This window comes from Haliotis asinina, chromosome 9 (genome assembly GCF_037392515.1).
Source record: "Haliotis asinina isolate JCU_RB_2024 chromosome 9, JCU_Hal_asi_v2, whole genome shotgun sequence".
NCBI classification, from domain to species: domain Eukaryota; kingdom Metazoa; phylum Mollusca; class Gastropoda; order Lepetellida; family Haliotidae; genus Haliotis; species Haliotis asinina.
The window spans coordinates 15,184,267-15,452,094 of record NC_090288.1 but is presented as its reverse complement, the minus strand read 5'-3'; the positions used below and the strand labels follow the sequence as shown (position 1 = coordinate 15,452,094).

Sequence of the window (267,828 nt, the reverse complement as noted above, 5' to 3'; positions counted from 1 at the left end):
CGTAAGTGACGTACATTAACATTGACTTACGACTATCTTAGCGCTAAAAGCGCTACAGAAATCACTGAGTTCCTCCGGTGATGAGGGCACTTGGATGTATTCATCATGGTGGACTGCCCAGCCTCCTTCATAGGCTTCCAGAGCGGTTCCTATGCGTTGATTCTCTTCAGCGTTGGCACATATTCTCGTACGTTATCCTGTTGTCGTTTCGTCTTGTTCAAGCTGTCGTGCATGTGGACTTGGTTAAAACTGCCAACCATGCCACCGGTCCTCATATAGACTAACGGTTAGTCTCTGAAGTTATATAATATTGGTAGTAACGAACAAACCCATCTGAATTCAAAAGGAGCCCATGGGAGACCATAATCGAGGCATGCTTTGTCAGTCCCTCCTGGATTCCGGGGCAAATTTTTAAGAATTCTACGGCAAATTTAAGCAAATTCTGCACCCTATTTTTCAATATTCTGTAAAACATTCTGCGGTTAAAACATTTAGGAAAAACATCAAAAACATTATACAGACCTTCATAGTTTAATTCTCAAACACAGATATAAAGTTACGTCAACAGTACACATATCACATCTTGAGTAAGTTTGATGACAAAGCACCCACACCCTTTTCTGTGTTTCAGAATTAAACACTCGCTGAAAGTTATTTCTGTCCTCTCATTCGTAACTTAGATGCAGACCAACAACTTCCTGTTTCATGCAAATAACAATTTTATATTTAAACTAAATCTGAAATGATTTCAATTTTTGAAAATGAACGATTTTGAGAACGTAACTGCAGTATCACGTTCATCTAATATTATTTGAAAGACGCCCAAAACTTGCTTTTTTGTTGTCACAGTAGTGAGTGAGTGAGTTTAGTTTTACACCGCTTCGTAGCAATATTCCAGCAATATCACGGCGGGGGACACCAGAAAATGGGCTTCACACATTGTACCCATGTGGGAAATCGAACCCGGGTCGAACTAGGCTACCCACCGCCCCTGTTGTCACAGTAAATATGTCAGTTCAGTATGTGTAACCGATCCTACTTTTGACAGTATCTCTACTTTTCATTTCGGCTGTCAGTCCGTCTTCACTCATTTTTTTAAATAACCAAATTCTGCACGGATTCTGCAAGAAAACGCGTTTGCCGCGGACCAGACGTGTTTCTGCATGGAAAGGTAAATTCCGCGATTTCTTTCTGCAACCGCGAAATCCAGGAGGGACTGAACTCTATTTAGGGTTTTAGCATTTAGAAGGTTTTGCAGTCGGGAAAATAATGTGTCAGATTAACGAGTTCTCATGCTCTGTGCCATCTTTTATCAGGAGTATGCAGCTGTCCCGCTTCGCGATGCCGAGATGCCCGCCCTTCATCTGGAGTTTCTTCACGTTGATGTGCAGGTGCATGCACATGTGAACATGTAGTCTGTCCCCTGCTACGTACTGTCGGCGCCTTTTAACGAAGAGTCTCAGATAGTGTAATGAAGTAGCCGCCTAAAGTGGACTACTACAACGTACCCCCCCCCCCCCCCCCCCCCCACACACACACACACACACACTTTAACTCTACAGTCTATTCTTAATAATTCAGGAAAGAAGTGCATCTTATTAAACCAGTCATGGGGGGTAGATACTGTATTTCTTTATTGTTTTGCATGTAAGCACCAAACCTCCTTAATATTATCGTGACGTATTCTCAAGACATATATATCACCGTACAACATCTGCATCAGTAATGTCATGGAAACATTTATTCTTAGTAACCGATAACTTTTCAGACTGTTACCTCGAGCGTGACGAATGACTGTGTGACTCAACATTGACAACTTTGTCACAAGGCCAGGACCGTTTCACACGAGTGAACTGACAAGCGCTAACACTGTGAATGTAGTGGGTGGACGAATGTCTGTAGGTCGAGTAAATATCTAGCTATGTGGTTCAGTTCCCCTGAACACACGTGTACATTTTTCATAAGGAGTTCATATGACCGGCATAGTTGTCGTACACTTGGGAAAAGATGTTGGTTAATGGAAAGTGAGCGAGTCTCATACACAACACACCATCTATATACAGTACCATGTGTTGTAGGACAGTTGAATGTAGATCTCTGTTAAAAAGTTATTGTGTCGTGTTATTCACTCGGACAGTGACCTCAGCTCATAGTCGGCACAGTCTGTTAATATCAGTATCTTTAGCGCTGGACCGACGCATTTTCGATAAAGTGTGTCGGCGATGAGCAAATATAGAGCCGATTCATGGTTGCTTCAGGGTTGACGTGGATCAGATGAGCAAAGCTTCATCGGCATGACGAAGTTTGCCGACGTGGAGCGGATGATGCACTCGATGTCGGGCCGATGATGGCGTGCTGCCTTGGTAGTTGGATCATAGACTGTGTACCAGTAGTATCAGAAATAAACTGCACCATCTCTACAAAGACTGCTGACTCGCAATAAAACACTTACCTCAAATCTGGTAAAACGGTGTGGTTGGGGATGTTCGAGTCCAAAGCTGGAACATCGGAACTGTTCCCTCCAGTCTTCTTTGGAACACATTGTTCCGCTATTCGAACTGTCGCTGAAAGAGGGTTCGTGAAGCGTGTACAGGTTGTAAACACGGGACTTGAGGGTACGTTTATGTACTGGTAACTTAGTGACTTATAGCTCGGAGTGGATGAATCATGACACTTTCCCCACACCGGAAGTAGCGAACGACACGCAGATGACACGGATATTTAAAGCAGACGACACGGATACTCAAGTCAGCACGAAAACACCTTCAAAATGGCGGAGATGACGTTAAACACTGGAAACAATCCGGAAGTCGGTCAATCGGAACTACCGGTCATAAACCGGTTTGTTTACAGGTTACCATGCACAGGTACGAAGTAAAGTGTAGTGTAGTATATTTTCATTCAGCTTGGCCTTCGCGTCATTTACACGTCACGCTATCAATAGAATGGATTTATCACGGATGAGTGTGCATGCGTGGTGCTCGCTAGGATTTACTTCCGAAATTCACTGAAGCATGTCTCACGTAGAAGCTATTCAATCAGTCAAGAAACACATTGCTAAATAGAACTCCTCGCAGTCACCCAGCCTGGTGGGGAATATCAGATTATTCTATTATTGAAAATATTGATTCGTTATATCCAGAATGATTAATTTGCAGTCACTTTGTTTGAAAAGTAGCACACATAAAGCTATTTCGGTATAGTATAATCGCGTTATTTCTCTGATTTCATTTCAGCAGTATACATTTCACATTTGTCAACAAATGAGAACGACAAATTGTAAAACTACTCAAAACATGGAATTATTTATTAAATTTCCTTAGGGTAAATACCCTGATAATAAATATCATGTAACCAGCAATAGGGCACCCGGTGTAACATGATAACATGAGAGAGAATAACATGCAGAGAAGATAACATGACGCTAAAAACTCAGTTGTCACTATCGGGGTCTTAAGTGCAACGAGGTTAACACAACGAGATCGTTTCAGCTCGTATGCTCCCTGTTTTTACATCACAAAGATAAATTTACCTACAATATGAGACATACACCACATAAACGAAGCAGTTTATTAGGAATTTGGCTTTTCAGAAGCTCGAAAAATCGCGATTCTCGATTCCGAAAAGAGTTCCGCCAATACCACTCTTCTTTTACATAGTAAATTTCCTCTACAGGGAGTCCTTACCCAACGTAATATTCAAACACTGACGCAAGTTCATTGTTCACGGTGAGGTATGCGTGTCAGTTTGTAATTTGGGTTTTTGATGGGGGTCGGGGTACGGGCGGAACTCTTAGTCTTAAACTCCAGTCCCAGCCAAACTCCCTGCTCAGAATTTGTAGCGTTAACTCACCGTGTATTTCACAGTATACACAAACGACATGCACCAAAACATGTTGAATTGTCAGCGTTCTAATCGCCATTCTTTCGAGGACACTTACACCATACTGTCATAGTGAGTTTACGTACATTTATTCATCGCAAACGGGATTGTGTCTTGCTCGTTCCACACGGACGACGACCTTGACTGTAGCCTGTCCCGCACGAAAAGGAGCCAGAGTGCTCATTGGCTATAAAAATCATATGACATATCGGATTGCTCACTCTTCGCTTATTGTTCTGTATGTCTCATTTTGTAGGTGAGTGAGTGAGTGAGTGAGTGAGTGAGTGAGTGAGTGAGTATAGTTTTACGCCGTACTCAGCAATATTCCAGCTACATGGCGGCGTTCTGTAAATAATCGAGTCTGGACCAGACAATCCAGTGATCAACAACATGAGCATCGATCTGCACAATTGGGAACCGATGACATGTATCAATCAAGTCAGCGAGCCTGACCACCTGATCCCGTTAGTCGCCTCTTACGACAAGCATAGTCGCCATTTATGGCAAGCATGGGTTGCTGAAGGCCTATTCTACCCCGGGACCTTCACGGGTCTATTTTGTAGGTAATTCTATTAGCTTGAAATGTGTGCATACTTTCAATGGGATAAATACAATGAGCATTGTTGAATCACCCGGAAGCGGGTGTGCTGACATCTTTTTCTTTTACATAGGGCAAAGACCCCGTTAGTGACAGTACATACCTTCATATCAGTTCTCAACGTTAAAAGCTTCTGAGGTCATATACCTCAACAAGATTCCTGCAGTGGTAAATGCAACGTAAAACGCGACTAACGGGATCAGGTGGCCAGGCTCGCTGACTTGGCTGAGACATGCCATCGTATCCCATGAGCGTAGAACGATGCTCATAATGTTGATCACTAGATTGTCTGGTCCAGATTGGATAATTTACAGACCGCTGCCATATAGCTGGAATGCTGCTGAGTGCATTTTGAACAATCAATCAATGAAGCAATCAAGCAACCAATCAAGCAACCAATCAAGCAAGCAAGCAACCAACCAACCAACCAACCAACCAATCGTTAATTACAATTACAAATCTAGCACAGACTCATTCCATAATACGACCCCAGTAATGTGGTTTCATGGGAGAATCACTTTCAAATGGTGATGATACCCGGTCTTCGCGAAAAGGCGAACTCGGCACCTGTCACAAACACCCTGTTGTTTTAAAATCTTTTAAATATTGCCCCTTTTAACGTCCAACGCTGGCTTTTCAACGAACGGCTAGAAAATATCAACTGCCATCGTATCATAAAGGACTTGTAAGAATGCAATATCTGTTCACCGTTTACATAGTTACGCCCCGTGGGGAACTGACTGGCTATTCTCGAAACGTTCGTAGCCCTCCGAACTTCTTCAGCTCATCCTTAACACATTAGCTACGATGAAAGTTAAGAATTCTCAGGGCTACGAACGTTTCGAAAATCAGGGCCTAGGGCCTATATTTACGAAGCTCTCCTTGGGCTAAGATAGTCGTAAGTCAATGTTAATGTACGGCACTTATGACTATCTTAACGCTAAGAGTGCTTTGAAAATCTAGACCCAGGTCTTCAGCAACCCTGCTGTCGTAAGAGGCAACTAAGGGGTCGAGCGGTCAGGCTCGATGGCTTGGTTGATTTGTCATCGTATCTCAATTGCGTAGATTGATGCTCATGCTGTTGATCATTTGCCTATTACATACAGCTTCCATATAGTTGGAAAAAGCTGGATGCAGCGTTAAACAACAATATCACATATAAATATCACAACATCACGAACAACAATATCAAGTTACGAAAAAATAACACAAGGAAAACGGAATTACATGTATCCAGGAATCTCATCTAATGGAACAACATTAAGCGAGTTAAATGAATGTTTCTTAGGATTAGTTCGTCTCCGTATACTAAATTCAGATCGTAAAGTGAAAACTCCAACCTGTGGCCATCTGGCGGGGGATGTTTCCTGATTAACGGGGTTCGGTTTTGAGAAGTGTCACCCCACATTCTGTGCCCTGTCTCTCGCTTTGTCAACCGTAGGAACACTGTGATGCGTCGATGATACTCTGTAGAACAGTTGTCATGGAAACGAATCGGCAATTACCAATTCAAATTAACAATAAGGAAAGGAATATCGTGAAAGAGACCGACCACATGTTGTAGGTAATTGAATGTATACATAATTGAATAATGATGATAACAATAATGGTCATTTATGAAGCGCCTGTTTCCACACGCTTGTAGATGCTCAAAGCGCTAACACATGTATAAATATGAGCATAATTTAATATCGCACCCGATGAGGTCCTATTGTGTGTGCTGTTATTGTTGTGTATACACTATAAAGAATGTAACGGAACATATTGTATGTCTACCTCTATATACTGTCCGTGTTGATGACTATGTGTACTAGATTCGCCAACCTTAATTCAACATCTGTCCAGTGACACATATACATGTACAGCTAAGAAATAAGCGAACAATGAGGGCAACAAACCCCAGTTATTTCATGCAGTGCACATGGTCATCATGCCTCAGTTTCGGGCTGTTTAGAGATAACAGCCTTTTAATAAGTGTGTTCCGCCTTCGGCAAGTTAACGGATATAAATATTTCAATCAACCAAAATAAAAAAATATATAAGAAATAAAAGTAAAATATAAAATTATCTATTTAAAAAAATCAAAAGGAGACCAAACCAATGCTATATTTCGATTCACCAGTGGAGGTCCGGGGTAGAATAGGCCTTCAGTAACCAATGCTTGCTATAAAAGGCGACTGTGCTTGTCGTAAGAGCCGACTAAGGGGATCGGGTGGTCAGGCTCGCTAACTTGGTTGGAACATGCCATCGGTTCCTAATTGCGCAGATCGATACTCATGCTGCTGATCACTGGACTGTCTGGTCCAGACTCGATTATTTACAGACCATATAGCTGGAATATTGCTGAGTGCGGCGTAAAACAAAACTCACTCACACACTCACTATATTTCAATTCAGGATCACTTTGGTCTTTTTAAATTAACTTTTGGTCTTGGAGGCAGAGGGACGGTGGAGTAGCCTAATGATTAAAGCCTATAGACCAGTGTTACTACGTAAATTGTAAATACTTGGAGCATATTGTTAAAATCCTCGACGTAAATTGCAATAGAAACGTAAACTGCAATAAAAACTGTAAAATTGTAATACGCACTTTGTAATGAAACTTGGCCTAAACTGTAATGAAGAAGACGACGACGAACAAGAAGAAATATTACCGGGTTTATTAACGTGTCATATGCTGCAAATCGTTAAAATAAACACACACTACATTATTACAGGAGTTTAAAAGCAGCATCCGGCCATAAGGCCCATGAGCCACAGATATCACAGTTGTATGATGTTCAACACATAGTAAATCTTTGAAAAGACGATAAGCACGTAATTTATTTCCATTGTCCTGCCTTGTCATTCCAAAGCCCAGACAAACACCCAACGACTTAAAATGTTATTTTAAATGGCAACTACAAACTCCTAACGTGAAATACTAAATATATATATAAAATAATGCATATCATTTATAGGCAAATGAAAACTAACTAATAATTTATGAGCTCCAATACACCAAGATCTCCTCCAATTAAATGGCCATCTACTAATAACATGAAGTATTCTACTGGATTCAAGTAAATGAAATTTACGTCAAACACGAAGAACCTCAATTTTCAGTTTGGCATATTGAGAGACCCAGCCTATTTCGCCATGAACTGCAATATGGGCTGGGTTTCTCAGTTTTACTGGCGACGGCTAAGAAGTGAGTTTAGTTTTACGCCGCTTTTAACTATATTCCAACAATATCACGGCGGAGGACACCAGAAAATGGGCTTCACACATTGTACCCTATGTGGGGAATGGAACCCGGGTCTCCGGTGTGACGAGTGAACGCATTAACGAACTAGGCTACCCACAGCCCCGCGATGGCTAAGAAGACTGTGGCTGAATGATGTTGAACTGCATTAATACAACTATGCAAAGAATTCGCTGAACAAGACTATTATGTATAACTTATTGTAAACTTTATAATCCATACCACCCACTGCATCAGAAACCCACAAGAAATAATTTTAGTTGCAGTAAATCATATAGATATTTACATGAATTGTAATAACAGTTTTATTAGTTTTTCACTGCTTGTTAGGGTAAAAACTCAAGAAAGTAATGACGCATTCTGTTCAAATTTGGTACCAAGGTGTAGTGACGTAATGAAACACACCAACTGAATTTAGTGACCTTGAGATAATTTGCAAGGTCTGTGAGGAATGCCAATATTAAGATTGTTAAGAGAAAGTTAATATATTTTGATCCAATGTTATATCAAGGTGTATTGGCGGGGTTCCTCTTATACCAGCCGATGACGAACTTGTACTCATTTTGAGTTCACAGCAAAAATTGTATGTTTTGCATATGTCTGATTTTTTGGTGATTGGATTGGTCGGTTAATCTCGCATGAGTACAGCCGAATTGTTGACGCAGTTGGCATTGAATCAATCAAACCCGCTACCATACACGAACTCAAATGTCAAGCCAGGGAACACGGCTTGACCAGATATTCCAGAATGAGGAAAGCCCAGCTGAAAACGTCAACAAACAGAGTTCGCTGTTGGTAAGTATCTGCGAGGCTGGCGCATAGTTGTGAATTCTATTATTGATGTCGATAAGGTCCCAACCACTGATCGCCAGCAAGATCGGCGAGAAGTCGGACGATTTGAAAAGCACATTAAAGTATCAACTGACCATCAAAATGTCACTCTACAAACATCAGTCGGACGAAAGCACCGAACATTTGGGGTCTTACTTCAGAAGGAAACAGGATGTTGTCCAAGAGCGTCCGTAGTGGTCGTCGCTCTCGGGTGGTAGTTTAGGATGGTGGACAAGAAACAGGGAGGACATGAGTCGGTGTTTGAGATGAAGACAACAGCAGCCATGTTTTATTACTGTTTGGTCGAAGGATGGTCAAAATGGTAAATACAGTGGTCGACATGTGACAGAACGCACATCGGGACTGAGTGGCCAATGATCCCGATGTGGAGACCCGCTCTGTCACTTACACACGTTCAGAAGTCCGACGGCGATTCTTCATCGTCGACGTAGTCGCAGATGGGGCGACGGCCTTGGCCGACACCCCGTCTAGACGCACAATCCGTCCACTTCTGTCGGTGATCTAGTCTCCATGGTTGGTCTTGCTGGTTGGTCTCGCTGGATGGTTTTTCTGGATGGTCTGTGCGACTGACCACATCAGTCAGGTTTTTATACACAGGGCCATTACGCCACATTGTGCAAGGTTACTGGCCCATGCACGTGTACATACGTAAGATTCGCCGACGTAGGGAGGTGTTAATTGACATGTATTGATAGTGTTTGAGAATTAAGGGTCCTGCCCGGAGGGGGGTTTATGATAAGAGGGTATACACCGAATGTTTGCCGAATACATTACATAGACAAAGGGGATAGAATTTCGGTGCACTTTGGACTTATATTGAAACAAATAGAACGTCGTGGAGCTTTTGTCCTCAAAAGCGCTTTTTAAAAATAGTGACAATATTGGATGTACAAGTATACGGTGAATGGCATGAAACGATGACGCGTTGACAATATTCTGGCACAGGCATCGATCATAAGTCACATAATCGTAATGGCATATACAAGAACGTCAAAGTAATAAATGAATCGAATTGTCAACATTGGTCAGGCGAAACATAACAATAACAATGTCGAATGTGTACACACAAAATACAGGCGAGCGGAGATTCCAGCTCTTAACAAAAACACAGGCGAGCGGTTATCCAGCTCGTACAAAAACACAGGTGAGCGGCTATCCAGCTCGTACAAATAAAACATTGGACGTTTCCACCGAGCGGCAAACTCCAGTGCGCGGTCACCCATACAGTCGGAATACCTGACTGATAAGTACACGTATGACTTACAGGAACAAGAACAGAATGTGCGTAATGCGTCGTCGTTTGCGTTTGAATGTTATATTTTCATGACAACAGTAAGATCTTTGAAATTGGGAGTCTTATGTTGGTGAGCCTAGATGTGATCTGCACTAAAAGTAGAATTGGCATGAGAAAAAAAATAAACCTAACCCACTTCAAAAGTCTAAACCGAAAGTTGATGAAAACTTAATTCACGTGAAATTGGCTCAAAGATATTTTAGCGAATTGTATATTGTGTGCCAGTAACCATTGAAAGTATTATGCACAAGGATACTAAATTTTCGCCGGTATCATAACTAAGCACAAAAACACGTTGGCAAAACGAAGAAGTTGGATGTAGACCGGATAAACAGTCTCCATCAAATAAACTTGGAGAGACATAGCTTATTTTACTTCTACGACAGCTATTACCACATGAAAAGATTTAGACGTTTTTCACAAAGAGTAATTACAGTATTGCATAGTTCGTTATAAGCTATTGTCCATAGTAATATAGAGGAACAAATTGTTAGAAAAATCCTTGAAACCGGGAGTCTGACTTGAGTGGGACGACTCGGAACCCGTAGATGGCGTTGATCTGCATTAAATGTGTATATGCAAGGATATGTAGTAAAGTAAGCGCCTAACCGACTTCAAAAACTTAATCCAATAAAGATGTACGCCTCATAACATCACATACAGATAGCAATACGTACTCAGTAGATGAAAAATATGACACATATAAATACATATGAAACAATGGCTGGAGAAGATTGACATACCTGACATGTACAAGAATGTCCGAGGGAAACATATACAGTCACTATAAAACTTTGAGATAGTTCGAACAAACGTTCACATGTATTGTCACACACACATATTATGGAGTACTTGCTGCAGATAATTGAAACTCGCTGACTTGACGGATGACGTTGATATTTGTTGTACTCACAAATGGGCTTTGCCGGGTCTTGCTGCTTTCGATGATTTAGTGACGGTTGCTGGTTATGGGCTGCACTCTCGTTGATGAAAGGTCGGCTGACTGTCTGATGTCTTCGTTCTTCCGCCAAAATGGCGCCCGACGTTGACGTTGCTCTTATCAACCACCATCTCTAAACTACCGGTTGCTTTGCTGCGAGTTAGGGTAGGGGAATCGTGCGTGAGTCACAGCAAACTCACGCTACCCGGATATTTCCCCACCAAACTCCACTCTATCCCTTTGACCATGGATACGTAAGAAAATAAAAAAAATCATTGGAAAATACACACACGGTGAATTATGGTGGGTGGTGGGAAGTGTCGACACCATCTATTTGTAGATAGCAAACTTCGTTCAAATGGGGATCTTACATTGACATGTATCTCTATTACAAGAAAAATAACAAGACATCCTCGACATCAAAACTAAATGAAAATGTTAAGAATGGTGACTAGAGCAAATAGGTTTCCAACAGCGATAAAATAGAACTGGCCTTCGAGTTATTCAGAAGATGACGGGCTTCACTGGGATGGTATAGACGAACCCACACATAACAATTTGTCTCATAGCGTCCTCGGGCACGAAGGTAATAAAACAACAGACCCCCCACCCCCTGTGAGCACAGAATAAGCAACCCCCCCCCCCTGAACACATTCCCAGGATCAACACATTCCTGGTCGAAAAAGAGGGACAGTTCTTTCCACAGAAATCAGTGTCTGAGCAGGCTTTTGTATGAAACATGGTGAAAACGCACTTCGGTCATAGACGTGCAGATCTGTTGGAAGCGCACAGAGAGACCTGTGACAGAGAGGTTTGAGGTGTGGGACAGTCCGTGATCAGGATCGACATACCCAAAGAAAACGGCAACGGTCCCGAATTCGTCTACCATAACAAACAAATGCCCGTTGTCTACGTCATCTACGCCGTCTTTGAGACACTGAGAAGAAGTACTGAACATGACATGCCCAACACCACCGAGCAAAGTTTCACTTACAAAATTCTGGTAAGCATGTGGTGGCCTGATACAACGGGAAAACAACGGCTCCCGTAATCTACAGAGGCAACGACGTGGCCGAGCTATTCTCACCTGTTTACTAAACGAGGTGAAAACGATTTGGGACAGTATATCTAAATTTATACCCATACATTTGACACTGGATGACTGGAGAAATCACAAAAAGCTAAGAGTCGTCACGTGTGCGACTGACACCTGAACGGCAATTTTGTGAGAGATGACTATCACATCTAGGGTTGGTACAGTGGCAGCGCCCACAATGAGTACAAGTTGAAGGTTAGAATAACACCCACAACATTTAAAATCCATGTGGTGTTTCACAACATCCTCTGGAGCGATTTACACTTAATGATGCCTGCCAACTCGAAGATCCACAATATTAACTCCTCCGCTAACAACATACATACATCTCGTTCTCGCTACGCGGACTGAGATGTATAGGCAGCAATCACTTTATGCTCTAGTTGCTGAACAGTTTGGTGAACATGATTGACCCGGACGTCTTTGCCATAACGAATTGACCTACTAAGGCTGCGACGTGATCTGTTGCAGAAAGAAGGGCGTGTACCCATCTGAGTACATGGACAACTGGTCAAGATTCATCAAAAGGAAAATACCTTCCTTTTTTCGTTTTACAGTCACTTAACCGAACTGAAAATACGCGATGACAATCACCAACATGTTCTCGACATGGGGAAGAAACTCGGATGTGAGAATTTAGGTGACTACCACGGTCTGTGCTTGAAAACTGACATGCTGCTGGTCGTCGACATGACCGTGATATTCAGAAAAAAGTGCTCGAAACAGGACCCATCGTGGTCTTATTCTAGCCAAGGTCTCTCTTGGGATGCATTGATGAAAAAACCGTTGTCAAGCTGCAACTGTTGATGGATTAGGACTTGTTCATCGAGAGAGGTCTGTAGGACAGAATTTCGATGGCTGCCAGTCGGTATGCGACATCCAACCACACATACATCAATGATCACAACCCAGGCACAACACACAACACATTCTCTACCTTGATGAAATGAACGCTCTGAGAAGTGACAAAAACAGATCATATGGTTTTAGAATGAAGAAAACATCATTATGGCCGATGGACACAAAAAGATGTCCTCATGTTCCCAAGTATGGCGATCTACCTTCAGCTGAGGACAATCTACAGCCTGTATCTATATTGTATTGTCATTTATAGTTAAAGTATTTTATATTTAATTACTTCTTTTAATTTCATCTAGTTATTTTTGAATTTTTTTACTGTCCCTTGCAGGCTTGTAAGTGTATTCTCAAAACTGACTATTTTATTCAGTTAAAAATTTACTTTTTTAGATATGATATGGCGGAAATACTGTCGATGTGACTTTAAATTGTCAGTCACCTCTACCTAATCATCAAGGACGGCGAATAGGCAAAAACCCCACTTACTAAACATTATCCTAACTTGTAAAATGTATATCAAGTTTATGTAATCATAAACCTCAAACATCAAAGGAATGTTTGTGTCGCTTTTCTTGCTGAACCGTGATGGGTCGCCATAATAGTTCTGTTTAGAAATGCAGTCTATTTATCTCGTCCATTCTGACGTCTGAAGACGGCTTCTTGGAAAAGACCACTGTTCACTTGGCTAACCTGCAAATTGATGCAACCACTAGCTAGGGCAGTATGACACCTTCCACCTGTTTAGCGAAAAATATTGTCCTCCGAATAGGGTACCTAAGACCACATCGTTCAATGTTTGTTTACCATTGCTAGAATTGTAATCGTAGAATATTTGTACGTTTAATTTACGGCTTCGCCAAAATTCGCCAACATTAATCCATCTACGGCCCATGCAGGTAGCAACAGTAACGTCAGTCCCCATGGTTCCCAGCATGGTGATCTCCCTCAGTTGCTGGCGATCTGTAGATCTGTAGAGTCCGATTTTATATTGTGTTGTGTTGAAATCATTTTGCATTTTACACTGACCTCAAACTTGTTTTTATTCGCCAACATATTGTCGTTATAATGTCCTTCGCTGACAGTGACTCACTTGCACGTTCTGTTCCGTGATGTTTACATGCATTTAATGCAGATTTTGCCTTTTTTTCGGGAATTTAAAATTTAGAAAGTTAAACAAAATGGGGAGATTGAAACATAGCAAAACAAATTTACTTAAGGGTGACAGACAATATGTAGAAAATTAAAACATAAAAACACCTGCATTTGTGTCATATTCTAGATGAGGCTGACTATCATTTGAATGCCTCTCGTTGATATACCCGTTAGAACACCCTCACACCAACTATACATGCATTTACGTCTATATTATATTGTATATATTTTGCCACAATTAAAATGATAACAATTTAAGTCAATTTTTATTGCGATATGCATTTCATTCCAATTTACGTCAGTGGTTGTTAAACGTTGCTGCAAGTGTTACAAAACAGTGTTCAATGTGTGCAGCCCATTTCTGGTGCCCTCTCCCGACCGAGGTGATATGGCTGGAATATGGTTAAAAGTGTCGTATAATTCAATCCACTCTCTCTAGGAGTCAGACCACTGTGAGAAGACTGAACATGTTTTTATCATTAGGTAAACCTCCCTCATTAATGACTGCATCTGTCAGCTTAAAATTAAAGATGAAACCTACAGCTAGAACGACGGACTAAAAAACACAACGCGAATATTGCAGAAATCCGTTTTATCGTTTCACCCTAAGAATTGTTGAGTCGTACCACTTAATGGTGTTCAATCCAAGGAATATCTAGACTAGTCTATCCCAAGTTAGGTAGAACTAATCAAAGGTAAATTGGTGACATATTTATAATATTAAATGAAGGGAGTCAGATTTTATCAACCACGAAATTAAGCAAAGTTCCGGGCACCTTATGACGTTCTCTATATTGTCTTAAGAGATCCATTTTCAAATGATATATCTATGTTTCTGGGACGAAATATATATATTGAACAGTCTGTGAAGCAGGAAATATATGATGATACGTCCGCTTCTATTACTCATATCAGTTCGAGAAGACAAAACCGTCTCTGCTTACAGTCAGTTGCCGATTTTATCAGTAACTTATGCATTGCCGTCAGAGGCAATTTTACCAAGTTCATATTTGAGCAAGAAGAAATAAAAGGGCGAGCAAAATTTGGGTTTGGGTCCATTTTCGGTAAATTTGGTCTTATCTCCAGAAGTGAATTTTTCCATGTTGTGATTAGATTTTGTCAGCGTTGAAGACAACACATGTCATGCGCTACACATATTAATTGATGTAAATTATCTGTAAATGTTCCAGTGATCGCTTCAAGGCCTTTTCAAACCAAGAAAAACATTTTATGACAGAATAAGGTCAAAACAGACACATCATGCCCTTGCAATGAGTCAGATGTCCTAATAAAGGCTACCTAATATGGAGTCAGCATCTACACTCTGTAACTAAATAAATATAGATAATTGCGCGTCTTTGAAAATACAAATAAACAATATTTAGACAGCACATATCAGAGCGGGAAGGCAGGTGTAAATTGCGTCAGGCAGTACAGACACCAAACAAACGATAGTTCTGATTTCCGTTTACAAGATTTTCCATGCTGCCTCCGTGACAATAATCTATCATATTCAGTCCTGTTAGACTAGCGCAACATAAAGGACATTGACATATCTAGTGATGTCTTGTTCGACTACTGACGTTGTTCAATGGGGAAACATCATACAAGTAGAAATTGTCAATAATAGAACAGGGTCATTAGCGGATTATATACTTAACGACGACGACAACAATGATGGTGACGTCGAGGATGATGATGAAGATGATGCTTCCATTGCTTCCATGTTATGCAATAATATATAAAGTGAGTGAGTGAGTTAATATCTAACGTCACATAATATATAAAGGATCCTTTTTACACGTCTAGGCCTTCATGAGATGAAAAACACAGATTGTTTTGAAAGGGAATTATCTTACACAATTGGAATACAAACCTTGGTGTGCCCAGTAACCGTTACGTTATTTCGTTTTATAGTTTAAGAAGCTGAAAAACGAACCAGTAAAGGTCACCATCCACTTTCTCGCTCAGTTAGAGTTAACTGTAACTGCATCCAAAATACTGTAACTAAAAAAGCTGTTCTCCCATTTGTCAGATGCAGATGGATGCTGCATCATTCCGTCAGGTGTTTTCAGTGTCAATGCCATCGGCGCCTCAGAGGATGATGTATCCATGTACATCTATTACAGTGTTTGCAGATTAGTGCCATGTAGGCTATTTTATTACCTATATTTCTGTGAAATAACAAACCAGAGCATTTTATTAACATTTTGCATCTTGCTGTATAGCGTGGTATATGTGTAGAGATATCCAATGCACGTGAAATGTGATACGTCTTAAGTGTTGAAATCAAGTTGTTACTAATAACTCACTTTCTCCTTTCAATTTGGATTGAATATTCAGGACCACACTCGTCACGGCGCGTCGTAAATTGTCAGAGATTAAAAGAAGGCAAATTATTGACATGAGAAATGCTGGAACATTTTTGTGACAAATTGGACATCAACTTGGGCGCAGTATTTCCATCATTTCTTGTCTCTTGAGCGAACAGAGGGATGACCCCGTAAGACAACAATTAGAGGAGACAGACATGTTATGTGTCATTGATGGGACAGAGGCTCATCGTTAGGGCAACAGTGATTACCAGGGACAGCCATTTCCTGCAGGTCCGTCTGGAGCCGTCTTAAAGCTGCAGGGTACATGGGCAGAAGATCTATCAATCGTTTAAGGCTGTCTCCAGTCCATAAATTAAGCAGCATGCCATGCCTGGTGTAAGTGGGACATTGCATCATGACGAAAGGTTCACTTTTCCGATGAGTCATTTCTTACTGGATATAGAGCATGGTCAAAGAACACAGTTATGGTTCTTCGTAATATCCAGGAGATGGTTCCCGTTGTGGGAGGTCAGTCATGCTATGGTAATGTGTTTCCTTGGGTTGCAAGATGGACCTCATTACAATTCTTGTAACCGTAATGGACTTCGGTATCATCAGAAGATCCTTGAGTGGGCTGTTGTTCTACATTTTGATAACCATCCTCTTGCCACAAGGCCCATCTTTATAAATGACAATGCCTGGCCTCACAGATCACCTTCCATCACCCAGTTCTTGAGACAGAATGCCGTTGAGACCGTCCCGTGTCCAGTCATGAGTCGCATTTAGCATCTGTGGGACATTTAAGACTCTCAGTGAATTGACCGTTGCTTGCTCGTGGCATGGAACAGGGTTCTCCAGAATCAAATCCGGAGATTTGTCCAAGGAATGACGAAGGGTTTTGAATCAGTCACTGATGAAAAGTCAATATTTGGACTTGTAAGGTATTATTCTTTAATTCCACGAACAAGATATGCGCATGTACTGACAGAAAAATCTAAGCGAGAAAGGTGAAAGTCACGATGTTTTTGCATGAAATGACGTCATTAATAAAAAATCTATTTTCTTCAAATAAACCAGATTATGTCACGGAAATCATTGGTATGTTTCTTCTTTTGACTACACCATTCATAGTTACATTCTATGCACCAGCTTTAATAAAGTTTGAATAAATACTGGTGCTGCTTGATGTTATGAGTATGTCAAGAGTAAGTTGGGAAGTTATCTCCCTTTGTACTGCTTCCGGTGTCTTCGGTGGAAGACCGAGAGATGCCAGAAATTGTACACTGTAGCGGTATGGCTTAACGTTTGTTAGAATTCAAAAGAACTATATAATAGGTATATAAGGGACGGCAGCGGAGATGTATGGGGTGGGGTTGGGCCACTTTCGATTTGAGGTCATCTGTCTGCTACCATCTAGCCTTTGGTAACTCTAGACATATATATTTGAGATGCCATTTAGTTAATATTTTAGATTTGTGACCCAACAGTATTGTATTGTCATTCGTTGTAACCTTGTTTATTCAATAAATCAATATATAACTGAACATTATAGATTCGTTTGAGTATTATTTTCTCAAGCCTTTTGTCACATTTCTGAACCGTAACATAATTTTCATGTGTACAAATACAAATTATTATAAGTTAAGAACGTCCCGAGAAACAGACTACTTTGAGTCGGTCTCGCTTTGCTCGTTTTATATACATACACAGAATTTGTGTCGCACGAAAAATATTTAATAAGCGAAACCCATGTTAGACAGTCAAATTACCGAGCGACGTGTTTAAAGCAGGTAGAGAGAATAAAGTTCACTTCTGTTATGACGTTTATAAGCGTGTATGGTGTATGTGTTACTTTATAAATGCTGATGACTTGTGTATGCTTTCTGACAGTGTTGTTGGTTTGCCAAAGGAAATGAAAATTTTCTTCCAAGTGAGGTTTGAAAGTTCAGTAAAACTGAATACCGACGAATATTGAAAATGGGTGATTGTATAATGAGATGCTCTGAAAACCTCAACCCTAGTATAGTTAAATAGTAGGTAATATATTTCGAAACATACTTTCATGGTAGAAAGATGTGCTAACTGTAATTAGAAAGATATTTACTCTACTATGAAGTCAACATTTGCGACTGAATCGTATTTGCTTCACACGCATGAAAGAGATCATAGAAACTGCTTCACATTATTAAGAATTTAAAAATTACAAATTATGAAAAATATAGGTAATAGGAAGGGTGATGCTGGGAGCACTATTTTGCCTTTGTTGTAAATATATTCCAGAAGATGGGCTACATTTTGTGTCAGATTGCCCCATTTATGATATCTTAGGACAAATATGTTTTCAACAAAATAATGAATACCAGCTCAGAGCATCTAACACACACACATTGTTATTAAATATGTTAAAGATGATCTTTACGTTCATAAGTGTTATTATTTTACGTTAAGTGCTCTTTCTACCGTTTGCTACTGACCACATCTTTGTATACGGCATATCCTGCAGGGTGCGATGTGGTAGCGTTCGCTCGGCATGCCGAAGAGCCGGGTTCAATTCCCCATATGGATACAGTGTGTGACGCCAATTTCTGGTGCCCCCTGCCGTGATGGAATATTGCTAAATTAAAGGTGGCGTAAAACTGAACCCAATTACTCTTAGTGCCAATCATTAGATTGTCTGGTCAAGGTTTGTCCAGCACTTTTCCTCGAAATGCGTAAATGTCGGTTGCTACCGATTGGGCAGGACATGCTTTCTCCTTCAGGCCTTTTCAGTAAATGTTTACACTTGTTTTGCCTTTTACAACCCAAAGAAATGTATTTCAGTGACAATCGAGTCTGGTTATTCTCAGGTGTGGGCGATTTAGATTTTCATGAATAAACACACAGGTTTAATATCTGTAGGTAGGGTAATTCTCATGCATAGCCATTCCCCGGGAGATAACAACGTCAACTAAAGGTCAGAACAGCCTTACATGCAGGAGTATGTGAGGGCATCGATGAAACAAATACATCTGCAGAAATCATGGCTTTCAGCTGTGCAGCTGTATATTGAACGTGTACATATAGAAATACGTTTTTCACGAATTCACAGCTAGTACAAGGGCCAGATATTTGCGCAAAACACCTAAAATATCGCCATTATCCAATTAATTTTGAGTTGCGTGCGTGTAAATACTCTCTGCCAATTTAACAGTTGTACATCTTTTTCAGTTTGCTTTCCGGATTTCACTGATCGGGTGCGAGCATCATTTATCGGGGTATTCTGGGGACGCTGACTCTCCCAAGTTTCGCAGTCGCAGAAGGGGATCTCCAGTTTGTCTTTGATGTTTCATACTGTTACAAGGGACTGTCGTCAGGGTGTCATCGCAACATGACTACAGACCCACTTTAATGCCACATGCAGAAATATCCTATGGCACCAGTTTGTTGTTAACCGATTTGTGTTTGAGTCAATGCCTGGGCATTGACGCCAGTAAATGTGACAAGATGATATGCGTCATCAAAGGCTTCCCGATCCAGTTACGAGCCTCTCACAAGCATGGGTTTTAGGGCGAAGCTGACAAAATTCAGCAGAAAATCAGATACAAATTAAAGTCATCAGTAGTAATAACTCACTCAGTTTCAGCCTTAGTACACAGTTCTGTTTCAAACTGGTGTGCAAAAGCAGATAAACCCAAGGAAGTAAAACTATGCTGAATGAGCACAGAAAATGATCAACATGAAAAATAACATGTAAATCAGGTACTCCGATGCGGTGAGCGCTTACACGAAGCTCTTAATGGATATTCGGGTGGTAGGATAGCCCAGTGGTTAAAGTACTCGCTCGTTACGTGAAGGCCCAGGTTCGATTCCACACACGAGTTTAATGTGTGAAGCCCATTTCTGGTGTCCCTCGCCTTGACACTGCTCCAACATTGCTATATGCAGCTACTTACACTCTCACTTGTTTGGTATTTTGAGACTACTAAAACGGTTTGTCAGGCTACAAAATCAAGGACAGATGTAATTATTCACTAAATCAGTGTATCTGATTTAAAAGAAAAGAATTTACGAATTATCCAATACGTACATCAAAAGTTTTTACGTGAAGAAGTAACGATTAAGTCTTGATTCAATAAACAATGGAATATTAATTAGGAATGCTTGTGTAGAAAAACAAGTACAAGCTTAAGGTATCAATAAAAATCGCATCTTCAACCATGCAGTTTGCACACTAGATCATAGTCCTGAATATTTGTTTAATATGTGAAGATTAATACTGGACATTTTTGGGCACGTTCTTTCCGGTAATATTTTTCAATAAAATCAAATTATTATATTATGTATTTAAATAGGTGGAACGGCTGAGTTTTCAGTGTGCATGCAGTATTTTTATCATTACACATGGAGGGTGTAATCCAAATATATATTATAAGTACCATGTATCTATTATTTCCTGGGCAATTCAGACATATGCACTATGTCGCGCTGAATTCACAGGTTTTCAAGTGTGAAGACACTGAGATAATGCCCTTCATGGTTTTGTTCTGATAAGGAGATGTCGAAGATCTTTAATAATCAGCTAAATTGGACATCTCATTAACTTAGATTTCCTAAACTTCGTCATTTTTTTTGCAAACAGCGTCTTTCGATTTTTGTGTTTATACACTCTTTCGTTCCCCGCTTCTTAAGTACCACTGACGTCAGTAATTCCATTTTAAGGTCCCAGTAAAGCAACATTGCACAACTTCTGAGGTACAATCGAATGTGCTATTTCCATTAGGATTTCACAGAGCGTCATGCCATTCTTGCCTGGGATTTGTTTGATTAGATTTACAAAGTTCACTGCCTCAGAATAGCTTTCGAGAAGGTTTACTGTGCACATGTGGATGTTATTTCCAAATTTGATGCATCATTGACAAAAATGATGGAATTCCCTATTTTGACTTATGTCAAATGTTCCCGAATTATTTCAAGTGAACACTTGAATAGACTTAGCATAAGTTTATGACGGGGGACACCGGTGGTGCTGGGTGTTCGCTCAGCTTTTCGCGAACACCTGGTATCAGCACTATTTCCTAGTGATTCATGAACACATGCTCTGTCATCCTATCGCATGGTAACAATCACTTGATTTGTTTACAAACAACATCGTACACCTGTAACTGCTGAAACAAATATGGATTCATGATAGAGTCACAACTGTACGATCGTCTCAGCAGAGATTTCGTATGAATGTGGAAAGGGTTTTGTCGCTTCTGTTTGCGAAAATGTGTTCTTCAAATGCACGAACAGAAACGGCCATTGATTTTGGGATTGTCATATTATGTCAATACAGGCAGTACAATAGGTACCAAGGGCATCAACTATTTTCTCGCACAGACACCACTATATCCATGACAGAAAATCTATTTTCTTAGGTACACTCGAATGTTTGCGAAGTGATCGCCTAGTGACTATAGCGGACGATGAATAGGTGTAAACATATCCTAGCAAACAAGTGCTCGTGAGCTGCTGGCGATTCTAGGAATGTTTTTGTAATATAAGCGAAAACATCAGTGGCAGATAGGGTGAAATGTGTATATGGGTGAAAGGATTTTTGTTTTGAGATTTGATGACTCGTGTATTTTCTCAAATCTAAAAGAATGTTTATCTGAAAATCTCAAGCAGTCGTAAAACTAATCCAATAATGAATTGTGCATTAGTAACTGTCGTTCTTCTTGGTTACAGTGTCAAAAAAAGACTCGCACCAATCCGACTGCTATTTTCTCCTCGATCGCTTCCGAGTGATACACATGGAGGAAGCACTAAATAAACAGTCGCTGTAATGCTTAAATATAAGCTAAAAGTAACCATGTCATTACAGATGAGCAGTGTGAGTAATGCTGTGAGTCTCCGCCCGAACACACTTTGGTTTAATGAGAGCATTCGTTATGCAGAGAAGATAGTATGTGATGCTGGAGCACAAGATGAGATAGTCAAAACTTTGATCGTTGATCGTCAGATACACAATTCCCTGCACAGCATGGTAAATCGGCTCGTGGATGAAGATGTCATGCCTCAACACTGTCATCAACAAAGCGAAATCCCAGAAGGAATTGTAACGATCTGCTGTTCTGGAAAAAGAACAATACCCTCCCAGCCCACTCTTCTGAAGAAAACAACTGTCTGAGACGTTCTTGTCTTTCTTCAACGATAAAATCCCGAAGGCCAGATCGGACTGGAGGAGAATCAAGCTGGTGCAGTGACTCACATCATCAACTTTACCTACTATAGCACAAATTGTAAATCTTTAACTGACAAGTTGTGAAGTTATCACATGTCCGAAGGAAGCATTTACAAGCAACCCAATAGAAGACTAGTCTAGATCCTGCTACTTTAAAGAACTACAGGCCTGTGTCAGACCTCACATTTCTATCTAAGCTCATAGAGTGTGTTGTAGCCAGTCGTCTCCAAGGTCATTTCAAGGCTGGAAATCTACAAGTTAGGCCATTCTACGGAATCTGCTCTGATACATGTTCAGAGCGATCTGCTAATGTCTATGGACTCTGAAGGTAGAGCTGTGTTAGTGTTGCATCGACCACTCCATCCTGCTGTCCCTCCTGGAGATTCGAGTCGGTGTCACTTGAGATGCTCCGAAGTGGGTTGAGTGGTACCTAACCAACCTATTCCAGTGTCTAATCATCGATGACAAAGAATCACAGAAGTAAAAGCTTGTAAACGGTGTGCCCCAAGGCGCGGTATGAGATCCCATACTGTTCACTTTGTATACCCTACCTGAAAAAATAGTAAATGCTAGTTCTGGTTTCATTACTTTAATTCACTTGTTCAGGCTTCATGGCATCAAGTTGTCACACACACATACACTCTCACTCAAGAGCACATGTTGAGTGAGATCACATGGCATCAGGTATGAAAGTTTGATTCAAAGGTTGGACGGTAATAATCCTTACAGTTACTGGGTGAACTATGAAAGGGTATCATGGAGCGGAATCGGATTCATAAAAAATTAGTTCTCTCTAATACTACCTGTAGGAGATATTGTCAAATAATCCAATCTGGGATTCCATCTATATGCCAACGACTCCCAGATCTATATGTGACTCCGACCTCTCGATCCATACTCTACTGCTAATGCACAGGCAACCGTCGTTGATTGTGTCAAGGAGATCCAGCATTTCCTCCAGCACAACACCGACAGGACAGAACTGATTATCTTTGGTTCCAAATCTTTGCTTTCAATCTTTCAGTTTACACCATTGAAACATGGTGACCGTGATGTTGTTCCCAGTTCTCAAGCAAGGAATCTAGGTGAGTCATTTTTGAGTCATCCTTGTCATATGAGACACACATCGATGCTGTATGCAGGTCATGCTACTACCATCTAAGAAACATCAGCTTGATCAAGAGGCATATTGGCACGGACGCAGTCAAGACTCTAGTTAATGCGTTTTTCACATCTCGCATAGACTACTGTAATAGTCCACTGAATGGGGCGCATGAGAAGACTTCGGAGAGTGCTCAAAAGCGCTGACCGAGTGATCAAAAATCAGCAGACGTCGAGATCACATCCCCTCGGCCTTACAAGACCTCCACTGGCTACCAGTGAGATAGCGCGTACAGTTCAAGATCCTGGTGTTTGTCTTCAAATCGGGGAACGGTCAAGCCCTGACAACATCCGTGAACTCATATCCACATACACTCCAATGAGAAATCTCGGGTCAAGATCATCAAGACCATCTGATGTTTCTATGGCAAGGAAAGAACACTATGGCGAAAGACCCTTCTCCAAAGCCGTCTCCAGGCTCTGGAACCCTCTTCCTCGATACAGTCAGGACATTCTCAACCTCTACCAGTTTAAAGGACAACTGAAAACCCACTTATTCAACATAGCCTTCTCCTAAGCTCCAAATATTAACTCTATTAATATTATGTAGTTCATATTTGCTCGTCTTTAACGCGAATATCACAGCAACATGGCTGTTTGTAAATATCTGGAGCAGACACTTCAGTGATAAACAGCATGAGAAATCGATCTACGCTGTTGGGATACGATGTATCAGTTAAAATAGTGAGTCTGATCACACGATCCCGGTCCTCTTAAGACAGACATGGGTTGGTGAACACGGATTAAATTATTAAGTGGCGTGGCTATGAAATATATAGGGGCACGATCATGGGTTGGTTAATATCTCCGGTTTTTGATAAACGGCTTCATCAGACTTAGTTTGCTTATGTTATCGTGTACGAACTGCTTAAATCGATGTTCGTGCTGTTGATCACTTGGTTGTCTGGTATGGACTTACAGACAATATAGCTGAGTGTGCCGTTAGACAAATAAACAAAAGAAAATTTCTTTAAATTAAATATACCACTAAAAGTATGGGATATTGGATTTAAAAGATTCAAAATGCATTTGATGAAGTGAAAGAGGAAACAGATGATGAAGAGAAATTAAGGTAAAATGTGACAATTTATTTGATTCACTTGGAAATGTTTCATCTGTATGGATATATATTATTTTCTTTCGTATTTATTGGCCAGTGGCGTGCTCGCAAAATGGAATATCCCCTACCTTCTATAATCGTATAGCATTGGCGTCATTTCTTCAAAATGGTCAGTAATTGTCCTCGTATAGTTACCTCACTCCACTGGAGGAGTTGCTCTATGACAGGAACCGCATGGTTGATGTAAGCCTTGCGTGCATTGCAAACTTCATATGACCGCAGATGGAGCATGTGGGTGACTGCGCATTCTGTTGCTAGGAGCACTGCTGTCATGGGTTAGGATACAGTGGATTATGAAACACGTGCACTTTATTTGCTTAAACTAACATGCAGTATATTGATACTCACACAGGCAATAACTACATGACTTTAGTTTTAGTACACTCGGGTATCCCAACAACGACCTGATCAAATACATTAATTATCACTATGTATTCATTCTAATGTATGAGATCTATTTCTATTTGCAGGTTTTTTAACATGCATTATTGCACTGTAGTAAAAGTTACTTTTAATGAATCCATGAATTGTTCAACACTAGTTTTGCAATTAATGGAAAATGTCATTACGTTTTAAATTTTATTTCAAACATGATTTGACTGAAAGGTACAAAATGTTATGAGCACGTGACTTAACAGAATACAATCGATGAAACAGAAAGCTTGATATCTAAGATATATACTGAACTGCAAATGAAACGCAACTGGATTTTTGTCAAGTCCTTAAATAGAACACAAAAGCATGAACGCATGCTTACATTTATGAGATTTAACCTTTTCGAAAGTTTGTTTCTTTTGTTGTTCAGTATATGCATCACAAATACCACCATCGCCATTTTTCATTTTGAGCGGCCATCAAACATTAGTGTACATGGTATTTGCTCAGAAATATATACGGTGCCTAGTCTATAAACCTGCATTGATATACTTTCGCACATCGCTTTTGTTGAGGGACTACCAGCTGCCGTGTAAACAGCTATCAATTTCATCCTCAGGCGTGCCAGATCCGATGATGAAGGTATAGAATTCGACCCGATCCCGGTTCGACATTATATTTATCACATACCTGTCAATATGGACCATTTTTCACATACAATACTGGCAGTCGGCGTATTTCTATACTGACTACCCGGGCCAAGAATGAATATACCCTATCAGCTGCAGCCTGGTTCCTGAGGGTGTGTAGGGCGTAAGCGCAGTAAGTACCTTGATATGGTATATGATGAAAAGGTCATGTGTGGCAGTTTCCCTGTCGCCAGCCATATCAGCCCTCGAGGTAACACAGCACAAAATGTTTTCTCGTAAACTTCTATAGTAACCTTGTGTTTAACATTATCCAGGCTATCAACAGCCATTCCATGTGCACATGGGTACAGTCTGGTCTTCAAACTACAGTAAAACACATTTTCTCGTCAAATTGTCCGGCATCAATCCCAGTTCCGCACCAAATGTCAACAGTTTCAAATAGCTGTACACACAAGCACAGGTCGTGGTAAGAAAAATGACAACACTAAAGACTTAACATTGTGCATTACTGGACATGCGCTATCAAAATATATACATACATAAACATATTACACTATTTCATCCAATCACAACTGTCACATGTCTGTGTCTCTTCATGGAGCATGTGATTCTGACTGGAACCTCGAATACCATGTCAGCCCTTGTGACTGGCGACAGGGTAACTGTCATGTAATAACCTCATAACATATATGAAGCCCAGTTCTGGTCTTCCTCGTCGTCATATCACTAGAACATTGCTAAATGCTGCGTAAAACTAATTATAAACCTCACTCTCTCAGTCGTGGGTTTTCAAGAAAGTCGCATGACCCGCATAACATTAACTTTCGCCATGGCCCAACAGTCCGCTTGGGGTCAAATGAGATAGATGAATGATTAAATATCTCGATGGGGGAACAGCACCAGCACACATTCGGGTGCAATTTAACAAAGTTGACCACAGTTTATCAGGCGCTGTTCAATCAGCCGCTTTTCATCCACCCCGATGTGAAAATAGCAGAATATCACGTGATAATTAACTGAAACTTAATGTGACTTAACTGAAACGCTGACAAAGAGAGGCGTGACATTGGCGGTGTGACACTAATCTACACTGATGCATGACAAAAAATATTTTATGTGTGCTAAATGTAACATTTAATATATTTATGAAAAAACGAAAAACATCACTGCACTTCCAACAAGGCATCTTCAGAAACGACAGTGCTGTAGTTGAGTCATTGCTGGTAAGCCACCGCACCAAACAGGTACTGCTCTTGTCTGGTTTCCAGTCACGCGAGATGCAAGTAATACACCCAGTATACGATGTTGAATATGATGAAGGAAATAGGAAATCCGTATTTTGAAATGTTATCGACTAGAATGCCAGCGTCTTTGGCGTAGTCGGAACTGCGCACTTCCTGTTTCCCTTGTGCATTCTTTGCCTCATTTTGTGATGGTCCTTTGCTTATCTGTGACGATACACATAATGCATGGTTAGATGGTTAATCTGTGAAGATGTATTTTAATACATAGTTAGTTGGTTACTCTGTGAAGATACATGAAGATATACATAACTTATATGCTTTGAAGAGATACATAAAATCGGCCTTAATAATTGAGAATAAAGGACAATGCCAACTGTTCTTGCAGGCCTGTATCTGGTCCACCTTCATTTCAAAATATGGAAAGGCTCTGTAGCTCACCTCCTAACGCTGTATTTTACGGAGGAGAAGGGATCTACATACCTTTGTTGGAACTAAAACCATACATCACAACAGGTGAAAACAATGTCGCTCAAATGTGGGTATATTAATTGCAGTTTTTACTTGTTTCGTGGACTTAGATATGACCAGGGTGAGTGGTATAGTTTTACGCTCCTTTTAGCAATATTCCTACAGCACAGCAGGGGACACCAGAGATGGGCTTCACACATTGTACCCATGTGGGGAATTGCACCCGGGTCTTTGGTATTACGAGAAAACGCTTTGAGATGACTAAAATTGTGACACACACTCTCCACCAGACCCCACCACGCATGTCCAGTACACAAAATCATTACAATACCCCTACCCTACGAAGGCGGATCCAGGAGACTTGCAGGGGTGCGCCCCGTCTATTTGTCGTGAAAGTTTACGAAATGACCATTGAAACTCTCGTGAAACTGAAGAGTGTTCCCCTAACTCAGTCTCCAAAGAGATGTATCCGCCCCTGCCTCCCTATTCCATTAGTTTAAAGCATAACTTTTTAATATATTTATGTACAAAGCTGTTGACCCCCCACTACTCCTCAGAACAAAGTAGGTGACGCCCACTTAAAGTCATTATCTCACACATACACAGAACAATAAATTATGACATGTCTAATTGTTTTGGTGACAAATTTTGAGTTTCTTTGGGAGCTGATACACGATGCTACAGGAGTTAAGTTATGTGTTGATAATATTTACCTTATATATAGAATCATCCTGTTTCAGCACCTTTTTGTGTCGCCGAGTCAGCACCGTGACGACAGCATACTCCGTATAAGCGGCAAACACAAACGCCAGACAAGCCAACATCCACACGTCGATGGCCTTGACATTGGGAACCCTGGGAAGTTGTGCTCGTGCACCTGAGCTCTGGGTGGTGATGGTCAGCACTGTAAGGAGCCCAACTGAAATTCTGGCGGGAACTGCCTCGTGATCTATCCAGAACGAGGCCCAGGACAAAACGACGATGAGGATGCTGGGGATGTATGTCTGTGTGGCGTAGAAACCGATCTCTCGTTTTATACTGACGTCAGTCCTGAGACATGTGTACGATCCTACGGGGTAATAAGGACATGTGGGTTATTCATCATTTGAAGTGTGGAGACGAAATATGCTAAACGCCGTTTTGAAATGTGCGTACGTGTTTTATCAACGCTTTTGGCAGTATTCCAACAACATCTCGGTTCGGGACACGGAAAAACGCCTTCACACATTGTACTAATGTGGGGAAGCGAAACCGGGTGTTCGGAGCCGACTCTTTAACTATAGTTATTACTACAATACCTCAGCTCTATTTGTTTCGAACGTGAAAACACATGCAAAATTAGAAAATATAATCACTCTTAGTATGTTTGTATTTTAGTAAATATTACCATGATTATGTCATTATTTACCCCGCTACAATGTATCGTTTTAACTTCATTTCAATATACATTAGTATTTTAAATGTAATTTTGTGTTTTATTGTGAGCATAAAATGACGTAGGTTTCTTTCCTATTCCACCGACCCACGCTTTGAAAATTGTTTCAGTCATACATACTGAACCGCAACACTGTGTTTTGTCAAGTGTTTAAATAGAAGGCATAGACATGAACGCTTAGATTTTATTTTATGCGTTTCTTTTGCTGCTCAGTATACAACGGCGTGTCAGCTTTAAGCGGAGAAAGAGGACGAAAAGAGATGTTCATGACTCCTGGAACCTGTGCGCACAAGTGTTGCACCCGACTTCCCCAGAAACTTGATTAGGTAAAAAAAACCGCGCAATTTGAAAGCGCGGTGTTAGTAATACGCAGGTTTAAGGGACGCCAGTGGTCGAATCAGTAAAGATATCAGACGTTAACATAGCTGACCATGTCAGATATGTAGGTGGCTCCATCATGGTACAGGGTGGAATCATCTGGGATAGTAAGGGCTATTTGCATGTTCTTGCAAATGGCACCATGACCAGAATGCGCTACAGAGATAAGACAGTGACTCCGGTTTCATAAGGCTGTCGTGGAGTTTCGAATGTCATGCGTCATACAGTGTAACATACGGTAGTCGCAGTGCCATGAAAGGTTTGGGAAACGGGGCCCTGGATACCTGAGGTACCAAGAATGGCATCGTCGTCATGGATTAGAACTGGTCTGCAGTAATCTATGCTTTTCGTAAGAGGCGACTAACAGGATCAGGGCCTAGATTTTCGAAGCTCTCTTAGCGCTAAGATAGTCGTAAGTGCCATACATTAATACTAACTTACGACTATCTTAGCGTTAAGAGAGCTTCGAAAATCTAGGCCAAGGTGGTCAGGCTCGCTGACATTGGTTGAAACATGTCTTCGTATCTCAGTTAAATAGATCGTTGCTCATGCTGTTGATCACTAGATTGTCTGATCCAGACTCGGTTACTTACAGACCGCCGCCATATTGCTGGAATAATGTTGAGTGCGACGTACAAATAAACTCACTCACTCATCCTTATGGATGACAACTCTCGTCCACAAAGTGCAAGGCAACAATATCTGCTAACACAAACAAAAGAGCGTATGGAACGGAGAGTTTCTGCTATCTTAAGAGAAGAAGAGGAAGAAACCTCATCCAATAAGCAGGAACTTGGATCAGTATCCTGGCGGACTGGAACCGCCAACACGGCAGCAGATCCACGGGCCCATACCTCAAAGGTAACGACAGTCGCAAATTTATGTTAACGTGTAGGAGTTACGATCATCTGAACGTTACAATCGCTTTGTGAAATGGACCCTCGTTGAACAAAGCGGTGTTAGGGTGATCGTAACTCCCACACTTAACATAGACTTACGACAGCCTTAGCACTAAGGTGATCGTTGTAGTAACGCTTTGAGGAAAGGGGCCCAGTGAATTACTGGCAACTTGGGAAGGCGGCAGTCAAATAAGATTGGCTCACACACGTTATGGAGCCCAAAGATGTGACTTTGACTCCTGATGTGAGTGAGTTAGTGAGTTACGTTTTAGCAGTAGTCCAGCAACATCTCGGCGTAGGACACCAGAAATGGGCTTCATACACTGTACCCATGTGGGAACAGGGCCCTCGACGTGACGAGCGAACGCTGTAACCAATAGGCTACCCCACCGTCCCATCTCCTATTGTGTCGCCATCAGTATGTCCATGTTTAGCCCTGAACGACCTCCACAGGTGTTACATAAAGACACTTGATCGCAAAGGTCGAATCCGCTGTGATCGGACGAAAGGCATTCCGAACTGGCTTATGTGGTACTTGTAAAAGGCCACGTTTCCTAAATATTCTTCCCAAACCCCATGCTCCTTAGCAAATGTTGAACACTAGTTCGGAGAGTTCCCCATCTTAGCCGTACTATTGAATGTCAAGCCGTATAGCGACGCGAGGCTCTCGTGGCCATTAATTTGACCTTTGCGTAATGATTGACGTATAATTTCCACATATGACAACCATATTGCACATGATTATTGATTATAACACATAGGACTTAAAATGAGAATTTTCCTAAAGAATACTTGGAAACAATTAACTGTATTTTAGGTATATGTCCGCTAAGACACGTAAGTGAACCAAATTATTTGAATTCCTATTGTACCTTCCAACACAACTTCCAGAACAGTCTTCTAAGTTACGGAAATGGGGAAATGTTGATCAAAAGCTCTGAACCCAAAATTAATTTTTTTAAAGTTAAAGTTAATTTTTTAAACATTACTACATCATGCCATGTGTTTCTGACACCCTATCTCCCAATCCCACCCTTCTTACCGGTAACGTATTTGTTTTGGCATTTCCCCACGGTGATGTCAGTTATCTGGAAATCAGGAATCTGCACCCCGGGTCGACTTTCGACGGCACTCCGCTCCGTGGTAAACTCGTAGTAGAGATCAGAGGACGTGTAGCTGTCTGTAACGAGTGAGTGAGTCAGGGTAGTCTTCAGGGGAGACTGAGTTAAGCATGCAAACAACAACATCTGATTCCTGTACCTAGAAGATAGTTGCTTGCAGTTGTTTTACGCCGCACTCACATTCCCCAGCTGTATGGCGTCGGTGTGTGAATAATCGAGTCTAGACCACACCATCCAGTGATCAACAGCATGAATATAAATCTACGTAATTGGGATACGATGATAAGTCTGAACACCCGATCGCGTTTGTCGCCTTATACGACAAGCACGGGTTGCATGCTAATCGAAGATTAGTTTGACCCGGACCTTCACGGCTGTATCTAAAAGACGAAAGTAATCGTGGTGTTCTCAGAACTAAAGGAACGTAGGTGGTTGAGGATATCTTCTGTAGCCTGCTATGTCCACTCTAACGGTATATGAGGTATGATATTTATTATTAATGTTACTCACAACTCTCCATGTCGATATTACACGTTTGCTTGTCCATAGGAAAGTTGATGAGGTCCATGGTGCACTCCAGTGTCATCGACAACCTGAAACCAGACACCGTGTGTTCTTGCTGTACCCTGTCTGAGATTGATACAGTAATATTTGCCGATCTTGGTTCAGAAGTGAGCTGTGTTGTGGTGCAGCAATTGCTCTTAAAGTCTGACACAGAAAGCACAACACAAACACAACTTTGATGGCTCGGTCAATTCACCCAAAGTAAAATCGTTGTCAGTTTGACTGTGGCCTAAAGGGACTGATCATTCATATCTTGGAATCAGAAGGCTTGGAATTCGTTTGCCCAATATATTTCATGAAATATATGTTGTCCAGACATGTGGATGCCACTACAAAAATGCACTGTCAAAAGAAAACTTCGGTCTCTTTAGATAGAGAAAAATGTATCTTCTAAAACACTGCCTACAAGAAGAAGGCTCCGTTCTAGCTAACGTCCCGTTTCCTGCGCAGAACATGAGATGATTAAAGGTATGTAGCTTAACAAAAGACATTTTCAGTGCATATTTCAGGGTGTACAACAGTATCTTTGAAATGAATTCTGTAATAAAAGAGAAGGTAAGATCATTACCCTTTTCGACACAAAGGAATTCATGAAATGAGGATTTGTTTTGTTAATCAGAAGGAAAGAAAAACGATTGTGTCCATATGAATGATCACAAGAATTGGTTCAATTCAACCATTGTATCTTTAAGAATCAGGTTAAAAAACAAAGTACACATGTAAGGCTTTGGTGTGTCGAAAAGGCTGATTTGGGGCAGTATTCAGATATCACACAAACAATATTTGAACGTTTCCCATCCGAACTGATTTCATGGGACATTGTTGGTAAAAAGAGATTTGAAAGTGGCATCTTCGATCACAAACTTCCTCCATGAATTTCAACGCATCTGTCTTGTCCACTCAATCCCGTAATACTTGTATATTTGAAAATGTCTGCAATTAAAACTTGTGAACGCACGAAGGAAAGAAGACATTTGGCCATGATATTCCATACCAATATTTGAAAGTTTTACGCACCTACAAAATTTGGCATTTCCATTTGGCCAAAATGAACCCATCTCAATCATTTGTGCTCTAGGTAAAATGATATCCGAATTCCTAAATGAATCTTGAAGACAATTAAATTGGGTTACACCCTCATGCCCTCGTGTCTTTGAGAGAATTTAAGATTAAAAATAAAAAAAAGAATAGTTTTGAGATGCCCCCTCCCCTCACCCTAACCCGAATGGGCAGCATTTCGAGTAGGTGGTCATCCCCCCCCAAAATTCATATCTTATCAGGCACAAGGGCCTGTGGCTACACTGACCTTTGCGAGTATAAAATTGTTCCGTCCGGGGACAGGCGAATCAAGACATTTGGGATAGTGATTTCGTGTCTGCTTTCTCGTTTAGAATTGGGGAAGTACAGGTCAGGCACCCACAGCGAGTTCAAACGCTTCTCGCTGATGACGATGCTTGAATTGAAATCGTCGTAGGTTAAACGAGGATCTCGCCACTCCTGACGGAGGAGAAAACTGGTGCTAAATTCCTGCAATAAACACGAAATTCAATTTCCAGATATACGATTTAATGTGAAAAAAGTATGGGAAATGTATATGACATAGCAATCTTTGTTCGTGATTGTTGTAACAAACCTTTCAGGAATGCAGTTCAAGAAAGGATTTCAGCGTGACAGCATTTTAGAGCACTGGCAAACATAGTATAAATCCGAGTATAAGGCGCTCACATCCAGGCACATAGCTTGCTCATGACGCTATGTATATTAATGCTGTTTCTACAATGACTTCAAGACCGCCTGCGACTCTTGTTCAAACATTTGATCAAGTTACACCAATGATTTAGAAATATTACCATATTTGAGGCGTCATTGATCAAATTCACTGTAATTCTATATTTAGGCCAAATGTTCCTGTAATTTGTTAACGTGAACAATTGACTAGCCTCTGCGTGAGTTTGGTTACGGGTGATGCTGAACAAGGAGGATCCGGTAAATGTGGAATAATAGTCAGAGCGTGATTCATAAATACATACTTCTCATTTAGTCGGAATCGTTCAACTTCAGTTTATAGTTCTTATGATTATGGAATTTTTATTCGTAGTAATTTTTAATTTCCTTTTTCGTTCATATTCAATTACCGACTTATGAATGATCCAGTTATGAATGTGGATAACATTGAGAAAATGCTATGTTTTTTCATATTCACCATTTCAATGTCATTCACAGGTCCCAGTGAGATCAAGGTCAAATCCACAAGCACCTGGGTTGCTTTACCTTCAACAGAAATGCATGGAATAAACATCTCGTCGACTGACACAAACAAACACTGCACAACATCTTATCGACACGGGTTGGTGTTGTAGAGTAGTGGTTAAAGCGCTCGCTCTTCGCGCCGAAAACCTGGGTTCGATTCCTCGTGTATATTGCTGGAATATTACTAAACGTGGCGTAAAACCATACTCAATCACTCACTCACTTCCCAAAGCAGGTGAGATATCTAAACTGGTCTAGCTCTCGGCTCCCTCTGTCGTGAACATTCTCTAACAATGAATATTCCAAACAATAGCCCTTCTATACCCACCTCTTCTTTAATTGTATTTCCTTCAAACAAAGTAGCTGCGTCAGGTCGAGACGATCTGACCGATAACCAAGATCTATTATTAGTGATATAATAGGTTTTACCTTGTACAGTGTATCAGGTTCATGAGCAATTTGATTAAACACATCAAACGATTTGGAAAATATTTTTGGCCAGAACCAAATGAAGGTTCACACGCTATGAAAACAATCTTGTAATCGACCACATTCTGTATGGCAGTGTAAGAGCCGTTTCTCGAATTCGTTACCTAATTTTAAATGGACATGCAGGCTAGCATGGTTCCCGGCACATAGCCCGAGCGTAAGCGCAGCAGATCCCAGGAACCAGGCTGGTTAGCCTAACCGATATTCTAGAATGTCCAGCAAGAGAGAAAGGGGTCGATAAACTACTTCACTATAGTTTGTTTGCTTGTTTGTTTGTTGTGTAACCCACTCCGTAATATTTCAGCTATGTAGGTGCGGTCTATAAATAATCGAGTCTAGACAATCCATCCAGTCCAACAACAGCATGGACATCGATTTACGGGGTAAATACGATGACGTGTGTCAACCACGTCACTAAGCTTGACCACCCGACCCCGTTACTCGCCTCTTGCGACAAGGATAGGCAGCTTAAGACCAATACTAACCCGGATTCTGGGAGTATAGAGAATCATTTACATTGTACTGATCATATGCTTAACTTCCTGCACAAGAAGCTGAACTATAGACTAAATAGAACTTTGGATACACATGCTCAGATGCAAATATATACTCTTCAAGAGTAGTGAACACGAAGAAATTTACATAGACGTACATATTATTTTAGTGTAGCGTAACTAATTTTCATGAAATGAGTTTAGTTTCTTTGTAAACTTTGACAGGCAAATGTGAAAATTTGTCTGCTCTGTGTACATAACTTCAGTTCAGTTTCCTGACCACAATTTAATCACATTTATCAACTTACGCATGGTTCCACGATGCACAGGCCGCCATGTTAAAGGAGGTCTCGGCACTGTACATGTGTGGATTATATTGTTAACAGAAATTATGTGATTGTAGGTAAGATCATTTCTCACAAATGTGCAAATTTTCATTTGGGTCTTAGAATTATTTATGCCATGTAAGTCTGCGGGAATTACGTCAAGTGTCCGAATATACCTGGTATTGGTCTGAGTGAGGGAGCAAAGATTTTAAGTCTCATCGGCAGTATTTCCGCCATATCGTGACTAAATCAAGCTGTAGATTAATAATAATTAACGCTAAATTATAAAAAAACAGCTGTCAATAAAGGACAGTAAAACAGCTAGGTTATCACAGATAGAGATACAAAATAGGCTTGTATATCACCAGCAATTGGAGGTAGCTAGATCACCATACTACGGAGTGTGGGGACTTATAACGCTAAAAGAGATAATACCCTTCATTAATCCTTCAACCGTTGGTGATTGTACTTATATATAGCCATAATATATCACTACAGAGATATTGCTTTTAAGATACTGATTATATGTATAGACGTTGAATCAACTAGATTACAGTCCACCTGATTTCATTTGACACTGATCAATTGATCACTTTCACAAAAACTAATAACTGTAACAAAACCAAATATTGCATAGTAATGTGAAATCGGTAGACCGGCTCTGATGATTTGCCTCATAATTTTGGAATAAAAACGCTTCCTAAGGCATGTTCATTATTCTGTTGTTAGTTGCTGGTAGAACAGTCAGATACATGTAATTAACAAGCATCTGCAGTGAGATTTCACAGTGCAAAGCGCACACGTCTGTTTTGTGTTAGGGAGTAATTAATCTGCCACAAATGGCTGTGCAGTCCGTTTGAGTCAAAATCTCCCCAATGAACTGCACTCCAACTGAAAAAAAATACTGAAAGCCATTAAATGCAATTTCACATTCACACTTTCTTTGCTCACACGAATGTCAACATACATAGATGTAACTGGCATATATGTTTTAAATACGCATCTGTGGATAACCTAATCGGAAAATGTCCAATCAACAACGACGTTCGTGATGCAACAGCATGAAAACAAAGGAGGGGTCACTTGCAGTCAATAACGTGTGTCCACCGTGCACTGCAAGACATTGGAAGACATAGATTTCACAGAAACAGCTGTGGGATGGTTTGCCAGTGATGTTGAAGGCCCGGTGTCAATTCAGCACTTGTCCTTGGTCATGGCACCACCCCTTCCAAAACGACAAAATAAAAAAACCCAAAAAAACAAAAAACAATTTGGCATAAGTCTTTCTTCTCGACGTCGATAAATCCGATGACTTCCAACTGCAAAAGGGTACGTTAAACCTGCGTTAAGGCATCTTCGCAGCGTTTTGACGCAGACATGACGTTATCTTGTGACAGTTGTCCTCGTTGCGGCATCATCGGCTGTTTTGAGCCAGTATCGGAAGTGTAAGACTCAGATATTGTGGTCCTGTCGAGCTGTCGTCAAAGGTGGTGCGCCAGGTCGCGGACAAATGCAACACTTCCGGTGACCCGAAAACGTCGGAGTTGACCAACAGTGAATGGACGCACATTACAGCGCCTGACAATCATCACATCTGAAGACACGCTACTAACGACACCGAGAACCCGATTCTTGTCGTCAGGTGTCAAGTGTGGCATTTTCTTAACGTGATTCAGTTTCACAATTCTTTGGATTTCTACAGGACCTGGGTGCAGGTAATGCACATGCACAACGTCTTCCATGAATGTGGTTGTGTTAACGGGAAATATCAAAAGTTCAGTTTAAGCATCGACGATCATAAAAGAGGAATGCTCTGGGACTCAGACTAGAAATGGGTAAGAATATCAGCCTTTTATCCCTACATCCTCCGTATCGCAGATGTGATGAAGTGTTGTAAGTTCCAGGACAACAAATACCAATTGCGTTTTTAATGGCTTTCAGTATAGTAACTACCTAAAACCAAAGCCAAAGCAAATAGAAACCACACACCAACTCCGCCGAATTTTGCGATAATTTATGTCTGCAAAATAAAATAAAATAGGCTGTTTACAAACTATCACGCGCAAATTTCTCACGTGACTGTTTATCTGTCTATCTACCTATCTATCTATCCTGAAGCTTAATCAAGTGCTGCTCAAAAGCGCTGATGTGTCTGATAAAAAAAAGAATTTCACTGATCAAGACCTAAAATGAAAAGCATGTCTTGAGTTTATATTTGAACGCAGTGAGAGTGGTCTGGGATTTGATATGGACTGGCAGTTTATTGACTTGTGGCAGTGATTTCTAGGCCAAAGATGTTTAGGACAGAGAATCAAGAGTTCTGTTTTGTCTACAAGCTGTAACATATCATCCAACTTCTCATTTGTTCAACACATTGCTGAACTCTCTGGAACGATGTTTTAACGGTCAGTGTTTGGAGAGGCCTAAAAGCAATAAATAGCTGCGTGGCATCAGCATACAAATGATATTGTAGATTTCTGGCAATGTCACCATGGGGGACTGTATGTACAGTGAATAATACAGGGCCTAAAACAGATCCCCGGGGTACACCAAATGACAGCTGGCCGTCGATACATACTGATTGCTGTCTACCTGACATATATAACCTGATTCACTCAAGTGCAGCTCCTGTCACGACGATTCTGTACTCTAGAAATCTGAACAGGACATCACGGTCTCTAGTGTCGAAGGTAACTGAAAGGTCTAAAAGGATGAGCGTTGCTGCTCCTTCGCCGTCCACAGATTTGCCAGGTCATTTAGCACGTTACTCAAGTCTGTTTCAGTGTTGTGACCAGACCAATACTATTAGATAGATTGGAAGCCCTCATAGTTGTTGTGGTTAGCAACTCTCTCTGTCAGTTTGGAAATATAGGACAAATTTCACACAGTACGATAGTGTTTCAGGATTTCACGGTCCAGACAAGAGTTCTTCAAAAGGGATGTGACCAGTGCATCTTTCGTGGGAAGTGCTACGTACGACTCTGGCAAGGAGCTGTTAACTATACAGGTTGGGAAAGGTAGAAATCAGCCCATGGATGTCTTCAGAAACCAAGCAGACATCGGATCCACGACACAGAATTTACCGGACGTCCTTGAAATAAGATTTTGCAGTTTAGTTACAGGTTTCCTGAAAGTGTGAAAGGATGGTTGGAATTGGAGCACGGCTGGTTCCTGTTGTTCTTTGACTTGGTTCAGGGATGCTCTGATGTTAACAATCCTTTCCTGGAAGAACTCTGAGAATCTGCAACAGAATATGGATGTTCTTGGGCAGGATGGAAGTTTGGTTCTCTTTTGCTTGTACACGAGTCTGTTTGAAATGTTGAATACTTCTTTCTGACCCTTGGCATCGCATCTTTCATAGCACTGTTGAAATAGTCTGTTGATTTTGCTTTGTCAGTTAATGAAGACACACCATTCTCTGCTAGTCATGGGTCTCCTTGTGCACAGTGAAGCGTGACTTTCTACATTGTTTTTCAGACTCCCTACGCTTGCGCATTTCCTTTCTGAATATTTAGTTATACCAAGGCGCATTAGGATGTAGAGTTATCTTACAGGTGAGCAAAGGGGCATGCTCTTTGATTATGTTCCGTGTTTCACAGTAATAGATGTCAACACACTCAGATACAGATGTGCTGTGGTAGTCTGACAGTGCTTTAGAATCATGTTGAATCAAGCCATGGCAGCCTAGTAGGCTGAGGAATTTCAATTCCCCCCTGCTGGGCACATCATCCATATCCTTCGAACTGAGTGATTCAGATAAGGACAAGCTTTATGGATGAACAACTTCTTTATTCGGACGATGTTACTTTTCGATACAGATTCTCGTATCGTTGTCAAGCCTGGCCTTATCTGATCCTTCAGCTTCTAAGTGAGTGAGTGAGTTTAGTTTTACGTCGCACTTAGCAATATTCCAGCTATATGGCGACGGTCTGTAAATAATCGAGTCTGGACCAGACAATCCAGTGATCAACAACATGAGCATCGATCTGCGCAATGGGGAACCGATGACGTGTGTCAACCAAGTCAGCTAGTCTGACCACCCAATCCCGTTAGTCGCCTCTTACGACAAGCTGAGTCGCCTTTTATGGCAAGCATGGGTTGCTGAAGGCCTATTCTACCCCGGGACCTTCACGGGTCTTCAGCTTCTAAACACACCATTGGAAGAAGTGACTGAGCGACTAGGTCATCTCACACAATGAAGTTTACTTGTTAAAGCTGAAAGGTCGATGACTTCTTCAAGTCTGAAACTCAACGGGACAGGCCATTTTATGCACTTAAAACATTTCTTTAACGTAAATCTTCTGCTTTTGGGGTCTTAGAGCAGCAGTAAAAACATTAAAACAACGACAAACTCCAGGTTGACCCAAACGGACTGTAACTGGCAAGCTACCAGATGTCAGCTTAGGCAAGGTTCGTGTAGGCGAAGACATCAATAAAGGTTTAACTTCACTGGTTTCAACAATTTTACATTACTCCCCATACAAATAGCAGAAACCTTTTAACAAGCGTTATAGATTGAATCCATTTCCTGGGCACATACCTGGCACGAATGGCTATTGATATATTTGCATCGAACTTAAGCAGCCAACGTCTTCCTGTTGTATGTCGATAAAATGGAGGTATACAGTTTACTGAAGTACCTGTAGAAATGGCTCGATGTAAGGTAAGCTAGGTCAACAACTGAAGTACACTGGATACGATCTATCAATGTATATGGAGTTAATGGATATAAACTTTACCTTTGCCGAGAAGGTTTTACCTTAGGGTGGCATGTTTTCACAAACGTAACAGTTTCATGCAATAACTGGCACAAGGTCAGTTTGTTTTGAGTGAAAATGAATGCTAAAGTTGTTGCACTTCAGAATTTGGCATGGAAGTGGTTACATCTTCCCCTTGAACGTTTAAACTAGAAGGAATAAATCATTAAAAGAACAGTAAACTGTAAATTCTGAAATGTGACATGATAATAAAATAAATTGTATGTGGGGATGGGGATTGGGAGGGGAGGGGAGGGTTTAAGGCACCATGACAAATTTAATTTAGATTTGATGTATTCGAGAAATGTCACATTACGAATTGTGCCCATGTTCAAAACTGCAACTGCGGCATCATTTCTTCAAATTGGTGTGCAGAGTTAGGTCCCTTAGTCGTGTCGGAATACCATGACCATACACCATATGCTCGATTATAGATTCATTTGTCGTATTCTTGTTTGGAATTTTTAAACAGTACGGCCTATACCAAATTTGCATTGGAAAATAACTTATATCAAACTATTCTTCTTATAAACATAATTACTGAAATATTGATAGAATTTAATTCCATGTTAACTTAATTCTCTCATTCTGTTTAAGACATAAAATATGTTAGGCCATATATGAAAATATATTTGGTTTTTCATTACCGACCGATCTGAAAATTGGACCCGATATTAAGATTTATATATCTTTTTATAATAGAGAATATGCAAATTTGACTCTCTTTTCTCAGTTTTGCTATTCTTTGGGTTTATTTCCGTAGTAATCAAGGGGTTTTGGACATAAAATAAAATAAAATATATGCAAACATTTGCCTACCCATACTTTTTTGTAAAAGTGATGAGAAGCAAGCATATTTTGTAAGAGGCCATACTCAGCATTTACCCACTACTAGCCCAATTTAAACTGACAACTTTATAATATAAGGTCATGTACTATTATGCTTTCAAACGATGATAACAGTTTGTCTTACCTTCGGCTGCCTCGGGCCTAATGGTGGCATCATACTTTTCCGAGTTGAGCAGACGATTCAAAACTGCCCGCTCCGTAGACGGATCGGCACCTTGGGATCCCAGGAGATTAAACCCGAGACTTACGAAAAACACGTGCAGAACATACAAACGCATTCCAGTCATGTGCGAGAGCGTCATAGTCCGTGCAGCACGTGGACTCCAGAGCAGGTTTCCAGCAGCAGGACTTGCTGTCGTGTGGTCCCTTCAATATCAAGAACACAGTGACGCAAGCCGGGTCGCTACCGTTTTATGAAACAATTAATTCAGGTGATCGATGTTGCTATGGATTCTTTATATATTACAGTCAACAGCTGTAAAGTCAACACATCATCGGCATTTGTATATCCCGTGGACACAAATGATCCCGAAACATCCCTGATTCTTCGATATGTTCTTGATTCAGTGAAAGGGCATTGTATTGTGGTGACACATGAATACTGTACTAACAGCAAAAGAAACGCAACTGTTCTTTTTTCCTTTTTGTCAAATTTTCAATAGAAGACATAAACATAAACTCTCACTTCAATGAGATGTCACCTTTTCGAAACTTGCGTTTCTTTTACTGCAAATCTGTTTAATTTCATGCAAAGTACTTGTTCAAAATATATGCATGTGAAACAAAAAGAAATTTCCTTTGTTTGCTAGTATCGAATACCTATCCTTAATGTAAAATAATTTTTTTCAATCCTCCCTCTTTGCGTTCTACACCAGTAAATTTCAATTGGATTGTAAATGGCCCTGCTGGGTCAACTTTCTTTCGCTATGGCCACGACCAACTTCGTTTCCAAGTAGTAACGATTTATGATTTGCATGAGAATAAAATTGTTCCTGTGGAAAATGCGCTAATATTGCATTTCAGAAATATTTCTTTAAATCAACGCACTTTATCGAATATTTCTACTACACGCAATTAGAGGTAAGGTAAGGTATCACCATTCGTCACTAATACACTCCACTTAACATAACCTCAGGAACAGATTTCAACTCACAACAAGGGGTAATAGTTTGTGGAGTAGATTTGTGGTCAAAGCGTTCGTTACGAAAAACGGCATTTTTCACAACCGACTTTCCTTCTGAAAGCCATAATGAACGTGTTACCGTTTTCTACATCTGGTTCAGCGGTTTGGTAGCCTTGTGTTTAAAGTGTTCACTCGTCGCGCTGAAGGACCGGGTTCGATTCGCCAAATTGATAAAATGTGTGACGACCATTTCTGGTGTGCACCACTGTGATATTGCTGGAAACGGCGTAAAATCATATTCACTCTCGCTGCATCATCGAAAACGTTTATGAAAGTCTGACCGTGAATATGCATATTTAACAACTGACTAAAATGTAAATGATTACATATCATGTTTGTGTAAACGTAGGAACCTTTTTATAAAGGAAATTGCCACTGTCCCTTCCACATGCGACTAGCGATAAGAAAATACGCTTTGTGATGGTACCTACCAGCTGTCCCCAGAGCTAAGAGCTTGGCGTGTTTTGTTGCTGCGCCGGCATTTGTGTAAGGGGATCGGATCTTGCAATTAAGAATTCCTTGTCGCTTGTACAAATGGTCAATCTGTGGTGTTTTTATGGTAGAAATAAATATGTTGTGAATCGTTTAAGAAAGAACTATGTCAAGCGACTGAAACCAATCTGTGATGATTTATAGGTACATAGACTGAACAGCAAATGAAAGCAAATGATTTTTCACAAAAATCAAATCTCATAATCTCATATAGCTTAGCTGTCATGGTTATGTCTTCTATTTGAAACTTGACAAAAACAGAGTGGCGTTTCTTTTGCTGTTCAATATAAAAAGAGCTGTGGTGTGTCTGAAATCAATCTGTGATTTTGTTTGAGTGAGTGACTTTAATTTGACGTCGCTTGCAGCATTCTGGTATGTCTGGAATCAGTTTGTGACGTGTTTGAAATGAAAATCACAGATATGCCCAAACCAGTTTGTAATGTGCCTGCTAGTGTAGGAAAAATCATACATGATTTATCCTGTATGTTCAAGAAAACTACGTATGATGTGTCACGTGATGCAGTCAACCTACACATCATGCGTCACGTGATGTAGATGCCAACATATGATGTGTCACGCGATGAAGGAAACCTACATATGACGTGTCACGTTATGTTGCCAACCTACAAATGACGTGTCACGTAATGAAGGCAAGCTACATTTCATGTGTCCCGTTATGTAGCCTACCTACAAATGATGTGTCACGTGATGAAGGCAAACTACATATGGTGTGGCACGTGATGCAACTACATTTGATGTGTCACGTGATGCAGGCAACCTACAAATGTTGTGTCACGTGATGAAGGCAAACTACATATGGTGTGGCACGTGATGCAACTACATTTGATGTGTCACGTGACGCAGGCAACCTACATTTGATGTGTCATGCGATGCAAGCAAGTCATGTTCACGATATACCTGGTGACACAAGCAATTCAAAATCCATCAAAATAAAATCGAAATTCGAAACTTTTGTTATCACAACCTTCAATTTTATTTTGGTTCTTTAGTATGCAGAACTATGCATGTACAATCAGTGTCACTCACTACCAAACACTGCTATATGGCTTCCAGTATATCACAATACGTATCGGAACACAGGTACCAAAATATTGCAATACAGTATATTTGCTAACGCAAACCCCAATACCAAGTGTCTAGTGATGTATACGTATGGATGAATTGTCTGCTGATGATATAAAATGTAATGTAATTTGCATGAAGATTTGCGTTTTATCAAATATGAAGCTAGGTTTAAATGTAACCATCTATTTTATAACTTGAATGATACCGACATTTCTTCACCTCTAAATATGTTTAAGAGATGAGAAATATAATGTCATTGACATCATGTAGGTAATCTTATATTCATATATGCACATACCGTGTATATTTTCGTCTCATAAGTCGTTTTATACTGTTGTATAATGTATTGTCTGTAAAATGTACTTACATGTGTGTGAAACGTTAAAAGGAAATATGATATATATGCATAAAATATGCTGTAAAAGCAACAATGAAACGCTAACAACATCATAATGAAACTTGAATGACATAGTTTTGCCTCAGATAACGAGGATGAGTCACCATTCTAAACAGAAAGTAACCATCATCATCATCATCGTCGTCGTCGTCGTCGTCGTCGTCATCATCATCATCATCTGTGCACTGAGCAGTCGCTATAAAACACTATAAATTAACACACACTTACCTGCACTGCCCTTGCGAATGGATGTCAAAACACCTTCTAGGTATACGATGCAAACGTTCTGGATTTATACCATCGATTTTCTCAACGCACCCAACATGTTATTTGGTGTGTAGTGGACTGGTCTATTTGTAAAGGTTCGGGAAAAGGGGTTGATGAAATTAGATGATATTGCCCGCAAATATTAGACATGGATAATCAAAGGGCGCGTAGAGCTAAAGTCTTCTATTAGGAACAACCAACATATTCATGAAGTGACATGTTTATTTGGAACACTGCCGTATCAGTGTTGACGTTATTAGACCAATGGCAACCTCCAGGTAGCTGGCACAACAAAGGAGATAGGTCTAACGAAGGTATAGCAAGATGTATTTGGTATTGTTGGAAAGCTTGGAATTCCGAAACCAATGGTGCCAGACTTGAACGTGACAGGCAATGTGTCATCTTGATGCGTCCCTACGTCCGGTAGACGTGTTTCATTTTTAGACCACTGTTTTCGTGGGCATTATTTTCTCATCGTGTACACTATTGCCTTTGTGTGGACATAATTGCTCTTCAGACGTATTAAGTTGAGCAAACATGATTACACGACACGTTTTATGGACAACAACTTCTTTCTTCATTATAATGTTTCGGGGGCATTGCCTGATCCTGTATCAAGTTAATTCAGTGGGTTTGCATTTGCAAACTTCTATAATGTCATTTCTCTTTTTCTTTTACATGATTCCTATTTCTGGGGGTTATTATGTTAGATGTAGCCACATAAACACAAAGCCCTGTTCATTACAATACTAATCAATGGCATCGAGCTCTCTATTCAACAGTACCATCGTTAAAAGATGTCACAAGAAAATACCTCATTAGTATGGCTGCTTTAAATAATTGATCAATTCTTTTATGAAACAGATAAAGAAAACTGGACTGAGCATACACCCTTGACGCACATCATATATTGTAATGAATGGATCTGTGTTGCAATTTTCTGCACGCATACACGCTTGGATTTACTATAGATGCTGCCCAGTGCATTATGATTTTACTACATTCATCTCTTGAACAGAATATATGAATGTTTTGTCTGTGCGCCAAATTATAAGCTTTATGGAAAAAAATACCCATTCTATGGCGTTTCCATCGATATTACATACTTCCTATAAAACAAATATATTATCAACCTTCGAGTAACTACTATTGAAATGTGCTTACAATTTGTCAATATCCGCATCAATAAATTCTTGAAATGATCAGACCAAGAATCAACAGTGATAATTGAGTCGCTGCTTTTAGTGTCAAGCAAAGGTCTTGCTTTACTCAGTCATGTCTATTAATGTACATGTCATGTAACCCCCTTTTAAGGATTCGCCACCCTCTGTTTACAAAGGACGTGTTAGCCATAACACACTTTGCGAAAATGCCTTTTGCCCTTTAGATATTCACAATCTTGTCATCTGATTGGATATCTCGTTTGCTCGACTAACATATCGCCATTATCGAACATGCTTCCTACCGAACTTTCACATAAACACTTCACAAAACACATGAGATCATAACAGAACATCATTAACGAAACAAAGCACGTAGCAGAATGACTTATGATACCACTTACATCAGATGAATAACGATCTATGTACATGCGTGGGTTGGCAACTTCCCAATACAGTAAACATAGGGGTCACACTGTGTCCGTGAAGCACATGCATGTATTCTACCCATCAAAAGTTTAGACTCACTAGTGTAAATGTAGTCACTGACTTCAGTCAATGGTCTAAACTTGATTTTGCAAAATATTCCTTACTGTTAAAAGGTACTGTTAATACCCGAACTGATGCACTGTAAAACAAATTTGTAAATTTGAAACGAGTATTGTCATTAAATCAGTAAATGACGAAATGTGGCAATTGGCAAATTCCTAACAAAACTTAGTAACAGAACGCAGTTGTTCACATGCACATGCATTTCAGCAATTTTATGCAGGATCCTCGTTCAAATAATCTACGTACGGTTTGCAGTTGGTTACCTCATGTTTTGTTGAAAATTCACGCATTTGAAATGTATTTGAAATCTGTATTGTGAAATTGAATTGTGACTTGTATAACTATGTATGTATGTATGTATGTATGTATGTATGGATGGATGGATGGATGGATGGATGGATGGATGGATGGATGGATGGATGGATGGATGCATGCATGCATGCATGCATATATACTCTCTATCAAAAACGGGCCGCGCTAAGGTGCAGTTCTAAACTATGAAAAAAACCCACCCAAACGTATATTCAGAGACACAGACATTGAAAACTATGATCTGCTGACGTTAATAAATGAGATCGTTTTTCAGATTCTGACATACGATCCCAAGGAAATCATACAAGTTGTGTATTGGGTTTTGTTCTTCTTTTTTGCAAACGCCGCACTGAGAACTATTCCAGCTATATGTTGGTCAGTGATCAAGAGAATGTGCATCGATCTACGCAATGGGGATACGATGACATGTGTTAACCAAGTCAGCGAGGCAGACCACCCCATCCCGTTAGTCGCCTCATTTGACAAGCATCGGTTACTGAAAGCCGATTCTAACCCAGATCACATAAGAGAAGTAGGGAATACTCTCCGACAGAACAAAAGTAGAACCAGTCACTTGTGGTAAAATTGCACCTGTACCATTTGGAGAGACGCACATACACAAATATTCGAATCAGTGTAAGCGCTCAAATATTTCACAACAAAGACTCGATTATTTACAGACCGTCGCAATATTGCTGGAATATTTAAAAGCCAGCCAGCCAGCCAATCAACATACCAACCCAGCGTCACAGAACTGAGCCAGACATGTCATTGGCATCATTGGCTCCAACAAAACGATGCCACATCAAACCTAGAAAAAGCTTCCCCACCAAAAGGAAAAGTATCACACACACCCATCATTGACAATACATTTCCCCTGGCAACATCTTCGCAAAGGATCATTCAGAAAGCATGTCGTGTACATGAGATGTATCTGATTGATCACAACATTACTGAGATTTTCCTTTGTCTTATCTGAATATAAGAAACGTACATTTCATAATACGTTTAAAATGTTTTGTCAGGGAAGAAAAAACTACTGTTGGAACTTCTTCCACTTTGGGCGAACATAGATCTATTAGTCAAAAGTTTGTTTTCTTCGACATGTATCTTGGAGCGGACATGTCTGTCAAACGCGTAGAGCACGGATATCATGCAACACGACCACGAGTGACGAGGTGGTGCATATGGGTTGTGACAAGCGTGCGAAGGGAATGAATTTCTTGCCAGCTGCGCAAACAATTAATTCAAGATTGATTTTATGTATTTGTTTGTTTTTCTGGGCTCTTGTCAGCTGTGCAAACTGAACCTATTTACTGAGTAAAGGATATATTTTTAAGGGAATAGTATTGATTCTTGCTTTGTAAATTTGAAACCTCTAATTGTTAGTTGCAAACGTTGTTGTCAGATTTCGAGGAAGCATAAACATCAATTAATAAAGTAAACAATAGCTTGTTTGTTTGTTTGTTTGTTTGTGTATTGATGAACGCCGCACTCAGCAATATTGTAGCTACATGACGCCGGTCTGTAAATAATTAAGACTGGACCAGACGATCCGGTGATTGATATCATGATCATCGATCTGGGCAATTGATCAAGTTAGTCACCTCTTATGACAAGCATGGGTGCCTGAACACCGATTCTAACCCGAGTCAAACAGTAATAATATCTTCTAATATCTTCTCTAACTAATTACGAAAGTCCTAATTTCTCAACCTAAAGTACTCGTACGTCCTCACTTTTTAACTTTGGGGCGAGACATAAGTAAAAAATAATCCAGAACTCTGAATGGTATGAAGTTTCAGTTCGTAAGACGTTTTTGCGAACGGGAAATGTGTAGGTAATCCGTTTCTTTTGTCTCTTTTCATTTTAACATGAACACAGGTTCATATCTGCAACGTTTGAGATATATTCACTGTGGTCTTAAGGACTATGTAAACATTTAAATATATTAATTTCACAAAGATCTGTCATGTTACTGTTGAAGAGGTCGACTATAATACGCTGATAATTATTCGAAAGATGTCAGTACAGAATTTTGACAGAATTTCATTATTCATATGCATGAGGGTATTGGTGATAATGGTGGGTGAGAACCAATGTGCATTTGAAAAAGCCCAGCAAAACAGAAAAAAATTTAAAAGAGCCATAGCAACGTTAAAGCCATCAAACCTGCTACCCAGGAAACTTTACGGACATTGATTTTTTTCAGGACGCACGCTTCTCCTTAATGTCTCCAAACACCACTTGAATACCCAAGGTAAGTAGACAATTTCGTGGAGGAGGAGGAGGATTATTTATTTACCAAATGGAACCCCATGATTACATGACTAACCATCTCTCATATGTCGTGGCATTTTATTAATGAATTGGTCCATGAGGGTGGAAAACCTGAGAAAATGTAATCTCGGAAAGATTCGTTTTCAAAAACTGTGAGAAACCTGAGAAAATGGAAAACCTGAGAAAATGTAATCTCCGAAAGATCCGTTTTCAAAAACTGTGTATGTGACATTATTCTTTCTCTGAAACGTGTTGTCTTGGTCCCGTAATCAAATCAATTTTTCTATATGGAAATAAAATATTGATCTTTTACTTGGTTATGTTCCTCTACTGTATCGATTAGAACTGTTCGTGAATGTTTAGAAAATATATACAAATGGTCTCGGATCACCTTTGAATATTCAAATACAAAGATTGTACGTTTGTTGGTTACCATTGTTACCGATCCATCACAAAATTACCTTTAGTCACGTGGAGAAATAGATATGGACAAAGAAACACACCCTGCAGTCGTGCAGCCTTACATTGATTTCATTCATATAGGTTTTCACACATTTTATAAGGAGAACTATGCCTCTATTGATGAAGTATAGATTCATTAGTCCAGAACCAGGACAAAACATGATTTTGTCGACACCCGAAGAAAGAAAAACATCTCAAACATCAATTTCTCCATTTGATATTGCGAATAGGATAGAAAATCTAATTTTAAGTCATCTCCAAGAAATAAGGGTAAACATAGGATTTGTAAGATTTAATGCAACGCATAGTATTACTTTGCGAAGAGCTAGTGTTGTAACATAAATCGCGATGAAGTAAGGTCAATAGCCATATGTGTTTGAAACGCTGCATACCAGATACTGGTGCACATTTCTAAATCTAATAAACTTTCGTCCAATTTGGCCTAAACTGAGACATGTTATGACTGATTTTCTTTGCGACACGTTGTTGTCGAACATAATCAGAAAATCCAGCCCACCCTTTGAAACTCATTGCAGCCGTTGACGAACCTTTGACACCCAGTCCAACCTATGACAAACAAAAAACAAAAAGGGCCGTTCAGAAACGATTGAAACCCTCCCAGACTTTGGTAAACCCTAAAGCAGGGCCATCATTGATCGTATTGGTACTAACTTGACCTAAAGCAAGGTCAGATAATCAATGCATGCTTACTATCATGAGTGTTTACAGACGTCATTGTGTTCAGCGTGATCAGGGTTCTAATTGTATTTTACTGTTTTTGAAATGAGAATTTCTAATATTGAGGCTCCTCCAACAAGATTTGTTGTAAGAAAGCGGTAATCACGAACCTCGATACACACAATGGTAGCTATACCAGCAGTGATATACGTGAATATTGTAAATAGATGTCCTTGACCTTAATAAGGCAGAAGCCTTATGGACAAACGTACATCAATCAAACGTGACGTAACGCTGATTACGGTTAGAATTGCGTCCCTTTGGTGAAGGACACCTGCTCAATCAGCCCGAGTGATTACCACTGGCGGAAAGTAGAGATAAACGATACTTATTTCGTTTGAATGAAATGCATTGGAATGAAATTGATTTTTCTGCATTTGCGAAGCTGGTTAGCTATTCTCGAAGCACCTAACACATTCGCTACGATCAAAGTTAAGAATTCTTAGAAGTACGCACGTTTCGAGAATAAGGGCCCAGGCTTAAAGGGACTAAGTCTTGCTAGGAAGTTGTTTGTAAGGAGTATATAAGTGACGTCATAGCGCGGGTAGTTGAATCTCGTCTTCGGTCCAACCTCAAAACAAGAAGTTTTCTTCACAATGGTGTCAGAGCAAGGGATCGGAGATGGTAATTGTCAGTTGAGACATGCAGGTCCATGGAAGAGGGTGTGAAAGTGAAACGTGCACGGTTTAAAGTCTTCGATTAGCACCGCGGGGGACGTACAATAGTAAGTGAGTTGAGCTTTACGCCACACACAACAATATTCCAGCTATATGGCGAGGATCTGTAAATAATTGAGGCAGGACCAGACAATCCAGTGATCAACAACATGAACATCGACCTACGATGGCATGTGTCAATCAATTCTGATCCTCCGATCCCGTTACTCGCCTCTTATGACAAGCATGGGGTACTGAAGATCAATTCTAACGGATCCTCACGGGTTGACGTACAGCATGCCTTAGTTATACATACCTAGTTTGTTAATGGTGGAACGAGAATATATGTAGGCAGATGCCGATGAGAAGTTACACCGGGACCTGAGAACTAGGTTTCTATTGGAGTTGTATTGAGTGTTGTCACTTTCCGACAAATTTTTTAGACATTCTAGAACAACCTTCAATACTTAGTTTGTGAGATCAGGACACTTTTTACAACTAGAACTATCAAATGGCCTTATATGATAAACAGCTTTACGTGCTTGCTTTGGGGACTGTAAATATGTTAGAAAAACCAGCATATACCGACACGCCAGGCCTAGCTAAAACCTTCTTTTTTCATGCATGATATTTTGCAATCCCAAGACATAGCGACGTGATAGCATCTCTCTCTATATATAAGCCCTGCTTTATGAATATACGTATTCAAGGGCTTTAGATTACAATCAATAAACGAGTAATTAGTCTCTTGTGTCAATATATGAAGCTGTCACTGTGTTGTTGTCGCACATTGAGGACAAAAGCACATGGAACAGTGCTTATTTGGATAAGTCTGGTGAATGTTTTACAAAGGGATTACAAACAGCACACGTTGGCACTAGCAATTACCAGCACATATCACTTTGTTTTCTCGATTTGGGTCTCGAGTTTTGGATAATGGCATCTTTGGATGATATTTCATTAATTGTAGTGTATCGCAGCATAGTGTTAGAGAAAGGTTCTATGTGAATGAAATGTCTCTTTTCCCCTTTCTCTTTGTTTGCCAATCCATTTTCTGTTTTATTAATAGAGTGCCGTTAAACCTTTAAGTAAGGTAACCTGCAGCTTTCCATCATATGTTTGTTTAAAGCCGCATTTAATAACAATCATGCTACGGGACAAAGGTATGTAAATAATCGAATATGGTCAAGGCAAACCAGTGATCGATGTTATGAGCACCGTGACAATCACATCAAGCTACAATGATCTGACCACTCGATCCACATTGATTACCCCTATAACAAACTTAATAGGGGCTTTACATCACAGCTATCACATTAACAAGATGTCGATCTTGCAAACCAAATGGATTCTGTTCTTAATAATAAGGCGTTTGTAGATGGTTTCCGTGGTGTATTTCTGTTTTTTAAGCGACAGTGTATACCTTCTTTGATAGAATATACAGACAACACTGGTGCTCTTGAAGATGCCAAAGCGTGCCGCCATCATGGATAGATATTGACCCTCATAGGTTTCCTCACAAATGTCAGTCTCAAAGGCAACTTCGAAATTCAACATCTTACTTCACATCAAAAATTATCCTCTCAATCCTCGCATGTCAATGAATTAGGGCCTAACAGCATACAAAAACTGTAGTTTACAAATGACATATGTTTAATATTTAGATGAGGAGGATTTGCCTATTATAATCAGGGAGAAAATGGAAGTGTTTCATTAAAGAAAATTGTACGCTGGTGGTATCTGATGTGTGCTTCTCTCATATTACGATTTTTTGACTGCTTCACATGCAAGTACTTTTCATGTGATCAGCCTTGGGCTAATGCGCACTGCCGGTGAAACTTCATGCTATAAAGCGTGGATTTGGCATCGAACAGTTGGTGTATTCATTCAGTAGGGTTGGAGCATGTCAATACCTTTATAAGCCTCCATCTTCTGTCGAACCATTGTTTCCAGTTCGTCCTTGGAATGGCATGAGGAAATAACTTTTGTCCATGCATTGTTTGAAAACTGCTCGATATCTTAATATAATATTCTTAATTGTCATTATGGTCAGTTTTAGAGAACGAATAAACTTTTTTGTACTCTTTTAACCATTACACACGAAAGACCTGTGATTTCTCTTAAGCAGAACACCAAATTCATTCTTTAGAAAAATGTGGTTAATTAACACACCGAGCGATTAAAGTTCCCAAAGGGTCCTCTGCCCGCCAGCGAAATCACACACAGGGTGCACTGCAGCAACCCGGAAGTGACGTATTGTGAGGAAGGATTTTCAGTTAGTGGTATATAAAGTGTGTACGTAGCTCGTCATGTTGCTGATTTCTCAAAGTCATCAAAGACATGCCGAAATTTGCGTTGGCGTAAATTGCTCCCAGGGGTCGGGTGATGGTGTCACCGTGCAAACTGACTACTTTTTGGTCTTGTGCAAGAACAAATTAATAAACAGAAATCTCGTTACGTGTATTTCAACTTATTTACGTGCAAAATAAAAAACACACTGAACGAAATGTTGTCTAATTAGTGCAATTTAAAACGAAAGTTAACGTTGTACAATCGTGATGTCAACTGGTAATATTGCTGACAGGGCTCGTAAGTAGGTTACGGCCTCTCGAGAGACCTTCATACGTCCGGTGACAAGCGACGTGTGATATCTTCCCAAATGGCCTTATGGTTGGTCTGTTGACACTAAGAAACTGAAAATCCTTGCAAAAGTAACAAATCTTTGCTCTAACCACATTTCATAATACGTTTAAAATGTTTTGTCAGAGAAGAAAAAAACTACTGTCGGAACTTCTTCCACTTTGGGCGAACATAGATCTATTAGTCAAAAGTTTGTTTTCTTCGACATTTATCTTGGAGCGGACATGTCTGTCAAATGCGTAGAGCACGGATATCATGCAACACGACCACGAGTGACGAGGTGGTGCATATGGGTTGTGACAAGCGTGCGAAGGGAATGAATTTCTTGGCAGCTGTGCAAACTATTAATTCAAGATTGATTTTGTGTATTTGTTTTTCTGGGCTCTTGTCAGCTGTGCAAACTGAAATTATTTATTGAGTAAAGGATAAATTTTTAAAAGAATAGTATTGATTCTTGCTTTGTAAATTTGAAACCTCTAATTGTTAGTTGCAAACGTTGTTGTCAGATTTCGAGGAAGCATAAACATCAATTAATAAAGTAAACAATAGCTTGTTTGTTTGTTTGTTTGTTTGTTTGTTTGTGTATTGATGAACGCCGCACTCAGCAATATTGTAGCTACATGACGCCGGTCTGTAAATAATTAAGACTGGACCAGACGATCCGGTGATTGATATCATGATCATCGATCTGAACAATTGATCAAGTTTGTCACCTCTTATGACAAGCATGGGTGCCTGAACACCGATTCTAACCCGAGTCGAACAGTGAGTGACTGAAAGGGAATGCTGTGTAGCTGTCAGATACGGAATGAGAATTGCAGATCTTTCTAATGTCTTCTCTAACTTACTCAAATTCCTAATTTCTCAACCTAAAGTACCCGTACGTCCTCACTTTTTTACTTTGGGACGAGACATAAGTAAAAAATAATCCAGAACTCCGTATGGTATGAAGTTTCAGTTCGTAAGTTGTTTTTGCGCTGCGAACGGGAAATGTGTAGGTAATCCATTTCTTTTGTCTCTTTTCATTTTAAGATGAACACAGATTCATATCTGCAACATTTGAGATATATATATATTTACTGATCTCTTAAGGACTATGCAAACATTTCAGCATATTAATTTCACAAAGATCTGTTATGTTACTGTTGAAGAGGTCGACTATAATACGCTGATGATTATTCGAAATGGTTTCGATCCCCACTTCCGGTAGATGTGAGTACAGAATTTTGACAGAATTTCATAATTTATATGCATCAAGGTATTGATGATAATGATAGGTGAGAACCAATGTGCATTTGAAAAAGCCCAGCAAAACAGAAAAAAAGCCATCAAACCTGCTACCCAGGAAACTTTACGGACATTGATATTTTTCAGGACGCACGCTTCTCCTTAATGTCTCCACACGCCACTTGAATACCCAAGGTAAGTAGACAATTTCGTGGAGGAGGAGGATGATTATTTATTTAGCAAATGGAACCCCATGATTACAAGACTAACCATCTCTCCTATGTCGTGGCAGTTTATTAATGAATTGGTCCATGAGGGTGGAAAACCTGAGAAAATGTAATCTCGGAAAGTACAAATCCGTTTTCAAAAACTGTGCATGTGACATTATTCTTTCTCTGAAACGTGTTGTCCTGGTCCCGTAATCAAATCAATATTTCTATATGGAAATAAAATATTTATCTTTTACTTGGTTATGTTCCTCTACTGTATAGATTAGAACTGTTCGTGAATATTTAGAAAATATATACAAATGGTCTCGGATAACCCTTGAATATGTAAATGCAAAGATTGTACGTTTGTTGGTTACCATTGTTACAGATCCATCTGTCACAAAATTACCTTTAGTCATTTGGAGAAATAGATATGAAAGAAAAGAAACGCACCCTGCAGTCGTGCAGCCTTACATTGATTTCATTCAGATAGGTTTTCATAAGGAGAACTATACCTCTATTGATGAAGTATAGATTCATTAGTCCAGAACCAGGACAAAACATGATTTTGTCGACACCCGAAGAAAGAAAAACATCTCAAACATCAATTTCTCCATTTGATATTGCGAATAGGATAGAAAATCTAATTTTAAGTCATCTCCAAGAAATAAGGGTAAACATAGGATTTGTAAGATTTAATGCAACGCATAGTATTACTTTGCGAAGAGCTAGTGTTGTAACATAAATCGCGATGAAGTAAGGTCAATAGCCATATGTGTTTGAAACGCTGCATACCAGATACTGGTGCACATTTCTAAATCTAATAAACTTTCGTCCAATTTGGCCTAAACTGAGACATGTTATGACTGATTTTCTTTGCGACACGTTGTTGTCGAACATAATCAGAAAATCCAGCCCACCCTTTGAAACTCATTGCAGCCGTTGACGAACCTTTGACACCCAGTCCAACCTATGACAAACAAAAAACAAAAAGGGCCGTTCAGAAACGATTGAAACCCTCCCAGACTTTGGTAAACCCTAAAGCAGGGCCATCATTGATCGTATTGGTGCTTGACCTAAAGCAAGGTCAGATAATCAATGCATGCTTACTATCATGAGTGTTTACAGACGTCATTGTGTTCAGTGCGATCAGGGTTCTAATTGTATTTTACTGTTTTTGAAATGAGAATTTCTAATATTGAGGCTCCTCCAACAAGATTTGTTGTAAGAAAGCGGTGATCACGAACCTCGATACACACAATAGTAGCCATACCAGCAGTGATACACGTGAATATTGTAAATAGATGTCCTTGACCTTAATAAGGCAGAAGCCTTATGGACAAACATACACCAATCAAACGTGACGTAACGCTGATTACGGTTAGAATTGCGCCCCTTTGGTGAAGGACACCTGCTCAATCAGCCCGAGTGATTACCACTGGCGGAAAGTAGAGATAAACGATACTTATTTCGTTTGAATGAAATGCATTGGAATGAAATTGATTTTTCTGCATTTGCGAAGCTGGTTAGCTATTCTCGAAGCACTTAACACATTCGCTACGATCAAAGTTAAGAATTCTTAGAAGCACGCACGTTTCGAGAATAAGGGGCACCCGTGGCGAGCCACCTCCTCGTGGTGGGTGCTGGGTAATGCTAAGAGCTCGCCGACACCCCCGTAGTGGACCCGGGGGGATATTTGGTCCACCAACCCGTTTGCCGTGGGTTGCGTCCCGTGTCGGTGGAGGACGGGATCCTGGTGGTTGAGGGCACTGGGGCTTTTAACTGTGTTCCATTGCCCAACACACCACTTTGGCCCTGACTTCACCTAGACGGGTGGTCGAATGGGCCCGGTTCGACCAATCGGCTGGTCATGCCAAGCCCTGTGCATGGAGGATATGTATCATTGCACACATTTTATTTGGATTTTTACTTTCGGTCTTGGCTTATTTGTTCATTGAGCTTTTCGAAATTTAAAATGCATTTTTGAAGTTCTGAACTTTTGCCTAGAGTCTTATGCCCAGAAGGCGGTGGCTCATGGGCCAATCTGGTAGATTAATTATTTCTAATTCTTCTGCTGGAGTATATCATCCGGGTATCCTTGGTGCTGTAAGCTGGAGGCCCGCTTGCTTTAGCATTGTCCTTGTGATACTCCGTGGTGGGTGGGGAGCTCGGATGATGAACCGTATTACATTAACCATGGCTTATGAAACTCCAACAAAAAAAACAAAACGTCCACTTGATATTGACCCTGTTGATACTGACCATAGACCGTCTACATCGATTGAGTATTGGCCACGTTTCATTGTGATTGAGACTCCTGACAAGACACCGTTGAAATTGAACCCCTTTGCTGTATCCAAAGGTATTCAAGGCATTGCTGGGGATGTGAAGAACATAAGACGCTTACGTTCGGGTGCCCTGCTAGTCGAGTGCGTGAAAAAGCAGCAAGCAACAAATCTGATGAATATTAAATCTTTCGTGGGCATTCCCGTCACGGTTTCTGCACACAAAACCTTGAATACAAGTAAAGGTATCGTGAGAGATAGAGATCGATTGTTTGATGACATGTCGGAACTTGATATAGGATCTGAAATGAAAGATCAAGGTGTACTATATGTCAAGCGCTTTTCAACTCGCAGAAACAACGAAACCGTCAAAACAAATACGTATCTGTTTACTTTCTCATGTCCAAATGCTCCAAAATCAGTGAAGGCAGGCTACTGCAACATACGAGTTGATACCTACATCCCCAACCCGCTCAGGTGTTTTAAATGCCAGAAATATGGACACGGTGTAAATACGTGCACATTGTCTGTTGTGTGTGCTCACTGTGGTGAGAAGACACACACAACAGAAGATTGTGACAGTGATTATAAAAAATGCACCAATTGCTCAGGCGACCATTCGTCCTTTTCTAAACAGTGTCCTATTTGGAAAGAGCAAATGGAGATCAATAAAATAAAATTTACTCAAAATATCTCTTTTTCGGAGGCCAAAAAACTGGTAAAGAGATCTGATCTTCCACAAACTTATGCTACAGTAGCAAAAACATCATCGGGATCTAAATCTAACACTACATCAACCACAGGCTGCCAAACTACGTACTACGTCCTAGTACCTCAAAGTCGTCTTCTGATCACAAATCATCATCTCAGTCACACTCAAAGTCTCAATCCACAGCCGATAGTCAACAAACTGTGAAAAATAAATCGAAGCCAAAGCCTGATGCTTCAAAACAACAAAGTGGCAGAGCTCCTAAAGGGTCACAGAACAAAATTCAATTGTTCAATAAATACGGGTCTCTTGAAGACATGGACGTTTCTGAAAACGTCCATTCTAGGGCACATAGCTTGTCGCCCTCTAAAAGAGTGCGGGGTAGATCCCCAATAAATCCCCCCAAAAGATAGTTTATTCCACTAACATTGTACAGTGGAACTGCAGAGGATTAAGGACTAATTTACATGAAATACAGCTATTAGTCCAAGATTTTATACCTTCAGCGATATGTCTCCAAGAGATATATTTAAAACAAACAGATACATTTAACCTTCGTCAGTTTAATGCATATCACTGTTTTGCACCTCCGGGTGATCGGGCCAAAGGCGGATCATCCATTCTAGTCAAACAAAACGTTATTCAAAGCCCTGTTTCACTTAATACTAATATGCAGGCTGTTGCAGTGAGAATTACTTTACATGTAGCGTTTACGCTATGCTCTCTTTATATTTCTCCGTCGACGACGTTTGCCAAAACTGATCTTCAAGCTCTATATGATCAGCTCCCGAAGCCCTGTATTATTATGGGAGATTTAAATGGGCACAACCCACTCTGGGGTAGTGTAACTACAACCACTAAAGGGAAATTGTTGGAGGACTTTTGTTCTGACAATGACTTATGTATTTATAATGATGGTTCCAACACATATTTACACCCTGGGACAGGGACCTATTCTGCTCTTGACTTGTCATTGACAACTTCCGAACTACTAAATGAATTCGAATGGTCAGTACACGATGACCTCTGTGGAAGTGACCATTTTCCTACTATGTTAAAAGCTGTAACTCCATCCGATGTTCCCCCATCATCAAGACGAAATTTTAAAAAGGCTAACTGGGCTTTATATGAAACACTGTGTGCTGAAAAACTTAAACCTGAACGTTTTATTGACGTCCCTGATGCTATTAAATGCTTTTCTGATGAACTGAATTCCATAGCTGATGAGTGTATACCAAAGTCCTCTGTAGTTCCACACATAAGAAAACCACGGTTCAACGATGAGTGCAAACAAGCTAGGAAGGCAAGGAAAAAAGCTGAACATTATTTCCGTCGCCATCCTATGGTGCATAATTTAAATAAATTTAAAATTTCAAATGCTAAAGCACGGCGTACTTTTAGACAGAACAAACGCCAATCTTGGCAAAATTATGTATCTAAAATAAATTCTCGGACACCCATGTCCAAGGTATGGAACATGGTCCAGAAAATCAAAGGTAAAGCTACTAAATCTACTGTCCATCATCTTAAACATGGAGATCAATTACTTACTGATAAATCAGATATTGCGAATAAACTGGGCGAAACTCTTGCTAAACATTCTTCCTCTTCTAATTATGTACCTAAATTTCAGCAGTATCAAAAACAACAAGAAAAGAAAACTATTAATTTCAATTCTGATAATGGGGAAGATTATCATGAAACGTTTTCTATTCATGAACTCCACACTGCTCTTGATCAAGCTCATGACACTGCTACAGGAGCTGATAACATACATTATCAACTCCTGAAGCACTTACCAGAAACCTGTTTAGAGACGCTCTTATCTATGTTTGATGATATTTGGACTTCAGGTAAATTTCCTTCTTCATGGCGTGATGCCATAGTAGTACCAATACCTAAACCTGGGCGTGATCACACGGATCCGTCCAATTATCGTCCGATTTCATTAACTAGCTGTGTTTGCAAGACCATGGAACGCATGATAAATAATCGACTTGTTTGGTACTTGGAAACCAATAACCTAATCACAGATATACAGTGCGGTTTCCGTAAAAATAGAAGTACTGTCGATCACTTAGTGCGACTGGAATCATTTGTGAAAAAACGCACTAATTCATAAACAACATGCTGTGTCTATCCTTTTTGATCTAGAAAAAGCATATGACACAACCTGGAAATATGGCATTTTGAGAGATCTACATGATTTCGGTTTGCGAGGTCGTTTGCCTCAATTCATAGCCAACTTTTTAAATGACAGACAATTTCAAGTTCGCGTAGGTTCTACTCCGTCTGATCATTATAATCAGGATCAGGGTGTTCCACAAGGCAGTATTTTGTCAGTCACACTTTTTAGTATCAAGATAAATAGTTTGTCAAAAGTTTTAAACGATTCAATTGATGGATCATTATTTGTGGATGATTTTAACATTTCTTGTCGTGGTAAAAATATGCATACTATTGAACGGCAACTGCAGTTGTGTTTAAACAAAATAAATAAATAGTGTCTTGAAAACGGCTTCAAATTTTCGAAGTCCAAAACTAATTGTATACATTTTTGCAGAACATATAAGCCACAGAAGGACCCAGAACTATCTCTAGATGGCACTCCCATCAAAGTTGTAAAGGAGGCCAAGTTCTTGGGATTAATTTTTGACTCACATTTAACGTTTCTACCACATATCAAATCCCTCAAAACTAAATGCCTGAAGGCACTTGACTTGTTGAAAGTCGTTTCAAATTTTAAATGGGGAGGGGACCAAGCTACCCTCCTGCAACTTTATCGATCACTGATCCGGTCAAAACTTGATTATGGCTCCATTGTCTATGGTGGAGCCTGTAAAAGCAACCTGAAACTTTTAGATTCTGTTCACCATCAAGGTCTAAGACTTTGTCTTGGCTCCTTTCGAACTTCACCTGTTGACAGCCTGTACGTTGAGGCCGATGAGCCATCTCTTGAGCAGCGACGTATCAAATTAGCTTTACAGTATGTAACAAAATTATATTCCAGTGAGTCAAACCCTGCATATAACTGTGTTTTCAGTCCTCTGTGTGAGGACTTATACAATATGAAATCTTCACTTGTACCGCCTCTTGGTTTAAGAATTAGCTTGTGTCACTGTCATTGGATCCAGAACAATATCTTCTAGATTACCAGACAACAGTTCTATTTTTACCGCTGAGGCTAACGCCATATTAACAGCTCTTAAATATATTCAAAGACGCCATAAACATAAACAATATATAATCTATTCCGACTCTCTTTCTTGCCTTCAGGCTATTAAAAATATTTCTTGTAAACATCCACTTTTAATAGAAATTATTGAATTTTATAATGATCTTGCTACTGGCCAATACGACATCGTCTTCTGTTGGTTACCCAGCCACGTTGGCATTTCCGGTAACGCAATGGCCGATCTTGCTGCTAAGGCAGCACTTAACAAATCTGTGACACCACTTCGTATTCCTTATTCTGACTACAAAGCTAGCATTAGAGCTTACACTCGTGATCTGATGCAGAAGAAGTGGGACACCCAAGTAGGTATAAATAAACTACATGAAATAAAACCCTACATTGGTTATACATACTTGGGTTGTCAGTCCAGATTTGAAGAAGTCATTTTGCGACGATGTCGTATTGGCCATACAAGATACACTCATGCATACCTTTTAAAAGGTGAGGATCCTCCGTTTTGTATCCCTTGTGATGAGAGAGTCACGGTCAAAAAAGAAATTGATTTTTTGGTGGAATTTTTAAAATTATGTTGTGTAAATAGATGCATTTTAATGATTCGTAGTTTGAATTAGTAACTTGAATCGTTGGTGGCTGTACCCTCAAAGGGGGTTGAAGTATTGTAAAATTATTGTCCTCCTGAGAGGGTACGTAAGTCCACAAACATTCACAGTAAATTTAAGTCTACCAGGATTTTAATCGTAGCATTCATGTTCTTTTAATTTCGGCTAACTTTTCATACAATCGCCAGCAGCTGAAGGGATGGTGTAAATCCAACTAGGGACCATGCAGGTAGCAAAGGTACTGTAAGTCCCCATGGTTCCTAGTGTGGTGATCTACCTTCTGTTGTTGGCGATCTATAGTCTGTTTTTATATTGTATTGTCTAAATAGTGCTATTAGTTTTAACTTTCCATGCTAGTTTTAATTGAAATTGTGATATTCTAGTTGTTTTATTCTAGTTGGTTTTTATGATTTATATATGCTCTTTTTCATTGTTGAATGTTCTCGTCACGATATGGCTGAGATATTGTCGATGTGACGTTAAGTATTAACTCACTCACTCACTCACTGACTCGAGAATAAGGGCCCAGGCACAAAGGGACTAAGTCTTGCAAGGAGGTCGTTTGTAAGGAGTATATAAGTGACGTCATAGCGCGGGTAGTTGAATCTCGTCTTCCGTCCAACCTCAAAACAAGAAGTTTTCTTCACAATTGTGTCAGAGCAAGGGATCTGAGATGGTAATTGTCAGTTGAGACATGCAGGTCCATGGAAGATGATGTCAAAGTGAAACGTGCACGGTTTAAAGTCTTCGATTAGCACCGCGGGGGACGTACAATAGTGGGTGAGTTGAGTTTTACGCCACACACAACAATATTCTAGCTATATGGCGAAGATCTGTAACTAATTGAGGCAGGACCAGACAATCCAGTGATCAACAACATGAACATCGACCTACGATGGCATGTGGCAATCAATTCTGATCCACCGATCCCGTTCCTCGCCTCTTATGACAAGCATGGGGTACTGAAGATCAATTCTAACAGGGATCCTCACGGGTTGACGTACAACATGCCTTAGTTATACCTACCTAGTTTGTTAGTGGTGGAACGAGAATATATGTAGGCAGATGCCGATGAGAAGTTACACCGGGACCTGAGAACTAGGTTTCTATTGGAGTTGTATTGAGTGTTGGCACTTTCCGACAAAATTTTTCACCGCCCATGCTGTTACAAACATTCTAGAATAACCTTCAATACTTAGTTTGTGAGATCAGGACACTTTTTCCGACTAGAACTATCAAATGGCCTTATATGATAAACAGCTTTACGCGCTTGCTTTGGGGACTGTAAATATGTTAGAAAAAAACAGCATATACCGACACGCTAGGTCTCGCTAAAACCTTCTTTTTTCATGCATGATATTTTGCAATCCCAAAACATAGCGACGTGATAGCATCTCTCTCTCTATATAAGCCCTGCTTTATGAATATACGTATTCAAGGGCTTTGGATTACAACCAATAAACGAGTAATTAGTCTCTTGTGTCAATATATGAAGCTGTCACTGTGTTGTTGTCGTACATTGAGGACAAAAGCACATGGAACAGTGCTTATTTGGATAAGCCTGGTGAATGTTTTACAAAGGGATTACAAACAGCACACGTTGGCACTAGCAATTACCAGCACATATCACTTTGTTTTCTCGACTTAGGGTTCCAGTTTTGGATAATGGCATCTTTGGGTGATATTTCATTAATTGTGTGTCGCAGCATAGTGTAATAGAAAAGTTTGATGTGAATCAAATGGCACCCATGAAGAGCCACCTCCTCGTGGTGGGTGCTGGGTAACGCTAAGTGCTCTTCTCCCGTGTGGACCCGGGACAGAATGTGTCCACAGCACCCCATTGCTGGTCGTAAGAGGCGACCAAATTGGGCAACCTGTTTGCCGTGGGTTGCGTCCCGTGTCGGTGGAGGACGGTAGTCTGGTGGTTGAGGGCAGTGGGAGACTGAACCATTTTGCTCTTACTGCTCAACACACCACTTTGGCCCTTACTTCACCTAGACGGGTGGTAGAACTGGCCCAGTTCTATCAATCGGCTGGTCACGCCAAGCCCTGAGCTACAGCTATGCTCAAAATTTATGAAACTGTTAATTTGCTTTTTCATGCTTGGTTATTTTGAGTTTGTAATTTCACATGCATCATTTTATGTATCTTTTTGCCTAGAGTCGTATACCCAGAAGGCGGTGGCTCATGGGCCAATCTGGTGGAACTATTAATCTATTAATTTTTCTGCTGGAGTATATCATCCGGGTATCCTTGGTGCTGCAAGCTGGAGATCCGCTTGTTTTTAGCATTGTCCTTGTGATACTCCGTGGTGGGTGGGGAGCCCGGATGATGAACCAATAAATACTAACCATGGAATACCAAACCCCTACCAAAAAGACAAAACGTCCACTTGACATTGATTCTGATAATACTGCACACAGATCCACTAAATCAATTGACTACTGGCCGCGCTTTGTCGTAATTGAGACTCTGGATAAGACACCATTGAAACTCAACCCTTTTGCGGTATCTAAGGGAATACAAGGAATTGCAGGTGAAGTAAAAAACATCAGACGCTTGCGCTCAGGTGCTTTACTTGTTGAATGCAGTAAACGGCAGCAAGCCACGAACCTGATGGCGATTGAATCGTTTGTGAACATTCCTGTGTTGGTCTCAGCACACAGAACCTTGAACACCAGTAAAGGAATAGTGCGAGACCGTGACCACTTGTTTGCTGACATGACAGAATTTGATATCGTGTCAGAAATGAAGGATCAAGGAGTCACTTATGTTAAGCGATTCCAAAGCCGTAGAAATAATGAAACCGTACAAACAAACACATACCTGTTTTCCTTTTCGTGTCCGATTGCTCCAAAATCAATAAAGGCTGGCTACTGTAACATCAATGTGGATACTTACATTCCTAATCCTTTAAGATGCTTTAAATGTCAAAGATACGGCCATGGTGTCAATACATGTAAATCATCGGTTACATGTGCTCACTGTAGTGAGAAAACACACACGACGGATGACTGCACCAGCACTTTCAAAAAATGTACCAATTGTGAAGGAAATCACTCATCTTTCTCAAAGGAGTGTCCCATTTGGAAACAGCAAATGGAAATCAACAAAATAAAATTTACACAAGACATTAGTTTTGCTGAAGCCAAAAAACAAGTGCAAAAATCTGAACTCAAGGAAACGTATGCTTCCGTATCTCGGTCACCATCTGATACAGCCAAAATAACCAAAATGTCTATAAGCTGTCAAACTAACTGGACATGGATAAATACCGATTCCCCTCAGATTCTGTCACCCGAAATATCCACTCAGACTGCGGAAGTACTTCCAGAGCCATCCCGTATTCAGGATGCATCTATATCTAAGGCATCTAAATCCAAGTCACATTCTAAATTTGATTCTGAACCAAATGTGAAAGACATTGCAAAGCAGCCAGTGAAATCAAGAAATGTATCTTCACAAAAATGTCAGAGTGGCAGAGCCTCGAAAGGTTCAACAAATAAAATCCAGCTGTTCAACAAATATGGATCGTTGGAGGACATGGATGTGTCCGAAAACATCCCCCACAGGGCACATAGCTTGTCGCCCTCTAGAAAGGCAAGGGGTAGGTCCCCAATAAATCCTCCGAAAAAATAGTTTCTTCAACCATTCTACAGTGGAACTGCAGAGGCCTTAAAAATAACATTCATGAACTTCATCTACTAGACCAGGATATTCAACCATCTGCGATCTGTTTACAAGAAACGTATCTGAGACAAACAGATTCTATAAACTTACGTCAGTTCAACACATATCATTGTTATTCTCCCCCAGGTGATAAAGCCACTGGTGGATCCTCCATTCTTGTAAGACATGGCGTTATCCACAGCCCTGTGATGCTCAAAACAAATCTCCAAGCAGTTGCAGTGCGCCTTACTTTGAACATTACACTTACTCTGTGTTCATTGTACATTCCGCCATCATCGATTCTCCTTTTGGCTGATCTTCAATCTCTCTATGATGAACTACCAAAACCATGTGCACTCGTGGGTGATTTGAATGGCCACAACCCACTCTGGGGGAGTACAACCACAAACACAAAAGGTAAAATTCTAGAGGATTTTATTTTAAGTAATGACTTATGTATATTCAATGATGGTGCAGACACGTATTTACATCCTGGTACAGGAACATATTCAGCACTTGATTTGTCAATAACTGACTCCAGCGTACTAAATGAATTTGAATGGTCAGTCCACGATGATCTTTGTGGAAGTGACCACTTTCCTACTTTTTTGAAATCTGTAACTCCATCTGATGTTCCTCCATGTTCAAGATGGAATTTTAAAAAGGCTAACTGGCATTTATATGAGAAATTGTGTCTTGACAAACTTAAACCTGAACTTTTTATTGATGTTCCTGATGCTATCAAATGTTTTTCTGATGAACTGAATTACATAGCTGATGACTGTATACCAAAGTCCTCTGCAGTTCCACATATCCGGAAACCATGGTTTAACCATGAATGCAAACAAGCTAGGAAGGCAAGGAAAAAAGCGGAACATTACTTCCGTCGCCATCCTATGGTGCATAATTTAAATACATTTAAAATTTTAAATGCTAAAGCACGGCGTACATTTAAACAGAGTAAACGCCAATCTTGGCAAAATTATGTATCCAAAATAAATTCTCGGACACCCATGTCCAAGGTATGGAACATGGTGCAGAAAATTAAAGGTAAAGGTACTAAATCTGCTGTCCATCATCTTAAACATGGAGATCAATTACTTACTGATAAATCAGATATTGCTAATAAACTGGGCGAAACTCTCGCTAAACACTCTTCCTCTTCTAATTATACACCTAAATTTCAGCAATATCAACAACAGCAAGAAAAGAAAATTATTAATTTCAATTCTGATAATGGGGAAGATTATAATGAAACATTTTCTATTCATGAACTCCATACTGCTCTTGATCAAGCTCATGACACTGCTACAGGAGCTGATAACATACATTATCAACTCTTGAAGCATTTACCAGAATCTTGTTTAGAAACGCTCTTATCAATTTTTGATGATATTTGGACTTCCGGGAAATTTCCTTCTTCATGGCGTGATGCTATAGTAGTACCAATACCTAAACCTGGACGTGATCATACTGATCCATCCAATTATCGTCCGATTTCATTAACTAGCTGTGTTTGCAAGACCATGGAACGCATGATAAATAATCGACTTGTTTGGTACTTGGAAACAAATAACCTTATCACAGATATACAATGTGGTTTCCGTAAAAACAGAAGTACTCTTGATCACTTAGTGCGTTTAGAATCATTTGTGAAAAACGCGCTGATCAATAAACAACATGCTGTGTCTATCTTTTTTGATCTTGAGAAGGCATATGACACAACCTGGAAGTATGGCATTCTGAGAGATTTACATGATTTTGGTTTGCGAGGTCGTTTGCCTGAATTCATAGCCAAATTTTTAAATAACAGACAATTTCAAGTCCGTGTTGGTTCTACCCTGTCTGATCATTACAATCAGGACCAGGGTGTTCCACAAGGCAGTATTTTGTCTGTCACACTTTTTAGTATAAAGATAAACAGTTTATCGAAGGTTTTAAGCGATTCAATTGATGGATCGTTATTTGTGGATGATTTTAATATTTCTTGTCGTGGTAAAAATATGCATACCATTGAACGGCAATTGCAGTTGTGTTTAAACAAGATTAATAAATGGTGTCTTGCAAACGGCTTTAAATTTTCTAAATCGAAAACTAACTGCATACATTTTTGTCGTAAATATAAACCACATAAAGACCCTGAACTATCTCTTGATGACACGCCAATTAAAGTTGTTAAGGAAGCTAAGTTCTTGGGCCTAATCTTTGATTCACACTTAACTTTTTTACCCCATATTAAATCCCTTAAAACTAAATGCCTGAAAGCACTTGACTTATTGAAAGTGGTTTCAAATTCTAAATGGGGAGGGGATCAAGCTACCCTTCTCCATCTATATCGATCTCTCGTGCGTTCTAAACTTGATTATGGCTCCATCGTCTATGGTGGGGCCTGCAAAAGCAACTTAAAACTATTAGATTGTGTCCATCATCAAGGTCTAAGACTTTGTCTTGGGTCTTTTAGAACTTCGCCTGTTGACAGTCTCTATGTTGAGGCTGATGAACCATCTCTTGAGCAGCGCCGTATAAAGTTAGCTTTACAGTACACTACTAAATTATACTCTAATGAATCTAACCCTGCATATAATTGTGTTTTCAATCCCCTTTATGAGGAATTATACAACAAAAAGTCTTCTCTTGTCCCGCCACTAGGACATAGAATTAAACCCTTTCTTTCTGCTGCCGGCATTGAGCTGGAAAACATAGCTCCCTCCCGTCTTCTTTCTTCTCCTCCTTGGCAGTTGGTCAGGCCCCAAGTGGACCTAACATTGACCACATTTAAGAAATCAGAAACCAATGAATTACAATACAAACAAGAATATAATCAATTAAAACATAAATATAGCAATTATAAATCCTTATTTACAGATGGGTCCAAGGACGGTGCCGCAGTTGCTTGTGCCACTGTCATTGGATCCAGAACAATATCTTCTAGATTACCAGACAATAGTTCTATTTTTACTGCTGAAGCTAATGCCATATTAACAGCCCTCAAATATATTCAACGACACCCGAAACGTAAACAGTATATAATATATTCCGACTCTCTTTCGTGCCTTCAGGCTATTAAAAATATGTCTTGCAAACATCCACTTTTAATTGAAATTATTGAATTGTATAATGCTCTTGCAACTGGCCAATACGACATCGTCTTCTGTTGGTTACCCAGCCATGTAGGGATCTCTGGTAACACATTGGCTGACCTTGCTGCTAAAGCAGCACTCAACAAATCTGTGACACCACTGCCTATTCCTTACAGTGATTACAAAGCTAGCATTAGAACTTACATCCGTGATCTGATGCAGAAGAAGTGGGACACTCAAGTAGGTATAAATAAATTACATGAAATAAAACCATATATTGGTTACACGTACTTGGGTTGTCAATCCAGATTTGAAGAGGTTATTTTAAGACGATGTCGTATTGGCCATACACGATATACTCATGTATACTTTTTAAAAAGTGAGGATCCTCCGTTTTGTATCCCTTGTGATGAGAGAATCACGGTCAAGCATATCCTGCTTGACTGTATTGAATTCTCCATCACAAGGGATAAATATTTCAATGTCAAAACTGTCAAGGATCTTTTTAACACTGTTAATTCTCATTTAATCATTGGTTTTTTAAAAGAAATTGATTTCTTGGTTGAACTATGATTAGTATGTGCTGTAAATAGATGTATTTTAATGATTGGTAGTTTATATTAGTAACTTGAATTGTTAGTGGCTGTACCCTCAAGGGAGGTTGAAGTATTGTAAAATTATTGTCCTCCTGAGGGGGTACGTAAGTCCAAAAACATTCACTTTAAATTTAAATCTACCAGGTTTTTAATTGTAGTATTCTTGTTGTTTTAATTTTGGCTAACCTTTCGTACAATCGCCAGCAGCTGAAGGGATGATGTAAATCCAACTAGGGTCCATGTAGGTAGCAAAGGTACTGTAAGTCCCCATGGTCCCTAGTGTGGTGATCTACCTTCAGTTGTTGGCGATCTATAGTCTGTTTTTATATTGTATTGTCTAAATAGTGCTATTAGTTTTAACTTTCCATACTAGTTTTAATTAAAATTGTGATATGCTAGTTGTTTTACTGTCCTTCGTTGACAGATTTTTACAATATGCATATATTTCATTTAAATGTTCATTCAAGTGTTCTCGTCACGATATGGCTGAGATATTGCCGACGTGACGTTAAATTCTAACTCACTCACTCACTGAATCAAATGTCTCTTTTCCCCTTTGTCTTTGTTTACCAGTCCATTTCTGTTCTATTAATAGAATACCGTTAAACCTTTCAGTAACGTAACCTGCAGCTTTCCATTATATGTTTGTTTGAAGCTACGGGACGAAGGCATGTAAATAATCGAATATGGTCAAGTCAAACCAGTGATCGATGTTATGAGCACCGTGACAATCACATCAGGCTACAATGATCTGACCACTCGATCCACATTGGTTACCCCTATAACAAACTTAATATTCACCTCAACATGCTTCTTCGAAATCTGACACCTTCGTGTGCAACAGGCTATCACATTAACAAGATGTCAATCTTGCAAACCAAATGGATTCTGTTCTTAATACATATGGCGTTTGTAGAGTTATTTGGTGCCTTTTGATGCGAAGATGTTTTCCGTGGTGTATTTCTGTTTATGCGACAGTGTATACCTTCTTTGATAGAATATACAGACAGCACTGGTGCTCTTGAAGATGCCAATAGATATTGACCCTCATAGGTTTCCTCACAAATGTCAGTCTCAAAGGCAACTTCGATTCTGACTGTTTTTCACTGAATGTTACGTGAATTATTAGGATCTACTCTCTTACCGTGGGCATAAGTTGTTGATTACAACGACTGATTGATCTTCAAATTGATTGTCTTTGACGAAGTGGTGTCTTTCAGGTAGAAATTCAACATCTTGCTTCACATCAATAATTATCCTCTCAGTCCTCGCATGTCAATGAATTAAGGCCTAATAGCATACAAAAATTGTAGTTTATAAATGACATATCTTTAGGAGGATTTGCCTATTATCGCTAGGGAGAAAATGGATGTGTTTTATTAAAGAAAATTGTACGCTGGTGGTATCTGATGTGCGCTTCTCTCATATTACGATTTTCTGACTGCTTCACATGCAAATACTTTTCATGTGATCAGCCTTGGGCTAATGCGCACTGCCGGTGAAACCTCATGCTATAAAGCGTGGATTTGGCATCGAACAGTTGGTGTATTCATTCAGTAGGGTTGGAGCATGTCTTTATAAGCCTCCATCTTCTGTCGAACCATTGTTTCCAGTTCGTCCTTGGAATGGCATGAGGAAATAACTTTTGTCCATGCATTGTTTGAAAACTGCTCGATATCTTAATATAATATTCTTAATTGTCATTATGGTCAGTTTTAGAGAACGAATAAACCTTTTTGTACTCTTTTAACCATTACACACGAAAGACCTGTGGTTTCTCTTAAGCAGAACACCAAATTCATTCTTTAGAAAAATGTGGTTAATTAACACACCGAGCGATTAAAGTTCCCAAAGGGTCCTCTGCCCGCCAGCGAAATCACACACAGGGTGCACTGCAGCAACCCGGAAGTGACGTATTGTGAGGAAGGATTTTCAGTCAGTGGTATATAAAGTGTGTACGTAGCTCGTCATGTTGCTGATTTCTCAAAGTCATCAAAGACATGCCGAAATTTGCGTTGGCGTAAATTGCTCCCAGGGGTCGGGTGATGGTGTCACCGTGCAAACTGACTACTTTTAGGTCTTGTGCAAGAACAAATTAATAAACAGAAATCTCGTTACGTGTATTTCAACTTATTTACGTGCAAAATAAAAAACACACTGAACGAAATGTTGTCTAATTAGTGCAATTTAAAACGAAAGTTAACGTTGTACAATCGTGATGTCAACTGGTAATATTGCTGACAGGGCTCGTAAGTAGGTTACGGCCTCTCGAGAGACCTTCATACGTCCGGTGACAAGCGACGTGTGATATCTTCCCAAATGGCCTTATGGTTGGTCTGTTGACACTAAGGAACTGAAAATCCTTGCAAAAGTAACAAATCTTTGCTCTAACCACATTTCATAATACGTTTAAAATGTTTTGTCAGAGAAGAAAAAAACTACTGTCGGAACTTCTTCCACTTTGGGCGAACATAGATCTATTAGTCAAAAGTTTGTTTTCTTCGACATTTATCTTGGAGCGGACATGTCTGTCAAACGCGTAGAGCAAGGATATCATGCAACACGACCACGAGTGACGAGGTGGTGCATATGGGTTGTGACAAGCGTGCGAAGGGAATGAATTTCTTGGCAGCTGTGCAAACTATTAATTCAAGATTGATTTTGTGTATTTGTTTGTTTTTCTGGGCTCTTGTCAGCTGTGCAAACTGAAATTATTTATTGAGTAAAGGATAAATTTTTAAAGGAATAGTATTGATTCTTGCTTTGTAAATTTGAAACCTCTGACTGTTAGTTGCAAACGTTGTTGTCAGATTTCGAGGAAGCATAAACATCAATTAATAAAGTAAACAATAGCTTGTTTGTTTGTTTGTGTATTGATGAACGCCGCACTCAGCAATATTGTAGCTACATGACTCGGGTCTGTAAATAATTAAGACTGGACCAGACGATCCGGTGATTGATATCATGATCATCGATCTGGGCAATTGATCAAGTTAGTCACCTCTTACAACAAGCATGGGTGCCTGAACACCGATTCTAACCCGAGTCAAACAGTAATAATATCTTCTAATATCTTCTCTAACTAATTACCAAAGTCCTAATTTCTCAACCTAAAGTACTCGTACGTCCTCACTTTTTAACTTTGGGGCGAGACATAAGTAAAAAATAATCCAGAACTCTGAATGGTATGAAGTTTCAGTTCGTAAGATGTTTTTGCGAACGGGAAATGTGTAGGTAATCCATTTCTTTTGTCTCTTTTCATTTTAACATGAACACAGGTTCATATCTGCAACGTTTGAGATATATTCACTGTGGTCTTAAGGACTATGTAAACATTTAAATATATTAATTTCACAAAGATCTGTCATGTTACTGTTGAAGAGGTCGACTATAATACGCTGATAATTATTCGAAACGGTTTCGATCCCCACTTCTGGTAGATGTGAGTACAGAATTTTGACAGAATTTCATTTCATAAATTACGGACCTTGATTTTTTTCAGGACGCACGCTTCTCCTTAATGTCTCCAAACACCACTTGAATACCCAAGGTAAGTAGACAATTTCGTGGAGGAGGAGGAGGATTATTTATTTACCAAATGGAACCCCATGATTACAAGACCAACCATCTCTCATATGTCGTGGCATTTTATTAATGAATTGGTCCATGAGGGAGGAAAACCTGAGAAAATGTAATCTCGGAAAGTACAAATCCGTTTTCAAAAACTGTGCCTGTGACATTATTCTTTCTCTGAAACGTGTTGTCCTGGTCCCGTAATCAAATCAATTTTTCTATATGGAAATAAAATATTTATCTTTTACTTGGTTATGTTCCTCTACTGTATCGATTAGAACTGTTAGTGAATGTTTAGAAAATATATACAAATGGTCTCGGATCACCTTTGAATATGTAAATACAAAGACTGTACGTTTGTTGGTTACCATTGTTACAGATCCATCCATCACAAAATTACCTTTAGTCACGTGGAGAAATAGTTATGGACAAAGAAAAACACCCTGCAGTCGTGCAGCCTTACATTGATTTCATTCATATAGGTTTTCACACATTTTATAAGGAGAACTATGCCTCTATTGATGAAGTATAGATTCATTAGTCCAGAACCAGGACAAAACATGATTTTGTCGACACCCGAAGAAAGAAAAACATCTCAAACATCAATTTCTCCATTTGATATTGCGAATAGGATAGAAAATCTAATTTTAAGTCATCTCCAACAAATAAGGGTAAACATAGGATTTGTAAGATTTAATGCAACGCATAGTATTACTTTGCGAAGAGGTAGTGTTGTAACATAAATCGCGATGAAGTAAGGTCAATAGCCATATGTGTTTGAAACGCTGCATACCAGATACTGGTGCACATTTCTAAATCTAATAAACTTTCGTCCAATTTGGCCTAAACTGAGACATGTTATGACTGATTTTCTTTGCGACACGTTGTTGTCGAACAAAATCAGAAAATCCAGCCCACCCTTTGAAACTCATTGCAGCCGTTGACGAACCTTTGACAACCAGTGTCAGTGACAACCTATGACAAACAAAAAACAAAAAGGGCCGTTCAGAAACGATTGAAACCCACCCAGACTTTGGTAAACCCTAAAGCAGGGCCATCATTGATCGTATTGGTACTAACTTGACCTAAAGCAAGGTCAGATAATCAATGCATGCTTACTATCATGAGTGTTTACAGACGTCATTGTGTTCAGCGTGATCAGGGTTCTAATTGTATTTTACTGTTTTTGAAATGAGAATTTCTAATATTGAGGCTCCTCCAACAAGATTTGTTGTAAGAAAGCGGTGATCACGAACCTCGATACACACAATGGTAGCTATACCAGCAGTGATACACGTGAATATTGTAAATAGATGTCCTTGACCTTAATAAGGCAGAAGCCTTATGGACAAACATACACCAATCAAACGTGACGTAACGCTGATTACGGTTAGAATTGCGCCCCTTTGGTGAAGGACACCTGCTCAATCAGTCCGAGTGATTACCACTGGAGGAAAGTAGAGATAAACGATACTTATTTCGTTTGAATGAAATGCATTGGAATGAAATTGATTTTTCTGCAATTGCGAAGCTGGCTAGCTATTCTCGAAGCACTTAACACATTCGCTACGATCAAAGTTAAGAATTCTTCGAGAATAAGGGCCCAGGCTTAAAGGGACTAAGTCTTGCTAGGAGGTTGTTTGTAAGGAGTATATAAGTGACGTCAAAGCGCGGGTAGTTGAATCTCGTCGTCGGTCCAACCTCAAAACAAGAAGTTTTCTTCACGATGGTGTCAGAGCAAGCGATCTGAGATGGTAATTGTCAGTTGAGACATGCAGGTCCATGGAAGAGGGTGTGAAAGTGAAACGTGCACGGTTTAAAGTCTTCGATTAGCACCGCGGGGAACGTACAATAGTAAGTGAGTTGAGCTTTATGCCACACACAACAATATTCCAGCTATATGGCGAGGATCTGTAAATAATTGAGGCAGGACCAGACAATCCAGTGATCAACACCATGAACATCGACCTACGATGGCATGTGTCAATCAATTCTGATCCACCGATCCCGTTCCTCGCCTCTTATGACAAGCATGGGGTACTGAAGATCAATTCTAACAGGGATCCTCATGGGTTGACGTACAGCATGCCTTAGTTATACATACCTAGTTTGTTAATGGTGGAACGAGAATATATGTAGGCAGATGCCGATGAGAAGTTACACCGGGACCTGAGAAATAGGTTCTCTATTGGAGTTGTATTGAGTGTTGGCACTTTCCGACAAAATTTTTCACCGCCCATGCTGTTACAAACATTCTAGAACAACCTTCAATACTTAGTTTGTGAGATCAGGACACTTTTTACGACTAGAACTATCAAATGGCTTTATATGATAAACAGTTTAACGCGCTTGCTTTGGGGACTGTAAATATGTTAGAAAATAAACCCAGCATATACCGACACGCCAGGCCTCGCTAAAACCTTCTTTTTTCATGCATGATATTTTGCAATCCCAAGACATAGCGACGTGATAGCCTCTCTCTATATATAAGCCCTGCTTTATGAATATACGTATTCCAGGGCTTTAGATTACAATCAATAAACGAGTCATTAGTCTCCTGTGTCAATATATGAAGCTTTCACTGTGTTGTTGTCGCACATTGAGGACAAAAGCACATGGAACAGTGCTTATTTGGATAAGTCTGGTGAATGTTTTACAAAGGGATTACAAACAGTACAGGTTGGCACTAACAATTACCAGCACATATCACTTTGTTTTCTCGATTTGGGTCTCGAGTTTTGGATAATGGCATCTTTGGATGATATTTCATTAATTGTAGTGTATCGCAGCGTAGTGTGAGAGAAAGGTTCTATGTGAATCAAATGTCTCTTTCCCCCTTTGTCTTTGTTTGCCAATCCATTTTCTGTTTTATTAATAGAATGCCGTTAAACCTTTAAGTAAGTTAAACGTAACCTGCAGCTTTCCATCATATGTTTGTTTAAATCCGCATTGAATAACAATCATGCTACGGGACGAAGGCATGTGAATAATCGAATATGGTCAAGTCAAACCAGTGATCGATGTTATGAGTACCGTGACAATCACATCAGGCTACAATGATCTGACCACTCGATCCACATTGATTACCCCTATAACAAACTTAATAGGGGCTTTACATCACAGCTATCACATTAACAAGATGTCGATCTTGCAAACCAAATGGATTCTGTTCTTAATACATAAGGCGTTTGTAGAGTTATTTGGTGAATTTTGATGCGAAGATGTTTTCCGTGGTGTATTTCTGTTTATGCGACAGTGTATACCTTCTTTGACAGAATATACAGACAGCACTGGTGCTCTTGAAGATGCCAAAGCGTGCGGCCATCATGGATAGATATTGACCCTCATAGGTTTCCTCACAAATGTCAGTCTCAAAGGCAACTTCGATTCTGACTGTTTTTCACTGAATGTTACGTGAATTATTAGGATCTACTCTCTTACCGTGGGCATAAATTGTTGATTACAACGACTGATTGATCTTCAAATTGATTGTCTTTGACGAACTGGTGTCTTTCAGGTAGAAATTCAACATCTTGCTTCACATCAAAAATTATCCTCTCAATCCTCGCATGTCAATGAATTAAGGCCTAACAGCATACAAAAAATGTAGTTTATAAATGACATATCTTTAATATTTAGATGAGGAGGATTTGCCTATTATCGCCAGGGAGAAAATGGAAGTGTTTTATTAAAGAAAATTGTACGCTGGTGGTATCTGATGTGCGCTTCTCTCATATTACGATTTTCTGACTGCTTCACGTGCACGTACTTTCCATGTGATCAGCCTTGGGCTAATGCGCACTGACGGTGAAACTTCATACTATTAAGCGTGGATTTGGCATCGAACAGTTGGTGTATTCATTCAGTAGGGTTGGAGCACGTCAATACATTTTAAATTATAAGACTCAATCTTCTGTCAAACCATTGTTTCCAGTTCGTCCTTGGAATGGCATGAGGAATTAACTTTTGTCCATGCATTGTTTGAAAACTGCTCGATATCTGAACATAATATTCTTAATTGTCATTATGGTCAGTTTTAGAGAACGAATAAACTTTTTTTGTACTCTTTTAACCATTACACACGAAAGACTTGTGGTTTCTCTTGAGAAAGACATCAAATTCATTTTTTAGAAAAATGTGGTTAATTAACACACTGAGCCATTAAAGTTCCCAAAGGGTCCTCTGCCCGCCAGCGAAATCACACACAGGGTGCACTGCAGCAACCCGGAAGTGACGTATTGTGAGGAAGGATTTTCAGTTAGTGGTATATAAAGTGTGTAAGTAGCTCGTCATTTTGCTCATTTCTCAAAGTCATCAAAGACATGCCGAAATTTGCGTTGGCGTCAATTACTCCCAGGGGTCGGGTGGTGGTGTCACCGTGCAAACTGACTGATTTTTGGTCTTGTGTAAGAACAAATTAATAAACAGAAATCTCGTTACGTGCATTTCAGCTTATTTACGTGCAAAATCAAAAACACACTGAACGAAATGTTGTCTAATTAGTGCAATTTAAAACGAAAGTTAACGCTGTACAATCGTGATGTCAACTGGTAATATTGCTGACAGGGCTCGTAAGTAGGTTACGGCCTCTCGCGAGACCTTCATACGTCCGGTGACAAGCGACGTGCCATATCTTCCCAAATGGCCTTATGGTTGGTCTGTTGACACTAAGGAACTGAAAATCCTTGCAAAAGTAACAAATCTTTGCTCTAACCACATTTCATAATACGTTTAAAATGTTTTGTCAGAGAAGAAAAAAACTACTCTTGGAACTTCTTCCACTTTGGGCGAACAAAGATCTATTAGTCAAAAGTTTGTTTTCTTCGACATATATGTCGGAGCGGACATGTCTGTCAAATGCGTAGAGCACGGATATCATGCAACACGACCACGAGTGACGAGGTGGTGCATATGGGTTGTGACAAGCGTGCGAAGGGAATGAATTTCTTGGCAGCTGTGCAAACTATTAATTCAAGATTGATTTTGTGTATTTGTTCGTTTTTCTGGGCTCTTGTCAGCTGTGCAAACTGAAATTATTTATTGAGTAAAGGATAAATTTTTAAAGGAATAGTATTGATTCTTGCTTTGTAAATTTGAAACCTCTGACTGTTAGTAGCAAACGTTGTTGTCAGATTTCGAGGAAGCATAAACATCAATTAATAAAGTAAACAATAGCTTGTTTGTTTGTTTGCGTATTGATGAACGCCGCACTCAGCAATATTGTAGCTACATGACGCTGGTCTGTAAATAATTAAGACTGGACCAGACGATCCGGTGATTGATATCATGATCATGGATCTGCGCAATTGATCAAGGTAGTCACCTCTTATGACAAGCATGGGTTCCTGAACACAGGCACCCGTGGCGAGCCACCTCCTCGTGGTGGGTGCTGGGTAACGCTAAGAGCTCGCTAAATTTAAATTTTTAAATACTAATGCACGGCGTACTTTTAAACAGAATAAACGCCAATCTTGGCAAAATTATGTATCCAAAATAAATTCTCGGACACCCATGTCCAAGGTATGGAACATGGTCCAGAAAATTAAAGGTAAGGGTACTAAATCTACAGTCCATCATCTTCAACATGGAGATCAGTTACTTACAGATAAATCAGATATTGCGAATAAACTGGGTGAAACCCTCGCTAAACACTCTTCCTCTTCTAATTATGTACCTAAATTCCAGCAGTATCAAAAACAACAAGAAAAGAAAACTATTAATTTCAATTCTGATAATGGGGAAGATTATAATGAAACATTTTCTATTCATACTCCATACTGTTCTTGATCAAGCTCATGACACTGCTACAGGAGCTGATAACATACCTTATCAACTCCTCAAGCATTTACCAGAATCCTGTTTAGAGACGCTCTTATCAATATTTGATGATATTTGGACATCCGGGAAATTTCCTTCTTCATGGCGTGGTGCTATAGTGGTACCAATACCTAAACCTGGACGTGATCATACGGAACCATCCAGTTATAGTCCGATTTCATTAACTAGCTGTGTTTGCAAGACCATGGAACGCATGATAAATAATCGACTTGTTTGGTACTTGGAAACAAATAACCTTATCACAGATATACAATGTGGTTTCCGTAAAACAGAAGTACTGTCGATCACTTAGTGCGTTTAGAATCATTTGTGAAAAACGCGCTAATTAATAAGCAACATGCTGTGTCTATCTTTTTTGATCTTGAGAAGGCATATGACACAACCTGGAAGTATGGCATTCTGAAAGATCTACATGATTTCGGTTTGCGTGGTCGTTTGCCTCATTTCATAGGCAAATTTTTAAATAACAGACAATTTCAAGTCCGAGTGGGTTCTACCCTGTCTGATCATTACAATCAGGATCAGGGTGTTCCACAAGGCAGTATTTTGTCAGTCACACTTTTTAGTATAAAGATAAACTGCTTATGTAAAGTTTTAAACGATTCCATTGATGGATCTTTATTTGTGGATGATTTTAATATTTCTTGTCGTGGTAAAAATATGCATACCATAGAGCGGCAGTTACAGTTGTGTTTAAACAAAATAAACAAGTGGTGTCTTGAAAACGGCTTTAAATTTTCTAAATCGAAAACTAATTGCATACATTTTTGTCGTAAGTACAAACCTCATAAAGACCCTGAACTATCTCTAGATGGCACTCCCATTAAAGTTGTCAAGGAAGCCAAGTCCTTGAGATTAATTTTTGACTCACACCTTACGTTTCTGCCTCATATTAAATCTCTGAAAACTAAATGCCTGAAAGCACTTGATTTGTTGAAAGTGGTATCAAATTCTAAATGGGGAGGTGATCAAGCTACCCTCCTCCATCTATATCGATCACTTGTCCGTTCTAAACTTGATTATGGCTCCACCATATATGGTGGAGCCTGCAACAGCAACTTAAAATTATTAGATTCTGTTCATCATCAAGGTCTATAAGACTTTATCTTGGGTCCTTTAGAACCTCTCCTGTTGACAGTCTATATGTTGAAGCCGATGAACCATCTCTTACACAACGTCGTATAAAATTATCTTTACAATATATCACAAAGCTATACTCTAACGAATCTAACCCTGCATATAACTGTTGTTTTCAATCCTCTCTACGAGGACTTGTACAACAAAAAGTCTTCTCTTGTTCCACCTCTCGGGCACAGAATTAAACCCTTTCTTTCTTCGTCCGGCATTGTGCTGGAAAACATAGCTCCTTCCCGTCTTCTTTCTACTCCTTCTTGGCAATTGGCACCCGTGGCGAGCCACCTCCTCGTGGTGGGTGCTGGATAACGCTAAGAGCTTGCCGACACCCCCGTAGTGGACCCGGGGGGATATTTGGTCCACCAACCCGTTTGCCGTGGGTTGCGGCCCTGTGTCGGCGGAGAAAGGGATCCTGGTGGTTGAGGGCAATAGGGGCCTGTACTCGTGTTCCTGTTGCTCAATACACCACTTTGGCCCTGACTTCGCCTAGACAGGTGGTTGAATGGGCCCGGTTCAACCAATCGGCTGGTCATGCCGAGCCCTGAGCACTAAATTTCATTGCTCGATCATTGTTTGGCTTGGTATTAATTTCAACAGAATATTTAGATATACATATATACATATGCTATGATACATGTGGTTTCTTTTTAAATTGAGAAAATTTGCCTAGATGTCAGTGTCAGAAGACGGTGGCTCATGGGCCAAACTGGTAGAATTATTAATTATTAATTTTTCTGCTGGAGTATATCATCCGGGTATCCTTGGTGCTGCAAGTAGGAAACCCACTTGCAATTAGCATTGTCCTTGTGATTCTCCGTGGTGGGTGGGGAGCCCGGATGATGAATCAAAATAATATTACCATGGACTACCAAACCCCTACAAAAAAACCAAACGTCAGCTCGACAATGATAATGAACAGAGGCCATCCAACTCAACAGACAATTGGCCACGTTTCCTGGTTCTCAATACTGTAGACAAGACACCACTGAAACTAAACCCTTTTGTAATCTCTAAGGGCTATATATGGCATTGCAGGTGAGGTGAAGAACATAAAACGCTTGCGTTCAGGATCTTTTCTGATTGAATGCAGCAGGAAACAACAAGCCACTAACTTGATGAATACAGAAACGTTTGCTGGAATCCAGGTTTCAGTTACTGAACCCAGAACACTGAACAGCAGCAAAGGTATCATTAGAGACAGGGATCGCTTGTTGGCCGAAATGTCAGAACTGGACATCGTTTCTGAAATGAAGGATCAGGGAGTCACATATGTCAAGCGATTCACCATCCGCAAAAATAATGATGTCATTCCATCAAATGCGTGCCTCTTTTCCTTCTCTTCACCAAATCATCCTAAGTGTGTCAAGGTTGGTTACTGCACTATGTCAGTTGATGTTTACATTCCAAATCCTTTGCGATGTTTCAGATGCCAAAAATATGGTCATGGTGTCAACACGTGCACAAAGCCAATAACGTGTGCTCACTGTAGCGAGACTTCACACGTAACTGAAGATTGTGAAAGTACGTTAAAAAATGCACAAACTGTTCCGGTAATCATTAATCCTTTTCCAAAGACTGTACAGTATGGAAAAAACAAATGGAAATCAACAAAGTTAAATTTACTCAAAATATTAGCTTCGCTGATGCTAAAATGATTGTTGAATCAACAGTACCCAATGTTTCATATGCATCAGTCATTAAGACACCGTCTGAAAGTTTGTCAAGAGTAAATTCGGCAGTCACTACTTTTTCCATAGAGTATCAAACAGATTTGACTTGGGTAACAGCTGACACCCCTCACCTTCTTATACCCGAAGAACAGTCTACTCAGACTTCGGAACCACGTATAAACAGTCAGATTCAAGTTCAGGATGAATCACAGTCATTGCCTCAGTCCACTCAGAAGACTCGTCCAGAAACAAGTTCAAAGAAAACAGTTAAAAATACAGTCAAGACTAGGGCAGAAACAGTGAAAAAAGGTGTCAGAGCTTCAAAGGGTTCGCAAAACCGTCTTCAATTATTTAACAAATATGGTTCATTGGAGGACATGGATGTGTCAGAAAACATCCATCCCAGGGCACATAGCTTGTCGCCCTCAAAAAAACAAGGGGTAGATCCCCTATCCATCCACCTAAAAGATAGGTCATTTAACTAATATCGTACAGTGGAATTGTAGAGGTCAAAGAACTAATTTCAATGAACTACAGCTTTTAGTCCAGGATCTCACACCATCCGCATTCTGTTTGACTGAAACAGATCTGAAACAGACAGATAATTTTAACTTACGCCAGTTTAACGCCTATCATTCTCTTTCCCCTCCGGGTGATAGGGCCACTGGAGGTTCTACTATTCTTATACGGCAAGATGTTATTCATAGCCCTGTTATACTAAACACTAATCTCCAAGCTGTTGCAGTGCGACTGACTCTGGGTGTAGCATTTACACTATGTTCTCTGTATATTCCGCCTTCTTCAACACTTCAACATACTGACCTTCAATCACTCTATGACCAACTCCCAAAACCATGTGTTATTATGGGTGACCTAAACGGTCACAACCCACTCTGGGGCAGTACTAACACTAACACTAAAGGCAAAATAATTGAAGATTTCATTTCAAATAATGACCTGTGCATATTTAATGATGATTCAAGCACCTATCTGCATCCTGCAACTGGCACTTATTCTTCTCTGGATTTATCTCTTGCCGATTCTAACCTCCTCAATGAATTTGATTGGTCAGTTCATAATGACCGAACGCCAGTGTCCAAAGTATGGAACATGGTTCAAACAATTAAAGGTAAAGGTTCAAAATCTGCCATACGCCATCTCAAAGATGGTGATAATTTAATTACTGACAAATGTCAAATTGCAAATAAAATTGGCGCAACTCTTGCCAAAAATTCTTCATCAGCAAATTGTGTCCCTGAGTTTCAGAGATGTCAGAAACAACAGGAGAAGACAAGCATTCATTTTGAATCGGATAACGGTGAAGACTATAATGAAATGTTTTCATTACATTACTGCTCTTGAACAAGCTCATGACACAGCAGCGGGTGATGACAATATTCATTATCAGCTGCTGAAACATTTGCCTGAACCATGTCTGGTCACACTTTTAGATATCTTTGACAAAATATGGATATCTGGAAACTTTCCTCCTTCTTGGCGTATTGCCATTGTAATCCCTATACCCAAACCTGGTAAGGATCATACTGATCCTTCCAATTAAAGACCGATCTCTTCAACCAGCTGTGTCTGCAAAACCATGGAACGAATGGTAAATAACAGATTAATTTGGTATCTGGAAACCAATAACCTCATTACAAATATTCAGTGTGGTTTTCGGAAGAATAGAAGTACCATTGATCATTTGGTACGTTTAGAATCCTTTGTCAAAAATGCTATAGTAAATAAACAACATGCTGTATCGATATTCTTTGATCTCGAGAAAGCGTATGATACCACCTGGAAGCATGGCATTTTAAAGGATTTACATGATTTTGGGTTGAGAGGTCGTTTACCTCATATTATATCACAGTTTTTAAAAGACAGACAGTTTCAAGTCCGAAACAGGATCAGGGTGTTCCACAAGGCAGTATATTGTCTGTCACATTATTTAGTATTAAGATAAACAGTTTATCCAAGGTTTTAAACGATTCCATTGATGGATCATTTTAATATTTCTTGTCGCGGTAAAAATATGCATACTATTGAAAGACAATTGCAGTTGTGTTTAAACAAAATAAATAAATGGTGTCTTGAAAACGGCTTTAAATTTTCTCAGTCTAAGACTAATTGTATACACTTTTGTAGAAACTATAAGCCGCATAAGGACCCTGAACTATATTTAAATGACACTCCCATTAAAGTTGTAAAGGAGGCCATGTTCTTGGGACTTAGTTTCGATTTTCATTTAACCTTCTTACCGCACATTAAATCCCTTAAAGCTAAGTGCCTGAAAGTGTTGTTGAAAGTTGTTTCCAACTCAAAGTGGGGAGGGGATCAAACTACCCTCTTGCACTTATATCGATCACTCGTCCGTTCAAAACTTGATTATGGCTCCATCGTATATGGTGGAGCCTGCAAAAGCAACCTTAACCTTCTTGATTCTATCCACCACCAAGGTGTAAGACTTTGTCTTGGGTCCTTTAGAACCTCCCCTGTTGATAGTCTCTACGTTGAGGCCGATGAACAATCTCTTACACAACGTCGTATAAAACTGTCTTTACAATACATTACTAAATTATATTCTAATGAATCTAACCCTGCCCATAACTGTGTTTTCAATCCGCTTTATGAGGATTTGTATAACAAAAAGTCTTCTCTTGTCCCGCCTCTAGGGCACAGAATTAAACCCTTTCTTTCTTCTGCCGGCATTGAGCTGGAGAATATATCGCCTTCCCGTTTTCTTTCTTCTCCTCCTTGGCAACTGGTAAGACCACAAGTCGACCTAACATTAACTTCATTTAAAAAATCAGAAACGAATGAATTGCAATATAAGCAAGAATATAATCAATTAAAAACTAAATATAGCAATCATAAACCCTTATTTACAGATGGTTCCAAGGACGGTGGTGCAGTAGCTTGTGCCACTGTCATTGGATCCAGAACAATATCTTCAAGAATTCCAGCTCTATTTTTACTGCAGAAGCAAACGCCATATTAACAGCTCTTAAATATATTCAAAGACATCCTAAACGTAAACAGTACATAATCTATTCAGACTCTCTTTCTTGTCTTCAGGCGATTAAAATATTTCTTGTAAACATCCACTTTTAATAGAAATTATTGAATTGTACAATGATCTTGCTACTGGCCAATACGACATTGTCTTTTGTTGGTTACGCAGCCACGTTGGCATTTCTGGTAACACACTGGCTGACCTTGCTGCTAAGGCAGCACTCAACAAATCTGTGATGCCACTTCTTATTCCTTACACTGATTACAAAGCATTAGAACGTATATCCGTGATCTGATGCAGAAGAAGTGGGACACTCAAGTAGGTATCAATAAATTACATGAAATAAAACCGTATATTGGTTACACCTACTTGGGCTGTCAGTCCAGATTTGAAGAGGTCATTATGAGACGATGTCGTATTGATCACACCAGATATACGCATAAATACCTTTTGAAAGGTGAGGATCCTCCATTTTGTATCCCTTGTGATGGAAGAATCACGGTCAAGCATGTCTTGCTTGACTGCGTGGAATATTCCATCACAAGGGATACCTATTTTAAATCACGTAGTATGAATGACCTTTTTACTAATATCAGTTCTCATTTAATTATTGGATTTTTAAAAGAATTAGATTTATTAAATGAATTGTAAATAGATATTTTTTATTATTGGAAGTTTAAATTGGTAACTGTGCTTGTTAGTGGCTGTATCCTCAAAGGGGATTGAAGTACCGTAAAACTATTGTCCTCCTGAGAGGGTACGTAAGTCCACAGACATTCAAAGTAAATTCAAACTTTCCACGTTTTTAATCGTAGAATAAGTGTCTTTTTACTGAATGGCTAGATTTCCCGAATTGCTGACGGCTGAGGGGATGATGTAACTCCAGCTAGGGTCCATGCAGGTAGCAAAGGTACTGTAAGTCCCCATGGTCCCTAGTATGGTGATCTACCTTCAGTTGTTGGCAATCTATAGCCCATTTTTATATTGCATTGTCCTCTATAGGTAAATTGTTTTAGGTATAGTTACTAGTTTTATATTCTCATCTGTGATATTCTAGTTGTTTTACTGTCCTTCGTTGACAGGTTTTATAATAGACATATATTTCATTTCAGTATTAAATGTTCTCGTCACGATATGGCTGAGATATTGCCGATGTGACGTAAAATTTTAACTCACTCACACTCCTGAACACAGAACAGTAAGTGACTGAAAGTGAATGCCGAGTAGCTGTTGGATACGGAATGAGAATTGCAGATCTTTCTAATGTCTTCTCTAACTTAATACCAAATTCCTAATTTCTCAACCTAAAGTACGTCCTCACTTTTTAACTTTGGGGCGAGACATAAGTAAAAAATAATCCAGAACTCTGTATGGTGTGAAGTTTCAGTTCGTCAGTTGTTTTTGCGCTGCGAACGGGAAATGTGTAGGCAATCCATTTCTTTTGTCTCTTTTCATTTTAACATGAACACAGGTTCATATCTGCAACATTTGAGATATATTAACTGAGCTCTTAAGGACTATGCAAACATTTGAACATTAATTTCACAAAGATCTGTCATGTTACTGTTGAAGAGGTCGACTATAATACGCTGATAATTATTCGAAACGGTTTCGATCCCCACTTCCGGTAGATGTGAGTACAGAATTCTGACAGAATTTCATTATTCATATGCATGAAGGTATTGGTGATAATGGTGGGTGAGAACCAATGTGCATTTGAAAAAGTCCAGCAAAACAGAAAAAATGTAAAAGAGCCATAGCAACGCTAAAGCCATCAAACCTGCTACCCAGGAAACTTTACGGACATTGATTTTTTTCAGGACGCACGCTTCACCTTAGTGGCTCCACACACCACTCGAATACCCAAGGTAAGTAGACAATTTCGTGGAGGAGGAGGAGGATTATTTATTTAGCAAAATGAACCCCATGATTACAAGACCAACCATCTCTCATATGTCGTGGCATTTTATTAATGAATTGGTCCATGAGGGAGGAAAACCTGAGAAAATGTAATCTCGGAAAGTACAAATCCGTTTTCAAAAACTGTGTATGTGACATTATTCTTTCTCTGAAACGTGTTGTCCTGGTCCCGTAATCAAATCAATGTTTCTATATGGAAATAAAATATTTATCTTTTACTTGGTTATGTTCCTCTACTGTATCGATTAGAACTGTTCGTGAATGTTTAGAAAATATATACAAATGGTCTCGGATAACCTTTGAATATGTAAATACAAAGACTGTACGTTTGTTGGTTACCATTGTTACAGATCCATCTATCACGAAATTACCTTTAGTCACGTGGAGAAATAGTTATGGACAAAGAAAACACCCTGCAGTCGTGCAGCCTTACATTGATTTCATTCATAAAGGTTTTCACACATTTTATAAGGAGAACTATGCCTCTATTGATGAAGTATAGATTCATTAGTCCAGAACCAGGACAAAACATGATTTTGTCGACACCCGAGTAAAGAAAAACATCTCAAACATCAATTTCTCCATTTGATATTGCGAATAGGATAGAAAATCTAATTTTAAGTCATCTCCAAGAAATAAGGGTAAATATAGGATTTGTAAGATTTAATGCAACGCATAGTATTACTTTGCGAAGAGGTAGTGTTGTAACATAAATCGCGATGAAGTAAGGTCAATAGCCATATGTGTTTGAAACGCTGCATACCAGATACTGGTGCACATTTCTAAATCCAATAAACTTTCGTCCAATTTGGCCTAAACTGAGACATGTTATGACTGATTTTCTTTGCGACACGTTGTTGTCGAACATAATCAGAAAATCCAGCCCACCCTTTGAAACGCATTGCAGCCGTTGACGAACCTTTGACACCCAGTCCAACCTATGACAAACAAAAAACAAAAAGGGCCGTTCAGAAACGATTGAAACCCTCCCAGACTTTGGTAAACCCTAAAGCAGGGCCATCATTGATCGTGTTGGTACTTGACCTAAAGCAAGGTCAGATAATCAATGCATGCTTACTATCATGGGTGTTTACAGACGTCATTGTGTTCAGTGCGATCAGGGTTCTAATTGTATTTTACTGTTTTTGAAATGAGAATTTCTAATATTGAGGCTCCTCCAACAAGATTTGTTGTAAGAAAGCGGTGATCACGAACCTCGATACACACAATGGTAGCCATACCAGCAGTGATACACGTGAATATTGTAAATAGATGTCCTTGACCTTAATAAGGCAGAAGCCTTATGGACAAACATACACCAATCAAACGTGACGTAACGCTGATTACGGTTAGAATTGCGCCCCTTTGGTGAAGGACACCTGCTCAATCAGCCCGAATGATTACCACTGGCGGAAAGTAGAGACAAACTATACTTATTTCGTTTGAATGAAATGCGTTGGAATGAAATTGATTTTTCTCCATTTGCGAAGCTGGCTAGCTATTCTCGAAGCACTTAACACATTCGCTACGATCAAAGTTAAGAATTCTTAGAACTACGCACGTTTCGAGAATAAGGGCCCAGGTACAAAGGGACTTAAGTCTTGCAAGGAGGTCGTTTGTAAGGGGTATATAGTGACGTCATAGCGCGGGTAGTTGAATCTCGTCTTCCGTCCAACCTCAAAACAAGAAGTTTTCTTCACAATGGTGTCAGAGCAAGGGATCGGAGATGGTAATTGTCAGTTGAGACATGCAGGTCCATGGAAGAGGGTGTGAAAGTGAAACGTGCACGGTTTAAAGACTAGCACCGCGGTGGACGTACAATAGTGGGTGAGTTGAGTTTTACGCCACACACAGCTATATTCTAGCTATATGGCGAAGATCTGTAAATAATTGAGGCAGGACCAGACAATCCAGTGATCAACACCATGAACATGGACCTACGATGACATGTGTCTATCAATTCTGACCCTCCAATCCCGTTACTCGCCTTTTATGACAAGCATGCCATGGGGTACTGAAGATCAATTCTAACAGGGATCCTCACGGGTTGACGTACAACATGCCTTAGCTATACCTACCTAGTTTGTTAGTGGTGGAACGAGAATATATGTAGGCAGTAGAAGTTACACCGGGACCTGAGAAATAGGTTTTCTATTGGAGCTGTATTGAGTGTTGTCACTTTCTGACAAAACTTTTCACCGCCCATATTGATACATACATTCCAGAACAACCTTCAATACTTAGTTTGTGAGGTCAGGACATTTTTTCCGACTAGAACTATCAAATGGCCTTATATGATAAACAGTTTAACGCGCTTGCTTTGGGGACTGTAAATATGTTAGAAAAAAACCAGCATATACCGACTCGCCAGGCCTCGCTAAAACCTTCTTTTTTCATGCATGATATTTTGCAATCCCAAGACATAGCGACGTGATAGCATCTCTCTATATATATAAGCCCTGCTTTATGAATATACGTATTCCAGGGCTTTGGATTACAATCAATAAACGAGTAATTAGTCTCCTGTGTCAATATATGAAGCTTTCACTGTGTTGTTGTCTTACATTGAGGACAAAATTATTTGGATAAGCCTGGTGAATGTTTTACAGAAAGATTACAAACAGCACACGTTGGCACTAGCAATTACCAGCACATATCACTTTGTTTTCTCGACTTAGGGTTCCAGTTTTGGATAATGGCATCTTTGGATGATATTTCATTAATTGTGTATCGCAGCATAGTGTGAGAGAAAGGTTCTATGTGAATGAAATGTCTCTTTTCCTCTTTCTCTTTGTGTACCAATCCATTTTCTGTTTTATTAATAGAATGCCGTTAAACCTTTAAGTAACGTAACCTGCAGCTTTCCATCATATGTTTGTTTAAAGCCGCATTTAATAACAATCATGCTACGGGACGAAGGTATGTAAATAATCGAATATGGTCAAGTCAAACCAGTGATCGATGTTATGAGCACCGTGACAATCACATCAGGCTACAATGATCTGACCACTCGATCCACATTGGTTACCCCTATAGCAAACTTAATATTCACCTTAACAAGCTTCTTCGAAATCTGACACCTTCGTGTGCAAGAAGCTATCACATTAACAAGATATCGATCTTCCAAACCAAATGGATTCTGTTCTTAATACAAGCGTTTGTAGAGTTATTTGGTGCCTTTTGACGCAAAGATGTTTTCCGTGGTGTATTTCTGTTTTTTTAAGCGACAGTGTATACCTTCTTTGATAGAATATACAGACAGCACTGGTGCTCTTGAAGATGCCAAAGCGTGCGGCCATCATAGATAGATATTGACCCTCATAGGTTTCCTCACAAATGTCAGTGTCAAAGGCAATTCCGATTCTGACTGTTTTTCACTGAATGTTACGTGAATTATTAGGATCTACTCTCTTACCGTGGGCATAAATTGTTGATTACAACGACTGATTGATCTTCAAATTGATTGTCTTTGACGAAGTGGTGTCTTTCAGGTAGAAATTCAACATCTTGCTTCACATCAATAATTATCCTCTCAGTCCTCGCATGTCAATGAATTAAGGCCTAATAGCATACAAAAATGTAGTTTATAAATGACATATCTTTAGGAGGATTTGCCTATTATCGTCAGGGAGTAAATGGAAGTGTTTTATTAAAGAAAATTGTACGCTGGTGGTATCTGATGTGCGCTTCTCTCATATTACGATTTTCTGACTGCTTCACATGCAAGTACTTTTCATGTGATCAGCCTTGGGCTAATGCGCACTGACGGTGAAACTTCATGCTATAAAGCGTGGATTTGGCATCGAACAGTTGGTGTATTCATTCAGTAGGGTTGGAGCATGTCTTTATAAGCCTCAATCCTCTGTCGAACCATTGTTTCCAGTTCGTCCTTGGAATGGCATGAGGAAATAACTTTTGTCCATGCATTGTTTGAAAACTGCTCGATATCTTAATATAATATTCTTAATTGTCATTATGGTCAGTTTTAGAGAACGAATAAACTTGTTTGTACTCTTTTAACCATTACACACGAATGACCTGTGATTTCTCTTAAGCAGAACACCACATTCATTCTTTAGAAAAATGTGGTTAATTAACACACTGAGCGATTAAAGTTCCCGAAGGGTCCTCTTCCCGCCAGCGAAATCACACACAGGGTGCACTGCAGCAAGCCTGAGGTGACGTATTGTGAGGAAGGATTTTCAGTTAGTGGTATATAAAGTGTGTAATTAGCTCGTCATTTTGCTGATTTCTCGAAGTCAACAAAGACTACTCAAGTCTGCATACACTGATCAGTACGCTTATTATGACACAACATTACCAGAAGTAGTTTCGGCAGTGCCATTTTTTCCTTTCGGGTGGACGTTTAGCGGCTCCTGTGCAGATTGCGACATTGTCATTTCCTGCTGAAAATAGAAACATTTGTCAAGGCCAAGGATGTCTATGAAAGCATTGTGAAACTTCCTGTTAGTGGCGTAATAAACGAGCCAGTTGATGGACGGGTGGAGGTGAGCGAAAACCACGATACACACGTGCAGCTCGTGCTGGAACGAGTCACGTGAGTCTAGTACGATCAGTAATGCATATGGTATCCAGCACACGGAGAACACGAGGTATATGATGAATAGAGTCTTTGCCAGTTTGTAGCTTGGTTTCAGATCCGCTGACTTTTCTGCTGATCCAGGGTGGGCTGAACGTGCATTCTCTACCCGTGAACGGACTTCTCGCACGTGACGGTACATGCGCAGATAGGATACCCCAGTGACGATGATCGGGATCCACACCATTACGACGGAGAATACGACGGTATAAGGGTACGTCGCCATGCGCTCCCAAATACACTCAAGGCTCTTGTGGTCAAAGGAATGGTCGCCGATGTCGGCAAGGTTGAGCAGGACCAGGCTCATACCGACACAATAAAATAACATGCAGTAGATGACGCAGTTGCGGGTGTTGAAGATGGATTTGTAGTGACTGTGGTGGACAATGAAGACGTATCTGTTGCAGCTCATGGCGGCGATGGTCATGAGAGACGCCACACACGACATCGTGCACAACGAGCCAATGACACGACAGAGTCCCGGGATACGGTCGAAGAAGTCGGAGCCCTCCAGTTTGGCTGAAATAATTATAAGAAGATTAAAAATAATGAAAACATTTAGAAGCTCATCACTTTGTCTTATCATCGCACATAAAGCGGAGAGAACATTCTGTGATGCTCGGTCATTATGTCAAGGCCCGACTTTGAGTCCCCTCTTAAAGTGAACTAGGGTTATAATGAACTCAAACGGATAACTGCAGTTCGTTAATAATATGCATTTCGACTAGAATATAACACGTAGTTTACCGCATGTGGTATTGCTGGAATATGTTTTAAAGCACCCCCTCACCTACGTCTTGTTTGCTAGGAATTCTCAACAAATATAATTTATTGAATGTTATATAACGGCAAGGTGTAGTGGCTCAACACAACATATACACTGTGAGTCTCGATCATATACAGACCACCTTCATACTAGCTGGAGTATTTCCGAGAGCGGCGTTACACAATGATTGAAAGCATAGTTACGATCAACGCGTAATACACATACGACGTCTTGTCGTTCACTCGTTATGTCAGTTGGATGTGTGCACTTTACTGTTTTCTGATAGCCAGGCAAATGTAGTAAGTTTCCGACGTAAGTTGGGTTAACTCTGACGTTGGGTTAACTCTGACGGTGGGTTAACTCTGACAGGCTGCAGTGTTGTTATTGTTATTGTTTTACGCCGCACTCGGCAATATTCCAGCTAGAAGGCGGCTGTCTGTACATAATCTTGTCTGAACTAGACAATCCAGTGATCGACAGCATAGGCACTCATCTATTCAGTTGGGATATGATGACATGTCAACCAGGTCAACACACTGAACACCCGATTCCGTTAGTCGCCTCTTGCGACAAGCAGGTTACTGGAGATCAATTCTAACCCGGATCCTCAGGGGTCTTGCTCGAACCACCGATACGCAAGACAACGATAGCAGTCGCATTAGGCTCTTTTATACCCCGTCAGCTAACCTCCGAAAGGTCATATCGAAGTGTTATGGTTGGCTACGCAACTATAAACAACTTCACTGCGGCACTGCGCACCTTCCGCTTCCGCACCCAACATGGCGGACAGCGAAAGGTGAGTGAGTGAGTTTAGTTTTACGCCACACTCGCTATTCCAGCCATATGGCAGCGGTCTGTAAATAATCAAGTCTGGACCAGACAATCCAGTGACCAACAACATGAGCATCGATCTGTGCAATTGGGAACCAGTGACATGTGTCAACCAAGTCAGCAAGCCTGACCACTCGATCCCGTTAGTCGCCTCTTACGACAAGCAGGGTCGCCTTTTATTGCAAGCATGGGTGGCTGAAGGTCCATTCTACCCCGGGACCTTCACGGGTCGACAGCGAAAGGATACGACAGATACCCAGTTACACTACATGACCGACGAAAGAAATTCCAAAGGAATTTTAATGCCAAACGTGGGTACTAAGTAGAACAAATGACTACAAGATAACGACGTCAATACGGAGCTTGCACAATAGGCAAAGATGTAATTATAAGCCACCAAACCTATTTGTTTACATTAACAAAACCACGTGTATAAAAAGCCGTCCAGCCCGCAGATATATAAAAATAAACCACCCCAAAACACCATACTACTATTTTATTCCAACCGACATCCTGTTTCCACTCTATGAATTACCCGATCTCTTACAGCGTTATAACGAAGGTGGCACTGAAACAAGAGAAGCCTAATCTGTCGTTTATAACCACCTCACACATTCATACGGAACAATATAGTAGGAAATAACCACAAATAAAACAGAGTATATTTAATCACAGGCAAATGGGGTTGCGCAACATAGCGAATATAACAAGTCTCCTTGTATGCGAGCAAAGGTTGGCAACGTACTTTCCTCTTTTCGGATCGAAAAATATTTTTCATGTCAAACTGAAATATCGCCACCATCAAAGGTACACTCCCATTTCCTCACTTGGCTGTGCTCTCACATTTCTTACCCCATGTTTGATAACTACTGACGTGAAATATGTGTTATTCAACATTTTAAGCGCCACTCGTCGTATTCAGATCGTTCTTCGCCTGCATTACCCTTGCTAGCCTCCGGTTGAACGGAGCGACGGAACAAGAATATGCAGAAATTAAAAAGAAATATCGTATTGCCTAATTTTATCATGAACCCGTTGGAGTTTATTTGCCTTATCTGTTATCGCTACTGTTAGAACGTTTATTCTACAAGAAAAACACTTTTGGTGTAATGGGCGAATGAAGCAGGGGAGGTAATTTAAGTATTCAATATGGAATAATATTTCACGTGAGTAACTGTTCAACATGGGGTTGGAAATGTGAGAGCATAACCGAGTGGAGAAACGGACGAATACCTTTCATGGTGGCGACATTTTGACATGGAAAATGTTTTTCGAACCGAAGCGAGGAAGGTACGAAAGTACGCTCGCATGTAAAGACTGGCCATATTCTCTATGCCGCACCATCCATTTGCGCTACAGGTTGCCTGTGATTTAATTTGCAGATACATTTTCTCTGATTGAAAAGCCAGGTATTATCCAAAGTTCCTCACTGAATTATGTACACACACAATAATTTTTCAGCTGATAAGAACAGCTAATTTGCCAAGTAGACCCTTTGGCATAACATTTGCCCTTATAACAAGGAACTGGAACACTGAGAAAGGTTGGCGTTGGATTATATTGTATCCAGGGGATTTCAGTGGGTGAAAATCATGTCGTTAGAGCAAGGGGCATTCAGTACTGTTCACTGTGCAACAATCTAGGTCACAGATTTAACTGCACACTATTGTCCGGAGAGCGGAAGATTGGTGCCATCAATCATTGTCGCTCCAGTGACCACTGACATAGTCTGACCCTTGATGCCAGCCATTGTTATTCCAAGCGTCTTGTCGACCATGTTCAACTCTCCCGAGTACCGAAGGGTCAGCTCCGATACAATTATCAATTCGCTAGTGATTGTGCTCTCTGTATTTTCACTGTACACACTGTACACACTGTCTTGTTATACCCTCGATCAGTTGCCAATAACCAGTGTGGTTTTCGAGTATGTTGGTCGGGACCGACAGGTACTTCGAGTTATGCATAATATTCGAGAGGCCGGCATTCGACTCGTCGGGATTTGACTGTAATTTTCAGAGTGGTGGTTGTTTTGCGCATGTGAAGAAACGGACATTATACCTTGTTACGCGTCGAATGTGTCAAACTATTCTATTTTCTGTCGTTTTTTCTAAATTTGTGACATACAACTGTTCGTTCTCTATACGTTGATCAAGTTTTTTGCAGCATGGCAGATATAACAAAATGAACTATTGCTCTGTTTTCTGCACTTCAAGAGCACAATAACAAGTGCCTACATTGTTAATTATGATAACGTTTAGAAGCAAACAGATACAATTTGAAACTGAAATAACGTTTTATCAACCTAGTTCGTTGCAACGACAGATCAGGTTTTCTACCTCTGGGTCATTTGAATTTCTTTCTTGAATAAAACATGTATGTGTCACTATTAACTGAAAGACAGGACTTTATGTAACCACTGTAACGGTGGACAAGTCCAGGATGAAATTCATATTTTACTACAATGTCCAGAATTTAAAGATTTGAGAATATCTGTAAATCTCAAATGATAAATTTGAAGAATTCACTTAACGGACATACCGTTAAAGTCACAGCAAGATTTATGAAATGTGTATTATCCAAAAATGTTTCAAACAGTGTTTAAATGTAGTTATTTTCCTATTTTCTTATCACTTGACAACAAAATTGTTGTAACAACAACTGTAATATGGGCCAGTTGGCCAAAATGACTGATTAAAATCTGTGTGTCTGTCTGATATACCTATTCAAAAGGTCGGGTTTCCAGAGTTGCAGTCCTTGCAGTGCCATGATCTATTGGTTACACAACACCAATGTATTCCCATTGATTTCTTTAATAACGGTATCTATTTTTTAAATCTTCCGAGCTGTCAACACCCATTCAATGTACCTTATGGGTTCAGTCTCGCCTTTAAACTACAATAAAACACAAATTCCGGCTAACTTATCCTGATAATTTTCCGAGCGCAGGAAACTGAACACATCAACCTCAGTTTCGCACCAAATGCCACCTACTACACCCACGAAAATGTCTGTACACACAATAAGCATAAGTCATGGTGGTAAAAACAATAGCACTAAATGCAAAAAGTGTTATCAGTTTTAATTACTGGATGAATGTGCTTTTGAAAAACATCAAAATCTTACACCGTTTCATCCAATCACAGCTGTCACATGTCTGTTTCTGCATACGATACGCTCTCAGGGAGCATGTGATTCTGATATTATGTAGTGGAACCTGTAGTTCCTTCTAATCAAACGATTTAATCACAATATGTTCCTTGATTATTCAGTGTCATGATCATGGTGACACACACCAATATATAATGTTCACGTTCGGACTAACTTACTGACTCAAACATACGTCCTGTCACACATACAAACGTCGCCGGTAAATGTAAGAGCATATTCACATATAATCATTTCTCCAGCTTACCTATGATACTCATTGGGTCCGCTATCGCCGTCACGTACAGGTCGGAGCAGGCGAGGTTGACGATGAAGATAGACTCCACGTTGTGAAGAGACTTTCTCGTTGCCACGGACACCAGAATCAGGCCATTTCCTAATGTTCCGACAACTGTTGCAAGCCCAAGTATAAACAAAATCGGGATCGCAATTTCTGGCTGGATGGTCAAGAATTCTTGGCGCCCAAACGTCAACCGAGTTACATTGTCATCCGCGTCCATCCTGTCCTTCCGTCTATGTCCACTTAAGTACGGCCAGACTGACCAAGTAGACCTCACATCAATGTTCCCAGTGATGGCGGAATGAGAGGTCAGATTGAGGTCGTCTTAGGACAATTAAATGGCCTGCAAAGATACTCAAATATGTAGGTTGCGATAAGCATTTAAACTGATTTGGTTATTTAGGTGAACCATAAACCATTTAAAGGAGCAAAGTTTCCGGAATTTAACTGATATCATATGATCAATGATTATATACCAACAGCAGAGGACTCTTTATATCCATTGATTGCATTTATATGTGTGTGTGTTTATTTGTTTGTTTGTTTGTTGTTTAACGCCACACTCAGCAATGTTCCACCTGTATGGAGGCGGTCTGTAGCTAATCGAGTCTCGACGAGGTAATCCAATGGTCAACAGCATGAGCATCGACCAAAGCAAATGAGACAGGACGACACGTGTCACCCATGTCACGACACCCGATACCTCGTGTCATGATAATTGTTTACCGTATACCGAAACTACTCGAATCTGACTGATCGATAAGACGTTTGAAATCACAATAACCCCACTGAAATAATCAAATTGGTGGCTGCTTGTCACGGAAGAGAACTTTACAGGAAGTGCATATTTCGCAATCACTGTCGATGAGGGTTTTCAAACATATACACACATATTACATAAACACACATATACAAAATCAAGAATTCTGTTCCAAATATCTTGGAATCTACAGGTAACTTCATCTCTTTGCAGAAAACAGGATGTTTATTCTGTCATATCTTAGGGTTAGCTAAAGCAGCATAGCTAAATTCAGGGTGGTGTGTTTACTTCCACATTACATGACTTTATGTACATGTCTTTAAGTACTTATCGATCAGTTGCGCAATTGTAGATTCAGTGCACTGTCCGTTTCCTGTTATACTTAAAAACACAGGACGTGGATTTAACCACACCTGCTCAGTAAAACAAATTGTGCCATGATCTCTGTGTCTGACGGTAATTATTGTCGAAATTGGATTTGAATTCTGACAGTCAACAAAACATAAGCCGATTAGAGAATAAGATACAAATACAGTCGAACCTCGTTTATACGGACGATTTTGGTTACACTCGGGAATCGTCAGGATAGCGAGGTGTCCGGTTAAATGGATCAAGCGCGCTTAGGTGGTAACGATGTATATTGAAAATTTATTCATGTATGTATATCAGTAGATCAATAGTCAATAATAAATACAGTGAGTTATAACATATACATTTACCAGTAAACCTTTACGGGGTCCGTCTGAAATGGGTTCAACTGAACATCACTCAAAAGTACTGTTTGTGACAGGGACTTAAATGTTTCTGTGATGTATGGAATCTGAGAAGGGACATTGTCGCCTTGTCGCCCTCTCACATATGAGGCAAAATTCACCAAAGCGCGACAATGCGACATATTTTGACCTTGAAAATTGTCGCTATGTCGCGTGTCACCCTTTGGATGAATAGATAAAATGTTTTTCAACACACGAAATGCGACAATGCGACAAATGGGCGAAATGTCGCATTGTTTGCTTAATTTTTGCCTTATTTTGCTTGTTTTAGAGAGACATTGCAACAACGCGACAATGTCCCTTTTGTGAGTCCATAGTAATGTGTTGGCGATGGGGATACCTGTAATTATCCTTCCTTGAGTGTGCAGCAAATATAACCTGATGCTGCCATGGATTCATAAGGCACGTTTATGATGTAAACTACCGGACAAAAGAAAGTTCACACCAATTCACTTGCCCAAAAAATGAAAACAAAGAAGTATGTGAGATATACAAACAAAAACCGTTTTCCAAAAATTGACTGAAAATTCACTGTAATGCTGATCTTACATTTACTGTAATTCATTCAAAAGAGTCGGAGTTCAAAAAGTGCACAGAGTCACATAATGAGTCAAGGGACTCATCATCAATAGCGACTGCGACCACCTTGTGCATTCATACACACCAACACGCCTCCTCGTTCGATTAGTCGTCTACTGTAGACTGTTCGTGCTGATGTCGCGTCAAGTGCTATCGTCGGTGACGTGGCTGTCATGAATCTGTTCCACAGGTGGATCTGCCGGATGTAGCGGTCTTCGGCCGGTATCGTGACTCTTGATCTTCCCGATCTTGAGTCTGGCCTGTTTGATGGTTGCAGATGATGAATAAGTTCCGATAAGTCTCCACTACACCCTGGACGTATCTACGGGTAGGCCCGATAATTTTATTACCTCTCTTTGCTGGTTCCGCATTCTCACAGTAGCCAATCTGCTAGGCCGCTGTTATAACCAGTGTCGCGATTGCGAAGGTTTGCTCGCAGTGAGACTCAAATTTGGTGGAAATCATACTGACAAATTTATAGATTCGAAACATTTAAATAATGTATGCAAAACCCCCTTCCTCTTGCAGAGAACCTCTTCATGGTTTGTTTTGCCAGGTTTAATCGGTTAGTTAATTTAACAAGCGAAAGTGAGTTGTGATTGGATCCCAGCGTAGACAACTGATTGGATAAAAAGCCAGCCAAGGAAGGTAATACATTTATCGGACTGAGCCGTAGATGCGTCCAGGGTATAGTGGAGATTTATCGGAACGTATGCCCTGGAGATATCGAGGATGCACTTAGCAATATTCCAGCTATATGGCGGTTGTCTGTTAATAATCGAATCTGCACCAGACAAGCCAGTAATCAACAGCATGTGCATCGATCTGTACAGTTGGGAACCGATGATATGTGTCAACCAAATCAACGAGCCTGACCAACCGATCCCGTTAGTCACCTCTTACGACAAGCATAGTCTCCTTTTATGGCAAGCATGGGTTGCTGAAGACCTACTCTACAACGGATCTTCACGGGTCCGCTTGCGTAAGTCTTGGCACTTTCGTGGTAGTTTTTCTCTGCATGTTTCCTCTGTCCAACATGGTATCTATGCCACAATCATGCACGGTTCCATGACTGCGTGTTTTACGTTATGAAAGATGCACGATTCGTAGGGAGTATTCGGACAAATGCGTTGTTACTGAGATCATGTTGCGTGTTGGCGAATGATTTCTGCTTGCGTTCATTTACTTGAAACGTGGCAACTTTCCTTTGTCCGGTAGGTTAGTGGGGTGGGTATTTTTTCACAAAGCATGAATCCCGTGAATATACACGTTACGATTAATCTTCAGTAACCCACCTTGTAATGGTTAAGGCTCAGCCATTTACAGACAGCCACCATATAGCTGGAATATTGTTACGTGCGGCGTTCAACACTAAACCAACCAAATAAACCAGAAAAGCATGACATCGTAATCATTGTACCAAGGTAGCCCTGTGGTTCAAGCTATCATTTTTCTTGCGGACTTGCGGGCTCGATTCCACTCAGGGGTAGAAAGTGTGGTACCTATTCTAATAATCTCTGCACCGCCATTGCATGAATATAAGGAAAGCAGAGTTAAAATGCTTACCCACTCACTCACGCACTCACATAACAACACAGTTGCAGCTTGAAATAATGTGTCAAGTATTTATGGAATATGCCTCGTTAATGCAAGATCAGGCTTACAATAATTAAGGCTGTGAACTTCCTTCTCTCTGCGTGTATTAAATGAAGTCAATGTCGGTGTCCAGTTACGTTACTCAAATGCATTAAGCATTTCTGTCTGGGTAGGAGTGATATCACGACAAGCCTGGCTTCTCACACTATTGGACGCGTGTTGGGAATACGATCCACAGGATTATATGCAGCAAACGCTGCAATAATAATTCTGATCTACATGCAAAAATCCCCTTGCACAAACCCAGCGCTAGTAGGGTAGGGGTCGTAATTTCGGACTTTTAAATGGTCTGACGGTAGTCGGAAGTCGATGGTCGCTTTATACAACATGGTTCTGAGTACTGTTGTACAAAGCTTCAAAGCACGTTTTCAGAGGATGGGTGGATGAAAAACCTAAATTGCAAAAAGAGAGTATATTTCAGCGCAGCAAATCTATATCACCGGATGCACCGTGTGTATCCGCGGATGACTGGGGCACTTATATACACTCGTGTGGAGCAATTATGACGAAGGAAGGTGCACTGATTATTAGTCTAGCAATCTGCAACACTTCAGGTGGTTATTAAGGAACTCTACCTCTCGCCGGGCGTATTAAGTCTGGACAGAAATTCCCTCGGAGGTTAGAATCCATCTATTTTCGCACTAATCAGCGATCGACACCAGAAGAATCTTGTCAAATTGCGCGTACTGTCAAAGGGCAACCTTAGCTGTCAGAACTCGCCCACTTAAATATCAGCTTTCCCCAGTGGAATCACTGATAATTACCTTGATTTGTGAAAAGTGGCACTGTCAGGTATGGATTCTCAGTGACCTTGGTAAATGGACGACCAAAATAATTAGGAGGATGTATCGAAATGTCCACAACCTGTAATAGCATTCCGTTCAAGATTGTTTAGAAAGTGGTCAAATGTAAATAAATGCATATTTGAGATTAGACGTGAAATACATGTATATGCTCTTGTACTTTTCAGTTTGAATATTTCTGGTATGAGATGTGACAGGCCCAGAACCCCCAGGAGTTAGTGAGTGAGTTTAGGTTTACGCCGCACTCAGTTATATTCCAGCTATATGGCGACGGTCTGTAAATTATCAAGTCTGGGCCAGTGATCAACAGCAAGAGCCTTGAAATTCTACGCAATTCTAAACCGATGACACGTGTCGACCAAGTCAGCTACCCCGACCACCGGATTCCGTTAGTCGCTTCTTACGACAAGCATGGACTACTGAAGATCAGTTCTAACCCTGACCTTCCCGGGTCAAGAGTACCTATGACAACATCCACGAAGGCTGTTTTGGTGGCATCAGAGCCCCATCGTTGCATCAGGTATGGATGAGCGAGTGAGTTTAAATTTACCATCATCTCGGTATTATTTCGGCCATATAGTGACAAGAAAGGTTTTGCATACACAATAAGTTGTTAAGTTACCAGTCAGCGAAGGACGCTCTGGTACGGGGTTTGTCAATAATCCCTTTATAACATCAAAATGCATAGACCAATGACTATGGCAAATCAGTCGAGCATATTTTATATTTTTTGGCTATTGTGAAGAAATGTACATAATTTTTAATAACACACGAACATGGGTTTTAGGTCACACATGTACGGCGTTGTACAAATGATGGTCATCCTGATCGCTAACTGTCCAAACACGTGCATGTTAAATTCCCACTGCTGTCTGATCATCAGCTGAGCCAAACTTATATACGTGTTTTAGATAAGAGGAGGAAAAACGGGTCCAAGTGCATATACCATATCACTACCTTGTAACCTGAAACAATACCCAGTCTATCACATAACTCCTGTGTAATCCTCTATCAAAACCTAGTGTATGATAGTATCACTTTGTAACCCTATGTCAAAACATGTATATCACAACACTACTTTGTAACCTTATATCAAAACCCAGTACATCACAACACTACTTTGTAACCCTATATCAAAACCTAGTATATCGCATCACTATTATCTTTAAAATGATTCAATGGGTGAATCGCGTCATTTTCTTGAAGGATAATATCACAAATCTTGGTATATGTTACAAAGTGAAGAGATACAATACTTGCCTACAAGCCAATGTCCAGGTCAGGCAATCCTCGGTGTCTCTATATTTACAACCGGTCAATAAATGTCTCTTGCTGTGTCCTCAACACACTCCAGAGTAACAACTGCAGTTGGGAAGAGTCGCCCTCACCGACGTCTGCGCACTCGATGTTCATTGTGACGATATGAACATAAATATGTAGAAGCTTTGTGACATTCTTGTTTCCGGATTTTCTGTTTTCATTACTGTTTTTTTTTCTTCTTTTTTGTTAATTTAATCATATTTCTTACAGTAAAACACAATCACTCGATATTTGAAGCTTAGGAATATATTGATTCGCGAATGTTATCCTGTTACAACGACGCTGGTAAGCCATGAAGAAGGAAGAACAGGTAGATGGTATTTGTACATGACATGTGATTGATGTATTGTGGTTTTAAGGAACAGCTGCATTAAGAGTAATAATATACAGTAAAAATCCCGCTGTCGATGTTCCCATATACATATATCACACAAGACAATATTGAAACCCCAGTTAATTATGCTAGCAAAGTATGCTTTGACATAAGACATCTGAAAGACATATCGATGAAAAAATAAAAATGAAAATAAATGCCAAAGTTGTCTGTTTTGTATATTTTGTCGATTTTCTGTCACTTCATCAAAACACTCGATTACTTTTTGTTTCTCTTATATATCAGCGAGAGAAAATGAAAAAACACTTCCATTTTCAAATGCCAACTGCATCGACATGAGTAAATCACATGTAAAATACATGAGATGTATGTTGAAACATTCAGTCACAGTGGCGGACTTCTGACCAGTGTCCACTATCACAAGATTTTCACGTGACTGAATGTGACCGAGACAACGATACTGTCAGAACGGACTGTCTGTACCTGCGTGTGTCCATCTTCAGCACGAACACAAGTTTAAAAACGTCTTAGCATGGAGTGACACAAACGACAGATTCTGCAGTGCCCGTGTGAGCTCAGCAACATTGCAGGGTGGAACATGCCTACCAAGTTAGTACCAACATGCCTACTAAGGTCCTCCCATCGAGCCTACTAAGTTCGTCCTTACACACACTACTGGATTCATGTCTGGTGACCTGAGAGACCCAGCATTGTCATGCTGAAAGTTTAAGTCGATGGTGCTCAGTTAAGATCTGGTCTTGGTAAGGTCGACGTGGCCGTAATTCTGCTGGAGTAAGATGTCGACGCACGGGTCGGCTGGTGCTGTCTCACTCTGGTTTCAACAGTGTTGGCAGTCTGTCTTCCAACCTGCTTGTGGCTGGGTGACGACCAGCAGTTAATGGACCCATGTTAAAATGTTGTGCGATGTTGGCCTGGAGTGCCAACTCGCAGCATTCCAATGGCTTGAGGCCTCTGATAGAGCATTAACCATGGCAGTGGGCATATGGGCGCCAATGTAAAATCACACTTTCTATGAGGGACAATCGAAGACTGCAGTTTGCATGCAGTATCGAAATGCATGTTGTGCGCCTGCATGGCAGACTGCCTCTGTTCTGTCGTCTTACTCATGACATTGTGCACAGAACTTTCCCCGTCTTTACACACAATGGCATTAGACCATTCTTATGCAAAGGTATGTTCTTACATTAACTAATAACTTTGTTTTCACTCATGTCAGAAAATATTGATCGTGTGTTCATTCCCTCTCAGGATATTTATATTGCATGTGTGTTAGTTGTAGTCTTACACCACACTTAGCAGTACTCCAGCTATATATGCTTGTGGTCTGTAAGTAATGAACCAAACAATCCAGTGGTCAATATCATGAGCATTAATCTCTGCAGTTGGGATACGATGACATGTGTGAAATCAAGTAGCAAACCTGACGACCAGATCCATACGACAAGCATGGGTTACTGAAGACCAATTCTAACCCGGATCTGCACAGGCCCATTACACCAGATAAAGAAGGTCTGTCTCAGAACTTCCTACAGCTCTAACTGGTCACCATATGGCTGCAATACTGCCGACGTGACGTTAAATATTAACTCACTCACTCACTCCCACAGCTCTTATATCATAAGACGCAACTCATCATGACTTCCAAACTCCTTTATCACTTTCTTACAAACATCCACGTGGGATCATAATTCAAACAAGACATCTGCAAACCTTTCCTTTTCTCCTGATGCATCACTGCATTGATTTTTTTCATTATCTGTCTAGTATTTACTTTATGAACTACAGATGGGAAACTTCTTACTCTTCATGGAAACGAGACAAACATCTATCAGCTAAATAACAAAACATTCTTCATGTGCCAGCAGTAATGGTCCAGGTAGATGTCTTTGACATGTGAATCAATGAACTGAATGCCTAATATTATGAACAATGACCACAGGCACGGATCAAACCACCCAGAATGATCACCAGACCACCATATTGTCTACTCTCTCAAAATGAAAGGGTGTGTTGGCGTTGATTCCAATTATCATGTTCACATAAAACAAAATGGTGAAGTTGTTTTTTACCGACATATTCACCATGTTACGTCTAGGATTATAGTGTCTCGGTAAAGTACAGATTCTAGTACTCTTGATGGGTAGAGTCCCATCCAGGATTTGAATCCACTCTTACAGAGTCAGGCACCTAATCACCTGCACATATAGTCAGCCATCTAATCCACACAACCACCATGATCTGGTTGTCTAGGTGACATCACATTCTGTGTGTACTCCTCTGTGAAATGGCATTGTGTATTCACTACCTACGCAAATTATACAACAACAAGTTTTCATTTCAGGCAAATACTGACATAGATCAGAAGAAGCTCTAATGAAAATATAAATACCTAAAGTCTTTTCCACTTGCTACAATGATCTAATACAGTCAGTCTATATAGATACACAAGGAATTTAATGTGATCACAGAAATATACTCTCCCCACTTCCAGCTATCATGTCACACTTAAAATAACCCCGTGCAATCAGATATATGATCATGCTGCAGTCTCAGTGAGAATTTGATTTTGCCAAAACCAGGGGCATAGAATCCATATGAAAGTGACCGGGCTTTCAAAAGAATTTTGCTAAAAAGGCCTCAACTTCATATAAACCTTTGCAACCTATTGGTCTTAAACGAAAAATTGGCTTGCTACCAACCTGGAAGCCTTTTTCTTTATTGCACAATGTGTTTCACAGTACATTTTTTTCTTGTTGAAGCGTCCTTGAGGTAGTTGTTTTTGAGAATTTAAACGACACTGCAGCATCTCATGTTGCAGAGCATTATAGCCAGAGAATAAGGAGGGGTGCTGCAAGCACTAAAACTGGTGTTTAAAACTACATCACGTGAGTGAACCTATCACACAAAGTAGACTTCAATCGTAAGTAGAAAATGTGAGCTCTTGTGTTATAAATACATTTCCAACTATTCACACAATGTTGAAGGTTGTGAAGTGGTTAACATATTCCACTGCATACCTGAGTTTGATTCCATACATGGGTCAAAAGTTGAACCTGTTCTGGTGTCTTTCCCAGACATTTTGAGGATTTTGATATGCAAAAGTTTTGCAAAATGATCACTGACTCAAACCGCTTTCAACAAAATCAACCATTTCAACTGGTAAATTAAAGAAAAATTTGTAAAATATGCTTAAGGCTTTGTTAATGAAATTCTCTATAATATTCAAAGAGGTTACTTCCATTATCTTTTTAAACTATGCTTGACATACTATGACCATGTGAGGAATCGAACCTGGTAGTTCTATTTGGCATGCACCTTCACTACTTTGCCACCCAAACATCTTCAATCATATGCAAACTGTCTCGGAACCGAAACCAAACCTCCATCCATAATGGTGTATAGTTTTTATGATGTGCCTGTTCAGTCATTCAGAAAATGGACAATATGAGCATTTAATGATGTCAAATTAAAAAGGCACAAATTAATGACAGCTGTAGTAATTGTCTGAGTAACAATATCATAAATTAAATTAGGGAATCCATCAAATTCTCCAGTATGTTTCTGTATCCAACACAGAATCCACATCCACATTAACTGACAATGGCGTATAATGTCTCACTGTGTAGATTCAGTGCATCTTTGACTGTTGTTGGTGTTAACGCTCCTTTGTTGTCTTTTGTCGTGCTGAGAGTCACACAGGAACTGTTGACGCCGAAAACAACTCGTACCTGGAACCAACGCAACATTTCCTGTACCCATAATTCATTTCGTCATAAGAAATGTTTTCCTCCATAAAAAGTAAGAAATGGGTGTGTTTATCGAAAATGTAACAGATGTAATGTAATCAGAATCAGATCGATATTCTAGAACATTTACAACTGACAACCCCTTCATATGAGTGTGTGAGTTGAGTTTTATGCCACACTAAGCAATATTCCAGCTATATGGCAGCGGTTTGTAATTAATCAAGTCTGGACCACACAATCCAGTGATCAAAAGCATCAATCTGTGCACTTGGGAACCAATGACATGTGTCAACCAAGTCAGTGAGCCTTACCATCCGATCGCATTAGTCGCCTCTTATGACAAGCATAGTCGCCTTTTATGGCAAGCACGGGGGGTGGTGGTTGAAGGCCTGTTCTACCTATTTCTGACAATAACCTGTATCACCACGGGTCCAGAATGTTGTGAAAATCAATCACTATTTCTACATGAAGGCTTTGTTGATTCTTGAGCCAGTCATATGTCACCTTGTCAAAATGATTCAACTTTGAAATTTCAATTTAAAAATTCTAATCTTGAAAACTGAAAGCTCACAAGGAATACAAACAGTCCTTTGAGACTCTCTCTTTCATTTGCAGATTCTTAAAATGACAGGGGACTTTAAATATCCACACCATAAATTGTGCCGCCTTTATCAGTTACATTCAGAACTGGCCAAGTAACCTCACTCTAGCTGATTCACTTACTCACACCTTGAACTGAGAAAAGCATTTGGCTATTCACTGACTTCACCTCCTGTGGTTTGTTTGTTTGTTTGTTTGCTGTATGTTTCACAGTATGTTTCAATCAATATGACTGCATTGTGTAAATAACTAAGTCTGGGCCAGACAAGCCAGTGATTGGTGTCATTTACACAATTCTGTCAAGTGACCATCAAAGTATGGGTTGCTGAAGATCAATTGTAACCAAGATGTTCATATTTACAACTCATTTGGAGGTCAGGCAATTAGAAATTTTCGTGCAGGAAGGAATTGCATTTGATTATCCAGAGATTGTGACACAACCAAATTATTGGAAATATAAGCTTCATGTGGAAGAATAAGGAAAATCCATGAGCACAATAACGCACCTGGTCTACAAGTTGGTCTAATGAGAGGGTATCACCTCGAGGGTTCTCCAAGAGTAATGTCCCCTTTTCAGCCTTGCCTTTTGACCTGATGACCTCTACATTAGCAAAGTGACACACTGGTGTGGTGACCTCTGCTGGTGTTGAACCTGACTTATTGGAAGACCCAGATATATATAGTGTACGCATGGAGAAGTCAGCCATCTTGGAATCAGGTGAGAACTGTTTTGTGCGAGCAGCATCCTCGAACACCTTAACTGTTTGACCCCGAACTCCGAACATTCTCTGTGCCTGTGATAAGAAATGTCAAAATGGAGGACTGAAATATTTTATCTATGAGTTGCATAACTACTTCAATAAATCTAGAAGAAAACTCCATAAAAATCTGTTACAATTTCATTTATTTAATATCTTTAGGTTTGATGAATAAGGAAATGGAAACCATCCTCAAAAATACAAAAATAAAATATTGGTAAGTTATTGATTTTCCAATAATTCAATAAGTTATTGTTTCTTGCCATCACTAAAACGCATGATCCCATGTAAGTGAAAATGAACAACTTCTAAACAACCTTACCTCAGCTGCTAAGTCGTTTGCTGCCAAGGGGAAGCTCCCCACTGGGTTCTCCAAAAGTAATGTGCCCTGTCTACCAGAAAAACCTTCTTGAGCTACAGCTCCTAACAGGGTCAGGTTTAGAAACTTGCAATTAGGCTTTACACCATTCTTGACAGGAGCGGGAGCGAGATCTGATGCTGTGGAGCTTGTAGGAGGTCCTGACACTGTGCTTCGTCGAACTATGGCTAGTTCTATCTTGTCAGACTTGATCTGCAGTAAACAGTACATCAAAACTGTATGTAATTTCGAGGAAATCCCTTGTCAACCTGTTCCTTTTCATCATTATACAAATGATTTCCCTGTTGCAATACAGCACATCCATCTCGTAAAGATAATGTCAATGTACATGCAGTTCACCAGAGTAAGTTGTTTCTTTGTTGATTAATGCAACACTGCTGTTTCATAAAGGTCTCCCTACATTCAAAGGCGTCAAAGACCTGTTACGATTCAATAAATCAAGCCTTATTTGGGGATAACTTACCACCACAATATTTATAATATGGAGTGTCTCCAAGCCAGGTAAGACAATTGCCAACATTCTCATTTTTCAATTTGACAGCAATTTTGTTATGGGTGATGATACATGTTTGGCAATATAATGTACATTTGTATACATTGATGAGAATACTTGGTGCAAATAGGTGATGGACATTCACTTGAGAGAACAAATTGTTATACAAATGAATGTACAGCTTGGGATCTGATGGATTATGGAAAGTTGCTTCAGTAAGTCAATGGAAATGGCCAGCCTATAGACAAAGCATTAAAAAAACTCAAATATCTGACTGAAGAATGGTGTTAATCTGGTCTTGTGGTGAAGTAGCTTTAAGCTTCACTTTTGTAAATTTTCTGCCCATGATGTAGATGTTTAGAAGTGATACACAAATCCTGTACCCATGTTCAGGCTGCAGTGCTGACAAATATGTTAAATACGGTAAGAGTTCCATCCGTAACCCCTGATTGAAATGTATTCTATTTATTAAGATTATTCCCAGCGGATAGGGTTTAGATTTAATATGATGTCAGGTTTAGGGTTAGGGTTTGGTTAGGATTGGGACTGGCTTTCTATCGAATCATTTATTCCTAGGTATAAAATGATTTATAAAAACGTTGGTTACGGGCGGGAATCTTTCCAAAAATCCTAAACTAAAAAATCATTTTGTTCACAGACTTGGAAAGTCTTAGAAATGAGGCAACTATAACATATAATTGCTAAAACGCCCTCTCCATTTAACACACTAGCTAGCCAATATTTTCTACCAACATACTATTAGGATAATTTTTATTAATTTTTTTGAGTGTTGTGTAATCCATTTCATTGTGTGAGTAAGTCTGTGGTATACCCTTTGGCAAGAGTTCTGCCCAAAACCCCCGCTTGATATGCATTCTGTTATTAGGATTATTTCGAGGATGCCTTGAGGCAGCATCATGGCATCATTTCTGATAGACCCTTACCTCTGAGCTCTCCTTGATCAGTGGTTCCCCTTTAGCAGGATAGGCCACCAGGGGCTGCTTGATGGTGGAGAAGATGAAGTCGGAGAACTCGGAGATGATACGAGTCAAGTTTGCCGAGGCCTGATAGAACACAGTGATCTCATCATGGGGGGCCAGGTTCGCCTGATGACAGATCATTCATCACAATATTATCATACATACAAAGCAGTGTGTGAGGGTGAAAGTTTGTTGTACGTTCTAGTAGTTCAGTGTGATGAACAATAAAACTGTCAATGCAAGAAAATATGAAAACCAGGGACCTGTTATATAAAGCAATCTTAGCACTCATACTTACATTTAAAAAAATAAAAGAAGAAAATATGAAAACCAGGGTGCTGTTATCCAAAGCGATCTTTATGCTAAGGTGACTGTAACTCCCTTACCTTAACATAGACTTAAGATAGCCTTAGTGATAAAGTTGCTTTGTACAACATTAAGTCAGTGCTAAAGAACAGCAGATTAGGAACCTATCTCAGCTTGGAATCCTGATGGAAATTGCTTGTACGTAATGTGTGAGCTGACTGTGGTTGTAGGTAACATTGTAAGTTATATGGCCATGGGGTTTCAACTTTTTAAGTAAGAGAGCACAGGTAAGATTGTAAAAATACATAAGTATGGTAAATGGTCATAACTAACTTAGAAAGGAAACACATGATCGTGAGAAATCATAAGTATGAAAATGTAGCTAAGACTGAAAGTAAGAAAGCATATATGGTTGTAAGAAAGCGTAAGTAAGATTTAAGGTAAAATGTGTAAGAAAGTAATAAGTTATAGAAGTGTGCAAGCTAGGATGTAAGTTAGAACACATATGTGTGGTTGTGAGTAAGACAGCATAAGTATGGCTGTGAGCAAGAGCGCATAAGTATGGTTGTGAGTAAGACGGCGTAAGTAAAGTTGTGAGTAAGACGGCGTAAGTATGGTTGTGAGCAAGACAGCATAAGTATGGTTGTGAGTAAGAAGCAAGTCCAAGAACTTAAGATTGTAAGATAGTGTAAACAAGAATGAGAACAAGAGTAATTCATAACTTGATAGAAAGAATCTAAAGTAACTCGTAGTGTCTGAGAGGCTTTACCTTCTTCCTGAGTTTCTGGATACGGTTGATGACTTCTCTGGCCACTCCCTCATCCAACATGGACTGGTCCGGACTGACATCCAGCAACACAAGGAGCTGAAACATGAACCCGAGGTGTCAGCTGCTGTAGCATCATCAATTTAAACAACAGTACTTCAGGAAGTCCAGATTGAGGCTGGCCCTACATGTCTACAATTTTGGTTGAAACATATACTGAAGGAAACAAACAAGGAAACACCACTATCTCTGTGTTACTTTATTTCCAAATTTTGAATGAGTGATTCAATGCTGGTGAAGAAATCTGTAACAGAATATAGGAACACTTTGCTTTCATGTGTTCCCTTACTTGTTCCCCTCAGTATAGTTATCATCCTGACAAATTATACAAGCATCAAAGAGTGAATTTGGGAATGAATGGGGAACATCTATTTCAAAGAGTTATTTCCCCTTACTTAACAGATTTCCCAAAACCAGTTTCAAGTCAAGTAGTTTCAGAATGTCTAGCCAAGTCTTCAAACTTACTTCTCCTTCTGAATGAGCTTCATACTGTTGTTGGCTCTTTTCAGTCTTGTCAACAACGCTGTACATTATTCTCAGATCTTCTGGTGCCAGGACGTGTCCTCCCACAGTTATCTCCCCTGACTTTTGAAACGCCACAAGTTGAGCATCTGTGAGCTGTTGGATCTCCTTCATGACATTCTTGAAATCTCCCTTAAGCCTGGCGCCCAGGACTCGGTGATCTGGTTCGGCCTTCAGGTGTACGCCATACTTCTCCTTGTTGGTTGTGGTGGTCAGGGTGCGCACGTTCAGCTCCTGGAGAGTATTGACAAATGGGAGAAGGATGAGTGTGTGTGAATCAAGTTGTAGAACACAGATACAATGAAATTTCAGCAAGTTACGTCAATTTTATTCACTTCTTCAAAATACCAAAACCTAAACGTTTGTTGTTTTATACTGCCTACAGCAATATTTCACCTATATGGTGGCGGTCTGCAAAATAATTGAATTTGAGATCATGTGATCAACACCATAAGCATCTATCTAAAGAGATGCTGTGGTTATATTGTGAATAAACTTCACATGCCATAAAACAAAATAATCATAGTAACATGGGATCAGGAGTTTCAGAGCCGAGATTAAGAAACTCAGAGGTTACAACTAGATATTGGCCTAAAAAATAAGGGTATCAGCAATTTTGCCAGTAAATCTTATGAAATGTTGTAATCAGGCAAAGGTTGAGGTTGACATATTGTTCCAAAGTTTATATATCATGCTGTATGATAAGTCTTACACACCAATACCTGTCTGTGGCTTTACACTGCTGTCAACCCATACATGTGACCTGTATATATAACATAAAATTGTAAAACTATATAATTTTTCAGCATTACTATTATGACATGTTTCTGTCAGACACACCAGTGGTTGATATTATGAGCAGCGACATACTGAGCCCTCACTAGCATTGCTGTATGTAAACTGACCTCAAGGATGTATTTTTCTAAGGACCTGATGTCGTCCAGGGCACCGGGATCTTGATGGATGGCGACCACTTCCTTCAGGGGGTACTGCAGCAGACGAAAACACTAAATCAGATCAAACCACACACAGAACCTCTTATCAAATTTGCAAACAAACTTGCACACAGTCATGTAGCTATGGCTACTCTTCAGGTGAATGGTCACAACTATGTCCCACATTTTGACTTCTAAATTATCATGCATGTTTGACTAATGGGACCTTTCCAGAATATGGATTCTGAAAGAGTGAATGCTGTTTCTATTGATTGGCTGCAACTAAATCAATATTATTTAAATGCGGATACAGCTTTTTGAGAAGGTCGGGTGCTCAGTTCACCTTCACCTGTTTTCATGAGAGTTTCCAAGCTGACCAATCGTTGTTGTAACCACTAATGCCCAGCGCCACACTGGGACCAACAAGTACCATATCTTAAGGCCATTTGGTATGGCACGGATGGGGATCAAACCCACAATCTTTCGGTCTCTGATCTAACCAGTACACCACACATACGGTCTCTACTTTCAGGACAAAGGCAGGTGTGCACCAGAGCAACCCCTATCTGCCTATGTTATTCACATGGTCTTACAGACTTAGTGCTACAGTTGTGTTGTGTCCATGGTCCCAGGACACACTGACTTGGCCAAACAATTAGATTCCCCTTTCGTAACATTGAATCTTCACTGAGCTGTTTTCTTCAAGACCTAGTGTTACAACATGGCCGTCTGCACACTGACCAGCAATGAGATGTCTACAAACAACTCACCTTCACCGGCATTGTTTTCCTGTCTCGGATCACTCTACCCAGTTCAATGACAGTCTGCATGCTGGACACTGCATTCTCAATCTTTGTGTCGATCAGGGCAGCTCTGTTCAACAGGATAGAAAACACACTTGATCAACATCATACAGACAGGGACACAGCAGAGTTGAACCACATTCAGATGTGCAGTTAGTAACAGAATTTAAAGTTACAGACTGAATACTACAAAAATGTCTGACACTGTGACACTTTAAGACAGTTTCCAGTTTTAATCATTCTGTTAATGATCAGCAAACTGTTTATCTAGAGTCTGTTGAGTGTAAAAAAAAATAAATGAGCAAATCTGCCCCCAAAACAATCTGATAAAACCATACAAAATGTCTGCTGTTAGAAAGAAAATGGTCAACATGTCTGCCAACAATCAGCCCACTGTTTGTAAAACCATTTACTTTCTCAAACAATTTTACCAACAGTCATCCTTTCCCTCAACCAACAGTCATCTATGTGTCAGCTGTCTACCTGTCTTAACGGTCTGCCAACTCACCTGGGTTGTGGCACCATGAGGAAGTGGACACTCCTGGTATCCTCCTTGCTAGACTCGACCTGCGGCTGATAGCGGCGGAGATTCTGGTACATCAACTCTGTCAGGAACGGTGTGAAAGGAGCCTACAAGGGAGATAATCCAAAAACTGCACAAACTGTCGATCAACAAGTTACACATGACACTGGACCCATAACGCTGGTTTCCAGCTAATGAAAGAATAGGTCTTGCATATCAAAGACACTGGAAATGTTTCAGCCCCTAGGTTTTGGGAGGAAGGCATTGACTGGATAACTTGCAGGGGACCTGTGGCAACCTAGCCAGTCACCAATAACTGAATCATCTTTATCATTTAACATTTGAAACATCTGAATCACATACCATGACTTTAGTCATGGAGAAAAGGACACTGTAGAAGGAGTCCAGGGCCTGTCGACAGTCATCCATGCCGCCTTCACCCTTCAGACGCTTTCGGTTCATCCTCACGTACCAGTTGGTCAGCTGGTCAACAAACCGGACGAGGCGTGGCATCACTGTGTACAGGTGGTACACTGAAACAGGAGGAGATAGTCAGGGCCTGACGAGGAGATAATCAGGCATCAGGAGTAGATACTGGGGTATGAGAAGATACTAAGGGAATAATAATGAGATTGTCTGGGCATGATGAGACAATGAGATACTAAGGTATGAGGAGATACTCAGGGAATGGTAAGGAGATATTCTGGGCATGGTGAAGAGACAATGAGATAATAAGGTATGAGGAAATACTCAGGGAATGATGAGGTGAAACTTTGGCATGAGAAGGAAATAGTCTGGGCATGATGAGGAGATATTCAAGGCATGATGAGGAGACAATGAGGACATAATGAGATACTTGAGTATGAGGGGATACCCAGTGAATAAGGAGGAGATATTCTGATCATGATGAGAAAATACACAATTTGTCTGCATCAACATGACATTCTGTTCTTTTCTCTTTAAAAACTGTTTCTCTGTTGTACTATAATTCTTTTCATTCTGCAGATTTTCTGCAAACTTGTACACACAAGAACATAAGTAATATGTCAAACTTAAGTTCAGAATCATTAATGGCTCTTAACAATGTTTAGGTGATCACTCACAAGCCATCTCCTTCCTGACAAATGTGATGAGAGACTGTGTGAAGGAGAGGATCCATCGGTCCATGTAGTTCTTAGACACCTTCACCGTGTCCTCGTTATACACGTACGACACACCCTCCTCCTAAAACATGCAACAAGAGACACATAAACACAGATCAAAACAGTACAGGACAACATAAACATGAACCCCTCCCATGTAAATCTCCACAAGAAAATGGGCTCATTTTAATGTCCATTTGGAACTACTTCTTTACAACCTATTCACTCACTTGTAGTAAGGATCAAGAAGCTGACTGGCAGGTCAAAGTTCACCTAACCAACATTCATGTGTCGGGTTGAATGAGCTGAATGGATAGTAGTGGTACTCTGATTAATTAGTATAACCAACAATTGGTCTCAGTGCAACAAACCAATCCATCACATTATCTCACAATTTGAATCAAACAAACAATTTTGGAACTACTGTTTTAGTCTTTGAAACACTTGACAAAGGAACTTATCTTCGAAGTTTTCAGCCCCTGAAAAGTTATTTAATTCTTAGAAAACTCACTTCACTATCTGAAAAGTCATGACTGAATACCTTGAAGACACCACGCTGCTTATGTTTATGATCACTTTATCAGTCATCAGTCATCAGTCATCAGTCATCACTTTAAGGTATCATGCTGCATGATGTGATACATATCTACAATGACTCTTTCAGTGTTGTCACAACCCCTAGTGTACAGTACTCAACCCTGTGCACTTAAAAGAACCCATAAATCCGTTGGCATATGATCAGATGGTGGCCGCATGAACATGTGCATACACCTAGTTGCAGGTACAGCAACGTGCAGTAAACTTGGACAAAGTGCTGTGACTATGTGTCCCAGTCCACCCAGCTGTCAATTGGGTACCTTGTTAGGATGAGAGTGCCACAATAAAACTTGGTGCGCCTAGTGGCAGCAAGAGTTGTATACTCCCCAGGGAGTTGAGACTGGTAATATGATGTGATGTTGAGACTGACATCCAATGATCAAGGGAACCATATACTAGCCTTGAGCTAGTGCATGGATATGTGCGCTATATAAATATACTGTAATAATAATAATAATAACAGTAACAACTCGGACAGGAGAATCTGAAAAATGCGGCAAAACAATTTTTTTCAATGATTGTTCCTTGATAATGAAGCAATTATCAACAGTGAGCTTTCAAGCAATTCCCAAAAAGAAGACATATGAATCTAATCAAGCAACAGATCAGATTTCAAAGAGTCTGACAAAACATTACACATTGAAAATACAAAAATTACACAGCCTTACCCTCTCCAGTCGGTCTATATTTTGCATGAGAAATCGGTAGGCGTTGTACCAGGGCAGAAAGACATCCTTGAGTACATCCCTCACACCGGACTCCTTGAAGCGCAGGTTCTCTGCCCTCACAGATGGGGAGTTGATCAGGTACAGTCTGAAACAAGTGTAACGTCTAGTGTCAAATGGTGTTGTGTGCTCCTGTGTATGGCAGCTTCACTTCTGCAAGTTTCTAGTTCAGGACTCCAGTCCTGAATGGGTACCCGATGGGTTGAGACTGGCATACAACTGTTATGATAATTTATGATAAGTACACGTATTATAAGTATCTTCTAGACTCTACGCCTGTATGCAAGGACAAGCAAAAAATACAAACCTGACTGCATCAAGTGGTAGTGGAAGTCTGTTACAATAAATCAAATTGAATTTAAACAAAAAATTTAGTAAAATACAATTCCAGACTCTTTGAAAATTGGACCATTGACAACATAAATGACTTGAAGTCATTTGTCCTAATACATCTCAGTGCTTTATTATTGTATGCTTTAAGTGTCATCACACTGACCAATTTTGAAAATTATTAAATTATCAGCCATGCCCATTAACTAACCTAAGTGCATCTGCACCAAATTTGTTGACGATCTCTACAGGGTCGGGATAGTTCTTCTTCCTCTTGCTCATCTTCTGTCCATCTCTGTGATACAGACACAATGTTCCCATGGTTATAAAATCATAAACAACAACTGAAACCCAGCAACCAGATGGTAAAAACACTAGCAGTTTTTTGACCAGCCTTTGAAACTGATGCTTGCCCACTAGTCTGAGACAAACTGTACTTAGGATAGTAACACTTGAGAACTGTAACACATAAGAGTTCACAGTGCTTAGTTTTATTAGGCTAAATAAAGATAGTGAAGAGTTTCTTGGGCATCGACGCATCAATTTTATTAGTGCATGTCACAATTTCTTTATGCAATGTAAAAATAATAATGTTGACTTTGCCGTGTCCTGGTCAAGTCCATTTGTCCACTGTAAGAATGAGTGTCTGTAAGAACGAGTGTGACTGAATCTATAACTCATTAACACTTGTTAACTTTCCAAGCTGTATTTCTGAGAGAAAAAAAAAAAAAAAATGTGTTCCTCAAGCGTCACTTTTATTTCCTAATTTTTTTTTAAAAGTCCTGACTTCTGCTAAAAATTTAACATTTAAATTTTTCTATACAGCCTTAAGAAGTAAGCCATCAATGAATCATCGGGTTTGACCTTAAAAACAAGAGTCATCAGAAGATGACATATCCCCCCAGCCCCCACATGTTTGAAAGGACAAATCATCTGACAGGTACTTACTGTGTTTTTAGACAAAGTTTGAATTGTTTCCATGGAATTCATGAAAAATATAAATGCCATATATCTATAATCAGTCACCATTTCAAGATCTGTCTCATGTGTCTGCCAAGATCTTTTGAAAGATATGAAATAGTTTTCTAGTTGTGCTCCAGAAACGAAGCCCACCCCACCATTACACTAACATCAAAATGTTCCATGGAAAAAACAAAAAAAAATTAAAAATGCCCAAACTCTGTAAATAGCAAAACGTACAACTATAGGTTGAGATTATTATATCTATCAAGTTTGGTCTAAAAATATTGAAAGGTTTCTGAGTTATGCTCCAGAAACAAAATGATTACGAATGGATGGATGGACGTGTGCATTACATGCTGGGGGGATAACAAACGAACAAACACACATAAATTTTGCAGGCTGTTGAACACAATGTTTGGCATGATGATAATGTTTGTCTACTTGTACTCTCAGTGTAGTATAGCAACCACAAAAATATCACAACAATATTATATACCATTGTGCTTTATGAAACCCTCATGATATCCTTACATTATAACTGTGAGGTGCATAATATTGTCATGTAAATTCGTTATTTGTTTGTTTACAACCTTATTATGTAAATACGTCAAGTCTGAACCAGATAAACTAGTGACAGACATTATGAGCAAAGACCCAAGCTGTACAATGAGAACAAAAACCAACATGTCAGCAAGCCTGATTCTTGTGTAAGAGGCATTATCTCTAAACAAAAACAAAGGGTTGTCGTTGTCATAACTTACTCTGCTAGCACCAATCCGTTGACAACCAAGTTCTTAAAGGGAGGCTTCCCAAATAACAGTGTGGACAGCACAAGCAGAGTGTAGAACCTGAGGCAAAACAGAAAATGACAGTCCATGTCAGAAAATCACTGTGGTAAAATGTTGACACTTATCACTGACTGACTGAATTTAGTTTTATGTCGCTTCTAACAATATGCCAGCAATATCACACCATAAATGGGTTTTACACATTGTATGATGTGGGGAATTGAATCAAGGTCTTTGGCATGATGACTGAACGTTTAAACCAATATGCTAGCCCACTGTCCTGACCCTGACCAACACATGGCATGAAATGAGTTCATGAAGAACTCCAGGCATGACTGTTTCCTTGTTTATTATATAACACTGAAGTTTGCCATGGTATTGTAGAGGAACATATAGTCTTGATAAATGAAAAGAACAATTCATGAAAAAAGTTGCAAAAAGGTGAATGATCAACTATTTAATATACTGATGGAAACAAAGAAGGGAACACATGAAAGTACAAGTGTTCTTTCTTTCTTTTCCAGGTTTCTTCAGAAGGTATTATTGGCCTGTCAGAGAAACTCTGGAAATAAATAAACACTTGTACTTTAATGGGTTCCCTTATGTTTTTTCATGAGTATATCTAGTTTTATAAATTTTCATAAATGTAAACTATATACCTGCGAACTTCTGAAATTGTAGAGAAAGTTACAAATAATTTATATTGAGCAGTGTCACCTCTCAAACATATGTGGTTCATACAGAACTTAAAACAGCATTTAAGGACATTGTACACAATTTTATTTGGGCAATGGTCACACTTCAAATTGTAAAAGTAAGACTTGAGTGTTCATTAAAACTAGATGTAATGGGATATTCTTTCTAAAAGGTTCAATGGAAAATATCAACATTCAAGTTCAAGCAACATTACTGATCCAGTGACTTGTTAATCCTTTGTCCCATTAACACATATCTGTGAAATATTTCTTTCATATAAGAGATAACATGGTGTCCCAAATTAACAGCACTCTCAAATGCAGATTCATGTTTGAGGTCTTTTCAAAGCAAGACTGCCAAATTCATGGTCCTTCCCAAGTATAAGAAAGAGCAATAATAATCTCTGATGATGTGCTACATCTAACTTACCATCCACGTGTTTGATCCACTCCCTCTGCAATGAAATCGGCTGGGAAGCTCTCCTCAAAGTCCTTCTTGTGTTCAAATGGGAAATGAGCCTGGGCATAAGGCATGCTGCCGCTCTCAAACCAGCAGTCAAACACTTCACTCACACGACGCAGCACTCCCCTACCCATTTTAGAGGGAATGGTCACCTTGTCAACACTGAAACAAAATAGACCTCAAAATGAAAAACGCAAAACTAAACTAATACATGCAATAGATAACTGACTCAGGTCAACAGAAAATGTCTCGTTTTAGGCTCCTGTTTCTGTGGACTGCAGTGTTCATTCTGGGCTTGGAGAAGGTGAAATCCAAATACTTGGGCCATTTTGAAACCTAATGGGCCATCTTTGATAATGGCTCTGATTCTGCCACATGACATGAGAGGTTCTTCATACAGTTTTAACTACAGGCTGAGTTTAAGTCAATTCATTTTGAAGCATGAGGTTCAGACTTAGTTTGGGTTCCTCACTTGACAGGCAAGACTGCTGAATAAAGCCTGGCATTTCCTAGACATTATCAATTCTATCCTGATCTGTATATAACTGCCATCTGACCTATGACAGCATGCCCATCTGGCCATGATTTGCCAATGTGATGTAAAACCGCATCCAGAAATATTCAGTCTACTGATAATGGGATTGATCGATAACCAAGATATACGCAAAATGTGTGAGAGCTTCAAAACATATCTAAGTATTGCACATGTTGTGAGCTTCAAAACATATCTAAGTATTGCCTATATGCAGTGTTAAAGTATGACCCAGCAATATGGCCCCATGCAAAAGCCTGCTCCATGCAAGGCCACATAGGGAGTGATAATGTCTATTCAAAGCCAGATTCAGAGTGATACAGCTCCATAGAAAAACCACGAAGGGAGCAACACAGCTCCATGCAAAGTCAAAGAGGGAGTGATAAGTTTATATACAAAGCCACATAGAGAGTACAATGGCTCCATTCAAAGCCACACAGGGAGTGAGCTCCATGCAGAGCCACATAGGGAGCCAAACAGCTCCATGCAAAGCCACATAGGAGCCATATGAGTCCATGCAGGGCGACATAGGCAGCTCCATGCAAAGACACATAGGGAGCCAAACTAATCCATGCAGGGCCACAAAGGGAGTCATAGGAGTCCATGCAGGGCCACATAGGGAGCAAAACAGCTCCATGCAGGGCCACACAGTGAGCCAAACAGGTCCATGCAGAACCACATAGGGAGGAAAACGGAGGCATGTTCAGAACCGCGAGCGCCTGCGCGATTGCCTCCCGCGAGCCTTCGCATGGGTCCTGAACGGATGCGAGTGCTTTCTTACAACAAACCATTTGTGACCAACTCATGTTATTCCGGGAAAAGACGAATAGCCTTTCGTCTTCTTGCTGGAGGTTATGGAAAGGGGCGAGTATAGACGAATGACATTAAACATGTATAAGACAAAATGTTATGGATGTCTTTATACTTTAAACTTCTTTATGCTTTACACAACATTTCTTGGCTACTCCTTGCCCATTCGTGATTTGAATGGCTTTTTTTCTATTAAACATGGTCGCCATCTTTTTTCGCTTGGCGAGTCAGCTGGGAGGATAGTTCGCGGGAGCACGTGGGCGCATGCGATTCTGAACATGCCTTTGCTCCATGCAGGGCCACACACCTCCATGCAAAGCCACATAGGGAGCCCTATCACTCCATGCAAAGAGACTTAGGGATCCATATTTCTCCAAACAAAGCCACATAGGGAGCCATACAGGTTCAAGGAAAGAGACATATAAAGGGCCCATATGGCTCCAAACAAAGCCCCATATGGAGTGATACTACTCATAAAAAGCCAGAGAGGGAGCAAATATGGCTTTAACTTTGTGTCAAAAAAAGAGAACAACTCACTTCTCTCTGTGAAGATCCTTCAGTTCAACGCCTGACAATTCCTTCAGTTCTTCAACAGATCCTACACACACGATCTGTAACCAGCCACATAGTTTCATTAAACAGCTGTGTTGTTGACAAATGCTTTACATGCTGCATCAACATTTCACTTTTGGGTCCACTCTAAATCATATTTTGGTTGAGTTGAGTTGCATTCAACATTACTCAACACATATATAGGGTACATAAATACTCTGGAATTCAGGTGGTTAAAGTATTGCTTGTCATGTCTCAATCCTGAGTCCGATTCCCCACATGAATACAATCATTGAAGCTCCCCCCTGAGGTCGCCTTCTGTGATATTGCAGGAATATTGCTAAAATTGGCATTGACCCATGCTCACCTACACACATTGCCTGTTTCCAAGACCATGCAATTTGAGATACCACCACAGTTTAACCCCACACAGATATACTATTAAAAAAACATTAGGGGATACAGGATTTACAAGATTGATAAAATGCAAATGATGAAGCTAAGGAAGGAACAAAGGATGAAGAGAAATTAAGGGAAAATGTGAGCATTTATTGCATTCCTTTGGAAAGGCTTCATCTGTATGGATAGACATTATGCACTGGCTAGTGGTATGCTTGCAATATGGAATATCCCCTACCTTTTTCAGTGGTATATATTATACTCAATTAAAGCCCAAAAAGTCTTGGTTCATCCTGTGAATGCTGATTACCCATCAGTTAATGGCAAAGTGAAAACACCTCTTATGTATGTGGCCACGTAAGATCTACTTTGTAAGCCCAATCTCTCTACCTCTTCTCCATCTTCACTGATCCACAGAGGGATGGGGGTGCCCCAGTACCGATTACGGGAGACAGCCCAATCCCGAGCATCACGCAGCCAGTTGGCAAATCTCTTCTCCTTCACAAAGTCTGGCACCCTGAGGAAAAAACAGACTCTCAGAAAATGGAAAACTGTTGATAACACAACCTGGTCAAAGCACCAAAACAATGCTGTAACGTGTCCCCAATACCCACTATTCGTAACAAAATTCTCTTCAGAATTTGTCAAAGTAATCTGTTTACTCCAAAAAGTTAAAGAAGAAAAGAGAGAAAACAGTACACATGTAGCAAGTCATTGTGGAATCAGCTTGATCATCATCGATTCCCTTACCAGTAAGTCTTCTGGTTGTTGTCCAGCAGCTTGTCAGTAGCCTGCTCAACTCGGATGAACCAGCTTGGCACCGCCTTGTACATGAGGGGAGTCTCAGACCTGTAGTAACAGACATGGCAGTCTAACACATGGCACCATGATACATACCCATGAGAACTACGCACTGATCTTATCCACAAAACTTGAATCCGCATTAGAATGAGTAAGTGAGTGAGTTTAGTTTCACACCACACTCAGAAATATTCCTGCTATATGGCAGAAGTCTGTTAACAATCAAGTCTGGATCAGACAATCCGCTTATCAACACAACTGAGATATGATGACGTGTCACCAAGTCAGTTAGCCTTACCACCCGATTAATTGCCTCTTATGACAAACATAGGCTACTGAGGATTAATTCTAACTCGTATCTTCACTGGTCTTGCCTGCATTAGAAATAACAATTGAATGAACAGGGTTTCTTGAACATTGAGATGTATGTGGGTGGTATAATGTCTTCTCATTTCTAACTACAAACAAAAGAAGTGTAGTTTGATTCAAAGTGATGGACAACTCCCACAATGGCGTTTGTATTGTGATTGCAATGTCATTGACATACGTTGTTTTTCTTCACTTTTATGATCAAGCATGACAGACACTATATTTTTCTCAGCTGTTAGTTAGGAATATTGCCCTAGGAAGTACAGGTTAGTGTTGGGAATTGGTTAAAACCTCATACTTGATGACTGGTCTATTACAACCGATCAATCACCGAAAATAATTGGTCGGCTTAGTCAGTAATGTTTGTTAATGCAGGGATTGGGATACGCAGGGGCCATGGGCCAGTTTGCACATTAGAATAAAAAACGGCCCATTACAATTTTGAAATTTACTATTGATACAAGGGCAGTGACCCTTATTAAATTCAGAAAATAGATAATAAAATGGCCCATTGTCAAAGTTCTCTTTCCCAACCCTTGTTAATGCACAAACGTTTTGGGCTTTTGGCTGTGTAAATTGTACAAAACACATTTGCAAATTTCATATCTTTAAATGATTACTAGGATGTTAGTAATGAAAACTTCCTTGAGTCCTTAAGATAAATTCAATCATGACCTGTAGCTTGTAGTGCAAATTTCATGACACAGACAAAACCATCCATGTGAAAGATATTGTTTATGCAAACAAATGTTCCAAATTGGTTGTGTTCATTAAAGAGAAAACACCATCGATGCTTGATCGTTTAGTCACTGCAACCAATCTTTGATGATTCAGTTAATCAGATCACCACTAGTACAGGTATCATATCATACTGATACTATTAATTTAAACAATCATTCCACAAACAGCTTTCAGAATAAACTGCCTGAATATCAACTGTTACACAGAATGTTATTCAAACACTCTGTCATAATTATTCATTTTCCATTGTACAAAATATTTTATCTATTTTGATAAAGAGATTCCAATGCTGCAAGAACGAATTCCTTGGTATAATACAGCCTATTTCATCTAATCTCATCTCTCTGAAGTGCAGTGGGGTGGCCTACTGTTTAAAGTGTTTGCTCATCACACCGAAGACCCAGGTTTGATTACCAACATAGGTACAATATGTGAAGCCCATTTCTGGTGTCCCCAGCTGAGATATTGCTGAGATATTGCTAAAAGCGGTATAAAACTTACCCACTTATCTCTCTAAGTGTGTCGCTACACTACCACCCCAGGTTGTCTGGCAACACATAGTTTCCATTCCGTCATCAAATCTTCATTGCTGACTCATTTTGTTACAAATTTTAACCGAACTCACAATCTTGAGATAAGTTATCGACACATAACAGCTGGCCTTACCTCCAACAGAATGGGTAGTTGTGCTTGGCTGTGCCCTGGTGGACGAGACGACCTTCAGCCTTCAGCTTCTTCATGATCTCCTTGTCAGCATCCTGCAACAGAGATCAGCTGTTACTATGGCAACACAAACTGCTAGGCACATTTGCTAAGCACTACCCTCTTCAATTCATGCTCTGTGTAAAGCCTGTGTGGCTACCAATAGTTTCCCTCATTACCAGACTAAACATAGACATGGCAACATTGATACCCATGGTGGCAATATGTATTCATGGATGTATTCATGCAGAGAATGTGGTGTATACAAGCAGTAATAACAATGTGTTTTATTCAAAATTTATCAAATATTCACTGCAAAGATAAACAAGCTAAAATGGGCTACAGAGTCTATTGCACTACTTTTCCTTGACACCACTGACCTTGAAGTACATGCCCTTGAAGTGTGTGACCTCTTCGGTGAACTTGCCACTGGCATCTATAGGACAAACCATCTTCATGTCCTTGGTGATGATCTTGTACTTCAGACATGTTTGGTAATCATCCTGGTAAAATAATCCAAGGTCAAGGTTGTTCACTAGGATCAATACTGTATATAAAATGTGTTCTGCAAATGTCATCAAAATAACAGAATTCTTATTTTTGGGGGTATTCAACTGACAGTAGAGCTGAGGTGTCACGAGATGATATCCTACACTGTGTTTGGTGCCAGAGAATCAAACATGATGTTTAATTAATCATTTATTTAAATAAATATTCAAGACAGACAATACATACTTCACCGAAGTATGGTGCCTGATGGACAACACCAGTACCACTTTCTGCTGTGACGTAACTACCTAGAAGAACTCTAAAGGCTCCATTTGTCTTGCCCATCTGAAAGAACATTAACAAGACATTCAAATCAAATTTGTGCTCTTGCATATAAATAATGCTGTGGTTCATTTTTCAATTTAATAATAATGAAAATTCAATCATTGCCACCATAATATTTATCTACTGCTATGAAGAGCTAATAAATCTAATAACATTTCATTTGTCAACCTGCATTTCTGAAAAACAGAAGAAGTACTTACATTCTCGAAGTATGGAAACAGTGGCTTGTACTTCTTTCCTTCCAGAGTCTTGCCCTTGAATCTGCAAGAAGGTAAATATGGATGAGTCTTTATCTTAGATATATATGTTGTTCTTGCAAACTCATCTAAACTTGTCCTCAAAGATAAACCCTCCTCCATCAGCAATATTCATATACTATCAAAGCAGGCTACACCAGAAATGGGCTTCACACATAATAACCACGATGGGAATAGACCACAGGTCTTTGGCATGACAGGTGAACACTTTAACCACTAGGCTACCCTACCACCCTCAGGGGCACTACAGAAATGGGCTTCTCACATTGTACCCATGACAGGAATAAAACACAGGTCTTTGGCATGATGAGAGAATACTTTACCATGGGGCTATGTCACCTTCATTCCCCTTAGATGGAATGATCAAATAATGATAATTGGCTTTTAGCACAACTAAATGACGCAACATGACTGGGTGAGTTTTCACCTCATCTCTGATGGCAATAAAATCATCAACTCAATTTAAATCAGAAATTTCTCCTATAAATTCATCGGCTTCAAGCACATCAAAGGGACATACTCTGCCACCATGCCAGGAACAATGCTAAAACATTTCACATATACACCAAGACAGTCAAGAAGATTACTTACTTCTCCAGTACAGTGTACTCCTCCTCTGACTTGAACAGTGCCCCCAGTCTCGCCTCCATCATGATGTACACCTTACCAGAACTCTTGTCTGAGGAGAGGAACATTTCATGCAGTGAGTAAGTATGGTATTAAGCCACTTTTAGCACAATCCCTGCAATATCATCTCCTACAAGGTACCAGTAAAGAGTAGACTTAATGACAATAATTACATTCAAAGACTTGTCCGCAGAAAAGAGCACAAGCAACAACAACACTTTGTAACATATACCATACAACATTAATGATGTTAATGCATCAATTTTTCAAAATTTATTTAAAAAATGTTTGAGGATTAAAAAAATTTCACTACAAATTGTCAACCAAAAATACTTGCAACTTTCAATACACATTTTATTTGAAATCGTTTTTGTCGTTTAACTCCCTATACAGCAATATTCCTGCTATATGGTAGCATTCTGTAAATAACTGTGTCTAGACCAGACCATCCAGTGATCAACAGCATGAACACCTATCTACACAACTGGGATAAACCAGCAAGCCTGACCAAACAATCTATTTAGTCTTACAATCATGGGTTGCTAAAGATCTTTTGCAACCAGATTGTCTTGGTACTGATCCACGAATGAGCAGAAGTAAATAAGAAACTTAATTACAACAATGAAGGTATCAATAAAAGTTTCAGGCCTTCAACACACTGGCTCATAGTTTTCTCTATCAACATTTCAATCCTACTGATACACTGATACATTGAAATATACTGGACAAAAATAGTTAGGGATATATGCAAATTTTGAAATTTTGAAATATTATGTATTTATTCATTGACACAAATAAAATATCTATCAAAAAAATACAAACATCCCTAACTTATTATGTCCAGTATAGATACTTAACTTCAGACCAATTGGTACCTTCCCCTGAAAAAGACCTTAAATATTTATAAACATTAGATAATTAAGAATCCCAGAGGCAACTTCACATGTTTACTGAGGTTGTGAAAGGGATGAGATCTCACTGACCTTTAAGTTTGACATAATCCAGGTCTCCGTTGACGCAACAAGCGAGGTTGCTAGGCAACGTCCATGGCGTGGTGGTCCAGGCGATGATGGACACATCTGGAGTTTCCTCCAGGGGGAAACTGATGATTACTAAAATGGAAGCCACCATTTCTAATTGATGTGGGATTTGTATCAGAGACAATAAATCATGAAAGGTGAACTATGACCATATTTTGTTATCCGAATTACAACAAGAGTCATCAGAAGATGATGAGTCATCATCCGACAGTAACTTAATGTTTTTTAGACTAAGTTTGAATTGTTTCCATGGAATTCATGTAAAATATAAATGCCATATATCTGTTAACAGCAAAAGGCACCACTTCAAGATCTGTCTCACATGTCTGCCAAGATCTGTAAGAAAGATACGAAATGCTTTTCGAGTTGTGCTCTCGAAATGAAGCCCATCCCTCCATTTTGAGAGAAAGTCTGAATCGTTTCCATGGAAACCAGGAAAAGTAAATTTGCCAAAACTTTGTAAATAGCAAAATCACCACTTTGGGGTCTGCCCCGAATATCTCCCATGTTTTGCTGAAAGATATTAAATAGTTTTCGAATTGTGCTCCGGAAACGAAGTCCATGCCTCCATTTGGAGATTGAGTCAGAATCATTACCATGGAAACCCAGAAAATGATAAATCACAAAAACCTGTAAATAGGAAAAGACATCATGTTGGTGTCTACTTCACATATCTACCAAGTTTCACTGATAGGCGTAACGAAGTTTTTGAGTTGTGCCCTGGAAACAAAACACGCGTTACATTAGAGACTAAGTCCGAAACATTTAGTTGGAAACCCAGAAAATGACAAATCACAAAAACCTGTAAACAGCAAAAGGCACCACGTTGGGGTCTGCTACACAGATCTACCAAGTTTTACTGACAGATATTAGGAAGTTTTTGAGTTGTGCTCCGGAAACGAAAAACATATGTCACATTCGAGACTAAGTCCGAAACGTTTCCATGGAAACTGAGAAAATAATGATTCACAAAAACCTGTAAAAACTTTAGATTCTGATATATCTACCAAGTTTGGGAGAAAAATACTGAACAGTTTTTGAGTTCTGCTCCCGAAACAAAGCCCACTCCACCATTAGACTAACACCAAAATGTTTCATGGAAAAACAAAAAAAAACAAAAACAAAAAATGCCAAAAATCTGTAAATAGCAAAAGGCACAACCATAGATTCAGACTAATTTATCTATCAATTTTGGTCTAGAAATATTGAACGTTTATTGGGTATGCTCCGAAAACAAAATGATTACAGACGCATGGATGGATGGACAAACAGGCGAGGTGTTGACTATATCCCCCGCATTACATGCCCAGGGAATAAAAAGCATGGGTTACTAAAGATCAATTCTAACTCAGAGTTTCACAGGTTTTATCATTAAGAGCAAAAGGTATTGAGTAATATAAGAGCAAAAGTTCTAATTATAATGAAATGGTGTCCAGTTCATCTGCACTAATTCCAGGCTCAGTAGAACCTACCAGCAGGGTCTGTGACCTCCTTGTAGTTCTGTCCCGACTCAAAGTTTGACAGGGGCGTGTTGCACGCAGTGGAGAAGGGCATCACCTGAAGAGAATGCATGTCAGAGATCAGGCTGTCCAGACAGCACAGTCATGAGTGAGTATCAACTAGCCCAGACTAATGTGAACAAGCATATTAATTGTCTCTTAATATGAACAGCCCCATTAGTTGCATCTTAATGTGAACAGCCCCATTAGTTGCATCTTAATGTGAACAGCCCCATTAGTTGCATCTTAATATGAACAGCCCCATTAGTTGCATCTTAATATGAACAGCCCCATTAGTTGCATCTTAATATGAACAGCCCCATTAGTTGCATCTTAATGTGAACAGCCCCATTAGTTGCATCTTAATGTGAACTGGCCCATTAGTTGCATCTTAATGTGAACAGGCAGATAAGTTGTCTCTTCATGTGAACAGGACCTTAATGTATTTTCACAATCGGGTATTCAACACCCTTTATCCCAAGTGTGTGAGTCTGACATTAATCTTTTCTGCTAAGTGAAGGTTTGCTTTGCTTCATAGCACATACAGTAAATGCATCATTGAATGATTAATTGTTTAGTTTGTGGGCAATGTCAACAGAACACAGATAGGCAGGTACACATCAGAGAGGAGTCTCAAGGTTTTGAGTTGACTTGTAACATTGTGGTAGTTATGTAGATGTTCAGATGCTTCCACAAATTGGTGCAGTTAGCAATCTGTGCTCCTTAAGACAGAAAAAATTAGGAATTTGCTCACTAGCTGATATTTAGCTTACCTTATAGCCCTGGTAGACGAGCCCCTTGTTGTAGAGTTGTTGGAACACCCACCAGATACTCTCCATGAACCAGGGGTACATCGTCTTGTAGTCGTTCTTGAAGTCAATCCAGCGACCAAGACGGGTCACAATGGTCTGAAATGTGAACCAGTGTCTTACAAATGTACATCATTTGTAGTGATGTATCAGCACATACAAAACTCATATTCTTGTTAGCATTTTTTTTGGCAGAATTTAGAATGTTTTGAACATTCTTATTCTCAACACTTTTGAAAACATTCTGGAGATGTCTAACCCCGGATCTTCACGGGTATGAATTTTTGTGACTTTCCTTACCTCCCATTCATTGGAGTACCTCATGACGATCTTGCGACACTCCTTGTTATAGGCCTCAATCCCCATCTTTGCCACATCCTCGGGTCCCTTGATGCCCAGAGTCTTGTCTATCTCATACTCCTGTAATCAACACAGTACATAAAGATATATATATATCATCAGGGTTACTGTTTGACCCAGCACTCAGGAACATTCCAGCTTTAAGACAGCAACATGCAAACTGTAACAAATGTGATATTTGGGTTTCAACTTTCCCATTAGACTACAGAATCTGTTTAGTTCATTGTGTCTAACGGGCAGCACGGCTGTATGATTCCACAGAGTTGAAAGAGAGTATCAGAAAGTTTGACAGAGCCCTATGGCCATGCTCAAGTGTTGAAGTGAGCACAGCTCACATACCCCCACTTCCCACATTGGGACATGGAAATGACTGATATTGATATATAATGTGATCAGCAGTTCCAAAGACTTTCTCCTCGACTCTAAAAAAACTTTATATGCATATTAGATGATAGTTTTGCCATGTACACCTTTATTTGCATATATGAAATGAAGAAATTAACTCTTTAGAATCAATGAGAACTATATTTGTACTCATCACATGAACAATATATCCTATGTAGATACAGAACACTTTGAATAATCACATTTTGCAAATAAATAGCACATGGCATATCTTTGGGTCACGACTAACTTGTGTACCATGTTTGGTGAATCTAGCATGTGTAGTTTGTGTCTGTGATATGCTGTGGCCAGGTAACTATCAAACACAATTTGCCATGTTTCCATGGAAACAACACAACAAATTCTGAAAAAAACAAAAAACAGTTAAAATACCAAAAGGCACATCAATGGGTAGTGATTGATATGTGTGTGAAGTTTGGTGAACCTAGCATGTAGACTTTGAGAGATATGCTCCGAACAATACCATCAAACACATTTGGCACTAAGGTGTGTTTCCATGGAAACTGCACAAAACCAAAATCTGAAAAACCTTCAATGGCACATCTGCTTGTAATGATTAACATGTGTGAAGTTCCGTGAACCTAGCATGTAAACTTTAAGATATATGCTCCGGAAAAAGTTTCAGGACGGAAGAAATGAATGCTATACCCCCGTTACTTCATAGTAGGAGTATGATAAAAAAAAAACATAAAAATTAAGCAACAAAAATTGTCAAAAATGTTTGAGTTTAATATTAATTTCAGTTCATTCTGTGAATTGCTTTTTCCTGCATTTTCTCAAATTTAATTCTAACTTAAGTAAAAAAATCAGACTTGAGTTTGTTTCAACAAATTGGGGCCCGATCTTGAACACCTACCACTGGCAGTCCGTGGCAATCCCAACCAAACCTCCTCTCTACATGGAAGCCGCTCTGATGCGCCCACCGAGTGGCAACATCCTTGATGGTTCCTGCCAGGATGTGGCCATAATGTGGCAGGCCTGTGGCAAATGGTGGCCCATCATAGAAGGAAAACCTGGAAGGTAAAACAGAAATTTGAAAAAACTCAGAAGAAAATAAACAAAAACAGAGAACTTATGCCACACTCAGCAATATTCCAGCTGTATGGCAGGTCTGGAATCACAGCCAGAACCAAATGATCCAGTGATCAACAGAATGAGCATTGATTTACACAACTGATGACATGGGTTAATATCAGTGAACATGTCCACCCAATCCTATTTGCCACTTCTTACCACAAGCATGAGTTACTAAAGATCAATATTCGAACCTGTACCTTCATGGGTCACCAGAACTAGATTGCTTGTTAGTGTATGAGTGAGTTTTAGTTTTATGCTGCTGCTTGCAATATTCCAGCAATATCATGGTGTGGGACACCAAAAATGGGATTCACACACTGTGTCCTTGTTGGGAATCGAACTTGAGTCTTCAGCATGGCAAGATAACACCCTAGCAATTAGACTAGCCCAAAGCCATTGTTTGTTAGTGACCTGATAAGTTTCGTGATAGAATAGGTCTTTATCAACCTATGGTGACTAACGGGAATGGGTGGTCAGGCTCACTGACTTGGTTGACTCAAGTCAACGATTTTAGTTATGCAGATCGATGCTCATGCTAGTGATCACTGGATTGTCTGGTCCGGACTGAATTAGTTACAGACCACCATCATATAGCTGGAATATTGCTGGGTGCAGCGTAACACTATACTCACTCACTGTTTGTTGGTTTGATGTTCAGTGTTGCATTAAGCAATATTCCAACTTTATGACAGAAGTCTCTAAATAATCTGTGGACAGCCACTCTGAGGGAACTCAAACTTACAAAATATATAAACATATTTTTAACCTTAACACATAGCAGTGACATGATCACAGGTCTTTTCAAGTTTCACCAACATCCGTGATCAAGCGCTTTCTACTGCATCCTGTCTGATGCAACACATAACAGCCTTTGGTGAGAACACACTCTACACCAGGTGTGCACTCAGACACAAGGTGCATTGTACTCAAACACACAACTCGGTTTGGTCACACACCAGCTACTTTCAACAAATGCTTGCAGTTGAGAATCAGTAACTCAAGGCGTGAACACGGGTCAGTGAACAGGGTCACGTTGAAGAGGACAATAATTATTACTTCCAAAACCAGTGTCAAGTTAAGTGTTGACATCTTATCAAAACTAAATAATTTTCTCTTGGATATGGTTGGGGTATGTAGTGAAATAATTCTAATAATTCTAAAATAAAAACATCGAACTTAAGTCTTGACTATTTGATACTGGGTGTGGTTGTGTGTAGTTAAGAGACAAGAGTCATTTTCTGGGAAAGCATTATGGCTTTGATGCAGCACTGCATTTTCTACATCAAAATGGTTCAAGTGATTGCACAACACAATACACAAATGCCATGGCAACGCATTTTCCAAAGTTTATAACTGCTTGCACCACAATGGTTTAAGTGAGTGTAATACACCATACCATTTGTTACTGACGTGAGCTGAGGAGTCATGCTACTGTCAGTAGTTCACTATGAACAGGAGTAATACTGAAGGGGATATTTTTAAACAAAAGAGTTTTTCAGTTAACAAACAAGACATTAGACATGCTTGCTATTCCCCAAACGATGAAGTCTGTTCAAAGGAATCTCATGTTCATTGTTTAGAACATTAAGCATGTGCAATAAAGATTTCTAGAATTCAATGTCTGCAAAGCAAGAACACCTACTCTTGAAGCAATTTTTTGGAAAGATTATTTCTAAGTTAGTAAGTGTTGCTTGGGCTAATGCCCATTTTGGATTACTGAGTGATTGAGTTGAGTTCTATGCCGCTGCTGATATGTAACAGCATTTATTTAATATCTACACAACCAGTCAGGCTGGTCAGATAAGATTTTAACAAGACCAGACTAGGTATTTCCTACACAAAGTCATATGGACCAGCCTTAGAGTCTAACTCTTGTTGCATGAATACTAATAAAAATAATACTTATTTAGACATCTGTTTATTTGATCAATAAGACCCTACATGTATTTAACTCATTTCTTGATTATAAATGTTACTATAGAACTGTAAATGTCTGGAGTAAGTGAGTGTTTAGTTTTACACCAGCTATATGGCGGCAGTCTGTAAGTAATCGAGTAATGATCAGACGATCCACTGATCAACTTCATGAGCATCAATCTATGCAACTGGAGACCGATGACATTTATCAATCAAGTCAGCGAGTTTGACTACCCAATCACGTTAGTTGCCTCTTAAGACATGGGTTACTGAAGAACAATTCTAACTCAAATCTTCACGGGTTGTAAACGTCTGGAGATCACCTTCATACCTGGGCCTTCCCTTCGACTGCTTCACTGACGTCTGGAAGGCATCTATGTCTTTCCAAAATTTGAGTATTTTCTCTTCCTCTGCAGGGAAGTTGATATGTTCTGGCACACTGGCCATTGTGGATCTCTGAAACAACAAAACGGATCTGGTAATCACTTGTTTCACAAAACATCTGCAAGATACATACCTGCCTAGAAAACAAATGTTTCTATTTTAAGAATCAACAACTTTGATAAGTATCCATACTGCTAAACATAAAATATGTTTTATAAGGGATCACATCTTACTCTGAGAAGTAAAGATCTCGTTATTCTGACCGATTAGTTTAGTCATTTCTGCTATTTGTCCTGGATGTTAGGTTAATGTAAGGCTCTGCTCACTGTGTAGATACTTTGCACATAAACTGTGTATGAAATTTCTAAACAGGAAGCCCATAGGGCTGATACCTGAAACATGTTCCTGGCCCTGTTGACATGTAACCAGCCCAAACATAGTTGAAAGTCATTTTCGGAATTCTGTGATACATATCATCAGTGAGTGCAATTTTATGCCACATTTAGCAATATACCAGCATAATCTGGGCAGGGAGCACCAGAGAAGGGTTTCACACACTGTACCCATGTGGGGAATTGAACCTGGATATTCGGCATGAAGAGTGAACGCTTTTACCACTAGGCTACCCTACCGCTCCATAAATACCATGACCATGCTGTATCATTTCAATCCAAACATTCATATACACATGCCACTTTGGGATTATTTACTTGCATACAGAGCACTAAGTAAACATACCATATTTCCTCTATTAAACACCTGGGCACATATCTCCTTTAGACACATTTGGACCCAAGTGCTCATTGCAAAGATAATAATTTTGAGAATTCCATGTAGTAAAACTACCTCGTATTTAATTGAGGCCCATGTTTACTCAAGAAAATATGGTACAGTCAAACATCATTATGTCAGACTTCTAATTGTCTCAAAGAAAAGTTTGGTGTATGTATATTCCTTCATTAGTCCTCATTTTGCCATTGCTCAATCTAACAGTATTTGAAGTATTTAAAACACTGGGCAAATCTTAAGGATATGTATGTAGTTGAACGTAATGGGAGATGAACATAGTAGACTATGATAGACACATATCTGACAGGGGATTGGGAAAGGCAGGGGCCATGGGCCATTTGGCACATTTTAATGAAAAATGGCCCATTAAAATTTTGAAGCGCTGGGGGGAAAACTGGTTTCAACAGCTGTGCTGCGCTGCGTCCATAATGCATGCGCAGTGAATAGGTTTGTGGAGCTTGAAACAGTATGCATGCCCAGCGTCTGAGGTCGTGAGCAGTGTCTAATCTTGGTTGTGTACACAAATAATCTACTCGTTACGTAAAACAACTTGTTGATTGTAGTAAGCAGTTGCTGTCACAGAGAAAGCTGTGTCTGGTTTATTTACACCTATATGTCTGTCTGCCTGTCTGCTAAAGACGACATGCAATACACAGCTTCAATCATTGACCACGTGCAATTTGAACTTAACACCTGTCAGACTATACGACGTAAAGAAAATAAGTTGATTTATGACTCGTGCACCCGAGTCCCGTGTCTGCAACATTATGTAATTAGGCATGTGTGATACACACAACATGTTTTTATGTCTGGGTTGCAAACATACTACATTCATTTTTTTCGGACGACTGGATCTGACGGAAACTGGTGCAAACTCTTATCAGTTTCAAGTCCTGCTTTGTACTTGGACGAATGACAGATTCCAGTCACGCAGTAGTTTACTATCTCTACTGACATGATTTTTTATTGGATCGAGCACAAATTCACAGAACATGTATTTTCCAAACCCAACATCTCTATATACATTCTTCATGGATAACGACTTCTTTTCGTGTATATGATTTTGTTTGACAACAGTATATGAATCCATACTGAAACGACGCATCAAGTACACAAAAAGAAGTTGTTATCCATAAAGAATCTTACTTTCTTGTCACTCGCAATGCTTCTAAAATGCCCATCAAACAGATCATCTTTCTGTACACACAATGAACCCTCAGAATATCAGCAAATAAAACAGCCAATCGGAAGCTGTCGTCACACTTTAGTGCATATCCACCCGCTATGACTGGGTTCGGTCTCCCGAGTGCTTTGTTTCGGGGGAAGTAAGCCCAAGTACAAAATATTGCACTTTTGAATCGCGATTGTACGCTTATAATTGTGTTTATTTGTTTTTTTAAAAGCAGCAATGCATATTATATGTCACGAATAAGTGATAAAAGTGTTTTAATTATGTTTGATTTTTTGGTTGCATGTGACCTTTAAGCATTAAACATTGTGTCCAAGCGTGAAGTTCAAGGCGAGGGAAGCTGCTCGATATGTCTTTTAAACTACATTAACGGATCACACAAAAACGATGGAAATAGTAAGCTGTAGAGTGCGTTTAAGAACTTTTATCAGTACAGTAATCGATTTTATTCTTCAGTTATTCAATCTGTGTAATTATTATATCCAAAAAATGAAGTTACATAATGATGTAAGAAGCAATGCTGTTTTAGTTAACTTGGTTGTTTTTTTATATCTTTGGGTATGCATTTACCAAAAAAAATCATCAAAAGTGCCATTTAAACCTACAAAGTTGAAAAAAACGTGATAAAGAAAATCTCACGAAATCAGAGTTCAAACGTTTCACTAATTTTCCACCAGTGGTGAGAGAAAAAGTGGTTTCAACAGCTATGCTGCACTGCCTCATAACACGCGCAGTAAATAGGTTCACTGAGCTTGAAACAGTATGAGGTCGTAAGCGCTAGTCTAATCTTGGTTGTATACACAAACAAGTAAATAATCTACTTGATACATAAAAAGTAACACGTTGATTGTGATAAACAGATTCTATCACAGAGAAAACTCAATGCCTGGTTTATTGACACCTTTATGTCTGCCTGTCTGTCTGCTAATGACAATATGCAAAGCACAACTACAATCATTGACTACATGCAATTTGAAATTCACATCTATCGGGCTAAGAAGCCATACACAAAGAGCCGGCTAAATGGCAGCAGAACCACTAACTAATGAAAAGGCTTTGCTACACTTGAGAGCACACCCACTGGCTCTGACTGGGATCAGTATCATGGCTGCTTCATTTTTGAGGGAGGTAAACCCAAGTACAAAATGTCACACTTTTGATTTGTGAATATACGCTTACAATTTTGAGCATTTGTCTTTTCTTAATCAGCAATGCATTTTATGTATTATGAATTAGTGATATCTTTTTCTTAATCGTTTTTGATTGTTTGGTTGCATGTGACCTCTAAAGAGGTGTAATCGGAGGTACAACATTTTTTGTTTGACCTCATCACTGTGCACACCTGGCTGTCCCTTTCACTGCACTCTTCCCTCATAACAAATAGTGAACTGTGCCAATATTTCAATGATAGTTTGTTTAACAACTTTGCTATTTTAAGGAAAAATATTCTCCAAAAACCTCACAGAATTGGTATGATGTTCTGATTATGATCAGCGTTTCACTGAGTATGTTATGCTTACCGGTTTTCAAGGTAGACTGCAATTAATTGGTCAGTATTTGAGCAAAACGGACTATAATACTGGGCTTAATTGTTTAATGATCATCACTGATTAATCAGTAGCCACCTTCTCTGCAAAACTTGAGACTTGATCAAGGTTTACTGATTAACTTTTAATTATACAGGACCAGGATAGATTAGGCTTTCAGCAACCCATGCCTGCCACAACAGGCGACTATGCCTTTCGTAAGAGGCAAATAATGGGATCAGGTGATCAGGTTTGTCACCTGGTTGACACCTGTTATGAGTTCCCAATAGTGTAGATCAATGTTCATGTTGTAACTACACAACAGTTGTTGATCACTTGATAGACTAGTCCAGACTTGATTATTTACAGACTGCTGCCATATAGCTGAAATATTGCTGAGTGTGTTGTAAACTCACCTCACCCTCTTTAATCATATGTCCAAACCACAATCTACGTTACAATTAAACCTCTTAAGTATTGGAATGTCATTTGAGACTTTAGAAATGACATCCTCAGTCTCAGCCAAAAAAGCTCGATCGAGACTACGTCTGGCAAACTCTGTTGTTGTCGGATATCTGTGCACTCATTCACCATCTGATGGCAGGATTGAGTCCATCAGTATAATACTTGCATTATCCAAGTAGTGACGTACAGGCTTAACAGGTTGAGAACATGGCGATGCACTAGCGACAGATCACAACTCACCTTCAAGACAGCTTGCCAATCTATCGTTCAATGTTCGGGCGAGACTTTATGTAGGTCTATAGCACATTCAGTCTGAGGCAAGTTTGTGCAACAATGACTGACAATAGATTACAGTATATATTGTGTTGATGTTGCATCAGCACAGACCGGCCGACATGTGCGCCTGTGTTATTTCCGGTTCAAGGGATATGTTAAAATAAGAATTGGAATGTAAACGAAAATGGCTATTTTGTTAGCATGATCAAACAGGTTATTACACACCCTTTCCTAAAATACCTTCATATCAATATATCAGAACACGTGTCATCACCAGACTCCGAATCATCCTTACATTTCTAATCATATTGATTTTTACGCACTTGTCAATTCATGTTTTGTAATTTTTGTAGAATTAGAAGCGGGAACTTCCTGTTGACACGCAGAGGAACGAAAACAAACTTCTTATGCCGCAAACACTCCAGTTTCTGAGCAGTTAATTACCTCTCAGAGATAATGACGAATGGTATATATGTGCAGCTTAATATTTCGGTTATTCATACGTTTCTGGAAAAGTAAGGTTACTTATCGACATGAAGTGTATGAGATATGTTGGAACCAGTCAATGTGTTCTTGATCAAGTTGATGAACTTGCAGTTTATTTAGTGGGACATTCTCGTGCACACGATTTTTAAAATTTTGGTACTATTTTGGGTTGAGTCTCGTCTGGTAAACATGCGCATGCTCCTAAGATTGAAACCTAAACACCTTGACACAAAGTAACAATCCAGCTTATTCAGCCCCCACAGCATTCACAAAATGGAAGTCGACACTTGGTAGTATAGACTACATGCTTTGTGTACTCATTGGACAAGTGTAAGTTGGCACGCCTCCCACAGCCGAAAGCTATGAATGTACCATGCCATTTAGAAAGTGGTCAACTTTAACATGATATGTTTATGTACAATTTCTTAGTAAAGCACTGACACAGAGAAGGACAGGCTGTCATCACCGTGGCTTCCACAAACTAGAAGTCTGACAACTGGTAGTCTAGATTATGTACCACCAAGACATCCATTAATTGGCACAGTTCACACAACTGACACCTATGATTATACAAGTACAATACATGTTACATTGAACCTCTTTCTCAATGGCATATATTGCATCATTGCATACAAGTTGTCAGTGAAATTTTTGCTATATTGTACATTGCAGTGTATTCCTTTGATGGATTGGTCTTTGGCCTCTTAGTCGTATGTACGTGTGCATACATGCGACGGGTTCCTCGACTCAAGCAGTGGTTCCTGTCTGAGAAAAAAGGGTTTCTAGGAGTATTTTATAAAGGTGGGTATAATAAAAAAGATCCACAAGTTTGACATTTTTTAAGGGGTGATATTGAACATTTGATAATTCAAATGTTTTAAGTGTATCAGAATTCATATAGATTCAGGCAGGGTGTAGGGCAGGGGTGCAATCCAAGTATTTCAAGTGCCAATTATCCAGTGGATGTATTACTGATATTCCACCATCAAGGAATTTTGTCATTCTGGAAATTTTCCTTGTCTAAAATTTGTCTTTTGAAGTTACTATGATTTAGGAAATAACTGATTGGAAGGAGCTGTTTAATGTACACTAAGATGCTTCAAGGAGAAACCAAAAAAATTGGGCCCTTTTTATACACAGGGGGCATTGGCTGGTATTTGCCTAATATTCTTATACATAATTCTCACATCAATTACCTGTGTCATATCTTGCCCACTTCTGATACATTAGAGTGTTCATTTACTCAAGTTGCCAAAATAGATTCTAAGGCCTAACTTCACACTATACCATTGTTTGGTCTTGCATCTGTTGGGTTGTATTCCATTAGCAAATCAAAATGAAAATTGAATGGACAATGATCCATTGCCCAGGGTGCTATTGTAGTGCTTTCAGAATGCTATAGGAAGTAGGTTGCCCTGACTCTAATATGGAAGTTATTATGATTTATTCCTATTATGGTCTGTGAAGATCTGGGTGAGAACTGATCTTCGGTAGCCCATGCTTGTCGTATGAGGCGAATAACAGGATTGGGTGGTCACTGGTCAGGCTCGCTGACTTGGTTGACATTACTATATCCCACTTGCATAGACTGATGCTCATGCTGTTGATCACAGGATTGCCTGGTTCAGACTCAGTTATTTACAGACTGCTGCCATAGGGATGGAATATTGCTGAGAGTGGCATAAAACTAAACTCACTATTTATAATAGTATGGGTATTATTATGATTTTGAAAAGGGATGGGAACCTGCAACCATGAATAGCTGCATCTGTTACTGCTTCTTCCTTTCAGCATCTGTTATTGGCACCCGACTTCATACACCAGTGTCAGTCATCTGTATCCTCATGGCATTCTATGTTCTTCTACTCAAGTAACCACGGTAACTCACCTCTCATTACGTCTCCGCCCAGAGTTGTCTGCTCTTGCATACTCATCCATCATGACTTTGTATCACAGTGAATGTGAAAGAAGATGTGGACTTTACATGGAGAACAGCTGACTGGTTGATAGCTCAACTATGCAGAAACTGTGTAATAATGTGAAGAACACGACTATCTGTGATCAATGTATGCTTACATGTTTGTTTCCAGAAGTCTGGTGACATTAAATATGCTGGTGTGGTAAGCCTCTAAAGCTCCAGATCAGCTAATTATCTGCACAGAATGTACACAACAAATTAAGGCTGGCTAAAATTATTGATAGGCTAAAATATTTTTTCTGTGAAAAAGCAAAGTTTTATGTACTCATCTATATTTATGATCCACTTCTAAATTTGGTTCAAGATGTTTTTTTGTTTGGAATATAAGTCTGAATATGTCACCACTCACTAGTGATATGAATATGCTGGTTTCTTTCAGATTTTTTTTAAAGTTGCTCCCCAATATTTATTGATAATCAACTGATATTCAGCCGATTTTTTAACTCTGTTGTCTATATGTCGATAGCCGGCCCTACAACACACCATGCCTACCCACTTAATTTAAGTCCGCATTCATAAAAAATATGCCTGAACAAAATTACTATACGATACTCTGTGAGTAATTACCTACTGTGTATTTATATCCTTCATTATGTGTCTGTAGTGATGAAAAGCAGGCATCACTACATTTGTCTTTTGGTTCTGGGAGCTTTTACTTTGACAATACCCTTGCAGATCGAGATTAGAATTGGTCGTCCCATGCTTGTTGCAAGAAGTGACTAACTGACTGTTACTTGGATGTATCTCCAGTCTAAGTTAACTTAGCCCCAGTGTTATTCGTTACACTCCCCTATACTGGGTCTAACAAACCCTAGCAGGAGGTCAAGTCAGGTAACCTTTGAGATTGACCAATCAGAACACAGCTTACCAAAATGCGAATGTGGACATACGCACATACGTTTTAGACTTTTACTCACGCGAAGGTTTGTACGCAAACGTTTCCAAATGCTATTATCCCTACGATCACCTTCAGATCAGGTACATGGAGCACGCCACAAGAGTGAGTAAACAGTCGCTGAAAATAGCATTTTTGGCAATACTAAAGGATGTCAGCTAGCTGAAATATTTGCTAATGGTAACCATGTCAGCAGAAACCAAAAACTGTATATACTTCTGGTCAAATATCAGTATTTTATTTATTCTATATATTTTATGCAGATTTTCATTTGTTGGAAGATCTGTGTCAGTGATCGGTGTATTTTGTAAGTCACACGAAATTTTAAACAGTATCTGTTGTCATAATGGTTAAATCAGTTTAGCGATCATGCTTTTGATTGGACAGTCATAGGTCGCTCAAAGGTTACCTGACGCGACCTCCTACCAGGGTTTGTTAGATCCAGTGCAGGAGTGTAAGGAATAACACTGGGGCTAAATTTACTATACTGATGTATATCTGTAGTAAAATTATGGTATGAAGCAAGCACATGAACTGATGCAGAGTTGAAATCAGCTGAAACAGATTTGGGGCAGAATTTATTTTTTAAACTTTGTACTGTTTGGCTATATATACGGGACACGGGAGTGAAAATTCACTCTAGTACTTTAGTGAGACACTTATACATATTGAGGTAGATCTGGTGTACATGTGTAGATATCTTTGCTGACACTTGAAAGATATCTAGCAATAGAACATTGGGCAAAGTCATTATTGCTTCTGATTTTGAGAGCATACATCACACTACAAGGTGGAATAGTTTGACTCTGTAATCAAAAGACCGAAATAGGGATTGAATGTCTTTCATGCTTGTTATATCTCTGTTTAAGTGGATATGTTTCTGTTCTGAATGTTTAAGAGATAGAAGCAACTGTGAACTAGTATACTTAACTTAAGGGTATACATGTATTGGAAAATCTAACTCAGTGTTAATGTTTTAACATTATTAACAATTGTCGTGTTAACAATTGTCGTGAAAAGACACTGTCAGAATGTATGAGAGAGTTACATAAAATTTCAACACAAGTTGCCTGAAAAAGCCTGAAATTTTGTTGAATTTAGATTATCATAAGACTCCTTGCTTCTCAAACTCATTTTAACAAATATTTCAAATATTTTAAAATAAGTATTGAAGACACATCTGATTCTTTAGTCTTTGTTATCAATGAAACGCAAGTACTGTAACAAAACACTGGAAAATATTTAATTCCATTTTTCAAGTGTAATCTCAGATTAATTTCATAGTTTCTAAAGAGTTCAATGAAAATACATCAATATATACATGGTATATAAATATTTATGTTGTTTGTAGATCACACATATGGGGCTGGTGTTTTGTCCTACCTGTACATAAAGGGTCACACCTGTACATACAGCTCATGGCGTTTTGTGACATTACTCTGTAAACATATTACCAGTGTGACTCTCTTAAAGGAGGGTTCTCTTGGTGAATATTGCAGCCAGCAGTTTTTCATAGCTTGCAGTAGTCTGCTTTAGCATAGACTGAGGGAATCTATATTTGTAATGTGCTTCTTGTCTCCAGTCTCAACCAGCAAAACTGCAGGGAGAAATAAATACAAATAAAAATTGTTTTTCACAATTTTTGTCATTACATTTATGAAGGTGTAGGATTTAAATGACTTGGTTTTTGTAAATGAATTTGAGATGTGAAGGCAGTCACTTTGTTTTTGACTGGAAATATTTACTTTTTAAGTAGATGAAGAAAAATCAAGTACCTGATTTTGTTCATAAGAGAAAGAGTATTTTCTTTATCATATCAGGGTATAAAGTTCCACAGGTGCAGGAGAAAGTTAAGATATTTTTATTTGTTCATGTTAGAAGGAAAATTCAAGGCAGGTGCTAGATTGGAAACACAGGAAAAAATAAAGAGACTGCCTGACCATGTTGATTGATGAAAGTAGTGGAGGATTTGCATATTGGATGTTATTCACAGCTCATCGTTGTCATGGATACCTGTTAAATAATGCACTAAAGATGAAGCTGACCATTTGATGAATTCACTGAAACCTACTGACTCAGTCAGGTACAGGCTACTGTGTTTTTGATAACTTTGTTTATGGAATTTCCCCCTGAAGGCATTATCTGGAAATAAATAGTACACTTTCAGCTTTTAAGAGGAAAGGTAAATATGCTTTTTGGGAAATTTCAACCTGGCATGCGACTGATGTAAAGCACATGACAGAAAACCTGGGCTTTTTTAGCACTGAACTACACTTTAGAAATACTAAAGGATTTCACAGTATATGATGGGAAGATTTGATTATGTTGGACAAACTGATATAAATTATTCATGTCCCGTTTCTTCAGTTATCAGTGTCAAGTACAAATAAACCTTCAGGAAGAATCTTTGTATGTGTCCACTTAAATGACAAACATGCATGCTGATGTTTCATACTGTACAGCTATACAAGAATTGTACATTCATCATGTATATTGATGGGGAATTGTGTACCAATAAAAACTGTTTTTAAAGTGGATGACTCTGAGCTTTCATTTATGTCATTTGTCAAACGTTTGAGGAGAGGTAAACTCATTTCATGAGGCACAGGTAGCCGAGTCCTTATCTTGAATGCAGGTTCTGAAAATAAACAATAAAGGATGTGTCGTCATATTGTTGTAGATATTTTATACTCTCTATTATTTCTAAGTGGTGGCATCTACACAAAAAAGCGTGAACACTTAGAATATTGATGTTGTGTGTGTACTTTCATTAAAACCTCGGATGGTCAAATCAAACTGGTTAAAAAACCAGTCATATTTGAAAGCTGACTGGCTCAGTCTCTTATTTGGGCATCTCTAATATAGATGTTTCATCAATATTCACTCAGTGTTTGCGTGATGCAACCTTTTATTGACTCTAGTTTTTATCAAGATTTTCTTTATTCAAGCGTTGCACCAAACGTTCGCATAAATGAAGATACTGGCATTACAAAAATATACCAAATTATCTTGATGAAATAAATAATAAATAATATTTGAGATATTCCTTTTGACATTGTGTTCTGAACATTTACAGCTAAACACTGTTTTGTTTAAGAATGGACACTTTTCAAGTTGGCAGCCATGAACACTATTGATGTTAAACTGTGAGATTTAGCAAAGACATACATTTCTTAAGTACTTAGACAATATTAAAAATCTGTTCATAAAACAGTGACAAACACAAAATAAACCATATTTAGCTGATGTATAAATAGAAATATTACAAAGTGTACACAACAAAGGTTTATCTTCAGTAGTTACAAAGAAATGTGCCAAGGCCCACATGCACAAACAGAAGTTAAGTTTAAGAATAGATTTCCTTGCAATTCAGTACATACTGTAGTTGGTACCAGGTTGATATTCTCCTTATACTTTCAGTGATCGTGTTAACAAGCCCAAGATTTTGTTTCCATAATTTTTGAGATTTGAATAAATTATATTATTTCAGTCTGAAATGAAGAACAAATTTCAATCAATATTTTGAATTAAAGGACATTTTCAGTATTTTGATTCTTTAGACTAAACATACAAGAAAGTGTAATTAAGTTTTTTCAATGCTTTGACACATCTTAATGCTTTGGCTTAGACTGTATGTAATATTGTAAATGCTGTGGTGTCTGAAAATATTTCTACTTTCATACCTTTGTGCATATGAACCTTGATCCAGATGGAAATATATGTAATAAACATACAGACATTTCATTGAATTATACAAATTATTTGTTAATAAACAAACATTTTTTCCCATTCTACCAATGTTTATGACATTCAGTTTAATAAGTTTGATGAAAACAACATAGGTATTCATCAATAATTATTAGAAATTTAACCTCAAAAAATAGTTTGAAATGTAGCCTTTGAGCATAGACACCAATCCCTGGGCTACCATTCATATTTCACTCTATTTATTGACATATTTTGCAAACAGATACCTGTGATTTTCAGATTAAAAAGACAATACAATCATTTCCCTGAGATTTAGGGCAAAGACTTTGCAATAGATTGTAAAAAGATATTTATTTAAATATCAATTTTTTTCACCTTTTAATTTCACACAGGTCATCAAAGTTTGTCAACAAAATGTACATTAAAAATAGTCTAGCCCAATAACAAAAACATTTCATCATCATCATCATCATCATCATCATCATCATCATCATCGTCGTCGTCGTGTGTTGCTCCAGCAAAACCCAAGAATACAGTTTATCTTATATCACCACAGATAAATCAATCCCACCAATAAGCCCATGTCCTAAATTGACCTAATGCTAGAATATATTTTTCTTGGTAAATTCATAGTTTTAGATATTATCTTTTACCGATCACTGTGTCAGAATGCATCCTGTTATATTATTAGGTATGTCTTACCTAAATCACCTGTACATCTCCAAGAAACATACACAGCTCATTTGCTCAATATACAAGAAAAATACAATCCTGTGCTTATAACACTGTACCTAGCAAATAGAAATTAGAACTTAAAAGGTAAATAATCTTGATTAGTTATGTTTATCTGCAAATTTAACGTTTTCACTAACAAAGTCGTTTTTTCTTGTTCGTTCACACAAAACAATACGATCTCGTATTGTTACCACCAGAAAAAAAACATTTGCCATAAGTGTTACCAGTAGATAAGCCGACCTCCTTCCAATGATTCCAGACTGTTTTTTTTTTCTTCAAAATTTACAGGCTTTGTCATCTACAGTAATATAATGTAGTCACTGTCAGAATTAGTGGAGCACAGTATTGTCGGACAAATGTGACCCAAGAATGCAAAGCACAACACAGCAGTAATTCTTGCATCATTTCATTTCTGACATCCATTTAACACAGTGATTCAATATCAGGAGCTGAGCTCATTTCTGAGTTGTGGATTTAAGTCTACAAATGACATTCTGAAGGGATACATATAAGGGAGAGAATTTATTGAAGTCCGCTTCTTTAACACAACTCTTCAGAGGAGTTCCTTACTTATATGTTGACATGTACAATTTTTCTTCCTTGACTGATGGAGCTATGAAACATAGTGAGTACAAAACAAAAAATTGAAGATGATGAGAAAAACTTTCAGCACTCAGTTAAAATTAACATAAAATTAACAACACATTTATGAATCGATAAAAATACTCTGAAGTACTTCACATACACTAGCTTGTCTTTGTCAACAATTAGTCTTCTAATCACGTAAGTGAAGTCAGATTTATTCAAATGTATAACCAGAGAACATTCATTTTATATAAAAGACAAAATTATGATACACATCTATAACTATCTCAAAGGACCAACGAAAATCTTAAAATTGCATGTTGTAAAAGATGATTAATGGTGAGTGAGTTAAGATTTGAAGTCACATTGGCAGTATGTCAGCCATGTCGTAAAAGGTGATTAACTATCATTCAGGCTCTCTGAATCGGTTGAAACATGTCATAACATTCTCAATCTATACCCATGACATTGATCACTGGATTGTCTGTCCCTGACTTGATTATTTACAGACCGCTCCATATTAGCTACAGTATTTAAATTCAACACTAACGAAAAAAAAAACCAAAGTACAATCTTAAACCGTATCCATTATACACACTAAGAGACATCCAGTGCATTTACCTTGCATATAAAACGTACATGCTTAAATGTTAACAGGACACCAGACATAAGAAATGATAACTGATTTCAGGAAAGATAAATTATACAACTCACCACTAAAAAAATGACAAGGACACTGAAGCAGCTGAGGAATACAAATATCTCGACACTATTTTAGACTCAAAATTATCATGGAATTCTAACACAAAAAATGCAAGCAACATCAATGGAGATTAAAACACAAGTTAGACCAAACTACTATGTGTTTTGTTATAGAAGTTTTATCCAGTCTGTTCCAACTTTTAACTTTCTATGCTGGTATGGGAACCTGTCTGTTCAAAACAAAAACAAATTGCTCAAAATTCTTAATACTCCATCAAAAATAATTGGTCTACCTTTGAAAAATGTTGGCTATTTTTATGAGCAGCAAATTATCAAAAAGACAAACAAAATTCTAACGGACCCGACTCATGCTCTAGTTTCGGAATATTCCATTCTCCCTTCAGGCCATAGACTGTGTGTGCCAACATTACAAACAAACTGGGCCCTCCGTTCTTTTATACCTTCAAGAATACATGAAATAAGTAGGAAAAGGGATTACATGAATTTACATGATTGCTGTTCTTTGATGCTGTTGTTGTGTATAGATGTTTTTATGTTTTTTTAATGTGACTGAGACCTGGAACTGTGCAATGAAAATGTCCACTATATGGACAACAAAGTCTCGTCTCATCTTAATCAAGCAGATGTAGTCATGGTATCTGTGTGCTTGAAATGCATCATATGTAAATAACGTAGTTACCCTTGGTCTAGCCACAAAAAGATTCAAAAGAAATGATGCAGCTTAAAGCATTATTTACTTACTTTACTCTGGTCTGTCCAGTGTGAAGCAGTTTGAATATGAGGTGAAAGTACTATCTGCAGACCTCTGCATCCGTGAATGGTCATGATTAATATAATTATGAATATGGTCATGGTATTGAACTAAGTGGAATTATCACGAACACTGTTGAATGATATACATGTATGCACATTATGGAGTCAAACAATATCTTTTCTCAAGAAACATTTCCCACTATGAAAACAGTACAGTACAGTACAGTACAGCGCAGAGCACTGCAATGACTGCCATACAGTATATCATATGATACATTAAAACAGAGACAGGTTTTGTAGATCACCCAAAGTTCATGGTATATTTGTATCATGAGAATGTAATTTCAACATGAGAGCATAAACATGAATTTCAAACATAATTAAAGAAATATTACAACACAACAAAACAACAACCCTATTTCATCATGATCAAGATATTCCACAGCAGGATAAAAATACATTTTTAAGAACTATATTTAATACCTAATTCTTCCCACAATACACATACTGTTTATCAGATTTCATAACCATACTGGATAGTGACCTGTTATTTCCACATACCAGCTATCGCCAACACTGGGCTGTAGAGCTTGAAAAGATAGCTTACAGTAAACGCATTATATATCACACAGGTTTTATTTTCACGCAAAATATTTTACCACGAATATTTATACTCCACTAATAAAACATTCATTCATTCACTCTACCCATGCTCGCCTCACTAAAAAAAAGCATGTTTACAGTAATTTGTACTTTCATAGTATTTCACATACTGACACATCACTAAAGCGATAGGCTACAAGAGTTAAAATCAACTACAGTCAAGTGTTGGTGATAACTGGTTGCTGGCTAGTACATACAAAATGGCTGATTAATGACAAATATTGACACTTTCAAAATGGCTGTCTGATCTCAAAATCTGATACAGACCATGCACACCCACAAAATAATGAACATCAAACATTTGTTAAAAAAAAGAAACATCAGGGCTCAATTTAAGGAAATGATACATACTTGCACTGGCTACAGCCAATTGCTCCGGACAACAACAGGTTGCACCTGTCACGCAATTTAAAATTTTATATACTGGACAAGATAAGTTAGGGATATTGGTAATTTTATGATTGATATTTCATCAGTGTGTCAATGGGTAAATAGGTCATTATTTACTCATTATAATTTTAAAATTTAGAAATATCCCTAACTATTTTTGTGCGGAATATAATGCTTCAGTTTGGGGTTGATAATTTACAACATCATTTTAACAGAAACAAGCTGGATTTGATAAGATAACTTTTACTGATTTCACAAAATTTCATCATGTGACAGCAACAGAATCTAGCACACTGTCCATGTAGTCACCAGTGTCATTGGTACAAGCCAGTTCTTTGAACAGCAAAATATCAAAATGAACTGAAAGTTCGTGTAAATAAGACGCTGCATTTTGTAGTTTCAGGCTGCAACGGTGCAAGTTTTAAAAGCTTAGATTGAGCCCAGTACAACATTTATTAAACAAGGAGAAAGTGTCATTTGATACCCTGCATTTCACTGTGTTAATCATATTCCTGACACTGGAATTACAAGAGCAGCCCTTTATCAGCTTAAGTGGAATTTCTGTTTGAGACAGTCTGTAGCACCAACTCCAGGACTAGAGTCCACACCATGTTTCCATGGCAACAATGGTTATCATCTGCATATAATCATGAAAATACAACAATCAGGAAACTAGTGAAGTCACTCAGGACAATTGTTTTCAACGTTATCACTGCTTGATTTAACTTCATCAGTTCTGATTTCTAAACTGTCCTGGCAACTTTCAACTTTATGACTGGTCACTATTTCATCTTGACCAATCTCCATTTTATCATGGCTGTTGTCCTCTATATTCTGTTTACCATGACTGCTTTCCTCTTTATTGTGTTCACCATGACTGTTATCTTTATCCTGTTTACCATCACTGCTGTCCTGTTTATCTTGTCTGACCTCTACCATGTCATGACTGCTTTCCACCTTTTTCTCACTGCTTTCCATTTTGTCAAGGTTGCCTTCAACTTCATCACTGCTGTTACCATGGATACGATCAGCACAGTCATCTTCAGGCTCTTCTGTCAAGTCAATGACATCACTGTTGTTACTGCCGTTGTCCATGCAACTAGTCGTACTGCTGACTAGGGGTCTATTTAAAGTCTTCACACACACAGTCATCAGTGATGGCTGGGGTGGCATCGGGTTTCCCAAAACGTCAAACCGATCACCATTAGCATCCGTCTCATACAGAATCTCAACCGCCTCGCTGTCTGAGTCACTCTCAGACTCTGAGTCTGTGTAATACAGACTTGGATGAAACAACCCTCCACATGACCCTTGACTAGGTGGCAAAGTCGCGTCACTGTCAGATTCGCAGTTTCGGGACAAGTCTGGTCGCATCTTCTTCCTTGGGCTGACATCGCTGTCAGAGCTTGCTAACCTCTTCTCAACCTTTGCCACTAGGTTGCTGAGATTTCTGGCATATTCTGCACTGTTTATAGACATGGGCATTCTGCGCTTGATGTTGAATTCAGACACAACACAATCCTTCCCTCCACTAAGAAAACCAGATTCCTTGTCACTTTCATCGTCACTGTCCAAAATAACTATTTCCTCAACTGAGTCCATTATTAAAGGTGGTCGTATAGGAAGCCTCATGCTAGATGTCCTGTCCACAGTGGCCTCCTTGTGCCTGCTGATGTCTGTTTGAGGCTTGTCTGTAAGTGAATTGTCAGCATGTAGCTTGTTTGTATGGGGTTTGTCTGTACAGGGTTTGTCTTTGTGACCAGGTGAGTCTGTAACAGAAGCTAAGTCTACCTCAAATCGCTGAGTCTCTGCAAAGTCCTCCTCATCATTGTCCTCTACGTCTGTCGCATGTCCCTCATCAAACAAATCAAAACTGTTCTGTTTCCCTAACTTTTTCTGACTCTGTCCATCCCTCCTCCTGGAAAAGACCATATCCCGATTTTTAGACTTCAATGCCTCACCTCCATTTACTTCTGAAACATCATTTCCCCTCTCTTGGGAGATACCATCCCCTGTTCTGCATATGTCTCTATCTTTATCAGAAGTTATCTCAGACTTTCGAAGAGGTATGCTTCCAGCTTCATCAAGGATCTCAGGTGAGACATCACAAGAGATCTCATCTTTCTTTTCTAGACCCTTGCTGTCCCCTTGCCCTGATTCAAATGCAGTTTCCTTGATTTCAAGATCCTCATCCTCATTCACCCTGATGGAAACAACCTTGTCCCATTTCCCATCATCACGAGATCCATGAGATGTGTCTCCATCTCCTTGGTGTGACGTGTCAACCTTGACATGTGAGAGTCCCTCAGCACTGGATCTTGGAGCAGTGTCATAGTTGTCGATCTCGTACACATCATCCTGTGACTGACTGGACTCAATCACGACAACATCATCATGGGCGCAGTAACTGACAGCGGAGACACGGTCCTCCTCATCACAGTCCTCGTCTCCACTCACATACAGACAGTAGGACTCCTCAGTGTTTTCTGGAGACAAAACAACAGACTATTATCTCACAAAACAAAAACAGCATAAAGAAATTATCCACAGCAGTTGAGGACCATTCATAATTTATCGCTAGAGGGTGGGGTGCGGACTGGATCATTCATTTTATACATGATATGCATACAAAATTATGAATGGTCCCTTAGCAACATTTCAGAGGCCTAACTTGCTTCAAATAAATTTGAATTGAGTTTGGCCATCATAGTGAATCAAATCATAGGGGAATTCATTGACAAGCAAAACATCAAGACAAGTCTGCTTCACACAGAGAAATCTTTCCTTTTCCTATTTGCTTCTGTATTGTAAGTATTATATAATAATAATTATTATATACAGTCCGTTTGATTTCATTTTAGACCAATGACCACTAACACAAAACCTAACAAAACTGCAATAAGATCAAATTTTCCACACGTGAAAACTGACCAACCAATTTGTGTCATAATTTTGGACACCCAATAAAAAAGTTTGTTTGACAAACGAGAATAACTTTGCTGTTACTTTTCACTACTTTTTACGAGGGAAGACCACTTGCTGGGAATACAGCAAGGTGTGTGAGTTGCATGTGTGAAACCGAAATTTTATTACACACACTTGTTGATGACCTGGCTGTTAATTAATTATCCAAAACTACCATCTTGAGGATAACACCACTCACCAGGGGTGGGGTCCTCAGCCTTGTCCCTTATGTCCTTGGTTCCAAACAGTTCCTGTGAGGAGAGAGGCACGGAGGGTTTCTCTTTCGCCATGTCCTGGGTGTTAGTGAGGTCCATCCCCTCATCATGGATGATGCTCCCCTCATACGAGCTGTCCACCACACTAGCCTCGCTGTCCTTGAGGGAGGATGAACTGGTCTGGGACGGGGTGGTATGGTTCTGGCGGGACGATGGCTTTATCTTGACTGGACTGTCAAATACCAGATTGTCGGAGTCACTCAGGGAGGAGTCTCTGGCTGTGAGGTGCAAAGACAGATCGCCATTACTTGGCAGTGTTGGATGCTGGGATTGTAGCAGGAGTAGGCTTCAACATGACTATGAGTCAATGAGTGAATATGGCTTTGACTACAACTAGCAACATTCCAGCAATTATATCACAGCAACATTCCAGAAAAATATCACAGAAATCTGCAAAAATAGTGCTAATAGTACTGGCAGTCGATGCAATTAACAGCATCATTACACAATGAGAATGACCCAGTTTTGTAAAGTGAATGTAGCTCTTTCATTACTTACAGACAACTATAATGTAGCTGGAATATTCACCATGCAAGAACTGAATAAACCAAGAATATTACCAGACAGATTTTTCTGTTCCAGAACCTTTCTCAGGCCTTCTGAACATTATCATAGCAATACCAAAAAAAACAGCATACAAAAATCTCACTCACTCACTCAGATATTCACTCACTCATCCCCTCCCTCCCTCCCTCCCTCTTTCTCATCCAGATCAACTCACTCACTACCCATATCAAAGCAGTGACATCAGAAAAATAAGCAAGGGTCTTACCATGGTAGACTTTCCGTCTGACTTTGAGCTTACCCAGCACACTATCAGGAGCTACCATGGGAGGAATGTGCTTCAAGTGCACCAACTTGAGGAAGCTGTTCAGTCTTGCCTGAACCTGAAACAAATCCAGATGCAAAGACATCACTATGTACATACTGATTACAATATCCACAGATATTAATTTGACTAACATTCTTTAAGCACAATTGTCATCTGTATTTTGCCTCGTTAAATGTTTCAACTGAAAAAAAAAAAAATGACCTTCACCTTGCTCATATCCTGTTCATTGGGCGGGATGACATTAGGGAAGACTCTCTGCGGCTTGAGGTACATGACGAGGTCACGCACCTCCACGTATGATGAATGGAAGGAGTAGCATACGCGGTGAAGACCTCTGGAACCCTTGGGGTACACGATGAGATCATCATTGCGATACTGATGGCGGTTAAGGGCAAAGAACATGGTGGAAGGACGGAGGACGAGGACGTTGATATCGCGGCCATGTTTCGGGATGTAGCCACAAGGTAGTTCAGACAGAGGAGACTTGCCAGGCTGGACACAGAAGAGAACCACAGTGCAATAAATACATTTTCACCTTGGAAGTATGGATGGTGTTCAATGTTTAACACTGTATTCCAGCGATAAAGCCACAATCTTGTCCAGACTTGATAATCCAGTGATGGACATCATGATCCTATGTCTACTGGGATCAAATGTTACTTATCTGAAGGGAAAAATCAGGATATAGAGTTGACTCACTCACCACAAAGGTACAGGAATGGATTCTGGCTGCAGGGTCTGATGTGAAGACCTGACGTAGATCACCGATCTGCTGATACACATCACACTTCTCCTGTGATGTATGTACCTGGAACCGTGAGTGAAACAAAGGACCATAAGGGTCAGTAACAGTCCCAAAAGTGCAGGCCCAATGGAAACACTGTAGGCCCAAACTTCATAGCTGCTTTTGCAATATCTATTGTGTTAGTTAAGTAACCCCACATCTTTACATCAGTGGGAGATGGGGTAGTCTGGCAGTTAAAGTGTCACACTAAAGATCTGGGTTTGATTCTCCACATGGGCACAATGCATGAAGCACATTTCTGGTGTTCCCTGCAGCAATATTGCAGGAATTTTGCTAAAAGCAACATGAAACTATCCTCACTCTTACAATGTCTTGGAGACCAATAGACAAGGTGTGCAAAAAAAGTATTTACAAGCTCTTTCGCAGTGCTATAAGAGCATCAAAAGCAAATACTGCAATACATACTGCAATGCATAGAATGCATATAAATTGCTCTCATAACTCATTTAACATTTATCTGGGAAAGACGCAAAACATTTTCTTTCATTCTTTGATGACCTCCAGTATATAGACAATATATTTTCATGAAAACCTTGAGGTGGTGTTCCAAAACATACCCCTCCTCTGCCCCAAACCCCTACAACTGTCTGTATATCAGGGACCCCCACCTTCTGTTGTGTGTTGGAACTGAGTTCCTGCAGGAAGTGTTCATGGCCGTACTTGGACTTGCAAGAGACTGATACAACATGGTCAGGTGACTGAGCCAGCCAACGTGACACTAAATCACTTGCTGCCTCCGCACAATCATTGCGGCTTGGGAAGTGGAAGGCGTCCTCAATGCAGAATGTTGTGTCTATGTACAGGCTCTTGATCTCCTTAACACTGAAACGAAAATAGTGTTAGTTCCAAAGAGGTCTATATCATGAATAAGTCTTGTAAGGATTCATTGAATTCCACACGATCCTTAATAAATTAATTTACCGGTATTACAGTCACAGACCACAGATCTCAAGAACAAACCATTTACAAAAGCTACTTGTCACACCCTACTTTCCTATGGAAAATTTTGGTCACATCATGAATGCACATATAATGTGATACATAAACATTCACAAAAATATGATACAAATCATGTAATAGGAAAGTTGTGTATTTACGATTCTGTCAAGCACTAAGAATGTGACAAAAATCATTGCTTGCAAATAAGTAACAATAACTCTAATTGTAATAAGTAGTTGTGGATTATTGGGAGAATACAATGAAAATGAAACCACAAAAATTAAACAGAGAGCATTTTCTAAGAAATAAACAACAGTCAGAGAGAGAGACACAAATGTTCAACAACATAAAAATAAAATAATATAAAAAGCAGGGATGTATTGGCTAGGACAAAGATTTTCAAGATAAAAGTAAGAAGTGAAAAGTATAGCACTAAAATGGTAAGAGGAATGAATCAATATCAAATACTTGAGTTAATGGAATTTTTTAGTTTCATGTGCTTTATGTCATATCAATTATACTGAAGCTAGTCAGCTGATATGTAAATCCTGTGCCCCATCTTACACTGATGCTGGGTTCTTCCCTCACCTGTCTCCTGACTTAAACGCCTGTAGATTCTGTGCATGGTTGGTCTCCCAGCGGAAATCTCCTGTATACAAGCACGTCCCTTCCTTTCCTTCAAACAGGAACCTGTGAACACACATCTGTCTTAGCTACTCACAAATATACACCCACAAAAACATAACTGAGATTATATCATTATTATTTTTTTATTCCAAACTGACCATCAATGTCCTTTCAGCTTATGAGTGAGCGAGTGAGTGAGTGAGTTTTACACTGGCTTTAGTAAATTCCAGCTATGTCATGGTGAGGACACCAGAAATGGGATTAGTGAGTGATTGAGTGAGTGAGTGAGTGAGTGAGTTTTACACTGCTTTTAGCAATATTCTAGCAATGTCATGGTGGGGACTCCAGATGAGTGAGTGAGTGAGTGAGTGAGAAGGTGAGTGAGTGAGTGAGAAGGTGAGTGAGTGAGTGAGTGAGTCTGGACAGTGAATAGCCCCTAGAGCTGTGACCAACACTGTTTCACACATCACCCTGTTAGCTGCTCACATATATAAACTCAAAAATATGGCAGGACCATGAGTCTATTATTATACTTCTTTCTTCTAAATGATCTCCAATGTGTATTCATCTTACATGAGTGAGCCAGGACAATGTCCAGCCCCCAGTGGGGTGACCAGCACTGTGGACACCTGAAATAAAAAAAAACAAAAATAAAACAATGACAGTTACTATGGTTAGTGATGCAGCAGGTGATGACAACTAGACCGATAAACAAAGTTTACTCTTTGAATTATGAAAATGAAGAAAGAAGCATGTTGAATTCTGCGTGACTGCTGCCATACAGCTGGAATATTGCTGACAGTAACCTAAAACTAAATTTACTCACTCACTCAAATTATGAAATAAGATTAAGATTATAAATATTTACTAGCATAAAATGAAGAAAGCTATAGTACAGCCTACTAGGGCTGCACTGAATACACTGTATGACGAATATGATAGGTATCTTGAGTGAGTGAGTGAGTTTAGTTTGACGCCACTTTTTAACAATATTCCAGCAATATCACGGTGGGGGACACCAGAAAATGGGCTTCACACATTGTATCCATGTGGGGAATCGAACCCGGGTCTTCCCCGCTTTAACAACTAGGCTACCCCACTGCCCTATACGTATCTTGAAAACTGGATACTGAATATGAATAAATAATCAATAATAATAAATAATAAACACAATATTGTCGTTAAGTGATTGATGGACAATATTATATGGAATACCAGTGTTGACAATATGTCACAGCAATAACAAGTGATCTCATAACATGGCTTGTAATAGTATCAGATAGTATTGGTCGACACTACTATGCGTGGCGCTGGCAAACTAATATGACTCCTGTTACTTCAAGGCTATATCTCATTTTGAAAAGGGACATAAAGGTTCAAAACATGCTCCCTTAAAAAAATTACAAATATTCATGAATATTCGGTTCTGGTGACCACAAAAAACAAATTGAATTCATGAAGGGCCAGGTTCGATTCACAGAATATGCGAGTACAGCCTCATATCACAGAAATAACCATACCTATTACAAAATGCCAAACAAGCAGAAAGTAAATACACAAGGTTAAGGAGTGAGTAAGGTCTGACACTACTTATTTGAAGTACCCAAACATCCAAGCCAACGAAGCATAGACCTATCAATTAATACAATTAACCTAAGATGTTAAATGTACACACAGTTACAACTCTGACAAGTCCTACCTTCTTGACATCCCCACCTTTGTCAGGAATGGTGACTGTAGTCGGAACACCAACATCCAAAACTTTCTGAAATTGGCAAAATTAGCGAGTACATCTCCATGCTGAAATTCTCATGAAGCAAGCTATCCAAAACAGACATGGAACACTTAAATAGTTTAGCCATGAGTACCATTGACACAACTGATACTCCCCCAAGGAAAACCCCTAATTCAAAATTAACATAGGGCCTTAGGCCCAAAGTTGACTGAAAACCCCTTGGACCTTCAGCTTTTGTTTTTGCAGGTTGTTTTGACCGACTGCCTTTTCATCCCCAATGAATAAGAGTATTATTCCTTATCACAATTAAGGGCCTACACATTCTGATCAGGACCCATAACCTTTTCTTTAGTTTTCAGGGTCAAAAAGGGCAAACATTGCTGACAAGTGAAGAGACTCACGATGAACTTGCGGAGGTGCATGTACTGAGGGTCTGACAGCAGCAAAGTTTGTGTGACTGCAGAGCAGTACAAGAAGATGTCCATCCTGAAACACAGTCACAGATACATGTCACAGACACCATGGTTACATGTCACTGTACCCAGAATATTCTAGGTAGTGGTCTGCAAATAAGTGAGCCTGGATCAGACAATCCTGTGAGCAGAGGAGTATCTAGTCAGGGTGAAAGATGCAGTGAGCACATTAAGACATGACTCACCTTGACTTTAACTTTTCATGAAATCTTGAAGAGTGCAAACCCACCATGTGATCTAAATGAAGACACAGAAACATGTCAGATGAATGAATCAGTACTTAATTACCAGATCTCCACACAAGAGGATATTTATTTTGTGGACCAAAGGGACTCAGCTAGCAATTTAAGTGCTACCACCAGAATTATACCATATTCACTGCACCAGTGAGATGTCAGACACTGAATGCAATCCAGTATCATCAGTGAGGCAAGGCTGCTCTGAGACCATTAGTCAAAGATGGACATCAGCTTCTCCAATTTGTTAACTTGAAGTTTCAAAGTTGGAACTTACTTCCTCTTCAGGTGAGTGAGTTTGAGGTTAATTTTACGCTGCACTCAGCAATATTCCAGCCATATGGCGGTGATCTGTAAATAATCGAGTCTGAACCAGACAATCCAGTGACCAACAACATGAGCATTGATCTGCGCAACTGGGAACCAATGACATGTCAACCAAGTCAGTGAGTCTGACCACCTGATCCCATTAGTCGCCTCTTACAAAAAGCATAGTCGCCTTTTATGGCAAGCATGGGTTGCTGAAGGCCTTCACGGGTCTTCTTCAGGGGATACATACAGGATACAGGATTTTGATATATAGAGTATCTCACCCAAGTGTCTACTAATATCAATTATATCAACACAAGTTGATAAAGTTACAAATATCAGAGGCTTGCCAAGGATATATTTCATTGTATCGAGTGGTGATATATATGATATCATTAGACACAAGGGCGAGATTCTATTTATCATAAAAAAATACTCTTCCATAGTTTTCAATGAAAAATGTACATTTCTGAACACTGTACAACCATAGGTTTCAGTGCAGCAATGTCACAGCATTGTGATGTCATCAAGTTCATGACATCATAGCATAGTACAAAATCTACTGTCAAAAAGATATCTCCTGGGAGATATCGTATGATCTCACACAAGCAATTTCTCCTGTGGAACACAGTTGGGTCAATAAACACATATACTCTTTGAGCAATGTAAGAAAATACATATCCACTGTGTCCATCAAAAGTAGAGTTACAAGACCACACATCAAACCATCCTTAACCATATGCAAACTCACCTTTATGACAGTGGGAGAGAAAGAAGACAGTGGAGGACAGGTTACGGCCATCAAAGCGGTCCAGAGACACACTGGTGTACTCCCGCATTAGACCTTGGAAGCAGCTCATCGTGAATGCTCAGCCTCTCTTTCCTTCTGTGGCAACTGGAAACAGTATCAAGCTATTACTCCTGGAAAATACTTTTATTACCTACAAGGGTGAACATATCAGGGTTTATATTTTTCATACAATGACCCTAGGGCAAAATATCGCTTTGTCATGGTAACGTGACGTCATGAACAATGCCATGATGTCAGGGTTCCTCTGTGACGTTAAGTTCTACATGCAGCAACGACAGGAATTGAGCCCATGTTTGAATGTAGATTTGGGTTTATTTTCATTAATTTAACAACTTTGGTAATAAACACAATGTTATATTTGTGCCTATGACATGCTACATTTATGACATTCATGCCTAAATGTCAGTATATCCCTCACTATCGCTCGCGAAATACCGACATTTAGGCACACGTCGTAAACATAGTATGACACGGGCACGAATATAATATCCTCTATTTATGATACACTAAGTAAAAGATGATGGACTTCATGAACAATATTACTGATTATGATGAATTCTTACATACTGACACCATAGCCATCACAATATATTTTTTCCAGTTTAACAGTGTACAACCATTTGCTGTGGATAACTTAATCTTTCAACCAATCCTTGAGAAATTGTTTCATAAAATTGTATTCATTCTTTCAAAGGTATTCAAAAACAAACGTTCTGTTCTGTTTGTTCCATGTTCATCACTTTCAATTTGTCTAATACTGCAACCATATCACTGGTGCTTCTCTTTAACACATCCTGTGATACAAGGCTTCAAAGATGTATCTCCAATGATGGAAACACATGTGAACATGGTAAACAGAGGTCTGACAAACTGAACATGCTATTACTACTAACTGTAGTACATGTATGTTGCAGGAGGAATGTTGATATGTGCTTGCATTTTGAAAGTCACACTCAGTACCATTCCAGAATTGTGATAACAGCTTGTAAATAATGAAGCCTAATACAGACAAACATTCATTCATATTGAGAACAGTGTCCAAGACAACTAGGAGTTAAAATGACACAAACACAAGTCACAAAGCCTGATCAGCCAAAACAGTGTCCAATACAACTTGGACAATGACACAAAGCCACAGAGCATGACCTGACAGAACAGTGTCCAATACAACCAGGAGATAATGACACAAACACAAGTCACAAAGCCTGACCAGTCTAGGACAGGCTATGGAGATGACAAACCACCTTTCTCATCACAGGTAACCTGAATTTGAAATGAAATTCATAGGCTCCTGGAATCCCCAAGGGCAGAAACTCTGCACCAACTTTGACAAGTTGGCAATCAACGTCTACCCTTTCCTCTCTCTAGATCTACTCTGGGTATTTTATTAGTGACAAAGCAAAGTCTTTGTGCTATCCTCAATGCTTTTACAGTGCTTATCATGGGCTCAGGCTGCACTTACCAAGAAGATGAAGAGTTTTCAGTGATGATGGAGTCTTAACCACTGTTTGATGTTGCATCAGACATTCTGAAGTATTTTACTGTGAAAAAAACCCCAAAAACATCATTAACATCATAAATAACAATACAACAAAAAGGGATAAACATTTGCGTTGGAACAGATGTTGTCATGGCAAGTCAACATTTATTGTTCCCACTTGGCAACTTCAAAATATGCATGTTTTCTTATGGTAACCCATGTAAGATACCATCATTGTAAACATGTCTGAAACTTGTGAATGTTTATTGCAAATCTCAGAGCATTTCTTTTATTTTGGTTTCAAAATGAGAAAATTACAATGTGAACAGTTGTGCATGTCTTTCCATGCTATGACGTCTGCCCAGAGCATCCCTGTGAGTGAAATGCTGTTGATTCTGCAAGAAAACCATTGTGTGTTTAATCCTTGTCTCTGTGGCTAAATGTTATATACCCCTTCAGAATTTCATATTTAGTAGCGGTGATGGTAATTATTATAGACTCATGTACAATGTGAATGACATCCCTTAACGTTTTGTACAAACTTGCTCACAGAGAGAAAGAGATGGGGCAGAGAGAGAGAGAGAAACAGCAGTTATTAAAGGACCCTAGGGCTCCAGATAAAGGCTGTTTGGTGAATGTACGGATAAAACACATGCACTGTAGGAAATAATTTACAAAACGTAGCTGATACATACCACAGCAATGGTGGTGTACAGTCTCAGAATCATTTACTGATGTATTCATCTGAAAAAGTATTGTTTTCTTGTTTATTGACCTGTTTACACACAAGTAGCATACTAGCAACGCAGTGGTGTATGTGAAATGGAACACAAGATTACTGATACTCCATTAAATTTCATTCAGTACTCTCAATGTACTCTTGAGTTACCCCTGTACTTCTAAATTGAAAAAATAAGAAGTACATACTCCTGATGTTGAAGAATTATCTGAAGTCCTGGGTGCCTAATACCAATGTACCAGTGGGCATACCATAAGCAGATATTCTGGTAAATTTCATTCAGTCAAATAAGATTTGTTCACAAAAGCATAAATGTTAAACCTGTCATTTCCTGAAAATAATGACAAGTGATCATGGTAATGAGTAGACTCATACTAATACTGGCTCAGCACAGTGCAAAAAAACCCATAATGCTATTTGTTGACTGAGCCGCTATAACAAAGGAGCAACTCTCCATATTATTATAGCATCATTCTTTCAGTCTGTAATGACAATCTATTCAACAAATTATCATAGGAGATTTACAGTCCATAATTTTGCACAAATCCACATTGTATAAGGTCAGCGATGACACATCTTATTCCACACTATCTTTTTCACATTGTTAAATATACTTGATGGTGGAAAATCTGATCATTAATGTTCCCAATGTTTTGACCAGCCTGAAACGTTCTATCAGTCAGTGACAGCTGCAGCTAGTACCATCCACAAGTTCAACAGTTATCAGAACGATACATGGTAGATCTTGGCGGAGAAGCACATGCGAACACGCTGGCTTTGTCAATGAACAACTGATATAGATTCTACTTCCAGACACTGAGACAGTACTACTTAGTATATGGGTGATACACCCAGTGTTGTTTAACCTACACTAAAACATGGAATGATTTGCCTTTGGCCTACAAATAGTTGACATGTCATGCACAGGATGACTCTGCTCAAGTGATCAGCTGCTGACATCAAGAATGGCAAAACAAAATTCACCTATTTACCAGAGAATACTCCAAACCGTTCTGCTATTGCGAGCAGTCTGTTTACTAATTAGGAGCTCGCGTATAACGTTATGAAATAGAGGATTGTAATGCGGAAGCGGATTGTTCTACGTTATCAACTTTTATTGAGATGTAGCAAACATTGCATCTATATAAAGTAATAATGAATGTATCTCAGTACCCACATAAGAAAAATACATATCTCCATAGTATATATTTAAGACGTAATTCGTTTTAAATTTCACCTCTGTAGACTCCGAACAGCGATTTCGGTAGCACGCGCTGTGTAAGAGCTTTTGTAATTTCACCTTGAAATGCGCTGCAAGTTTATTGTCATTATTCTTTCATGTAAAGTTTGGCATGAAATGCATGTGGACCCGGGGTTTTTTTTTCTCTCTTGTAAATAACTCTTCATTCATTGATCCAGTCGATCTCAAACTTTGCAAATGGATGTTTTGTCAAACAACCTAATCACATTGTAAATCAGCGATTTTATGCATATATGAATCTGTCTATGTAACTGTTCACAAAAAAACCCAAATAAAACCAGGAGAACGCAGACTACTTGCAGAGGGGGGGAGCCAATGACCTGTAACAGCGATTTTTTTTCCGGGCAACTGTACTTATGAGGTCTCCCAGATAAGTTCGACTGGGCTGAGATTTCAGTGGTACGGTGGTAATCTCAAGACCTTATGGCCGTGTTGGCATGTTGTCAATGATAAATGTGGGTGGAGGTTTGTTAGTTTACATCGAAGAGTACAACTGTGGTTTAGTGGCCTTCATTGAAAACTGTATATTGTTATTTGTTAGCCACTGCTGCATATCTGAGTTCTTTGTTTTGGCAGTTGGGCACATATTGTTTGGATCTCGAACACTGTGATATGGAGCATTGTCCTACGGTGGGAACCAGCATGAAGAACGATTAAGCGTTCACCTTTGCCTAAGTCTAAGTAAACTTATCCTCAGTACTTTTCGTTACACTCCACTACCGAGTCTCAGTGGTGGAGTGTAACGAAATACGCTGAGACTAAGTTTACTTAGACTTGCCTTTGCCTGTTGGTATTTTCCTACCATCACTGGGATCAGTGGGTAGCCACTGTCTGGCAGCAGTGTGGTTTGCATTGACCCAGGTGAATGACAGCTCTGATGATCCTGATGTCAAAAGAATCTAACTTTGGATACCTACGAGCTCTTTGTACAAGATTTTGTTTATTGGTTGTTGGTTTATTTCTCACAATTTTAACACGATGTTCTTTTTCATGGCAAGAGCAAAAGTTGTACATTTCATGCAATCCGACACCTTTCTAATTAAACGTGTAGTATCCTATGAATAAGCTTTCATGATGGCAGCTAGAAGCAGTCAATGTGTATGATCCAAACGGTCTATCACTGAGCAGTGAGCAGCTAACTATCATGAACTGCACGTGCATTTACCTTTCTGACCCAACACTGCAGCTGTTACAGGTCACTGGCTCGGTCCCTCTGCAAGCAGTCTGCGTTCTGCTGTTTATATTTGTTGACAGTTACATAGACAGATTAATTCATACAAATGCATGAAATCGGTGATTTACAATGTGATAAGGTTGTCTGACAAAACATCCATTTGCAAAGTTTGAGATCGACTGGATCATTGGATGAAGGGTCCACATGCATTTCATGCCAAACTGTAGACGTACAGTCCATTTGAGTAAGAATTGCCAGTTTTATCATTGTACAAAATTGGTACATAAATATAGATCGATAGTACACATGTTTATCATTTACTAATAACCAACAGCTTTCTTATATTTGAACATTTTCCGGACTCCACTCAAAAAGTTGTTTAAGAAACTATCGTCTTTGAAAACGCAAATGTTGTTCGTATGTCGCGGCGGGGTGAAACCGCAGAAACGGAACAGCCAATATATATCTCGTCGTGCACGGGATATACATGCCTGATGAAAAATTAAGGTGAATGCTGACGTGAAACAGTTGATGATTAAAGTGTACGATTTTTTCCCGTGCTGAGGCCGAAAGGGCAAACCGTTTTATGCCATAATCAAATGCCGTAAGCGGGCATGAAGCGCTTTAGGATTATCAGCAAGGGTACTGACAAATGTTCTGGAACACAAACATTGTGAGGGTGATGCGAAGTAGGTAGGGGTCGTGTCATAATCACACAAATTAAAACATTTGGACAACTTTCATAAGAACTTTGTAAGGCAGTCTATCAACAAGCTCTATCCTGAAAAAAAAATACATTTTTAAAAAAGCATTTGAATCAACCCCAGTGTATCAAAGTACAAACTATGGCGACTCTTCCGGGCATCGTTATAACAAAATTTCGGCAGTCAGTGGGTACCCGATGGGGATGATAAGGGGTCATGTGGAACGCTGCCTCTAAGGAAAGGAGAGAGGCTAGTCATTCTCCATGCTTGTTGCTCCAGCAAAGGCTTTTTCCCAGTCTGCGACTTGGTATTCAGGGCAAAGTCCACAGATATCAGAGCCTACCATTCCGAGATGAATGGTGCGGTTTTCCTCTGTTGGGTTAAAAAAACAAGATGGTACCAGCTCTATCAGAGATGTCTTTTATCGTAATGGACAATGCCATAGCATGAAGGACCCCGACAATAAAGCCCCGACATCGAACAGTCGAAAAGGTGATATGATTTCATGGCTCGACAAATTCCAGACACACCCGACACACTTTCGTGGAACCATAACTATATACTGTCACGACAACTATGAACAACATCCAGTAACTAGTTTTAGATAAGATATTCAGTACATCCAAAAAACACTCAACAGTCTTTCAGTGCCATCATTTTGTCTGCCATCTGATGTCTTGGCAATTGCAACTGATTGTATTGCATTCAGTTTTGATCTAAAACTGACGAAAGTAAAGATTTGTTTGGTATGTTTTCACACGGCTTCCAAAAGCATTAACTACTTCCAAACCATCAGTATTCAAGAGTAATTGCAGATCATGGGGATTTTGTGTGACGTAAACATTGCTTTTCACATAATCACCATCGCATACATGTATCATACATAAAATGAGTGAGTGAGTTTAGTTTTCCGCCGCACCCAGCAGCTTTCCACCTCTATGACAGCGGTCTGTAAAGAATCGAATCTGAATAAGACAATCCGGTGATCAACAGCATGAGCATCTATCTACGCAACTGGGAGACGACGACATATGTCAACCACGTCAGCGAGCCAGAACACCAGATCCCATTAATCGCTCCCTTACGACAAACATGGGTTGCTGAATATCAATTCTTCCCCGGATAAATGGAGTTTAAGAACAATCGTTAATGTTTGAAACTGATCGCGAGGCAATCTTCACTTGCCATTTTGTTCTAGATTTGAGCAGGGCTTCTATTTAAGTTATTTTCTTTGGTCTGGGAGACTAGAGACATAGAGTACAATAACCAGCGCGACTTATTTCTTCTTCAGCCAAATAAATGCTATGGAACATAACTGGAATACAAACTCAATGCGACCAATGTTGGCAATACTATATGATTTTTTTCCGCATGTGTAAAGTGAGCGTTAAAAACGTTCGTCACACTAAAGGTCCGGGTTCGATTCTCTTGCCGTGTATGACGCCCATGTCTATGGTTCAGCGCCTTCATGAAACTGGAATATTGCTGAAAGTGGTTTAAATTCATTCACTCTAAGATGCTGTTTTTATCTGTCAAAGATGGGATTCAGTATAATAATGAAACTACACACTTGCGAAGTTCCTCTTTAGGACATGAACTTCAACATGTAACCGCTACTTTTTAAAGTATATGCAAGAAATAAGATATAGAATGTCCATGTTTTCGTTCATGTCAGGTATTACGGTACGTGTCAAGCCACTGTCCTTGCATACTGTTGTGTAAGGGCCTCGTATTGTGTTTGTTTAATGATTGAATGGTATTGAAGAGGCAGCCGAGCCGATCGCGAGTCACGTGATCCATACTGACACGTATCCAACCCACTTTTGAACCAGGAAGTATGTTGTCAATTGGCGTCGTGATCCACTTAACACATTCCTGTGTCCTGTGTTTTGTCACAACGCATCCTCGATTGCTTGGCCTAACGCTCATCACTGACAGTGACAAAACAGGATAAGTCGCCGATTGAGTGTATGTGTTGGTGAGTGAGTGAGATTAGATTTACATCGCATTCAGCAACATTTCAGCTATATGGCGGTGGTCTGTAAATAATCGTGTCTGGAACAAACAATCCGGTGATCAAATGCATGAGCATCGATCTACTCAACTGGGATGCGATGACGTGTGTCAGCGAGCCTGACCCTCCGATCCCGTTAGCGGCCACTCACGACATGCATGGGTTACTAAGATCAGTTCTAACCCGGAACTTCACGAGTGCATGTGTTGGTGTGTCGAAAATTCCAGTTTCCGTCTTTCTAATTTGCATACTTTTGTCATTTTTACATATCTTAAGCTTTAAATGTTACAGTTACATTACATACAGGTACAGTATTTCGGAAGCTATTTATATCCAAATAAATCCGCATTCTTTCCCATATAGGTGATCTAGTTATTTAGACATATTTAAAGTAAAACCATCAGTTCAGAGCATGAGCTTGTTTGGGTAAGTATGTGGGTATCCGATAGGGTGTGATGGTATTTACTTGTCCCTCGGATTGTTTACACCTCCAGAACCAACTATGATAAGATGTAATTTTATATTCACTTGTACCTAAAACATATCTACGGCTCCAAGCATGTAAAACCCTACTTCAACACAAAGCATGTGTTTGCACAATAGTGTGGTGACCTGGACTTTAGCCAAATGCGAACATTAAGCCAACCAGGACAAGTATTGCATACAACTATCATTTAATGTTCATATTGCCTTGCACGTGAATGCCGTTAAATATACGGACGAACATGGCGTAATCTTAAACCAAACGGAGTAGCCTCTTTCTTAAGGTAGTTGGTTACTTAGTGAGCAAGATATTAACATTAAACCAAATGGAGATGGTCCTTGCTTGAGGCAGATGGAGACATACAGAGCAAGACTTAAATCTTAAACCAGTTGATTTCTTTATGCTGGAAATCTACTGTATTGCATGGCCATGAGCAATAATGCATCTGGAAACGATATCAACAACACAAAAAAGTAAAGTAGGTATAGTGATCGATGTTTTATACGTTAATGGAAAGTTCTAGCTACCATACTTTGTACATCACGAGATGACATGAATGCTATTATGTCGACAGAAAAGACAAATGTTCTGTTCGTTATGGATGTATTTACTGATCTTTACAATCTTCTTCAAATATGATATAGCACTGAGGCCTAATAGAAGTAATTCTGGAACTAAGACGTTTTACGTTGTTGATGTAAAAACACAATGCAGTACTTAATTCCATGTAACATGTCAAAGAAAAAGAAAGTTCACACATGTAAAGTGGTTCTGACAAATAATACACAAACTTTATCTAAACTGTTACTCGGCTGAAAATAAAACCAAAAGCGTGAAAAATTACTGTGTTAAATTTGGACCATCGTCGAGGTTGAATATACGGTTCTTATTTGTTTTAGTCGCAGTCAAACACTAGGTTTACTTTCCTTTACCTGGCAGTTTATATAATAATGCATACTTCAGTTACAACATTAAATGGTACACTGTATGCAGAAGCAAAAATCAGTCACTAAGCAACATTGCTTGACACCATACACACTGAAACAGTTGAAATAAATTAAAATTGGAATACAGCCCAACTGAGACAGAACATTTGTGAACATGAGTGAGTATGATTTTACGCCACATGTAGCAATATTCCATCAATATCACGGACACCAGAAATAGGTTTCACACACTGTACATATTCGGGGAATCGATCCAGAGTCTTCGGTGCGACAAGCGAACCCCTACGCCCGCTGAAACGGAATGAAATTTCGTGTGACTCAAAACATTTAAGACTTTTAGTACAGTGGAGCTGTCAAAACCGTCATCTGTCCAATCCGACAAGTTGTCAACACCGGCACATTCTCTAAACCAGATAACTTCTTCAGTCCCGAAGAGTGCCACTGTATTTCGGATGGGAAAATAATGTGGTCCAGAGACGGAAATGTCGACTACAGAGCATCTACGTAGTTTCTCTGAACATTTTCGTCCTAATTTCCTGTAGCAGTTCATGTCTCTCTGTTTATTGCTTTGGGTCTTTTGTACGTAGTAAACAGCAATATACCGGCTGTGAGACAGAGGTGTATAAATAAACAAGTCTGGACATAAATTCCTTTGTCACCCGCGTCTTTGGGTCCATTGGTTGACTGGTTTGTCAAATAATGCCATGCTCTGCAATATCACAGCTATATAGCGGATGTATGAAATAATCGAGTCGGTACCAGACAGTCAAGTGATCGACAGCATTAATGTCGATCTACGCAATTGGGAACCAATGACAAGCATGCAGAAGACCACTTTTAACCCTGGTTTTCACAAACAAATTCGCTTTTGAATTTGAAAGTTGGGATTCCACGAATTTCAGTAACCAGACCATCGTCGTTTGGATAACAGTACACTGTTCTATGCTGATAATCTCTTACAAACTGGTATATTGAAATCTAATTTCAGTGTTATTGCATAAGAATACTCTAAACATACGTGAATATTATACTGAGCAACCAAAGAAGCGCAAGTTTCGAAAAAACAAAACCTCAGTAAAGTAAGCGTTCATGTTTGGTTATTTAAAAACCTCACCCCTAAAAAAAAAAACCAAAAAAAACCCCCACAGAGTTGCGTTTCTTTGGCTGTTCATTATAGTTACATTAAGAGATCTTCACTTAACGACACATCGAACACTGTCGTATCAACACTGTCACGACGTGGTTGGAAAACTCGCCTTAGCGACACAATCGACCTGGACGAGGTATAGAGCCAAGGTCAAACCAAGGAACGACTTCACACGATCACGGGTTCCCGGCATGCTCAAGGAACGCAACTCTTGACAGTCATTCGGTCATCTATACGTAGATTATGTTTTCTCTAAACATCTACAAGAATATATTGTTAAAGAATTAACATCAAGATACAGTTTTCTAAACTAGTTGCATCGGGACATTGTTATACGGAAACTGCTTAGTTGTCTCGAAGTAAGAGTAAATAGTCCGTTGCTCAGACATAATAAACAATATTCAGTTCAGTAGTCAGTTCGGGAACACGTCCACACAATCTGGTGTGGCCTTATATAGTCTTGTTCAACGGTTTCCTGTCGTCTCTATCGTCCCTTTGTTCAGTGAACTCTATCTCAAGAGCTCGAAGCACCACGAATCTTGGCCAAAATTCTTCATACTTATCACCAAGAACACTCGCCAGTTCTCTCTGAAAAAAAGCAGGATATCACTTAGGATAGATTTATATTAACCATATTGTAAAATAGATTAAATTTCGCACAAAAAGAGAAATGTTCCGTAAACTGTCCCTCACTGCGTCACGAAATGCATATTCGGTCAAACTGCGTTGTGTCGGTTTCCTCGAACGCTTGCTCCCAGCATTTCGGTTTGAACCACCATTTAGTGTCGAAGCTAGGATAACCCGAAGAACGGACAAACAACTTGGAATCAAATTTACGGATTTCTCAAAGCAGTTTGGTAGTTTTTTTAATTATCATTTCGCGTTTTTGTCAAAACATGGGTAACTCGAAGTAGTCAAGCTGGTCTCTTCAACTTCTTGTCAAACTGCACTTTGTCTCAATAATATCAGTACACGCCCTATCATGTCTTTGGATTTTCTAGTCGACCGATCAGTTAGTTTTCTTTCGCATGGCAGGGTAATGCTGTGTAGAGTCATTTCATTCAGTCACGAACAAAAGGACTGTCAATTATAATGTAAAGGGAAATGCGACCACAGATAAAGAAATAGCTGACACTATGTTTCTAGTGGCATATGGAAGTCTAGAAATAGCTGACACTATGTTTCTAGTGGCATATGAAAGTCTAGAAATAGCTGACACTATGTTTCTAGTGTCATATGGGAGTCTAGTTTCACGTACTAGTGGCAATATTCCCGCAATATCACGGCGGGGTACACTGGAAGTGGGCTTCACACGTCCTACCCATGTGGCCAACCAAACAAGGGTCTTCCGCGTAACGAGTGAACGCCTCAGTCACTGGGGCTACCCAATATCTCGTTGTGTAATATATGTATCACATAGTTTACTTGTGTTAGTTTATTACCGTGCAAGTTTTTAAACTGTCATACAGTGACAAATAAAAAGTAGTTAATCTCTGTTTGCAATCACGTTTTGGCTGCTTTTAAAATCTGCTAACTACTTCGATCGTTCAATGTAAGTATTTGGCAGGAGTGACTGAGACAATCAAATAAACTGTATATAATGTAATGTAATGTAATGTAATGTAATGTAATGTAATGTAATGTAATGTAATACCGAATGGAGCTAAATATTGAGAGTAATGTATACAAGTGCAAAACTTATGATTCCTACATGTGTGATAGGGTTATATGGACTGGTCTGGATACTCACCTCCATCTTGGTGTCCGTGTGTATGTTCAGTGTAGAGAAGGCAGCGGTAAATACTCCATCCCCCAGGGTCTGAGCCAGGGACCTGAAACACGTCCAACACTCTTCCACAGTGAAGCTTGGCTCGTTGGTTTTGTTCTTTAACATCGCATTCAGAAGTATTCAAACTCTATGGCGGTAGTCTGTAAATAATCGAGTCTGGGCCAGACAGTTCAGTGATCAACACCATGAGCATCGACCTAAGCAATTCTGATACCATGACGTGTCAGCCAAGTGATACACGCCAGACCACCCGATCCCGTTAATCGCCTGCTACAACAAGCATGGGTTGATGAAGATCAATTCTTATCCCGATCTTTACGCACAGTGAAAACATGAAGGAGAAAAAATTCAAGGCTCGAACAACATCCTCCTGATTTAAGGTGAATGACCTGATATACATGGCTACAGAGGTCAAATTTAGTAAGCTTGTATGACATCCATGTAATGAAGTATCATACTTCCTCGTTAACGGAATATACGGCCCGGTACCACTGTAGTGTACCTTATTTAGGGGCCAGTCTTGAATTTGATTAGACAGGCCACCCAGATAGGTACCAAATCATCAAACAAAAGGATGCCTATTCATATCGAGTAACTGTGGGAAACAACAACAGCGGGAAATATATAATGGTGTCAAATGTTAACATCAAATTTATAGTGAGTGAGTTTAGTTTTACGCCGCACTCAGCAGTATCCCAACTATATTTCGGTGGTCTGTAAATAACCAAGTCTGGACCAGACAATCCAGTGATCAACAACATGAGCATCGATCTGCGTAACTGGGAACCGATGGCATGTGTCAAACAAGTCAGCGAGCCTGACCATCGATCTCGTTAGTCGCCTCTTACAACATGCATAGTCGCCTTATATGGCAAACATGGGTTGCTGAAGGCCTATTCTAACGCGGACCTTCACGGGTTTCAAATTTAGAGAGTCAGCGGTATGACAATATACAGTGTTCTGTCTAAATGACATATCTCACCATCATTACATATCTATACGGGGTTATGAATACACAAAGTCATTCAGAAACTGGACAAATTTAACACGTGTTATATCTGGGATTACATTTTTTAGTAAAGTACCGAGTAATCTCAGCAAATTACTATTATCAGGTTGAGAACCATCAGGTTCTGAAGATCCACGTGAGACTTGGTCTTCTGAAAGCCATGATCGTTAACTAACAGGATTGTGTGAACTTGGTGGACACAGGTCATCGTATCTCATTTGAGTAGATCAATGCTTACGCTGTTAATCACCGGATTGTCTGGTCCAGACTCGATTTTTTTTTCAGAATAACGCCATGTAGCGTGAGTGCTATAACGTTCAAAACAAATCATCCAACCATCGGACTCACAGACTTGGGTGCATAAATGTATTTTTATCAAGGCTTGATTATTAATAAACAAATGTCCCATTTCCTGTTTATAAAAGACCCAAAGAAATTATGAACTTTATATCTATATTTATAGCTTTAATATTGCAAGCCTACTAAACAAACCCAAAGGGTACCTTACTGAGAAAATGTAATCCCAAAGTTGTTATGTTGGAAAAGAACTTTGTTTTTATATACAGTGTTTGTTCCTGAAATACAAATAAATACTTTGCTCTGGGCTGAGTAAAGAAAACAATGTTTGCTGGAGGTGACTTTTATATAATTTAAGTTTAAGCGATTCAGACCACGGTCAGCAGATTTCCAGATTTCAGTCGTTTCTATTTCAGAGACAATGCCACAGCTTCATCCCACACGAAGGTCAACATGCTGGCATATTCCGTCAGAATACATTCTGTTCTCGCTGTTTACAGACCAACCTTTGTTGTTCTTCTATTTGACGAAGAATTTTCCCCCTGTCTTCTGCGGACATCAGTTCTTCAGCTGAAAGTCGCGGGTTGCATGAAAAATGTTTATTTTATCAACGTTTATATTTTCTCATTGAACATATATCTTGAAATATAGAATTTACTGAACAACAAAAGAAACGCAAGTTTGGACAAAAACGAAATCTCATTAAAACAAGCGTTAATGGTTATGTCTTCCATATCTTGGCAAAAATCCATATACGCTTTTCTTTTGCTGTTCAGTATATATGTATCCCATATTGACGAGCACTGAATATGGCTTGATAGTATTTTATAAGTTCTTGATTTGGCGCTACCGAATTTAGAATAATGGTTCATAGATACAACCGACCTTAGTGTATTACTGTGATTCGGGTCGGGTCATTTGAATAATCACCTTCTTCCTTTTCTTTTCCTTCTGTCACTTCCTGCTCAGTCACAGGTTTGAGTTCTGATTGCTTCTTCTCTCTCCGAAGTTTGGTGAACTCGAGCAAACCGAGTTCTATATCAGGCATGCATCCTTCGCTTTTGGTTCTGGGTCTTCCACCACGATTGGGTATGACAGGCGGAATGACTGCTACTCCAGCTGACCGAGCTTTACCGTCCTTGTCGATGTCGCGCCAGGGAGGGTTCGAGACGTTGTCGTGAATCACCATCGAACTAGCGCCGGACACAATACCGGAAGTGTCGGAGTCCATCCCAGACCATAACACGGCCTTTGAATCCAGTTGTCCTTGAATTTGGTAGGAACGCGTCCTCGAGCTTGTTGAGGACATGGTTGACGTTAATGTGGCGCTCGCAGTCATGTCATGGTGCGTCGTTTTGTAGCCTTCGCGAATGAGACGTGTTAGTATTTCCCCAGCATCAGGGCGATCTGAAGGGTCCCGTTGCAGCATATCGCCTATCAGTGTTTGGAAAAAAATGCTGTACTGAAGATGCTTGGTGACCTGAGTTGCCTGTCAGTATAAAGCATAAATTTTGTTGTGTGTCATATTAAACAACATTATTACAATAACTTCGTATTTTATGGATATTTCTGTCTGGAATTGTGCTCTTATAATAATTAACACCCACACTGAATACTGAAGGTACTAAAACAGTAAGTTCTTAGAGAAATAGCAATTAAAAATCAAACGATTCATTCCAAGTTATATCTACATGAAAACTGTCATTTGCATAACTACACGTATATAAATTTACTCTAGCGAATCATGTGTCTTGTATTTTTAACCACAGTCAACGCTCTCTGACTATCTATTTCTTTATAATCAAGATATTCCTAAATGATTCCTACTCATTCCCCACTAAACCCTACTCAGGCGCACATTCTGCGTCCTCGGCTGACATTTAATAAAGAGTAGTCAGGTTTTCTTGACTCACGGGGTAGCTATGCCCCACCCCGGTCCGTGACAAGACAATAGGCTTATGTAAATATATACATGTTTGATCATATGTTCAATTACAAGCTCGATTATAAGACATGATATGATGCCAAGATGTCGGAATACCTTGTGTTTATTGATCCCCGAGAGTAGCGTTGTGATGGTTTTAGCATGAAATATCGTCGTCAGCGTCGCCATTTCGTAGGCTGTGCACCCGAAACTCCAAATGTCGGTCTACAGACAGAGAAACATGTCAGGCAATCGGTTCAAGCTATTGTTCGTCAAAACATGTACAAGGCACTGCTGGTCAGTTGTTAAAAGCACACTAGGACTACGCACACTTTTCATTCGCACCAACAGCATCGTTGTGCCAGGAGTCACTTTGGTTTATCACCACAAAAAATTCCTTTGGTCAGTTTGACACGCAGTGTTCGAACAGACAATACAGTGATTAACATCATGAGCATCGTTCTACGGAACTGGGATAATATCACATATGTCCACTATTCTTGACCATCCGACCCCGTTAGTCGCCTCTTACGACAAGCATGGATTGGTGAAGATCGATTTTAATCCAGATCTTCATGGTTACCACGCATCTGGGATACGATGCCATGCATCAACCAAGTCACATCAGACCACTCGACTCTATCAGCCGTCCATGTATGGGATGCTGAAGATCAATTCTGTTTTCACGAGTCCATTGTCGGAGGAATTGCCATACCTTCATGTTGTACTTTCGCCCGTTCAGGATCTCGGGGCTCATGAAATACGGAGTTCCAACCTGAGACATGGCCATGGCGTCTGGCTGCAGCAACATCCTGAAAATGTGACAGCGTGGACAATGTTGTACATGTCTTAAAAGTAGTCACTGATTCTTTCTGAAAGGGCATAAGATTACAGTGGATAAATACTCAAGATCCGAGCAGAGCATCTATTTAAGCGAATCTCGCAAAACAATACACAATTTTAAAAAGAAAAAGAAAAAAGTACATTGAGTAAATAGTTAATCGTCACAAAACTTCGTCCATGCTTATGCCAAAATGTTTGTTAAATGTGCCGTGCAATGACTGATAACATATTGCAGAGATAAATATGAATGATGTCATCACTTACGTCATCGCAAAGAGGAGATAACCCATAACTTAGTGGTTTCGTTAATAACCCTTTGGTTTCTTTACTTACACGTAAACATTACTGAGTGACAACAAACACATGAAACGTTTTATTTACAACATTTTGAATATTTAGAATACGAGAGTCCTTGTAAACACTTTGGTGTTTTTGTTGTGTTATGTATGGAATCCGAGAAGGGACATTGTCGCGTTGTCGCATTGTCGCGTTGTCGCCCTCTCAAAAACAAGCAAAATGAGGCAAAAATTAACGAAAGCGCGACAATGCGACAATGCGACAACGCGACATTTCGCCTGTGTGTCGCATTGTCGCGTTTCGAATAACATTTTCTCTGTTCCTCCAAAGTGCGACACGGGACATTATGGAATCCGAGAAGGGACATTGTGGCGATGTAGCGTTGTCGCCCTCTCAAAAACAAGCAAAATGAGGCAAAATTAACCAAAGCGCGACAATGCGACAATTCGCCTATTTGTCGCACTGTCGCGATGTCGCGTGTCGCGTTTCGAATAACATTTTCTCTGTTCCTCCAAAGTGCGACACGCGACATAGCGACACTTCGCGCTTTGTTAAAATATTGACCATAGTATGCATTTAACAAATTGACTGAAACGCGACACGCGACACGCGACACGCGACACGCGACAATGCGACAAAATGTATGTCGCATTGTCGCGTTGTCGCCCTTTTTGTTACCGGTGCGCATGTGTAGAGGGTCAGTTAATCTACGCATGCGCAGAAAATGTTATACTCTATTCCAGACTTCACTGGTCTTTCGTTACCTCCAAAGGTTTTTAAAATGAAGTAGTGCTCGAAATGGCAATGGGCCTTCTCTTCTTGAACTTAATGCAAATCTTTCTTTATTGTTTTACATATTGCAAATGTATTTAGCCAGTCAAGTGTGTTCTTGCAGCAAATCGAATTAGTAGCGCAACTATTCATTGTAATCACGGCGCACAAGGCGGGGCAATTTGCTGAGCAGAGTTAGTCTCATAGTCACACCAGATAGTTATTACCATACGTTCGAATACCAGCACCATACACATTAATCACTTTGGAGATTTCGATGACAGGTTGTGATTACAGGTTGTGAAAAACTAAAATATTGTTAAAATTCAAGCCACATCGGCAAATTCATCAGGTGATGTCCTCGAATGGGTCACTATGTTCCATAATGTTTCTCCTGACAGTTTCGTGGTAAAGTCCTGTCCAACGCTGATGAATTTGTCAGAGATCTGCCTCTGTTCAGCCAGCAGTGGATGGACACCAAGTAGAATTAGATATCACTTAACCATCCGTCACCTCAATGATAGTTTTGGTCGACTTTGAACGTGATGATGGGAAAACGCCTTAAGAACGGACTGTTAGCAGTAGGATATTAGAAACAATGACATCACTTGGTAGAGTTGCGTACACTTGCAGTGCGAGAAACCAGCTTTCCCTCCCTCACTCCTCTCGCCGCTCCACTCCACTCACCCAAGGTTTATTGGTATAAATAGCACGGTATTTCATTACAATGATGTATTGTGATGCCCGTTTTCATTTCTGTTTGAATCCTATATTATTAATCCTGCACACAGCCTGATTCACAATATGCCTCATATTTTTTTCATACGGATACTAGATCCAGCGATATACATGTACTTGTATCGTTTCAAACCAACGGCTGTTATATCAAAAAAAAAATCAGCAAAAGGGTCAATCTGAATAGAACCATTCCGTTAAGCAACGACACTCAACCACTCTGGACGTCACGACTAGATATACGTTCATTTATCATTGTTCTGATTTTGATGAAATGTCGCATTGTCGCGCGTCGCGTTTTGTTAAAATATTGACTACAGTGTGAATTATAAGATATTAACTAAAACGTAGTCTGTCATACAGACCCTGAAGTATACATATCCAAGAGAGCCCAATCAAGTCTAGAAAATGTGGCAAGTCTAGATTTTCATAGCTTCAGGGTCTGTACCAATCTGCTGAATTCATAGCCAGTATATGGCTAGTAATTACCAGTTGATCTCCAGCTGTCACTGGTGTTTAGTATAAATTCATGGGGAGGCTCCCCCCACAGCTCCCCCATGGCCCCACACTTGGCTAAGACCTCCTGCCCTGTCCTCTCACCGCGAGGCAACATGTGTCGGGTTTTAATCAAGATTCCTGATCTTCCTTCCTGGAATACTGACATTCTGAGCGAGTCCCTCAACTCACAATGTCTTCGGTAGACTAAGAAGTACTCTCTCAAATGAACATATTTTACTGGGAAAAGGTCATAGTTTCAAAATAAGAATAACATAATAAAATGGAGACTGAGACCTTTCTTCACTTTCAGAAGCTAAGGGAATCTAGTCTTGCCACATTTTCTAGACTTGCATGGGCTTTCTTGGATATATTTGCTTCAGCATCTGTACAACAGACTGTTTTTTTTATCTCAGTTCTTCAGTTCCACAGGACTGGTACAAATCGATGGCAGTCTTTTCAAAGGGTTTTACAAGACGGCACAAAGTATTGTCGGTATGAGTGGCCTCGTGAACATTTACTACACGCTGTGTGTGTTTTTTTCTGTTAACTGTTACTTGTAAAACATTTCAATCAAAGACATGGATGGCTCTGTCTTACTACTTCCAATAAACAGTTTTCTCCTGTACCATGTGATTTCAATCAAACTGTCGTATATAATGCAGACAGAATATTTTGATTTGACAGAAAAAAATATAGTTGATATCTTTGTTGGAGTTTTGGATACATCCAGTTTTCCAGCCATAGCATTAGTCTCAAGAGATGCTAACCCTGAGCTCTGTGTTTGCTACAGTTGATACTTCCCCGGAGCTGCCCAAACACCACACTGAGAGGGAGTAGGGGGCCGGGTGGGTAGGGTGATGTTGGGGGCAATAAAAAGTCCTGAAAATGAAGAAAGTCTCAGGATTCCATTTCATTATATTATTTTTTCCCCCTATGAACGTTTTTCAGTAAAATATGTTCATTGCAGAGACTAGTTGTTAGTCTAACTAAAACGCGACATGCGACAATGCGACAACGCGACATTTTGACGAAATGTCACGTTGTCGCATTGTCGCGTTTTAGTCATTAAGCTACAATACATACATTGGTCAAACTTTTAACAAAGCGCGACAATGCGACATTTCGTCAAAATGTCGCGTTCTCGCGTGTCGCGTTTTAGTCAATATGTTATAATCCATACTGTGATCAATATTTTAACAAAACGCGACAATGCGACAACGCGACATTTCGTGAAAATGTCGCATTGTCGCGTGTCGCGTTTTATTAGTTACGGCGGAATCCAAAAACTATCACAAGCATGAATATTTTTATATGCTTTTTAAGAGCTGAGATACCCGTGATTCGAGCTCAGAACGATGAGAAATGAACATCCATGTTGCCGTGTTAATGTGTGGGTTAAGGGTGCGTGGTTAATGGAATGACGTATTCAAACTGTCCATTTTGCTGAAGAATATTATGATTCAGTGGGTGCATGTTTGAAACGATACAAGTACATAAGTATCGCTTGATCAAGTATCCATATGAGAAAAGTATGAGATATATTGTGAATTATCTCATATGCAGGGTTAATAAGACAGGATTCAAATAGAACTAAAACAGACTTGACAAAACATTATTGTATTGAAATACCTTGCTAATTTGCGAAGCTTCCCAAACCTTGAGAGAGTGCAGCTGCGGAGGAGTGAGGAGTGGTGTGGAGCGAAGCGGAGAGGAGTGGGCTAGGGTGGAGTGGAGTAGAACGGAGCGCCGGAGGAGTGAAGGAGGAGGAGGGGAGAGGAGAGGTATGGTGTGGAATGGATTGGAGCGTCGCAGAGTAGGAGGAGGGAGGGAGGGAGACTTGGTTTCTGGCACTTCAAGGGTACGCAACACTACCAAGCTATTTCATTGTTTCTAATAAACCATCCATCCAAAAGAAACGCATAGGCGATTTGTATTGTTACAACTCTTCTGTTGCCAGGCGTCTGAATGTTAGTCTGAGCAAGATATAATGACTTGCAGCTCGTTGCAGCCAAACAGATATAAGAAATCACCGCCCCTTTTCAGGCAGACCTATAGTTACCACTGCAGCTCAAATAGGTACATGCGGGTACTACAGTTGCATGATGGTACTCCCACGGGTGAGAGCACAACAGCCAGGGCACCTGGGCTTCAGAGGATGTCAGGTCAAACTGTACGGAACAGGCTGAAAGAGATTCGTTTGAGAACCAGAAAACCCGACGTCAGGGTCGTGCTACGTCGTCATCAACGTCTTTGCTGTCTAGAAGTATATTATTTGTTTTATAGACATTACCTTCTTCTAAAGCACACGCACTCATTACTGATGTAAAATTCATGCACTAAAGTCTATTTCTCAACAGATTTCTCGTCTATGCGTTTATTTCTTGGGATAGTATATCACAATGATAACAGTCCATTTGTATGGCGTTTTCCCATTATCACGTTCAAAGCCGACCTAAACTGTCTTTGTCGGGTGGTTACGTGATATCTCATTCTACTTGGTATCCATCCACTGCTGGCTGAACAGAGGCAGAGATCTGCGAAATGTCGCGTTGTCGCGCTTTGGTTCATTTTTGCCTCATTTTGCTTGTTTTTGAGAGGGCGACAATGCGACAACGCGACAATGTCCCTTCTCAGATCCCATAGTTGGTCATTAAGAAATATATTAATTTCAAAATTCATAAGAATACATATGAATCGTAATTTGGAGCCTCGACTGAAAAACTCCAACTACATGTAATAAGAAAACAACTGTAACAAACATGCCCCGTACTTTGACATCCCAAAGTCACCAATCTTGAGCGTCACGTAACCGCCCAGGTGATCAACCATGATGTTAGGTGTCTTCACGTTACGATGCAGGATACCCATAGAGTGTATAAACTGAAATATGAAATTACAAAATATACAAATCGAACTAATTTCTTTTGGCAAGACAATTTTTCCGTATTCACATGGCTTCACTGATACATATTTTTAAAAAAAACATGGTCGTTTTGAAACACGGATGTTAAATCAGTATATATCCTCTTTGTTTGAGTCAACAATAGCACACTTTTCCTTCCTAGTTGACACTAGATACCGTCAATTATGGCTTTAACGAATACACAGGAATTACTACTTCTAGTTAGTAACAGAGTTCGTAATAAACTGGCGACCAAAAGAAACGCCACCAAAATAAAAACGATTGTAAATTGTCAAAATAATTGTGAGTCTGTTTGAAAATAGCTAAAAGCATAAATCTCGAGTACAACATGTCGATTCCCAGTGAACATTTGCACTTGCATTTCGTATATTGTGAAAAAAGCGAATCTACACGAATTAAACGGAAACTTTGCACAAAGTTACCAGCATCAAATTAGTGCATAAAAGTTAACTAGGTTTATTCTCTTACATCATTTTAGTCGATTGACAATCGGGAACATGCCTCGTTCACCACCGGAGCAGAGGGAGAGAGCAATAGGTATGTTACAGATGGAATAGGCACAAAAGCATGTGGTTAGGACCATGGGATGCTGCAAATCTACCATCGGAAGGCTTGTCACAAGTATTATTGTACGGCAGTATTGCAGTTAGGCCAAAGAGTGATATATCTCTACCCAACATTAAGACCGGTGATTACATGTGTTGCGTTTCAGGAACCGACACGTCACTGTGACGTCATCAAGCGCCAACAGTACTGGACTTTCAGTCAGCAGACACAGTGTGACCAGTCATGGTCTCTGTGCCGATCGACCTTTCAAGGGCATGACGTTGACGTGCCAACACCGACGTGCCAGACTTAGATGAACCAGGACTGTGCCACACAGGCAGAAGCGAATCTCACGAAGAGTGAACTTTGGTGACGAAAGCAAGTTCCATCTCTTCAAGATCTGTCCCCAATTGAGCACCTTTGGGAATAACTGGGACGTCGTAATGGGAGACACCGAAATCAGCCATTGACAAGGAATGTTTTGGCAGACAGTTGTAAAAGCTCGCAGTCGATTCGGCATTGGTGATCGAATACAGGGTAATACACCCCAGTGTCATTCATGTGATCTTAGATTACGACGACCTTTCGTCTTGTTATCCATTAAATTCTGTTCTCTTATTTTTTCCAAGGTTTATCACAAGCTCTGTATCGCATACCTTGTGAAGAAACCTGGAAACAAATAAGGGAACACTTTGGTTCAACTCTATAACACCCTTTAATATCAGACACATTTTCTAGTGGCACTTGATAGCATTTAGAGACTTTTTGCAATGTGTGTGTGTGTGTGTGTGTGTGTCTATGTGTGTGTGTGTGTGTGTGTGTGTGTGTACCAACCAAAGGCACACAACGACTACATATACCATACCTATAATTGGCATAAAACGTGTGTGTGTTGGGGTGGGGGGTGGTTATGGTGCTAGGCGAAGGGATGAAAAAGACACCTTTACGAAGGAATGCAGGGTGTTGAGAGGGAACGCGAATATTATTGCGCAACAGTATGGATATATCTTCTATCAACCAAATAAGAGCTTCCAAGTACACATGATCGCGTTGCTTAAACAGTTTTACTTGAGTGGATGACAATACGAGTACTTGTCAAATAATTTGTCGTCGATACGAATAAAGGATTATACATACCTCACATTTTAAACCATACAATACAGAATCACAAAATCATGTTTATATGGTACCACTTTATTGTGGTGCAGGTCCACATAGAGCTTTACAGTATGTTTTAATCTCTGGGTATTTCGTTACTACTCTTTGTTCGCGTCAGACTGTGTATTCATCGTATTCCGGTATTCCGCTCGCTGAGGTGTTCCGAGTGTGTGATTTATAGGAGTATTGAACGCATGGACTCTTTGTGAGTGGGAACTCACTCATAACTGACACGTTAAATAACAGTGCGTAACATATTCCAATGAATTATCCTTGACGTGGATCGTTTCAAGTTCATTCCTGTTATTATATGTTTCACATCCCCAATTTCATCCAACAAGAGAGTGGGGGATGTTAAGATAAGGTATAGATAGGGAGGAAAAACAATATAAAGGTATATTCACGAACTGTAGGTGGAACAAAACAATATAACGATGTATTCACTTATTGTAAGCGGAACAAAACAATATAAAGGGGTTTTCACTAATTACATATAACCAAGCGACTTTATGAAATTGTAAAATTTAGATCACTTGGCACTAGGATTAAAATTTATTCATGATGTCAGTCGAATCGCTTTGCTTTGGAAAGTTTTCAGTTGATACATATAGATTTATGTTGGACGTCCTCATTTACTAATGAATGTAAAAGGTAGGGTAGGTAAAAATGGTCATCCCATCCCCATTTTTGACATGGTGTGTGTGATTAATAATATTTACACATCAAGGGTTGGGATGGGCCTTGTGATTAAGGCGTCCTCTCTGAGAAATCTTTTAATAATTTTACATAGTTAATGGAGGGAGATAAATGGGAAACACCGACAACCTACGGACAGCTTTTAGTTGTAACTAAATGATTTGTTGTTTTACAGATCAATGTTTACAGTGTTGGGCGTCATATACTCTCATGAAAAGATAAGGAATACTTGGAAAACAGGTTTATTTCTAGTACTGACTGTGTGGAAACAATAAGGAAGGGAACTCACTACACCCGGGTGTGTAGTACAACATCAAATGGTATTACCGCTAAAGATATTGTAGGAAGATTGGGATAGGGTTTCAAAATTTCAACACTAACGTGAATCAACAGTAATCATTACTATTTGCCAAACATTCACTTGGCACACTGCGAATGGTTTCAAAAGTGTTCACTGATCTATTTTCCCGGTTTGTAAGTACAATGCCCGTGGTCGTTCGTTTCTCAGAGGTGGTGAAAGGCTTCACCTGTCTAATTTCGGGTTAAGCTAGCACGTTATGGTGTAACTGAACAACTGTTGAAAAGCGTCAGAGAAACCAGTTGAGTAAGTTGAGTTTTACGCCGCTCTCAGCAATATTCCAACTATACACCTGGAAATTAATCAAGCAACACCCCAATTTTTTCTATTGGAGCAACTTTGAAGTGTTCTGACAATCAAAATATGCCGGGTTGATATAGTTTGACACTTTTTTATTCAACAGACGATCTCTGACAAACAACTTAAAGGGAAAAAGTATCAAGACTTTGCTTTATTGCAACGAAATCCAAATTCTTAAAACTGTCTTAAATTCATGAAAAAATGGACACAATTTACTATTCATCCACAGACGTTGTTGTCAGGTGTATTAACACAAATGTCACATGGAAAGAAAGAACAGTCATCTGAGAGTCTGCACACCGACTTTCATCAATATCTAGTGTGTCCTCCCTGCGCACGCACCACCGATTCCAGACGCCTCCTCATTCCTTGGATGAGTCTCCGGATCTGATTCTGGGGGATCCTGTTCCACTCCTCATGCAGGGCAGCCGTCAATTCGTTGAGATTATGGACTGGTGGGTCTCTCTGCCTCACACGACGGCCAATAAAGTCCCACAAATGTTCAATGGGGTTGAGGTCAGGGCTCATGGCAGGCCATGAAATTCTGTCAATTGCATTTTGCCGCAAAAAATCATTTACAGCATGCGCCCTGTGAGGTCTAGCATTGTCGTCCATAAATATGGGTCTCGTTGCCAGAGGATGGTTCTCAAAATGAGGTACCACAGCCTTGTCAAGAACCTCCTGTTGGTAACGAACACCGTTAAGGTTGCCACGGATGGTAATGATATCCAACTTGCAGTTCATGGAAATGCACCCCCATACCATAACGGAACCTCCCCCAAAGGCCACAGTCTCCTGGATGTTCCGTGGAGCCATTGCTGTGTTCCTCTGCCTCCAGACCCGAGTACGACCGTCCACCATGTGCAGCAAGAACCGGCTCTCATCTGAGAAATGGACCTTCCTCCAAGAGGCAATGTTCCAGTGCAAACGGTCATTACACCAGGCCAGTCGGGCTGCCTTATGGGCTGGAGACAGTCTGGGTCGCTTGATTGGCCTCCTTGCCCGGTATCCTGCAGCTTTCAGACGATTCCGAACAGTCCTGTTCGAGATGGGTCTCCCTGGAAGCCACTCCTGTCTCAACCGAGAGCTCGAGTCGAAGGACCTGCGCCGTACAAGTCTCAGTAAAGCTCTGTCCTCCCGGACTGTGGTCTTCCTGGGTCTTCCTGGTCTAGGCAGGTCTTTAACTTCATTAGTGGCCCGGTATTTTTTCAAAAGTTTTGAAATTATGGAATGATGTCGTCCGATTTGAGTCCCGATTTGTCTTAGAGACATACCAGCATTCCTCATGCCGATTATTTGCCAACGAGTGGCCTCTGATAATTTCCTACGTGCCATGACATTGAAATGAATGAAAAACCGAATGCAATCGACAACCTGCGCTTGTAAACACCCCAGGGAAAAAGTGCATTTTTCGAAAGTTGAGGTTAAAGCAATGCACGTGCGCTGTGCAAGCTTCACGCGCGTCATATCAACCCATGAAAAGCTCATGCTGTATGTCAATACATCAAAATTGAATAATCAATCATCAAAATTACTTCGTTAAACTTTGTTAAGTTTTTATGTGTCTTTGAATTTGGTGTTGCTTAATTAATTTCCATATGTATATATGGCGGCGGTCTGTAAACAATCAAGTCTGGACCAGACAATCAAGTTATCAACAACATGAGCATCGATCTGCGCATTTGGGAACCGATGACGTGTGTCAACCAAGTCAGCGAGCCTGACCACCTAATCCCATTAGTCGCCTCTTACGACAAGCACAGTGGTCTTTTATGGCAAGCATGGGTTGCTGAAGGCCTATTCAACCTCGGACCTTCACGGGTCCCAATTCAATCAGTCTAGAAGTGTAGCAACACCGATGCGACCATTCCTATAACCTCACTATTAACTACCTCACCATGAGAATCATAAAATCAAATAGATAGTGCAGTACTAAATATTCCGGGACCCTGTTGTACACAACTGCCTTAGCGCCTAGTGGTCATAAAATACACATTTGGACACATACTTATGAAAGTCGAAGCGCTAAGACAGCATTGTGAACGGGGTCCTGCCTATGTCAAACTTACATCCAGACCGGAAGCGATTTGTGCCAGCCATGCGCCAAAGTCAGCTTCCGGTGGCGGTCGACCCAGAGTATTGTTCAGGTAACTTCTCAGATCACCCCCCGAGCAGTACTCCGTGAGGATATAGACACGAAGCTGGCCATGGCTGTCACGTGTGTCCCACCCGTCTATATACTGGACGATGTGGGGGTGCTGAAACCGAGACAGGGCATCCACCTCACCCAGGAGGTACTTCTCCTCCTTCCTCGTGGCATCCAGGTATCCAGATACTTTTAAGGCGAACTGACAAACAGACAAGATAATTATTTACGCTGACGAACCGTATAATACTGAAAGTGTTAGACGCATAGTTTTCCTGCACTGTTAGTATCAGAATTAAACTGGAAAACATGACGAGGGCTTTCGTGTCCACCAGCATCTTCAATATTTTGTCAATCAGATTTCATCATCTTCAATATTTTGTTAATCAGATTTTTATTAAATTTCAAAGAAATGGATGAAAGTCCATCGGCAATTTTACTTGGCTGCATGTTTAACACGTGCGAGTCTTTTGCAGCACCAATCCTATGGAACAGGCTGCCACAATACCTGACATACTGTAGACTTGACCCTTTTCAGGTCACAACTTAACCTATTTCTTCTCTCAAGCTTGTTTTCACGATGCGCTGTGAGCTTGCGGTCAGTCATGGATATGTGCGCATTACAAGTGTTCTTTTATTATCATTATTAGGTCATGAAACATTCTGCTTAAAATTCATGTGAATATATTCAGTTGATTTCGAGAAAGACTTCGGATTTCTGGTCTAACATAGGCTGGCTTCTATTTGAGAGAGACTGGACAGTGCAGTTGTTTCAAAGAACAACTTTTTAACCGTGTGTTTGTATGCACCGGTTGTCTCTTCGTCCAGTCTGAAAACTATATATTTTTGCATATCCTCCTACAAATATGACATGCCTTGTGGGTAAAACAGCGACAAACATCTTTCCATGTCCATAAGAAATCTCTGCGAAACTTTTATTCGTTCGTGTAAATGATGCTGCTATATTGGGTTGTCATGAATGGTGATCGCCAAATCAATATTCATCACAATGTGTGTGTGTGTGTGTGTGTGTGTGTGTGTGTGTGTGTGTGTGTGTGTGTGAATTTCTTTTGCCTTTTTCGCCAAGTTATGAGAACGTAAATGTACACTTTATACCTGTTCGCCATTAAATCCTTTGACTTTGTACACATTCCCCAACTTGCCCTTTCCAACTGAACTGCTGGTCCGCAACTGTTTCAACACGTGCTCTCGTAAGTTCTCGCGAGATTTAGACGCCATCTTGGATGCTACCACAAGAACTCTTGGTCCTCATTTCCTATGGAAAACCAAAGTGCTTGATCACGAAGGTAATTAAAATTTGTTATGGAATCGGTCAAGAAATCACTTGGTCTGAATTAAATGAAATAGTTTCTTATTTCATAACCTAACTCTGCCATAAATATATTTATACCCGTGTCGTTCAGTCAGAAGCATCCACACATCACACATTGCAACAGTCGCGTGTACACAAAGCATGTTTGTATTACTTCTGATATTTTGTGAGTATAAAACGCTATCCTTTTTCGAAGATTTCACGTATGGTGGGCTTTCTCTGGGCGACGCAAATACAAAACTATAAAAAGGCTTTATATTGTTTTACATTCTTAAAAATAATGTGTTCCAGAACATACTTTTAAAGCGTTAGCGCATATTGTACACTGAATAATACAATGAAGTATTCTGTTCTTAACAACCTGCACAACCACACACACACTATCTATCTATATCTATCTATCTATATATATCTAACACACACACACGCACGCGCGCGCGCACGCACAAACACACACATGCGCCCAAATGTAACTAACTGCTCCTCATAAACGAAAAAACATTAGATGACAACTCTCGTGTTTACACATATTCACTGAATGGTCATTGTTCAGTATTTCCTTATTCGGGCGACCTTTTCTTTTATAGTCGACTATCGACGTTGAGACAGCATAACATCATTACTCACTTAACGACGCTTCGATGGGTTCAGACAAGAACTGATTACCTACTAGCGTCATGTTACACCTGATTTTAACACACTGACAATGTACATGCGCAATCGCGTACTTGATTTGCCGAACTGAAATTACATTTCCAATATAACATTCGCACAATACCATTATACAAACGCTGAATCCAACTACAGCATGAATGCGACATCCCTGATCCCTGTAAGGGACATTATATTTTGTTTACTGGTCACATGGGACCAGTGAACGCGTACGTTTTCATCTTTCCGAACACCTCAGTGTTAATTTTGAATTGTTCGAAGCATGAGTATCGGATCGTACTCTTCAGCCAACCTGTGTGAATCAAACAATTCGAATCTTGCATCTTGATCATTTTTCCGCAGGTATTGTCCTTGTAACATCGCCGCCGTGTTATTCCCCTTCTTAATATCCACAGGGACTACATTTGAAAGTTTTCTATAGCCATCGCTAGACTTTGCAGACGACACAAGAAAACAAATTTAGAGTTATCTCCCTTCCATCGATTTGCATTCGCAAAACATCGGTAATTTCCGTGCATCAAGCGTGATTCAATATCAATCAAGATAAAGAAATACTACCACGAAGTAACGAAAAAGTTGGCATTTTTAAATATTTAAAAAAAACGATGTAAAAATGTGTTTTTACTGATTTGTGCATTGTTTTTTTTCACGAAATGTTATAAAGTAAGTCGTTTTGCCGAGTCGCCTATCTTTGGAAACATTGTTTAACGTATGGTCCGTCTTACAGAAATGCGATACCGGTCAACAAGCGGTCAAAACGGCGTAATAAGGCAAAATAATAGTTTTTTATGAAGGTGAGCCTTAGTTGTAGAGCAAAAGGGAATACTCACGTTGCGGATTATATCCATATTTATCCATGTCAAGCCACGGTAGCTTGATCGTTCCGCAAAACATAAGTTAAACAATGTTTCCAAAGCTAGGCGACTCGATCAAACTTAGCACCAAAGGACTTACTTTATAACAATACGTAAAAACAATTCAGAAATCAGTCCAAAAAAAGCATTTTTACATCGTTTTTTAAAATATTCATTAATGTCATGCACATGCATTTTTGGCATATGGTGGAGGGGAGGAACACATGAAAAAGTGTTGGTATTTTGTTACCTGAAGAAACGTTCCGGGTAGATAAACTACCAGAGTGTTACTTCAGGCTGAAATACCCCGTAATAAGAGCGTAGATATGTCAGCCAGTTTGTCTTTTATAAAAGGGACATTCTTCGCCGGCAAACAGGTTTATGGATTTAACGACTGATCGATTTTACAACTGTGTGGAATTTCATGCATGCAAATCAGGTGAGGGTTAGAGATATAAGTAAGCCTATTTAAAAATGCCATGTTGGGGTGTTCAAATGGCGTTATGAGAGGAGACTTTCGTCATATTTCAGGAGTAAAATGGTGTCGATATTTAATTCATGGTTATTCGTGGAAATACTTACAATTTCAGGGCCAACTGTCCTGTGCGCCAGTTGTCACATTAGGTCACAAAGATAGACTTCTGGCGTCAACGTCGATAGCGTGCTCGTATTTCTATTACCGTAAAATGTTAAAAGTTCGCCCCCACAGGGGCGTCTACCGCTTAGAAACGGTGTTACAAATACACATAGATTGATGTCTACGGATCGAAAGCCAGATGATTTCTCTACAAAATGAGCTATAAGAGGTCACAATCGAATCGTCATTTCAAACGTTATATGCCACGACTCATCGAAAACAGCTACCTCCGCAATTCCACGCAAAAAACATGGATCACCCAAGACAGCGAAAACTAACCCAATAAATTGGTTTAATGATTTTAGCCACTTCGACAGCCGTTACATCGTCGTTACATCGTCGTTACATCCCTAAAAGCCCCGTAAACAATGGCAATGGCGAAAATTTGGAACCAATGCAAGCCTTGAAAACAGCAAATTCTATTAGTCTCAATTAGTCTCATTAACAGTATGTCAGGGATTTGTTGTGTAGAGTTAGATTAACAAACTATTACAGTTGTAATGATAATATTGAACATTAATGTCGCATGTCATATTAAAACTCCAAACTTCAGCGTGTCGACTGCCAAGTTGAAAGAATGGGTTCACCTACATATCAGAGCGCAAAGGTGTTCAGTATCATCGTTTCCGTTAAGTTTGCCATACAATCCGATGACGGATGGCATGGATGGAAATAGTATCTCTATACAGTCGCTGGTATTATCTTAATCTAAATGCAGAAAGTTCGAATTTCTACCACACCTATTAAGCCTGTGAGTGAGTGAATGAGTTGCAAATTAGCGTCACATCGGAAATATTTCAGCTATATCGAGACGAGAATTTGAATCTTAAAGCTAAATACATAAAGAATAGAAACCTGCCATCGATGGGCAGTAAAATAACTAGATTTTCACAGTTATAAGTAAGTTGGAAGTTGATATAAGTACCTTTGCTACCTGCACGGATCCTAGCTGGATTTATAAATCCCTTTAGCCACTGACGATTGTACTGAGATTTAGCCATTGCATATAAAACAATAAATATACTACGGTTCAATGTTTGGCAGACTGATAAGTCTGTAGTTGTTCTAGAAGATACTACATAGCCAGGACTTGACTCAAACGGCGCAAGAGTACTGTAACTACCACGCTAAGTTTTACAGTATACAGAATACGCTCCTGAGACCTAATCGCGACTAAATCTATATAACAGAAGCAACGCAATGTGAGTGAGTTTAGTTTTACGTCCCACCAAGCAATATTCCAGCTATATGGCGGCGGTCTGCAAATAATCGAGTCTGGACCAGACAATCCACAGATCGACACCATGACCATCGATCTGCGCAATTGGAAACCGATGACAAGTGTCAACCAAGTCAGCAAGCCGAACCACCCGATCCCCTTAGTCACCTCTTACGACAAGCTTGGGTTATTTAAGATCAATATTCTAACCCGGATCTTCACGGGTAACAACATAATGCCATCGTTTCGTTGTTTACCAATAAACTACATTGCCAAATAACATTCAGCTTCCTTGAACCTGAAAACATCCATCGGCACAAGCGGTCTTCCTTATCCTGAGTAACACAAAATAGAGTATCCTCAATATCTACTGGTTATACGTTCCGGCGGGAAATTGTGTTTCGTATATTTTTGTCAAGAACAGTCACTGATTTCGTATGGCGGTCTAACCAAGCGGTCTGTGAAGTAGTTATTTTTCATTTCATCAATATTTCACTTGGATGGAGTTTGACAAAAAGGGAGTATTCGAAATGGTATGGTACGTCAATATGAATCAAACGCCTGGGCGTCTTTCTGACATGATAAACATGCTTATCCTTGTTGACAATGTGGCACGAGGCCTACAGAGATTTGTCCAACTTTACAGCATGTCACGAGGCATACAGACAGCTTTCATAATTTACAGCATGTGACAAGACGAACACGTTTGTATTTGTTTAGAGGGTGTCACAAGGCGTACAGACGTTTGTCCTCGTTTGCGTATCGAACCAGTACCACAATAAAGAAGAGATAGAAATATTTCAGTCGGCAAGACAATCACTCTGAAACGTTCCTCGTATATGGACAGAAAAACATGTGGTGAGTCATATCTAAATAGGCACTACTGAACAGAACATAAAGTGCTTATGCATTTTGATGGTTTCGAACAAAATTTGGGGGATCTTAACGGAAATATACAATACATGCACTAGAATAGGACAAGCTTTAGGCAAGCATTATCGTTCATATGTGCACCAAAACACCGTGCTCCGTCTAACGCTGAGTGGGATGTTATGAAACAAATGATATATATGCATTATACGTACATTACACTTACCAACGATCACTGGCATCGCCCGCCAGTCCAGTGTTTACACACGTGTACATCACTAGAGATACGTCCTTGATGTTCACTATCCAATGATCCTTACTTTCGCTTTCACTTTCCCGTGCCTTCAAAAGAAAGTATGATTTATGCATAGGATTATCGGAGTATATATTTTCCACTCTTAACACAGTATATTTGTGCGGAAGGTAATCCCGATTCACCTCTCTGCACATGTAGACAGCTCCCGATCGGCTTCACTTCTGTGTTGTGAGTGGATCTGTGTATCTAGTGTCTGGCTGAGTGCCGGTTGCCCATACCGTATATATTCAAATTTGAACACCCGTACTGCCTACTATGTCATATGTAGAGATTTGACCGTTGAGTACCCAGTACGAGATATATCCTAGTTGTAGGACATCATATTTGTTGTATCCTAGTTGTAGGGTATGATAAAGTATGTGATAAACACAGGGTCATGTCTGGGTCAAACTGCAAAAGATATTGCGTTCACATATATGTTGTGTTTTGTCCGTGTCTGACAATTTGTGTTTGTGTTGTACGCGAATGAGAAAATGTATTTTTTGTGTGTGCCTGTGTTTGTGCGTTGCACGTGCCTGGTATCTTGTAACTTGTGTTTGTGCGTTGTACTTGTCTGGGAGCTTGTTTGTCTGTTGTATTATATTGACAACTTTATTTGCGTGCTGCACGTTTCTGACAACATGTTCTTGTATTGAGCTGTGCCATTAGGTTGGCGTCTCAAAATCACTTGGGCCGTTAATACAAACCTTGATTTCACTTACCTGACAATGGCTACACAATGTCAGCATTCTTGCAACTGGCGACACACACACCTCTCCCCCTGCCCCACGCCCCCTCCATATCCGATCCCGCCACCCCATGCGCGCTCGCACGTATATACAGCTACTGACCCACTACTCGATTAAAATAAAAAACAGGTCGTGTGTTGTTGAGCTTTGTTCCCCTAAACAAAGCCCATCATTCTGTTCAGGTGTAAAATACTGTACATAACACACCGGGGATTACGATTACACTATTGTACACACACTACAAATACAGGGCGGTGGGGTAGCCTAGTTGACGAACGTTCGTTCGTCGAGGCGAAGATCCGGGTTCGATGCACCACATGGGTACAAGTGAAGCGTGAAGCCTATTGTCTGCTGAGGCAATGCTAAAATCGGCGTAAACCCATACTTCCTCACTCAAAAATACGTAATATAATGTACAGGAATGTTTTGCCTGTTAACTTCTACATTTACGACTGGAAATATATGACATTGTGCACACGTGTGTCACATGACGGTTACTGGGTTGACGACCCATCGTGGATGGCGTGATGTTGGTTTCTTATGAGACTGCTGGCGACTGTGTTCACCAGTTCTAGATATCAATATTTTGGTCAAACAAAACAATATAATTCATATTTTAGAGAGCTGTGTATTTGATCAAATAGGATGTGCAATTTGTGCACATACACTCTGCTATAAATATCAATTTGTAGACATCGGCATATTTTGAGATATCAAAAAATCTTGAATTTCGAAATTACTGTTGTTATTTGTATCATTTAGACAGTTGCAAAGCACTGTTGGTTCCATCAAGTCTCAAACTAACATGTTCCTTACAACCATATGGATGCTAAACGAGTGATTTTCATAATGATATGAACAACCGGAATACACTTAAATGCAGAGAGATCTCGACGTATGTTCACTAGCAGCTTGCTCTCGGACATTCAAATTTCAATGTCAACGCAAATGCTCTTTGTCCTTTGCCATATGTCTTTATCGGAGGATGGAGGGTTATTAGATAGCAGGAGCGTTGGTTGAATGGAAGTTGCAAAGTTCGTTACTAATCAGTTAATTTTCTTCTTTTTTTTCGGCAAATTAACCAGTCCTTGCAGCGTTGCAGAAAGCAGTCATCTAACACGTCTTGTTTCATGATAATGCAACTTGTTGTGGTTATGAAGATCGTCTTTCACCATCGCGTTCTCGTTTCTCCTTTTCTAATCGCCACAGACGTTTGATCTTTTCACACACATCCTCGTCCTCCAACTGGTCCATGAGATGTAGCTGTTGACAAGACGGATCGTTCATGTAAGTGATATCACAAAAGAGACCTACGGCACCCACGCAGGCCATGTCACACACGCACGCGCGCACACACACACACACAGAGGGAGACGACGACAGTGACTACTGGATCTATGAGGATGAGGAAGACAGTTTCGTGGAGGAGAGGTTCATCCTGTGAGCAAGGCGCTGAGGAGAGTGGCTGCCTTCTTTAGGAGAATCTTCTCGTAGATTGCTCATCCAGTGTGCGTGCGTGCGTGCGTGCGTGCGTGCGTGCGGCACTGAATATGTAGGTGTGAGAACGTGTTTATGGAATTAGATCGGATGTAAATGAGTCTGTGTGCGAGTGTGCTTGTTTATGATAAGGTGAGAGAGAGAGAGAGAGAGAGTATGTGTGTGAGAGAGAAAGATGATGATGATGATGATGATGATGATGATGATGATGATGATGATGGTGATGATGGAAATACCACATGTTTCTTCCCATTTTATTTTTAATAGTGAATGACATATTCTGTCTTTCCAATATGACACCATGATACTTTAAGTTAGCATAAAAAAAAAAATAATTTCTACAAAAGTGCACGTGGACGTGCACCCATCTCGGATTCCGTCTCATACAGTTTATTTATATCTGGAGATAACTGCCAAACGTAAGTAGAAAAGTGATACCCAAAGATTATATGAGATAGTAATTGAAATTATATTGAAACTGAAGCTGTAGGCCGCAACGTGATTTGTTTCTAGCAGAAAGGAAACAAATTCCTACAGTTAATGAAACTGATAATTTGAAGCACAATAAATTCAAACAATGTAGCTGTAATTGGTTTCAAGTTTCAAAACATGTCGTAAATAATGTATTTGCATTAAAAATGGAACAGTTCCAGACAATGAACATGATTTAATCTTTGATTTCCTAACAGTAAACCTCATTCAATCTTGGATCAATTTCATCATAATTAATTCAAATAATGTTGTCATTATAATTGGTAGTTTCAAAAACATTACATTCAAATAATATAACTGCGTTAAAAATGGAACAGTTTCTTACAGTAAACATCACATCACCTTTGATCAATTTCACAATAATCAATTTACATAAAGTAGTCATAATTGATAGTTTTCAAACATATAATTGAATAATGTTTTTGCGTTAAAACTGGAACAGTTCCTAACAGTAAACATAAATTTTATCTTTGATCAATGTCACTATTATCAATTCATATAATGAAGTTATAAGTGATAATGTCAAAACAACTAGTGAAATAATGTATTTGTATTCCAATGGAACAGTAAATATCATTTTATCTTTGATCAATTTCACTAGAATCAATTCAGATAATGAAGTTATAATTTTGATAGTTTCAAATCATTTAGTTAAATACTGTATTTGCATTAAAAAAGGAATTCCTCACAGTAAACAAGGCTTCATCTTGGATGTTTAAGGTAGGGTACAGCGCAACAAACACCTCCCGTCCGATCGAGCGGGCGACGTCCCTGAAAAAAATCAAAGAGCTTAGAATCAGAACCTTAGATATAGTGACACTTATTTTGTAAAAATAGTCTTCATCATATATTCTGAATAAACTATGAAGTGAAATGATAGATGCAACTTTTCTATCTGGCGTTCTTGGGTCTTTACTGTGTGCATTATGCACAGTTATATGTCATACTCACGACTGTAGCTATTTGTTCATTTATCCACACATCTATATGGGGAACATAGGTCGTGTTGCTTGTTCTTTAAGACACGATGCTTGTTGTGAGTACGCTGTCGACACTGTAGAATACTTACGGCTGTAATGTTGCAATTTGGTCATTTATCCACATGTCGCGGTCCGCGTCGTTGTCTTTAGAAAATAAAATATTTAAACAATCACATACAATTGGATTGATATAAGCACCATTTCTTATAAGGAATATATTTCAAAGCATTTACAGTTAGAAACACTGAGCCCCCCAAAACACCCGGTTTGTGTAAGGATTCCTAGAAAGTAAATCCTACGAAAGCTAATGGTGCCACTTTTGAGTGGTATGATAAATTATCATTACCGAGATTATCATTATCGTTTGGTTATGCTTTCGAAATTACGATATTATCTTCAGTGTCTTTTAGCAGAGTGTGTTGTCGGAAGATACGACTAAAGCGATGGGGTGGTCACACTCATAGTGTTGATTACAGATCGCCGTCATGCAGCTAAGTGCGGCACTGAGGAGAAAACAAAATATGACCATAACAGTAAGTTCTTACGCTATATTACCAGGCTCGTAGCCACTGCCACAGCTAGCAGTGTTGTTCAATCTGTCCCCATGGTTACTGATGATGTCTGCGTTACTGCTGATGTCTGCGCATCTTCCGGTTTCTATACTTCTGTTGGTGCTGCATCCTCCTGTCTCGTATGGAGTTGGACTTTCGGGAATCTCAGTTTCCGGGTTCCTGCTGGTGCCTCTGCTCATTTCCGTGTTGGAGTGTCTGCCGTGTTCCGAAGTGTTGAAGAGACCTCCCGGCGATGAGGTGAAACTCCCAGACATCCCGAAAGAACCGATGTCCGTTTCATAACCACTGCCGGATGAACAATAAGAAAGTGATGTTGAAGGAGCGAAGGTTACAGTCTTTTTCATCTGCTGCTCGTGCTTTGCTCGTCTAGACAGTATATCCGTTTTCACAGCAACATCATGACTAGATGGTTTGGCAGAAGTTGTGCCTTCACAGGAACTGGTGCCGTTCCTATCCCTGCTTTTGACCTTCTTGTCACGTTCCGCTCGCCTAACATGTGTAAGCGTATTCAATGCAACATCAATACCTTGGTTAGATAGTTCAGCAGAAGTTGTGCCTTCACAGGAACTCGTGCCGTTCCTATCTCTGCTTTTGACCTTCTTGTCACGTTCCGCTCGCCTAACATGTGTAAGCGTATTCAATGCAACATCAACACCTTGGTTAGATAGTTCAGCAGAAGTTGTGCCTTCACAGGAATTGGTGCCGTTCCTATCTCTGCTTTTGACCTTCTTGTCACGTTCCGCTCGCCTAACATGTGTAAGCGTATTCAATGCAACATCAACACCTTGGTTAGATAGTTCAGCAGAAGTTGTGCCTTCACAGGAATTGGTGCCGTTCCTATCCCTGCTTTTGACCTTCTTGTCACGTTCCGCTCGCCTAACATGTGTAAGCGTATTCAATGCAACATCAATACCTTGGTTAGATAGTTCAGCAGAAGTGGTGCCTTCACAGGAATTGGTGCCGTTCCTATCTCTGCTTTTGACCTTCTTGTCACGTTCCGCTCGTCTAACATGTTTAAGTGTATTCAATGCAACATCAATACCTTGGCCACTTCGTTTGGTAGTAGTGTTTGCACATGAGTTGATGCAGTGCCTTCCTCTGCTCTCAAGAACAGGGGTCATATCACAGTTTTGGTGAAGACTAGATGGTGGTTCTGAGGATACTGTCGACACTGAGGAGGTAGGAGTTATTCCATCATGTGGTCTGTAACCTCTCTCTACGAGAAGTTTGAGGATCATATTTGCACCTGGACGGCAGTCAGCATCAATCATAAGCATCCTCCTGATTAAGTCCTTGAAGAAAGAACTGTATTTGACATAAGTCTCGAGATAGGAGGCCTGCAATTCATAAACAGAATCATCACCAGTGACAAGCCAGTATGCATGAAGGTGTCACAAGCATTACACAAATTTTAGATTCGTTATGCATGGAGAAGAACGCTGAAGGTTTGCTCATGTACGATGTATACATTGCATTATTTGCAAAGGTAATATTTCATTCGATTCAAAAGGTCGTTTAAGTTCCAGATATGGATGATATCCACTGATGGTGTATGCTAAGTTGTTACTCAAACAATTACAATCTGTCATGTATAACAAACGGTTAAGATATACCATTTCCTTGTTGCTTAACACCGCACTTAGAGCAGACAATCCAATAATTAACATCGGCTCAACAATTCTTCTGGTCTGCCTGGTCATATAGAAAATGTCACACTTACCAGATTTGGTTTTGGTGACCTCAGTGTTGCTATTTCAAAGGCTGTACATCCAAAACTCCAAATGTCTGTCTGGAATATATACAAACAAAAATCCGAGAAATGACACATGTCTTAAGTCCAGTGTTCACTTGACAACATTCCTTCATAATGCAGTTATCTTTTATCCGAATAACCGCCATGGTACAAGTGTGCGAAACAAATGCTATTAAAACAAGTGGTTTGGCAGCTATAGCTAAACCGTGGCCAGACCTTTCGTTCGTTTCGACTAAGGGCCGTGTTCTCTTCTGCACGTCGTGTTCACCTAATTTGGGCGTCCCCGGTGTGATTCTGGGTGAATATTGATACCACTGGTGCAAAACAATACCTTCGTCATAAAACCTGCCACTGATCTAAAGTATGAGAACTGAAGAATCACTATCGGCTTTATTTTTAATGACGGTGATATACCTTTCTGTCATATTCCTTGCCTACAACCAGTTCTGGACTCATGAAGTTGGCTGTTCCAACTATTGACCTCGCCACATCGTTGAAATGTTTCAGACCCCTGAGAGAAAGAAGGAAATAAATCCTTAAAATTACGCATGCTTAATGGTAATGAGAGTGTAGACTGAAGTCATCTGGAGTTCAACTACCGAACGTTGTAGTTCAATGTTAAACATTCAGTTACAAGTGTGAACATTCATTACATTGTGTAGGGACGTTGGGGTAGCCTAATGGTTAACGCTCGTCACGCCAAAGTCCCGGGTTAAATACCCCACATGAGAAAATTGTGCAAAAAAGCGACGTAAACCCATACTCATTAGCTTCCTGGAATTCCAACGTTGTTTTAAACTTCAAACAGTATTTGGTTTATAAGTGGACGTGATGTGATCAACATGGCGAGAGGGTTGAGTCTCCGAAGGCACCGAGATTCGCTGAGGAGAGTTACATTCCATGGGCCAAAATAGTTGGGCTTTATGTTGGAATTCATCTTGGTATTGTTTCTTGATTTGTGAGTGAGTGAGTGTGTGAATGAGTGGTGTTTAAAGCCACTTTAAATAATATTTCATCAGTGAGTTGTGTTTAAAATCTCGTCAAATGGTACTGATTTTATGATTTTCTCAGTTTCGTTGTGGAGGACAGGCTTTGAGCATTTACAACATTGATGACATCTGCGATGATGACAGGGAGAACTGAACATGTTTATGGAATTGGTGGCTCTTTGGGGATGACATGTTTTAACACTGGTTACTTTGACAATCCAAAGCCTCCGATCTTCAAAACTACTTGTTCGCTGTAGCACCACACGAGGATGTTGGACGTCTTCAGGTTCCTGTGTATGACGTTATGGCTGTGAATATGCTGCAACAGAAGATGTTCTCTATACCTAACGACCGAACCTACATTGTACAAGTCACAGTACCATTATTTTTTCACATCACCTGCCCAGACCAACACTAGAAACACAAGCATGCTTCCTTCACGTCTTCAGTCTACGCGTTCCTGTTTGAAATGAGTTAAATATTCGATAGAAATTTGGTGACAGTTTAATTGCTTGAATGTGAATTATGTATCCAGTTTCTCCACTGACCTCTAAACCGGAAGCTATCTGAGCTAGCCAACACCCGAACACTTCCTCTTCCGGCGGATGCTGGAGAGTGTTTTCCAGAAAGTGCCGGAGGTCACGACCTTGACAGTACTCCATGACGAGGTACAGTTGCCACGCCTCCTGCCGGTCTCTTTCCTCCCAGCAGTCAAGGTATTTGACGACGTGCATGTGTGCAAACTGTGACAGAGTGACCGCTTCTTTCAGAATGCATTGGGCATTTGTATCCGAGAGGTTAGACAGTGGCGACACCTTCACTGCATACTGCCAAGGCGAAAGTGGAAATTGGTTAATCATTCAACGCCAGAGTACATGTACTGGTGAAATACAGAAATGGAATCGAACCTGGATCTTTGGTGTGACGACCAAATGCTTTAATCACTAGGCTACCCTAACGCCCTGTTATGCATTTGAACCAAGCGTACTAGGATACTCGTAATCCCTCGGTGTGTTCTGTGCAGTAAATTTTACACCCGAACAGATATGCTATTTTTAGAGGAACATAGCTAACCACACATGACCCAGAGGTTCTAATTATCGAGGTTCGTTTACCTTTCGCTGTGAACAGTATTCCAGTTAGTTCAAGATGTGTGTCAGACTTACAATACTACAAAAAGTTTCATTACGTGTGCAAAGTCTTACCTGTGATTTGTTGTGACCTGCCTTGTACACATTCCCGAAGCATCCAGTTCCAAGCAGCCGTGAAGGACACACGAACTGCAAGACTGCAGTTCTTAGAGTCGGACGTTGCCCGCTAGAGGACATTCTAGGCCCTGTGGAAAGAAAGTTTAGTTTTACGCCATTTCTAAGCAACAAGCCCAGACATAGGCTGCATACATTGTATCCAAGTGGGGAATCGCACACTGGTCTATCGCGTGACAGCTGATCGCTTTAACCACCAGACTACCCCAACACCCCTGCAGAGAAATGGACTGTGTCCATGTTTACTTTCTATCATTGAATAGATTCCATAGAGACATAGACTGTGTCCATGTTTACTTTGTATCATTGAATAGATTCCATAGAGAAATAGACTGTGTCCATGTTTACATTGTATCATTCAATAGATTCCATAGAGAAATAGACTGCGTCCATGTTTACATTGTATCATTCAATACTCTCCATAGAGAAATGGACTGCATCCATGTTTACTTTGTATCATTCAACACACTCCATTGAGAAATAGACTGTATCCATTTTTATTCTGTATCATTCAATACACTCCATAGAGAAATAGACTGTGTCCATGTTTACTTTGTATCATTCAAAAGACTCCATAGAGAAATAGACTGTGTCCATGCTTATTCTGTATCATTCAATAGACTCCATAGAGAAATAGACTGTATCCATGTTCACTTTGTATCATTCAATACACTCCATAGAGAAATAGACTGTATCCATGTTTACTGTGTGTCATTCAATAGGCTCCATAGAGAAACAGACTCTGTCCACGTTTACTTTGTATCATTCAATAGACCCCATAGAGAAACAGGCTGTGTCCATGTTTCATTTGTATCATTCAATACACTCCATAGAGAAATAGACTGTGTCCATGCTTATTCTGTATCATTCAATAGATTCCATAGAGAAATAGACTGTGTCCATTTTTATTCTGTATCATTCAATAGACTCCATAGAGTAATAGACTGTATCCATGTTCACTTTGTATCATTCAATACACTCCATAGAGAAATAGACTGTACCCATGTTCACTTTGTATCATTCAATAGACTCCATTGAGAAATAGACTGTATCCATGTTTACTGTGTGTCATTCAATAGGCTCCATAGAGAAACAGACTCTGTCCACGTTTACTTTGTATCATTCAATAGACCCCATAGAGAAACAGGCTGTGTCCATGTTTCATTTGTATCATTCAATACACTTCATAGAGAAACAGACGGTGTCCATGTTCACTTTGTATCATTTGATAGCATGTGACCCGCCACCTCAATATGGCTTGTTAACCAACCAGCCTTGTTGTTCCATACAACTTTGATGATACATTACGGTAAAATAAAACCCAGCATGTAACGGTTCACGGATACAAGCAACATATCCCTTCTCCTTGTGTACACAAAACAAACAAGAACAATGTAGGTGAGGTAGTTTACCGACTGAACAACCAAGTGGTCTTAAAAATGCAGAAATCGATATCCATGTGTCAACAGATATCTTGAAGAAACCAACTGCAGTATGCTCAAAAATGATATGAAGTAGAATTAGAGTAAATACATACTGGTGTTATTGCGACACAGTCCTTTTGAACCCAAGCTACTCAAAAACAACCATTACCTAGGAATGGGGTGCCGTGCAGAATCCAAGCGTTCACGAGTTAAAGCTAATAATTGTTTTCCCATGGGTGTCTCTGTCACTTTCAACATATTATCTGATCAAGCTGACCAATCCTCTAGCGTTTACCTGTCCGTTGGAATCACATACATTCTTCTCAGAAATACTCCTCAAATACTCCTCACAGTTATGAGGAAGCCTGCAGGGTGTACAAGTATATTACGCAGTGACCCTCGCGCTTCAATATTAAAAAATAACAGTGGCACAATGCCAACGTCTTTGTCACGTATGAACGTCAAAGTCGTAGCTCTGACAATTTTTTACCCACGCGGGTCTACTTAAATAGTATTATGAAACATGTGGTCATAGATTACGCGTCAACTCGCAAGTGGAAGCATAAGTTCACCTAGAAATCTACTCACAAAAGAATTCGACACGTGAAGATGTGGGTCAGTAACCCATGCTTGTCGTAAGAGGTGACCAACGGGATCGGGTGGTCAGACTTATTGACTTGGTTGCCACAAGTCATTGGTTCCCAAATGCGCAGATAGATGTTCATGATGCTGATCACTGGATTATCTGGTCCAGACTTGATTATTTACAGACCGTCGTCATATAACTGAAATATTGAGTGCGGCATAAAACAACAATCAACAAGGGATGATATAGATTAATAATTTTATTGTAGAAATATTTTGCATAAAAGGGGGAATAATAAACGCTAAAGCAACAGATGCTGACAACAAACAAAAAATTATATCCATGTCAGGTCAGCATGGGAAATTTGAGTGCACTGATATCATAAACCTGTATACACCGCATACGACCCCGAAGCTTTGAATTGGTTTATTGTTACGTGTTGGCATTCCGACTGAAATTTAAACAGTAAGTTATCCAAGGAAGATGACGAAATTTCATTAGCATCACAATATCAGTATGCTTCACTCTGAAGTCATTTGGAATCCAGGGCTCAACAAAATCTAAACATATATCTATATTATTTATACACTGTCGTTATATTCAGCAAGTATTTTTTGTGTAGGAACATTTGTATGCAACATGTAATACCAAATGTAATATCTGTCTACATTTTTTAACAATGGTTGCAAGTTAACAGTTTCTCGACATGGGTGTCAGTGTATACCACCCATGAAAAGTTTAGACTCATTCGTGTAAATACAGCCTCTTACTTCAGTCAACTGTTGTAAACTAGGTTTTTGCAAAATATTCCATTCTGTCTGAAGGTACTGTTTACATGTGGGCTGATGGTTTGGAAAAAAAAGCTTAACATTGAAAGGATCATTGTCATGAGTTCAGCAAATGATGAACATCAGTGAAACTTGGCAAATTCTTAACAAAAGTGTACACCAAAATGTAGCTGTTCACGTGCATGATATTTGCACATGCCTTTCAGCAATTTGATGTATGATCTTCGTTTAATTCATCTACATAAAGTTTCCAGTTGGTTTCCCCAAGTTAGGGGAGAAATTCATTTTCGATGTATATATATGACACATGACATTTAGTGAGTGTTTTGAATGATGCTGAACTTTTGATGAGTAGTAGTAGTAAACTAGCTGTAGGGTTAGAATTAACCGAAGCCATACAACGTGCATGAGCACTCATGCAAACATCATTGGTTGACACCCTGGATGACCGAACGACATGTCTGTCCTTTCCGAGTTCTGGGTGCTCAGATAGCCGAGTAGTTAAAATCGTCACTTGGAGGAGCCGGGTTCGATTCTCCACGTGGTTGCGATGTGTGAAGCCTATTTCTGTTGTAGTAGAATATTGCTAAAAGCAGTGTAAAACATTGCTTACTGTCATTTAGTGCAATTCTGACCATAGTTCTATTGAGAAAACGTTCAGTTTTTTTAGAATCATGTAATTCTGCATGTGGTTTTAAGGTATTGTCACGGGCATTGTGTCGTATGTCGGTTTATCGAAAGAACAGTGACGTCGAATAATTCGTTAGGCGCGTTTTAGTCTCAAACATTTTACGATTTACTCATCTCGATGTGTATCGTTGAAACCATTTAAATAAATTTATAACAATATTGTAATAACTGTTACTTACATTTCTGTAACAAAACATAAAATAGATATAATCCATCCTATATACCTTTATGATACCTCTCACCAATATCGACAAAGCTGCATGCCAAGGCAACAACGTAAGACAACCAACCGACCAATCAACTAACCAAACGACCAACTGACCAACCGACCGACCAGTCACGCAAAAGGAACGTCTTTGCATTCTTTGTTGTATGTTATGTAAGAGAAATAGCCACATAATACTGAGCAATGCCCAAAAAATGTACAAATATTTTCGTTTCTTTTGGTACAGGTTGTTTTTATGCATTTTAAAGTAATGTCAAATAAATTAACTTGATGTCTAATTAAGATGCACGGTAAAATCTTTTCTTGCATATCAAAGCTATTCTTTGCAGAGAAAAGATTCTGTTTAACAGATCCAGATTTTTAATACTATGAAGGAAATTGAGATGGGTGAAATATATATTTATACGTCATGAGTGACAACTTCATCTTGTAACCCACACAAAGACGGTATAAAATTGAATATAAAAATTTACTATTCTTGTTCTCTTATTACTTACTCATTGTGGATTTCTTTCACCCGCCTCATTTAACACGAAAGTACTGCTAGAGTTTTATCATTATGATGATGATGTTAATTTTCAATACTCGTTGTTTTTGCCTTCACTGGTAAATATTTTAACTATGTTTAGCCACAAAGGTCTGAAGAGTAGTCTCCCTTGTCCCCCAAAACATCAGTGATACTCTTTTTGCCATGAAGTGTGCAGCACAGAAACAAGACTAAGTAAACGTTTGTGTGGGGTATGTTCGTAGCGGTGTATAACTGACTGTATTCCATGTCATATAACGGTAATAGAAAAGTCTTAGACAATGTTAGCTTGTGGCAGTAATGCTACTTATTATCACTGCATCATTCCGCCTGCTCAAATGTAATAGACATATGCAACCTCGTTTGTAACCAACTCGTGTTATTCTGGCACAAAACGGATGGCGCCCCTCTCGAATGATTTGGTGTAGGAGCATCTGAATTATTTCAACCAGGAACTACATGTCACAAACCGAAAGTAGACCTTGTGGATAATCAGCACATATTGACACAAACGAAAACAAAACCTTTTAGGCTACATACATTTATTATGATAAAGCCTCCTTTTGGATTGTTCTTGAAGGAGAGGCACTCTTCAAAAGAGAAGAATAACAATCAATGTAAGAATAAATATGCAAAAGCTTTCATATAGCAAGGCTAACAATTATAAAGAGTCCACACAAGGTTCCACAAACACAGGAAAAGTGTTCAAAGTCACTGAGTTTCCATAAGCACAAGGATAGAAACTGGCCCATAAACAAAGAAACAGTTCACAAGCGTGTAGATGCACACATGATATGTTGTCACCTTCCAGAACCACGGAAGCTACTACTTGAGTTATAAAATCAGAGTAATTCCTCTTAAGCCTGAAATAAATAACAAAATACCTACTCGCTAGTCATGTGATAACCCAACAATATGCCATATCAATACATCTAAGATAATAAACTTCTTAAAATAATGTCCATGACGCAACTCAAGACTTGTACGAGAAAAAACATTACAACAAAACAATTATTCTTATACCTTCACCATCAATTGACAAATTACTCATTTAACTTCCTTTAAAGAAACAAAAGCATACTCAGAAAAAGGCCTTTTCCTAAGGATTCCCCTTGATAGTGAAATTCAACTGTGATTAACTTAAAGTATTCTGACCTTAAATAGCAGTTGGAAAGCTAAATGCATGTTTTCCACAGGGATGAAAAGATGTGTTTGGGAGATATGTTCCCACCTTAAGGATGATGACCGCCCCTACCAAAATACATCCCAAAATACATAAAAGGGCATGAAATGTGACACTACACCTCTATTCCTGTTTGATTCCTGTGGTAGTCAGTGTGGCCAAAGTACTTATATATTGTATTGCTGTTTTTGTTTTTGCTTATTTTCTTCAAAGAATTAAACCTCCTTGATACTTCTGAAAGGAAGCGAAAAACGTACTAGTAAGAGACTGAATCTGACGTAATTATTCCCACATGTGTCACCTTATATCTCCAATTATATCTCCGAAAAGAGTATAATAATTACAAACTGGATTTGCTGTACTGAATATGCAAACATTTAAAAAAACAAATGTGAAAACCCCTCAAAAGCACGCTACTTTGAATTCCAAAGCAGAAACTCCAAAATGACTTTAAAATATTTCTCACAGAACATTTTTGTAGCATTGCTGTGATACCCCATGTGGAATTTTAACTAAATTTGCTGAAAAATATATGAATGACCCAATACAAGTCAGACTGAAATATTCCCAAAGATGTGAAATATATGCCCAGTGTTAAAGATTACAGTTGGTTAGTTATACAGGCATAAAGTTATTGCTTTGTCTTTCAAGATTACATTTGCTAAACCTGTTGGAAGCGCACGTATAATCGCCAGAACAAACCCGCAAAGTTGTCAGAAAAACACTCGGCTGGACCTGTGAGAGCCTTTATGTCAACAAACACACGCGTGAGTGTATTTGGAACTCTCGACGCAAATCGCATGATTCATATTAAACATAATTTTGTTAGCTACCTTCTTAGTAGGACGATACATATTTTTTTCAGGATTTTTTAAACAATAACATTATGCCATAAACGATTATTTTTATCAAAGCACCGCATCCATTACGCGCGGTCTGATAGATTTGTCTAATTTTTGTACACAGCATGCATCGAGTTCTTGGACGAGTACTCTTGGAGGTTACGGAAACGGGCGACCGATGACGAATGATGCAGTCTGTCAATCAACCTGACGCATGCGCCAATTTGAGCAAATGAGAAGGTCGAGTGCTCAGGTAAGTTTTTCATTCGTCACTACTTGTGTGATTCTGGCAAACCGAATCCTGTATGTCACGGACAGAGACGAATAGTTGCGAATGGTGATTTTTCCAAGACTTACTTCCAGGGTCAGACGATGTCTTCGAGTTATGCCATTCTCACTCGCGATATCTATGTCCAACTGCTAGCATTTGATGTGTGTCTTTAACTATACCAATGCGGTCGGAACAACAGATTTGATCGGACCAAAGAGTGAGCCATGCCTATCGTTCTGTCGCGATACATTTTCAGGGCGATATAGCGATGACCCCAGTGGGACACCATACGGAAGAATGTTTGAGTTTCATTTTCCTTGTATCAATGTTTTAAGAGAGAATAGTGAAAAAACAACCTGATATGGTGACAGTGACTGCAAGATGTTTGAAATATCGCTAATGCTTCTGTATAACCAGGGGCAGATACAGCTGTTTGAGAAAAAAATGGAGGGAATGCAAAGCATTGAAAAACGAATGCACATTACATTTTTACCCGAGTTTCAGTGGTCATTTTACAAACTTTTAGGACAAAGCGGAAGAGGGTGGGGAGTGTGCGCGTGCGTGTGTGTGTGCGTGCGTGCGTGCGTGCGGTGTGTGGTGGGGTGTGGTGCGGTGGTAGTAGTGGGGAGGGTGTAATGCCCGCGTCACCCCTCACCAACTACTTCAAACCTGCCTACGTACCCTTTAATGATATATGAGATGCAACAGTTTTGGGAGTTTTTTATCATTATTTATCATATTTTTAACAGGCATACATTATAGGATCCTACAAGCAGGCGGCTAAGGTGCGATTCATCTGATTAAGATAACATGTAAAACATGTACACAGAATTAAAGATTGATATACATCTGTCCTAACAACACATGTAACGTTGACCAGAATTGAGAAGACATTTGTTCAGTACCATTTGATAAATGGAGATATTTGGTAGCATCATAATGTTTAATAATTTCCCTTTCAATAAAATGTATATCCAGGTTTCCAGGCGCACATTTGAATATATTTTGTCTGACTAGAAGAATGATTGCATTTACACGATTATCATTTTCACCTTCAATTCCAAACAAAACCTAGGCCTATTCCAACGTAGAGTTCATAGATAGTTGAACAGCATGAAGCCTTTTGTAACTTCGATCCATATTTTCTTTGCATGCTCACAATTCCAAAAGAAGTGGTCATAGTTTCTGTATCTGTTTGACCAAAGGAGCAAAGAGGTGATTCTATGTATTTTATTTTACAAGAAAAGATTTTGTGGGTAAATTGTTTTGGATAATTCTATATTGCAGTCACCTGTGTTTGGAACTTTTAGTATAATAATTATTTATTCGGGATAATGTTGCAAATCATCCGTTCTTTGTCAGTGAAGTGTCTGTTTACAATACGTTCCCATGTGGAATAACATGGTAGCGCTATGGAGGAAGAATTCAAAAGAGATTTATATAAAAGTTCATTTCCCCCAGAATCATTTAATGTTTGGAAATTAAATGGAAAGTGGGATTTTGCAGCGGTTCTGAAAATTCGTAAATGTTATGTTTGTGTGCATATGGCCTTACCCCTGCTTTGATTCCTTCAAAGGTTAGAAAAATGTTTTTTATTTGATACTTTTTGAAAATTCCTCATGTATAATATCATTACCAAACCTACACCTTCAGTCTTCCAGTTTTCTTACATTATCGGTTTGCCACTAATAGTTTTTGTTGGAGTTATCCAAGATAGTTTGACTTTTAATTTGGTTTTCTGATAACAGTTTTGATTCCGATAACTGTTTTCTGATAATACTTTTGAAGAAAGACTTCCCATACAGTAGAAACATGTTTGCAACATCTGTTTGGTTAAATTAGGAATACACATTTCTTTCATTTGCTTTGAATTACCAGACCATATGGAATATGATGTAGGTATTTTGTTTCGAAGAATATAGTCCCGTTTATTACCTGAAGTAGTAAATTTATTTATCCATTTAAGTTTTTGAGCATAAATTACGTTTTATACATCTTGTACCTTGATCCCATCATGTTCTGGGTTTAAAGTGGTTATGTTTATTTTTACATTATCCGGCTTATTATACCATATGAATCTGAAACATGCGTTTTGTAATATCGGAAGTAGTGGTCTTGGTGGATTGAGAGTAGATTATTGAAAGTGAAAGTATCAGGGATTTTAAAATTGTAGTATTTCTCACCCAAAAGAGATAAGGGACATGTTGACCAAATATTCATTTCTTTTCGAATATTGCATTTTTGTCCCTATAATTATCTTCAATCATGGTTTCAAGATCAATATTAAACTTAATTCCCAGAAGACTAAAATCTGTTTGAGACCAATCAAAGTTGTATTCTTTACCATAGTTTGTAACATGATCTCTTTTTTGAACCAGTGCAAATACGTTTTGGCTTCTCAACGTTCACCTTTAAACCAGAAAATATTTGCAAGACATTCCGTACTGCATAGAGGCATGTTTCGGATAAATCTAGCGTAGTAGTAGCTTGTTATCAGAAAAACTGCGACAGAATATATTCTATGTAACCGATTCTAAGGCCTTTAATTTTAGCAACATTTGATACGGGGTGATTTCCATATTGTAGATTTCGCCTTGCAACTGCACATATAGTAATTCATGTAGCCTACTGCCTTATCACCCACATGTATATGAATGTATACTGCATTCAATATTATTATCATTGCATGCCCAGCTAATATCATCGAGGAGTACATTTGTCGACGATTCCGCAGTTTCTTTAATGGTCTGACGAGAAAGTTTTTAGAAATTCTCTGTTCTGTGTTATCAATAGTGACACCTTCGTTTGTTAACTTCTTCTGAGTTTGACCTCGTACAAGAACGCCTCAGATTTTCTCGTGTTACAAACAGGAACGTCTCAACGCCCCCTGGTTGCGGAATTTATGTGCACACGTAATGAGGACGCTGTCAAAAGCTCCCGACGTAAACTCAAAGGCGAGCCATTTTCATGTAGGGAGCAACTCCCAGAACGTAGTCTTAATGTCCCGGGAAGCAAGTTGTCAGAATCTCTGAGTGTTTATATCGGTTGACAAACTGTAAGGAGAAAACGTCCTCCAAAAATGTTGCCTGAACCACCCCTTACTAAACCTAACAACTACGCTATGATAACCACAGCGAAAACGAGGCTCGAGTAGAAATAACATACGACGCCATATGCAAGTGAGAGTGCAACCTGTATACCGATGTAAACTGGATTGTACACATCAAAGACTTGAAGGAAGGACCTACTGAGACTGTTTCTGGCAATGGATATACTGATCGTCCTCTCAGATGGCTAATGGTCATGTCAGTTTTTGTACATCTTCTACAGCAAGAACTGTGAATGAATGTCATGGTTGTGAACAGTATCTGGGCTATAGTATTCTCAGAAAATAAACCTGTGAGTACACCTACATTGTCAGACGTTAAAACCTATCCTTGCCTGTATCACAGAACCAGCTTGTAACAACGGTGCTTATTACCCACGTGGTACGTCGTAATGGGGTTTCATAACAAGCTGTTGTGACATATATGTGCCATAATACCTCTCAGTGAATTGAATGGCTAAAACGTGAACTTTGACATTACCGGTACAACTTTCATCACTCATTCCATTCATGATTTTCTTCCAGAATTTTTCACACCTTCTGAGAGCATGTAAAAGAAAAACACTTGTATGGAATTAGATATAATTTATTTAATTTAGTGTGGTTGCAAGCATTATTTTCAATCCTATAACAACTCACGTTTCTGTAATAAAAACGAAAATAAAATAATTAATAAGTAAACCAATACGTCTGGACAATAGTATTCTTAGCAAAATTAAACCTGTGAGTACGCTTACATTGTCACTATCATTCTCTGTATCACAGAACCAGCTAGTAATAACGGTGCATATAAATCTCGTGAAATGTAACTATAACACAGTAGAATGGGCGAGTAGCGGTTTGTCATCCCGAGAGAAACTGGGGAAGTTAAAAAGGTTAAAAAGGTGCAATTCAATAAGGCTAAATAGAAAAAGCTTCTCGAGCATCGACGGGCTTCTTATATTTGTGCGCGTAACAGTTTTTTAGTGCTATTAAAAAATAATAATTTTGATTTGGCCGCATTACGATCGTCAGTTTGACTGAGCGTCTGTAAGAACGAATGTGACTGAATCAGCAACTCATTAGCAGGTGCTAAACATTCCAAAATGTATATCTGACAGTAAAAAAATAAAAATGTGTTCCTTCCTTGTCACAGGTTTCGATCAAAACTTAAAAAAGGTCCTACTGATCTCGTCAATTTTGGGATAACATGTGCCCGAGAAACATGCATTTTGTATGCAGCCTAAGCGTATTAACTATAAATTATATTTCTTTTCACTGAGTGCGTTTGGACTACTTACTCACATTATTTGATTATAAAACCAACGACACCCAAAATACGAAAAGGGATGAAGTTGGAAATAAGTGATTATGAATTGTCTTTATCAAACAGGACTGGGGTGGGTAGACGTTCAAATGGCGTTGGTCTGTCGGGGTACGTCAGGAGCGGGCTTCACACACAGTACCCATGTGGAAAGTCGAACCCAGTACTTTGGCGGGACGAACTAACGTTTAATCACTCGACTACCCTACCGCCTCCATTAAGACGGCTCCAGATGTGTACAGATATAAGCAGGAATAAGGAAAAATAGCCATAGGAAAAAAAGTCTTGTCATTCCAGTTCATTTCCTTCCTGTAGTTCAGTTGATGTGTAGTACACGTTGTAGTTCAGCTGTAAACATCTGGGAGGAAGTGTCCTTAGTTAGTGAACTTGCTCAGAACCCCATTCATCTTTTGAGAACAAATGTTTCAACAAACATGTTTTGAACATTTAAACCCCCACATTACGCCGCTCGGTCCACTCCTGGGTGACAAGGTCTTATGTATTGTTCAGAGAACTACAGATCTGAAACATTTTATAGACATCAGTGCAGTGTAGACAGATCTTCATTCAGGCAACAAGTACATTCATATCTAAAAGATAAAATCAACATTCACATAAGCTCTTTCCTATATGAACATGGCGAATTCTTCTCTGGATCGACATTGCATAGATACTGGTATTAGGTGTGTGTCAAATGTAATTTGCATCGTGGAAAGCTTTTGTCCAGCCCTTTAAACTGATTCACAATTTATCATTTCGATGAGTGATCATGACGCCACCAGCTGTGACGCTTTACCACTATCTTCCGCTTGGACACTTCGTCTGGTAATGTCGTGGGCGACCGAGGTTGCCTCCCGCAGACTGGCCACGTTGTTTGGCGGCTCGGGTGGTGCATCCAGTACAGCAGGCAGGGGTACTTCACTTTCTATACACTGTATCGGCACAGCATGGGATGCCATCTGAAACTGGCAGACAGACAGATATTTTATATACGGCTGACCGCTGTACAACATTAAAAGTATATGTAGGTCTCATTAATTTAGGTAAACCTCCTGATCTCTGTCCATCTATGATGCTAATCGTTAGATGCTGAGAGACTCTGAAATATTGCGTTGTCGCCAATCATGGATTTTCGATGCTATGGTGGTTGTTGATGGCCAGTTACGTGATGGATTGTTCACATCGTGCTCAGAAAGGGTTGAGGTTAGGTCATGAAGATCTCGGGGACAAGCTTTGAAGAGACAGCACTGGATACATTCCCTTTCCTAACACTCTAGATCTGCTGGTACAAGAAGGTGGAAGACCTTCACCATCCTAGATCCCAACCATGACACTCCTCACCAACCATCTCAACAGGCAGCACATGCGCATCCATTTCATGAAGGAGATAGAAAACCGACAGAATCTGCCATTCCTTCATTTGTCCTTGCAGAACTCCCGCAACAACATCGGCATTTCCGTCTACAGAAACCCACCCACACTGACCAGTATATCAATTACCTCTCCAACCACCAACCCCAGATCAAACACGCCATTGTATCAACTCCAACCAGGAGAGCTAAAGCCATCTGCGACTACACTACTAGTATGTATATCCTGTATAACTGATAGTTAGTATCCACCTCACGAGTGAGTGAGTGAGTTTAGTTTTACGCCGCACCCAGCAATATTCCAGCTATATGGCGGCGGTCTGTAAACAATCGAGTCTGGACCAGACAATCCAGTGGTTAACAACATGAGCATCGATCTACGCAACTGGGAATCCATGACATGTGTCAACCAAGTCAGCGAGCCTGAGCACCCGATCCTGTTAGTCGCCTCTTACGACAAGCATAGTCGCCTTTTATGGCAAGCATGGGTTGCTGGAGGCCTATTCTACCCCGGGACCTTCACGGGTTCCACTCACGAAGGGGCAAGGAAGTTGTGTGAACAATAAAAAGAAGTTGTCTCCGTAACATTTTTGTCTTATTAAAGCTGTACCTGGAGTAAATCGATGGTTTATCCAGAAACAATATGAGTTCTACGTGGTTGTATGGAAAAAAAAACATGCTTGACAGTAAGATGGAACTATATAGACACACAACGTTTGGTTGACAAAGTTTATATTTAGACTCTTCCGCCTCACATAAACTCATAATATTGGGGACATTGATATTAAATATATCATTGGTGTTCTATTCTTAACGAGTTATCCAGGGTAATAATATGCCTTCTTTGACTGTTGGCGTTATGAACATTCACCTCGTGAGTGGAGTTTGGCGCAGTATAAATGCACATATTATTATTAACGTCCAATTCCACATCTAAATTTTGCAATGGCGGAACTGTAACTCCGGGCCATAAATACTAATAGGTTTGTGCTGAGCTGCCTTAATTGTAGATGCATCACGATTACTCCATACAGATGCACCGTATCTGATCACAGACCATACCATAGTACAGTGGAAACTGGCTAAACCGTTACTCATCGGGACTGAAGAAATAATATAGTTTAGACAACGTGCCGGATTGTAGAGCTGATTATAAATGTTCAAGCCACAGGCATGACTGAGATTTTATGCTGGTGTTGACACCTTGCCAGATTGGACAGATGCCGGTTTTGACAGTTTCTACTGTATGGGAATAAGCGTTAACATACCTCGTACCTCATATTGTCTTAAACTTATATACAAATAAGAATGAAGATTTTTATGGATATCAACTTCTTTATGAGAGAACACAACGTTTCGGAGTTAATGCTTACTCCTTCATCAGGTGAAATATACGTTTCGGAGTTAATGCTTACTCCTTCATCAGGTGAATATCAGGGCTGCGTTTTACATGGCGCTAAGACTGTAAGTTGGCAGTAAGCGCGTTCAACCGCGATACCATCTGTGTCCACGCATTGCACCACGTCTTATTCACAACAGCCCAGCCCTATCTGCAGTGCAGCAAAGGTTATAAATAAGGCATGTCTTCATTCCCGTAGATTCATCTTTGGGCCTACTGTTCAATAAAATGGGTTTGTTTATTTCTATCAAAATCATATACATTCAGAGACTTTTAAGCCCCGTTCACGTGCACCTGTTTGCACTCATACGTATAACTACACACATGAGCAAACTTTACATACGAGTGTAATTGTGTCATGTGAACGGATTTACTTACATATGTAAATATACACTAGGAGCAAATTTAGACACGTGCCAATTCGCACTGTGAGTATACTGTGTCACGTCACCTTCTTTCAGGGTAAGAGTTACATATTCCAGGTTCTGTGTATATGATAAACATGAAGACATTCTATAGTATATTGCAACATCGACTTTCATTCGTACTGGTCATTATAAACCTATCTCCGATTTTCTCTACAGTACGGTAGGTTCCTTCCTGCTCTGGTAGACCCCATTCTTACACCCAGGTTTTGAACTACAGGTTTTGAAATATCGTATCAGGTTTTGAAATGCGACCATTTCAAAACCCGGGTTTTGAAGTACACATTTCAAAACCTGAAATCGGGTTAAAATTGGACCATTTCAAAACCTGGGTGTAGAAATGACCATTATTCATACCGATAGAGAGTTTGAAACAGAGGCACTTCAAAAACGATCAGACAAGGATAAAAGACGAAAACACAAGCAACATAGCTTTTATTCTGTAAACTGAACGATCGTTTTAGTTGAAATTAATAGTTAGAGAAATGTTCCTCCTGTTCTCTTCCGCGTTTACAGAGGTTTCCAGGTGCTTAGCTGTCGGTCCAGTATGTTCGGGAGACTTGTTGCCGGTAGCTGTTTGTTTGATATCCTTTTTCACCTTTTTCGCACGTACAATGTCTGACGCAGCTGCCTTCTGGGCATCTGCCGTCCTCTTGTATACTCTTACTACATCACTTCTATGACCTGCAAATAACATAGGTTAATTATAATTCCATAACTTTAAAACATGACTATATACTATATATCCACAATACGTATATATAATGAAAATGGGAAAATTTTAACAAAATGTATAGTCCTGTGGGAAAGTATTTTCCTTTCAAAATTGTTTGTTTATGGTTGATATTAAACAAGTAGATAAATAGTTGAAGTTTTATTCTTGTCAATGTATATTCAAAGAAACAGAAAATTACCTGTCTGTTCGCAAATGATCTGTTCATCTACGTTGGCCTCGTAGAGCCGGGTGGCAGCCGTTGCTCGGAGGGAATGGTTCGTTTTACGTCCGAGTATTCCAGCTTGACCGCAAATCCTACCAACAGTGTTTTGAAGTTTGTTGTGACCAACAGGGGTTTCCATAAACCAATCGTCTCCCTTAGGGACTTTCCGGGGTGTGAAATAGAACGCATCTTTATTCTTGAGGGACTGTGCCGCACTGGGGGAAAAAAAGAACAGAAAAACAGCATAAGTATACGCTCGCTGAAATTGATGTTTTTCGCAGCAGTGTCTTACTATATATAAACACAAATTTCAGCGATATCAAAACGAAATAGAAACTCCCAGAAAGAGAGCCACCCACCGTATATGCAATGTGTCATTTATCACTAATTTTTGCTGATAACATGGGTTAGGTTCAAATAGACAAAAATAACTCACCAGTAAGACATGTATTTCTGGACAATTCTGACATAGCAGTGGGATGGGGTTTCCAGGTTTTCATAGGCACGGACCTTCTTTGCAGTTAGTTTTCTATGGTTTAATCCGCCTTTGTTGGTTTTCGATACATCCTCTGTGTATTCCATATATCTCCGGCCGTGACAGTCTGTGTGCGGTCCGGTGATTTGTGGATTGTTACCCATCCTCAAACTCCGATGTTCTGTGCCTCCTCTAAGAGCAAAATGTAAGCCTAAGGATAAAAATAAAAAGTTATGAAATAAATTTACTTCATCTCAAACATGCATATCCTTAAATTTAAGGTTAAAACGGCACGTTCTATGAAGACTATGAAAAATCATGAAAAAACAAGCAAATGAATATGGCATGATAACAGTCATTGGTTACGAAATATCGCCTTCCTTTAGAGATGTATTTTTCTGACCAAGGGAAATTATTGTTTTAACTTACCCGTTAAATACAGCACAGTATCCAATAATTTTTGGGGGGTGTCATCTCCCAGCACGCCTTTCTCCCACAACTGTTGTTCTTCCGCCAACGTTATTACTTCTGTATGTTTTACTGTCGAAGGTCCCATCCCTTCTGCTGATCTCTCCCTCATAGAAGCATCCAATGCTCTACGGCTGTCTTCAAACTCATCATCATTGAAGATATCGAGCGACGACCCATGCAGTTTTAAAGAAGACGCTAACGAGGCGAACAAACCGTAAAGTGTTGTTGACGGATAGAAGGCGCCATCTTTCTTTCGTGCCTCGAACACGAAGTACTTGAGCGCCATGTTAAGTTTCTCAGCGTCCATATTTAGCAAATTCTCTCGCAAACAGACACTCCATAACCCAAGATTTTCAGAAACGGGCCGCTGACGTCTCTCTTCTTGCCACCTCTGAAAAACCTCCATTGCCCAGGTGTTTTTGTATTGTGTACTTTTTGGAATGCGGAGTTTCAGCTTTTCGTTTAGATCATAGGAAGTTAGTGGGTCCCCAAAACGCAATTTGAAATCATCCAGCATATCCAAGTTGCTACCCTCGTCAGGTGAAACCTTGTCAATCTGCTTCTCTATAAATGTATTTTGGGTTAGGAAGATGTCGTCGTCCTCTTTGTCACACATCCTGAGCGAACGCTTTCTACCAGCACGAATGTGTCTGATCTAACATGTGGTCTTAAAACGTGCTCACTCCACGTGCAAACTCTTAATATTATCGGGTAGCACGTGCATTGCGCGTGCAAGACAATGTAATAGATGCCAGTGGCATCTGAGTTGACACCGGCTGTTCCATCATTTGCGGGCTGTTCCATCAATGTTGTTCTGCTCAGTATATATACACAAAACATTTGCACAATTTGAAAATAATACACATTTGTGCTCTACATACATAAGGTGTAATAAGTCGTAGAAGTCTCCTCGGATTTTGTAGCAATTGGAAAACAGGGAAAACCAACTCCTCCATCTTATCACTATGTTGTGTTTTCAGACAACTTTTATCTGCAAACGATGACTATTTAATATATGTTTACGGTTCATAAGTCGGATAAAACACTCCCCCTCGGTCTTGGTCGAGATTGTAAAACCTGAGAGCAGCAGGGACGGAGCTTGTAAAACCTCGGGCGAACGAAGCCCGAGGTTTTACAAGCTCCGTCCCTGCTGCTCTCAGGTTTTACAATCTCGACCAAGACCTCGGAGTCGTGTTTTATCCTTTACTTCAAAGGCTGGTGAACATCTTGGTCACTAGTTTTTTCGTTGTGTGAAGATAAGATCCACAACCCATTTGTTCAGTCGAAAAGTCTAGTACCAGTGTTTGTCGTGTTTAGATATATGCATAATGTTCCACTAAACAGACTGACCTATTGCAAGAGAAGTACATATCTGATACTGTGTTTGTCTTCTTTAGTGGGAATGATAATATAGCATCTATATGGACTATGGAATACATTTACTATTCACTTTACTTACAGTAGATAAACTTAATGCAAACGCAAACTATAAATTTACCATTACATTACTATTACTTATGTATATCTACACATGTGCATATTTACTTACATGAATAAATTTTGTGCATGTGAATGGGGCTAAAGCCTTAGTCTACTCGGGTGACTTTATCCCGGATAGTGCTGTTGAAACAGAGAAGGCGAACAGGTCGTTGGAGGTTAGGGAAGGGACGAGTGTTCCAAGTAGACCCTTGCTAATCGGCTTCAACTTTGAACTGTAGTACAGTTGATGGATTTTATTATTATATGTCAACCAGCAATGGGATCAATAGGAATGACAAGTCTTATTGAATGATGGACTTCCTCACTGTAAAATGGAGACGTTTCGGTAAAGATATTTAGTATACAGATTTCAAGCATTTGGATCCAACATGAATATTCTGAACAGCCAGGCATGTCCTATTTTACTTCTGGAAACTGATTTGTTCACGCCTGGGTTGTGGCCAGTATCTACATCTTACGGTTCGTCTGTCGATCCGTCCGTCTGTCCACCCTGTTTGGACCCGTGAAAGTTCGGGTTACAATATGAATATTGGCCTTCAGTAACCCTAGAGTGTCGATAGAGGCGAATAACGGGATCGGCGGTAAGGCTCGCTGACTTGGTTGACACATTTCATCGGTTCCCAGTTGTGTAAAGTGGTGCTCATGCTGTTGATCACTGGATTTTCTGGCCCAGACTTGATTATTTACAGACTGTCCCCATATAGCTTGAATATTGCTGAGTGCGGCTTAAATGCTTAACTCATCCATCCTCCCTCCTGTTTGGCTGAAGTCTAGAACTGCTGTTCTTCTAACAATCCACCAACATCTTACTTCACCAAACACTGTAAACTCACTATATAACAAACTTATTGTGACAGTGTACCCTACAAAGTGATAAAACATCATACACCACTCACTACAAACACACACACACACACGCACGCACGCACGCACACGCACACGCACACATGTAATAAATAATGTGAAGAAAACCTCATAAACACTCACTACATCTCAGTCAAGCCTTGTGAGACTACACACACACGCACGCACGCACGCACGCACACACGCACACATTATGTGATAAGTAATGTGAAGAAAACATCACAAACACTCACTACATTACAAACGTACTCGCTTCTTCTGGTTATCGGGTGAATGGACATGACAAATATTAATCATTATTGGTCAACCCTGGTGTATCATGGAACTGCAGTTCATGATCTGTCGACAACAGGTACACAGTGTCTTGCAAAACGAACATTGTATGTACACCAATTACCGATAAAAGTTGATCTCGTTGCGTGTACCTGTGGTACGACAACACGGTTTGGTGTACCCTAGTTTACAACTCACAGTTGATCTCGTTGCGTGTACCTGTATTTCCAGCGATAAGGACACAATAATTACATACGTGTAGACATTATGTAACATAGGAGGAAAGTGTAACAGAAAACAAGAGTTAGAAAAAGACACGATGTTCTTAAACAGAGGCCAGAAGGTTTAATCAGCCCTTTGAACTCATGTTTGAACAACAAGACGATTCATGGATTTAATTAATACTGTGATACATTAATACACAAATGATACAGAACAAAGCACTTGTATTTTAATACTGTTCAGTATCGAGACATCAGGTTACCGTCCTCGCTGACCTGAGGGAATTTCTGGGTCTTCAAACAGTATGCCTTGCAATTGACCGTTGTTGTAGCCTTAATAAAAAAGGTCGGTTGCAAGGGGACACTCTTGTCATGTTGTAGAGATTGATGGTTGAGAATATCATTATTTGTTCAGCAGGTACAGAACAAAGCACTTGTATTTTAATACTGTGGTGAGTATATACAGGTACATATACAGGAGAGTCCTTGCACCCAGCTATTCAGACTTCATCTTGGTACTCGTGCGTTTAATCAACAGGTATAATTCTGCATCTATTCCAACTATACTCCCACAAATAGCGTCACACTATATCTTAATATACCCCACTGAGGGATGCAGTAACCCCTACCCCCTGAAACACGGGCAGACTGTTTCAAAACACACCCCGTGTAAGATTAAAAATCAGATTCGTTAGCTCACCAAATTATGCGAGACTGCAACATTTATAACCCGTAGGAATATTTCTGAATATCTTGGACTGAAAACTCTGCAAAACGATCAGTTTTGTGTAAATGTGTCTTCAGGATCACATTATTTTGTGCAACAGGACACTTTGTTATGCTGCCACATTTATAACATAATAATTCAGTAGCCAAATCACTAGAACATGTTGTAATAACTTTGATTTATGTAATTAAACAGAATAACTAAGAGATGAATTAAAATGAGATTACCTTAAAGGCACGAAATTGGTATCGTGTTGAGTGGATTCACGATCGACGAGCTCAGTGTTCGCGGCTAGTGTTCATAAATCCTATTACACTTACCTGAGAAGTCGCTCGGTAACATTGGCGCTGCAAAAATCCGACAGAAATTTGCATATCAGGCTGGATTTTGATGGGTGCACTACATTGCCTGTTGGTAATCCAGGCCAGTGACGTAGGGGAATCCCCTAGTACCTGATTCACGTCATGCTGAAAGGGTATAACTGGCCTAGTTTCTCGTACTGGATAACGCAATTGTTTGGTAGCTCATTCGGGCCATCGCTTTATCGTCTTTCAAAATCTAGGCGACAAAGCGATAGTACGACACGACACTGCAATACGGCGAGACGATGTAGCGTAATTGCGATAGTCAGAAAACGAAATAGCGAAAACCCGACACAAAATGGCGATATGGTCAATCCTGGTGTATCATGGAGTTACAGTTCATGATCTGTGGACAACAGGTGCATTTTTTCTTGCAAAATATATATTGTCTGTACATCAGTTACCGATAAAGGACAAGTATGTACTGCTCACATGTCTTTAAGTGCAGTAGGGGCACTCGCAGGCGCCATTCGGTTTCAGTTTAAGGTTGGACCATCCATATGGACGCATATGGAGGGGAACAGAAAGGAAAGATACACTGAAGATCGCCCACAGAACACTACTTTACCAGCTTTCAAACCTGACATGGCATTGTAGGAGGCAGACTACAACAAAATATAACAGTTCTGTTCGTTGCGTGGAGTGTTATACCTCTAAAGTTTGAAAATAGCGTAATGTTGAAATTTGAATTGTATGTACACCAATTACCGATAAAAGTTGATCTCGTTGCGTGTACCTGTGGTACGACAACACGGTTTGGTGTACCCTAGTTTACAACTCACAGTTGATCTCGTTGCGTGTACCTGTATTTCCAGCGATAAGGACACAATAATTACATACGTGTAGACATTATGTAACATAGGAGGAAAGTGTAACAGAAAACAAGAGTTAGAAAAAGACACGATGTTCTTAAACAGAGGCCAGAAGGTTTAATCAGCCCTTTGAACTCATGTTTGAACAACAAGACGATTCATGGATTTAATTAATACTGTGATACATTAATACACAAATGATACAGAACAAAGCACTTGTATTTTAATACTGTTCAGTATCGAGACATCAGGTTACCGTCCTCGCTGACCTGAGGGAATTTCTGGGTCTTCAAACAGTATGCCTTGCAATTGACCGTTGTTGTAGCCTTAATAAAAAAGGTCGGTTGCAAGGGGACACTCTTGTCATGTTGTAGAGATTGATGGTTGAGAATATCATTATTTGTTCAGCAGGTACAGAACAAAGCACTTGTATTTTAATACTGTGGTGAGTATATACAGGTACATATACAGGAGAGTCCTTGCACCCAGCTATTCAGACTTCATCTTGGTACTCGTGCGTTTAATCAACAGGTATAATTCTGCATCTATTCCAACTATACTCCCACAAATAGCGTCACACTATATCTTAATATACCCCACTGAGGGATGCAGTAACCCCTACCCCCTGAAACACGGGCAGACTGTTTCAAAACACACCCCGTGTAAGATTAAAAATCAGATTCGTTAGCTCACCAAATTATGCGAGACTGCAACATTTATAACCCGTAGGAATATTTCTGAATATCTTGGACTGAAAACTCTGCAAAACGATCAGTTTTGTGTAAATGTGTCTTCAGGATCACATTATTTTGTGCAACAGGACACTTTGTTATGCTGCCACATTTATAACATAATAATTCAGTAGCCAAATCACTAGAACATGTTGTAATAACTTTGATTTATGTAATTAAACAGAATAACTAAGAGATGAATTAAAATGAGATTACCTTAAAGGCACGAAATTGGTATCGTGTTGAGTGGATTCACGATCGACGAGCTCAGTGTTCGCGGCTAGTGTTCATAAATCCTATTACACTTACCTGAGAAGTCGCTCGGTAACATTGGCGCTGCAAAAATCCGACAGAAATTTGCATATCAGGCTGGATTTTGATGGGTGCACTACATTGCCTGTTGGTAATCCAGGCCAGTGACGTAGGGGAATCCCCTAGTACCTGATTCACGTCATGCTGAAAGGGTATAACTGGCCTAGTTTCTCGTACTGGATAACGCAAATGTTTGGTAGCTCATTCGGGCCATCGCTTTATCGTCTTTCAAAATCTAGGCGACAAAGCGATAGTACGACACGACACTGCAATACGGCGAGACGATGTAGCGTAATTGCGATAGTCAGAAAACTATGGTGGCTGATTCGGGCCATCGCTTTATCGCCCTGTAAAATCAAGGCGACATTGCGACAAAGCGATAGCACGACACGACATTGCGATACGCCGACACGATATAGCGATATTGCGATACGGCCAGAAAACGAAATAGCGAAAACCCGACACGATATAGCGATAACACGACACGAAATGGCGATATCACGACACGAAATGGCGATAACAAGACACGAAATGGCGATAACCCGACACGAAATGGCGATATCACGACACGAAATGGCGATATCACGACACGAAATGGCGATAAAACTGGGCGACATTGCGATATGGCGATAACGCGAAAAGGCGACATTGCGATATAGAGACACGATATGGCGATACAGCGATATTGCGACATAGCGATACAGCGACATTGCGATATTGCTTCCTTTCCATTTATGAAATATGGAAAAGCGGGTAAGCTGATTCAGTTTTAGAATCTGATAGGTGGAGTATGTGAGATAAACGCATTTGTAAAACCATCCAGTTTACAGAAATAGCTATAGCTCATCCAAAAGCACGATGAGTGATGACATATTTCAAACTGTGATAGTTGTGCAGGCCATGGTCATGCTAACTTTGTAGGCTATAGGATTTCACCAGAACGGATTTGCCATCATACCGTGCCTTTTTTTTCTTCTTTACGAAATGATAATATGATCATAAAGAAAAGTTGTAGAAGACTTTTTATTCTTGTATCTATATATAAGAAAATATTACATTGTACACTGAATTAATTTCAGTAAGTATAGTAAGTCACTCTCAGAATTTAAAGAATTTAAAGCAAAATATATTTGACGCCGAATACAGTATTGTGGACCCACTGATGACCTTCAGCGTTTGAGGAGACAGCCCAATTAAACAGTCCGAGATACAATATTACACATGATTAGATTAAACAATTTGATACAAAATTGGGTGGAATTGACTTTATTTTAGGTTTGTTGAGGCTAGAGCAATAGAATTTTACAGGAAAGGTACATGTGTGGGGATGTAAATGTTTTTGGGGTGAAACATCTAGTTAATAAAATACAATGTATATGATTAATGCACATGGGTTTCAATCTATCTCTACAGATATTTATAGATTAAGAAAGTGTAGGTCTTGTAGTTGTTATAGCATGATCCCTCTGGTAAACGATTTGAAAACAGATAAAAACATGTATGTTTGTTTGTTTGTTTGCTTGCTTTCTGACCATGTCAATGTTGTATTTGAATGGTGGGGTGGTTAATACTATTACAACGTCGACACATTGTTCCGTACATAAGGACAAAAAATATTACACTAAATGTAGAAATGTTTGAGATATTTACCGATTTTTTTCTAAATAGTCATTAGCAGGGTTGGGTGTTACCAAAATGTTCGTATTGCGATGTTTTGTGATATACGTTGGCGTACTGCAATATGTATTGCAATACATTGTGAAAGTGGAACACATGGTTTAAGGCCATGAAATTACTGTTTCATTTCTTTTGAAACAATGCCACTAGCCACTTAGGAATCAGGTGTGATTGTAGGAGAGATCAAATGAACATGTTTCTGAATGCTTTGCTCTAATGTTTGGAACTCGAGAAAAAGCGTCTGCAGCGGGGTCAACCATTTCGGTTTGTTTATCCCCACAACAAGTGCCCTACCAATCTATTTTCTTTAATTCACATGGTTTAAAATTCATGCTAGTACAATCACATGACCAATAAACATTTTCGAAACTAAAAATATGCGGTTTAAACAGTATTTGTTCAAAAAAAAGAAAAAGAAAAGACATCAGAAAGACAACAGAGAACCCACAAAAAGGAATGGCAAACAGATCGAACAAGGCCTGTATGGGTGCCTCTCCCAAGAGAAAACAGCTTAAACGAATTAAACACGATTAAGAGATTGTAAAAGGATGTATAATTCAATGAGTCAATTTTCAAAACCAAGAAAACGAGTTTATGTGTTATTTAACCATACGTTTGGAGTTGAATTATGAAATGATAAATGGATGTAAGAAGTAATTCTGCATGAATATTGGATACGTTATCTTTGCCACAGATTATTTCTTCAACAGAGAATCTATTGCGGTAGAAGTACTGGTTATATTATGTCTGATGTGACGAAATACAGGGCAAAAAATGTAGTACGGGGTATCTTCTGTTAAAAAGCCACATTGGTATGAACTGTTTTGTTTTATATGTCTTTCGAAATGGTGTAAGTTTAAAACACTACACCCAGTCTCAGTTTGGACATGATAATTTGGAAAAAGTTGGATAATTTGGCAATAATTAAAGTATTTATAGCTCTGAAAATGAGAGTGTAATAAGTAAGATATAATTTAAATTTAGACAATAACTTTGCCGATTTACATATTCGTCCAGATTATTGTAGCCTTGTATGACTAATGGAAGAAGAGAGTGTTATAGTGTTAAACTCGTCTAGTTGTTTTTGTTCTGGCTGTCTTGAGTATCTTTGGCATTATGAAGGAAATAGTGAGTATTTTGCCCACTTCTTGTGGAGTTTATCTTGTTAAGTACTCTGGCGTTAAACATGTACCATCTTATACAAAATAAACAATTTATGATTCTTTCTCCTTTGAAAGAGAGATGGCATACATGTTTCTTCGTCATTTGTTTAATGATTGATACCCATGATGGCCTCACTTAAGGTACGATGAGCATCAAGGTGTAATCTTTCTAGCACTGATCCTTGGTCTTGGGATCAGTTGTCTCAAATGAAGTCACAGTATTCAAAGACAGGAAGGAGGAATGATATATACAGTCTTTCTGTTTAGTTTATTAGTTCATATTTAAGCCTCCAAAAGCAATATATTATAGGACTAGTTTCTTTGCTTGATATTCGATTTGCATATTCTATATACCATTGCTTTGAAATCGTAGCCCTAAATGTTTATGCTAGTCATCCATCATTAAATCTGTTTTCGCTCTAGGTATTGCCTTTCAGTGAATAACGTAGTCACTGGTTTGGGGGGACTAAACGACACCTGCAATTCATTTCTTCATTCAGACAGATTAGCAAGATCACTGTTCAACATTCTTGGTGCATCGGTGGGGTTACGTATGATTATGTAAAGGCAGGTATCATCAGCAAATAAAAGTATGTTGCTTGATACCAATAAGTGATTCATTTATCTAAACAAGGAACATAAGAGGACCCAATACGGAGTGTATTAATGTATAATGATATAAAGGAAATACGAATATTATTAGAAGTTTGGCTACATCACAAAAATGGCAGATCGTATCGGGTGAACCGGTTCGCGAAAAGTGTACCGCAATATATAGTACTGTGAAGCTCGTATGGCAATATAACGGTTAAGCGGTATTATCGGCCACGTCCACAAATTAATCATTGTCGTACTTTAAAACGAACTTCTAAGCTACAACCAAATCGAGAAAGTGTTAACTTTAACAAGTAAAAGATAAGGTTCCGATTTTAAATAAATAAATAAATAAATAAATAAATAAATAAATAAATAAATAAATAAATAAATAAATAAATAAATAAATAAATAAATAAATAAATAAATAAATAAACATGAGATATTACTAGGATGCACACGTAAAGCACGTTCTTCATCCATTATGTACCAGTCGGCGGCAGGGATGATGTGCTGTGAACGAACCTAGCACATTGAGGTATACTAGTATATTTCAAAATTGCACTTTGTGCATTATGAACTGATAAAAATCATGACATTAGTACTAAACATTAACTTGACACGGCAAGACGTAGACTTTCGGAAAACGGGAAATCAGCTTCATCCTTTTGTGCACATTACCATGGCCACACATAATTTTAACTGTTTGTTTCCAAATCGTCTTCCAGAGGCATCATGCAATAACAACTACAAGACCCAGACTTTCTTAATCTATAAATGTCTGTAGAGATAGACTGAAACCCATGAACATTAATCATGTAAATTGTTTTTTATTAACCAGATGTTTAATCCCATACTCCACATATTAGATTCTAAAAGTGAATAAATTTATCCACTTTTCCACATTTCACAAATGGAAAGGGAGCAATATCGTCATATCGCAATGTCGCTGTATCGCCAAATCGCATTGTCGCTGTATCGCTATATCGCTGTGTCGCTATATCGCAATGTCGCTGTATCGCTTTATCGCAATGTCGCTGTATCGCCATATCGTGTCTCTATATCGCAATGTCGCCTTTTCGCGTTATCGCAATGTCGCTGTATCGCCATATCGTGTCTCTATATCGCAATGTCGCCTTTTCGCGTTATCGCCATATCGCAATGTCGCCCAGTGTTATCGCCATTTCGTGTCGGGTTATCGCCATTTCGTGTCTTGTTATCGCCATTTCGTGTCGTGATATCGCCATTTCGTGTCGTGTTATCGCTATATCGTGTCGGGTTTTCGCTATTTCGTTTTCTGGCCGTATCGCAATATCGCTATATCGTGTCGGCGTATCGCAATGTCGTGTCGTGCTATCGCTTTGTCGCAATGTCGCCTTGATTTTACAGGGCGATAAAGCGATGGCCCGAATCAGCCACCATAGAAAACGAAATAGCGAAAACCCGACACAAAATGGCGATATGGTCAATCCTGGTGTATCATGGAGTTACAGTTCATGATCTGTGGACAACAGGTGCATTTTTTCTTGCAAAATATATATTGTCTGTACATCAGTTACCGATAAAGGACAAGTATGTACTGCTCACATGTCTTTAAGTGCAGTAGGGGCACTCGCAGGCGCCATTCGGTTTCAGTTTAAGGTTGGACCATCCATATGGACGCATATGGAGGGGAACAGAAAGGAAAGATACACTGAAGATCGCCCACAGAACACTACTTTACCAGCTTTCAAACCTGACATGGCATTGTAGGAGGCAGACTACAACAAAATATAACAGTTCTGTTCGTTGCGTGGAGTGTTATACCTCTAAAGTTTGAAAATAGCGTAATGTTGAAATTTGAATTGATCAACCACTATACAGTACATGGTCTCTTCTGGTGTGCATCATCTGCCTACAGCTGGTATGACTGATCATTGCACCAATAGAGAAGCTTGTGTTGTCATCTTTGGTTTTACAAGGTCTGGTGTACCTGTTTACAGCACACAGCTGATCTCGTTGTGTGTACCTGTCTTCCCCGAGATAAAGGTACAGTACTTACATACTTGCAGACATTATGTAACATAGCAGGAAGGTGTAACAGAAAACGGGAGTTAGAAAAAGACAAAGATGTTCTTGAACAGTTCGGCCCTTTGAACGGCAACACGAGTCATAGATTTAATCAATACAGTGATACATTAATACATGAATAGTTCTATTGTAATACTGTTCACTCACTATGGTGAGTATATACAGTTACACATACAGGAGAGTCCTTCCACCCAGCCTTTCAGACTTCCAGTCTGGTACTCGTGCGTTTAATCAACAGGTGTAAATCTGGAAGTGTATCTACAACTAGACTCCCACAAATACGAAATTCTATATCCTAATATACCCCACTGAGGGATGCAGTAACTCCTACCCCCTGAAACACGGGTAAACTGTTCAAAACACACCCCGTGTAAGATTAAAAATCAGATTCGTTGGCGGACAAACATTATGCGACATTGCAACATTTATAACCTGTTGGAATATTTCTAAATATCATGGACTGAAACATTGCAAAACGATCACTGGGTCTGTGTAAAAGGACACTTTGTTATGCCACATTTATAACATAATAATTCAGTAGCCAAATCACAAGAAAATGTTGTTATAACTTTCATTCATTTAATTAGACAGAATAACTAAGAGATGAAATAAAATGAGGTTCCCTTAAAAGTAAGAAATTGATATCGTCAATTGGATTCAATCGCGCTACTGCTGTCACCGATTGATACTGCTACAAGTGAATCCTGTTGTGCGTGTTTACCATTTAAAAGTAACTTGCTGAGTGTAACGGGACTTTCCTGAAGACAGTTGAAATGTGATTCTGCATGAGTTGATGGATATATCAACATTCAGGGTGAGAGGCGGGTAGACTAGGTCGGTATTAGTCCCCAATTTTAATGTGCTCAGATGTCCGCTGATGCAAATCTTTTAAGGTGTTTACTATCAACAAGTGTACCAGTTTGTTGCATCTATAACACTTGTTGCATTCAGGTATTTACTGTGCGCGGACAGGCAGGTACGCCAACAAGCGAACCTCTCTCGTCTCGCAGAAGCTAATGAAGAGTGAGTGAGTTTTAAGCACTATGCCAACAATATCACGTCGGGGTACACCAAACATGGACTTCACACATTGGGCTTCGGCGTGACGAGCGAATACTTTGACCGCTAGGCTACCCCACCCTCCCACCTGAAGACGAATCTCTTCCTCAAGATCTGAATCTCTCTCACTGGGGACATCTTTTATGATCAAATCTAGATCTTTGTTTCAATCAATATAAACTTGAGACTTGAACACGTGAGTCTAGGCGTGAGCTGACAAGCTTCTCTACTGATGCCTGTTTCCCGACTCAGTGTATCTCGCCTGTTGTCGTAGTCTTATTGAAAAAGATCGGTTGTACGAGGACACTTTTGTCACGTTGCAGTGATTGTTGGTTGAGAATGTCATCATTTGTTTAGTCCCCGAGTGGAAAAAGTGTAAATGTTTTGAACCATCCTTTGGTGAGAGAGAGAGAGAGACCAGCCTAACAAGGACTTTGAGTCAACAGGAATCAATTCAATCAGTTACTTTTTGTCCTTGAATGCGTTCACTCATATTTGAAAAACGTACTCCACTTATGGTTGAATTAGTTGAATGCAAATATTCTGTTTGGTAATTCTTACTTGGGAATCGTAAGATTCATAGTTTAGAAGTATGTACCAAATGTGAAATGGAATGAGATAGCCACAGTATTGTAATACCCTTCAAGGTTGCTTAAATAGAATGCAAAAATATTCATCGTATGTAATTGTTGAATTGTAACAGGATTTCTGCTTTTGGGTCCGCGTTTAGCTCAATCTCAGTTAATATCAGGTTACCCGACAACAATTCTGAAAACGGGTATGTTTTCAATGCACTAGGAGTCAGTATTCACTGGGAAGAAGGATGATTTTTAAGTACAGAAAAACACAACCATCCGGATTAACGAGGCTTCACTGCAATACTCAATGAACAGTTACAGGACACGTTTCTCTGTCACGCTTTTCGTTCCTTGAAAGCAGTGCAGTACATACGACAGGTTGGTGCACAGGCGATCGAAAAGGGGAATCCCCTCAGTGGCTATGCGCAGTTCTAATGACAGTTCAGCACGATTAAGTCTGTTTGGGTCACAATAATACCGATTAACCACAATCTAACACCAAGTCGATCGGTTCATGATAGAACATTCTTCAACGCAAAGCAAAATGTAATTAAAACATTAGACCAACTCTGGAAAGAGATCAGAACGTTTGTCTCCAAAATGTAAAAGTTACTGAACAAACTGTGTTCATTTTGTTTTGGTTTTCCGTGTAAAGCTTCACGAGTGTAAAGTTACGTTGAAATAAATGTTTGGTAAAGATTTGGAGTTGGATTGTGATTCAACGGTGTCATCTTGACCCAAACAGATATCGATGGTAGTTGGTGTGGGTGGCTGAAAAGTGGGTTACATGCTCTACTATAAATACATTTCAAAGGACACTGTCATACTGTTTGAATGGAGAGGCAGTCACGACAAAACGTGAGCAGGTCCATATTTATCTCAAAGTCCAATCCTTTGCAGATGAAGCTTTCTCTTCTGTCTCAATTCTCTCAGTTCTCTCTTTCTGTCTCAATTCTCCCACTTCTCTCTTTCTGTCTCAAATATCTTGAAAAAGGCTAAGCGTTAATATCAATTTGAGCTGACAAACGTATCGGTTGCAGTCTGGTTATAGACTCAAAGTGCGCTGCGACAACTTCAGACAAGCAAAGGCAGAACCAAGTTAGACTGTTACCTTCCCGTAGCAGTACCACTACACCAGTACCACACAAAAGGAAAGGGTTGCAACGACGAAACCACCCCCTCTTCAATCCAAGTTAGATTTCACCACTACAATATTTTCCTTATTATATCCAAATGTTTTATACATTTCAATACCCCAAATGTTCGAAACGAGCAAAATGCATAAGCACTTTATGTTCTGTTCAGTAATGTATAATGTTATTTACATATGACCCACCACATATTTTTCTGTCCATATCCGAGGAACGTTTCAGAGTAATTGTCTTGCCGTCTGAAATATTTCTACCTCTTTTTTATTGTGATTTATGCGTGTGGTACAGGATCGATACGCAAACAAGGACAAACGTCTGTACGCCTTGTGACATGCGGTAAATTAGGATAGATGTCTGTACGCCTTGTGCCACCCTGTAAACAAGAACAAATGTGTTCGTCATGTCACATGCTGTAAATTAAGAAAGCTGTCTGTACGAGAGGATGTCAGTAAGTTTTGAGCCTTGCATAGAAAAACACAAAATATTGGTATGAACCACATTTATTTTTCAACATAGTCCCCTTGTGAGTCAAGACACTTGTTCCATCTTTTCTGCCAGGCGCTGATGCCATCTCTGTAGAAGGCGCCATTTTGGTCCTCAAACCAAGCCTCAGTAGCAGCAATAAGCTCATTATCATCCTGAAATCTACGACCACGCAAGTGTTTCTTGAGATTTGGAAACAGATGGTAATCACTTGGTGCCAGGTCTGGAGAGTAAGGGGGATGCGGCAAGATTTCGTAGCCGCATTCCTGGACAGCAGCGGCTGCAACGCGAGAGGTGTGTACTGGAGCATCGTCTTGATGTAGAAGAATACCACGTCTGATCTTGCCCCGGCGCTTCTTCTTGATTGACTGTCGCACTTGCCTCAACAAGTTAGCGTAATATTCCCCATTCATTGTTTGGTAAGTAATCTATGTGGATGACGCCTTTGCTATCCCAGAAGACTGTCGCCACTACCTTCTGCACTGATCTGGAGACTTTGAACTTTTTGGTCCTGGGAGAAATGACATGTTTCCATTCCATGGATTCTTGTTTGCTCAGGATCATAGTGGTGGATCCAGGTGCCACCACAGGTTACTAGCCTAAAGTGAAAATCTTCTGGAGTCTTGTTGTATCTGGTTAGCATGGAGTTGCTTATAGTGATCCTTGTTTGCTTCATTTCATCTGTAAGCAGTCTTGGCGCCCATCTTGCGCACACCTTAGACACAACGAGATCTTCATAAAGAATTGTCTCGATGGATCCGTGTGAAATGCCTGTGGTCTCCTCTAACTCGGGGAGTGTGATTCGACGATTTTCCAGCACAAGTCTATGCACTCTGTCAATGTTTTCCTGACTAGTGCTTGTTGTTGGGCGACCTGGACGGGGATCATCTTCAAGACTCTCTCTACCATGCTTAAATTCATTAACCCATCGTTTGATGGTAGCAGATGAAGGGGAAGACTTCCCATAAACTGCTGAAAGCCTTTCTTCAATGTTCTTCGCCGAGTTTCCTTCAAGAACTAAAAACATAATTACTGCTCTATACTCAATTTTATTCATTTTCACTGCCGTGAGGGGAGTCTGTTTCTGTCAATGTGAGCTGTTCAATAACTTCTGAGAGTAGGATACCAAAACGTATATGTCACATCAGCTACACCCCAAGGTTCAATGTCGTACCATAGGCTGTGACGCCTGGGTATGAAAAATACCCAAGGCTCAAAACTTATTGACATCCCCTCGTATGCCTCGTGACATGCTGTAAATTTGGACAAATGTCTGTAGGCCTTGTGCCACATTGTCAACAAGGATCAGCATGTTTATCATGTCAGAAAGACGCCCATGCGTTTGATTCATATTGACGAAACATACCATTTCGAATACGCCCTTTTTGTCAAACTCCATCAAAGTAAAATATTGATGAAATGAAAAATAACTACTTCTCAAACAGCTTGGTTAGACGGCCATATGAAATCAGTGAAACTGTTCGTGACAAAAATACACAAAACACAATCTCCGGCCGGAACGTATAACCAGCTCGCTGACTTGGTTGCCACATGCCATCGGTTCCAAGTTGCGCAGATCAATGTTGATCACTGGATTTTTCTGGTCCAGACACAATTATTTACAGACCGCCGTCGTATAAGTGGAATATTGCTGAGTGCGGCGTAAATTCAACAAGGAATGTTATAGAATAACAATTTTGATGTAAAAATACACTCTTCAAAAAGGTAGGGGATAATGAACTTTCAGTTTGGATAGGAAGTGTAAACCTTGACAAACGTTTCAAAGACAGACATCTTATGAACGCACCACCATTTTCCTCTATTGCCACCCCTAAATACAACGCATGGTATGCACGTGCACAACCCAGTAGCCCCAGACACGTGCATAGGGTCCCATTCTTGATTTTGCCGTTTTTTCAAGAAAGTCGAGAAATCACTTAGAACATTAATTTTGACACTCATCTTGCTTCACACATTAGTTAGTGTTTGTTTCTAGTCGTTTGTTTTAAAATGAAAATCGTATACAGGCAAATTACATGCCATACACCAATCATCTTTCAAAAGTGACTACATTCCAAATAACTATGGTTGTAAGGAAGTGCAAATGGTGATGCACTCTCAAAACATTCAATATTATCGTATCTATACACCTGGAAATTAATCAAGCAACACCCCAATTTTTTCTATTGGAGCAACTTTGAAGTGTTCTGACAATCAAAATATGCCGGGTTGATATAGTTTGACACTTTTTTATTCAACAGACGATCTCTGACAAACAACTTAAAGGGAAAAAGTATCAAGACTTTGCTTTATTGCAACGAAATCCAAATTCTTAAAACTGTCTTAAATTCATGAAAAAATGGACACAATTTACTATTCATCCACAGACGTTGTTGTCAGGTGTATTAACACAAATGTCACATGGAAAGAAAGAACAGTCATCTGAGAGTCTGCACACCGACTTTCATCAATATCTAGTGTGTCCTCCCTGCGCACGCACCACCGATTCCAGACGCCTCCTCATTCCTTGGATGAGTCTCCGGATCTGATTCTGGGGGATCCTGTTCCACTCCTCATGCAGGGCAGCCGTCAATTCGTTGAGATTATGGACTGGTGGGTCTCTCTGCCTCACACGACGGCCAATAAAGTCCCACAAATGTTCAATGGGGTTGAGGTCAGGGCTCATGGCAGGCCATGGAATTCTGTCAATTGCATTTTGCCGCAAAAAATCATTTACAGCATGCGCCCTGTGAGGTCTAGCATTGTCGTCCATAAATATGGGTCTCGTTGCCAGAGGATGGTTCTCAAAATGAGGTACCACAGCCCTGTCAAGAACCTCCTGTTGGTAACGAACACCGTTAAGGTTGCCACGGATGGTAATGATATCCAACTTGCAGTTCATGGAAATGCACCCCCATACCATAACGGAACCTCCCCCAAAGGCCACAGTCTCCTGGATGTTCCGTGGAGCCATTGCTGTGTTCCTCTGCCTCCAGACCCGAGTACGACCGTCCACCATGTGCAGCAAGAACCGGCTCTCATCTGAGAAATGGACCTTCCTCCAAGAGGCAATGTTCCAGTGCAAACGGTCATTACACCAGGCCAGTCGGGCTGCCTTATGGGCTGGAGACAGTCTGGGTCGCTTGATTGGCCTCCTTGCCCGGTATCCTGCAGCTTTCAGACGATTCCGAACAGTCCTGTTCGAGATGGGTCTCCCTGGAAGCCACTCCTGTCTCAACCGAGAGCTCGAGTCGAAGGACCTGCGCCGTACAAGTCTCAGTAAAGCTCTGTCCTCCCGGACTGTGGTCTTCCTGGGTCTTCCTGGTCTAGGCAGGTCTTTAACTTCATTAGTGGCCCGGTATTTTTTCAAAAGTTTTGAAATTATGGAATGATGTCGTCCGATTTGAGTCCCGATTTGTCTTAGAGACATACCAGCATTCCTCATGCCGATTATTTGCCAACGAGTGGCCTCTGATAATTTCCTACGTGCCATGACATTGAAATGAATGAAAAACCGAATGCAATCGACAACCTGCGCTTGTAAACACCCCAGGGAAAAAGTGCATTTTTCGAAAGTTGAGGTTAAAGCAATGCACGTGCGCTGTGCAAGCTTCACGCGCGTCATATCAACCCATGAAAAGCTCATGCTGTATGTCAATACATCAAAATTGAATAATCAATCATCAAAATTACTTCGTTAACCTTTGTTAAGTTTTTATGTGTCTTTGAATTTGGTGTTGCTTAATTAATTTCCATATGTATACATTGATTGACTCCGATAAATCTCCTAAAAGATCCCCTATTTTTTGAAGAGCATATGATGCACAATAGGGGAATCATAAACGCTAAAGCAACAGCTGCTGGCCACAAACATTTCGTATCTGTGTCAGGTCAACATGGGAAGTGCATTGAAATCATAAACCTATATACACTGCATGCGACCCCGAGGCTTTGTATTGGTTTATTGTTATGTGTTGGCATCCATACTGAAATTGAAACAGTAAGTTATCCAAGGAAGATTACGAAATTTCATTAGCATCACAATATCTACATGCTTCACTCTGAAGTCATCTGGAATGAAGGACTGTGCTCAACAAAATCTAAACAACCTCTATATTACTCATACACTGTCGTTATATTCAGCAAGTATTTTTGTGTAGGAACATTTGTATGCAACATGCAAAACCAAATGTAATGTGAAAAGTTTCATTACACAAGACTCGCTTGTATAAATGTAGCCACTTGCTTCGGTCAGCTGTTATAAACTAGGTTTTTGCAAAATATTCCAATCTGTTTAAGGGTACTGTTTACATGTGAGCTGATGTATTGAAAACAATTCTTAACATTGAAAGGATCATTGTCATAAGTTCGGCAAATGATGAAAATCAGTGAAACTTAGCAATTTCTTAACGAAATTGTACACCAAAATGTAGCTGTTCACATGCACGATATTTGCACATGCCTTTCAGCAATTTGATGCATGATCTTCGTTTAATTCATCTACATAAAGTTTCCAGTTGGTTTCCCCAAGTTAGTGGAGAAATTCATTTTCGATGTAACCATGTATCTATACATGACATTTAGTGAGTGTTTTGAGTGATGCTGAACTTTTGATGAGTAGTAGTAAACTAGCCGAAGCCATACAACGAAGCCATACAACGAAGCCATACAACGTGCATGAGCACTCATGCGAACATCACTGGCTGACACCCTGGATGACCGAACGACATGTCTGTCCTTTCCGAGTTCTGGGTGCTCAGATAGCCGAGTAGTTAAAATCGTCACTTGGAGGAGCCGGGTTCGATTCCCCACGTGGTTCGATGTGTGAAGCCTATTTCTGTTGTAGTAGAATATTGCTAAAAGCAGCGTAAAACCTTGCTTACTGTCAATTCTGACCATAGCTCTATTGAGAAAACGTTCAGTTTTTTTTTTAGAATCATGTAATTCAGCATGTGGTTTTACGGTATTGTCACGGGCATTGTGTCGTATGTCGGTTTATCGAAAGAACAGTGACGTCGAATAATTCGTTAGGCGCGTTTTAGTCTGAAACATTTTGCGATTTACTCATCTCGATGTGTATCGTTGAAACCATTTAAATAAATTTATAACAATATTGTAATAACTGTTACTTACATTTCTGTAACAAAACATAAAATAGATATAATCCATCCTATATACCTTTATGATACCTCTTACCAATATCGACAAAGCTGCATGCCAAGGCAACAACGTAAGACAACCAACCGACCAATCAACTAACCAAACGACCAACTGACCAACCGACCAACCGACCGACCAGTCACGCAAAAGGAACGTCTTTTGCATTCTTTGTTGTGTGTTCTGTAAGAGAAATAGCCACATAATACCGAGCAATGCCAAACAAATGTACAAATATTTTCGTTTCTTTTGGTACAGGTTGTTTTTATGCATTTTAAAGTAATGTCAAATAAATTAACTTGATGTCTAATTAAGATACACGGTAAAATCTTTTCTTACATATCAAAGCTATTCTTTGCAGAGAAAAGATTCTGTTTAACAGATCCAGATTTTTAATACTATGAAGGAAATTGAGATGGGTGAAATATATATTTATACGTCATGAGTGACAACTTCATCTTGTAACCCGCACGAAGACGGTAAAAAATTGAATATAAAAATTTACTATTCTTGTTCTCTTATTACTTACTCATTGTGGATTTCTTTCACCCGCCTCATTTAACATGAAAGTACTGGTACAGACTTTCGTTATTCGACTCTGCTGTGTGTTTTTATCATTATGATGATGTTAATTTTCAATACTTGTTGTTTTTGCCTTCACTGGTAAATATTTTAACTATGTTTAGCCACAAAGGTCTGAAGAGTAGTCTCCCTTGTCCCCAAAACATCAGTGATACTCTTTTTGCCATGAAATGTGCAGCACAGAAACAAGACTAAGTAAACGTTTGTGTGAGGTATGTTCGTAGCGGTGTATAACTGACTGTATTCCATGTCATATAACGTTAATAGAAAAGTCTTAGGTTAGCTTGTGGCAGTAATGCTACTTATTATCATTGCATCATTCCGCTTGCTCAAATGTAATAGACATATGCAATCTCGTTTGTAACCAACTCGTGTTATTCTGGCACAAAACGGATGGCGCCCCTCTCGAATGATTTGGTGTAGGAGCATCTGAATTATTTCAACCAGGAACTACATGTCACAAACCGAAAGTAGACCTTGTGGATAATCAGCACATATTGACACAAACGAAAACAAAACCTTTTAGGCTACATACATTTATTATGATAAAGCCTCCTTTTGGATTGTTCTTGAAGGAGAGGCACTCTTCAAAAGAGAAGAATAACAATCAATGTAAGAATAAATATGCAAAAGCTTTCATATAGCAAGGCTAACAATTATAAAGAGTCCACACAAGGTTCCACAAACACAGGAAAAGTGTTCAAAGTCACTGAGTTTCCATAAGCACAAGGATAGAAACTGGCCCATAAACAAAGAAACAGTTCACAGGCGTGTAGATGCACACATGATATGTTGTCACCTTCCAGAACCACGGAAGCTACTACTTGAGTTATAAAATCAGAGTAATTCCTCTTAAGCCTGAAATAAATAACAAAATACCTACTCGCTAGTCATGTGATAACCCAACAATATGCCATATCAATACATCTAAGATAATAAACTTCTTAAAATAATGTCCATGACGCAACTCAAGACTTGTACGAGAAAAAACATTACAACAAAACAATTATTCTTATACCTTCACCACCAACTGACAAATTACTCATTTAACTTCCTTTAAAGAAACAAAAGCATACTCAGAAAAAGGCCTTCTCCTAAGGATTCCCCTTGATAGTGAAATTCAACTGTGATTAACTTAAAGTATTCTGACCTTAAATAGCAGTTGGAAAGCTAAATGCATGTTTTCCACAGGGATGAAAAGATGTGTTTGGGAGATATGTTCCCACCTTAAGGATGATGACCGCCCCTACCAAAATACATCCCAAAATACATAAAAGGGCATGAAATGTGACACTACACCTCTATTCCTGTTTGATTCCAGTGGTAGTCAGTGTGGCCAAAGTACTTATACATTGTATTGCTGTTTTTGTTTTTGCTTATTTTCTTCAAAGAATTAAACCTCCTTGATACTTCTGAAAGGAAGCGAAAAACGTACTAGTAAGAGACTGAATCTGACGTAATTATTCCCACATGTGTCACCTTATATCTCGAATTATATCTCCGAAAAGAGTATAATAATTACAAACTGGATTTGCTGTACTGAATATGCAAACATTTAAAAAACAAATGTGAAAACCCCTCAAAAGCACGCTACTTTGAATTCCAAAGCAGAAACTCCAAAATGACTTTAAAATATTTCTCACAGAACATTTTTGTAGCATTGCTGTGATACCCCATGTGGAATTTTAACTAAATTTGCTGAAAAATATATGAATGACCCAATACAAGTCAGACTGAAATATTCCCAAAGATGTGAAATATATGCCCAGTGTTAAAGATTACAGTTGGTTAGTTATACAGGCATAAAGTTATTGCTTTGTCTTTCAAGATTACATTTGCTAAACCTGTTGGAAGCGCACGTATAATCGCCAGAACAAACCCGCAAAGTTGTCAGAAAAACACTCGGCTGGACCTGTGAGAGCCTTTATGTCAACAAACACACGCGTGAGTGTATTTGGAACTCTCGACGCAAATCGCATGATTCATATTAAACATAATTTTGTTAGCTACCTTCTTAGTAGGACGATACATATTTTTTTCAGGATTTTTTAAACAATAACATTATGCCATAAACGATTATTTTTATCAAAGCACCGCATCCATTACGCGCGGTCTGATAGATTTGTCTAATTTTTGTACACAGCATGCATCGAGTTGTTGGACGAGTACTCTTGGAGGTTACGGAAACGGGCGACCGATGACGAATGATGCAGTCTGTCAATCAACCTGACGCATGCGCCAATTTGAGCAAATGAGAAGGTCGAGTGCTCAGGTAAGTTTTTCATTCGTCACTACTTGTGTGATTCTGGCAAACCGAATCCTGTATGTCACGGACAGAGACGAATAGTTGCGAATGGTGATTTTTCCAAGACTTACTTCCAGGGTCAGACGATGTCTTCGAGTTATGCCATTCTCACTCGCGATATCTATGTCCAACTGCTAGCATTTGATGTGTGTCTTTAACTATACCAATGCGGTCGGAACAACAGATTTGATCGGACCAAAGAGTGAGCCATGCCTATCGTTCTGTCGCGATACATTTTCAGGGCGATATAGCGATGACCCCAGTGGGACACCATACGGAAGAATGTTTGAGTTTCATTTTCCTTGTATCAATGTTTTAAGAGAGAATAGTGAAAAAACAACCTGATATGGTGACAGTGACTGCAAGATGTTTGAAATATCGCTAATGCTTCTGTATAACCAGGGGCAGATACAGCTGTTTGAGAAAAAAATGGAGGGAATGCAAAGCATTGAAAAACGAATGCACATTACATTTTTACCCGAGTTTCAGTGGTCATTTTACAAACTTTTAGGACAAAGCGGAAGAGGGTGGGGAGTGTGCGCGTGCGTGTGTGTGTGCGTGCGTGCGTGCGTGCGGTGTGTGGTGGGGTGTGGTGCGGTGGTAGTAGTGGGGAGGGTGTAATGCCCGCGTCACCCCTCACCAACTACTTCAAACCTGCCTACGTACCCTTTAATGATATATGAGATGCAACAGTTTTGGGAGTTTTTTATCATTATTTATCATATTTTTAACAGGCATACATTATAGGATCCTACAAGCAGGCGGCTAAGGTGCGATTCATCTGATTAAGATAACATGTAAAACATGTACACAGAATTAAAGATTGATATACATCTGTCCTAACAACACATGTAACGTTGACCAGAATTGAGAAGACATTTGTTCAGTACCATTTGATAAATGGAGATATTTGGTAGCATCATAATGTTTAATAATTTCCCTTTCAATAAAATGTATATCCAGGTTTCCAGGCGCACATTTGAATATATTTTGTCTGACTAGAAGAATGATTGCATTTACACGATTATCATTTTCACCTTCAATTCCAAACAAAACCTAGGCCTATTCCAACGTAGAGTTCATAGATAGTTGAACAGCATGAAGCCTTTTGTAACTTCGATCCATATTTTCTTTGCATGCTCACAATTCCAAAAGAAGTGGTCATAGTTTCTGTATCTGTTTGACCAAAGGAGCAAAGAGGTGATTCTATGTATTTTATTTTACAAGAAAAGATTTTGTGGGTAAATTGTTGTGGATAATTCTATATTGCAGTCACCTGTGTTTGGAACTTTTAGTATAATAATTATTTATTCGGGATAATGTTGCAAATCATCCGTTCTTTGTCAGTGAAGTGTCTGTTTACAATACGTTCCCATGTGGAATAACATGGTAGCGCTATGGAGGAAGAATTCAAAAGAGATTTATATAAAAGTTCATTTCCCCCAGAATCATTTAATGTTTGGAAATTAAATGGAAAGTGGGATTTTGCAGCGGTTCTGAAAATTCGTAAATGTTATGTTTGTGTGCATATGGCCTTACCCCTGCTTTGATTCCTTCAAAGGTTAGAAAAATGTTTTTTATTTGATACTTTTTGAAAATTCCTCATGTATAATATCATTACCAAACCTACACCTTCAGTCTTCCAGTTTTCTTACATTATCGGTTTGCCACTAATAGTTTTTGTTGGAGTTATCCAAGATAGTTTGACTTTTAATTTGGTTTTCTGATAACAGTTTTGATTCCGATAACTGTTTTCTGATAATACTTTTGAAGAAAGACTTCCCATACAGTAGAAACATGTTTGCAACATCTGTTTGGTTAAATTAGGAATACACATTTCTTTCATTTGCTTTGAATTACCAGACCATATGGAATATGATGTAGGTATTTTGTTTCGAAGAATATAGTCCCGTTTATTACCTGAAGTAGTAAATTTATTTATCCATTTAAGTTTTTGAGCATAAATTACGTTTTATACATCTTGTACCTTGATCCCATCATGTTCTGGGTTTAAAGTGGTTATGTTTATTTTTACATTATCCGGCTTATTATACCATATGAATCTGAAACATGCGTTTTGTAATATCGGAAGTAGTGGTCTTGGTGGATTGAGAGTAGATTATTGAAAGTGAAAGTATCAGGGATTTTAAAATTGTAGTATTTCTCACCCAAAAGAGATAAGGGACATGTTGACCAAATATTCATTTCTTTTCGAATATTGCATTTTTGTCCCTATAATTATCTTCAATCATGGTTTCAAGATCAATATTAAACTTAATTCCCAGAAGACTAAAATCTGTTTGAGACCAATCAAAGTTGTATTCTTTACCATAGTTTGTAACATGATCTCTTTTTTGAACCAGTGCAAATACGTTTTGGCTTCTCAACGTTCACCTTTAAACCAGAAAATATTTGCAAGACATTCCGTACTGCATAGAGGCATGTTTCGGATAAATCTAGCGTAGTAGTAGCTTGTTATCAGAAAAACTGCGACAGAATATATTCTATGTAACCGATTCTAAGGCCTTTAATTTTAGCAACATTTGATACGGGGTGATTTCCATATTGTAGATTTCGCCTTGCAACTGCACATATAGTAATTCATGTAGCCTACTGCCTTATCACCCACATGTATATGAATGTATACTGCATTCAATATTATTATCATTGCATGCCCAGCTAATATCATCGAGGAGTACATTTGTCGACGATTCCGCAGTTTCTTTAATGGTCTGACGAGAAAGTTTTTAGAAATTCTCTGTTCTGTGTTATCAATAGTGACACCTTCGTTTGTTAACTTCTTCTGAGTTTGACCTCGTACAAGAACGCCTCAGATTTTCTCGTGTTACAAACAGGAACGTCTCAACGCCCCCTGGTTGCGGAATTTATGTGCACACGTAATGAGGACGCTGTCAAAAGCTCCCGACGTAAACTCAAAGGCGAGCCATTTTCATGTAGGGAGCAACTCCCAGAACGTAGTCTTAATGTCCCGGGAAGCAAGTTGTCAGAATCTCTGAGTGTTTATATCGGTTGACAAACTGTAAGGAGAAAACGTCCTCCAAAAATGTTGCCTGAACCACCCCTTACTAAACCTAACAACTACGCTATGATAACCACAGCGAAAACGAGGCTCGAGTAGAAATAACATACGACGCCATATGCAAGTGAGAGTGCAACCTGTATACCGATGTAAACTGGATTGTACACATCAAAGACTTGAAGGAAGGACCTACTGAGACTGTTTCTGGCAATGGATATACTGATCGTCCTCTCAGATGGCTAATGGTCATGTCAGTTTTTGTACATCTTCTACAGCAAGAACTGTGAATGAATGTCATGGTTGTGAACAGTATCTGGGCTATAGTATTCTCAGAAAATAAACCTGTGAGTACACCTACATTGTCAGACGTTAAAACCTATCCTTGCCTGTATCACAGAACCAGCTTGTAACAACGGTGCTTATTACCCACGTGGTACGTCGTAATGGGGTTTCATAACAAGCTGTTGTGACATATATGTGCCATAATACCTCTCAGTGAATTGAATGGCTAAAACGTGAACTTTGACATTACCGGTACAACTTTCATCACTCATTCCATTCATGATTTTCTTCCAGAATTTTTCACACCTTCTGAGAGCATGTAAAAGAAAAACACTTGTATGGAATTAGATATAATTTATTTAATTTAGTGTGGTTGCAAGCATTATTTTCAATCCTATAACAACTCACGTTTCTGTAATAAAAACGAAAATAAAATAATTAATAAGTAAACCAATACGTCTGGACAATAGTATTCTTAGCAAAATTAAACCTGTGAGTACGCTTACATTGTCACTATCATTCTCTGTATCACAGAACCAGCTAGTAATAACGGTGCATATAAATCTCGTGAAATGTAACTATAACACAGTAGAATGGGCGAGTAGCGGTTTGTCATCCCGAGAGAAACTGGGGAAGTTAAAAAGGTTAAAAAGGTGCAATTCAATAAGGCTAAATAGAAAAAGCTTCTCGAGCATCGACGGGCTTCTTATATTTGTGCGCGTAACAGTTTTTTAGTGCTATTAAAAATAATAATTTTGATTTGGCCGCATTACGATCGTCAGTTTGACTGAGCGTCTGTAAGAACGAATGTGACTGAATCAGCAACTCATTAGCAGGTGCTAAACATTCCAAAATGTATATCTGACAGTAAAAAAATAAAAATGTGTTCCTTCCTTGTCACAGGTTTCGATCAAAACTTAAAAAAGGTCCTACTGATCTCGTCAATTTTGGGATAACATGTGCCCGAGAAACATGCATTTTGTATGCAGCCTAAGCCTATTAACTATAAATTATATTTCTTTTCACTGAGTGCGTTTGGACTACTTACTCACATTATTTGATTATAAAACCAACGACACCCAAAATACGAAAAGGGATGAAGTTGGAAATAAGTGATTATGAATTGTCTTTATCAAACAGGACTGGGGTGGGTAGACGTTCAAATGGCGTTGGTCTGTCGGGGTACGTCAGGAGCGGGCTTCACACACAGTACCCATGTGGAAAGTCGAACCCAGTACTTTGGCGGGACGAACTAACGTTTAATCACTCGACTACCCTACCGCCTCCATTAAGACGGCTCCAGATGTGTACAGATATAAGCAGGAATAAGGAAAAATAGCCATAGGAAAAAAAGTCTTGTCATTCCAGTTCATTTCCTTCCTGTAGTTCAGTTGATGTGTAGTACACGTTGTAGTTCAGCTGTAAACATCTGGGAGGAAGTGTCCTTAGTTAGTGAACTTGCTCAGAACCCCATTCATCTTTTGAGAACAAATGTTTCAACAAACATGTTTTGAACATTTAAACCCCCACATTACGCCGCTCGGTCCACTCCTGGGTGACAAGGTCTTATGTATTGTTCAGAGAACTACAGATCTGAAACATTTTATAGACATCAGTGCAGTGTAGACAGATCTTCATTCAGGCAACAAGTACATTCATATCTAAAAGATAAAATCAACATTCACATAAGCTCTTTCCTATATGAACATGGCGAATTCTTCTCTGGATCGACATTGCATAGATACTGGTATTAGGTGTGTGTCAAATGTAATTTGCATCGTGGAAAGCTTTTGTCCAGCCCTTTAAACTGATTCACAATTTATCATTTCGATGAGTGATCATGACGCCACCAGCTGTGACGCTTTACCACTATCTTCCGCTTGGACACTTCGTCTGGTAATGTCGTGGGCGACCGAGGTTGCCTCCCGCAGACTGGCCACGTTGTTTGGCGGCTCGGGTGGTGCATCCAGTACAGCAGGCAGGGGTACTTCACTTTCTATACACTGTATCGGCACAGCATGGGATGCCATCTGAAACTGGCAGACAGACAGATATTTTATATACGGCTGACCGCTGTACAACATTAAAAGTATATGTAGGTCTCATTAATTTAGGTAAACCTCCTGATCTCTGTCCATCTATGATGCTAATCGTTAGATGCTGAGAGACTCTGAAATATTGCGTTGTCGCCAATCATGGATTTTCGATGCTATGGTGGTTGTTGATGGCCAGTTACGTGATGGATTGTTCACATCGTGCTCAGAAAGGGTTGAGGTTAGGTCATGAAGATCTCGGGGACAAGCTTTGAAGAGACAGCACTGGATACATTCCCTTTCCTAACACTCTAGATCTGCTGGTACAAGAAGGTGGAAGACCTTCACCATCCTAGATCCCAACCATGACACTCCTCACCAACCATCTCAACAGGCAGCACATGCGCATCCATTTCAAGAAGGAGATAGAAAACCGACAGAATCTGCCATTCCTTCATTTGTCCTTGCAGAACTCCCGCAACAACATCGGCATTTCCGTCTACAGAAACCCACCCACACTGACCAGTATATCAATTACCTCTCCAACCACCAACCCCAGATCAAACACGCCATTGTATCAACTCCAACCAGGAGAGCTAAAGCCATCTGCGACTACACTACTAGTATGTATATCCTGTATAACTGATAGTTAGTATCCACCTCACGAGTGAGTGAGTGAGTTTAGTTTTACGCCGCACCCAGCAATATTCCAGCTATATGGCGGCGGTCTGTAAACAATCGAGTCTGGACCAGACAATCCAGTGGTTAACAACATGAGCATCGATCTACGCAACTGGGAATCCATGACATGTGTCAACCAAGTCAGCGAGCCTGAGCACCCGATCCTGTTAGTCGCCTCTTACGACAAGCATAGTCGCCTTTTATGGCAAGCATGGGTTGCTGGAGGCCTATTCTACCCCGGGACCTTCACGGGTTCCACTCACGAAGGGGCAAGGAAGTTGTGTGAACAATAAAAAGAAGTTGTCTCCGTAACATTTTTGTCTTATTAAAGCTGTACCTGGAGTAAATCGATGGTTTATCCAGAAACAATATGAGTTCTACGTGGTTGTATGGAAAAAAAAACATGCTTGACAGTAAGATGGAACTATATAGACACACAACGTTTGGTTGACAAAGTTTATATTTAGACTCTTCCGCCTCACATAAACTCATAATATTGGGGACATTGATATTAAATATATCATTGGTGTTCTATTCTTAACGAGTTATCCAGGGTAATAATATGCCTTCTTTGACTGTTGGCGTTATGAACATTCACCTCGTGAGTGGAGTTTGGCGCAGTATAAATGCACATATTATTATTAACGTCCAATTCCACATCTAAATTTTGCAATGGCGGAACTGTAACTCCGGGCCATAAATACTAATAGGTTTGTGCTGAGCTGCCTTAATTGTAGATGCATCACGATTACTCCATACAGATGCACCGTATCTGATCACAGACCATACCATAGTACAGTGGAAACTGGCTAAACCGTTACTCATCGGGACTGAAGAAATAATATAGTTTAGACAACGTGCCGGATTGTAGAGCTGATTATAAATGTTCAAGCCACAGGCATGACTGAGATTTTATGCTGGTGTTGACACCTTGCCAGATTGGACAGATGCCGGTTTTGACAGTTTCTACTGTATGGGAATAAGCGTTAACATACCTCGTACCTCATATTGTCTTAAACTTATATACAAATAAGAATGAAGATTTTTATGGATATCAACTTCTTTATGAGAGAACACAACGTTTCGGAGTTAATGCTTACTCCTTCATCAGGTGAAATATACGTTTCGGAGTTAATGCTTACTCCTTCATCAGGTGAATATCAGGGCTGCGTTTTACATGGCGCTAAGACTGTAAGTTGGCAGTAAGCGCGTTCAACCGCGATACCATCTGTGTCCACGCATTGCACCACGTCTTATTCACAACAGCCCAGCCCTATCTGCAGTGCAGCAAAGGTTATAAATAAGGCATGTCTTCATTCCCGTAGATTCATCTTTGGGCCTACTGTTCAATAAAATGGGTTTGTTTATTTCTATCAAAATCATATACATTCAGAGACTTTTAAGCCCCGTTCACGTGCACCTGTTTGCACTCATACGTATAACTACACACATGAGCAAACTTTACATACGAGTGTAATTGTGTCATGTGAACGGATTTACTTACATATGTAAATATACACTAGGAGCAAATTTAGACACGTGCCAATTCGCACTGTGAGTATACTGTGTCACGTCACCTTCTTTCAGGGTAAGAGTTACATATTCCAGGTTCTGTGTATATGATAAACATGAAGACATTCTATAGTATATTGCAACATCGACTTTCATTCGTACTGGTCATTATAAACCTATCTCCGATTTTCTCTACAGTACGGTAGGTTCCTTCCTGCTCTGGTAGACCCCATTCTTACACCCAGGTTTTGAACTACAGGTTTTGAAATATCGTATCAGGTTTTGAAATGCGACCATTTCAAAACCCGGGTTTTGAAGTACACATTTCAAAACCTGAAATCGGGTTAAAATTGGACCATTTCAAAACCTGGGTGTAGAAATGACCATTATTCATACCGATAGAGAGTTTGAAACAGAGGCACTTCAAAAACGATCAGACAAGGATAAAAGACGAAAACACAAGCAACATAGCTTTTATTCTGTAAACTGCACGATCGTTTTAGTTGAAATTAATAGTTAGAGAAATGTTCCTCCTGTTCTCTTCCGCGTTTACAGAGGTTTCCAGGTGCTTAGCTGTCGGTCCAGTATGTTCGGGAGACTTGTTGCCGGTAGCTGTTTGTTTGATATCCTTTTTCACCTTTTTCGCACGTACAATGTCTGACGCAGCTGCCTTCTGGGCATCTGCCGTCCTCTTGTATACTCTTACTACATCACTTCTATGACCTGCAAATAACATAGGTTAATTATAATTCCATAACTTTAAAACATGACTATATACTATATATCCACAATACGTATATATAATGAAAATGGGAAAATTTTAACAAAATGTATAGTCCTGTGGGAAAGTATTTTCCTTTCAAAATTGTTTGTTTATGGTTGATATTAAACAAGTAGATAAATAGTTGAAGTTTTATTCTTGTCAATGTATATTCAAAGAAACAGAAAATTACCTGTCTGTTCGCAAATGATCTGTTCATCTACGTTGGCCTCGTAGAGCCGGGTGGCAGCCGTTGCTCGGAGGGAATGGTTCGTTTTACGTCCGAGTATTCCAGCTTGACCGCAAATCCTACCAACAGTGTTTTGAAGTTTGTTGTGACCAACAGGGGTTTCCATAAACCAATCGTCTCCCTTAGGGACTTTCCGGGGTGTGAAATAGAACGCATCTTTATTCTTGAGGGACTGTGCCGCACTGGGGGAAAAAAGAACAGAAAAACAGCATAAGTATACGCTCGCTGAAATTGATGTTTTTCGCAGCAGTGTCTTACTATATATAAACACAAATTTCAGCGATATCAAAACGAAATAGAAACTCCCAGAAAGAGAGCCACCCACCGTATATGCAATGTGTCATTTATCACTAATTTTTGCTGATAACATGGGTTAGGTTCAAATAGACAAAAATAACTCACCAGTAAGACATGTATTTCTGGACAATTCTGACATAGCAGTGGGATGGGGTTTCCAGGTTTTCATAGGCACGGACCTTCTTTGCAGTTAGTTTTCTATGGTTTAATCCGCCTTTGTTGGTTTTCGATACATCCTCTGTGTATTCCATATATCTCCGGCCGTGACAGTCTGTGTGCGGTCCGGTGATTTGTGGATTGTTACCCATCCTCAAACTCCGATGTTCTGTGCCTCCTCTAAGAGCAAAATGTAAGCCTAAGGATAAAAATAAAAAGTTATGAAATAAATTTACTTCATCTCAAACATGCATATCCTTAAATTTAAGGTTAAAACGGCACGTTCTATGAAGACTATGAAAAATCATGAAAAAACAAGCAAATGAATATGGCATGATAACAGTCATTGGTTACGAAATATCGCCTTCCTTTAGAGATGTATTTTTCTGACCAAGGGAAATTATTGTTTTAACTTACCCGTTAAATACAGCACAGTATCCAATAATTTTTGGGGGGTGTCATCTCCCAGCACGCCTTTCTCCCACAACTGTTGTTCTTCCGCCAACGTTATTACTTCTGTATGTTTTACTGTCGAAGGTCCCATCCCTTCTGCTGATCTCTCCCTCATAGAAGCATCCAATGCTCTACGGCTGTCTTCAAACTCATCATCATTGAAGATATCGAGCGACGACCCATGCAGTTTTAAAGAAGACGCTAACGAGGCGAACAAACCGTAAAGTGTTGTTGACGGATAGAAGGCGCCATCTTTCTTTCGTGCCTCGAACACGAAGTACTTGAGCGCCATGTTAAGTTTCTCAGCGTCCATATTTAGCAAATTCTCTCGCAAACAGACACTCCATAACCCAAGATTTTCAGAAACTACATACATAAGGTGTAATAAGTCGTAGAAGTCTCCTCGGATTTTGTAGCAATTGGAAAACAGGGAAAACCAACTCCTCCATCTTATCACTATGTTGTGTTTTCAGACAACTTTTATCTGCAAACGATGACTATTTAATATATGTTTACGGTTCATAAGTCGGATAAAACACTCCCCCTCGGTCTTGGTCGAGATTGTAAAACCTGAGAGCAGCAGGGACGGAGCTTGTAAAACCTCGGGCGAACGAAGCCCGAGGTTTTACAAGCTCCGTCCCTGCTGCTCTCAGGTTTTACAATCTCGACCAAGACCTCGGAGTCGTGTTTTATCCTTTACTTCAAAGGCTGGTGAACATCTTGGTCACTAGTTTTTTCGTTGTGTGAAGATAAGATCCACAACCCATTTGTTCAGTCGAAAAGTCTAGTACCAGTGTTTGTCGTGTTTAGATATATGCATAATGTTCCACTAAACAGACTGACCTATTGCAAGAGAAGTACATATCTGATACTGTGTTTGTCTTCTTTAGTGGGAATGATAATATAGCATCTATATGGACTATGGAATACATTTACTATTCACTTTACTTACAGTAGATAAACTTAATGCAAACGCAAAATATAAATTTACCATTACATTACTATTACTTATGTATATCTACACATGTGCATATTTACTTACATGAATAAATTTTGTGCATGTGAATGGGGCTAAAGCCTTAGTCTACTCGGGTGACTTTATCCCGGATAGTGCTGTTGAAACAGAGAAGGCGAACAGGTCGTTGGAGGTTAGGGAAGGGACGAGTGTTCCAAGTAGACCCTTGCTAATCGGCTTCAACTTTGAACTGTAGTACAGTTGATGGATTTTATTATTATATGTCAACCAGCAATGGGATCAATAGGAATGACAAGTCTTATTGAATGATGGACTTCCTCACTGTAAAATGGAGACGTTTCGGTAAAGATATTTAGTATACAGATTTCAAGCATTTGGATCCAACATGAATATTCTGAACAGCCAGGCATGTCCTATTTTACTTCTGGAAACTGATTTGTTCACGCCTGGGTTGTGGCCAGTATCTACATCTTACGGTTCGTCTGTCGATCCGTCCGTCTGTCCACCCTGTTTGGACCCGTGAAAGTTCGGGTTACAATATGAATATTGGCCTTCAGTAACCCTAGAGTGTCGATAGAGGCGAATAACGGGATCGGCGGTAAGGCTCGCTGACTTGGTTGACACATTTCATCGGTTCCCAGTTGTGTAAAGTGGTGCTCATGCTGTTGATCACTGGATTTTCTGGCCCAGACTTGATTATTTACAGACTGTCCCCATATAGCTTGAATATTGCTGAGTGCGGCTTAAATGCTTAACTCATCCATCCTCCCTCCTGTTTGGCTGAAGTCTAGAACTGCTGTTCTTCTAACAATCCACCAACATCTTACTTCACCAAACACTGTAAACTCACTATATAACAAACTTATTGTGACAGTGTACCCTACAAAGTGATAAAACATCATACACCACTCACTACAAACACACACACACACACGCACGCACGCACGCACACGCACACGCACACATGTAATAAATAATGTGAAGAAAACCTCATAAACACTCACTACATCTCAGTCAAGCCTTGTGAGACTACACACACACGCACGCACGCACGCACGCACACACGCACACATTATGTGATAAGTAATGTGAAGAAAACATCACAAACACTCACTACATTACAAACGTACTCGCTTCTTCTGGTTATCGGGTGAATGGACATGACAAATATTAATCATTATTGGTCAACCCTGGTGTATCATGGAACTGCAGTTCATGATCTGTCGACAACAGGTACACAGTGTCTTGCAAAACGAACATTGTATGTACACCAATTACCGATAAAAGTTGATCTCGTTGCGTGTACCTGTGGTACGACAACACGGTTTGGTGTACCCTAGTTTACAACTCACAGTTGATCTCGTTGCGTGTACCTGTATTTCCAGCGATAAGGACACAATAATTACATACGTGTAGACATTATGTAACATAGGAGGAAAGTGTAACAGAAAACAAGAGTTAGAAAAAGACACGATGTTCTTAAACAGAGGCCAGAAGGTTTAATCAGCCCTTTGAACTCATGTTTGAACAACAAGACGATTCATGGATTTAATTAATACTGTGATACATTAATACACAAATGATACAGAACAAAGCACTTGTATTTTAATACTGTTCAGTATCGAGACATCAGGTTACCGTCCTCGCTGACCTGAGGGAATTTCTGGGTCTTCAAACAGTATGCCTTGCAATTGACCGTTGTTGTAGCCTTAATAAAAAAGGTCGGTTGCAAGGGGACACTCTTGTCATGTTGTAGAGATTGATGGTTGAGAATATCATTATTTGTTCAGCAGGTACAGAACAAAGCACTTGTATTTTAATACTGTGGTGAGTATATACAGGTACATATACAGGAGAGTCCTTGCACCCAGCTATTCAGACTTCATCTTGGTACTCGTGCGTTTAATCAACAGGTATAATTCTGCATCTATTCCAACTATACTCCCACAAATAGCGTCACACTATATCTTAATATACCCCACTGAGGGATGCAGTAACCCCTACCCCCTGAAACACGGGCAGACTGTTTCAAAACACACCCCGTGTAAGATTAAAAATCAGATTCGTTAGCTCACCAAATTATGCGAGACTGCAACATTTATAACCCGTAGGAATATTTCTGAATATCTTGGACTGAAAACTCTGCAAAACGATCAGTTTTGTGTAAATGTGTCTTCAGGATCACATTATTTTGTGCAACAGGACACTTTGTTATGCTGCCACATTTATAACATAATAATTCAGTAGCCAAATCACTAGAACATGTTGTAATAACTTTGATTTATGTAATTAAACAGAATAACTAAGAGATGAATTAAAATGAGATTACCTTAAAGGCACGAAATTGGTATCGTGTTGAGTGGATTCACGATCGACGAGCTCAGTGTTCGCGGCTAGTGTTCATAAATCCTATTACACTTACCTGAGAAGTCGCTCGGTAACATTGGCGCTGCAAAAATCCGACAGAAATTTGCATATCAGGCTGGATTTTGATGGGTGCACTACATTGCCTGTTGGTAATCCAGGCCAGTGACGTAGGGGAATCCCCTAGTACCTGATTCACGTCATGCTGAAAGGGTATAACTGGCCTAGTTTCTCGTACTGGATAACGCAAATGTTTGGTAGCTCATTCGGGCCATCGCTTTATCGTCTTTCAAAATCTAGGCGACAAAGCGATAGTACGACACGACACTGCAATACGGCGAGACGATGTAGCGTAATTGCGATAGTCAGAAAACGAAATAGCGAAAACCCGACACAAAATGGCGATATGGTCAATCCTGGTGTATCATGGAGTTACAGTTCATGATCTGTGGACAACAGGTGCATTTTTTCTTGCAAAATATATATTGTCTGTAATTCAGTTACCGATAAAGGACAAGTATGTACTGCTCACATGTCTTTAAGTGCAGTAGGGGCACTCGCAGGCGCCATTCGGTTTCAGTTTAAGGTTGGACCATCCATATGGACGCATATGGAGGGGAACAGAAAGGAAAGATACACTGAAGATCGCCCACAGAACACTACTTTACCAGCTTTCAAACCTGACATGGCATTGTAGGAGGCAGACTACAACAAAATATAACAGTTCTGTTCGTTGCGTGGAGTGTTATACCTCTAAAGTTTGAAAATAGCGTAATGTTGAAATTTGAATTGTATGTACACCAATTACCGATAAAAGTTGATCTCGTTGCGTGTACCTGTGGTACGACAACACGGTTTGGTGTACCCTAGTTTACAACTCACAGTTGATCTCGTTGCGTGTACCTGTATTTCCAGCGATAAGGACACAATAATTACATACGTGTAGACATTATGTAACATAGGAGGAAAGTGTAACAGAAAACAAGAGTTAGAAAAAGACACGATGTTCTTAAACAGAGGCCAGAAGGTTTAATCAGCCCTTTGAACTCATGTTTGAACAACAAGACGATTCATGGATTTAATTAATACTGTGATACATTAATACACAAATGATACAGAACAAAGCACTTGTATTTTAATACTGTTCAGTATCGAGACATCAGGTTACCGTCCTCGCTGACCTGAGGGAATTTCTGGGTCTTCAAACAGTATGCCTTGCAATTGACCGTTGTTGTAGCCTTAATAAAAAAGGTCGGTTGCAAGGGGACACTCTTGTCATGTTGTAGAGATTGATGGTTGAGAATATCATTATTTGTTCAGCAGGTACAGAACAAAGCACTTGTATTTTAATACTGTGGTGAGTATATACAGGTACATATACAGGAGAGTCCTTGCACCCAGCTATTCAGACTTCATCTTGGTACTCGTGCGTTTAATCAACAGGTATAATTCTGCATCTATTCCAACTATACTCCCACAAATAGCGTCACACTATATCTTAATATACCCCACTGAGGGATGCAGTAACCCCTACCCCCTGAAACACGGGCAGACTGTTTCAAAACACACCCCGTGTAAGATTAAAAATCAGATTCGTTAGCTCACCAAATTATGCGAGACTGCAACATTTATAACCCGTAGGAATATTTCTGAATATCTTGGACTGAAAACTCTGCAAAACGATCAGTTTTGTGTAAATGTGTCTTCAGGATCACATTATTTTGTGCAACAGGACACTTTGTTATGCTGCCACATTTATAACATAATAATTCAGTAGCCAAATCACTAGAACATGTTGTAATAACTTTGATTTATGTAATTAAACAGAATAACTAAGAGATGAATTAAAATGAGATTACCTTAAAGGCACGAAATTGGTATCGTGTTGAGTGGATTCACGATCGACGAGCTCAGTGTTCGCGGCTAGTGTTCATAAATCCTATTACACTTACCTGAGAAGTCGCTCGGTAACATTGGCGCTGCAAAAATCCGACAGAAATTTGCATATCAGGCTGGATTTTGATGGGTGCACTACATTGCCTGTTGGTAATCCAGGCCAGTGACGTAGGGGAATCCCCTAGTACCTGATTCACGTCATGCTGAAAGGGTATAACTGGCCTAGTTTCTCGTACTGGATAACGCAAATGTTTGGTAGCTCATTCGGGCCATCGCTTTATCGTCTTTCAAAATCTAGGCGACAAAGCGATAGTACGACACGACACTGCAATACGGCGAGACGATGTAGCGTAATTGCGATAGTCAGAAAACTATGGTGGCTGATTCGGGCCATCGCTTTATCGCCCTGTAAAATCAAGGCGACATTGCGACAAAGCGATAGCACGACACGACATTGCGATACGCCGACACGATATAGCGATATTGCGATACGGCCAGAAAACGAAATAGCGAAAACCCGACACGATATAGCGAAAACACGACACGAAATGGCGATATCACGACACGAAATGGCGATAACAAGACACGAAATGGCGATAACCCGACACGAAATGGCGATATCACGACACGAAATGGCGATATCACGACACGAAATGGCGATAAAACTGGGCGACATTGCGATATGGCGATAACGCGAAAAGGCGACATTGCGATATAGAGACACGATATGGCGATACAGCGATATTGCGACATAGCGATACAGCGACAATGCGATATTGCTTCCTTTCCATTTATGAAATATGGAAAAGCGGGTAAGCTGATTCAGTTTTAGAATCTGATAGGTGGAGTATGTGAGATAAACGCATTTGTAAAACCATCCAGTTTACAGAAATAGCTATAGCTCATCCAAAAGCACGATGAGTGATGACATATTTCAAACTGTGATAGTTGTGCAGGCCATGGTCATGCTAACTTTGTAGGCTATAGGATTTCACCAGAACGGATTTGCCATCATACCGTGCCTTTTTTTTCTTCTTTACGAAATGATAATATGATCATAAAGAAAAGTTGTAGAAGACTTTTTATTCTTGTATCTATATATAAGAAAATATTACATTGTACACTGAATTAATTTCAGTAAGTATAGTAAGTCACTCTCAGAATTTAAAGAATTTAAAGCAAAATATATTTGACGCCGAATACAGTATTGTGGACCCACTGATGACCTTCAGCGTTTGAGGAGACAGCCCAATTAAACAGTCCGAGATACAATATTACACATGATTAGATTAAACAATTTGATACAAAATTGGGTGGAATTGACTTTATTTTAGGTTTGTTGAGGCTAGAGCAATAGAATTTTACAGGAAAGGTACATGTGTGGGGATGTAAATGTTTTTGGGGTGAAACATCTAGTTAATAAAATACAATGTATATGATTAATGCACATGGGTTTCAATCTATCTCTACAGATATTTATAGATTAAGAAAGTGTAGGTCTTGTAGTTGTTATAGCATGATCCCTCTGGTAAACGATTTGAAAACAGATAAAAACATGTATGTTTGTTTGTTTGTTTGCTTGCTTTCTGACCATGTCAATGTTGTATTTGAATGGTGGGGTGGTTAATACTATTACAACGTCGACACATTGTTCCGTACATAAGGACAAAAAATATTACACTAAATGTAGAAATGTTTGAGATATTTACCGATTTTTTTCTAAATAGTCATTAGCAGGGTTGGGTGTTACCAAAATGTTCGTATTGCGATGTTTTGTGATATACGTTGGCGTACTGCAATATGTATTGCAATACATTGTGAAAGTGGAACACATGGTTTAAGGCCATGAAATTACTGTTTCATTTCTTTTGAAACAATGCCACTAGCCACTTAGGAATCAGGTGTGATTGTAGGAGAGATCAAATGAACATGTTTCTGAATGCTTTGCTCTAATGTTTGGAACTCGAGAAAAAGCGTCTGCAGCGGGGTCAACCATTTCGGTTTGTTTATCCCCACAACAAGTGCCCTACCAATCTATTTTCTTTAATTCACATGGTTTAAAATTCATGCTAGTACAATCACATGACCAATAAACATTTTCGAAACTAAAAATATGCGGTTTAAACAGTATTTGTTCAAAAAAAAGAAAAAGAAAAGACATCAGAAAGACAACAGAGAACCCACAAAAAGGAATGGCAAACAGATCGAACAAGGCCTGTATGGGTGCCTCTCCCAAGAGAAAACAGCTTAAACGAATTAAACACGATTAAGAGATTGTAAAAGGATGTATAATTCAATGAGTCAATTTTCAAAACCAAGAAAACGAGTTTATGTGTTATTTAACCATACGTTTGGAGTTGAATTATGAAATGATAAATGGATGTAAGAAGTAATTCTGCATGAATATTGGATACGTTATCTTTGCCACAGATTATTTCTTCAACAGAGAATCTATTGCGGTAGAAGTACTGGTTATATTATGTCTGATGTGACGAAATACAGGGCAAAAAATGTAGTACGGGGTATCTTCTGTTAAAAAGCCACATTGGTATGAACTGTTTTGTTTTATATGTCTTTCGAAATGGTGTAAGTTTAAAACACTACACCCAGTCTCAGTTTGGACATGATAATTTGGAAAAAGTTGGATAATTTGGCAATAATTAAAGTATTTATAGCTCTGAAAATGAGAGTGTAATAAGTAAGATATAATTTAAATTTAGACAATAACTTTGCCGATTTACATATTCGTCCAGATTATTGTAGCCTTGTATGACTAATGGAAGAAGAGAGTGTTATAGTGTTAAACTCGTCTAGTTGTTTTTGTTCTGGCTGTCTTGAGTATCTTTGGCATTATGAAGGAAATAGTGAGTATTTTGCCCACTTCTTGTGGAGTTTATCTTGTTAAGTACTCTGGCGTTAAACATGTACCATCTTATACAAAATAAACAATTTATGATTCTTTCTCCTTTGAAAGAGAGATGGCATACATGTTTCTTCGTCATTTGTTTAATGATTGATACCCATGATGGCCTCACTTAAGGTACGATGAGCATCAAGGTGTAATCTTTCTAGCACTGATCCTTGGTCTTGGGATCAGTTGTCTCAAATGAAGTCACAGTATTCAAAGACAGGAAGGAGGAATGATATATACAGTCTTTCTGTTTAGTTTATTAGTTCATATTTAAGCCTCCAAAAGCAATATATTATAGGACTAGTTTCTTTGCTTGATATTCGATTTGCATATTCTATATACCATTGCTTTGAAATCGTAGCCCTAAATGTTTATGCTAGTCATCCATCATTAAATCTGTTTTCGCTCTAGGTATTGCCTTTCAGTGAATAACGTAGTCACTGGTTTGGGGGGACTAAACGACACCTGCAATTCATTTCTTCATTCAGACAGATTAGCAAGATCACTGTTCAACATTCTTGGTGCATCGGTGGGGTTACGTATGATTATGTAAAGGCAGGTATCATCAGCAAATAAAAGTATGTTGCTTGATACCAATAAGTGATTCATTTATCTAAACAAGGAACATAAGAGGACCCAATACGGAGTGTATTAATGTATAATGATATAAAGGAAATACGAATATTATTAGAAGTTTGGCTACATCACAAAAATGGCAGATCGTATCGGGTGAACCGGTTCGCGAAAAGTGTACCGCAATATATAGTACTGTGAAGCTCGTATGGCAATATAACGGTTAAGCGGTATTATCGGCCACGTCCACAAATTAATCATTGTCGTACTTTAAAACGAACTTCTAAGCTACAACCAAATCGAGAAAGTGTTAACTTTAACAAGTAAAAGATAAGGTTCCGATTTTAAATAAATAAATAAATAAATAAATAAATAAATAAATAAATAAATAAATAAATAAATAAATAAATAAATAAACATGAGATATTACTAGGATGCACACGTAAAGCACGTTCTTCATCCATTATGTACCAGTCGGCGGCAGGGATGATGTGCTGTGAACGAACCTAGCACATTGAGGTATACTAGTATATTTCAAAATTGCACTTTGTGCATTATGAACTGATAAAAATCATGACATTAGTACTAAACATTAACTTGACACGGCAAGACGTAGACTTTCGGAAAACGGGAAATCAGCTTCATCCTTTTGTGCACATTACCATGGCCACACATAATTTTAACTGTTTGTTTCCAAATCGTCTTCCAGAGGCATCATGCAATAACAACTACAAGACCCAGACTTTCTTAATCTATAAATGTCTGTAGAGATAGACTGAAACCCATGAACATTAATCATGTAAATTGTTTTTTATTAACCAGATGTTTAATCCCATACTCCACATATTAGATTCTAAAAGTGAATAAATTTATCCACTTTTCCACATTTCACAAATGGAAAGGGAGCAATATCGTCATATCGCAATGTCGCTGTATCGCCAAATCGCATTGTCGCTGTATCGCTATATCGCTGTGTCGCTATATCGCAATGTCGCTGTATCGCTTTATCGCAATGTCGCTGTATCGCCATATCGTGTCTCTATATCGCAATGTCGCCTTTTCGCGTTATCGCAATGTCGCTGTATCGCCATATCGTGTCTCTATATCGCAATGTCGCCTTTTCGCGTTATCGCCATATCGCAATGTCGCCCAGTGTTATCGCCATTTCGTGTCGGGTTATCGCCATTTCGTGTCTTGTTATCGCCATTTCGTGTCGTGATATCGCCATTTCGTGTCGTGTTATCGCTATATCGTGTCGGGTTTTCGCTATTTCGTTTTCTGGCCGTATCGCAATATCGCTATATCGTGTCGGCGTATCGCAATGTCGTGTCGTGCTATCGCTTTGTCGCAATGTCGCCTTGATTTTACAGGGCGATAAAGCGATGGCCCGAATCAGCCACCATAGAAAACGAAATAGCGAAAACCCGACACAAAATGGCGATATGGTCAATCCTGGTGTATCATGGAGTTACAGTTCATGATCTGTGGACAACAGGTGCATTTTTTCTTGCAAAATATATATTGTCTGTACATCAGTTACCGATAAAGGACAAGTATGTACTGCTCACATGTCTTTAAGTGCAGTAGGGGCACTCGCAGGCGCCATTCGGTTTCAGTTTAAGGTTGGACCATCCATATGGACGCATATGGAGGGGAACAGAAAGGAAAGATACACTGAAGATCGCCCACAGAACACTACTTTACCAGCTTTCAAACCTGACATGGCATTGTAGGAGGCAGACTACAACAAAATATAACAGTTCTGTTCGTTGCGTGGAGTGTTATACCTCTAAAGTTTGAAAATAGCGTAATGTTGAAATTTGAATTGATCAACCACTATACAGTACATGGTCTCTTCTGGTGTGCATCATCTGCCTACAGGTGGTATGACTGATCATTGCACCAATAGAGAAGCTTGTGTTGTCATCTTTGGTTTTACAAGGTCTGGTGTACCTGTTTACAGCACACAGCTGATCTCGTTGTGTGTACCTGTCTTCCCCGAGATAAAGGTACAGTACTTACATACTTGCAGACATTATGTAACATAGCAGGAAGGTGTAACAGAAAACGGGAGTTAGAAAAAGACAAAGATGTTCTTGAACAGTTCGGCCCTTTGAACGGCAACACGAGTCATAGATTTAATCAATACAGTGATACATTAATACATGAATAGTTCTATTGTAATACTGTTCACTCACTATGGTGAGTATATACAGTTACACATACAGGAGAGTCCTTCCACCCAGCCTTTCAGACTTCCAGTCTGGTACTCGTGCGTTTAATCAACAGGTGTAAATCTGGAAGTGTATCTACAACTAGACTCCCACAAATACGAAATTCTATATCCTAATATACCCCACTGAGGGATGCAGTAACTCCTACCCCCTGAAACACGGGTAAACTGTTCAAAACACACCCCGTGTAAGATTAAAAATCAGATTCGTTGGCGGACAAACATTATGCGACATTGCAACATTTATAACCTGTTGGAATATTTCTAAATATCATGGACTGAAACATTGCAAAACGATCACTGGGTCTGTGTAAAAGGACACTTTGTTATGCCACATTTATAACATAATAATTCAGTAGCCAAATCACAAGAAAATGTTGTTATAACTTTCATTCATTTAATTAGACAGAATAACTAAGAGATGAAATAAAATGAGGTTCCCTTAAAAGTAAGAAATTGATATCGTCAATTGGATTCAATCGCGCTACTGCTGTCACCGATTGATACTGCTACAAGTGAATCCTGTTGTGCGTGTTTACCATTTAAAAGTAACTTGCTGAGTGTAACGGGACTTTCCTGAAGACAGTTGAAATGTGATTCTGCATGAGTTGATGGATATATCAACATTCAGGGTGAGAGGCGGGTAGACTAGGTCGGTATTAGTCCCCAATTTTAATGTGCTCAGATGTCCGCTGATGCAAATCTTTTAAGGTGTTTACTATCAACAAGTGTACCAGTTTGTTGCATCTATAACACTTGTTGCATTCAGGTATTTACTGTGCGCGGACAGGCAGGTACGCCAACAAGCGAACCTCTCTCGTCTCGCAGAAGCTAATGAAGAGTGAGTGAGTTTTAAGCACTATGCCAACAATATCACGTCGGGGTACACCAAACATGGACTTCACACATTGGGCTTCGGCGTGACGAGCGAATACTTTGACCGCTAGGCTACCCCACCCTCCCACCTGAAGACGAATCTCTTCCTCAAGATCTGAATCTCTCTCACTGGGGACATCTTTTATGATCAAATCTAGATCTTTGTTTCAATCAATATAAACTTGAGACTTGAACACGTGAGTCTAGGCGTGAGCTGACAAGCTTCTCTACTGATGCCTGTTTCCCGACTCAGTGTATCTCGCCTGTTATCGTAGTCTTATTGAAAAAGATCGGTTGTACGAGGACACTTTTGTCACGTTGCAGTGATTGTTGGTTGAGAATGTCATCATTTGTTTAGTCCCCGAGTGGAAAAAGTGTAAATGTTTTGAACCATCCTTTGGTGAGAGAGAGAGAGAGACCAGCCTAACAAGGACTTTGAGTCAACAGGAATCAATTCAATCAGTTACTTTTTGTCCTTGAATGCGTTCACTCATATTTGAAAAACGTACTCCACTTATGGTTGAATTAGTTGAATGCAAATATTCTGTTTGGTAATTCTTACTTGGGAATCGTAAGATTCATAGTTTAGAAGTATGTACCAAATGTGAAATGGAATGAGATAGCCACAGTATTGTAATACCCTTCAAGGTTGCTTAAATAGAATGCAAAAATATTCATCGTATGTAATTGTTGAATTGTAACAGGATTTCTGCTTTTGGGTCCGCGTTTAGCTCAATCTCAGTTAATATCAGGTTACCCGACAACAATTCTGAAAACGGGTATGTTTTCAATGCACTAGGAGTCAGTATTCACTGGGAAGAAGGATGATTTTTAAGTACAGAAAAACACAACCATCCGGATTAACGAGGCTTCACTGCAATACTCAATGAACAGTTACAGGACACGTTTCTCTGTCACGCTTTTCGTTCCTTGAAAGCAGTGCAGTACATACGACAGGTTGGTGCACAGGCGATCGAAAAGGGGAATCCCCTCAGTGGCTATGCGCAGTTCTAATGACAGTTCAGCACGATTAAGTCTGTTTGGGTCACAATAATACCGATTAACCACAATCTAACACCAAGTCGATCGGTTCATGATAGAACATTCTTCAACGCAAAGCAAAATGTAATTAAAACATTAGACCAACTCTGGAAAGAGATCAGAACGTTTGTCTCCAAAATGTAAAAGTTACTGAACAAACTGTGTTCATTTTGTTTTGGTTTTCCGTGTAAAGCTTCACGAGTGTAAAGTTACGTTGAAATAAATGTTTGGTAAAGATTTGGAGTTGGATTGTGATTCAACGGTGTCATCTTGACCCAAACAGATATCGATGGTAGTTGGTGTGGGTGGCTGAAAAGTGGGTTACATGCTCTACTATAAATACATTTCAAAGGACACTGTCATACTGTTTGAATGGAGAGGCAGTCACGACAAAACGTGAGCAGGTCCATATTTATCTCAAAGTCCAATCCTTTGCAGATGAAGCTTTCTCTTCTGTCTCAATTCTCTCAGTTCTCTCTTTCTGTCTCAATTCTCCCACTTCTCTCTTTCTGTCTCAAATATCTTGAAAAAGGCTAAGCGTTAATATCAATTTGAGCTGACAAACGTATCGGTTGCAGTCTGGTTATAGACTCAAAGTGCGCTGCGACAACTTCAGACAAGCAAAGGCAGAACCAAGTTAGACTGTTACCTTCCCGTAGCAGTACCACTACACCAGTACCACACAAAAGGAAAGGGTTGCAACGACGAAACCACCCCCTCTTCAATCCAAGTTAGATTTCACCACTACAATATTTTCCTTATTATATCCAAATGTTTTATACATTTCAATACCCCAAATGTTCGAAACGAGCAAAATGCATAAGCACTTTATGTTCTGTTCAGTAATGTATAATGTTATTTACATATGACCCACCACATATTTTTCTGTCCATATCCGAGGAACGTTTCAGAGTAATTGTCTTGCCGTCTGAAATATTTCTACCTCTTTTTTATTGTGATTTGTGCGTGTGGTACAGGATCGATACGCAAACAAGGACAAACGTCTGTACGCCTTGTGACATGCGGTAAATTAGGATAGATGTCTGTACGCCTTGTGCCACCCTGTAAACAAGAACAAATGTGTTCGTCATGTCACATGCTGTAAATTAAGAAAGCTGTCTGTACGAGAGGATGTCAGTAAGTTTTGAGCCTTGCATAGAAAAACACAAAATATTGGTATGAACCACATTTATTTTTCAACATAGTCCCCTTGTGAGTCAAGACACTTGTTCCATCTTTTCTGCCAGGCGCTGATGCCATCTCTGTAGAAGGCGCCATTTTGGTCCTCAAACCAAGCCTCAGTAGCAGCAATAAGCTCATTATCATCCTGAAATCTACGACCACGCAAGTGTTTCTTGAGATTTGGAAACAGATGGTAATCACTTGGTGCCAGGTCTGGAGAGTAAGGGGGATGCGGCAAGATTTCGTAGCCGCATTCCTGGACAGCAGCGGCTGCAACGCGAGAGGTGTGTACTGGAGCATCGTCTTGATGTAGAAGAATACCACGTCTGATCTTGCCCCGGCGCTTCTTCTTGATTGACTGTCGCACTTGCCTCAACAAGTTAGCGTAATATTCCCCATTCATTGTTTGGTAAGTAATCTATGTGGATGACGCCTTTGCTATCCCAGAAGACTGTCGCCACTACCTTCTGCACTGATCTGGAGACTTTGAACTTTTTGGTCCTGGGAGAAATGACATGTTTCCATTCCATGGATTCTTGTTTGCTCAGGATCATAGTGGTGGATCCAGGTGCCACCACAGGTTACTAGCCTAAAGTGAAAATCTTCTGGAGTCTTGTTGTATCTGGTTAGCATGGAGTTGCTTATAGTGATCCTTGTTTGCTTCATTTCATCTGTAAGCAGTCTTGGCGCCCATCTTGCGCACACCTTAGACACAACGAGATCTTCATAAAGAATTGTCTCGATGGATCCGTGTGAAATGCCTGTGGTCTCCTCTAACTCGGGGAGTGTGATTCGACGATTTTCCAGCACAAGTCTATGCACTCTGTCAATGTTTTCCTGACTAGTGCTTGTTGTTGGGCGACCTGGACGGGGATCATCTTCAAGACTCTCTCTACCATGCTTAAATTCATTAACCCATCGTTTGATGGTAGCAGATGAAGGGGAAGACTTCCCATAAACTGCTGAAAGCCTTTCTTCAATGTTCTTCGCCGAGTTTCCTTCAAGAACTAAAAACATAATTACTGCTCTATACTCAATTTTATTCATTTTCACTGCCGTGAGGGGAGTCTGTTTCTGTCAATGTGAGCTGTTCAATAACTTCTGAGAGTAGGATACCAAAACGTATATGTCACATCAGCTACACCCCAAGGTTCAATGTCGTACCATAGGCTGTGACGCCTGGGTATGAAAAATACCCAAGGCTCAAAACTTATTGACATCCCCTCGTATGCCTCGTGACATGCTGTAAATTTGGACAAATGTCTGTAGGCCTTGTGCCACATTGTCAACAAGGATCAGCATGTTTATCATGTCAGAAAGACGCCCATGCGTTTGATTCATATTGACGAAACATACCATTTCGAATACGCCCTTTTTGTCAAACTCCATCAAAGTAAAATATTGATGAAATGAAAAATAACTACTTCTCAAACAGCTTGGTTAGACGGCCATATGAAATCAGTGAAACTGTTCGTGACAAAAATACACAAAACACAATCTCCGGCCGGAACGTATAACCAGCTCGCTGACTTGGTTGCCACATGCCATCGGTTCCAAGTTGCGCAGATCAATGTTGATCACTGGATTTTTCTGGTCCAGACACAATTATTTACAGACCGCCGTCGTATAAGTGGAATATTGCTGAGTGCGGCGTAAATTCAACAAGGAATGTTATAGAATAACAATTTTGATGTAAAAATACACTCTTCAAAAAGGTAGGGGATAATGAACTTTCAGTTTGGATAGGAAGTGTAAACCTTGACAAACGTTTCAAAGACAGACATCTTATGAACGCACCACCATTTTCCTCTATTGCCACCCCTAAATACAACGCATGGTATGCACGTGCACAACCCAGTAGCCCCAGACACGTGCATAGGGTCCCATTCTTGATTTTGCCGTTTTTTCAAGAAAGTCGAGAAATCACTTAGAACATTAATTTTGACACTCATCTTGCTTCACACATTAGTTAGTGTTTGTTTCTAGTCGTTTGTTTTAAAATGAAAATCGTATACAGGCAAATTACATGCCATACACCAATCATCTTTCAAAAGTGACTACATTCCAAATAACTATGGTTGTAAGGAAGTGCAAATGGTGATGCACTCTCAAAACATTCAATATTATCGTATCTACATTGATTGACTCCGATAAATCTCCTAAAAGATCCCCTATTTTTTGAAGAGCATATGATGCACAATAGGGGAATCATAAACGCTAAAGCAACAGCTGCTGGCCACAAACATTTCGTATCTGTGTCAGGTCAACATGGGAAGTGCATTGAAATCATAAACCTATATACACTGCATGCGACCCCGAGGCTTTGTATTGGTTTATTGTTATGTGTTGGCATCCATACTGAAATTGAAACAGTAAGTTATCCAAGGAAGATTACGAAATTTCATTAGCATCACAATATCTACATGCTTCACTCTGAAGTCATCTGGAATGAAGGACTGTGCTCAACAAAATCTAAACAACCTCTATATTACTCATACACTGTCGTTATATTCAGCAAGTATTTTTGTGTAGGAACATTTGTATGCAACATGCAAAACCAAATGTAATGTGAAAAGTTTCATTACACAAGACTCGCTTGTATAAATGTAGCCACTTGCTTCGGTCAGCTGTTATAAACTAGGTTTTTGCAAAATATTCCAATCTGTTTAAGGGTACTGTTTACATGTGAGCTGATGTATTGAAAACAATTCTTAACATTGAAAGGATCATTGTCATAAGTTCGGCAAATGATGAAAATCAGTGAAACTTAGCAATTTCTTAACGAAATTGTACACCAAAATGTAGCTGTTCACATGCACGATATTTGCACATGCCTTTCAGCAATTTGATGCATGATCTTCGTTTAATTCATCTACATAAAGTTTCCAGTTGGTTTCCCCAAGTTAGTGGAGAAATTCATTTTCGATGTAACCATGTATCTATACATGACATTTAGTGAGTGTTTTGAGTGATGCTGAACTTTTGATGAGTAGTAGTAAACTAGCCGAAGCCATACAACGAAGCCATACAACGAAGCCATACAACGAAGCCATACAACGAAGCCATACAACGTGCATGAGCACTCATGCGAACATCACTGGCTGACACCCTGGATGACCGAACGACATGTCTGTCCTTTCCGAGTTCTGGGTGCTCAGATAGCCGAGTAGTTAAAATCGTCACTTGGAGGAGCCGGGTTCGATTCCCCACGTGGTTCGATGTGTGAAGCCTATTTCTGTTGTAGTAGAATATTGCTAAAAGCAGCGTAAAACCTTGCTTACTGTCAATTCTGACCATAGCTCTATTGAGAAAACGTTCAGTTTTTTTTTTTAGAATCATGTAATTCAGCATGTGGTTTTACGGTATTGTCACGGGCATTGTGTCGTATGTCGGTTTATCGAAAGAACAGTGACGTCGAATAATTCGTTAGGCGCGTTTTAGTCTGAAACATTTTGCGATTTACTCATCTCGATGTGTATCGTTGAAACCATTTAAATAAATTTATAACAATATTGTAATAACTGTTACTTACATTTCTGTAACAAAACATAAAATAGATATAATCCATCCTATATACCTTTATGATACCTCTTACCAATATCGACAAAGCTGCATGCCAAGGCAACAACGTAAGACAACCAACCGACCAATCAACTAACCAAACGACCAACTGACCAACCGACCAACCGACCGACCAGTCACGCAAAAGGAACGTCTTTTGCATTCTTTGTTGTGTGTTCTGTAAGAGAAATAGCCACATAATACCGAGCAATGCCAAACAAATGTACAAATATTTTCGTTTCTTTTGGTACAGGTTGTTTTTATGCATTTTAAAGTAATGTCAAATAAATTAACTTGATGTCTAATTAAGATACACGGTAAAATCTTTTCTTACATATCAAAGCTATTCTTTGCAGAGAAAAGATTCTGTTTAACAGATCCAGATTTTTAATACTATGAAGGAAATTGAGATGGGTGAAATATATATTTATACGTCATGAGTGACAACTTCATCTTGTAACCCGCACGAAGACGGTAAAAAATTGAATATAAAAATTTACTATTCTTGTTCTCTTATTACTTACTCATTGTGGATTTCTTTCACCCGCCTCATTTAACATGAAAGTACTGGTACAGACTTTCGTTATTCGACTCTGCTGTGTGTTTTTATCATTATGATGATGTTAATTTTCAATACTTGTTGTTTTTGCCTTCACTGGTAAATATTTTAACTATGTTTAGCCACAAAGGTCTGAAGAGTAGTCTCCCTTGTCCCCAAAACATCAGTGATACTCTTTTTGCCATGAAATGTGCAGCACAGAAACAAGACTAAGTAAACGTTTGTGTGAGGTATGTTCGTAGCGGTGTATAACTGACTGTATTCCATGTCATATAACGTTAATAGAAAAGTCTTAGGTTAGCTTGTGGCAGTAATGCTACTTATTATCATTGCATCCTTCCGCTTGCTCAAATGTAATAGACATATGCAATCTCGTTTGTAACCAACTCGTGTTATTCTGGCACAAAACGGATGGCGCCCCTCTCGAATGATTTGGTGTAGGAGCATCTGAATTATTTCAACCAGGAACTACATGTCACAAACCGAAAGTAGACCTTGTGGATAATCAGCACATATTGACACAAACGAAAACAAAACCTTTTAGGCTACATACATTTATTATGATAAAGCCTCCTTTTGGATTGTTCTTGAAGGAGAGGCACTCTTCAAAAGAGAAGAATAACAATCAATGTAACAATAAATATGCAAAAGCTTTCATATAGCAAGGCTAACAATTATAAAGAGTCCACACAAGGTTCCACAAACACAGGAAAAGTGTTCAAAGTCACTGAGTTTCCATAAGCACAAGGATAGAAACTGGCCCATAAACAAAGAAACAGTTCACAAGCGTGTAGATGCACACATGATATGTTGTCACCTTCCAGAACCACGGAAGCTACTACTTGAGTTATAAAATCAGAGTAATTCCTCTTAAGCCTGAAATAAATAACAAAATACCTACTCGCTAGTCATGTGATAACCCAACAATATGCCATATCAATACATCTAAGATAATAAACTTCTTAAAATAATGTCCATGACGCAACTCAAGACTTGTACGAGAAAAAACATTACAACAAAACAATTATTCTTATACCTTCACCATCAATTGACAAATTACTCATTTAACTTCCTTTAAAGAAACAAAAGCATACTCAGAAAAAGGCCTTTTCCTAAGGATTCCCCTTGATAGTGAAATTCAACTGTGATTAACTTAAAGTATTCTGACCTTAAATAGCAGTTGGAAAGCTAAATGCATGTTTTCCACAGGGATGAAAAGATGTGTTTGGGAGATATGTTCCCACCTTAAGGATGATGACCGCCCCTACCAAAATACATCCCAAAATACATAAAAGGGCATGAAATGTGACACTACACCTCTATTCCTGTTTGATTCCTGTGGTAGTCAGTGTGGCCAAAGTACTTATACATTGTATTGCTGTTTTTGTTTTTGCTTATTTTCTTCAAAGAATTAAACCTCCTTGATACTTCTGAAAGGAAGCGAAAAACGTACTAGTAAGAGACTGAATCTGACGTAATTATTCCCACATGTGTCACCTTATATCTCCAATTATATCTCCGAAAAGAGTATAATAATTACAAACTGGATTTGCTGTACTGAATATGCAAACATTTAAAAAAACAAATGTGAAAACCCCTCAAAAGCACGCTACTTTGAATTCCAAAGCAGAAACTCCAAAATGACTTTAAAATATTTCTCACAGAACATTTTTGTAGCATTGCTGTGATACCCCATGTGGAATTTTAACTAAATTTGCTGAAAAATATATGAATGACCCAATACAAGTCAGACTGAAATATTCCCAAAGATGTGAAATATATGCCCAGTGTTAAAGATTACAGTTGGTTAGTTATACAGGCATAAAGTTATTGCTTTGTCTTTCAAGATTACATTTGCTAAACCTGTTGGAAGCGCACGTATAATCGCCAGAACAAACCCGCAAAGTTGTCAGAAAAACACTCGGCTGGACCTGTGAGAGCCTTTATGTCAACAAACACACGCGTGAGTGTATTTGGAACTCTCGACGCAAATCGCATGATTCATATTAAACATAATTTTGTTAGCTACCTTCTTAGTAGGACGATACATATTTTTTTCAGGATTTTTTAAACAATAACATTATGCCATAAACGATTATTTTTATCAAAGCACCGCATCCATTACGCGCGGTCTGATAGATTTGTCTAATTTTTGTACACAGCATGCATCGAGTTCTTGGACGAGTACTCTTGGAGGTTACGGAAACGGGCGACCGATGACGAATGATGCAGTCTGTCAATCAACCTGACGCATGCGCCAATTTGAGCAAATGAGAAGGTCGAGTGCTCAGGTAAGTTTTTCATTCGTCACTACTTGTGTGATTCTGGCAAACCGAATCCTGTATGTCACGGACAGAGACGAATAGTTGCGAATGGTGATTTTTCCAAGACTTACTTCCAGGGTCAGACGATGTCTTCGAGTTATGCCATTCTCACTCGCGATATCTATGTCCAACTGCTAGCATTTGATGTGTGTCTTTAACTATACCAATGCGGTCGGAACAACAGATTTGATCGGACCAAAGAGTGAGCCATGCCTATCGTTCTGTCGCGATACATTTTCAGGGCGATATAGCGATGACCCCAGTGGGACACCATACGGAAGAATGTTTGAGTTTCATTTTCCTTGTATCAATGTTTTAAGAGAGAATAGTGAAAAAACAACCTGATATGGTGACAGTGACTGCAAGATGTTTGAAATATCGCTAATGCTTCTGTATAACCAGGGGCAGATACAGCTGTTTGAGAAAAAAATGGAGGGAATGCAAAGCATTGAAAAACGAATGCACATTACATTTTTACCCGAGTTTCAGTGGTCATTTTACAAACTTTTAGGACAAAGCGGAAGAGGGTGGGGAGTGTGCGCGTGCGTGTGTGTGTGCGTGCGTGCGTGCGTGCGGTGTGTGGTGGGGTGTGGTGCGGTGGTAGTAGTGGGGAGGGTGTAATGCCCGCGTCACCCCTCACCAACTACTTCAAACCTGCCTACGTACCCTTTAATGATATATGAGATGCAACAGTTTTGGGAGTTTTTTATCATTATTTATCATATTTTTAACAGGCATACATTATAGGATCCTACAAGCAGGCGGCTAAGGTGCGATTCATCTGATTAAGATAACATGTAAAACATGTACACAGAATTAAAGATTGATATACATCTGTCCTAACAACACATGTAACGTTGACCAGAATTGAGAAGACATTTGTTCAGTACCATTTGATAAATGGAGATATTTGGTAGCATCATAATGTTTAATAATTTCCCTTTCAATAAAATGTATATCCAGGTTTCCAGGCGCACATTTGAATATATTTTGTCTGACTAGAAGAATGATTGCATTTACACGATTATCATTTTCACCTTCAATTCCAAACAAAACCTAGGCCTATTCCAACGTAGAGTTCATAGATAGTTGAACAGCATGAAGCCT

General features: G+C 39.5%; 8 protein-coding genes across 10 annotated transcripts; all 8 read right to left on the bottom strand.

Moving 5' to 3' along the window:
• Window positions 1–27,007: 27,007 nt before the first annotated feature.
• LOC137297143 (glycine receptor subunit alpha-2-like) lies at window positions 27,008–34,113 on the bottom strand. The gene is made up of 6 exons (XM_067829159.1): window positions 34,052–34,113; window positions 33,155–33,375; window positions 31,795–31,877; window positions 31,206–31,343; window positions 28,165–28,520; window positions 27,008–27,187 (listed from the first exon to the last, which is right to left on the bottom strand). The coding sequence occupies exons 1-6, from the start codon at window positions 34,052–34,054 to the stop codon at window positions 27,008–27,010; spliced, it is 981 nt and encodes a 326-aa protein (XP_067685260.1). The 5' UTR covers window positions 34,055–34,113.
• A 56,147-nt stretch (window positions 34,114–90,260) lies between these two features.
• Window positions 90,261–95,818, bottom strand: LOC137297142 (melatonin receptor type 1B-A-like). Its single transcript, XM_067829158.1, has 2 exons — window positions 95,566–95,818; window positions 90,261–91,075 (listed from the first exon to the last, which is right to left on the bottom strand). The coding sequence occupies exons 1-2, from the start codon at window positions 95,816–95,818 to the stop codon at window positions 90,261–90,263; spliced, it is 1,068 nt and encodes a 355-aa protein (XP_067685259.1).
• Window positions 95,819–103,479: 7,661 nt separating this feature from the next.
• On the bottom strand, window positions 103,480–136,932 carry LOC137295771 (isoleucine--tRNA ligase, cytoplasmic-like). Its single transcript, XM_067827309.1, has 30 exons — window positions 136,743–136,932; window positions 132,481–132,605; window positions 130,012–130,168; window positions 128,691–128,810; window positions 128,355–128,489; window positions 127,555–127,639; window positions 126,026–126,154; window positions 125,007–125,094; window positions 124,359–124,419; window positions 124,060–124,158; window positions 123,705–123,827; window positions 123,289–123,380; window positions 121,462–121,560; window positions 121,102–121,228; window positions 120,298–120,371; window positions 118,386–118,580; window positions 117,234–117,320; window positions 115,721–115,804; window positions 115,123–115,267; window positions 113,819–113,939; window positions 113,079–113,248; window positions 112,701–112,822; window positions 112,160–112,262; window positions 111,360–111,443; window positions 110,398–110,688; window positions 109,876–109,971; window positions 108,765–108,926; window positions 107,271–107,519; window positions 106,697–106,984; window positions 103,480–105,572 (listed from the first exon to the last, which is right to left on the bottom strand). Exons 2-30 carry the CDS (start codon window positions 132,594–132,596, stop codon window positions 105,435–105,437), a joined length of 3,840 nt encoding a protein of 1,279 aa, XP_067683410.1. The 5' UTR covers window positions 132,597–132,605; window positions 136,743–136,932; the 3' UTR covers window positions 103,480–105,434.
• A 6,095-nt stretch (window positions 136,933–143,027) lies between these two features.
• LOC137296889 (protein artemis-like) lies at window positions 143,028–159,225 on the bottom strand. Its single transcript, XM_067828775.1, has 13 exons — window positions 159,163–159,225; window positions 157,641–157,784; window positions 156,530–156,581; window positions 156,273–156,357; window positions 155,836–155,901; window positions 154,710–154,765; window positions 154,098–154,199; window positions 153,179–153,392; window positions 152,469–152,573; window positions 151,973–152,257; window positions 151,706–151,820; window positions 150,858–151,151; window positions 143,028–150,180 (listed from the first exon to the last, which is right to left on the bottom strand). The coding sequence occupies exons 2-13, from the start codon at window positions 157,747–157,749 to the stop codon at window positions 148,376–148,378; spliced, it is 3,288 nt and encodes a 1,095-aa protein (XP_067684876.1). The 5' UTR covers window positions 157,750–157,784; window positions 159,163–159,225; the 3' UTR covers window positions 143,028–148,375.
• Window positions 159,226–166,034: 6,809 nt separating this feature from the next.
• Window positions 166,035–190,062, bottom strand: LOC137295911 (serine/threonine-protein kinase nekl-2-like). Its single transcript, XM_067827488.1, has 10 exons — window positions 189,752–190,062; window positions 185,057–185,216; window positions 183,864–184,142; window positions 178,584–178,693; window positions 173,385–173,481; window positions 172,787–172,894; window positions 171,676–172,234; window positions 171,252–171,315; window positions 169,401–169,482; window positions 166,035–168,238 (listed from the first exon to the last, which is right to left on the bottom strand). The coding sequence occupies exons 2-10, from the start codon at window positions 185,177–185,179 to the stop codon at window positions 168,101–168,103; spliced, it is 1,560 nt and encodes a 519-aa protein (XP_067683589.1). The 5' UTR covers window positions 185,180–185,216; window positions 189,752–190,062; the 3' UTR covers window positions 166,035–168,100.
• A 1,115-nt stretch (window positions 190,063–191,177) lies between these two features.
• Window positions 191,178–199,955, bottom strand: LOC137296714 (uncharacterized). 3 transcript variants are annotated; one of them, XM_067828543.1, is made up of 10 exons: window positions 199,837–199,955; window positions 198,058–198,188; window positions 197,401–197,679; window positions 197,062–197,171; window positions 196,278–196,374; window positions 195,831–195,899; window positions 194,094–195,447; window positions 193,628–193,682; window positions 193,248–193,329; window positions 191,178–191,832 (listed from the first exon to the last, which is right to left on the bottom strand). In XM_067828543.1, the coding sequence occupies exons 2-10, from the start codon at window positions 198,178–198,180 to the stop codon at window positions 191,722–191,724; spliced, it is 2,280 nt and encodes a 759-aa protein (XP_067684644.1). In that variant the 5' UTR covers window positions 198,181–198,188; window positions 199,837–199,955; the 3' UTR covers window positions 191,178–191,721. The 3 variants fall into 3 exon arrangements, 2 of the variants coding, with proteins under 2 accessions (XP_067684644.1, XP_067684645.1); XM_067828544.1 differs by having other exon boundaries at window positions 199,711–199,915; XR_010957660.1 differs by lacking the exon at window positions 199,837–199,955 and having other exon boundaries at window positions 194,084–195,447; window positions 198,058–198,199.
• Window positions 199,956–212,716: 12,761 nt separating this feature from the next.
• LOC137296239 (uncharacterized protein KIAA1958-like) lies at window positions 212,717–214,836 on the bottom strand. Its single transcript, XM_067827979.1, has 4 exons — window positions 214,099–214,836; window positions 213,631–213,880; window positions 213,171–213,409; window positions 212,717–212,940 (listed from the first exon to the last, which is right to left on the bottom strand). The coding sequence occupies exons 1-4, from the start codon at window positions 214,754–214,756 to the stop codon at window positions 212,717–212,719; spliced, it is 1,371 nt and encodes a 456-aa protein (XP_067684080.1). The 5' UTR covers window positions 214,757–214,836.
• Window positions 214,837–244,766: 29,930 nt separating this feature from the next.
• On the bottom strand, window positions 244,767–246,543 carry LOC137296383 (uncharacterized protein KIAA1958-like). The gene is made up of 4 exons (XM_067828166.1): window positions 246,190–246,543; window positions 245,722–245,971; window positions 245,263–245,501; window positions 244,767–245,032 (listed from the first exon to the last, which is right to left on the bottom strand). The coding sequence occupies exons 1-4, from the start codon at window positions 246,536–246,538 to the stop codon at window positions 244,809–244,811; spliced, it is 1,062 nt and encodes a 353-aa protein (XP_067684267.1). The 5' UTR covers window positions 246,539–246,543; the 3' UTR covers window positions 244,767–244,808.
• Window positions 246,544–267,828: the final 21,285 nt, after the last annotated feature.

Bases quoted from the DNA above. Each gene is read 5' to 3' on its own strand.
- LOC137297143 (XM_067829159.1), bottom strand. The intron at 31,344-31,794 runs GTGAGTAACATT...CACTCGTTACAG, and splicing joins TAATATCGACATGGAGAGTT to ACAGCTACACGTCCTCTGAT. The intron at 27,188-28,164 runs GTAAATATTATC...GTATCGTCACAG, and splicing joins AGGATGATTCTATATATAAG to ATAAGCAAAGGACCATCACA.
- LOC137297142 (XM_067829158.1), bottom strand. From the start codon at position 95,818: ATGGACGCGGATGACAATGTAACTCGGTTGACGTTTGGGCGCCAAGAA. The intron at 91,076-95,565 runs GTAAGCTGGAGA...TAATTATTTCAG, and splicing joins GGACCCAATGAGTATCATAG to CCAAACTGGAGGGCTCCGAC.
- LOC137295771 (XM_067827309.1), bottom strand. From the start codon at position 132,596: ATGGCCAGTGTGCCAGAACATATCAACTTCCCTGCAGAGGAAGAGAAA. The intron at 123,381-123,704 runs GTCAGTGGTGTC...TCTCTGTTGCAG, and splicing joins TCAAGGGCATGTACTTCAAG to GATGCTGACAAGGAGATCAT. The intron at 107,520-108,764 runs GTAAGGGTCTAT...TGTTTACTGCAG, and splicing joins TGATCAAGGAGAGCTCAGAG to ATCAAGTCTGACAAGATAGA.
- LOC137296889 (XM_067828775.1), bottom strand. From the start codon at position 157,749: ATGAGCTGCTTCCAAGGTCTAATGCGGGAGTACACCAGTGTGTCTCTG. The intron at 155,902-156,272 runs GTGAGTCTCTTC...TGCCAATTTCAG, and splicing joins TGCACCTCCGCAAGTTCATC to AAAGTTTTGGATGTTGGTGT. The intron at 154,200-154,709 runs GTAAGATGAATA...GTGTGTTCACAG, and splicing joins CATTGTCCTGGCTCACTCAT to GTTCCTGTTTGAAGGAAAGG.
- LOC137295911 (XM_067827488.1), bottom strand. From the start codon at position 185,179: ATGGCGTCTAAATCTCGCGAGAACTTACGAGAGCACGTGTTGAAACAG. The intron at 172,895-173,384 runs GTATGGCAATTC...CTCTGTCTGTAG, and splicing joins GGCGAAAGTACAACATGAAG to ACCGACATTTGGAGTTTCGG. The intron at 172,235-172,786 runs GTATTCCGACAT...TTATACTGACAG, and splicing joins CGGGGATCAATAAACACAAG to GCAACTCAGGTCACCAAGCA.
- LOC137296714 (XM_067828543.1), bottom strand. From the start codon at position 198,180: ATGTCCTCTAGCGGGCAACGTCCGACTCTAAGAACTGCAGTCTTGCAG. The intron at 195,900-196,277 runs GTATATCACCGT...TATATATTCCAG, and splicing joins GCAAGGAATATGACAGAAAG to ACAGACATTTGGAGTTTTGG. The intron at 195,448-195,830 runs GTAAGTGTGACA...TATGAATTGCAG, and splicing joins GGTCACCAAAACCAAATCTG to GCCTCCTATCTCGAGACTTA.
- LOC137296239 (XM_067827979.1), bottom strand. From the start codon at position 214,756: ATGTGTGACAAAGAGGACGACGACATCTTCCTAACCCAAAATACATTT. The intron at 213,881-214,098 runs GTAAGTTAAAAC...TTTTATCCTTAG, and splicing joins TACTGTGCTGTATTTAACGG to GCTTACATTTTGCTCTTAGA. The intron at 213,410-213,630 runs GTGAGTTATTTT...TTTTTCCCCCAG, and splicing joins CAGAAATACATGTCTTACTG to TGCGGCACAGTCCCTCAAGA.
- LOC137296383 (XM_067828166.1), bottom strand. From the start codon at position 246,538: ATGGACGCTGAGAAACTTAACATGGCGCTCAAGTACTTCGTGTTCGAG. The intron at 245,972-246,189 runs GTAAGTTAAAAC...TTTTATCCTTAG, and splicing joins TACTGTGCTGTATTTAACGG to GCTTACATTTTGCTCTTAGA. The intron at 245,502-245,721 runs GTGAGTTATTTT...TTTTTCCCCCAG, and splicing joins CAGAAATACATGTCTTACTG to TGCGGCACAGTCCCTCAAGA.